The sequence below is a fragment of the Bos mutus genome, chromosome 14 (assembly GCF_027580195.1).
Source record: "Bos mutus isolate GX-2022 chromosome 14, NWIPB_WYAK_1.1, whole genome shotgun sequence".
In the NCBI taxonomy this organism is placed as follows: Eukaryota; Metazoa; Chordata; class Mammalia; order Artiodactyla; family Bovidae; genus Bos; species Bos mutus.
In genome coordinates, this window is record NC_091630.1 from 62,467,219 (window position 1) to 62,711,011 (window position 243,793).

General features: G+C 46.5%; 3 protein-coding genes, 1 long non-coding RNA gene and 1 pseudogene across 6 annotated transcripts in view; 1 reads left to right on the forward strand and 4 right to left on the reverse strand.

Annotated features, from left to right (window-relative positions):
• Nucleotides 1–6,168, reverse strand: part of LOC138990762 (uncharacterized) — an 8,971-nt gene extending 2,803 nt beyond the window's left edge. The window contains exons 1-2 of the long non-coding RNA XR_011466865.1: nt 4,793–6,168; nt 1–4,379 (exon numbers count right to left, since the gene is read on the reverse strand). The exon at nt 1–4,379 is cut by the window's left edge and continues 2,172 nt beyond it. This is a non-coding gene — a long non-coding RNA (uncharacterized lncRNA). The remainder of the gene's footprint in view (nt 4,380–4,792) is intronic.
• Nucleotides 6,169–41,523: 35,355 nt separating this feature from the next.
• Nucleotides 41,524–74,113, reverse strand: UBE2V2 (ubiquitin conjugating enzyme E2 V2). 2 transcript variants are annotated; one of them, XM_070382417.1, is made up of 4 exons: nt 62,621–62,777; nt 60,598–60,746; nt 56,171–56,296; nt 41,524–55,015 (listed from the first exon to the last, which is right to left on the reverse strand). In XM_070382417.1, exons 1-4 carry the CDS (start codon nt 62,760–62,762, stop codon nt 54,869–54,871), a joined length of 564 nt encoding a protein of 187 aa, XP_070238518.1. In that variant the 5' UTR covers nt 62,763–62,777; the 3' UTR covers nt 41,524–54,868. The 2 variants fall into 2 exon arrangements, with proteins under 2 accessions (XP_070238518.1, XP_005892045.1); XM_005891983.3 differs by lacking the exon at nt 62,621–62,777 and adding an exon at nt 73,972–74,113 and having other exon boundaries at nt 41,526–55,015.
• LOC102286268 (nucleolar RNA helicase 2-like) lies at nt 74,013–98,576 on the reverse strand (annotated as a pseudogene).
• Nucleotides 98,577–103,725: 5,149 nt separating this feature from the next.
• MCM4 (minichromosome maintenance complex component 4) lies at nt 103,726–115,775 on the reverse strand. Of its 2 annotated transcripts, none has more exons than XM_070382421.1 (17): nt 115,056–115,775; nt 114,818–114,887; nt 114,606–114,695; nt 114,345–114,508; nt 114,158–114,259; nt 113,090–113,185; nt 112,912–113,007; nt 110,904–111,042; nt 109,770–109,990; nt 109,279–109,399; nt 108,612–108,871; nt 107,983–108,348; nt 107,432–107,559; nt 106,530–106,737; nt 105,555–105,783; nt 105,000–105,133; nt 103,726–104,342 (listed from the first exon to the last, which is right to left on the reverse strand). In XM_070382421.1, exons 2-17 carry the CDS (start codon nt 114,879–114,881, stop codon nt 104,250–104,252), a joined length of 2,511 nt encoding a protein of 836 aa, XP_070238522.1. In that variant the 5' UTR covers nt 114,882–114,887; nt 115,056–115,775; the 3' UTR covers nt 103,726–104,249. The 2 variants fall into 2 exon arrangements, with proteins under 2 accessions (XP_070238522.1, XP_070238521.1); XM_070382420.1 differs by having other exon boundaries at nt 115,038–115,775.
• Nucleotides 115,776–115,845: 70 nt separating this feature from the next.
• On the forward strand, nt 115,846–242,749 carry PRKDC (protein kinase, DNA-activated, catalytic subunit). The gene is given in 87 exon segments (XM_070382418.1): nt 115,846–116,065; nt 117,684–117,760; nt 117,865–117,957; nt 118,286–118,360; nt 119,227–119,335; nt 119,860–119,972; nt 120,063–120,162; nt 127,511–127,566; nt 127,653–127,683; nt 128,135–128,292; nt 129,700–129,846; nt 131,096–131,260; nt 131,681–131,849; nt 132,207–132,256; nt 133,045–133,170; nt 134,598–134,750; nt 136,095–136,210; nt 136,784–136,943; nt 137,607–137,693; nt 138,073–138,192; nt 138,438–138,597; nt 139,244–139,350; nt 141,871–141,961; nt 142,602–142,765; nt 143,413–143,565; nt 148,946–149,053; nt 151,290–151,516; nt 156,751–156,845; nt 158,138–158,237; nt 159,305–159,438; nt 162,185–162,436; nt 164,054–164,277; nt 165,111–165,319; nt 165,508–165,640; nt 166,056–166,214; nt 167,105–167,308; nt 168,896–169,081; nt 169,451–169,555; nt 170,340–170,507; nt 172,477–172,604; nt 176,613–176,820; nt 180,876–181,054; nt 182,472–182,640; nt 182,846–182,911; nt 183,881–183,953; nt 184,918–185,066; nt 185,891–186,028; nt 186,207–186,326; nt 188,541–188,684; nt 190,109–190,260; nt 191,204–191,335; nt 192,470–192,581; nt 194,558–194,682; nt 194,861–195,010; nt 195,981–196,154; nt 196,627–196,725; nt 197,691–197,898; nt 199,473–199,662; nt 200,469–200,681; nt 202,235–202,347; nt 203,783–203,914; nt 204,951–205,130; nt 206,720–206,801; nt 206,804–206,924; nt 208,185–208,323; nt 209,102–209,290; nt 210,059–210,283; nt 211,001–211,109; nt 215,604–215,715; nt 222,352–222,526; nt 226,895–227,069; nt 227,687–227,868; nt 228,480–228,660; nt 229,029–229,189; nt 231,001–231,212; nt 232,320–232,407; nt 232,492–232,635; nt 233,724–233,928; nt 235,066–235,133; nt 235,518–235,738; nt 235,940–236,032; nt 238,951–239,040; nt 239,212–239,283; nt 239,366–239,567; nt 239,984–240,172; nt 240,704–240,843; nt 242,540–242,749. Coding segments are annotated over 87 exon segments (12,372 nt in total). The 5' UTR covers nt 115,846–115,911; the 3' UTR covers nt 242,745–242,749.
• The last annotated feature ends 1,044 nt before the right edge of the window (nt 242,750–243,793 follow it).

A 243,793-nucleotide genomic window follows, 5' to 3' on the forward strand; every position in this document is an offset into this window, starting at 1 on the left:
CCTGGGGTTAGTTTCCACAAGGGGATCACACTCCCCACGACCAAGCCCTCCATCCCCAACCCCCACCCCCACGCCCATCTTGGATGAGACTGAACCACTTCCTCATGCTTTTGAACATGTCTCATTCACAGGCTCAGCTGGCAGCCCACCACTGCCTCCCAGGTCATCTACAGCCCTGGGATGACTATCCAGGGGCCTGGCCATCAGCTGGTGAACTGCTAGACATCTGTGTGGAGCCCTCCTGGACCAGCTGATCTCAGACACACAAGTAAGCTCTGCCAAGACCAGCCTAGCTGGACCCCCACCCAGAAGATGGTGATCAGTGATGAACGGTGCTTGGTTTAAGCCAGTACATCTGGAGGCTGTTTGCACAGTTGTATGTATAAAGCTTTAAATTAATAGATTTTCAGCGTTCAATAATATTAGCAGTAATTTTTCCCATCATAGCAATTTAAAAATATAGATTCTTATCTAACATGGAAATCTGAAATCTACAAAAGCACAATGGCCTTGTCTTTGCATGCCTTATTGCTATAAGGGACCATATTATTTGATTTAAATAGCCAACAAGCACTTTCCATTTAGCTGTGGCAGACCTCCTGGGCCATCCCGTTTCATGCTGAAGGCTGGAAGCCATGGAGGATGAAAGGGGACAAGAGAGCTAGTGAGCACAGCAGGTATTTTCGTCACAGAGGAACGTGGGATGGGATTGGACGGTACCAGCAGGACTAAGTGATTTTCGATGGAGCATGGGACCACTTACAGACACCTCCCTCCTTTGGGGCTCCCTCAGCCTGGAGTCAGAGACCCCAAGCATCATCAGGGACATGCTCCCCAGTCCCTCCTCCTGCCTCTGCTCGCATGAGCCGGGCCATGGTGTCGAGTGTGGTAGGTCCTGTTTCTCTCAGAACACATGTCCCCAGGACCTCTCTCTCTCTCGGCCTGATGTTGACATACAGCTGTGCAAACAAGCTCCTGTTCCCGTCTTGGCTGATCAGAAAGGCACATTCAGAGATGTCCCACCGAGGCCCACACAGCAGGACCTAAGAAACCACAAGAAAGGATCCAGCTCCGAGTGCACACAGCAGGCAGCGCAGACCGTCCACCTAAGGGCCTTCTCTTGTTTTTTACCCACATAATTCCATTTCACCAGGGGCAGCAACACACCTCGTACCCAGCAGCAAACCCTCGGTGCCCCCAGCCACTAACCCTCGGTGCCCCCAGCCGCTCTCAGAGCAGAGACACAAGCCCTCTGTGTGGTCGTCTGTGAGACCGGGTGGCTCCCCAATCCCCGGCAGAACCCAATTCTAACTGACACACAACAAGGACTGCTACCTCCACACACACCACTCAACCTCAACCATAAGGCACATGATAAAAGAAGATGCTGGAACATGACTTAGCACAGTCTCTCATGTGCCATGGCAAACAGTGATGCACACAGAGCAGCCAAGAACGGAGCACTAGGTCTGCACACTGGCTTGTCCATGGTCTAATAGTCTTCTAAGACTAAGCCATAACGTCCCATAACGCAAGGTCATTTCCAAACTCAGATCTTATTTGCAAAGGAAACCTAGAATCTTGAACTTGAATAAACATCTTTGCTCATCTGAAGGCCAACCCAACTTCAAGAGCCAAATGTAAACAGACTCCAACCTTCGTATTGATTTAGGGGTGTGGAGCAAAGGTGCCCAGTGCAGCCAACTCACTCCATAAACACAACTGAGCACCTATTCTGGGCCAGACCATGGCCAGGCTCTGGAACATCAGAGGAATTTGTGGCTCCAGAAAGCCTTATTCCATGTCACCGGCAAGCAGAGCCAGCTTGGACGGGGACCTTCAGACGTCTACCTGCCAAGGGCAAGTCTTCTGGCTGGGGAAGCGTCCCAGTGGAGGAGGTGGTAGTTTGAAGCCGTGTTTGTCGTGGGGATTTGTGACTTTTAAAATAATCTGTGTTTCTAACGTTATTCTAACCAGCTTTTAGTCTTCCTTTTATGAATCTGAACTCCGAAATCTGTCCAGGGTTTGGATCCAAAAATAGTTTCCATTTCTATCCCTCATCAGAAACAACACACGGATGGAAAAGTTGGGTCCGAGGGCCCATTACGTGAGGCGTCAGTAGGTGCCCTGTCTTCACACCACTTCCTGTCTCTCGGGAAATCTGGCGACACTTCATCACACGCGGGCGCTCACTCCCCGTTTTCCTCTGTGTACTTTACAGCAGCATCTGTCTCTATGGTGATCCCGCCCGCCCGCCTGCCAGGACCCGCGCGCCTTTGAGAGGCTCGAGTTCACTCTCCTTACGAGGTGGTGCAGGAAATCCACTAATGCGTCTCTTCCAGCAACAGCCACTTAAGCCCATCTCTGCTTGATGATGTGAACTGTGAAATCGCTGTGCTCAGAAGACAGGCCCTGCCCTTCCTGGAGTCTGTCGGCCTGGGCTCCCTGCTCCAGAAAGTCACCACCCTGTGCAGCAGCTTTTATGTTCACTTTTGTCCACCGTGGCTGTCCTGATGAAATTCAATGCAAGGGACCCAGAATAACCCAACATAAATCAAGTCTGTGCAAACTAAGTGCCTCCAGCAAGAGGCTCTTGGCACCGCAGGCAGCCGGAAGGGATTCCGGTCCTCTCTGGAGGTGACCTCGTTGGGCCCTGGTGGCAAATTTGCGTACAAAGGCCCGGACTCTCGGCCTTACACTTGCAATTTATACTATTTGGCAAAGACACTTAAATGCTAATAACACGTCCCTTGCTTCTGGGAAGACGGCGTTGGTGTACTTTCCTCTCCTGCCCCCATGAAGTACGACAGAAACACTGGGCATGAAACCCTGAGAGGTGAGAAGAGAGGCCAGACTGGCCGGCGACCTCGGGACCTGAGGGAGCACCACGCCTCATCCCTGGGTTTCTTTCTGCCTCCAATGTCACAGACTTGGAGCTGAAGAACCCGGTAATCTGGAAATGCTGACTGGCACGGATAAAGAAGCCCCTGCAGAAGCTGCTCTTTCTGGGCAAAGGACCAGGCAAAGGGCAGCCCATCCAGAAAGAGAACTCTTAGGAAACAGCCACTGTGCTCCGGCCAAGCACCACAGGCAAAGCCAGGGTCCCTCCCCAGCACTGTGTCAGGGAAGGCCGAGACAGGAGCCTACACACCCCCACCCAGGTCCCAGGCCCCCAGGGTGGTGTCAGTGGAGATTACATGGGAGCCTAGATGGCCACCCCAGTGTGGACTGTAGCCCCAGGGACCTCCCTCTATCGTCTGGGTGGTGCCAGGGGAGGCCGAGGGGACAAGAGGACTTTCACCACAGCCCAGCCAGTAATGCCCTGCCATGGCGTCAGTGAAGGGCAGAGGGGGCAGTCGCACCCCTCACAGCCAGGGGTGTGCCCATGGAGGCCCAGGGGAGTTGGGCCTCTCCCAGAGCAACAAGGGATGCCCCTTGGTGTCAAGGGAGACCGAGTGGGGATCCAGGACTTCACCCCACCTGGCAGTGACGAGAAAGCACCCTCCTGGCCCCACTGGACCAGTGTTAGAGGAAACACACACAAACCAAAGGGCTCAGAACATAATAACCAGTGTTCAGGCTCCTGTCTAAATTCATTCATCACGCCAAGAACCAGGAGGATCTCAGACTGACTGAAGAAAGTCAGTCTACAGATGCCAACACTGAGATGACCCATGTGAGAATGATCTGACAAAGACTTTAAAGCAGCCAATGCAGAAATACGTCAGTGAGCAAATAAAAACATGCTTGAAACAATGAAAAATAGAGCTTAGCAAAGAGAGAAAGTCGCTAAAAGGAATAGAAGAAACAAGAACCAAATGGAAATTTTAGAACTGAAAAATATAACTGAAATTAAGCTTAATGAACGTGCTCAATGTAGGATGGAAGGGACAGAGGAGAGAATCAGTGAACCAGAGGACAGAGAAAGAGAACTCATCCAACCCGAGCAACAGAGAAGACAGGCTGAAACACGGCAACACCCAGAGCCTTCAGTTCAGTTCAGTTGCTCAGTCGTGTCCGACTCTTTGTGACCCCATGGACAGCAGCACGCCAGGCTTCTCTGTCCATCACCAACTCCCGGAGCTTGCTCAAACTCATGTCCATTGAGTCGGTGATGCCATCCAACCATCTCATCCTCTGTCGTCCCCTTCTCCTCCTGCCTTCAGTCTTTCCCAGCATCAGGGTCTTTTCCAATGAGTCAGCTCTTCACATCAGGCGGCCAAAGTATTGGAGCTTCAGATTCAGTATCAGTCCTTTCAATGAATATTGAGGACTGGTTTCCTTTAGGATTGAATGGTTCGATCTCCCTGCAGTCCAAGGGACTCTCAAAAGTCTTCTCCAACACCATAGTTCAAAGCATCAGTTCTTCAGTGCTCAGACTGTAGCAAAAAATTTCACATTTTTGTCACAGGAATCTCAGAAGCAGAGAAGAAAGTTGAGGGGAGGGCACTGAAAATACCCAAAGGAAATAGCTGAAAACATCTTAAATTTTGCAGAAGACATAGATTCGAGAATTAAGGGAATCCCGATTCATGGGTCAGGAAGATCTCCTGGAGGAGGGCATGGCAACCCAGGCCAGTGTTCTTGCCTGGAGAATCCCATGGACAGAGGAGCCTGGCGGGCTACAGTTCACGGGGTCACTAAGAGTCAGACACGACTGAAGTGACTAAACACACACACAAACAAGATTAACCCAAAGAAATCAACACCAAAACATCTCATAATTAAACTTCTGAAATCTAGGTCCAAGGAAACCCTTGAAAGAATCCAGGGCAAAAAAAAAAGCTCTCACCTATAATGGGAAGGAACCCAAATGATAATGATTTCTCCTCAGAAACCAAGAGAAAAGAAGTGGCTCAATACAATTCAAGATCTGAAAGAAAAAAGAACAAATGGAATTCATCATCTGTTGAAACGTCCTTAAGGAATGAAAGGGAAACCAAAAGACCCTCAGATGAAGGAAAACCAAGCAAGGTACCGTCCGAAGACCTGCCCTGAAAGACTGGCTACAGGAATTCCTCTGAACAGAAAGGAAACAATAAAAGAAGGAATCTTGGGATATCAGGAAGAAACAAAGAACACAGTAAGCACAAATGTGGGAACACACACCAAACTTTTCTTCTCTTGAGTGTATTATATTATATTATACTATGCAGTTGAAGCAAAAATTACAGCGGTCTGGTGCGGTTCTAAATGTATGCAGAGGAAATGTTTAAGATAATTGTGTTATAAAAATGGGAAGATGAAGGGACTGGAAGTAAACTCCTACAAGTCATTCCACTGGCAGAGCAACAGGGGGCCCCTTGACTGGGTGGTCTGCCGCCGCCAGGGGCCGCCAGCTTGGAGCCCCCAGGCCCCGAGGCACCCACAGCTCATCCCAAGGGCTCCTGCTCTGTGCCCAATTGTTCATTTAAGGGCAAAGGTGCAATTATCCACGCTGCTCATCTCTGGGACCCACAGTACAGAGACTCACTCTCCATATCCAAGCGGACCACACAGTACCTCATGATGAAGGGTGAACCCTGCTGCTCCTTCTGGTCTGTTTCAAAAGACCCAACAGCAGGATTTGCCAACATCCTTTGGAAGTTACTCCCATGGGTGCCTGAAGTAAAGCACGAAAAACTGATCAAATCCTATCTACTATCTGCAACCACAGCTCCTGGACTATCACATCTGACTCTCAGAACCATATCAGCAGGAACTTACAAAAATTCACTGTTCAGCCCATTGCTACCAGACTACCTCCTCTGCCCGTGGCCCTGCCTGGCCTGGAGGAAGGAGGCGGAAGGCATCCCAGGCAGTTGGGGCATGACTGAGGCTGCCCCACAGCAGCCACGCAGGACGTGCGGATAAGTCACTAAACAGGTGAGGCTGGTTCACTTACAGATACGCTGCGCTCACCCTGGGCGTTTACAGCCTGGGAGCTGCAGAAGTTTGCATCAGGCTTGCCTTATGGTCTCTAGGAGCCAAACATGACATTGAAATGATCCATTCCACTAATATCGTAACATTTTGTCAATCTGGAACGCATTTTCATCGAAAGCCCCCTCAAAACGGTCTCCTTTGTTGTATTTTCTTGTTGGCTCATTCCATCAACATCTGCTCTGTTTAGACAATAAGAGTTAGAGCTGCGGATGCTGTCGGTACTCAGCTGCTCTTGGGGGTGGGGGAGCCCACCCCAGCCTGGCAGTGTTTATGTAAATCAGTGTGGCTGACACAGCCTTCATAAACACACAGGGGAATGTAACAAACACGCGGTTCACACAGGAAATGCTTGCCTGAGAGCTGGCTTTGGTCTCAGCAGACTGATGAGGAGCCGCTGACATGGCAGATCTGGGTTCCCCGTGCCCAGGGCTCCACCCGCAGCCGCGTGGGACCGGAGGGGCCTGGCCCACCGAGGGGCCCTGGAGTTCTCCGGGTGGGACGTGGCCCTGCGTGCCGGGCCCTGGGCCCCTCTCTAGCTCTGGGACCCCACCAGCTCCCATCACCTCGGCTGGAGAGGTTGTGGGAAGGCCCTTCTGACCCCAACCCTTCATGTTTATTCAGGAAACGGGGTGGAAGGAACCATCACAGGCACATACAGACACATGGAGACCAGGCTGTTCATATAGGCAGACGGGGCACCAGGAGGGGCCTGGTTCACCAGCTCAGGCAGCCGAGAGAGAGCAGGAGGCTGGGGACACTGCGCTCTGTGCGCTGTTGTGATGTGAAACACATGCTGTGCTCTCTGTGTGTGCAGTGCTCTGCTGTCCTGACCAGCAATGTACACTATGCGGCCCTGTGCTGAGCAGTGTCCTGGACTCTACACTGCACTCTGCACACTGCACTCTCTACTGTAACACCACACAGCTGCAGGGCACAGCACTGTGCAGGGCAGGACACCACAGTGCAGCAGAGCACGGCAATGCAGTGTGGTGCGGCAGCAGGGCAGCGTGTGCAGTGTGTCCTAGCACTACTGCAGTGTGTGCAGTGTGTCCTAGCACTACTGCAGTGTGTGCAGTGTGGTCTAGCACTGTGTGTGTGTGTGCTGTATGATCTAGTACCAGTGCGGTGTGTGCAGTGTGGTCTAGCACTAGTGTAGTGTGTGCAGTGTGTGCAGCGTGTTCTAACACTAGTGCAGTGTGTGCAGCGTGTTCTAACACTAGTGCAGTGTGTGCAGCATGCGTTCTAACACTAGTGCAGTGTGTGCAGTGCGTTCTAACACTAGTGCAGTGTGTGCAGTGTGTTCTAACACTAGTGCAGTGTGTGCAGTGTGTTCTAACACTAGTGCAGCCTGTGCAGTGTGGTCTAGCACTAGTGTAGTGTGTGCAGTGTGTGCAGCGTGTTCTAACACTAGTGCAGTGTGTGCAGTGTGTTCTAACACTAGTGCAGTGTGTGCAGCGTGTTCTAACACTAGTGCAGTGTGTGCAGCGTGTTCTAACACTAGTGCAGTGTGTGCAGTGCGTTCTAACACTAGTGCAGTGTGTGCAGTGCGTTCTAACACTAGTGCAGTGTGTGCAGCATGTTCTAACACTAGTGCAGTGTGTGCAGCGTGTTCTAACACTAGTGCAGTGTGTGCAGTGTGTTCTAACACTAGTGCAGCCTGTGCAGTGTGGTCTAGCACTAGTGTAGTGTGTGCAGTGTGTGCAGTGTGTTCTAACACTAGTGCAGTGTGTGCAGTGTGTTCTAACACTAGTGCAGCATGTGCAGTGCGTTCTAGCACTACTGCAGTGTGTGCAGTGTGGCCTAGCACCAGTGCAGTGTATGCAGTGTGTGCAGTGTGTTCTAACACTAGTGCAGCGTGTGCGGTGTGTTCTAGCACTAGTGCAGTGTGTGCGGTGTGTGCAGTGTGGTCGAGCACCAGTGCAGTGTGTGCAGTGCACCACACAGCACAGCCTTGGATAACACAGTGGACTGCAGTGAAGTGCAGTGTGCAGTGTCCCGGGGGCAGCACTGCAGCAGAGTACATGCATGTGGTCCTCTCACACACCACAGCACCACATGCAACTGCCCCCCACTGCCCCATCCTCTGGCATGGGCTGTACCCTGGTCTCCTGCACAGCCCTTCTGCCTGGGCTGCGGGACCCTGTGCTCTGCTTGCTCTAGGTTCTCCAGTTCCTCCCAGCACTTCTAAAGGAAGGTCAGAGGCTGCCCTACTTGGGACACAACTTGATGAGACCTCAAAAGTCAGTCTACTGAGCTAACTCTGAAGGAAAGAGATACCCAGACACCCTTGGGCACAGGTGGGGGCCCAGCTCACCTACAGGACCATGAAGTGGATACCCTGGCCTCAACCCCCTCTGGCCAGGTCAAGTCACTGACTCACACCTCCTGGTGCTCAGTCTAATTATGTCATCTTGATTCCAGAAAATTCCCTGGGCTGATGACAGCATAGAAGGAATGTCCAACAACTTATTCCTTTTTTGCAGATAATACAGACTGAGCAAAAAGCTTCCAGAACATGGCACTGAATCAGACACAGAGACTTGCAGCTAGAAGTAAACCCAGAAAACACTTTAAGGCCCTCACTTCACAAAAGAGGGGACAGACTCAAAGCAGTTCATCCACCCCCATCACAAGCCATTGAATGTTCAGGCAAGGTTGAGTCCCTGTGCCCTGGGTGCCTCCCCTGACCCCACACACCTGCTTATCTGGGACCACAACATACAAGTCACCTGGCATCAGACTTGTCTGGTCCCATGGGATCACAGAGGGCACCCCAATCACTGCCCCCCAGGCCAGACACAGAGGGGCAGGCAGAGGGCCGTGCCAGGAGGATCCCCCAGCACAGAATTTCCTCCCACTCAGAGGCCGAGATTCATGTCTTCTTAGTAAGAAAATCAGACTCCATCACTTCACAATCAAGATTAGCCGCAGCCCCAGAGGACGAATTACTCACCAGATTGCCATCTGGGAAACGTCCACCGCTCTCTCTCTTCCTGGGTGAGGAGTCCCAGATGTCCAGATGTGGGGGCCGCTGGCTACCATGGCGACCAGACCAACACAGAGCAGCCTCTCCACAGCCTCCAGCCTGTGCTCCAGGGAGGCGGCCTAACCCGAATTCTCTCTCCTGCTACCAGAGCCAGACTTCCCACTCAAGTGGAAGCAGGTCCCTAAGAGGGTCTCAAATGCCCCTTGTCTGTTGTCCGCCAAAGCCCAGATAGGGGTCCAACGGAATACCACACAGACCAGAAGCTTCCGGAAGACGGAGGGCAGACTCTTCCACCCTGGATCACTGTCCTGACGGAAGGTGAGGGGCTTAAGCACAAGTCAGGAGCAGCTGCTCACAGGCACCATCTTCCTTATGGGAAGTGTGTGATCCTACATAAATTCAGGGTGATCTTGCGCTGAGTGGAGCCCTGGTGCAGGGCCCCTGACGGCTGGGTCCGGCTTGCTGCCTGGTCAGGCTCCTCAGCTTCAGGAGCTCCAGAAGTCTTGTGAAGACAGAGCGGGAGGGAGAGAAGATCTTTCACTACAGCTGGGCTTATTTCTTGGCCCTAAGTAAAAATTTCAGAAAATATTTTTAACCTTATTTAAACAGAAAATGAACACTAAAAACACCTCTGTGCCCCCCGCCAATTCTTGCAAAGAAGGAGCTGCTTGGATAACACTGAGTCGTTATAAAATATTTATCTAAAACAGTTTACTTATAATTACATTAGACTCTGTGATATATTTCTGATCACAGGCTGCCCAGCGCAAACCGACCAGACGGTTCTCGGAAGCCAGCACTTCTCAGAGGTGGGCCTGGAAAGGGCCTGCGTCAGCTGGTTCCTGTCTAACAAGAGGCCATACAGTAACCAGCTGCCCTGCTCCCCAGCCCAGCAGCGAACCTCTGGACCTGTTTTCTGATCTGTGGTCTGAGAAGCTGAGCCACTGGAGAGGCTGAGCCACAGGCAAGGCCACCTCTTCCAACACTGGTAGCCATGAACACCCAGTCCCTCAGCCCAGGGGCCAAGGTCGTTCCCGCAAACAAACTCGGGCCCCCCTGGGGTCCCCACAGGCACGTGCACTGTGGCCACTGCCCTTGGCCTGGGTGCTGGGAAGTGCCAGGGACGCTGCCTCTTCATCTTCTTTCTTATCCTGAGCAAACGCATCTCCAGAGCAGAGGGCCACCTGGCAAAGCTCAGGGAGCTTTGCCTGAGCTTGTGCGCCTCCAGCAGCACACGGGGATGGCTCCCCGGCCTACGACCCGGAGCCCGATGCCAGACCGGACCCCGTGGAGTCCGAGAGGCACCGGCAGCACCCACAGGTGGCCCTTGCCAAACTTCACGTGCAGGGCCTCAGGTTCTGTGGGGTCAGAATCTTGGGCAGGTGGGGGTCCTTCGTTGGGAAGAAAAGCGTACAATCACAAGTACAAAATGACACTGAGACTTGACCAGGATGAAGAAACCAAACCACACAAATTCAGCGAGCTCCGGGGACTCAGACCCTTTCTTCCGAAAGCCTTTTGCCAGAAATGCTTACATAAAAGGGCCTCCTCTCCACCCAGAGCCACCCCCACGTCCCACCCACCCAGGCAGGGGGTCCCTGAGCACAGACCCTCCCTGGCTGCCAGGGGAGGGAGAAAGCTTCTCAGCTGGGCTGTCCCTCCCGCCTCCCACGCCTGCTCTGGCCTCTGTGATCCGAGCTGCTTCACTGTTTGAGTGTCTTTTCCACCCACAGGAAACCCAGGGACACAGCAAGGGTCAACGGCAGGGTCCCAAGCTCCACATGTGGCACCGACGTCAGCCTGAAACATACACTGAATGGAAACAGATGTGTGAAAACGGGCTCTCAGGACACGTGTCCCACACCTGTCACCTGAGTCCCGGCCCCACAGCGCTGCCTGGGGCATCCCCGAGTCCCGCCCTCCGTTCAGACTCGGAGGACTCCAAGCCATAAGCGGCCGTGGAAACGTATACATACATCCTCGTCCCAGCGGCTGTCTTCTAAGGGCTATTTCTGTGTGATCCAGCTTTAGGTTTTCAACTCTTGTCATATTTTCTAAACTCCGGTCTCTTGCATTTACTTTAGGTCTGCGGCACCGCCCTCCCCAGAGGGAAAGCTAAACAGTGCGGTCAGGACTTGGTGTTCCCACACAGCCCATGAAAACCCCTGTCCTCACTGTTAACTGTGGCGCTAACAGCTGTGCTGCCCCCACCCCACGAGGTCTATACCCCCCCACTGCCCAATGGATGGGCGGGCAGGTGGGTCCATGTCCACGCACATCAGGACCAGGTGTGTGGGAACTGGTCCACGCAGCAAGCAGCTCGGCTCCCAACCAGCAGAAAAAAACCATGCAGAGCGGGTTCACTGGAGGCCCATGCCACATCGCTGAACGAAAAGCTGGGAAGCAAGACCTAATACAATATGGCCTTATTTATGTACATATCTATCTGCCTGTATTTGCATGTTTCATACACACACATGAAGATTCTAGAATAGTGTTCAGTCAGCAAGTCAGCAGACTGATTATTTCTGAACAATGGGATCTTGTCTAACTCTGAATCCCTTATCTGACCCTCTCTCCAGATAAACACAAAAAATAGGCACAACGTGCAAAATATAAGTTTTACAATGAACAGTGACTATTTTTCAAAAGGAGTAAAGCATTTAAAGATGAAGGTGGCAGGCCTGGGGGCTCAGAGGGAAGCATGCGGAGGAGCCCTCGGGGTGGCGGGGGCGGGGGAGGACAGGCACCCAGACCAGAGGGATGCACACGAGTTGGGGCAGGGAGCAGCCTCAAATTCAAGTTACAAACGCCCTGTTTTTGCTGTTTTCTCTCTCAGCATTGCTCCAAACTCCCAGTCCCACAGGGTTCAGCGGAGATGGAGGACAAGAGGGGCTGGTTACAGCGGGAGGCACCTGGGATCAACGTGGGGCCTGAGTTTAGAATCCAAAGACCTGGGTTCAGACCTGGTCTGGCTGCTGAGTGATGACAACGACAGAGTCAAGGGCACTTTCCAAACCTCTGTCTGCTTGTCAGTTGCATCTTTACCAGGAAACCCGCAACGTCACACATTTAGCAATGTCATCTCCATCTCTAGGTTGTGCTAAACAGAAAACCAAATAATTTTACGACTGTATTTTGTGTTTTCAGAGGCTCAGGAATAGCGGTCTTGGAAGTCCTGCCCACCTCCCCTCTGGACCTGCCTGCACATCTGAGAGCCCTGCCCCCTGCCCCGTGGAGCCCCCACACGGGTCCACCAAGGTTGGCAAAGACTTTTAGTCACTAGAACTTACTAGGGGCTTTCCAGGTGGTGCTAGTGGTAAAAAATCTGCCTGCCAACACGGGAGACATAGGAGACGTGGGTTGGATCCCTGGGTTGGGAAGATCCCCTGGAGAAGGAGATGGCAACCCACTCCAATAACTCCTGCCTGGAGAATCCCATGGATGGAGGAGCCTGATGGGCTACAGTCCATGGGGTTGAAAAGAGTCAGACACAACTGAAACGACTGAGCACAGGATCCCCGCCCATCTCCTCTGGCCCCTCACCTCGCTAGAGATGGCACGTCCCTTGTCACAGCAACCGCCTCCTCCCTGGTGGGAGCCTCGCAGAGCAGCTCAGTCCATGGTGACTGTCCAGGTAACCGTCCATGGTGACCATCCATGCCACACAGAGGGCTGGGGGCTTCTGAGACCCACGTTTCTGCTCTTCAGGGAATCAACAGCCAACTCCTTGGGTCAGAAGGTACTTGTGGCCAAAATCACTGGCTGTCAAAAAAGTTCAGGAAGTTATCTTCCACAAATCACGAAGACCAGATGTGTAACCAGTGGGAGAGATTTTTTCCAAGGGGCTGATCACTAAAAAGTAAATGATCCAGCCCGCTGTGGGCATGCCCACTGCCCCGGCCGCTGCCCCTCCCCCAGGGCTGCTGTCCCTGTGGTCAGTGTCTCTCCCCTGCTTCCTCCTTTCATCTCGTGTTTCATGGTCCATGAGCTGGACTAGGTCACAGGCCTGTTCTGTGTTTGAAGATCAGTAAGAATAAGAAGTTGTGCTGGGCATAAGATGCAGTCTCTCGGTTTTACTACCAAACCAGAAACAAACTCCCAGTGGGGCTGGTGACATTGGGATGGAGTGGTTGCAGTCCCCAGCACCTGCTCCACCCTGGGACCAGCGGCAACCTGATCTCTGCTGGGGGAGCCACACACACACCCCGGGGCACACCAGCTTCTGTTTGGGTTCCTGACCCTTTATTCAGGCTCAGCACCTCCTGGATGAAGCACAGTGCTTCTCTGTGAAACTGGCTGTGTGCGTTTAATTCGCAGTAATTCCTTCAGCTCCTCTGTCTCTCCTCCACCACCAGCTTCCTTCCCACCCAGAAGTCTATTTTATCTGAAAGAAGGACAGTTGCCTTGCTTTTTTTTTTGGTTTCCACTCACATGGAATATCTCCTGCCAGACATCACTTCCAGCCAACATGTATCTTTAAGCTGAAATGCATCTCCTGTTGGCAGATACAGTTGGGTCTTCATTTTTCATCCCTCCAGCCATTCCACGCCTTTTGATTGCTGGGTTTGATCCATTTACATTTAGAGTGATTATTAATGTGTCAGGATTTTCACCTGCCTTCTTATTGTTTGTCTTCTGGTCATTTGTATTTCTCCCTTTTTTTTTTCTTTTCTTTTTCCCCTCTGATTCTGTCTACCTTTGTATTAGGTTGGTACACACATAATTAGGATTTTGGATCATGAATTTTATTAATAGGTTAGTTTCTTTTTTCACTGGTTGCCTTTAAGATTCTTTATCATTGATTCTTTGACAGTTTCATTAGAATGTGTCTTAGAGAAGGTCTTTCTGAATTGAGATAACAAGAACTTCTATTAGCTTAATGGATCTACATCTAATTTCTTCCCAGATATGGGGAGTTCTCAGCTATTACTCCTTTAAATAATCTCTGTCTCCTCCCCTTCTCTTCTCCTCTGGTGCACATTTATTATTATATCTGTCTTTCTGAGCAAACCTGATAGCTCGCATAAGGTTTTTTCACTAAGTCTACATTCTCTATTCTAATGGAATTATTTCTTCAATCCTATCCTTCAAGTCACTTATTCTTTCTTTTATCTGGTTTGCTCTGTTACGAATACTCTCTATTGCTTCTTCATCTCATTCACTGGATTCTTCAGCTCCAGAATTTCTGGGTTTTTTGGTTTTTTTTTTAATAATTTCAGGATCTGATAAAGAAATCCTCTGTTAATTTTATCCCTGAGTTCATCAAATTGCCTTCTGAGATTTCTTACGACTCATTGAATTTCTTTATAATGGCTATTTTTTTAATTCTTTATCAGCTACATTGCAATATTCTGTGTCCTTGAGTTCAGTTGCTGAAGAATTTTCTTTTCCTGATTCCATCTGTTCTTGATTTTTCATAGTGTCTGACAACCTGTGTTTCTACTTTCACACCTGAGTGAACAGACAGCTTCCTTAGTTGAGAATTTATTCTAACAATTCAACAAAGGTCTGTCTAGTCAAAGCTATGGTTTGTCCAGTAGTCATGTATGGATGTGAGAGTTGGACTGTAAAGAAAGCTGAGTGCCAAAGAATGGACGCCTTTGAACTGTGGTATTGGAGAAGACTCTTGAGAGTCCCTTGGACTGCAAGGAGATCCAACCAGTCCATCCTAAATGAAATCAGTCCTGAATATTCTTTGGAAGGACTGATGCTGAAGCTAAAACTCCGATATTTTGGCCACCTGACGCGAAGAACTGACTCATTTGAAAAGACCTTGATGCTGGGAAAGATTGAAGGCAGGAGGAGAAGGGGACGACAGAGGATGAGATGGTTGGATGGCATCACTGACTCGATGGGCATGAGTTTGAGCAAGCTCTGGGAGTTGATGATCCTGTCCTTCCCACACCAGGACAGGGAAGCCTGGCGTGCTGCAGTCCATGGGGTCTCAAAGAGTCGGACACGACTGAGCGACTGAACTGAACTGAACTGAACCATTCAACAGGCTGGCAATTAGAAACCTTTCTCCTGTGTCCCAGAAGGTGGCGCTACGGCCCAGTCTTGCGGCCTCTCCTGAAGGCGTTCGGGCGGGTCCACCGAGGCTTGTGCACCTAAGCTGCCTGAAAGGGGCCTGGCCTTGGCACGGCGCCTTGGGGGTCCCCGCGAGAGCAGTAAGGTGACCCTCCGGTAGGGCGCTCCCGGAGGTCCCGGGGGAGGACTCCAGGGCAGCAGAGGGAGACACGATCCTTCAGAGATCCTTCAGAGATCCCTCTGCCTCAACCAACCCCCAACCCATCCCCCACCCCTGTCCTGCCACCTCCCACCGCCCCCCAACACCCCGCCTTCCGGTTTCCCCTCGCCCCCTCGCCTCTCCCCCGTCTCCACCCCCGGTCATCCATCCGGCCTGAGGAGTCCAGGTGCCGCTGGACTGAAACGGGTTCGTGCTGCCACAATCCCACTTCTGGGTCAACTGGATGGTCATTTGCAACATCAAAGCGATCCCCTTGGGGAGGGGAGCTGACTGTGTGAGGCCCTCCACCGCCCCTCCCTCAAAACCCACTGCCAGGTTCCCCGTGGGCAGGCGGGACTGCCACCGATGCTCGGCCATTGGCAGACATCTGCCCAGTTTTCACCCGAGGCTGCCTTCCCCATCACGGCTCGTGGGGGTGGGGCAGGCTCTCTGACCCCCTTGGACCTTCTAAGGCCTGTCTGCTGACTGTCGGTGCACAGGTGGTTAAACCTCCCTGGTTAGGGTCAGTCACAGGTGTCCAGCTAGTGGTACGTCAAAGGGGAGAGAAGAAAGGAGCGACTCAAGCTGCCATGATGGTGACTCCACTCCCCCTGCTTCACATTCACCTGACCTGTGGCCTTGGAGCCAAAGTGGGTCTCTGGCTTGGAGCATGTAGTTGGATCATGTTTCTGGTTTTCTGTTTTTTTAATCCCTTCTGCCAATCTCTGTCTTTTGGTTGGAGAGTTTAATCCATTTAAATTTAAAGCAATTGCTCATAAGGAAAGACTTATTTCTGCCACTTTGCCATTTGTTTCTGTATATCTTATATAATTTCTTACCCATGTTTCCTTCCATTACTGCCTTTTATGTTAGGTGATTCTTTGTAATGATGTTTTGATTCTTTTTTTAATTCACCTTGTGTATATTTTATAGATATTTTCTTTGTGGTTGCTGTGGGGGTTACATATAATACCCTAAAATTATGATGATCAAATCTGAAATGATATCAACTTCAATCACATATAATAACTACTCCTACACAATTCCACATTATCATTGTCACAAATTACATTTTTATACATCACCTGCCAAATTAGATTGGCACACGATGTACACAGATTTTTAATTATTTTATGTATTTATCATTTAAATCCTGTAGAAAATAAAAAGTAGTTATAAACCAAAATTACAGTAGTACTGGTGTTCACATTTGCCATGTATTTATCTGCACCAGAGAGAGATCTTTACATCTTCTGTGACTACTATTTACATCAAACACGCTTGCACTCCACTGTCAGCAGTCCCTCCAGCATTGCTTATAGGGAAGGTCTAGTAGTAATGGGCTCTCGTCTATGGGGTTGCACAGAGTCGGACACGACTGAAGTGACTTAGCAGCAGCAGCAGCAGCAGTAGTAATGAGTCTCCTCAGCTTTTGTTTACCTGGGGATGTCTTAGTTTCTCCCTCATTGGGAAGGGCAGATGGAGAATTCTTGGTTGACAGTTCACTCTATCACCCTACTGCTGACAATCTTATGGAGGACACCTTGTATGTAAGGAGTCACTTTTTATATGTTTTATTTCATCTTATCTCATTTATTTACTTCTGGCTGCACTGGGTCTTCCTTGCTGTGCCCAGGTTTTCCCTAGTTTTGCTGAGTAGGGGCTACTCCCTAGTTGTGGTACACGGGCTCCTCATTGCACCGAGATGTCTGCCATTTCTGAACTCTAGGCTCGATAGTTGGGACACATGGGTTTAGCTGCCGCTTGGCACATGCAATCTTCCCTGACCAGGGTTGAAACTGGTACCCTTTGCACTGACAGGCAGAATCTTGACCACTGGACCACCAAGGAAGTCCTGGGTTACTTTTCTCTTGCTGCTTTCAAGATTCTCTTTTTGCCTTGCCTTTTGACAGTCTGATTATAATGTATCTCCATTTGGGTCTCTTTGAAATTATCTTACCTGGAATTATTGAACTCTTACTTGTAGATTCACATCTTTCATTAAACTGGGGGTTTTGGCCATTCTTCTTCACATAATCTCTCTCTCACTCTCATGTTTGGACACTCCCATAATGCAAACATGTATCTGCTTGATCAGATCAGATCAGATCAGTCGCTCAGTCGTGTCTGACTCTTTGCGACCCCATGAATCGCAGCACGCCAGGCCTCCCTGTCCATCACCAAATCCCGGAGTTCACTCAGACTCACGTCCATCGAGTCGGTGACGCCATCCAGCCATCTCATCCTCTGTCGTCCCCTTCTCCTCTTGCCCCCAATCCCTCCCAGCATCACAGTCTTTTCCAATGAGTCAACTCTTCGCATGAGGTGGCCAAAGTACTGGAGTTTCAGCTTTAGCATCATTCCTTCCAAAGAAATCCCAGGGCTGATCTCCTTCAGAATGGACTGGTTGGATCTCCTTGCAGTCCAAGGGACTCTCAAGAGTCTTCTCCAACACCACAGTTCAAAAGCATCAATTCTTCGGCACTCAGCCTTCTTCACAGTCCAACTCTCACATCCATACATGACCACAGGAAAAACCATAGCCTTGACTAGACAGACCTTTGTTGGCAAAGTAACATCTCTGCTTTTGAATATGCTATCTAGGTTGGTCATAACTTTCCTTCCAAGGAGTAAGCGTCTTTTAATTTCATGGCTGCAGTCACCATCTGCAGTGATTTTGGAGCCCAAAAAAATAAAGCCTGACACTGTTTCCACTGTTTCCCCATCTATTTGCCATGAAGTGATGGGACCGGATGCCATGATCTTCGTTTTCTGAATGTTGAGCTTTAAGCCAACTTTTTCACTAGTTTCCCATAAATCCCTTCAACTCTGTTCACTTGAAACCTGCCCCGGCTGCAGGCAGGAGAGGGGTGAGATAGGGAGGAACACCACAGGACTCTCCGACCACTCTGAACACGGTGTGTTCTTGACTGGACGTTGGCTTGGCGACTGTAAACTGCCGGTTTTCCCGAGCCCCAGTTGAGGTGGTTGAGATAGTTTGTTTCCTTCAATGCTTCTGTCAGGGAGCAAGAATTATAAGCTTCTCAGACCACCATTCTGCTCATATTAACCCCTCTCCCAGTTCTCATTCTTATTTTACCACTTTCACTACATTTCTTGAACTTCTAGTGTAGTGACATTCTGAAACAAAGTATACATATTTACCAGTTTACTTGCAAGACTTTGGCTTGCTGGACCTTCATCACACTACCTTTCAGGTAATCGTGTCCAGCGTGATCTTCGTCTCCACCAGCTTCCTGTCATCCACAATTCTCTATTCAGAGTTTTAGAAAAACAGCATGCTTAGTCGCCATGTTCTCCTAGTCTTCTGCCCTGTCTCACCAGCATCTGTCCCATAATCAGAACCCTGCATTAGAGCTACTTTGGTTTTTACTGAATCACAAACTAAGGCTCCCAAGCCATGAAATCTCCCCAGGGAAAACAGTCAACAGGTGTCAAGAGCCTTGTAGATGTCAGAAGCACTAAAGTCAAAAGGTGATAATTACAGATAGTCTCATGAGTGTATGCTTAGTCGCTAAGTTACGTCCGACTCTTTGTGACCCCGTGGACTGTAGCCCCCCAGGCTCCTCTGTCCATGGAATTTCCCAGGCAAGAACACTGGAGTGGGTAGCCATTTCCTCCTCCAGGATAGAGACTCATCCATTCTTAAAATTCCATGATAAGAAATAATGTTGGTCCCCATTTAAAATTAAGTAGAATTTTATTTGCAGCAGTGAAAACCAGGAAGTAGGTAGTTTATCACAAAAACAAAGGCTTTGAAATCAAACAGACCAATATTCAAATATGGATATTGGCACATACTGATAGCAAATTACTTAATTTCTATAAAACTCTGTTTCTCATCTGAAAAATAAAATGGAAAAAACAACTGTCTGGCAGGGATAACATGAAAATGAAATAAAATAGCAGATTCAAAGTTGTAATATTGAATTTCATGTTCCCTTTGCTAGTAAAAAAAATGAAAATTTCCCCAAAGCTATGAATTCTAACTTTATTAAAGAGATACTACTTGGACACCAGTCTTGGTTTATATACTTTTTCATTTGCACATGCTGTAACAGTGTGTAAATGTGATGCAGTGTATCAGGAGGTTCCAGGGTGAAAGTCTAGGGTATTTCTGGAAGACAGATGGAGTGGCCTGCCAGCGGGATATTTTGCACGAGGGGTCAAGATTCCTAGGAAATGTTTCTTATAAAAGAGGAAAGAGTCAAAGTCACAGATATGCCCCTAAGCTGGTTGAGTACAAGTCAAGGTGAGGTTTTCCTGAGTGTTGCTAGCATAGTGATGTCTAACATCACTGTGTAACTCAGCACACCCTCCACCTGCTCCCAGCTCAGGACTGACTCCCAGGGACAGAGGAACAAAACGCAGACCAAGGAGAAATGAGAGCTATTTCCTCGATCTCCTCGGGACATGGGGGCACTCATCCACTCTGGTTTACAAACAAATGAAACAGGAGTCCAGGAGAGAACTGCCTCCAACATTGGCACAGCTTCAGACTTCAGACTGACAGGCAGAAGCCAGACCAGGCAAGAGGGGACCTGCCCCAACTCTGCTCGTGGTAAATACACACAGCAAACTGAAGGAGCGTGCAGTGCCTGGGGGGCACAGCCTTCACGGGAGGTCCGGCCTGGCGCTTTCCCCGGGACACGGCCCCGCCAGGCCCCACCACCACCTCCCCGCCTCCAGCCCACTCTTCTTAGCGAGGGCGGCCATGTCCAGATGTGGTGCCGGTCCGTGGGTTGAATCACTGCCCTCAGCTGGGACCAACGCTGCCCTTGCACACGGGGGGACATGTGGGTGTGAAAACGGATGTACGAGTTACACTTGTGTGGAAAGTTAACCTACCTTCTCAATCTCCCTCACCATAAGCACAGCAGACCTTGCACGATGAAGCAGGACCCAGGGCGCCGAAAGCACTTCTCTCACTCTCTGGTGGTTCTGCCCATGGGTCCTGAGGGGTCCGCTCAGCAGCCAGGACTCACTGCTAAGCCGAGAACCAAGGGCACCTGAGAAACCGCGTGCCATCTCTAACTGCTCAGGATACTCATGAACCTGTGTGTGTCAGCCTGGACACAACATGCACAGAGCGTGATGCCAGTGCTTTACATCAGGACGAGATGGACATTTAATGCTAGAAACACAGATTGCTTTATATTGATAAAACACAAATAATACAAATTACATAAGGTATCATCAGACTTTTTAAAACTAAATTTCTTTTCAGCTTCATTTCAATCATTTTGATTGAAAATTAATATCCATTTTTGTAAATTTGCATTTTAATGTTAATGTAAAATAAAAATAATTTTTGAAAAATATTACTTTCTGTAATTTTCACTTGTTTTAATTTATATTTTTAAAGACATTTTCATCTTAACCGTTTAGAGCACTACTGTCAATTGAACACAAATTATGTAAAAATCATTGTTATATCTATAATTTGTGATTTAGCTGAAATAAGGCAAGAGAAAATAAATTTTATATGATATCTATTAATTGTATAATTACATTATATTTTATTTTATTATTTATTCAAACATCCACAGAACACCCATATATATGGAATAATAATTAAAATCATCTTTGATACTTTGCTCTTAGTCATACAAAACTTGTAGCTTTACTTATATTTTTGTCATTATAAAGACATTTATCAGGATAAAACAACAGAACATGTACACTGGTACCTGTCTACTGGTCTGAGTTACAAGCTTAATATTATATGTGGCACGTGGGGCCAACAGGATGGAGGGGCCCAGAGACACCCCAGGCCCAAGCCCCAGGGCCCCCACAGCCCAGAAGCCCTGGGAGGAGCCCCTAAACCCAAGTGGCAAGCTGGAAATAACAGCCCAGCAGGTCCGGGCACCAGCACCCCCACCCCAATACTCCCAAGAAACAGCCAGAACTGGGGGTAAACTGGAGGCCAGTGTGATTGTACTGAGAACAGAGAACACCTCTGAGCTTCTGCCCTGTGGACCACTTCTACCCCAAGACCATGTGGCCTTAAAACCATTAAATCACATAAAGAAGCAGAAAAGTCCCTCTCCTACCAAGCCTACCAAGCACATTGAAAAATGTGCTCTGCAAACGTCTAGACTGATCTTAATTCTGCTGTAATAAGCAATTTAGGACTTCCCTGACAGCTCAGTGCAAAAGAATCTGCCTGAAGTGCAGGAGACTTGGGTTCAATCTCTGGGTCGGGAAGATCCCCTGGAGGGGGAAATGGCAACCCACTCCAGTATTCTTGACTGGGAAATCCCATGGACAGAGGAGCCTGGAGGGCTACAGTCCATGAGGTCACACGGAGTTGGACACGACTAAGCAAACGAACAACAACTGAGTCACCATGGAGTGAAGCAGGGTCCGGAGCTGAGCTGAGCTCTAGGAGAGGCAAGTGGTGCCTGACCCTCGCAGTGCCCAGGATCCTGCATAAACACATTCTCTCCAGCCAGGGCGGCCCCCGAGGAGTGGTCAGTGTTCAAAAGCACCGGCCTGCAGCCCTGCTGTCTGGGGTGGAGAGGTTAGTCTCAGCTTCCTTGGCGTCAAGTGGGGGTGACAATCTTCAGAGGCCCCCCACACCTGGGAGAGAACACACCTGTCCCCAAGGTAAGTCAGGTTCCTCTGGGACAGGAAGGATGAAGGGGAAAGCAGGGAGGCTCCATCTTCACGTAGACCGTGCCCGCCCAAGGGGCAGCCTGGACAGTCTGGAGACCTGTCCAGGACGTGCCACTTGGTAGAGTCCCTGAACCCCAGGCCTACAGGAGGCTCCCCTTACTCTCTCTGTATCTTGCTGTCATAAGAGCATCAGTCACTGTCTGGAACTGTGTGGTTTATCTCTTGACATAATTCTCTCTCTCCCTCTCTAGAAGGTAAGTTCCAAGAAGGCCAGGCCTTACCTGTGCCACTCTGACGTGGTGAGGACTCAATAGACACACAGAAGAAAGTGGGGAGGGGAGAGAGGAGCTAAAGCTGAGACAACCCCTCACATTCCCCCAAACGGAGACAAAGATGAGGCCATGTCGTAACCACACCTGAGCTCGCCCCCAAAGGTGGTCCCCGTAAACAGCTCCTGGCCAGCGTCCAGGCACAGCCCTGGTGCCATGTTTTTAATGGTTCAATTTTTATCTAGTAAAAAGGAATTGGCATCAAACTGATAATTAAAACATTAAAAAGACTGCTGAGTGTTTTATTTAAATTTTTCTAAGCCTATTTTCTTAAGGAAATGTGCCTTTCAGCCAGTGATCTTGGTCAAGCTTTAATGACTTATTTATGGATCACATTCTAGATCCCCATTCTGCTGATTGAAAACAGCACTGTCTTTGGAGGGAGACTCCAGGGTGAGATAACGTCCTGAGGCTGGTGAACATTCACCCGATGCCTCACTCAGAAGGAACTGTTACCTGACTTGGATTCGCTTCAGCCCGTGTCCCCAGTTTCAACTCTATTAAGCTTCGTATTTATACACTATTTACAGTAAAGCCTCCAGACTTGATCACCAACTTTTTGAAGTCTGAACAGTCACGGTTGCGCCCTTCCAGCCCCTCTGAACCACGTCCTTCCGGCCCTCTCAGTTGTCCCGTCCGCTCCTTCATGAAAATGACAGCTCCTGGTCCCTCGTCCACCGTGAACCTCCTCTGTCCTGGGCAGGCACTTCCATCCTTAGAGCCATCATCCCATGACAGACAGGGTCTGTGTCCTTCCCGAGTGTCCAGAGCGTGGTGGTGTGGGCAACCTCACCGTGGACAGCTTGCCCAGAGGAGGTAGTGCAAGAGTGAGGTGATCATGTGACCACATGACATGAGGACTCCCCGGGTTGAAGGCCGCCAGCCGAGGGCACGGACAGCAGGATCCGAGCACCCTGCCTTACAGCTTCAGTGAGGACCGCAGGGCAGCAGACACCTTGTTCCAGCCCAGGAACACCCTGGCCGGCTTCTGATGTACAGAAACGTGAGAGAAACCACGGTGTTTGAAACCACTATATTCGTGGCACTCTGTTACGGCAGCAATGGGAAACCAATATGCCATGGAGTAAAAATAAACTCTTTTGGAGAAAAATAAACACTTTGAGAAGTATTTTTTAAATAAATTTTCAAATTCTGTCCTGGTTTTCCTGATTATTAATAAAACTTCTCAATAGGATAAGTTGCAAGAATACGGTAGCTGTTATTTTTAATTTTTCCCCTTCCCCTCCCTCTAGCCATCTCTTGCTCCAGTTTCCATGCTATTCTAAGCTGTAATTTAAGGTGAAGCTGAAAGACCACAAAATGGAAAGCTGTCATAAGTGGTTCTCTCAAGTTGCTTGGACCCTGGGACCAGAACCTTGCTGGTGGCTTTTTTGGTTTGACCCAGTTAATTCTCTGTACACTGAATTCTTTATTATGAACATAAAATGTAATGACCACTTTTTATTTTTAAAATTGCTAATAGATCTTTGCATCAAAGTAAAAAAGCAAACTCTTATGCATTAAAACTTCTCTTAAAATGAGAAGAATTTTTCAAGCCTGCTTTTTTTTCTTTTACATAAAACTCAAGTTTTACTTTATATTTTTCTAAATTTCATTTTTTGTTGCATTGGGTCTTCATTGCTGCAAGTGGGCTTTCTCTAGCTGTGGCAAGCAAGGGTTACTCTCCATTGAGGTGCGTGGGCTTCTCATTGTGGTGGCTTCTCTTCTTGCAGAGCATGGGCTCTAGGGCGCTTGGGCTTCAGCAGTTGTGGCGCATGAGCCTAGCTGCTCGGAGGCACATGGAATCTTCCCAAACCCAGGATCAAAAGGGTGTCCCCTGCTTTGCATGGCAGCACCACCAGGGAGGTCTGATTTAATTTAACTTTTATTGGTGTCTAGTTGATTTATAATGCTGTGTTGGCTTCTTCTGTACAGCACAGTGAACTGTACATCACAGTTCCCTACGATCCTTCTCGGGGCCATTGATCGTTCTGCAAGAGGAGGAGCTGGGTGGCTTCAGTAATGGCACCTGCCCCGCCTCTGGCCTCTGCCCTCAGGGAGCCCAGGGCCCTGCAGCATCAGGTGCCTCATTCAGCTGGAGACCTGCAGCCCAGGGCCAGCAGGAGGCCAAGCCTCAGCCGCCGGCGACCTTGGGCCCTGACCTCAGTCCTTTGCATCTCCCACAGGACATGCACAGCATGCTGAGGTCTGTGGGTCACAGCAGGAAGTGGCTACGGTAACCCTAGTAGTGCTGTGAGGTCCCCACTCTTCTGCGTCTGACAAGAGCCTCCCAGATGGTTCCTACTCTGATGCCTCTCGAGAAGCACGAGCTTGGCACTAAGCTGGGGTGCCAGAAACAAGAAGGGGCAGGGTCATCCTGCAGGGCCCTGGGGACCCTGACTCACTCTCACAGTCAAAGTCCAGACAAGAGGAATGTGGCAGGTGCTGAAGTTGAACCAGAGCTGCTAACAAGGTTCTGTGACTCAAGGAGGAGGCCAGCAGTAGCATGAAAACTCAAAAGAATGATCTTCCTTGTCCTCTGTATTTGATGCCTTCAAGAAATAAATACGCTAGCCTTTACTAAAAGATGTGTAACGTAGTAGTAGTAGTAGTATGAGTCACTCAGTCATGTTCGACTATTTGTGACCCATGGACTGTAGCCCACCAAGCTCCTCTGTCCATGGGATTTCCCAGGCAAAAATACTGGAGTGGGTAGCCATGCCCTTCTCCAGGATGTATAGCATAACAGAAATAAAAATGCTATATAATTTACCATTGTGTATGTGTCTGATACTATCCTGAGAGACTTACAGACATTTTAATTTTCACAACAGCCCTATAAGACAGGCACTATTATTACTCTTACTGATGAGAAAACCCAGGCTCAGAGAGATGGTAACTCATGCATGATCACACAGCTTGGAAGTCACAGTTAAAAGCATGATGGAGGGCAGAGGGCACCTCCCGGCCATTCCCCAGACCTACCCTGGTCCTTGCAGCCCATTCAAAAAGGCAACCTCATTCATCACCAACTATATCAGCCTGGAGTCCCCACCCCAGCAAGGGGTACAGAAGACTGAAGGATGGACACACATGGACGTGTCTGGTGCTTGGACACCTGCTCCTTTTCCTCTGCCCAACGGCTGTGTTTGTGCAGGTCCACACACCCAGCCTCGCAGAGAGCACGCCCACATGGACCCCAGCCAGAGGGCAGCAGCCCTGACCTGGTCCTGCTCACACCACTGGGGCACTGGTGCTGCGGTCCCACGGCCATCTAACTACCTTCTTCAGTGTAATTTCAGAACCTGGTATTTCATGAGCATGGGCGCTGCTATTACAGTCTAGTGGCCAGGAACCTCTGTTTCCGTGATATGGAGCCTGGACAGGGACAGTCAGGCGCAGAGACCCCGAGCTTCGGCCCAGAGGGAACTTTCTTCCTGTGAAACTGGGGGCAAGCTACTTGGCTGTTTAAAAGCTAAAAATAAATACAACTTACTGGTTCCAAACAGTGTTTGCAGTAGTTCAGCTCCAAGATCACGAGTTGTTTGTCAAACAATTAGGCCACAAGGTTATAACTGCTTTTTCTATTTTAAATAATAAAAAACAAAGTATTCTGATTAAAAAAATGGACAGCTGTACAGTAAATTTTCACTCATTTTCCCGAGGATATCAGGAACCTAGAGGCAGGGCCCTGTGATGATCCTTTCAGCAGAGAAACTTTCTCCACCAACCACAGCATTCCACCCAACATCGCAGAAATCCACAGGCTCACTCACTCAGGATAAAAATTAGGCTGCACCCTCCACAAGCCCTCTATTCATGCCGTAGGACTGAACAAATGGTTTCTGTCTGTTTCAAGCTCCTCATGAGAAAGAAGGAGATTTAGAATGCGGATTAGCAAATGTAAATTCAATGGTTAGGCAACGGGAAGTTTAAGTGTGTTTTGATAACGTGGCCTCTAAGCTGAGCTCCGGCCTCCTCGACCCAAACACACAACCTGGGCTGGGCCACCCGCCTCCCCTCCACTCCTTCCCTCAGTCCTGCAACCCTGTGACCGACTGGGAGCTGCCACCTCAGGCCTGTCCTCGCTGCCCCCCACTCCCCACATCCTTCCTCACCGGACTCCAGGTAGGGTGAGTGACAGAGGCAGTCACAGGGAACCAGCTCCTCCCTGGGGTGGGGGTGCTCCCTGGAGCCTCCTTCCTGAATGGCAGAGACCTGGGCGTCTCCCCTGGGCCTCTCTGTGCTCGGAGAGAGAGTGGCCCCGCACGGTAGTGAGCGATGCGGCAAGAGTCACCGCAGCTTCCTGCTGGGGCCACCACGGCCCAAGTGGCTGAGGCCTGCGTGCCCTCAGCGGAGACCCTTCTGGGAGCAAACCCAGGTACCTGAGCCCCAAGGTCTCAGAGCTCAGTGAGGGACACGATCACGTCCCCCACCAACACCACACACACACCACATACCACACACACACAGATACACACACACACACCACACACAGATACACACACACCACACACAGATACACACACACCACACACAGATACACACATACCACACACAGATACACACACACCACACACAGATACACACACACCACACAAAGACAGACACCACACAAAGACAGACAGCTCACATACACACAGATACACACAGACACACACACCACACAACCACATCACACACAGATACACATACACCATACACACAAACATACAAACACAGATACTACACACAGACATACAAAGGCATACACCAGACAGCTCACATATACACACACCACATACCACACACACAGATACACACACACCACACACAGACATACAAACACAGACACCACAGGAAGACATACAAAGGCATACACCACACACACAGATACACACACACAACACACACACAGATACACACACAACACACACAGACATATAAACACAGACACCACACAAAGACATACAAAGACATGCACTACACACACAGATACACACACACAGATACACACACAACACACAGAGACAGACACCACACACACAGACAGCTCACACAGACACACAGACACACACACTACACAACCACATCACACACAGATACACACAGACACACACACCACACAACCACATCACACACAGATACACATACACCATACACACAAACATACAAACACAGACACTACACACAGACATACAAAGGCATACACCAGACAGCTCACATATACACACACCACATACCACACACACAGATACACACACACCACACACAGACATACAAACACAGACACCACAGAAAGACATACAAAGGCATACACCACACACACAGATACACACACAACACACAGAGACAGACACCACACACACAGACAGCTCACACAGACACACAGACACACACACTACACAACCACATCACACACAGATACACACACACCACTCACAGACACACACATACACATAGCTCACATACACACAGATACACACACACAGACACATATACCACACACAGATATACACACACCATACAACCACATCACACACATATACACACACACCACATACATACACACACACATCACACACATAGACATACAAACACACACACCACACACACAGCTCACATACACACAGATACATGCACACAGACACACCACACACACGCAGGTACACACACTCACCACACACACACACCACACACAGATATACAGACACACATTACACACACACATCACACCATGCCAACACCACATACACACACACACAGACACAGACACCCAGCCTCCCCTGCTGCCTTACCTCATCCAGCTCAACACCTCCTGCCAGCCCTGAATTCCGCAATCAGCCGGAGGTTCCTGCAGGCTGGCTCTGAACCCGCAGCCCCACCGCACACACTCGCAGCGCTCCCTGCAGGCTCCCCGGAGAAGACACACGACCGCACCCAGGAGCCCTCTTCTGGCACCTGCTCAGCGAAACTGAAGGATCAGATCCCATTTCCCCCAAATGATGAGAAAGTGAACACGTCTAAATTTGAGAATCTGAGCATGCCCTCTAACTGGTATGCTTCTGGACACACTCTAAAAATAAATCAGGGAAAAGGAAACACAAGATGTGGACTGGGGTCCGATACTGCACGCTGACTGAGCACATGACGCCCATAGTTTATACAGCGCTTTCACACGTGTCATCTTATTTGACCCTCACAACCACTGTGTACACAGAACAAGCATTTAATTTCCATTTCTCAGAGTCAAGTGTAGGCTTGGTGTGCAGGGGACAAGAATTCAGCAGCCTCAGATCAAGGTTGGTCCCACTGTTTAACTTTATATCTTTCCTGTTGCACTTTCTGTGAAACATGCAGGAAAAATTCCAAAACAGCACAAGGCTGAGGTCTCTGCTTATCCAATTTACAGTAAATGTGGATTTCCCCCCTTTTCAAAAGTGATGGCTTGAATGAGAATTGCATGAGTAATCATCTTCTTCATTAAACCACCAGAGAGAGCTGGTTATAAAAGTGCTTCAGCGTGAGGAAGGGGTGGCCCTGAAGGGTCCTCATTCCCCCAGCCACCAGCCCCTTGTAGGCTCAGGAGACCCTGGGGTGGCTTTGTGAGGATACTTCGGTTGTGGCTGTCAAGATGGCAACATCCATCTGGGTCCTTTGTGGGACCACTGTTTCTCCACATTCCTTGCCTCTCTTGGTATCTGGACATTAGAAAGAACAGCCCCCTCTCCTGGCCACCATGACCTGACCACTTCAGAATACAGAGAGGACCCCTACCCAGCCTAGCCAGAGACTCCAGAGGCTTCTTGGATCTCCGTGCTAAACCAAACCACCGCCTGCTTCTTACTGGCACCCTGGAAGCTGGAGCAAGCTGGGCCCGTTGACACCCCCAGGCCAGCAGGACAGAGGTTGGCTGTGTTCCCACCCTCCCCTGCAGGAAGCACCCAGGACCTGGGGGTCCCCTCCTCCTGCAACCCTGGGTTGGGGAGGGATTACACCTGAAGGAGGTCTCAGACTTTCCTACCAGCTTGGACAGGCATGTGTACCTGCCAGTGCGGGGCACTGATGGGCACAAAACAGCACCTGCTTCACAGCCAGCCCTCAGCACAGAGGGCCCACCCACAGCCTTGGGTACCAGGGGGCCTCACTCCCCTTTTCTGGAGGTCAGCAAACTTCCTTCAGATCGTCACCCTCAGCCCCCATGGGGCCACATGTGCTGAAAGCCCACCAGGCCTCTCCCCCTTCACTCTGCAGCCACGTCCTGGTGGCTCTGAACTGCTCTGCTGGGTGTGACCCTGAGTCACACCTACGGGCTCCTCTCCACACCCCCAGACCAGCCAGACCCAGAGCGTAGCCCAGGCATCCAAGTGGCCCCAACCAGGAGGGACAGCCCCCAGGTGGGACAGAGGCAGCAGGAACCAGGCTCCATCTGCAGAGGTACTCGCCCTGGAGCCAGACTGCAGCCAGTATTCTGGAGCCAGGATGCTGGCTGGTGAGGAGAGGCCTGGGTGGGCGAGGCCAAGGGCGGAACCAGCCTCTCCAGCCTTTTCCAGTGAAAAGAACTGGGTTTGGTTCTCAAGACCCGACGTGCGGAAGCAGGAGCTGTGGCCAGGGAAGCGGGCAGCTTGGCAGCCCCTGCGCTGGTTTCTCAGAATTGCTGTGTCTTCTTCCAGACCAACCTCAGGAGAGCCACAATTTAAAGCTGACTTCATCTGGGAGAGTCAAGTCATGCTGGCAGTTCTCTGCAAGGAGGAAGAAAGACAACTAACCGCTTCCCAACTCCCTCCTGTGGACAAGAAGCAAAGTCACAACACAGGCTTCTGGGAGCTGGAGGCAGAAACACGGGGAGACCCGCTGAGCTGCACGTGTGTGAGTTTGGAGAAGCAGTGCTGAGGCAAAGCGTCCAGAGACTCTGCTGAAGCGGCTCTTTGTCTTTGGCCGGCCAGGCCTGCACCTCAGGGTCACAGGAGAGGCCTCTGTGTCCTTTACAAATCAGGAAACTGGGCCAGTGGAGCAGGACCTTCAGACACCTGGGCCAGGAGGGCAGGACCTTCAGACACCTGGGCCAGGAGGGCAGGACCTTCAGACACCTGGGCCAGGAGGGCGGGGCCTTCAGGCACCTGGGCCAGGATGGTGGGGCCTTTGGGCACCTGGGCCAGGAGGGCGGGGCCTTCGGGCACCTGGGCCTAGGCTTCAGGAGCCTGAGGGCATGCCTCTGCACACTGCCGGGAGAGGGTCCAGTCCGAGGCCTTCATTGAGGAGACACACTCGCATTGTTAATGTACAAGATGCACGTCTGACACATGGCTCCACAATGCACCCAAGACAAAATCTCAGGCTCGCCCAGCATCTCCAGGCATTCGTCCCTCTGGTGCCCACTCTGTGCTCAGAGAAAGGCCAGTACAGTGGGAAGCAGCCCAGGGGCCCAGTTAGAATGAGGGTGGGGGTGGGGTGTGGGGTGCAGCTTCTACTGGAGAACCATTTGGAGAAATGATGTTCTGTTGTTCAGTCACTAAATCGTGTCCGAATCTTTGTGACCCCATGGACTGGAGCACTCCAGGCTTCCCTGTCCATCACCAACTCCCGGAATTTGCTCAAACTCACATTCATTGAGTCAGTGATGTCATCCAACCATCTCATCCTCTGTCACTTCCTTCTCTTCCTGCCTTCTGTCTTTCCTAGCATCAGGGTCTTTTCCAATGAGTCAGCTCTTCACATCAGGTGGCCAAAGGACTGGAACTTCAGCTTCAGCATCAGTCCTTTCAATGAATATTCAGGACTGATTTCCTTTAGGATTGACTGGTTTGATCTCCTTGCAGTCCAAGGGACTCAAGAGTCTTCTCCAACACTACTGTTCAAAAGTATCAATTCTTCAGTGCTCACCCTTCTTTGTGGTCCAACTCTCACATCTGTACTTGACTACTGAAAAAAACTGCAGCTTTAACTGTATGGAACATTGTTGGCAAAGTGATGTCTCTGCTTTTTAATATGCTGTCTAGGTTTGTCATAGCTTTACTTCCAAAGAGAAAGCGTCTCCTAATTTCATGGCTGCAGTCACCATCTACAGTGATTTTGGAGCCCCCCAAAATAAAATTTCTCACTGCTTCTACTTTTTCCCCATATATTTGTCATGAAGTAATTGAAGGCAGGAGGAGAAGGGAATGACAGAGGATGAAATGGTTGGATGGCATCACCGACTCAATAGACATGAGTTTGAGCAAGCTCCAGGAGTTGGTGAAGGATAGAGAAGCCTGGCGTGCTGCAGTCCATGAGGTTGCAAAAAGTCAGACACGACTGAGTGACTGAACTGAACTGAATGGGACCAGATGCCACAATCTTAGTTTTTGAATGCTGATGATGACAGAGCACAAATGATCAACCCGTGTAACATCACAAAGGGTGGAAGCCCCTGACAGGAGCCTCAAACTCCCTGGGATGAGGGGTGCCCTACGAACTTCAGGGGTTATTCAGCTTTAGTGGAGGGAGCAGGGAGTGCAGACACACAGCCTATTAAGTCATGGGCCCCCCAGGCAGGCAAACTGCAGGGAGTGGCGGGCCCCCTCAAGCCCACCTGGGGTCCTTCCCTCTCCTCGCCCCTCCCCCACATCAGCACATCCCACCCGCCACCTCCTCTCACCTCCTGACACCAACCTAGGGGTTCCCTCAGAACTGCAGCCCCTCCCTGCAGCAGTAAGAGTCCAACCATCCCTTCAGGCCTCCAAAGGCTCCCCCGCAGGCACCAAGACACTGACGCCCGTGGGCAGCTGGCCTGGTCCTGCCACACCGGGAGCCCCCAGCTCCAGCCCCTACCCCAGCCCGGGCCCATGGGACTGCACACTCAGTCCCCAGCACTGTGACCATGGAGGACTTGCCTGTTCACAGCCCTAGGGGCCCCACAGTCAAGGTCAGAGCCACATTCAGACCTGCTGTTGGCTCCCCATAGTGGTGTGCGGATGGGAGAGGGAGCCAGGGTCTCACTCACGAGAACACTGATCAGGAACTTGGTCCACTACTTGCAGCATGGGGATGAGAGTTGTCACCTAGCAACTGTTCCACAAGCATCTTTGGAGGAACGAACATGGCCTGAGAGCATGGCCTGTCCAGAAGCCACGGTGTTTGTGTGAGCGGGAGGAGTAACAAGCAACAGAGAGCACAGGGGGATGAAAGGTAGAAGCCCAGTGGGGTGACACGTGTTTTTCATTCTGAAACCAGTAAAAAGCTACCAATAGAGCTTCATCCACTGCTGCAAATGGCAACAAATGGTTCCCAAGACACCAGAGTAAAGGCAGAGGAAGGGTTAGAAGACTGTTCCACCATCCAGGCCAAGAACGTGGCCCAAACCAAGAGGGTGGCTTTGGGATTGGACAGCACAGACTAGGGTGGTTTGTGAGCCATTAGTGATGAAAACTCGGCTAGGGTTCATCTTCCACTGGATGCCACGTGCAGAAGGGACAAGCCCAGGATGAATTAAAGGTTTCTGAACGGACAGAGGGGCAGGGAGCTGAGAAGGAAATCCTGGTCCAGGTTTGGGGAAAATGAGTCTGATTCTGAAAATGCTGAATCTGACATCACACACCCACGTGACGGCGGCTGGTCGCAGTTGGAGGCCCAGGCTTGGCGCTCGGAACAGTTTGAGCTGGAAGCACGGCACGTAGGTTGGATTTAAGCCACGAGAGTGGATGGGCTCGTGCAGGACAGCTGTAGAGAACACGGAAAGTAAGGGAAGTCTGAACACAAATCCTAATGAAAACTACACCGAGGGTGCAGGTAGGGAGCCACAGGAACAGGAAAGCGGCGGAGAGAGAAAGACTAGGGTGTGGGGTCTCATGGGCATCTGGAGAAGGGTTCCAGGGGACAGAGGCAGACGGCAGTCCAGGGACTTGGAAGTCACAGTCCAGTGACTGGGCAGTCGTCTAGAATCCTAGCAACATGACTTCAGGGGATGGTGGAAGCGGGGGAAGGAGGGTGGAAGAGGAGAGGAGACTGCACAGCATCCTTGAGCCAGCCTTCCAGCCTCCAAGTGTGTTCCCATCCACCAGTATAGGAAGTACTGCTGATTGGAGAGTGCTGGCACCACTGCCCTAAAAGCCACCAGAAAGGTGACTTAACCTTGCCACATTGACACAGCCATCTTTACTATGAAGTCACTTCATTTGGGAGGATGCAACTTTTTAAATTTCTAAACTTTTTTATTTATATTTCTGGTCATACCACAAGGGGATCTTAGTTCCCCAACCAGGGACTGAACATGGGCCCTGGCAGTGAAAGTGCCGAGTCCTAATCTCTGGACTGCCAGGGAATTCCCAGGACACAACTTTAAAAAAAGACTGATCACGATATAAAAATAGGAACCACAGAAGTGCGTGTGTGAGGTGTCAGTGGAGAATATGCCATGGAGAACTTTTTGTGTTTGTGTCTATATTTTGCAAAGCCCCACAATATTTCATAAGCTACATACTTGCGCTAGAAAACGCTCACTGTTCTCTAACAGACATGAAGGTGGATTCCAGGATTCGCTATGCAGCACTGCAGGGGATATTTAATTTTTATTCATCTTGTGTCCATATGCAAGTATTCATGCAAGTTGTATGCCAAATATGGAATGGCTGGGTCAAAAATGTGCATTTAAAATTTTTTTGGATTCTGCCAAATTGTGACGGGTATTGCCAAAAGCCATCACGATGACCACAACAATATGCACCTCAGGACCTGACCCCACCAACCCCAGGACAATTTCTATCTACTTAGCTTCCACAGGGCTAACCAGTGAAATATGGCATCATGCTGAGTTTTTAATTTGCAGTCCCCTAATTATTAGGGACATCAAGCAGAAAGGAGAAAGGGGGCATTTCAAGAGAACAGCTCCTCCTCCCAGGGACTGCCAGGGAAGGTAGAAGACTAGCCAAATCCTGGTGCTCTGGGGGTGATGCGGCTTCCATTACTTCTTCAAAGGAAAAGATACACTTTATCCTGAATACTGCTTTCATATACCTCACCAGTGTGTGTGGCTCACCTCTGGTGACCGTTCCAAGGCAACTGCCACTCAGCCCAATTCCCACTTATGGCCAGCAGCCCAGACGTGCGTCCACATCTCACGGACACAGTGACACAGTCACACTTCTGATTGTTTTCACTGTAATTTTTAATTCCTCACAGGCCTGGGCCATGTGTGAGGCCTGTGTGTGTGTACCAGACCGTCTTCCAAGGACCTGCCACCAATCAGACAACAGACACGAATCCGAACAAACGACCCCCCTCCTCCAGACCTCTGACCCAGTGCAGCTTCCAAAACAGCCACAGGCACGGACAGCTCAGATCTCTGTTGAGCCGGAAGAGGTAGGGACACTGAGTTTCAGAGTCCAACACTGCCCCCCCACCCCCCGCCAGCCTGAGAAACTCTCTGCAGGAGGGTCGTCAGTCTCCTCACTTTGGGGTCCACTGAGCCACGTACCAGCAGAGTGCATGGGTGAGGCCTGTCACAGGCACAGGTTCGGGGAGCAGGTGGATGCTGGGGCCAGGCCAGGCAGGTCAGGGATTCTGCCCCCATGGCTGCAGACACTGCCCTCACGCGGGCACGCTAGGTGGCCTCTGGTATGTCATTACCTTCCCAAATGGGCAGTTTCCTTTCCTGAGAATTTGGGATAATGACCGTTTTGGGAGACTCAGAACACCATGGGAATGATTGCAAATTCCAGGCAAATATTACTTGTGACTATTTCATTGCTGCAGTGAACATCCGCAGAGGTATAATCTACACACAGAGATGATGCTGTCAATGCTGCAGCCCTGCCCTGAAAGGGGTGATGCCCTGAATGTCCGTCCCAGGAGTGAGGGTGGCCAGGTCTTGCTCCCATGACTCCACCTGCCCCAAGGGTATGAGTAAGGGCTCAGGGATGAAGGGACAGCTTTGTGAAGAGACGAAGTGAAGAAAATGAGAAGTTGTGACCAGACACATAACAGCAATAGGCCATTTCTTTGGGGTCTGGAGCCAAGGGGAGGGCGCAGTGACCAGGTCACCAGGGTCTTAGGGAGAGTGACACAGGCATCTTCAGGCTTGGCCAGCCAGCAGGGAGCAGGGATACACACCCTGAGCTTGCACCTCTGCTCTCCAACATCCCACTGGTCCTCCCATCGACTGAACCCCCCAGAGATGAGAAGGAAGCAAACCTGGGGCCTGCAGTCGACAGCAATCAGGAGTCCATTCCCAGAGCGTGGCAGGAACACTAAAAACACAGTGACCTGGACACTCAGAAAAAAGGAGATGTCATTCATAAATAGACATCAGTCAGTTCAGTTCAGTTCAGTCGCTCAGTCATGTCCAACTCTTTGCAACCCCATGAATCACAGCACGCCAGGCCTCCCTGTCCATCACCAAATTCTGGAGTTCACTCAGACTCACGTCCAGCAAGTCAGTGATGCCATCCAGCCATCTCATCCCCTGTCATCCCCTTCTCCTCCTGCCCCCAATCCCTCCCAGCATCAGAGTCTTTTCCAATGAGTCAACTCTGCATGAGGTGGCCAAAGGACTGGAGTTTCAGCTTTAGCATCATTCCTTCCAAGGAAATCCCAGGGCTGATCTCCTTCAGAATGGACTGGTTGGATCTCCTTGCAGTCCAAGGGACTCTCAAGAGTCTTCTCCAACACCACAGTTCAAAAGCATCAATTCTTCGGCACTCAGCCTTCTTCACAGTCCAACTCTCACATCCATACATGACCACTGGAAAAACCATAGCCTTGACTAGATGAACCTTTGTTGGCAAAGTAATGTCTCTGCTTTTCAATATGCTATCTAGGTTGGACATAACTTTCCTTCCAAAGAGTCAGCATCTTTTAATTTCATGGCTGCAGTCACCATCTGCAGTGATTTTGGAGCCCCCAAAATAAAGTCTGAAACTGCTTCCACTGTTTCCCCATCTATTTCCCATAAAATGATGGGACCTGATGCCATGATCTTTGTTTTCTGAATGTTGAGCTTTAAGCCAACTTTTTCACTCTCCACTTTCACTTTCATCAAGAGGCTTTTTGGTTCCTCTTCACTTTCTGCCATAAGGGTGGTGTCATCTGCATATCTGAGGTTATTGATATTTCTCCCAGCAATCTTGATTCCAGCTTGTGCTTCTTCCAGTCCAGTGTTTCTCATGATGTACTCTGGATATGTTAAATAAGCAGGGTGACAATATACAGCCTTGACGTACTCCTTTTCCTATTTGGAACCAGTCTGTTGTTCCATGTCCAGTTCTAACTGTTGCTTCCTGACCTGCATACAGATTTATCAAGAGGCAGGTCAGGTGGTCTGGTATTCCCATCTCTTGAAGAATTTTCCACAGTTTATTGTGATCCACACAAAGGCTTTGGCATAGTCAATAAAGCAGAAATAGATGTTTTTCTGGAACTCTCTTGCTTTTTCCAAGATCCAGCAGATGTTGGCAATTTGATCTCTGGTTCCTCTGCCTTTTCTAAAACCAGCTTGAACATCAGGAAGTTCACGGTTCACATATTGCTGAAGCCTGGCTTGGAAAATTTACAGCTCCAAATCCCAGGGGCTTTTGGTAATGGCCATGCATCTGTCTAGGGATGAACCAGTGCAGGGTCCTCCACACCATCATCCCTGAGGCCAGCAGACCCTGATCACCAGTAGGGCCCAGGTGGAGGCAGTCGGGTGGCCCTGGGTCATGGCCTATCAGAGTCACCCTGTAGTTTCTGAAGTCGAGAAGACAGGACACTTAACTTAGCAGACACGCACACTGCTGAGATCCCTCTGTGCTTCCTTCATGGTTATATTCAGATTAACAGCGACGCCTCCACCCCTGCAGAGCTGAGGTCACATTCAGCGAGGAGACGCCCACACTGCAGGGGAGACAGCAGCACCTGCCTGCATCCGAGGCATCTGGGTCCCTGTGGACAGGGATCCTTCCCTGGGGAACAGCGTCCTCCGTTCTTTATGAGGGTGGGTACTGCCCCCTGCTGATGACTCAGAGTTGGGGGAGGACAACTGCCTGGTGCAGGCAGAGCAGGCATCTCCCTCACACCCTCCCTCATCTGTCCCCTCCCTGCTGGTGGGGGAAGGGGACAGGCAGGCAGACCCCCACAGCCATGTCCAGCCCGATGCCACCCACTCATCACTGAGGCCGCGCCCATCACAGATTGGACCTTGGTCCCCGAAGAGCTCAGGATCACCAGGGAGACCCCTGAGCACAGACGTGTCAGGGACCTAGGCTCCTCAAAGGGGACAGGAGTCCAGGGGAAACCCTCCTAGAAGTCACGGCCACATACAGGGTCCCTCTGCTTGGTGCCGATGCTAGGAGTGAAGACTGCCCCTCACAGAGAAGCTGGTCACCGGGGACAGAGTGCCCTCCCCAACATGGCCGTGCGAATGCACGTGTGTCGACCTCATGAGGCTCAGAGCGATGCCACCCATGGCCCCTTCCAGAACAGGGTGCCCCCTTACAGACTGACACAGAAAGTCGAATAAAACACATTAGGTTTTCAAATACACGTGTGGTGTTTAAAAGTAGGAAACATAGTAAGAAAGGATCTTCTCCAAGTCTCTAAGGAGCCTATGCTGCTTTCGTCTAAGTATAGAGAAACCATGTCCTAATATTTAATGGGGCTTCCCAGGTGGTTCAGTTGGTAAAGAACCCACCTGCTAATGCGGGACACTCAAGAGACGGGGGTTCAGTCCCTTGGTTGGGAAGACTCCTTGGAGGAAGAAATGGCAACCTGCTCCAGTGTCCTTGCCTGGAGAATCCCATGGACAGAGGAGCCTGGTGGGCTACAGTCCATGGGGTCGCAGAGTCGGACACAACTGAAAGAATAGAAGTGGATTTGTTAAAATGAGTCTGATTTTTGGGTTAAAATTAAGATTTCAGAATATGATTTAAATCACTACAAATTCTTTCCTTGGGAGAATACTTAAAAAAAAACTTATTTCTTGAGATCCCCTTAGGCCATGAAATTAATACATTCAACAATGCTTGTTCTGCATTTAATTATCCACATCCTCCTTATTCCCACACCCAGAAGTATTCTCTTCACTTCATCCCTATTGGGAAGAAACTTCTTGGCAGGCAACCTGAACGAATAGCATCTAGGGAAGCAGCTCAGACCCGTGGGTCACAGGAGCCTCAAGAACACCCTGCAGAGGCGGCGGCCTGAGTCATGACACGGCACTTCCTCTGGGTCCTGGGCTCAGCTGCTTGGGCTCAGTCAAACCTCCGGTCACGTACTAGGCAGGGGGCCACTGTCACCGCCGCTCTTCCGGAGCATCAGCTGGGCCTGGACCCAACTCAGGCCTCCCTCCCACCTGGGGCCGCACCGACGCACAACCCCCAAGCTGGAGACATGGCAGGAAATGCCCAGGGGCCTCGGCCCACCCCTCACTCAGGCGCCACAGCACCGTCTGCATACACAGCAGCCCCAGGAACACCTGTTGAATGCCTGTGCCTCAGGGGCTCGGCATGGTACTGGCGACTCCTCCGCCTCAGTCTCCCAAGCCCTGCAGTGACCGCTCAGGTGATTTTCAACAACAGGTAACACTAGTCTCATAGAATGAGTGCGAAGTGTTCTCTCCTCTTTTTTTGGAAGTGTGTCTGAATTCTCCTTAAATGTTGGGTGCAATCCATCAGTGAAACCTTCTGAGCCTGGGCTTTCCTTCATGGGAAGTTGTTTTTATTACTAATTCAGTCTCTCTCTTGTTCTAAGCCTGTTCAGACTTTCTCTTGGTCTGTAACTGATAGTTCACAGCTTTCTAGGAATTGGTCTCAGTTAGCTAATGCATCCCCTGGATCCCCTCTCAGCCCTTTTACTGGGGGCAGCGGGGGGTCTGAGAAGATTCCCCCAGGAGTATGGACACAGCGTCCCCATACAACATGGAGAAAGACCCCAGCCTGGAAAGGTTCTCTATGCAGCCGATCAGCTGCGGGAAACGGCCAGGCCTGCGGGATAGGCCCCGGAGGCCCGGACCAAGCTCTGAGCCCGGCTGGGCAGGCGCCCCTGGCTGAGGGGTGGGAGGAGCCAGGCGCAATCCCTCCATTCTGACCCTCTCAGTTGCAGGGCCCCCTCGCCCAGGCAGCTGCACCTGTTTGTTGCCCAGCTAGGTCCCACCCCTTACCTGGAGTTCTTCTTACCTGAGGGCCTGGGCTCTGGGGACACAGTGCGCCTCCATTGGCTCGGGCCGTTGGGAGTTCCCCTGGACATGCGCACACACACCTGTGCGCTCCATACGTCCCAGCACCCACGTCCAGGATGCTAAGGCCACGACGGGCACGGCAGGGACAGTCAGTGGCTCTGGGAACATTCAGCCTCCAGCTCTGCCACAAGGCTCAGACCCAGAGAAGCCCCCGGTGCACTGAAGGGCCAGAGGACAGAAGGAGCCAGGCACCCCACAACGAAGCCCCTCAGAACCAGGCCTGTCCTATTTGCAACTTATTCTTCACCCGTATTTCTCCTCCAGTAAATTTAGATTTCAAATTAGATTGTAAACATTTGGAGAGAAGCAGAGGCCACACTTCCACCCACACTGCAACTAGCAGACTGAAATACTCACCTGGTGGTGGGACTTAAGTAAATTCTTAATTGCGTGAAGTCGTTGGAGGCTTTCTCAAAAAGCCTTTTCTATTGCGAAACATCACAAACACAGCCAGCATCACAGCTGAGCGAATTATCCCCTCAGTTCTCAGGACCCTCTTGACAAAAAACAGGATCCATGCTCTAGTTTTACCACAAAAGTCTAAACAGTATAGCTCAGGTTCAGTTACACACACACACTTTCCCATTATAGGTTATTAAAAGATACTGAATAGTGGGGCTGAGTCCCTTAGCTGTTCACCTCCAACTACCACAACATTGTTAATTGGCTCTCCTCCAATACAAAATATAAAGTTTAACATTTGAAAGATAACTGAATATATTTCCCTGGGCTATACAGTAAATCCTTTTAATCTATTGTATATATTGTACTGTGTATGCATTAATCTCAAACTAATTTATCCCTCTCCCGCCTTCCCTTTTGGTAACCAATATGTTTTCTGCATGAGTCTGTTTGGTAAATAAATTCATTTGTATTTTTTTTTTTTAGATTCCACATAGAAGTGGTATCATGCCTTCTCTTATTGCACTTAGTACGATAATCTCTAGGTTCCTCCATGTTGCTGCAAATGGCAATAATTATTTTTTAAGACTCAGTTATATTCTATTTATATGGCACATCTTCTTCATCCATTCATCTGTCAACAGACACATTGCTTCCATGTCTTGGCTAAAGAGTGCTGCTATGAACATTGGCCATTTTTGTCTTTTCCAGAATGTATGCCCAGGAGTGAGACTGCTGGATCAGATGGTCATTCTATTTTTGGTTTAAGGAAACTTCATGAAGTTTTCCATAGTGGCTGTACAACTTACATTCCCACAAACAGTGCAGGAAGGTTCCCTTTTCTCCACATCCAGCCTTTATTATTTCTAGACTTTTTGATGGTGGCCAGTTTTTTCCTTTTCTTAATGGTATCTTGGTTCTATCATACATTTCTTATTTATTGATCTTTAGTATTATCTTTATTTCCTCCTACTTTCCTTAAGTTTAATTTTGCTTTCTCTGACCTCTTGAGAGGAATGTTTAGATAATCAACTTTTAGCCTTTCACAATTTTAAATATGTATGTTTTGTGTTTATACACTGTCTTCTACACAATATTTTTGCTTCACCTCACAGGTTTTAGCATGTAGATTTTTGTCATCACTCAATTTAAGACATTTCCAGTTTCCACTGTGACTTTTCCACTGACCCACTGGTTACCGACACAACAGAATCCCTAGTGTCTCATCTCATCACTTTCTGGTCTTCATTTTAATTTCCTCAATGCTCGGAGAGCACACTCAGTGGCAAAGATGTGCTTCCAAGGAGTGTTCACTCTGCAGTTGGCGGGTTTATTTTTCTACACTCGCCCTTTAGTTCAAGTCTGCTAATCACATTCAGGTCTTCCGTAAACTTAATGGTCTGTGCTGTATCTTACACAGAGAGACATATGTTAGTGTGCAAGTGTGGTTTTCTTAAAGATGTCTGATTTCCTATCAATTTTTCCCGTGCCTATTTCAAGACTATGTTTCGTGGGTATGAACATAGGATGCAGATGTTTCCTAGTGACCAGGCTGCTTTATCTTCAGCAAGTTGTCTTTGTCTAGTGTTTGTATTGTTACCTTCCTCCATCCTTTTATTTTCAATCTTTCTGTATCCTTATTTTTTAACAGCTTTGAGGTAGAATACAATTAAACAGCAAGTTTAAACTGCACAATTTGATAAATTTCATGTTTATGTAAATAAAACCACCCCCACAATCAAGACAATATTATCCATTATCCCCAAGTTCTTTCACACTCATTTATGACTTCTCCCCTCCCAACGTCCTGTTACGAGGCAACCATCAAGCTGTAGACGTGATGGATTAGTACATTTTCTAGAACCTCATAAAATAAAGTCACATAGTACGAACTCTTTGTCATCTTTCACTTAATTATTTTGAAATTTCATTTTATTGCTGAATAGCATTCCATTTATGGATATATCACACAGTTTATCCATTCACTTGATGATAGACATTTGATTATTACATGATAGGTTCTGACTACTGCAAATATTCTGAGTATTCATTTCTTTGCATGGACATATGCTTGTCACTGTCTTTTGAGGGCATACCTGGGGATGGAAATGCTATGTCAGATAGTAGATGTTACTTTCAGAAGTCATACCATTTTACAGACCCATCAGCAACATATGAGAACTCATTTACCTACACCTGCCCCAACATTTGGTATGGTCAAACCTTTTTAATTCAGACATTCATAGGTGTGTAATGTTATCTCATTATAGCTTCTATTTGCATTTCCCTAATGATGAATGATATTAACCATCTTCTTATGTGCTTGCCACCTGTATACTTTTGTTACTCAAGTGTCTGTTCAGTTTGTGCCCATTTTTTTATTGGGTTGTTTTCTATTGGGGAGTTTTGAGAGTTCTATATGTTTTCTTATACCAGTGTATCAGTTTTCAATTTGTCATCAAAACAACCAACCACAAACTTAAGTGCTTTAAACAAATGTATTACCTTTTAGTTCTGCAGGTTAGAAGGCTGAAATGTCTCACTGTTTGGCTAAGATGAAGTTGTGTTCCCTGCAGGCTTGAAGTGTGTGTCCTCTTCCTTTCTCCAACTTCTAGAGGCTGCTCGCCCTCCTTGCCTTGGGGCCCAGCTCCATACTCACAGCCAGCTTTGCCTGTCACACCACCCTGACCCTGACCCTCGTCCACAGTCAAATGTCCCTGTGATCACCCCGGACTCACATAGACAGCCTCTTCTCAAGGTCAGCTGATGAGCAACCTTGATCCTGTCTGCAACCTGACCCCCTTCTGCCTTGTGATGTAACATTTTCACAGATTTGCAGGATGGGGACATAGATGTCTTCGGGAGACAATTACATGTGTGAGTCACAATATTTTCTTCCAGTCATGGCTGGTAGTTTTCTTCTCTAACAGAGTCTTTCAAAGAACACAAGTTACTCATTTTAGTGAAGTTCAGGTTCTGAACTTTTGTTCTGCAAATCCTGCTTGCTGTGGTTTGTTATCTAAGAAATCTTTGCCGAGTTGCCCCCAAAGTTAACATTTTTCTATTTTTTTCCTCTAGAAGTTTGAGGAAAATGTAAACACTTTACATTTCTATGATCCATTCTGAATTAACTTTTTTATGTGGTGTGAGGTATGGCTTTAGTTTTGCATAGTGATCCCAATGGTTCCAGAATCATTTGTGGAAAAAGATTATGGGAAGTGACAAAGGGTTCCGCTGGTCAGCAATGAGCGTGGCAGGAGCGCAGCTGGGAGGTCACAGACACAGGGGTCGGAGAGGCAAGCAGATGGTCCTCTGGGAGTTGGCACATAGCATGAAGACCACTGATCACATGTCAATGCCCATTAAGAACATCACCTGAACATCCAAGCAGACAGAACAGTCAGCTGGCCTGCTATCACGACCTTGGTGTGGGCAATGGGTACGTGAAGAGAGTGTCCGTGGTGGTGGGTGGGGGCCACAGGTGGGCTTCTGCTCAGCAAGGCCTGTCTCCAGCTGCAACACCACCTAGATGGTCAGTCAGACACTTTGGGGCAAGGATGAGTCCACGGGACCTGGTCCACCTTGCGGAAGGTTGGCTTCCTCCTCCACGATCCCCATGCTCCCCTGCCAAAGCCACCTGAGATGTCCCACCAGCCAACTCAGAGCTGGAGGGGAGGGGAGCAGCTCCTGGTGCCCGACTAGTACTAGTGCTCCTTCAGACTCAAAACAGAAGCACACCTGAGCACTCTCAGGACCCGGAGCTGGCCTCTCACTAGTCTTTCAGGAGCAACCTGTTTCTCACACATACTCGCTTCACCCAGTTGGGCTCCCTTCACTGATTCCTACCACGCAACATGACAATCGCAGTTCAACGTGTCTGCACATTGTCACATCTGCCAAGTTCTCGATACCAAACAAGTCTGCTGCCTGCACATTTTCAGCATTTATTTAACTAAACCCACAGCATAACAAATAAACAAATGCCCTATTTCGCTGAGAAACCTGCCTCCTCTGGTCAAGTACACGAATTTTTGCTCCCAGACGGCCTAGATGGCCTCCATGCGTGTGAAGAGCAGAGCGGCATTCCTGAAAAGTGACGCATGAGGATGGGTTGTGTCAAGCTGCTTTCTCACTGCGGGCCTTGCATCTTCTCCAGTCAGCGTGGTCCTGCCAGCCACTGTAATCTCCACCAGGACAGAGGAAACAAGATTTCTGTAAGTAGTCCTTCATCCTGAGCGCTGCCAGTTCACACCACTGCCCACTGAGGTTATAGTTTTTCTGGAAACCATCCAGGCTGTCACCCAACGCAAAGGAATATAAAGCACTGTCTTCTTCAGGCTTTCTCGCTGTCTGGCCACTTCCAATGCCAGAACCCTATTAGCTCTGGTTTCAGTGACAACCTCACACAGTCCTCTGCATCCTGCTATCCAAGTGGCCGCCTCTTCTGGGCCTCCTGACTTGGGCACAAGGGGACACACAGATGGGGCTGTGGAGGACCGCTCACCAGTGCCTGGTTGCAGCCTCAGACTGTGCAAACCTGACTGCCTCCCTGCTGAGGAACTGCTGGGGTGGCCAAGGACGCAGATCCGCTCCTCTCTGTGATTTGGGAAAACCCACACCTTCACACAATACTAACAGACCCACAAAGAACATTTATCCCTACCACTGCTGATGTCACCTGCCAAGTTTCAGCCCTCCTGGACTTCAATCTCACTTGTACGACAAGGATCTCAAAAAAATTGCTTCCTTAAAGTTATTGCTTACTCTAATAAACTCTTTTTTTCCTCTCCTCTAATTTTAGGACATTTTTATGTACAGAGAATATCTGTGTACTCCCGCCCCCTGCTGCTTCTCCTATTACTAGCATCAAGCCTTAGTTACTGTGGTACCTTTGCCACAACTGACGAAACAACCCTAATTATTACTAACTCAAGTTCATAATTACTATGAGGGCTCACTCTCCATGCTGTACACTCTATGGGCTGGGACATGTCTCCACCATTACGAACAGTGTCACTGTCCTAAGATCTCCACCAGTCATCCCTCTTCCTCCCCATCCCTCCCCGAAACCTGGGCAACCACATTATCTTTTCATTGTTTGTCTTTACCAGAAAGTCACATAATTGGGATCATACAAAATACAGCCTTTTCAGATTGACTGGACTTCTAGAACAACTTGTTCTCCACAGTTTATTAGCTCCAAGTTCATGCAAAGTTAGCACACACTGCTCGGAGAAGGCAATGGCACCCCACTCCAGTACTCTTGCCTGGAAAATCCCATGGACAGAGGAGCCTGGTAGGCTGCAGTCCATAGGGTCGCTAGGAGTCGGGCACGACTGAGCGACTTCACTTTCACTTTTCACTTTCCTGCATTGGAGAAGGAAATGGCAACCCACTCCAGTGTTCTTGCCTGGAGAATCCCAGGGACAGGGGAGCCTAGTGGGCTGCCGTCTATGGGGTCGCACAGAGTCAGACACGACTGAAGCGACTTAGCAGCAGCAGCACACACTGCTGGAAAGCACAGTGACTGAAGAAACACAATCCCATGGACCAGTTGTACAACACAGAGCATTTCAAGACTATACTCCCTTGGATTAAAACATAAACACAAACTAAGCCTTTTATCCAATTCATAATGAATGTTACTGCTAGAAATATCTAGATCTCCAAAACAAAAAAAGTTCTTAATTAAGGAAAGGACGAAAAAATGAGCTAGGAAATGAATTAGAAATTATGACTGCAAAAGATAGCAGAAAAGCAATTAGGTTAAAAAAAAGAAGAAGAAACGAAAGACATTCAGAGTGGAAAATAAGGATGACTATCTTTATTTGCAGATGATACAAACCTACATACAGAAAACCATTAAAAATTTACACCAAAAGCCTACCCACACTAGTAAGTTCAGTAAGATGGCAAACACAGGACCCCAGGCAAAGTGGGTACAAAGAGGATATACCTCAGCTGGTGAAGGCCACAAAGTGCAAGCCCACAGCTAACACCTCACTCCGCGGTGAAAAGCTGAATCATCTCCTCCAGGACAGTAAGACAAGGCTGTCTACTTCTACCACTTTGATTCAACATAGCACTGACAGTTCTAGCCAAAACAATAAGGCAAGAAAAAGAAGGGGAAGGGATGCAAGTGAGAAAGGAGGACGCACAACCGTACCTGTGGACAACGTGCTATTACGCTCAGGAAACCTTAAAGATCCCACCAAAAACACGTGTGAACTCATCAACAAATTCAGTAAAGTTGCAGGATGCAAAATCAATATATAGAAATCAGCTTCATTTCTATACACAAATAATTAGCTCTCAAAAAAAAGAAATTAAGATAATTTTCATTGAAAATTACATCAAAAACTAAAATACCTAGGAATAAATTTAAACAACATGAAAGAATTGTACATTTGAAAATGTACAGGACCCAGAATAACCAAAACAATCTTGAAAAAGAACATAATTGGAGGACTCCTAGTTCTTGATCCCAAAACTAACTATAAAACTATACTAACTACCTGTGCTTCTGGCATTAAGGCTAGATACATAAATCAATGGAACAGAATTGAGAGTCCAAAAATAAACCCATACAGACATATGGTCAAATGATTTTCAACAAAGGTGAACCATTCAATAAATGGTGCTAAAAATGAATGGGTATGTACATGCAAAAGAATGAATTTAGACCCCTCTCTCACACCATATGCAAAAATTAACTCAAAACAGACCAAAAGCCTAAATGTAAAAGCTACAAGTATAAATTCTTAGAAAACATAGATGTAAATTTCTGTTACTGTATCGGTTAGAACACAACATTACAGATAAATGGTAGACAGGTAAAGAAGAGAGAGACAGACAGGCATAGAGATAGATTTATTTTAAGGAACTGGCCTAAGTGACTGTGGGGACAGGCTGGCAATTCAGGCAGCACTCGACACTACAATCCTGAAGCAGAACTTCTCCTGCAGGAAAACTGTTTTTGCTTGAGGCCTTCAGGAGACCAGAGGTGGGGTTCATCACGTTGTTAAGGACAACATGCTCTACAAAACATCTCCAAAGGACCCAGATTAGTGTTTGATTTAGTCACTGGTTACTACAACTTAGCAAAGTTGACACAAAACTAACCATCACAATGACTTTGGACTAGGCAATAATTTCTTAGACACAGTATTAAAATGACAAATGACCAAAGGAAAAATAGAAAAATTATACTGCATGAAAATTTCAGAATCTGCACATCAAAGAAATAGTATCAAAAACAGTGAAAAGATAGCCTAGAGAACAGGAAAAATATCTGCAAACCATGGATCTAATTAGCTCTAATATCCAGACTATCTAAGATATCCTGCGTGCATGCTAGTTTGCTTCAGTCGTGTCCAACTCTTTGTGACCCCATGGACTGTAGCCCACCAGGCTGCTCTTCCACAGGAGTCTCCAGGCAAGAATACTGGAGTGGGCTGCCATGTCCTCCTCCGGGGGATCTTCCTGACCCAGGGATCAAACCTGTGTCTGTCTTCCTGCATTGGCAGGTGGGTTCTTTACCACTAGCACCACCTGGGTATCCAGAATATCAAAGACCTCTTACAGTTCAACAATAAAATAACAAATAAGCCAGTTTTTCATATAGACAAAGGACATGAGTAGACATTCTCTAAGGAAAATATGCAAAAAAAAAAAAAAAAAAGAAAATATGCAAATAGCCAGTGATCTTGTACAAAGACATTCAGCATCATTAGTGACTAGGAAAACCTGCAACGAAAACTACTTTACACCTACTAGGATGGTGAGAATCAAAGACAGTAACAGTGTCGGTGCGGAAGTGGAGATGTATGGCTTAGCCGCTTTAGAAGACAGCCAAGCAGTTCCCCAAATGCCTGAACATGGGGTTACCTTATGACTCAGCAATTCCACCTCTAGGTATCCACCCAAGAGAAATGAAAACAGGTCCTCACAAACATTTGTACACACGTCTGTAACAGCGTAACTTATCACAGCCAAAATACATAAATAGCCCAATATCCATCATTTTGGAGTGTTCTACAATTAGACAGTGGTGATGTTTGCAGTCTTGTGGATATGGTAAGTCACTGAGCTGAACAGTTTAAAAAGTGAATTTTATGATATGTAATTTACATCTCGACTTTGCAAGAAACAGGAATAATAAATATGACCCAACCTCCTCTCCCGGCTCTCCTGGCCTTGGGCCTGCACTTCCAGGTGGGGTGGAGCCCCGTGCAGTGGGGCTTCAGCTCCAGGGAGCCCCCTCCCCAGATGGGGGATCCTGGATCCCCCTGAGGATCCGACTGAGATGTCGGTCACTAACCCTCCAGTAAGGAGCCTACTAGGCAGCATTTTACACCAAGTTAGCTCAAATGGCTTAGTCCCTTTTGTCCAGGGCTTCCTCTATACGCCCTGAGCAAAAAGGATGGTCCAGCCTCTGCAGGCCTGCTCTAAGTTCCAGGTCAGGGTCTGTGCTTCTGGTGGGCCAGAGAGGTGTGTGTCCCCACGGCGTGAGATGAATGCATGGATGAACCACACCAACTCCCCTCCAGGTCCACTTGTAACTTGTATTGGTCAGAACAATAATGACAACAATCATAAATGCACTAATAATGGACATGACATGGGAGGGCAGGAGTGGTGTGCCCCCAGGGGTGGACCCACCAGGGTGACTATACCCAGGGGGTTGAGGGAGGGGTGCCAGGCATGCCAGGTCTCCCTGGCACCCAGAACACCATCTGTCAGTCTTCAACCATGAGCAGAAATTAACTTCAGAAAGCATGAGTGGTTTAATGAAGCCTATAGAACCTCATATAACCTCTTGGAAAGTCAGCCTACCCCTTACACACGAGGACAGACCTGATGTAAATGCATATCTTAACATGATTTAAGTGAACGTTCTTAGATTAAGTAACATTTTTTAATACTACCATTTATTGATAAATCATTCTGCATCTGATTGTGATTAAGAGCATTTCTACTATTTCATGAAACCATAACTCTACAGGGTAAGCATAACCTCCTCTCAGGAGAAACTGAAGGACACAGGGCTAACTGGCCCAAAGCCATGGGGAAAACTGCCCTAGGACTTGCACCAGCTCAGCTTAGAACCTCATGGTTGACAGCGCTAGGGCTAGGGTTAGGGCTAGGGCTAGCCTAGGGCTGTCAGTGAGGAGCTCCAGGGGAGGCCCACAGGCCTCATCACTCACTCCATCACCAGGGCTGACTATAACTGGCAGAGGCCTGTAACATCCATAGCACCGTCTACCTTTATGTCTTCACCAGGACTCAACACAGGGAGGGCTGGAAAACACACCCCAGCCTGTCTGCTGAACAAAACTCAGTAAAATCTGCATCACATAAAAAGTAACCTAGTTTCTGGCAGATATGTCAATAATTTTTAATCTAAATAAATAATTCCAACATTTCTTTGTAGCCAAGTACATTGGTTTCAAAAATGTATTTCTAATAATCTTAAATATCTCAAATAAGAAAACACATTTTGATTTATAGTTTCAAAAAATATACGTTGGAGATTTTTTAATTCAAATAATATTAAATTATTGGAATACATTTATAAATATTATTAAAATCTTATTACTATGATGGGCGACTTAGAACTCTCAGAAGCAAATAAAGCAAAAACATCACACACAAGGATTCAGCTCAGGGGAGGGCCTGTGCTTCTGGTGGGCCAGTGAGGTGTGTGCCCCCACGTAAGAGACGAATACATGCCCTCCCATGTTGTGTGTCAAACAGGACAAGAGTGACAGGGAGAAGACCTGCAGACCAAGGTGGCAGCGAAGGTGCGAGAGGACCCAGGTAATGAGGGGAAGGGGTAAACAAAGGGCACAGGCAAGAAGGAGCCACGCACAGCAGATGGTGTGAGCTGCCGCTCACAGTGTTAGTCGCTCAGTCGTGTCTGACTCTTTGGGACCCCATGGACAGCCTGCCAGGCTCCTCCGTCCATGGGATCTCCCAGGCAAAAATACTGGAGTGGGTTGCCATTTCCTTCTCCAGGGATCAAACCCCGGTCTCCTGCATTGCAGGTGGATTCTTTACCATCGGAGCCACCAAGGAAGCCCCATCACGAGTCTTCTTTAAGTCTGTGCTGAGAGATGACGTGCAGAGAGCACATCCAGGATGATCCGAGGAGCAGCTGAGAGAACGGATCCACCTTACATGACGGAGCACAGGAACGGGCTGACGAGAGGGAGACACAGAGACCACAGGTGAGGGGGACTACCAGAGAGCCACTGATGACAGACTCACAGAGGGAGGGGCCATGTTCACCTGCAGTTTGCTTTCTAAACCAATAAACGCATTCAGCACCTCGCAGCACTAAGCATGGGGAATCGCAGCACTTAGCTCTAACATACAAGGGATTAAACCGTTATCACCCAGATTTAAAACAATGTTACTAATAGATCAACTTATCGACCATCACCAATCACAGATTATGTTTATGTCTACAGAGGGCCATGAACACAGCAGAGTGAGTGTCACGGTCATTCTTGAGAACCAGGGTTTAAAACAACTATGGTCTCAAAGTGGAAGCCAAAAAGTCAGGAGTTCTAGTTCTCTGGTAAAGAACAGCACAGAGGGGGACTTAATGCAGAAGTGTGTGTGTATCAAATGAAGGTCAGACAACAGAAAAAAGGTTTTTTTGTACCAGTATGGCAAGAGAAAAAAAGATAAAGAGAAACAAAAAAAAACTAAGGTCCAGCAGCACATAGTATAGACATGACAACAACAGAAAGCCAAGGAGAGACAACAATATTTACATTTCAAGTAGAGATTAATTCAATAAAACATTTTCAGTATTAAAGTCTTTTACATTTTAATTACTCTGTAACTTTTATCATTTTATTGGGCTTTATAATTTTATAGGACTAAGAAGTATATACATTTGCATTAACACAGTTTTATGCATTAAACAATATTTTAACAAAAATAATTCAAGACAATATTGAGTCCAAAAGAATTATTTTTTTCCTTAAGGAAGTCCACACGTTACTCAAGGTAAAGAAACCCAGGCAATTAGATACTGCACTTTTCTTGTGAACTCAATTTTTTCACTTGGGTATTCAGATGATTTTTTCAATTATAGCAGTAAAAAGATAATCTATGTTAGTGGATATAATCTGAACGTCTGTCAATCACTACTTATCTGGGCAACCTGGCTTAAGAAGCAGTCAGACATTTCTCTTTATCAATTATCAACTGTGGAGAGAATCTACTCTTCTCTCATGTTAAGGACAAACTACACAGGCCATAAGACTCCGCCCTGTGTAATACAGCGTTCACAATGACCAGGTTTGTTGACTGAAAGACAGTGAGTCTTCAGACCCAAAAACATGACCGTAAGTACTGTACCAACTTTACATTCTAATGCAGGTGTCATGTCAAAACCTCACTTTACGTTAGATGGTTAATCTTCAGATTACTTGGTAAAGTTATCTACTGTTAAGTGCCTGTTAAAAAAAAAAAAACTATTAGATACAGGAAAACTATCCACTTAGTAGTTAGCAGTGTTTCCCCATAACTTCTGAACAATATTTAATTACTCAAGTGCAGTGAACAAACAACGCAAAGTTTCACTCTCAACGTATCCAACAGTCAGCTTCTTTACTGCCCACAGGTTTCTGACTTCAGCTGGCTCCTCAGTGTCAATAATTAGCCCTCCTTTGAAGGTGGAATATTAACTTCACTTTATAATGTTTTGGCTGCCAAAATCTCAGACGTCAGCAGCTGTTCTTATGGAACAAAGACAAGATGAAGGGATTCACAGGAAGTCTACATCTGGAGCAGAGGGGTCAGTGCCCAGTCCTGACACACTACCTGGTCAGTCACCACTGGAGGGAGGACAATTCCTGGACTCTAAGAAGTGAAATCCATCTGGCTTTAATCACCGACTTCACAAATGAACTTGAAGATAAAATCTTGTACAGATCTTCAGACTGCATGTGAAAATGAGATGGAGCAGATCTTTAGGGAATCTTTAGTGAGACTGTCCTATTAAAGATGTAAACTCAAAAAAAAAAAAAAAAGATGTAAACTCCATGGGCAATCTCTTCAGATCCAGTGATTTTTTTTTTTTTAATGACATACTCACTCCATGAGTTCCTCAAACTCCCTTACTTCACAGGATGATGATTTTGACTTGTCATTTATTTTCTGTCATCAAATACCTTCAATACTTTTGTCTTCAGAAAATACTTGTAGTGTACCTTTTCTTTTCTGTTCTCTTACTATACTTATAAAATAACCAACATTTTCAGTATGACCCATAACAACATTTCCATCTATAGTTTAATAACCTCAGAGGCATATTAATTTAGCATAAAAGACATTCTATTTCCATATACTTCCTGCTTTTCAATAAAAACAGTACTGGAAAGGAATTAACTGCTAATGCTACCAATCCTGTAACATACTGTATCCACTGCTTTTCATGTTTCTATTTTTATATACAAAATATATACACTTCCCAAAATCTCAGGAGCTGGACTCTTTTTGTGACTATAACCAAAAGCCAACCAAGTTGTTACTGGAAAATCATACTGGTACTTCATAGTTTTCTGGTAGAAAAGTGAAATCAGTACCTTTTAGATCCTTCCCAGCAATTAATTATACTATAATGCTACACATATGCATCTAAAAAATATAAAAGGAAATCTGGGGGGAAAAAACCTGTTAAGTAACTCGCCAATCCTGTAACTCATGACACCAGACTGTAGCACACATACTTCTGATATGAGAGCATGGCCGTGTGCCCATCAGAAAGAACACAACTTTGACCAAAGCCAACAATTCACAAGGCTCCTTCCAGAGCCGCCCGCTCCACCACGCCCACGTCACCACACACCACATCTAGAATGGAAAACACATTGATATTTTCCAACTGTGTCCTCTAAAATTTCAAAACAACTGAATTTCATGTGTATTTATCAATAACAATATATACTTAGTGGAAACTATTTAAGTCAATGAATCAGTATTAAGTAATCCAGACTATAAACTATATGCAAGTCAAACCAATTCTCCACACACTTACTCAAATTTGAAGTGTAAATTCCTTTAAAGAGATTTAAAATAATTTTTTTCTATTTTATACTCAAAAGATCAAACACCACTGACTACCTGTAACAAAAGTTTATGTTCCAAAATCCTGAAAAGTCACACATAAACCTGCAACAACAAATGCCTTTAAAGTACTAGAAAAAATATTTTTTAAATAAGGGATTCTGAAAATTAGTAATTAAAACCATTCAAGAATAACACTGACCTAACAGGACAAACACTTTACTTTTGCAATTTTTATTAATATATGATCATCCCCGAGGGTCTTACCTGCTAGCCTTTCAAAGGCAATGCACACCTTGGGGGGGAAGAGGAGGGGAGGCCTTCACAACACTGGATGTGGGGAAATGAGAGAAGACAAGAGGTCAAGGTGCCCAGGTGATCAGCCCACTTATGTGGAAACAACAAACAGCATTCAGGTGGTTATTGGCGACCACGTGGGATAGGACACACTCTCCCTATGAAAGGGGCCACTACACACCAATCCAGACCATCAGGAACCACCACTCTCACACAGGATGTCAGTGGGATTCCACTTAATCTCAACCAGTTAAAATTTTTAAAGAATGTATGCCAAGGTAACAGTCCATTTCAAACCCATTTTAACAAAGTACACACGCACTAGTACGTATGTATACATTCTCTACGTGTCACTTTAAACATCTTTGCTATTTCAAGTCATACTGAGATTAGTAAATTTAGATACAGTGCTGCTAACTTTAATGTATTCTGGCCAAGAAAAGGTAGCTCAGAGTTTTAACTCTGAATGCACTTGATAAAAACACGCCAGTGGTTGTTTGAGAAATAAGTTCTTATTACACGACCACCTGTCTATTTTCTTCAGAAAACACAACTCTTAAGAAGGAAGGATTTTCAACAAAGTAGTACACCCAAGTGCTAGGAGATGAAAAACAGCGACCCAAAGCCTCAAGTCACTGTGGTCAAAGCAGAGCAAAAGCGAACTTTCAATTCAGAATTACACAGCTGCCAGAGTTAAGGGTAAGTGGACAAAATTAATCCCAGTCAGTACTAAGAGCACTGGGAGCAGATACTATGAAGAAAACGAGAATGTATATTTGGATAATCTGTAATCTAAATTTTATAAAAACTGCTAGAACTCAGACATCTCTTTTAATAATATTTCTAGTGAAATCAAGTTGAAAACATAATACCTGGGATTATTCTTCCTAACAAGAAATTAAAGCCTAATAGGAAATCTGTACTCTGAAATACTCTGCAAATTCCAATTTGCAAGAAGTATACCATACGGGATAAATAATGAGAGATGTGTATAGATGAACAGCTACAAGAATTCCAATTTTTGCAATCTCAGCAAGTTACTGTACACACACATCAATATAACAGAAATGGCACCGTTTCTGAAGACACATTCCACATTTTATTTACAATTTAAGACTAACTTTAATCTCCAAATCACATATCCATACACCTAATTCCTTTTTGATTTCATTTAAACGTAAATGCATGGTCTGTCCAACAAAGACTGTAAACAAATATTTACCACATCTGTTACATGGAACACACAGGAACAGCTTGTAACAGAAATTCATCCACCTCCCCCACAACATTTTTTATTATAAATACAGGTATCAAAACAATCCTGAACATATTTTTGATACTACTAGTAGTCAGCACCCATACCGCTTCAAAAATGAACACACTTTGTGACAATATTCATTGTACCTGCTACTTTAGACAATTTCAACTGAAGCTCTTTCTCTAAGCAAGATGATGGAGCACACCACTCGAGTTTCCTTCTCGGCTTTCTCGTCAGAAACACACCTGCCTGCACAGCCAGCCGACACTTCTTGCTGTGCTCTCACCTGCAAACCTGAGCTCCAGTGAGGACTCCAGGTGCGTGCTTAAGTGGTGGTGCCTTAACAAGAAAAGACTGCTGAATTTTCTTCCTGTTACCTGAAAACATAATGGGTGTACATATATTAAATATATTCTTACAAACGTCCAGGTCATGTTTACCAGCTGGAATTATCTTACTTTAATGTGTGGGTATTTTGCATTGTGATATTTAATCAAGACATTAACATGAGTAGAAGGTTGCTGATTTAAGACAAGTTTGAGATCCACTAAAATTAATTGTTGTATGTTTGTCCTTCTGGTGGCTGTGGAAGCTTCATATTTTCTTTGGACATCATTAGACGTCTTAGCTCTTGAAGTACAACTTTAATGCTATATGAATTTTGCCATTTTGCTAACACTGGTATGCTTCGTGCATCCACCTGAAAGGAGGGGAAAAAGTACAATTAACTGCGAAGTTTAAAGTACTTGGGCACCAATTTACTAGATGTAGTTTAATAAGAAGGGCTTTCAAAATCCAGTCGGCACTATTTTCACAAAAGCAAACATTATAAAACCACAGGTCCACACAATACTTAGGGCCACAATCCAAGGCCTGAGCAGTTACTCACACCAGGGATCAGCAGACAGCGGTAACCCTGACTTCTGCTTTCAGATCCCACTCCAGCGTGCTCTTTGCACTGTGCTGAACTCATCTTCCACTGGGGGAGATGGACAGGCTGGGGCTACAGCCCCTTCGAAGCCTCAGCCACAGGTACCTGCCGTCGCCTGGCCTATCTGGCAGCTCCCTGGAAACTTGCCCACTGAGGACCACCTATTCCCTGACCACCTCCTCTCCACCCTGGTACCTGTCAAAAATAACCAGTGTCCAATGTGTAACACCAGAGACACAGACTACTATGTAGGAAATAGAGGCACCACGGATGTGTGGTACAGCACAGGGAAAGATAATCATGATTTTGCAATAACTTTAAATGGAGTATAACTTATAAAACTACTGAATCACTATATTGTACATATGAAATAAATATAATATTGTAAATCAACTATACTTCAATAAAAAATACAATTTTTTAAAAATTAAAGAAAAAACTGTTTTAATAGTTCTACTGCCTGAAGCGGCAAGAGGGCAAGCAGGAAGGGGACCAAAGATGCCACAGGAAATGCTGGGAAAGGAGATGTCCAGTGAGGCTACAAAGTCCCATACACACCCGAGGGTCCAGGAGACACACACGTGTGCAAGGCTGCACACAGGCTTCAAAGCCTGAGAAAGCAATAAACTCTCACCTATGGCTGACCCTGATCAACATACAGACATTTTGATTATGCACCATAACCAAGCAGAATTTATCCAGGAAGTGCAAGGTTGGCTCAACATACAAAAATCAATGTAACACCCCATATTAACAGACACAAAACAGCTTCTGACAAAATCCAACACCTTTCATAATAAAAATACTCAACTAATTAGGATTATCAACCCAATAAACAGCTTCCACTTGCTTCTCTGTTTTTTAATGTTCTCCTGACTATAAACTTATAAGTTGTGTAAAAATAAAATAACTACTTTAACTTACCATTCCACTGGAATTATTTATTCCATTCATATTAATTTTGGTTACAAATCTAACTGATGGAGGAGCTTCTGGGTATTTAGGTCCACATTCTACTTTCAGGCTATATATTCTGTTTTCATAATTTGTCTGGAAGGCAGAAATAATAACAACAATTTTCAAGTGCTAATAAATCGGAAAAGCACAAGATAAATGTACTTAATATTGCCACGTGTGTGACTAAGAATTTACTTTTCAACAAATTTATTTGATCTATATGCTTAGCAAAAATACAGTTAGTATGCAATTAAAACAAGAAAATAAAACAAATGAAAGTGACAAATTTAATACCTGTTGATTCTTGTATAAATCTGTAAAAAAAGAAGCTGACCATCTATGGATCTCAGTCACCCCAACGGATCCACCGCTTTCTCTCTCATAGTAAGAGATCTCCCAGTGGAGGTGGATCTCGGGTGTTAATAACCATGGTTTAAAAGGTATACAACAATCTTGTACATATATTAATAAATGTTTCATTATTTTTAAAAAGTAAACAGCTATATAAAACTCATCTAAGTTTAACAGCAAGCATATATTAACAGTATGCCCAGGACCCAGAAAGGCTTAAAAAGAACTAAAAAGGTCAAGGAGACACCTGTCTGTTGCTCTCCACTCACACGCATACCAGCCTCTCTAGAACTTGCAGTAAAAGTATAATAATTAGATAACCAACAAGGACCCCACTGTACAGCACAGCGAACTATACTCAGTATTTTGTGATAATCTTTAAGGGAAAATAATCTGAAATAAAAATAGACACATATGTAGATAAAACTGAATCACTCTGCTGTACACCTGAAACTAAGACAACACTGTAAATCAACTACAAGAAAAAGAAAACAAAAAAAGGCCCTGAAAAATCTCATACTCTTAAAAATACTCAAAGTACATGGAAACAATCAGAATTCTCATACTTTGCTAGGAATAGGGAATGGTATAACTACTGTGGAAAAAATACGGCATTTTTTCCTATGCATTTCACTAGACACATTCAACTCTCCTTCCCTAACTCCCCTGCTGCTGCTGCTGCTAAGTCGCTTCAGTCGTGTCCGACTCTGTGCAACCCCACAGACAGCAGCCCACCAGGCTCCCCCGTCCCTGGGATTCTCCAGGCAAGAACACTGGAGTGGGTTGCCATTTCCTTCTCTGATGCATCAAAGTAAAAAGTGAAAGTGAAGCTCAGTCGTGTCCAACTCTTAGCGACCCCACGAACTGCAGCCTACCAGGCTCCTCTGTCCATGGGATTTTCCAGGCAAGAGTACTGGAGTGGGGTACCATTGCCTTCTCCTCCTAACTCCCCTACTACGCAGCAATTCCAACCCTAGGCATTTTTGATCCAAGAGAAATGGAAACAAACCTATGTTCACAAGATGACGTATAATCACAGCAGCTTTATTTGCAATAACCAGAGAGAACCATGATCAGGGGAAGTGACAAGCACACTGTGGCATATCCCCACCATAATAAAAAGAAACAAACCACTACGCAGCGCACGGATGAAACAACGTAGGTGAACCTGAGGCGCACCCAGTCAAAAGGAGCAGGCCTCTCGGTACATACGCTACACGATTCCACTTACACCAAGTTCTCTGACGGGCAAAATACTCTAGGGCGTCAGAAGTAGTGACCGGGTCAGCTCTGGGGTGGAGGAGGGGCAAGGGACTCTCTAGGGTGATAGAAACAGTCTGTATCTCGACACAGGTGCAGGTAACAAGATACACCTTTTGAAAGTCATGGTAAGACCTATGCAAATTATAAAAGTTTTTCAGTTAAAAACAAACAAACAAACTCTAAACTAGCCTACAATGCTTAAAATTAAATATCCTAACTTTTGATACCCTGGATTAATTTCATCATCACTGGATTTTAAATTAAGAGCCAAGCCTTTCTGTTACCTAACAAAAGAGTAAAGAAGAGAATAGTAAGTAAAAGGAACTACTATTCAAGAACTATATACTAGAGTCAGATACTCTCCTATTGCCTAATTATTAATTCATTTAATTCTCAAAACTTCTAAAGTGATATGGTACTTCACTTACATAAAAGTAAACTTTGAAAAATTACTAAATCTCTAATGCTAAAAATTTAACAAACATGGAAAAACAAAACTGCTAATTATATAAATCCAAATAAATACTGGAATAATATAAAGCAACCAGGGATCTTAATAACACAAAAAAACAAGCAACAACTAACCAAGTAATAGAATGTTAAGGTAGCAATTTTCACATTACCCTAAAGCTGGGACAAAACTGTTCTAAATCTGGTACCCTACAAAGAAAAAACAACCAAGATGAGATGCCAACTCCTGCAAATTTAATTAAAAGGCAGCTGAACGAATGCTGGAACCACAAGCCCTCATCCAGCCCCCCAGCTCAGCAAGGGGGCTGAAGCCTGGCTGGAGGACAGGGTCCACTCAGGCTGCGCCCTCCTGCACCACAAGAGGGGGAGGAGCTCCAAGTCGACCACCACAGAAAGCGGCAGGAGGCACACCTGTCTCTGAAACCCTGCCAGCTGGCCCACCCCCATGTTACCCTACAACAGCCAGGCCCCCAGTGGGCACAGCCGGACACAGGGGCTTCCTGTGGCTCAATGACACCAGGGAACAGCCAGTGTGGGGGTCCTGTGGATGACCGGAACTGGGAGAGAGATATCTGCAAACTAGGTTATGGGGCTGAGGGTCTTACTTTACATAAACTCCAACACTCTTCAAGTTCCCTCAGAGGAACAAATGGGATAAAACTCAAATCTAAGTAATTTCAGGACTTCCTGGTGGCTCAGTGGTAAAGAATCTGCCTGCCAATGCAGAAGACGTGGGTTTGAGCCCTGATACGGGAAGATCCCACATGCCGCGGAGCAATTAAGTTCGCGTGCCGCAACTATTGAGCCTACGCGCTGCAACCACTGAGTCCTAGAGCTGTGCTCCACAAGAGAAGCCACTGCAATGGGAAGCCCGAGCACCAGAGCTAGAAAGTAGCCACCACTCACCACAACCAGAAAAGCCGATGCAGCTGTGAAGATGCAACACAGCCAAAAATAAATAATTAAAAAAGAAAAAATCTAAGTAATTCTGAAAGCATACTCCACTCAGTTCAGACTGTCCAATCTTCAAGTCATTCATTAAGTAAGAATGCTCAAAAGTTATAAGCACTTACTTTTACCAAACAGACCATGGTGATACTGTTCACAGGTAGTGAAAAAATCAAGGTTTTCATTACAAAAACTGAGTTACAAAACGACAAGAATTTTAACCATCAGCATTTTATTTCCTTCCTTACATGTCTAATGGAAAAATCAGAGCAGTGGAGGAAGAGAGAACTTGTTAGTTTAGGAGAGTGCATGAATTCTACAAAGGAATACTAGAAAACAGTAAACAAACATTTGTCTGAAGTTATCAACGCTAATTACCTGACCATTTTTCTTTTATAAAAATAAAAAAATCTAAATTCTACCCAACAGCAAAATAGTTGAAATAGTCCCATTACAGGTAGCAAACAGTACACAAAACCAAAGACTAAAAAGAAACTTAAAATTTGTGTTCTTTCTAACAAAGTCAAAGGTCATACAAAACCTATTTAAAAGACTTGCTGCAGGGGCATGCAGCAAATGCGGCCTTTGAGTGAGGAATGCAAGGTACAAAAAAATTTCCCAATCTAAAATAGATTTTGAGTAAAAATAAAAAGTCACGAACTTGAGAAAGACCTAAAATTAAAACAATAGGTCTGTGGCCAACACTAGGAAACATGCAAGAATCAGCCTTTCTGACATACTTTATAGGTGAAGACATTGAAGCCAGAACATTTCCAAGGCCAATCAACCGTCACTGGCCAACAGCAATGTGCAGTCAACACAAACCAGTTTGGGAACCCTGTTGATACACACTGGCGGTTAGCAGCATGTTACCTCACGGCACGCTGTTCGCTCTTCCCAAATACCCCTCCGCTCCACGCCTCACCTTTTCCACTCTCTACCTGGAATGCTGTCCATCCCCATCTCACCTTCTGAAATCCTACCAGCCAGTCCTTTAGGCACTCCAAAGGCAACTTCCTCCACTGTCCAGCCTTCCTCAATTATTCCAGCTAGAAGAGACATATTCCACAGTCCCACAGTGGGCTCGCTCTGCCACATTCAGTCTGTCGTCTGCATTCATGCCTTCTCCTCTACTGAATCGCAAACACTTTGACAGCAATGATCACACCAGTCTTCCCGCCCTCCAACTCCTCCAGAAAATCCAGCATCAACAAATGTACAAAAAATAAGTAAAAAGTCACGAACTGTTTCACTTAAAGTTATCTTAACTATTTACTTTAATATTAATAACATAAAATAAAATGCATACTTGAAAGTTACAGTAAATATTCATAGGAAATAAATGTAATGTATGCACTGACCCGTGGTGGCCCAATGATCATGCCTGTCCACCTTGTGAGTGTCATGTCTTCATCATCTTCCAGGCCCCAGCTGACCGTACCGTCGCCCACTCCTTTCTGTCCTTCTTCAAGTTCTTCCAACAAACGAAAATTACGAGGAACTTTAACACCTATACAAAAGGAAGCCAATGTAAGTAGCTCATAATTATAAGGGCTACACACAATCAAATTCAGCTTTTCCCAAATTAACCGTTAAAAATTATTTACCAAAAAGACAAAATTCTCTAAAAAGTCTTCTGCCCCAGGAAATGCTCAATCTAATAATAATAACTCTTCAAAATGAAAAAGCTACAGACAGCATTGTTCCAAACATAACAGCAGCACAGAACATGTATAACAACACCTAACCAGTTTTACAGTGATGTACATCAATCATAGGGGAATCATTACAAGTGATTATTTTCCCATAATTGAGATTTCTGCCAAGAACAATGTATCAGGTAAACAGGCATGACCAGAAAGTCCATAAAAGTGTCACTGCATTAGCACATATTCTCCAGTGATCTGTAAAAAAGAGAACTACGTTCCATTTGTAAAAATGCACTAAAAGGCACTACTTTCTAGAATGCTGACCCCACCCTTGGTCCTCAACCAGTCTGCTGGCTGCCTAATAACCACAGCATCCTGCCTCCACTGTGAGCAGGTCCGCTGCTGGAGAGCCAGTCTCCTGGTGGGTAATTCCCTATGACATATCCGTCCCACCCTGGCCCAACCCAGCAACACTTTCATAGCCCTTCTCACACGTCCACTTCTGAACCCTTTAGACCTCATCACTCTATTTCTCAAATCTTAATAAAAAATCTTCCCCTCTGCCCAGAACCCCAGCCTTTCACAGTCCCCACCCCCTCATTCTCACTGAACCTAGTTTTGCCACCATCACCATCCTGACCTCCAACCCCTGGAACCAGCAGGGCTGGTGATACAGCATGTGACTTGATCACAGCCTCTCTCAGGATCACTGGCCTGGCCTCTCCAGAGGATGGACCCTGTGGTCTTGCGAGCTCTCAACAGCATCCAGCCTGAAAACTCCCCAGCCCCACTGTGCAAGTTCTGAGAAAAACCAAGACCCCTCCGCTGGCTCTGGAGCACTGCCTCCCTCCCTCCCTTCCCACTCTCAGAAGCAAGCACACACAATTACGAGACAGGAAAAAAACAGTGACATCTCTTTTAAGGCAACTGTCATTCTGCATAACTTATCTCTCCTGCCGAAACTAAAACATCTCTTTCAGGGTTTCCCTCGTTGCTCAGTGGTAAAGAATCCTCCTGCCAATGCAAGAGACACGGGTTCAATCCCTGGTCCAGGAAGATCCCACATGCCGCAGAGCAACTAAAACATCTCTTTCAGTTACTGATTCATAGTAGTCCTTCTGGACAAATAATGAAAAGCCAATAAATATTGTAACTTAGAAATAGTAGCCACTTTATGTACTGTGCTTCATAAAAAGTGCTTTAAAATTCTGGGCCACAGAAACATGGATATGTCAGAAACCACAAAACAAGAGTAAGCATTATTACAACTATAATAACTATTAATAACCATTTGCTTAGTGTACCCTCTGCACTAAATAAACTATCCCATTGGATCCTAAAAGCACCCATTTTACAGTTGTGGAAACTGCAGTTTGAAGGAGTTAAATGACCTACTCAAGGTCACATAGTTTTAAGTGGCAACTGTTGCTGCTGTTGTACTAAGTTATGTCAGCCCCAGTATTAACGCCCAGTTTCCAGACCGAAGTCACTCTCAAGCGTTAGGTTCTCCAGGCAGCACCGTGGGCGCAGACCCGACCTCCAACCGGCCCAGCCGGCTCCCAGTGCTGCTGCCTCTCGGGCAGGGCCTCTTGCAGGTTCCTCATCTGTGAAAGGGAAGCCACCGTGGTTTCCACTTCACAGAGCCTCTGTAAGGTGATCGGTCTCAAACAGGATAAACTGACTCTCATCATTTTAGTGTTCATATTAAGAAAAATTACATAAATCTTCCACTCACCTTGACCTATGTTTTGTGAGAATTCAAGCTCTCTGCAGTCCAAAAGAATGACCCAGAAGGGGTCCCTGAGCCGAGAGTGTCTATAAACACACATTGTGCTCGCACCCTGAAACAACAGCCACTCTGTCAGAATCTCCACCATCCGTCGCTCCTGAGCTGCTCTTTAAAGGAATATGAAAGGAGCCTGATCACCCTCACCATCTAAGAAATCATTACCCAAGAAAAATTCTAAATTTGTGTGTAATTTCCTTTCCTCCCTTTCAAAAACAATTCAGTCAGGAGAGCTTTATAAGCATCCAAAACTACAAAGTAAAAAATGTAAAAATGTTTCTTTATGTAAGTGCCATAAAAGCAATAAACCGAGTGACTGCTAAACTTCTCACCATTTCTCAAAGCAGCATTTTGAGAAAATAATTCTAAGATTACCGGCAATGGTAACATTTAAAGGGTTACAGCAGCTAAGGTTGTTCTGTTTTTTTTTTTTTTAAAGTATAAGACTCAAACAAATATCAGTAAGCTCTATTTTCAAACTGAGGCCTGGTGTACTCTGGCTTCGTTTCTCCCCACCACTAATGTCTGTAAAGAGAACGCACCACAAGGTGGGGCTGTGCGGCTGTGAATGCTGCAGGATGTGCGTCAGCTGCCCTCTGATGGCTGGCCATCTTGGAGCCCTTTCCTGACTTCCACTTGCCTTTATCCTGTGTGTGTCTATGTGTGCGTGGTGGTGGTACTATCCTTATTTAATAGTTTTAAATATTTTAAGTCCTTAGTCTGAGATCTTCATTAAAGGAAAAAACAAAACGGCCCATATACATGATATGAGTTCCAAAGGCCAACCTCTTAGCCACAACTCTCACTGCCTGGGAAAACAAGAATTAAACCCTAAAGACCATCCGCCAGACTGACAAACAAATGTTAACTCTGGCAACACCTGGTTTGACAAAGATATGGAGATGAAGGCTCTTCCACTGCTGAAGGTGGAATAAACTGGCACAAGTACTTCAAGAGGAAACTGGTAACATTTACAGAGATGCTGGCACCAGGCTAGAGAAAGGCAGGAACGCTCATGTACTGTGATTTCTAACCGTGAAAATTTAGAAACAATCCAGACATAACATAGCATAACCCATGACACAATGATATTGCAATTAAAATGAAAGAATCAGAGCTACAAGTATCAATTAATGCTAAAATTTTAAAACATTGTTTAATGAGTGCACAGTTTCAGTTTTATGGCTGCACAACAAAGTGAATATGCAATATTGCTGAACTGTACAGAGGAAGTTAGGACAGTACACTGTATATTACATACACTTCACCATAATCACAAAGAGAAATAAACAGAAAAGCCATATAACAACAGACCTTTATACTGTTCTGAGTACATACATATCTAGCAAGAGTATAAAAATACTTGTGAAACAGACTCCAAAGTCAGAATACTGATCACCTCTGGGCAAAGAAGAAGTGGCCTAGTACTTGGAAGGATGCAGGTTACGTCTTAGTTTCTCAAAAAAAAAACAAAACAATCTGAAGCAAGAAAAACTTAGCACCATTTGGGAGAGCTGGGCGAGGGTGGGAGGGGGTGTAACATGTGTACTTACCCATTTTCTTGTGTTTTAAATCTTTTGTCTCAACAGAAAAGGAAAAACAGTATCCAAAAAAGGAGAGAGGGAACTGCAGGCAATGTTTGGGGACAGCAGCTGAGGATAAATGAGCAAAGAGCCAGAAACTGTCAGGAGGGACAGGTGTGCTTGCAAATTCAGACTTAACCTTTGGTGACAAGGACCCAGGGCGGGATTGAAACCCAGACTTTAAGGATGGGGAGGCAGGGTACAGTATCAGCTGTGATGAAAGAGGAATCAGGGAAAAAACACCACATGCCTCCACTAAGGAAAACGTGGTACATTTTATTGTAATTCTGTGATTTTGTCATCTGACAACCAAAGCTAAACATCGAGTACGAGCTAGGGACTGTGCGAGGCCGCCCTGCCCTCATGGAGCACACAGCATACCACGGCAGCAAGACAAGGAAAACAAGGCACAGGAGAAGCACCGAGACAACCAAGGCAACGGGCATGTTCCATAAGGCAGGGGATCTGCTCTACCACAAAAGCAGAGAGCTGCATACTCTGACGTCAAATATGGAGCTAAAACTCACAGGCGATGACGTCCAAGCTTTGCCCGCTCCACCCCAGCTCAATGACCAATATGTGCAAGCCTCCTTCTGGAGGGAGTCCACTGGACTGGGCAGAAAGGAGAACTCCTGTCCCCAGTCTCTGCCCCTCACCTCTATCCCCAGGTTCAGAATCCCTGCAGAACCACAGTATTCCCAAAGCTCCTCCCAGGTTTAGGACCCTGGAATTCTATCTGAAGGAGTTTCAGAACAAGAGACATGACTCGAAGAAGTTTAAAAAACACAAATGCAAAGGGGAAAAAGTAACAAAAATAAGGTGAAAGTCGCTCAGTTGTGTCCAACTCTTTGCGACCCCATGGACTATACAGTTCATGGAATTCTCTAGGCCAGAATACTGGAGTGGGTGGCCTTTCTATTCTACAGGGGATCTTTCCAACCCAGGGATCAAACGAACCCAGGCCTCAACCCAGGGATCAAACGAACCCAGGCCTCTTGCATTGCAGATGGACTTTTTTACCAGCTGAGCCATAAGGGAAGGCCAAGAATACTGGAGTGGGTAGCCTACCCCTTCTCCAGCGGATCATCCAGACCCAGGAAGTGAACCGGGGTCTCTGTATTGCGGATTCCTTACAAACTGAGCTATAAGGGAAAATTTTTAAGTTGATTTTTAAACAACTAAAACCCTATGTCAATAACCAGCTGCACTTAAGTAGTAATTGGATAATATATTTCACAGGTGTGAAATACAAATGATAATTGAACAACAAAAATATGCAGATAAAAAAATCATATTATTATTAGACCCCCATCAAAAAATAAAATTAACACCATGGTAAACACAATGCCGGCAAGACAGTGGAAAAACTCATTTATCCACCTCAACACATCACTGAAAACTGAATACACCTTGCTGAAGGGGTAAACTGACAAACCATCGCAAGAATTCTTAAATATTCATGCACACTGACTTAAAATCCCACTGAGTGAAATTCGCCCCCAAGAACAAAGCACGAGGAGGCAGGCAGCCTCCAGCACAGAGTCAGCTGCGAACAGCTTCTGCAGGCTCCAGGCTGGGCCCCTCCCGGCCCCCCGGAATCTGGGCTGGCCTTGCCACTTGTTCTGGTAGAACGCGACGCTAGTGCGGTTCTGGGACCAGCCTTGTTAGAGCCCTGGTACCCTCTGTTTGGTCTTTCAAAAGCCAACTACCATTTAAGTTCTGACTCCCAGACACTACTGGGATGCAAGTAAGTCCAAACACGACGCCTAGACTGCCCACATGGACAAGAAACAAGGCCCTGGGCAAAGGCCAAGCCCGTCGTCAGGCGAAGGGAGACAACCAGGCCCAGCCAGTCAACCCCCAAATCATAAGAAGAAACCCCTGTCTGAAGCCATATATCCATTTAAGATATTAAAATCTGTCTTAGAATTGATGAACTATAGTAAATAAAAATAAATCTGAAAAAATTTCAACTCAACAGTGTACCTGTGAAGCATCTGAATTTACCTTCAATCACCAGGAAGACAGACCTCTGCATTACAGGGTTTGTGAAGAACCTGGAACCAAGGTGTGGAGGCTGCACTACATACAGCAGAGGGTGAATCACGCTACTGGTACAGGTTACAGCCAAAACCACTCTGCCCCCAGCCACTGCCCAAATTCTGGAACTCTTCTCACATCCCACATGCGATATACTAACTCAGGGAAGGAAGAAAACAAGCAGCTTCATGTGTTTATTTAATGAATGCACCCAAACACAAAATATCCTTAGTACTGTTTCATTTCAGAAAAGTAAGCTCAAAACAAAATTTATGAGTAAAACATTATAATACACTAAGGAGGAAAGCTGGATTTTACTTGTGCCATTTGTCTTTTCATCATTAAAATCACTTACACAGAAACTGGACCGTAAGTAATGCCGAGTGCCAGAGGCGCTCAATAAACCCGGGGTGCGTTTCCGGCAGATGCTTACTGTCCACCTCTCTGTCCACACTTAAGGGCCTGTCCTGTAAGAAGTGCTGCTGGTGGAGGACACAGACTCCTTTGCCTAGCATCTTGGCAGAGATGGCAAGCGAGGACAACCACGGAAGCAGACGCATTCAAATGCAGTAAGCTGTCCCAAAAGATTTGCTTGAACACACTATTGGTATCTCCGTGGAACAGACAAGCCAGTGAGAACAGAGTGACTCAATGTTCTCCAGGAGAGCTGCCAGCACTGTTTACTTCAGAGCTAAGGAGGAATGCCTCCCTCAGAAGACACGGGGGTGGAGGGTGGTCAGGCCGCCTCTGGTCCCTCCCTAGCAGAGGCTTCTAAGGGGATCGAGGGCTGGCACACTCTCCCCTGACAGAGACCACTTCCAGGAACACAACTGCTCGCCTGGGACTCCCGGGAGCTGCAGCTAGAAACAAAGGAGCGATCCTGCCAAGTCGCTGCCGGTAGGTAAACACTTCAGAAAATTAAAAACTTCTCAATAACTTAAGTATATCCTCTCAGGAAACAACCACTTCTATCAATACTGGTTAGTCAACCATAACTGATAACTGAGGGAGCAGGTGACACTACCATGAAAAACAAACAGTAAACCAAGCTATGCGCTCTTGGTCCTTTTCAACAGCATTCCAGACACTAGGCTGAAAAAATCTTTGCATGACTATATACCTACAAAGAATAAACTGCTTGGAGCATTGCCTGTTACCTGGCTGTATTTCTCTTTGCTGCTGCTGCTAAGTCGCTTCAGTCGTGTCCGACTCTGTGCGACCCCATAGACGGCAGCCCATCAGGCTCTCCCGTCCCTGGGATTCTCCAGGCAAGAACACTGGAGTGGGTTGCCATTTCCTTCTCCAATGCATGAAAGTGAAAAGTGAAAGTGAAGTCGCTCAGTCGTGTCCGACTCCCAGTGACCCCATGGACTGCAGCCTACCAGGCTCCTCCGTCCATGGGATTTGCCAAGAAAGAGTACTGGAGTGGGGTGCCATTGCCTTCTCTCTCTAATGTAACCTTAAACCTCACACCTGGCAAGGCAGGGTTTAGACTCCTGCCCTCTGTCAGATGGTAATCATGTGCAGTAATCACAACCAGACCATCACTGAGAACTCACATATACCAACATGATGTTTTTAAAACAGAGTCAAACAATGAAGCACATATCAAAAGCCAGACTTCCCATCTTAATAAAGTAGAAAAAATAAATTGGACTTTATAAAAATTTACAACTCTGAGGTTTCAAAGGACGCCATCAAGAAGGTAAAAGAAAATACAAACACATAGCTAACGAACTTGTATCCAGAATATAGAAAGAACTCTTACTACTCAACAATAAAAAGACAGTCAACACAATTTTTTAAACATGGATAAGCCTATGAGAAGGCAATGGCACCCCCACTCCAGTACTCTTGCCTGGAAAATCCCATGGATGGAGGAGCCTGGTAGGCTGCAGTCCATGGGGTCGCTAAGAGTCGGACACGACTGAGCGACTTCACTTTCACTTTTCACTTTCATACATTGGAGAAGGAAATGGCAACCCACTCCAGTGTTCTTGCCTGGAGAATCCCAGGGATGGGGGAGCCTGGTGGACTGCCGTCTATGGGGTTGCACAGAGTCGGACACGACTGAAGCGACTTAGCAGCTTAGCAAGCCAGAAATGAGCCCACACTTACATGAGCAGTTAATCTACAACGGAGACAAGAATATACAAAGGAGCAAAGACAGTGACTTCAATAAATGGTGCTGAAGAACTGGACAGCAATATGGCCTTGAATCATACTAGACTACTCCCTTATACCATCTAAAGAAATACACTCAAAACTGATCAGACTTAAATGTAAGACCTGATGCCTTAAAACTCCTAGAAGACACAGGGAGCACGCTCTCTGACATCAGTTTTAGCAATAATTTTCTGGATCTGTCTACTCAGGCAAGGGGGAAAAAAAGCAAAAATAAACAAAATGAGACTACATCAACTAAAAGCTTCAGCACAGCAAAGGAAATTATCAACAAAAGAAAAAGGAAGCTTATGGAATGGAAGAAGACATTTGCAAACACTGAATCTGACAAGCAGTTAATACCCAAAATATACAAAGAACTCATACAATTCAACATTAAAAACAAACAAACAAGAAAACTGGATTTTAAAAAGTGGGCAGAGGATTTGAACAGGACATTTTCCCAAAGAAGACACACAGATGGCCAACAAGCGCATGAAAAGATGATGCTCAACGTCACTAATCATCTGGGAAATGCAAATGAAAACCACAATGAGATACCACCTCACACCCGTCAGAATGGCTGTCATCACAAAGACAACAAATAACAAGTCAGCAAGAATGTGAAGAAAAGGGAACCCTTGTGCACTGCTCATGGGAATGTAAATTGGTGCAGCCACCATGTAAAACAGTATACAGCTTCCTCAAAAAGTTAAAAATAGAACTACCATACAATTTAGCAATTCTACTCCTGGGTATTTAATGGAAGAGAACAAAAACGCTATTTTAAAAAGATACACACGCCCTCATGTTTATTGCAGCATCATGTACAATAGCCAAGATGTGGAAGCAACCTAGGTTCCCATCAATACATGAATGACTGAAGAAAATGTGGCAGGCATGCACACACACCGCAACACTACTCAGCCATAAAAAAGAGTGAAATGAAATGTTGCCATTGCAACATGGATGGACCTAGATAGTATTATGCCATGTGAAATCAGCTTCTCCAAGCGAGGCTTCAACAGTATAATTAGAACTGGACATGGAACAACACACTGGTTCCAAATTGGGAAAGGAGTATGTTAAGGCTGTATGTTGTCACCCTGCTTATTTAACTTAAATGCAGAGTACATAATGCAAAATGCCGGGCTGGATGGAGCACAAGCTGGAATCAAGATTGCCAGGAGAAATATCAATAACCTCAGATATGCAGATGATACCACCCTTATGGCAGAAAGTGAAGAAGAACTAAAGAGCCTCTTGATGAAAGTGAAAGAGGAGTGTGAAAAGTTGGCTTAAAATTCAACATTCAGAAAACGAAGATCATGGCGTCTGGTCCCATCGTTTCATGGCAAATAGATGGGGAAACAGTGGAAAACAGTGACAGACTTTATTTTGGGGGCTCCAAAATCATTGCAGATGGTGACTGCAGCCATGAAATTAAGACACTCGCTCCTTGGAAGAAAACTATGACCAACCTAGACAGCATACTAAAATGCAGAGATATTACGTTGCCAACAAAGGTCCATCTAGTCAAAGCTATGGTTTTTCCAGTGGTCATGTGTGGATGTGAGAGTTGGACTACAAAGAAAGCTGAGTGCAGAAGAATTGATGCTTTTGAACTGTGGTGTTGGAGAAAACTCTTGAGAGTCCCTTGGACTGCAAGGAGATCAAATGAGTCAATCCTATAGGAAATCAGTCCTGAATATTCATTGGAAGGACTGATTCTGAAGCTGAAGCTCCAATCTTTGGCCACCTGATGTGAAGAACTAACTCACTGGAAAAGACCCTGATCCTGGGAAAGACTGAAGGCAGGACAGGGGACAACAGAAGATGAGATGGTTGGATGGCATCACCAACTTGATGGACAGGAGTTTGAGCAAGCTCTGGGAGTTGGTGATGGACAGGGAAGCCTGGTGTGCTGCAGTCCACGGGGTCGCAAAGAGTCAGACATGACTGAGCAACTGAACTGACTGACGTGAAATAAGCCACACAGAAAAAGACAGATGCTGTATGATTTCATTTATAGGCAGCAAGCAAGTTTACAGAATACAGTGTGATACAGAAGAGGCACCAAAGAAGCTGAAATCAAGAAACTAGTTTGGAATCAACATCGAGCTAAATAATCTTGGGAAACTCACTTTATATCTATATATTCACTGTTCATCTATAAAATGAACTTGGCTAGAGCCTAGATGATTCATAATGTACTTTCTATGAGAACTATTATTCCAGTGTATGTAAGCACCTATACAAAGCCCTAAGAATTTCTTCCCTTCTGTGGTCTGAAATTTTGCTGAGTTACAACTTAAACTGAAAATAACATCCACTTTAACACAAGTCAGCAGAGACCTTGTAAACAAGAACACACTCCTGAATCCAGTCTTGCAGTGCCATCTCATAGTATCTCAAAGATCTTATAAATATATTGGCTCTTTACAAACAGTCAACTACTTTTAAAACAAACTTTTAAATGCCGGGTTTCATTTCATTTATTCTGTTATATCAATTTTGAAGCTTGGTGTCAAAAAGTTCCCTAAATACTTGCTAAGTAGATGTCTCCACATATGGGCAATCTCTGCTTTTCATGGTTTCCATGTGTGACTTTCAGTTACCATGATTTAAACGCCAATCCCCCAACAAGAGGGTTTAGACTCTAGTCTCCAGGGCACACACACTAGGAATAAGCGCAGAGTACACATGGCTGCTACTCTTCTGTCCACAAGACCAACAAGAGAACTCGGACTCCAGTCTCCAGGGCACACACACTATGAGTAAACGCAGAGAGTCCACAAGTCACTATGTGAGTAACTGCCGAGCAATCCCAACCAGCGGCCACATGCCACATCTCTCAGTCTGCAGGTGATGGTTCACCACACAGCTTACTCAATTCACAGACAACAAAGCCTGTAGTAGAGCTTCCTCCTTGCGATTAAATTTTTGAATCACACATACTAAATATACTAACAAATTTCTATTCTGTAGAGTCGTGCCCTATGAAATTATCTTGATTCCCAGAGATGACTGTCTCTTGGGAAAGGGAAACCTAGCCAGTGGAGTCTCCACCACAGTCCTACTTCCATCCATGAGAAACACTTGACAGTCTGAGACAAGGAACCTGCAGAGAGAAGAGAAGTATGAAAGCCACTCTCAAGTCTCAAAGGAAGTAAGAGTCTTCATTTCAGGACTACTCCAAATTCACAATTCCAGACTAAGCAAGACACCTAAATTCTGATCTGGACTCTAGTGCTAACCAACTATGTAAAAGCTTATACTTCCTTAGGCCTCAGTCTTCTCAACTGCAAAACAAGAGAACCAAGTGGTATGGCTAAGTATTTTCCAGCTTAGAGGTCTCAGTCTAATTAGTACTAAGTCGCTTCAGTCATGTCTGACTGTGTGTGATCCTATGAATTGTAGCCTGCCAGGCTCCTTTGTCCATGGGATTCTCCAGGCAAGAATACCAGAATGGGTTGCCATGCCCTCCTCCACGGATTCTTCCAGACCCAGGGATCGAACTGAGTCTCTTATGTCTCCTGCATTGACAGGCAGAGTCTCTACCACTAGCGGCCCCCTAGGAAGTCCCAAGTCTAATTAAAATTCTTCCCAATTCTTCTTCTTAGTAACAGCAAGTGTAAAAGTATATGACTTAAATAATACATGTTAAAATAAAATGCTTTAAATAAGATTTTAAAAAATCTGTCGGTGTTTTTTCTTTTTGGATGGTCAAACAGTTATTCTTACATTAATTTGGCTTAAATAAAAAACACATACAGTTTTTTTCCATCTAGTTCATCTATTTTAAATTTCAAACTTTATCATATTTATTTCACAAACAGGTACTGTTTCCCTCCCTTGCTACCAAGAAGCAAGCAATACTAAAGTATAACTAAGCGAAAATGTAATTTAAAAATAGTTATTTACAAAACATAGTCTAAAACTGCTTCTGCACTCCTCTCTCCCCATGCTGGATGATACTGTCAAGGTTACAAAACACAGAAGAGGAATAATCTGATATTGACCAAGGCAATCTTCAGCAACAGTGTCAAAACAAGTTTCAGGGTCTAAGAAAACATCAATTAATAGTCTAACAGTTATTCTTCCTAATTATGCTAAGATTTCAAAACTCATAAACATAAAATTAGTGTAAATGTAACAACTGGAATGCTGAAATATAAACTATAAAACTCAAGCTTCAGATGTACAACAAAATATACTAATAATCTCTCAGCAACTTCTTTATAATTCCTTCCAAAAATGACTTAAATGTTACCAAGAAGTTTCTGTCATTAATATAACCTAATCATTGGTTTTTTCAAAATATTTCCACACTCTTTCATATGTAAAATGGTACAGGGGAGAAAAACTGTATTTAAAAAATGAAATCTACAAAATGAAAACTATCAAGTTAAAATACACCATTTTATTACTAATTTTTCAAGAACCTAAAGATAGGATGCACAAGTCTTAAAAAAGACATGGCCCCATTCATGAGCACACTCGATTTCAAATAGCAAGGACAACAGCAGAGTCTCAACTCTAAAACGTCACTTTTTAAATCACCTATGTTTTACCTCTTAGCTCTGACCCTAAGCTTGAAATAGTTCCGCAATGCTAAAATCGTTAAACAGCTTATCCTGACACCTGCACGGAACAGAGACACAAAAGACGCAATTTTCCATTAAAAGGTAGCTAGAAAGGTACTACCTTGAAAGTACCAATCGCAACACACAATAAAGTATTCCACTTAACGAAAATTCGTGCAATGATGGCAAGAAATACAAAACCACACTGTTCTCTAGTCTGGTTTCAATAACGATCAGAAAAACGAAAGACCACACGTACTAAGATTTTAGATTAATACAGCTTTCAACATTTTTAACATTTTTAAATAGTCAGATTTCTAAAACCTCAGTGTTAACATTTAATTTCAAAATCTGTGCTTACAGGAAACCAAAATTGTATTCAGTAGGAGAGAGGAGTTGAAAAGCTAATATAAGAAGTCGTTTTTTCTTCAATGAGCGTTCACCTCGCTCGTTGCTTTTACTTAGTCGGCACCGCAGTTATGCATTCACGGGAAAGACAGACAACACGCATTCAGTCAGGTAAGAATGGGCCCTCCGCCCACGTTAGGGCGAGCCGGAGGATCCGACTCGCTCCATCCACGACCCCCACACGAGCCATCGCGCGCCGAGGTGGACAGCGGGCCGCCCCAGACTCCTCTCCTCGCTCCCGCATCACCCGCGAGACCCCGCCAGCCGAATCCTGCACCGTCTGCCGGACCCCCAGCGAGCCCGGCCCAGCCCAGCCCCCCGGCGCGCAGCCGACGCGGGGCACGACCGCCGCCCCGACGGTCGCCAGGACCCTCCCTGCTCCGCCTGCGCTACGCAGGAAGTCCGGCGGTCGAGGGGCCGTACTGTGGCTTCTCTCACACAACCAGGCCGGTCGCCAGATGCAAGATGAGACGCCGCGCGGGTCGGGGTGGAAAAGCAGGTAGCCGGGCAAGGAACCGACCTGTGGAGACCGCCATCTTCTCCTGCAGCCCGACGCACCGCTCAGACGCACGCGACGTCCGCGCCACTTCCGGGAGCGCCACCGCCCGCCCCGCGGCTTCCGGCTCCCGGCTCCCTCTCCTCGGCTTCCGGTGTGTCACCGCGGGCCCGCCCGCGGCTTCCGACTTCCTGAGACGCAGCCGCTAACTCTGAGGGAAAGGTTGAAGGCTAAGATCATGGAACAGACTTGAGTCAGTCAACAAGAAAAAGCAAGAGCGTGAGGCGAGAATGCTCTGTGAGGGACTAGTGCTCCGGGAGCTCCCGCCGGCGCCAACATCACAGGCGTGCCTCGAAGTAGGCGCGCGGGCGCCCCCCAGAGGGCTGTCCTCTGTCTGGGAGAGGGTGGCGTCTGTGTTGAGGTACACCAAGTGTTTGTGGAAATGAGGCCCTGACCGGGGCGTTGACGGTTCTGCAGAAAATGATTCAAGGAGTGACAGAATGGTTAAAGAGACCTTAGAATTAAGCCGCCGTATTCATATTTTCTTTTGAGATAGGCCTCCTGGAGAAACATGATTAAAGTCTCTGTGACTCTAGAAAGTTCTTTCCGTTTCTGAGTGATTAGGGAGCATGACTCCGTCCGGCGGGCTGAGGTGCCCACGGGGCTTGGGCGGCCACTGGCACGGGGCGGTTCCCGGCCGTGACAGCCAGGACGACCCCCGAGGATACGACTTTCCTGGGGCACGCCGATCTCTCCCTCCCCGCGGCCCGAGCTCCAGCCCCAGTGGAACTTGTTCTGCGCAGGGCGGTGGTCCCTGCTGGGTGGACCTCTTCTTTCCATCCTGTGCACTCATTTACCCATGCCTTAGCACGACCGAGGCTTGGGGAGAAGACAGGCTCTAGTCTTAGTTCTGAACGTTTAGTGTCAGCTGCTGCTTCTTCCCAATTGGTCCCAGCTACCCCCCTAATGTGAAGTGACACTGCTGGGCGCTCTGTTACTTTTCACTCTGGTGGAAAACTATCGTGGCTCCCCGCTTGGCTTTCCTGTCTTGTTCTTTATAATCCTCTCGCCTTGTGTGTGCGCTGTTTACTGACCAGCTTCCATCGAATAAAATAACAGAAGCGTGGGGAGGTGGGGTGGCGGAGGTAATCACTTCGGAGATTTTGTTTTAGAAGACTAGATGGCCGGGAATTCCCTGCAGTCCAGTGGTTAGTACTCAGCTCTTTCACTGCCAGGGGCCCTTGGTTGGAACCTTGGTAAGGGAACTAAGAGAACTAAGATCCCACAGCCCTGGTCTGGGCCAAAAAAAATTAGATTGCATGCATTGCTGTCCCTTGCTCCAGTCCTCCCTTTGAGGGAAGCCAGCTGTCAGTTACGACAGCTGCCTTATAGAGAAGCCCGCATGGCAAGGAATTGAGATCAGCCTCTGGTCAATAAACTTGACAATGTGAGGAGCTCAGTTCAACAGCCTGAGGAGCTGAATCTTGTCAACAAACACGGCTTGAGCTTTAAAGCAGATCCTTCCCAGTCAGGTCTTCAGCCTGCCCCAACATCTTGATGGCTACTCTGCTAGAGACCTTGAGACAGAGGAACCCATCTGGTCACCCCATTCCTGACCCTTAAAAATTGAGATAACAAATGTTTAGTGTTTTGAGCAAGGACATTTTGGGATAATATGCAGCAATAGGAAACTAATACACTCTTAATAGTAGCCAAGATATGGAAGCAACCTAAGTGTCCATCAACAGATGAATGGATAAAAATGCAGAATATGTGTGCAATGGAATATTACTCACCCTTTTAAAAGAATGACATTATGGGACTTTCCTGGTGGGCCAGTGGTTAAGAATCCACCTTCTAATTCAGGAGATGCAGTTCAATCTCTGGTGAGGGAACTAAGATCTTACATGTCGACGGGCAACTAAGCCTTGAGCTGCAAGTACTGAGCTCACGTGCTCTAGAGCCCCTGTGCCACAACTAAGACCTGCTGCTGCTGCTGAGTCAGGTCAGTCATGTCCGACTCTGTGCAACCCCATAGACGACAGCCCACCAGACTCCCATCCCTGGGATTCTCCAGGCAAGAACACTGGAGTGGGTTGCCATTTCCTTCTCCGATGCATGAAAGTGAAAAGTGAAAGTGAAGTTGCTTAGTTGTGTTGGACCCTCAGTGACCCGATGGACTGGAGCCTACCAGGCTCCTCCGTCCATAGGATTTTCCAGGCGGGAGTACTGGAGTGGGGCTTCTCTCTGGATCCTGACAAATCCACCTCTTATCGCTTTGTCTCTCAATGAATTTTTACAATGAGACATCAGAGCCTGAGTTTCATTAGTTTTGGCCGGGCTTGAGTCCCGGGAGAGAGCTGAAGGACAGGAGGAAAAAGCAGTGGGGAAAACGTGCCAAGGAATCCCCTTCATTGCCTGCTGGAAAATTTGCTAAATATCTGACCAGTGCTCACAGTTTCATTGGTCTGATCCTTGGCACAGAGAATAGAAAGGACAGAAGAACCCCCACAATTGTGCGGTAGTTTGAGCATTCTTTGGCATTGCCTTTCTTTGGGATTGGAATGAAAACTGACCTTTTCCAGTCCTGTGGCCACTGCTGAGTTTTCCAAATTTGCTGGCATACTGAGTGCAGCACTTTCACACCATCATCTTTCAGGATTTGAAATAGCTCCACTGGAATTCCATCACCTCCACTAGCTTTGTTCATAGTGATGCTTTCTAAGGTCCGCTTGATCTCACATTCCAGGATGTCTGGCTCTAGGTGAGTGATCACACCATCATGATTATCTTAGTCATGAAGATCTTTTTTGTACAGTTTTTCTGTGTATCCCTGCCACCTCTTCTTAATATCTTCTGCTTCTGTTAGGTCCATACCATTTCTGTCCTTTATCGAGCCCAGCTTTGCATGAAATGTTCCCTTAGTATCTCTAATTTTCTTGAAGAGATCTCTAGTCTTTCCCATTCTGTTGTTTTCCTCTATTTCTTTGCATTGGTCGCTGAGGAAGGCTTTCTTATCTCTTCTTGCTATTCTTTGGAACTCTGCATTCAGGTGCTTATATCTTTCCTTTTCTCCTTTGCTTTTCGCTTCTCTTCTTTTCACAGCTATTTGTAAGGCCTCCGGTGGAATCTAAAAAATGAAACAAGGAAATAGATATAACAAAACAGAAACAAACTCCCAGATGTAGAGAATAAGCTAGTAGTTACCAGTGGTGAGAAGGAAGGAGGAGGGGCAAGGTAGGGGGAATGGATTAAGAGGTACAAACTACTATGTAGAAAATAAACTACAAGGACAGGACAGGAAATATAGCCAATGTTTTATAATAACTCTAAATGGAGTATAACATAAAAATTTAGAATCACAATGTTGTACACCTGAAACTAGTAAATCAACTCTGCCTGAATTTAAAATAAATTTGTAAATTTCTCTTGAGATTTTTTTATCTTTGCCTCTGCTGTTATTTAGAAGTGTGCTATTCTGTCTCCATGTATTTTGGGAGTCAGTGAACTTTTTTGATGTATGGTAATGGTTACTCAGTATTATAAGATAAGCTAATGTACAATAACAATAAGCAGTTATATTCTTGCCTTCTCTGTTGTAGATTAATTGACCCTAAGTGCATGGGTTTATTACTGGCTCTTCATTCTGTCCCTTTGATCTATGTGCCTGTGTTTGTGCCCATTTCATACTGTTTATGGGTTTTTTTTTGGGGTGGTGGCTGGGATGCTTGTCAAAAAGTTTATTTGAACTAACTGTTTTGGCAGAAGCATCTGTACATCAGCCTCCTGGTAAGCCAGTGGTGTTTGTTAGTGCTTTTACCCTGTGCACCCTAGGTTGGGGCAGAGGAGGAAGCAGACAGTCCAGGAGAAAGGGAATGCACTGGTGTGTCCCACACAGCTCATCTAATGGGAGTTGTTAGACCTGTTCTAGCTCTGTCTTCAGCATTATCTGACCATTCGGGCCTCTGTAGATCTCAGCTGCCTCATCAGCAGCTGAGGGGTGAGGACTGATTGATGCTATCATACTGTTTTGATTAATGTAGTTCTGTAGTGTAGTCTGAAGGCTGGAAGCATGCTGCCTCCAGCTCTGTTCTTCTTTCTCAAGATTGCTTTAACTATTCAGGGTCTTTATTGTTTCTCTACAAATTTTAGAATTATTCTAGTTCTGTGAAAAACACCATTGGTGTTTTGATAGGGATTGTGAGAAAGCGTTTTTTTTTTTTTCTTTGCCACACTGTGAGGCTTGTGGGATCATAGTTCCCCAACTAGGAATTGAATCCAGACCCTGGCAATGAAAGCGCTGAATCTTGACCACTGAACTGCCAGGGAATTCTTGGGATTGCTGTAAAGCTTTTTAAATAAATGAAAACACAACTTACCAAAATTTGTGAGATACAGTGAAAGCCATACTTAAAGGGAAATTTAACACCAGGCTCCTCTGTCCATGGAATTCTCCAGGCAAGAATACTGGAGTGGGTAGCCATTGCCTTCTCCAGGGGATCTTCCCAACCCAGGGGTTGAACTTGGGTCTCCTGTATTTCAGGCAGATTCTTTACCATCTCAGCCACCAGGGAAACCCTAATAAAAGAATAGTATGAACAAATCTATGCCCCACTTTTGACAACCCAGATGAAATGGATTAATTCCTTGAAAGGTATAGTCTGCCAAAGCTTACAGACAGAACAGATTGTATGAATAGGTCTGTGTATATTGAAGAAGATAATTAATCACCTTTCAGAACAAAGCACCAGCCGCAGATGTGTTCACTGGTAAATTCTGTCAAACATTTAAGGGAAAAATTACACCAATTCTCTACAGTCTGTTTCAGAGAAAACAAACTGAATATGTTCTACCTCATTTTATGAGGTCAACATTACCCTACTACCAAAATCAAAGACATAAGAAAACTGTGACCTGTCTCTTCAACATAGATAGAAAATCTTCAACAAAATATTTGTAAATAGATTCAGTAATATATAAAAAGAATTACACATTGCAACCAAGTAGGATTTATCTCACGGTTACAAAGCTATTTCAACATTCAAAATCAATTAATATAGTTCATGATATCAGCGGGTTAAAACAAAAAACACATGATCATATCAATAGATACAGAAAAGCATATGATGAAATTCAAGATTCATTCATGACAAAAACTGTCAGTAAACTAGGAATAGAGGAAGGGCCTTCCCTGGTGATCCAGTGGTTAAGAACCTGCCTTGCAGTGCAAGGGACACCATTTCAATCCTTGATCCTTTTCAACATGGTACTGGAAACCAAAGAAATAAACTATTTGTTTGCCAATGACATGATTTTCTGTGTAAAAAAATCTGAAAAAAATCAAAAAATTTCTGGAACTATAATCAATTATAGCCAGGTTGCAGGATACAAAGTTATCATACAAAAGTCTATCAGTTTCTCATATATCAGCAATGATCAACTGCTGCTAAGTCACTTCAGTTGTGTCCGACTCTGTGCGACCCCACAAACGGCAGCCCACCAGGCTCTGCCGTCCCTTGGATTCTCCAGGCAAGAACACTGAAGTGGGTTGCCATTTCCTTCTCCAATGCATGAAAGTGAAAAGTGAAAGTGAAGTCGCTCAGTTTGTCCGACTCTTAGCAACCCCATGGACTGCAGTCTACCAGGCTCCTCCATCCATGGGATTTTCCAGGCAAGAGTACTGGAGTGGGTTGCCATTGCCTTCTCCGATCAACTGCAACTTGAAGTTAAAAACATAATAACATAAGTACCCCCCAAATTAAACACTTAGGTACAAACGTAACAAATAACATATAATATCTGAGTAAAGTTGCAAAAACTGATAAACAAAATCAAAGAAGAACTAAATAAGTGGAGAGATATCTCATGTTCATGGATTAGAAGTCAGTATTGTCAAGACGTCAGTTCTTTCCAAATTAATCTGTAGTTTCAATGTGATCCCCATCAAAATCCTGGTAAGTTAGTTTGTGAATGTGGACAAGCTGATTCTAAAGTTTAGAGAGGCAAAGATCCAGGGCAGCCAACACAATATTAGGGAAGAACAAAATTGGTGGACTGATACTGCTCAAATTCAAGATTTACTATGAAGATGCAGTATTCAAGATAAAATCATTTTGGTGAAAGAACTGATCATTGGAACAGAATAGCGATCCCATAAATGCTGCTGCTGCTGCTAAGTCACTTCAGTCGTGTCCGACTCTGTGTGACCGCATAGACGGCAGCCCACCAGGCTCCCCAATCCCTGGGATTCTCCAGGCAAGAACACTAGAGTGGGTTGCCATTTCCTTCTCCAAAGCATGAAAGTGAAAAGTGAAGGTGAAGTCGATCAATCGTGTCCGACTCTTGGTGACCCCATGGACTTCAGCCTACCAGGCCCCTCCATCCATGGTATTTTCCAGGCAAAAGTACTGGAGTGGGGTGCCATTGCCTTCTCTGGATCCCATAAATAGACCTCTATAAATAGAGTCAGCTGATCTTTGACAGACAACAGAGGCAGTACAATGGAGGAAAGAGTCTTTTCAACAAATGGTACTTGGACAACTGAACATTCAGATGCAAAAAAAAAAAAAATCTAGACACAGACCTTATGTCCTTCACAAAAATGAACTTGAAATGGATCACAGACTGAAGTATATAATGCAATACTATAAAATTCCTGAAGTTAACATGGGAAAAGCTTAGATGGCAATGGGTTTGGCAATGACTTTTTAGATAGGACCCTGAGGGCACCATCCATAAAAGAACTGATAAGCTGGACTTAAGTAAAATTAAAATTTTTCTTCTTTGCAAAAAACACTGTCAAAAGAATGTAAAAACAAGCCACAGGCAGGAGAAATATTTAAAGAAGACCCATGTGATAAAGAACTATTATCCAAAATATAAGAACTTTTAAAATTCAACAAGAAAACAAACAACCTAGTTAAAAAAAAATGAGCTGGAGATCCTAGAAGACCCCTCAACAAAGAAGAAATACTAATAGCAAGTAAGCACATGAGAAGATGCTCCACGTCATGTGTCATCAGGGAGAGGCAAACTAAAAGAGCAGTGAGATGTTGCTACACACCTTTTAGAATGGCCAGAACCCAGAGCCCTGACAGCACCAAATGCCACTGAGGATGTAGAGCAATGGGACTTCTCATTCTTTGCTGGTGGCAATAAAAAAAGGTGCAGCCACTTTGGAAGAAGTTTGGCAGTTTCTTACAAAACTGAACATATTCTTCATATATAATCCAGCAGTTTTGCTTCTTGATACTTACCCTGCTGCTGCTAAGTCACTTCAGTCGTGTCCAACTCTGTGCGACCCCATAGACGGCAGCCCACCGGGCTCCTCCGTCCCTGGGATTCTCCAGGCAGGAACAATGGAGTGGGTTGCCGTTTCCTTCTCCAGTGCGTGAAAGTGAAAAGTGAAAGTGAAGTCGCTCAGTCGTGTCCGACTCTTAGCGACCCCATGGACTGCAGCCTACCAGGCTCCTCCATCTGTGTGATTTTCCAGGCAAGAGCACTGGAGTGGGGTGCCATTGCCTACTCTGTGATACTTACCCAAAGGAGCTGAAAACTTACGTTCACTTGAAACCTACATGTTAATATAGTAGCTTTCTTCATGATTGCCAAAACTTGGAAGCAACCAATGTTACTAGGTGCATGGATACATAAACTGTGATGTTTGTAGACAATGGAATACTATTCAGTGCTTTAAAAAAATGAGCTATGAAATCTTGGAAGAAACTTAAATGCATATTACTGCATATTAGGTGAAAGAAGGTACTCTGAAAAAGGTTACATACGGTTTGACTTTATGAAAGTCAAAACTGTGGAGTCCATAAAAAGATGGGTGGTTGCTCAAAGTAATGGGAGAGGTAGGGATAAATAAACAGAGGACTTTAGAGCAGTGAGATTACTCTATGATTCTGTAGTGGTGGATTTGTGTCATACACTCATCCAACCTATGGAGTAACAACACCAAGAGTGAACCCTAATATAAACTGTGGACTTGGGTGATTATGATGTTTCAGTGTACATTTATTAATTATGACAAGTTTACCATCTTGTCAAGGGTGTTGATAATGGAGGCAGGCGGTGGGACTATGCAGGGTTGGGGCAGGGAGGTATATGGAAAATCACTCAGTTGTATTACAAACCTAGACTGTGCTTTAAAAAAAAAAAAGAAAGATTTTGTAAAAACCTTACCAGTGGCTTTCCTTGTCCTCAGCTAAGGTTCCTGCAGTTGACTAGAAGGTTCCACATGGTCTGTTCCCATGCCTGCTTCCTTATCTCCCATGCTCGCCTCTAGGTCTCCTCTCCTCTGTGCTCTTTCACGTATGGTCCATGTGCTTACCCACTGTCTGTTCAACAGTGTAGATTCAGAGTCAGTTCTGGGTCTGTGCCCTGGCCATTGCTCCTACATGGACCCCTTTCCTCCCAGTACATTGCAGCTGAGCGTCCTCCCTGCTGGCTCCTTGCAGTGTGTTGCCAGTGCATCCTGATGCTCACCTGTCCTCAGTCAGGCTGATGAGAGCCCATCACCTGTGATTTGGATTACCGCTGGCTGTGCTCTGCTGAGAGCAGCCCCCCAGGGGGAGGTCTGCATGTTTCTGCTGCCCATTCCAACCAGCCCTGGGTTAGAGCATCCTTTCTGGAGTGTCCAAGCAGGCAGAGCTGTGGGGTGAGAGTAGATTCATCCTTCACCATCTACTGTGAGCTGACTGTTCAGGCCCCAAGCTCCACAAGTAAGCACTTGCACCCTAGTGGTGGGCACTCTCAGGTCACCTCTGGTTTTGTGATTGGTGATTGGTGTCATGGTGTTAAGTTCAAATTCACTGGGTCCATTCTCCCTCCTCTCATTCAGCAACTGGAGTATTCTTAAATCTAAATAAATAGGAGATAATGAAAACTTAAGATAATACAGATGGAATTTGTTCTTACTCCAGTGTGTTATTTTCTCACTATGAAGGAGATTCTTAGGAACATTGATAACATTTGAAGTTTCATGTCCATAACTGGAAAGAATGGACAACAACTGAAATAACATGAACTATGCATGCTAAAAGTGGAGAGAGGACTCAGGGTTACAAAGAACTCTGAAAGAGAGGATCTGACATAAAGTCATAAACTTCTTAGATATCTAAATTCCTTCTTTTTAAAAAAGATAAAATATTTTGTTAATAATAATTCTACTATAATTTACTCATGACTATTACTTTGAAAGTGAAAGTGCTAATCACTCAATCATGTCTGACTCTTTGGGACCCCACAGGCTGTAGCCCGCCAGGCTTCTCTGTCAAAGGGATTCTCCAGGCAGGAATACTGGAATGGGTTGCCATTCCCTTCTTCAGGGGATCTTCCTGACCCAGGGATCAAACTTGGGTCTCCTGCATTGCAGGCAAATTCTTTACTATCTGAGACACCAGGGAAGCTAACACATCTATTTTTAGTTTCTTATACACCTTTCACATAAACATACTTTTTAATCACTGCCCTTCCATCCTACATATTATTTACTACTTTCAGTAAAACATTTTTTTCCAGTTTTCAGAAGTACAATTTTAAAGGCTTTAAAATATTAATATTTATCATATTATCAAGACATTTTCTTCTCTGGTCATTTATCACTGCTTCCAAGACTCTTCTAGCATAAGATCTTCTGTCCACATCCTTAAGCAGTTAGGGGAAAGGTCAGAGGTTCTTCCTGAGTCTTTGGGGCCTTAAACATAATCAGCCTAAATTAATCCTCATGCTGCCAAGCCAAACTCAGGTTTGCTCACCTGATGAGCGCCAAAGCCAGTCTACCTGGTTGTGGTGAAGAAAAGTACAGAGTTTAGTCATAGGCGCCAAGCAAGGAGAACAAGCAGCTGGTGCTGGAAAGACTTGAACACCCCAAGGACTTTCAGGGAAGTTTTTAAGGCAACAACTGGTGTGAGGGTCTCAGGGTGTGGGACCAGCTCAGGTACATTCTTCTGACTGGTGGTGAGGTCACAGGGTGATGTTTCAGGAATATTAATCATCAGTCTTCTGGTTCCAACTGAAACCACACAGCTGTCTCACTCAGCTTAATGAAGCTTAGGTTCTTTATGTCTCAACACAGTAGGAATTCGGTCAGAGACAGAGTGAGAGGTAAGAAGTGGATTTGTTAGTATAGGATTCTTGTGAAGGATATGAGCAGGCAGGCAGAAGAGCTCCACCCCAAGAACTTACTGGGCTACACTTTTATAACCAGAGGAAAAGTGGGGCAGAAGAGAAGGCCAGCTTCCCCCTCATTCTTTGAATAAACTCCAAGCTTACATCACTAGCTCCTCCTTCGAGTCTTAAAAGCAGAAATAAGCAGTTCTGCATAACAGTTGGAGTCTTTGGCACCCCACTTCTGATAATGGAGACAACCATGAAGCAGAAGATTGGGAAAGAAATTGAGGACCAAGCCATAATATGGACAACTTGGACTCAGCAACAGTATCACCCACGGTTTTCTCAAGTGCAATGGAACAGTCTCCAGGATGAGCATCTGTCACAAAACAAGTTTTAAAATAAATTTTAAAAGATAAGAACCAAAAAAAGTATCTTTTCTTATCACAAATGAAACTTAAATCATTAACAGAAAAAAATCTGGATAATTCACAAGCATGTAGAAGTTAATCAATACACTCTTAACTAGTGAGTGTGTCAAAAGAGAAATCACAAGGGAAGTTTTCTAATTTCCCAAGAATACAATTTACCGAAACTTATGGGATGCAGTGACAGCAGTGTAAACAGGGAAATGTATAGCTGTAAATATATACATTAAAAAAGAAAAAGATCTCAAATTAATTACCTAATCTTATAGCATAAGGAACGAGGCAAGGAAGCACAAACTAAACCCAAAGCTAGTAGAAAGAAACAATGAAGATTAGAGTGGAGAAAAACAGAGAATAAGAAAACAATCAAGAAAATCAATGTAATCAAATGATGGTTCTTTGAGAGGATCAATGAAACTGACAAACCCTTAGCTACATTGACTAAGAAAAAGACTACTTTTTTTTTTCATGATTAAAATCAGAAATAAAAGTGGGTATGTAACGAACTACACAGAAATAAGTATTATAAGAGACTGTCATGAACAATTGTATACTAAAAAAGTGATATAACCTAGATGAAAGGGACAGATTCCTAGAAACACAATCTTCTGAAACTGAATTATGAAGAAATAGAAAATCTGAATAGACCTATAACCAGTAAGATTGAATCAGTAATTTAAAAAAAAAATCTCCCAACAAAGAAAAGCCCCAGATCTAGATGGCTTCACTGGTGAATTTTACCAAGGATTTAGGGAAGAATTAATGCCAGTCCTCTCAAATTTTCCCCAAAAATTAAAGATGAGGGAACACTTTCTAATGGATGTTATGAAGTCGGCATTACACGATATCAAAGCCTGACAAAGACCATGCAAGAAGAGGAAACTGCAGACCAACATCCCTCATGAATATTGAAGCAAAAAATCTCAACAAAATACCAGAAAGCTAAAATCAGCTGCATAGTGAGAGGATTGTACACCATGACCAAGTGGGACATATTCCAGGAATGCAAAGTATGGTCACATGATACCCACATTAATAGGATGAAGAAAACATTACATTGTAATCTCAATTGGTGCAGTAAAAGCCTTAGACAAATTCACCACCCTTTCATGATTAAAAAACACTCAAAAAAACTAGGAATAAAAGGAAACTTCCTCAATATCATAAAGTCCACGTCTGAAAACCCTACATCTAACATCATTCTCAGTAGTGAAAGACTGAAAGCTTTTCCCATAAGATCAGCAGTAAGATAAGGATGCCCACTTTGTCACTTCCATTTAATGCATTATTGGAAGTTTTAGAAGAATTAGGCAAGATAAGGGGATCAAAGTTACCCAAATTGGAAAGGAAGAAATAAAATGTATCTCTGTTCACTGGTGACCTGACCTTATATGTAGAAAATCCTAAAAAATGCCAAAAAACAACTTTTAGAACTAAGAACCTAATGCAGCAAAGGGGCAGGATACAATCATCACACAAAAGTCAGAAGCATTTCTATACACTAACAATGAAGAATTTTTAATGGAAATTATGAAAACCATTTCATTTGCAATAGCATAAAAATAAAAGACTGAACAATATTGAAAACATCGCTGAAAGAAACTAAAAAAGACATACCTAAATGGAAAGACAGCCCATATTCACAGATTGGAAGACCTAACCTTGTTAAGATGAGAGTATACTGACGTGGCTGCAGATAAGCACGCAGGCAACAACGTAAGCAGATGGGCCAGGATCTGAAGGCAAGGAGGTGCCTCTGCCGCAGGGCTGTGCTCACATCTGCTCCCAAAGGAGATACCTGCCTCCTCCCCACAGGTGAGCCAGCACTCTGCACCTGGGAAGGGGTGCAGCTGCAGACGGAGTGGCTGCTCCTTTACTGCCCCTGGGTCTCCGGCTGACCACTCCTGTGGCCAGCCCAGCCCAGACAGCCCAGGGAAGGAACTGCACAAAACATAGCTTCAGGGCTTCCCTGGTGGCTCAGTGGTCAAGAATCTGTCTGCCACTGCAGGAGACAGGGGTTTGATCCCTAATCTGGGAATATCCTACATCCCACTAAGCCGATGCACCACAACTTTTGAGCCTGTGTTCTAGAGCCTGGGAACGGCAGCTACTGAGCCTGCACCACAGCTGCTGAAGCCAACATGCCCTAGAGCCTGTGCTCCACAACAAGAGAAGTCGACGAGCTGAGAAGCCCAGGCACCGCAACTAGAGAGTAGCCCCCGCTCTCTGCAACTAGAGAAAGCCTGCAAGGAAGACCCAGCACAGCCAAAAATAATAAATAAAATTATATTAAAAAAAATAGTTCCAGCTTAACCAAGTTGACAGGGAACACAGCCACCACACACATGGAATATTTATAACCCAAGAAAGAAAGTCTGTTGACAAGTGAGGAGGCTGCAAATGCTTCATGTAAAGCCACTGGACTGTGTTCTAGCTTTGATTGTAACTGACATCTCCTTCCAGTTGTCTAAGAAATTCAACATGCAGAGTTGAGGACACTCATCATGTTGGTTTGCACAGAGCTTCTTTTTACCCATTCAAACTGTAATTTTATGCTTGAAGAGACATCAGAAAGATTTATGAAATATATTTTAGATTACTTCCAAATTCATAAAATTTTTTGATAGTGCTAACTTGTATGCATATGTATCTGATTATTTTAGATACATCTGAACTTACAGTGAATTCACTTTTTCCTTTTTTTTTCCCACCTTAATCTAGAATAGCTTTTTTCACATACTGCTTTCAAAACTAAATGTATCAGGCTTCCCTGATGATCCAGGGGTTAAAAATCTACCTGCCAATGTAGGGGACATGGGTTTAATCCCTGGTACAGGACCCGCATGCCAAGGGGCACGTAGGCCGGCGCACCACAACTATCGAGCCTGTACACCCTAGAGCCCGTGCTTTGCAATGAGAGAAGCCACCGCAGTGAGAAACCACAACGGCTACACAGTGGCGCCTGCTCACCGCAACTAGACAAAGTCTGTGCACAACAAGAGGGCTTAGCACAGCCAAAATAAACATAAATAAGTAAAATTGTAAAAAAAAAAATGCATCTTCTGATGGTTGAAATAGGTGTTTCAATTGCCATCTCCCTGCTGTTGCCATTTATAAAACACTTGAAAGTTTTTTTTGACATTTTTGACAGTTTCAAACTTAAAGCAGTAAAAGGAAAAATTGTAAACAAAAACAAAAACAAAAACAAAAAACTATGAAATGGACTGAGAAGCTCACTGGGTATATGCGATGGAAACATGTCTGGGTAACCTGATTCTGCAGGTTCTCTGCTCCTTTTGCTGTCTTTATGCTATTTTACAACTCATTAATTTGTAAAAAAACAAAAAACTGGTAATGATCCATGATTTTTGTCCACAGAAATACAAATCAATTGTGTCCAGTAGTTTGCTATGGATTATTCCCTGTGGTGGGATTCCCAGGTGACTCAGTGGTAGAGAATCTGCCTGCGCAGGCAGGAGACACAGGAGACATGGGTTCAATCCCTGGGTAGGGAAGATTCCCTGGAGAAGGAAATGGTAACCCACTCCAGTATTCTTGCCTGGGAAATCCCATGGATGGAGGAGCATCTACAGTCCACGGGGTCTCAAATAGTTGTATATGACTGAGCACACACATGTGCATTCCCTGGGTGTAGTTCCATTTTGCTTCAATTTATAAATTAATGCCAATATTCTTCCAGTTTTCATTTGAGCCAACTGTAATTTCTTTTTGATTCTTTGATTAATAAGTTAAAATCTTTGACAATCATTGTATCTTTCTCCATGTGTTGATTGTATCTTTTTTAAAAGTCACCTTTTACCAACAGAGAGAGTGAACCAAGAACTTCCAGATGTCCAAGCTGGGTTTAGAAAAGAAAGAGGAACTAGAGATCAAATTGCCAACACTTGCTGGATTATAGAGAAAGCAAGGGAGTTTCAAAAAATCATCTATCTCTGTTTCATTGACTACACTAAAGCCTTAGACTGTGTGGATCATGAGATGGGAATACCAGGCCATCTTACTTGTCTCCTGAGAAACCTGTATGCAGGTCAAGAAGCAACAGTTAGAACCCTGTGTGGAACAATTGATTGGTTCAAGAGGGGGAAAGGAGTACAACAGGGCTGTCTGCTGTCACCCTGTTTGTTTAACCTATGTGCTGAGCACATCATGAAAAATGCTGGTCTAGATGAGTTACAAGCTGGAATCAAGATAGGTGAGAGAAGCAACAAGCACCTCAGATATGCGGATGATACCACTCTAATGGCAGAAAATGAAGAGGAACTAAAGAGCCTTGATGAGGGTGAAGGAGGAGAGTGAAAGAGCCGACTTAAGACTAAATATTAAAAAAACTAAGATCATGGCATCCAGCCCCCATACTTCATGGCAAATAGAAGGGGAAAAGGTGGAAGTAGTGACAGATTTTCTCTTCTTGGGCTCCAAAATCACTGCAGATGGTGACTGCAGCCATGAAATCAGATGATTGCTTCTTGGCAGGAAAGTGATGACAAACAGACAGTGTGTTGAAAAGTGGAGATATCACTCTGCTGACAAAGGTCCACATAGTCAAGGCTGTGGTCTTCCCAGTGAGAGCTGGACTGTAAAGAAGCCAGAACACCAAAGAATTGATGCCTTTGAACTGTGGTGCTGGAGAAGACTCCTGAAAGTCCCTTGGACAGCAAGGAGATCAAACTAGTCAATCTTAAGGGAGATCAACCCTGAATATTCACTGGAAAGACTGATGCTGAAGCTGAAGCTCCAGTATTTTGGTCATCTGATGTGCACAGATGACTTATTGGAAAAGTCCCTGATGCTGGGAAAGGTCAAGGGCAGAAGGAGAAGAGGGCGTAAGAGGATGAGACGGCTGGATGGCATCACCGATTCAATGGACATGAACTTGGGCAAACTCCAGTAGATGGTGAGGTACAGGGAGACCTGGCCTGCTGCAGTCCATGAAGTTGCAAATTGGTGGACATGACTGGGCAAACTGAGCAACAGCAAAGAGTGAGTGATAGTCACTCAGTCGCGTCCAGCTGTTTGTGACCCCATGGACTCTAGGCTGCCAGGCTCCTCCCTATGTGCATGGAATTCTGCAGGCAAGAATACTGAATTGGGTTGGCATTTCTTTCTCCAGGGGATCTTCCCAACCCAGGGATTGACACACAGGTCTGCATTGCAGGCAGATTCTTTACCATCTGAGCCACCAGGAAGCCTACTAAGAGACATTCTAAGTATAAAAGACAGATCAACTAAAAAAGTATCAGCAGATACATGCTTGACTTTATCTTATAATCTATAGACAATATATTAGAATATGTAATGAATCCATACACTTTTTCCAAAGGAATACCCAAGATAGAAGTAGCAATAAAGTTATAACTGACAGTCACCACAGATTAAATAATTTAGATGAAGCTTACCTCTCTCGAAGAGATGGACTCTGGGCAAGTGGTTAGGAAGGAAATAACAGTGTGCTTTTAACTTTGTATGAAAAACAATGTTCAGTCCCATGTTGCCGAACACAGTTGTTTTTGCCAAATAAATCCTTTTCTTCAAATTTCTGTCGGAATGCTTTATTAAAACTTTGCTTCTGGCCTTTGTTTTGGAATCTGTTACTTTTGTTGCCACCTCCTGATTGCTGTCCTCTGAAGCTTTTACTTCTTTCCCACTGTCCCCTGACACCTCGGCTGTTCTCGCGCTGTCCCCTGAAGCCTCAATTGCCTTCCCCCTGTTGTGACATCGCTCTCATGGTCCTTCTAGCTCTGGTTGCTCTGTGGCCACAGAAAGGTTCCAATCGCCATGAATCATTCCACTTTTCCTGTTCTTCTGTTACTGATACAGTAGGGATATCAAAGCAAACACCCTGCTTTCCTTTGAGAAAGACCATTCCCTTCACTTTGGAATCAATATCCTCACCCAGTTGCTCTTTAAGTTCTTTCCAAGCATAACTAATGTTTGGCGTTTCAGTTGAGCATCACAGATCATGGTCACAAAGCCCGCATTTGAGTTGATCAAGGAGCGCTGATCTATTGATGTGGCACTGGAGAATTGGGCCAGGGCTGTTGCCAAAGCTTCCACAGCTCCCTTCTCCTCAATCAGCTTCTCAGCTGACTGCTTGAAGTGACCAATTGCAGTGGGAGGCACAGAGTCCAAGAGCCTGATGGCACCTTTGCTAGAAGCTTTTTTATTATCTCTGCTGCAGAAGGAATACCTATTCGCTTAAATTTAACTCTCACTTTTTGCTCCACTTGGGCTAACTCCATTTCTTCTGAGGGATTCCTGCCCGCAGTAGTAGATATAATGGTCATCTGAGTTAAATTCACCCATTCCAGTCCAATTTAGTTCACTGATTCCTAGAATGTCGACATTCACTCTTGCCATCTCTTGTTTGACTACTTCCAGTTTGCCTTGATTCATGGACCTGACATTCCAGGTTCCTATGCAATATTGCTCTTTACAGCATCGGACCTTGCTTCAATCACCAGTCACATCCACAGCTGGGTATTGTTTTTGCTTTGGCTCCATCCCTTCATTCTTTCTGGAGTTATTTCTCCACTGATCTCCAGTAGCATATTGGGCACCTACTGACCTAGGGAGTTCCTCTTTCAGTATCCTATCATTTTGCCTTTTCATACTGTTCATGGGGTTCTCAAGGCAAGAATACTGAATTGGTTTGCCATTCCCTTCTCCAGTGGACCACATTCTGTCAGATCTCTCCACCATGACCCGCCCGAATCCCTCAGAAGAAATGGAGTAGCCATGATGGTCAACAAAAGAGTCCGAAATGCAATACTTGGATGCAATCTCAAAAACAACAGAATGATCTCTGTTCGTATCCAAGGCAAACCATTCAATATCACAGTAATCCAAGTCTATGCCCCAACCAGTAATGCTGAAGAAGCTGAAGTTGAACGGTTCTGTGAAGACCTACAAGACCTTTTAGAACTAACACCCAAAAAAAGATGTCCTTTTCATTATAGGGGACTGGAATGCAAAAGTAGGAAGTCAAGAAACACCTGGAGTAACAGGCAAATTTGGCCTTGGAATATGCAACGAAGCAGGGCAAAGACTAATAGAGTTTTGCCAAGAAAATGCAGTGGTCGTAACAAACACCCTCTTCCAACAACACAAGAGAAGACTCTATACATGGACATCACCAGATGGTCAACACCGAGATCAGATTGATTATATTCTTTGCATCCAAAGATGGAGATGCTCTATACAGTCAGCAAAAACAAGACCAGGAGCTGACTGTGGCTCAGACCATGAACTCCTTATTGCCAAATTCAGACTGAAATTGAAGAAAGTAGGGAAAACCACTAGACCATTCAGGTATGACCTAAATCAAATCCCTTATGATTATACAGTGGAAGTGAGAAATAGATTTAAGGGCCTAGATCTGATAGATAGAGTGCCTGATGAACTATGGACTGAGGTTCGTGACATTGTACAGGAGACAGGGATCAAGACCATCCCCATGGAAAAGAAATGCAAAAAAGCAAAATGGCTGTCTGGGGAGGCCTTACAAATAGCTGTGAAAAGAAGAGAAGCGAAAAGCAAAGGAGAAAAGGAAAGATATAAGCATCTGAATGCAGAGTTCCAAAGAATAGCAAGAAGAGATAAGAAAGCCTTCTTCAGCGATCAATGCAAAGAAATAGAGGAAAACAACAGAATGCGAAAGACTAGAGATCTCTTCCAGAAAATTAGAGATACCAAGGGAACATTTCATGCAAAGCTGGGCTCGATAAAGGACAGAAATGGTATGGACCTAACAGAAGCAGAAGATATTAAGAAGAGATGGCAAGAATACACAGAAGAACTGTACAAAAAAGATCTTCATGACCCAGATAATCACGATGGTGTGATCACTGACCTAGAGCCAGACATCCTGGAATGTGAAGTCAAGTGGGCCTTAGAAAGCATCACTATGAACAAAGCCAGTGGAGGTGATGGAATTCCAGTTGAGCTATTTCAAATCCTGAAAGATGATGGTGTGAAAATGCTGCACTCAATATGCCAGCAAATTTGGAAAACTCAGCAGTGGCCACAGGACTGGAAAAGGTCAGTTTTCATTCCAATCCCAAAGAAAGGCAATGCCAAAGAATGTTCAAACTACCACACAATTGCACTCATCTCACACCCTAGTAAAGTAATGCTCAAAATTCTCCAAGCCAGGCTTCAGCAATATGTGAACCGTGAACTTCCTGATGTTCAAGCTGGTTTTAGAAAAGGCAGAGGAACCAGAGATCAAATTGCCAACATCCGCTGGATCATGGAGAAAGCAAGAGAGTTCTAGAAAAACATCTATTTCTGCTTTATTGACTGTGCCAAAGCCTTTGACTGTGTGGATCACAATAAACTGTGGAAAATTCTGAAAGAGATGGGAATATCAGACCACCTGATCTGCCTCTTGAGAAATTTGTATGCAGGCCAGGAAGCAACAGTTAGAACTGGACATGGAACAACAGACTGGTTCCAAATAGGAAAAGGAGTATGTCAAGGCTGTATATTGTCACCCTGATTAACTTATATGCAGAGTATATCATGAGAAACGCTGGGCTGGAAGAAGCACAAGCTGGAATCAAGATTGCCGGGAGAAATATCAATAACCTCAGATATGCAGATGACACCACCCTTATGGCAGAAAGTGAAGAGGAACTCAAAAGCCTCTTGATGAAAGTGAAAGTAGAGAGTGAAAAAGTTGGCTTAAAGCTCAACATTCAGAAAACGAAGATCATGGCATCCGGTCCCATCACTTCATGGCAAATAGATGGGGAAACAGTGGAAACAGTGTCAGACTTTATTTTTGGGGGCTCCAAAATCACTACAGATGGTGACTGCAGCCATGAAATTAAAAGACGCTTACTCCTTGGAAGGAAAGTTATGACCAACCTAGATAGCATATTCAAAAGCAGAGACATTACTTTGCCAACAAAGGTTCGTCTAGTCAAGGCTATGGTTTTTCCTGTGGTCATGTATGGATGTGAGAGTTGGACTGTGAAGAAGGCTGAGTGCCGAAGAATCGATGCTTTTGAACTGTGGTGTTGGAGAAGACTCTTGAGAGTCCCTTGGACTGCAAGGAGATCCAACCAGTCCATTCTGAAGGAGATCAGCCCTGGGATTTCTTTGGAAGGAATGATGCTAAAGCTGAAACTCCAGTCCTTTGGTCACCTCATGAGAAGAGTTGACTCATTGGAAAAGACTCCAATGCTGGGACAGATTGGGGGCAGGAGGAGAAGGGGACAACAGAGGATGAGATGGCTGGATGGCATCACTGACTTGATGGGCGTGAGTCTGAGTGAACTCCGGGAGTTGGTGATGGACAGGGAGGCCTGGCGTGCTGTGATTCATGGGGTCGCAAAGAGTCGGACACGACTGAGCGACTAAACTGAACTGAACTGAACTGGGCTAACTGGTATTCTTCCTTGTGCTGATAAAAGCAGATGCAAACTCTGGTCTTTCCAGCTCTGTTCACCCAGAATGGTGAATGTAGGACTCCACGTCCTTTGGTGGAGAACTTGGAACAACCAGATCAACCTCAGGGATGTCTAACCTATGTGCAGCAATATTGGTTGCAACCAGAACTCCAACATCATCGTTTCTAAAACCTTTCAGGGTGATTTCGCCTTCCTTCTATGGAATGTCTCCATGTAAAGACTGGGCATCCTGCTTTATGGCCACATTCTGTGACAACTGGGTTTCTTCCTTCGTTTCACAAAATGTGATAGTGCACCCTTAATAACCACTGTACACTCAGCTCACGTCCCCAGTAACTGCTGCCCTCTCAGTCCAGTGGCACTTGATAGCCAGAGGCTCTACAGTTATTGCTCTTTTCTGTGTCTTTTTACCAATCGGGACTGCCTATTCATTTGTAGGTTTCATGTATTTCTTAGCAACATTATACACCCAATGAGGACAAGTTGCAGAAAAGACCAATGTTTGGGGATTTCTTCTGAATCTTTCTTGTATGCTACATATAAAATCTCTTCCACTTGATCAGCAAAGCCCATGTCCAACATCTGGTCAACTTCAGGACATCATGCCTAAGTGTGTTGAGAAGCTTTGCTTATATTCCAAATGGTGAATTTCAGCAAGAGCTCGTGGGACTACAAGTGCACCCCAGTTGTACTTATGTATTTCTTCCACTCCCACAGAGCACTCAGGCCCTGCGCTGGGCCCTGAGGAGGAGGGAGGAGACCCACGACAGTAGGTACAGAAAGCACTGCACTGCAGAACAGAGATCCCAGAGAGGTGGGTGCAGGGCAGCGGGAGGACCTGGGGACATCACAGATCTTGGAGAACAGGTAGGACTTGGTCAGAGAAAGCATTTGTGTAGAAGCACCAAGTGGGGGAGCATAACACATCCAGGGGTGAATGCGGGGCAGTGGAAGGAAGGTTGGTGTCTTCCCCTCATGGGCTGCTGTAAAAAAAAGGAAATACCAGAGACTGGGTGGCAACAAAAATGTATTTCTCACATTTTTAAGGCCTGGGAAGTCCAGGGTCATGGCACCAGCAGATTCAGGGTCTGGTGGGGGCCCTTTGCCGGGTTGCAGAAGGCCTATTGTGTGCTCACGGCATGGTCTCTGGGGCCTCTGTTACAAAACAGTGCTGCTTTTATCGCAAGGCTCTGCAGTCACCCTGCAAATGCTACCCACTAATACTATCACCTCGGGTATGAGGTTTCAACACAGGAATTTTAGGGGGACTGGACATTCAGCCCACAACAGTTGGGGATCTGGATAGGCCCCCCTGCCAGCCTGAATGAAGTCCTCGTTGAAGGACGGCACATGGCAGGTCCTGCCAACAGGAGGCTGTTTTTCTTCAGGAAGATGCTGCCCTGTCCTTAGGGGTGGGGTAGGAGAGTGCCTCACTGCCCGCATGGCTCAGCTGCTGCCTCTGTGTACACTGTGTTACCCAGAATCCAGGGACAAAGGGCTCTGCCTCTCAGGGCCAGTGGAGCTGGACAAAGTGGAAAAAAATTCTCATTTGCTCCTTCTTGATGCATCATCTTCAGTTTATCTGGGACATTTTTCCAAAGAAGACACACAGATGGCCAACAGGCACATGAAAAGAGGCCCAGTATTTCTAATCATGAGGGAAATGCAAATCAAAACCACAATGAGATACCACCTCACACCTGTCAGAATGGTTGTCATTAAAAAAATAATAATAACGAATGCCAAGTGTTGGTGAGGATGTGGAGAAAAGAGAACCCTTGTGCACCGGTGGTAGGAATGTAAACCCATGCGGCCACTATGGAAAACAATATGGAGGATCCTCAAAAAGCTAAACAGAGCTACTGTTTGGTCTAGCAATTCCACTCCTGGGCATGTATCCCAAAAGGAACCAAAACAGTAATTGGGAAAAAAAAAACACACACCCCAGTATTCATTGTAGCACTGCTTATAATAGCTCAGACATGGAAGCAACCTAAGTGTCCATCAGCAGATGAATGGATAAGGACAATGTGGTGTGTATATACGATTGATATTGCTGCTGCTGCTGCTAAGTCACTTCAGTCGTGTCTGACTCTATGTGACCCCGTAGACGGCAGCCCACCAGGCTCCCCTGTCCCTAGGATTCTCCAGGCAAGAACACTGGAGTGGGTTGCCATTTCCTTCTCCAATACATGAAAGTGAAAAGTGAAAGTGAAGTCACTCAGTTGTGTCCGACTCTTAGCGACCCCATGGACTGCAGCCTACCAGGCTCCTCCGTCCATGGGATTTTCCAGGCAAGAGTACTGGAGTGGAGTGCCATTGCCTTCTCCAACCACTGATATTACTCAGCTATAAAAGAATTGAATTTTGCCATTTGCAATAACATGGATGGACTTGGAGGGTATTATGCTAAGTGAAATAAGTCAGAGAAAGACATTTAAATGACGCTAAAAAATAAAACAAACTAGTGAATATAACAAGAAACAGACTCACAGATATAGAGAACAAAACTGTGGTTACCAGTGGGAACCGGAGTGATGGAGGGGCAACGTAGGGAGAATGGAGGAGTACGAGGCGTGAACTACTAGGTATACAATAAACCAGCTAAAAGTTCCCTGACCCAGGAATATAGCCAGTACTTTATAGTAACTATGAATAGAGCATAACCTCGTAACAACTGTGAATCACTATGCTATATGCCTGAAACTGATATAATATGGTAAATCAACTGTGCCTTCCCCAAAAGTTGATATACCTACGGCACCTTCATATCTAGTTATTAATATGTAGAGGGCACAAGATGTAAAAGTAAAATATTATTACTAAACAGGCTTATCAACAACATGAATTAATCTTTCCTTGGTGGATAAATGTCTAATTTCTTTAATAACAGCTACTAATTAAGCAACCCAATAGTTTGATGTGACATTAACTTTGTTCTGGTCTTCCCTCATTGCTCAGTTGGTAAAGAATCCACCTGCAATGCAGGAGACTCCAGTTCAATTCCTGGGTCGGGAAGATCTGCTGGAGAAAGGATAGGCTACCCACTCCAGTATTCTTGGGCTTCCCTTGTGGCTCAGCTGGTAAAGAATCTGCCTGCAATGCGGGAGACCTGGGTTCAATCCCTGGGTTGGCAAGATCCCTTGGAGAAGGGAAAGGCCACCTACTCCAGTATTCTGGCCTGGAGAATTCCATAGACTGTATAGTCCATGGGGTCGCAAAGAGTCGGACTTTCACTTTTTTTCTAACCTTGTTCTAAAAGAATCATTAAGGTGTAAAGTTAATAGTTTAGAAAGCACCTGGACCCCACAGTCAAAGCCTGTTTCATGGAACTGTCTGTCCTTTATCCATAAGAAGTTGAGTTTATGTAGGATCATCCACAGCCTGGAAATCTGACGTTGAGAACAAGTGAGCAGAGTGTTTCTTGAAAATTCTCCAATCTGGCATTTTTTCTTCTCACTGACAAATTCATTCTGAGCAAAAATTCACATTTGGCAGTGTTTTGATGTGGAAATCCTTCCAGATATTTTGCATTTTGACAGCAAGCTCCAGAGTTGAACTGCGGCTAGGCTGATTGGGCAAATTTAGGTCCTGAGACGGAGCTGCCGAAAGGGTCTGCTCAGGTCCCACAGAGCCATTGTTATAAATGTGCAGAGACAGTTACTCAGTGAGTCACCGAGGACAGGCTGTACCTGGTTCTGAAGCTTTCTTCTCTGTGACTGTCTGTAATTTTTACTTCTTTGCCTGCCTTTACTGTATCCTTTTTTAATTTTCAGGAGTCTTGTAAGAAACAGTCATTGAACTTTATTCCTGAGTCAAATGTGGCTTTGCTGTAATGATGCCAAAAGTCTTAAGGAGCAACATGAAGTCAACTGAATCATTATTCCCCAGTGCTTCAGCCCTTTTCAAGGTTCAGAGGGAAGAGACTTCATCCATTTAACATACATGTTGCTGAGCTTGAGTTTGGCCCTCTTGTTGTGCAAAAATTCAGAATGTATCTGATACAGTAGAAATAGGTTTCAGGGATCTTTTACTGTAAGCCCTTTTTGAAATAATCACAGCAGATAGCTTATAGAAATTGTTAGCACAGATGCTATATGTTCCATAATATTACAATATAATCTTCCAACTAAGGGAAGACTGTTTTCATTTTTGTGAGATTATGTGTTCAGGGTTCACAGCAATTCAGGCCAGCAGATCACACTCTGCCTGTGAAATCCCACTGAAGACACAGTGGCCGTGCCAGAAGCACAGCCCTCGGAGGAACAGACAGGAAGTTGGAGACTCTGAATTTTATGAGCCGGAAATGTCACTGAATTGTATGTTTCCAGTAAAGACTGATATTCTGTTGGGTAGAGCAGGGCCCCTGCTTAGCTGCTCCCAAGTGGTTCTGGAGCAAACACTGCGGAAGGCTGTCCATTCCTCAAAGACAGCTCTCCACCCTTGCAGGAATAGGCCCTGCATTTCAGCCCCCATGCCAGGAGACCCCACAAAGGTAAGGCAGCTGGATCAGCTGCTTGTCTTTCATGAGGGAAGGAGCTGGACCAGTGTCCTTCTCCAGCCCTCCCATGTCCGGGGCTGCAGAGACGTGCCTGTGAAACGGGACCAGCACTGCCTTGCGGAGCTCCTGAGAGGGGAGAACACTGCACATGGGCCGAGTGGTGTGTGTTTGTGAAATAAAACATGGAATTCATTGCTTGGTCTCGGCAGAGCCTGATAAAGCCTTGGGAAACAGAAAACAGTGAAAGTGTTATTTGCTCAGTTGTGTCCAACTCTTTGCAACCACCTGGACAGTAGCCTTCTAGGCTCCTCTGTCCATGGATTTCTCCAGGCAAACATACTGGAGTGGGTTGCCATTCTCTTCTCCAGATCTTCCCTACCCAGAGATCGAACCCAGGTCTCCCACATCATGGGCACATTCTTTACCCTCTGAGCCACCAGGGAAGCTTGAAAAACATAGAAGCAGATCTTAAATCCAACTTTCCATTTACAAAAGTAGACAGAGAGCAGTGAGAGAAAAGAATCCAAAGAATAAACACCTCTGAGGTTTTACGTTGTTTTGTTTTAGACTCCACGTAAAAGAGATTGTACAGTATTTTTGTCTTTCTCTGACTTATTTCCCTTGGCATAATGCCCTCTAGTCCATCCATGTTGTCACAAAGGGCAGGATTTCCTTCTTTTTTTTAAGGATGAATGATATTCCATTGTGTGTATATGTACATACGTGTATGTACAATTACATATATATATTTATATAGAATTTCACATCTTGTTTATCCACTCATCCACCAACGGACACAGGTCGTTTCCATGTGTTGGCTGTTGTGAATAATGCTGCAATGATCATGAGGCCCATGAGGTTTTATAAATTGCTCTTTTAATCTGGAAAATTTATAGTTGCCTTGGAAAAAGTCCCTGCCTTCATGGAGCTTACGTGCTAATGGAAGTAGACAAATAGCAGACTTAAACAATACATACATGAGACACTTTCCCATCATGATAAGTACTGAAAAGCAAACGGGGCAACAGAAGAAGAGCAACAGAGTTGGCCCCGTTCTTTAGGGCGGGCAGTGAGGGAAGGGCCCTTTCAGAGGAGGGTTGCAGCTCAGACCATGGGGCAGAGGTCCTGTGAAGCCTGGAGAGAGCCCAGGCAGAGGCCGGGGGCTGAAAGAGGAGGGACTGGGGCCTGGGGAATGGGCCTCTGAGAGGGAAGCCCTGGTATCTGTCACTGGCCTTAGTAATGGGCTTATTTGGCCACCAGAGGAAATCCAGTGTGACTGAAAGTGTTGTTTTAGTGTTGTGTCCCTGAGGTCCCAGAGACAGCTAGAGCCAGATCCTGCAGTGTTTTACTTACGAATGACAAGGAGTTTCTGTTTTAATTAGAATAGGCAAACTTGGAAAGGTTTTTAAGAACAGGATATGTAGTGTGAAATCGTGTGGCATTGCCAGATTGCAGTAATGTGATTTGTTTTAAAATGATCAGTGCTGATATTTAAGGGTTGTTGTTATCAGTCGCTAAGTCCTGTCCAATTCTTTGCTACCCCATCAATGCACGCCAGGCTCCTCTGTCCTCCACAGGACAAATTCATGTCCATTGAGTCAGTGATGCTATCTAATTATCTCATCCTGTTACCCCCGTCTCCTTCCTGCCCTCAATCTTTCCCAGTATCAGGGACTTTTCCAGTGAGTTGGCTCTTTGCATCAGGTGGCCAAAGTATTGGAGCTTCAGCATCAGTCCTTCCAATGAATATTCAGGACTGATTTCCTTTCAGATTGACTAGTTTGATCTCCTTAGTCCTAGGGACTCTCACGAGTCTTCTCTAGCACCACAGTTCGAATGCATCAATTCTTTGGTGCTCAGACTTCCTTACGGTCCAGCTCTTACATCCATACATGATTACTGGAAAAACCATAGCTTTGACTACATAGACTTTTGTCAGCAAAGTGATGTCTCTTTTAATACATTGTCTAGGTTTGTCATAGCTTTTCTTCCAGGAAGCAAGCGTCTGTTAATTTCATGGCTGTAGTCACCGTACTGTCAGAAGTGGTTTTGGAGCCCAAGAAAATAAAATCTGTCATTGTTTCCACTTTTCCCCCATCTGTTTGCCATGAAGTGATGGGACCAGAGGCCATGATCTTAGTTTTTTAAAGTTGAGTTTCAAGCCAGCTTTCCCTGTCCTCTTTCATCCTCATCAAGAGGCTTTTTAGTTCCTCTTCACTTTCTGCCATTAGAGTGGTATCACCTGCACATCTGAGGTAATTTGTCCTGGAAATCTTGATTCCAGCTTGTGATTCATTCAGCCCTCCTTATCACATTATGCACTCTGCATATAAGTTTAAATAAGCAGGGTGACAAATATACAGCCTTAATGAACTCCTTTCCCAATTCTGAACCAGTCAGTTGTTCCATGTAAGGTTCTGTTGCTTCTTGAACTGCACACAGATTTCTCAGAAGATAGGTAAGGGGATGTGGTATTTCCATCTTTTTAAGAATTTTCCAGTTTGTTGTGATCCACAGTCAAAGGCTTTAGTGTAGTCAATGAAGCAGATGTTTTTCTGAAATTCCTTTCCTTTTTCTGTGATCAGATGTTGGCAATTTGATCTCTGGTTCCTCTGTCTTTTCTATCCAGCTTGAATATCTGAAAGTTCTCGGTTCATAGACTGTCGAAGCCTGGCTTGGAGAATTTTGAGCATTACTTTACTAGTGTGTGAGATGTATGCAATTGTGCAGTAGTTTGAACATTCTTTGGCATTGCCTTTCTTTGGGAGTGGAATGAAAACTGACCTTTTCCAGTCCCGTGGCCACTGCTGAGTTTTCCAAATTTGCTGGCATATTGAGTGCAGCACTTTCACAGCATCATCTTTTAGGATTTGAAATAGCTCAGTTGGAATTCCATCACCTCCACTAACTTTGTTCACAGTAATGCTTCCTAAGACCCACTTGACTTCACACTTCAGGATGTCTAGCTCTAGGTTAAGTCACCACACCACTGTAGTTATCCAGATCAATAAAATCTTCGGGGTTCAAACATACTCTCAAAATCTGACAAGAAACAGAATATTTACATCACCCCAGATTGTCTTCTCAAAAGATACTTCTAATTTAAAAAGAAAAAAAACCCAAACAATTTACAATGAAGAAATGAGGAGAACACCACCTTACTCAGGTGATAAAGTTCAACCTCAGCAGTAAAGGTCAGGTTCATGACCCCCTGGTGTGATGCGCTGAGGACACAGCCTCACCTGTGCTGCTGCTGCCAAAGAGTACCCAGAATCCAACCACAAAGATGTCAGACAGACACAAGTTGAGAGACATCTCCAAAAGCAGTGGCCTGCACTCCTTAAAAATGTCAGTCACAAAAAGATGAGAAAAGACTGAGGAATGCTCAAGACTGAAGAGGAGAGACATGAAAACTAAATGCAACTTGTGATCCTAAAGCAGAAACATGAATTTCTTAGTTTTACTATGAGCATTATTGAGACAGAATGTCTGTAGATTAGGTAATGAATAACTTAAAAAAAAAAATTAATTTTGGCGGTGCTACTGCATGGCAGTGAGATCTTAACTCCCCAACTAGGGACTGAACCCATGCCCCCTGCAGGGGAAGCACTCATTAACCGCTGGACCACCAGGAAAGTCCCTGAATTTTTATGAGTAATTCTCTGGTTTTATATGAAAGCTACTGGATTTAGGACATAAATGGTATTAAGGACATACTTATAAGTAAAGGGGCATCCTAAGTGTCTTAAATAATTAAAATTTTATAGAGAATGTTAAAAGCAGATTTGAGAAAGCCTAACAAAGGAATTTGAGTGAAGGGTCAATGAGAATTATACTAATCTAACAACTTTTTTGGGAGAAGGCAATGGCACCCCACTCCAGTACTCTTGCCTGGAAAATCCCATGGATGGAGGAGCCTGGTAGGCTGCAGTCCATGGGGTCGCTAAGAGTCAGACACAACTGAGCGACTTCACTCTCACTTTCCACTTTCATGTATTGGAGAAGGAAATGGCAACCCACTCCAGTGTTCTTGCCTGGAGAATCCCATGGACAGAGAAGCCTGGTGGGCTGCAGTCCATGGGATGGCACAGAGTCGGACACGACTGAAGCGACTTAGCAGCAGCAGCAGCAACAACTTTTTTTAAGTCTGAAACTTCAAAGTTTTAAAAGTTGAGTTGCAGAGTTATTTAAGAAATTACCTCAGACTTAATAATTAACAGCACTTTCTTAAACTAAACATTTCCTAACTTCATTCTAAGAGAGTTACATTTTGAGCATCTTCAGTCTTGCTGATCTTTGATTCCTTGGGTGGAGGTGGTTATATTTATAACAGATGCTAGGAGTATCTGTGTCTGTGTCTAAATCCAGTAAGGATGCTCCAACTAGTAAGTCTGGGTGAAAATTAGAGGGAAAAATTCAAATTCAATTACATTATTTTATAGCATTTGAAACATGTACTTGTAGGAATTAAGCTGAATTGTACCGTCCTAACAAGAAAAATTCTTCGTTTGCAGGGACACTTGGGCAGGGACCACGTGCCAGCCCGGTGCATGGGTCAGGAAGAAGAGGAACCAGGACCCTGGCCTGGGCCGCCCATACCTATGCTCAACAAACCACATTCCACAGCTGGGAAGGTGCCATCCTTCCTGCCCCAGCACTTGGGGGTGAGTCCGCACGCTCACCCTCCAGCTCCAGCTCTTGGAACTGGGTCTGGCAGAGCTCTCCAGGGAGACGCACTCTTCCTCCTCCGTCTCACTGCCTGTAGACCTTTCTGTCCCGGCTCTGCCAAAAGGACAAACCCCCTACCCACCCCGGCTCTTGGGGACCCCCCCCAGACCAAAAGGGACCAGAAACGTGCCCTAATAAACTTGGATCCTGCACAACAGAACCCTCATTGGGTTCATTCGACTCAAATTCCCTTAAAATCGAACTTCATCTGCAGCCTTCAGTTCTATGTTGTTACTGAATTAGAGTTCAGAAAAACATCATTAATGTGTTACTTCAGGGGAAGTCAAAGGTGACACTGCTCGGGTGACCTCAAATTCCACCCCCCACTCCCAATGTAATGCTGTTTAAGCACTCAATTCGGTCCGGACACTTTCCCAATAAATAGTGACTCTAAGTTATAAAAACGCCAAACTCACAGAGTGACACGTTTCAGGGATTACTTGTTACAGTCGTATTTCTGCCTGAGATTGCAGCCAATAGTGGTTTTATGAGAATGACTGCTAAAACCGAAATAATTTTTAAATATGATGAAACTTATTAGTGACTTATAGAAAGTAATTAGCATCATGAATTTCCATAAAAGCAGTGTTTATTAAAGCTTTTTTCTTAGTGAAAAATGCCAGATAACCAAGTATTACTTATTCTATCACTTATTGAGGAAGAAGCTTTACACATTAGAGCAAAGCAATACAAGTTAACATGGAACCCCATTGTTACCAGCCTCTTGTAGGCAAGAAAACAAGCCTGGAGGACTCAGCGGGGCCCGTCGCCTCCTCACAGGGAGGGATGGGAACACCTGCGTGTCTCCAGTACCTGACAGAGTCCAGCACAGACCAGGACCGAGACTGCAGTCTGCAGAGAAGAGCGTGTCCTGCTGTCTGTAGGGACACGCTACTCAGCCCTGGTGCTCCAGGAACAGTATCTGCCACACACTCACAGACAGCCCAGGATACTTCACTCAGCATCAACAGATGAATACCCAGGCTTCCCAGGAAAACTGAAGCCACGTGAGCAAATTCTCATGGTGCCAAGCAATGACCTTGACGCCCTTCCTCCTGCTGGTGGTAGGGCCAGGAGCATGCTGCTCCTGGGCCTTCAGAGCAGACGCACAGTCTTCCCAGTTACTGTCAAGAAGTCATCATCCGCCAGGGCGCGCAGCGCTTCTTCAAACATGTCCTTGGTGATTGCCTTCGGGTAAGAGTAAAGAGTTTACACTTGGAGCTGCCCTCCCCAAACACACAAGGAGCCCAAGTTCAGAAACCACTGGAGTCTCCTGCCTTCTGGGTGGCTGGACACACATTTCATGCTCCAACTCTTCCCCCAAAGGGCCCGATGCTAAGCACCACAGGCCTGGGGCCCCTGGTCTGTGTGCACCACTCAGCAGTCATGTGGGGCCAAGAAAGGGGTGTCAGGAAAGCAGGCAAGGGCTGGTCCCAACCAGCAGAGCCCCTGCCATGAACCTGGCTTTCCTAATAACAGCCAAAAATTACAAACACTCTAAATGCCCACCAGCAGTCAAGTACATGAGGAGGAAGGCATGAGACAGAGCAAACATGTTGTAGTGGCTTCAGTGTCACAGAGAGAGCTAAGACTGTCACTGATTAAAAAAGAAACCACTGACTCTGCTCAAAACCACTCATCTACACCCACACAGAAGACTGAAAAAATTCTCACTGTGATCACTCCCAGATGGTGGATGGGGACCTTACTTCTCTTCTTTATCTGTATCTACATTTATTACTCAAGCAGTAAATGAAGGGGGAAAGCTAGGGGAAAAAAACTTTAAAGCAGCATCAAGGGAAAAGAAAACTATTAAACAAACAAAATGTCCGTGTAAACACTTACTATGTCAGACTGTCCCCGAATATCTTCAAAGAGCTGCTGGTATTTCAGGGCTGGCGTCTTGCCCTTCGATAAAATAAGCTTTCTCAATGCTTCCGCTAACTCTTCTTTCCGCTTCCGAGAGGTGGCACTCATTCCTGAGTTAAGAGAAAGCAATGAAGATGTTTTTCCCATAAGGAAGGGAACACCTTTCAAACCTCTAGAAGTATTTCTTCAGCCATAAATCAACTTTAGTCTAAAATAATCTTTAGTCTTGTCACCAGACAAGGTAAGGGGATGGTGGCTGAATGCCAGAACACACAAAGTCAGAGTGAGGTCTGAATCCTGTCCCCAATTTTATAAAAGCTCAGAGCCGCTACTTGCCACTAAGACACAGCCCAGCAGTCCACACAGGAGCAGAGCCCCCCTCGCGGGGGCCTGAATCACTCCGTGCCTGGACAACTGGGTGGGACAGAGCTAGGCCGAGTGCGCCACCATCTGTCTCTGTCCAGCCCATCGCGTGGTCATGGGGGCCTCTGACCCGAGACAGGGCAGCACCCACGTCGGGGGAAGGCCGACCTGTGGTGAGGATGGAGATGTCCACGATGCCCGTCCGCGGGTCGGTGGCCGACTGCTTCAGCGCCTCCCGGTGCAGGCGCTTGGCCTCCTCCACGTCGATGGCCTCCACCTTGTTTGAAAACCGCACTTTTGCGTGGGCTTCTGCCAAGCGGATCAGCGACTCCAGCTGCCGGGGATATGCAGACACCATCCCTCGGCTGCTGCCAACCTTCCTCATGTCCACGTAGGCCTGCAAGACAGGAGACAGGCTAACTCCTCACATGGTGACTGCAGGGAGGGAAGTCCTGAGGGGAGCAAGAGCTGGTCTAGCCTTAGGCCTCCACCCTCATCCGGGGGAGGGGTGGCACCTGTGGGGGGATCGCGGTGCTGGGGAGGGAGCGGAGGACTTGGCCTGTTCACACCCTGGGAGGATCGAATAGCAGCAGGCCAAGGGGCGTTGACACAGAGCACACAAAAGGTAAACTGTGGCGTGTGGATGACCTAATTCTCTCAAGATGATGACCCAGAGGGAAAACTACGAATCACTTGTAACAGTCACTTGAGCATCTTCAGGGCTGTCAGGATGGAAAACCCACCGAAGCACCAGGAACCTTTGTAGTGTCACAACGTCCATGCGTGTGTCACCAGGCACTGCTACCCACTTAAAAGGTACTGAGAAGTGAACGTAAAATACTTCCAGTTCTTTAGAAATGAGCAAACGCAGCTCAGAGACCAGAACTACAAAGTCACTAAGTATTAGCAGCCTCACCGATATTTCAACTCAGGCATCCTGGTCTTAAATACACTGTGCTTACAAGAACTTAAATATAAAAAGAGCGCACAACTTGTAGAAATCAATCCTTTTTCCTCTTCCACACTTGGAAAAGTCAATTTTGCAACACAGGAAGGAAAACAGTTGTAGAAGACAGTGTTGTTCTCGACTAAAGACCGTTTCAGAGCCGAGCAGGGCCCAGCAGCACTTCGGGCCGCAGGTACCTCGATGAGGGCCTGGCTGGCGTCCTGGCTGAGCCTCGGCATCACGGTGCTGTGTGCGTAGGCGATGTAGTCCCTGAGCACCGCCATGTCCATGCCCTCCTCCTGTGCCTCCTCCTCACTCTGGTAGTACAGGGACACCAGGTGGTGAGCCAGGCGCCGGTCGTACGCCTCATCCTGGGGGTCCAGCATGAGGAAGATCAAGTCAAACCTGAGGAGACACGGTGACGGTTCCCAGTCAGAACACCCAAGCACCTGAGGCCTCTGTGTGAGGGCGCAGGCGTGCCCGGTCCAGGTGGCCTGAGGAGCCCAGGCCCCCGGGTCTCCTGCCCTGGTCCTCAGTCTGCCTCGGAACAAGTGTTGGGCGCTGAAGGTGAGTCAGAAGCAGGAGGCCCCCGAGGGAAACACTGCTGTGATTCTGAAGACTGGAGGAGGTGAGTGAAACACATTTAGCTGTGCTGGGGAAAAGCAACTATTTGTGTAAGAAGTGAAGGAACCAAATTCTAAAACCCATTTATGAAATATCCATCCTTGAGGGGAAGCCTGCGTCACGTCTCCCCTCCCACAAATGCCGCTCTCAGACCCTTGTCTACTGCAGGAAGCTGCTCTCTGCGCTCTGCTGATTGTCTACAGCGGCTATAGGACCGAGCGCAGCAAGAGGTGGGCTTCTGACAGAATGGAGCACACAGGCCCCAACTGCTCCAAGAAACAAGCACGCATCAAGGTGAGCAAACGCGTGGTCCTCACTTCAGGACCCATGACTGAGCAGACATGCAGAACACACCGCCATGAAGAGATGACGATTGGCTGTGTTAATCCTGGTTATTTCCTTCTCACCCTCACCCTGAACCTTCCACAGATGAGTAAAATAAAACCATCTGTTTGATGAACATGTGCTATCATACCTTGATAAGAGTGTGTGGGGCAGCTGGATGTTTTCAATGGTGGTTTTTTTTGGATTCCACTGAGACTCGATCGGGTTTGCTGCTGCCAGGATGGAGGTGCGGGCGTTGAGCTGACAGATGATCCCAGCCTGCCGGAGGGACAGATAGTGCAGTTAGCAGCCTCACAGTGAGGCCGGCAGGAGCTGAGAGCCCCTGCCTTGGGTGGCCTTTGCCAGGGACCCCTGGCACCACAAGCCTGGTACCTGCAGCATCCACCGGGGAAGCCTAAACTGGGTTTCACACCAAGGATGGAGGGGGGTAACATTTGCCGTGGCTACATCCTTCTCAAAAACCAAACCCCTGGCGTGAGACTTAGGACAAACTCAAGTTCTGAGCGCCAGGCGTTAGAGGTTAGTACTGCACAGAGCACACAGGTGCAATAGAGTCCACTCAGATGGGCTGGGACCTGACAGCAGGGTGTTGGCCAGCCCCCGGAGCTGCAAGTCCAGAGGCTGTGGTTCAGGCCCCACTCCCCACCCCCACGCAGACCTCAGAGCGGGTGGGTGGCTGACCTTGGCGATGGACAGTGTCTGCTGCTCCATGACCTCGTGTAGTACGGAGCGCGTGCTTTCATTCATCTTGTCGAACTCGTCGATGCAGCAGACGCCGTTGTCGCTCAGCACCAGGGCGCCGGTCTGCAGCACCAGCTGCCGTGTCTCAGGGTCCTTCATGACGTAGGCAGTGAGGCCCACGGCGCTGGAGCCCTTCCCGGACGTGTACTGGCCCCGTGGGACCAGGTTGTGCACGTACTGCAGCAGCTGGGACTTGCTGGTCCCTGGGTCCCCGCACAGCAGGATGTTGATCTCCGCGCGGAACTTGCCCCTCCCCGTGTGGCTGAAATCCTTTCTAGTCCCGCCGAAGAGCTGAAGCAAGATTCCCTGGACAGACGGACAGACAGGTCTCAGCACTCACCTAAGGTGGGCGGTGGAGAGGCAGGGGGCTGAGCATGGATGGTGAAGAGATCAGAGAACGAGAGCATGTCAGAAGCCATGCGGGCCCTGCCTGGAAATGGGTGAGCCGCGGGTGGAGATGAGGGTGCGGCCTCTGTTCCACCCGAGGCTCAGCCTTTCCGGTGTTCACACCATCTGACCCTGAGCTTTCAGGCCTGGCCATAAGCAAGAAGCCTTTCCAGGTCAGTTACCTTCTTTATATCTTCATGCTCATAGATGCTTGGTGCCAGGGCAGATGCAAGCCTCTCATAGATGTCTGGCTTCCTGGAAAGCTCCTTGAGCAACTCCACACGTTTCTCAGAGAAAAGTTTCTGCTCTGCTTCTTCGTCAAGGCCATGCAGACGCTTTGAGTCGGTCTTCCGGTAGTGAATGACATCAATGTGGGTTTTGTAGACAGACTTCACATTGCTCACTCTCGGGTTGATGCGAATGGGGACGGCTTGATAGATGCCTGAGGGCACAAAGGACACCTCTCACCCGCCTGCTCTCAGCCCAAAGCGCGGGGAGCGGGGCTCTGAGCACAGCCGAAAGGCTGACTGGGGACCCCCACCTCCGCACGGCGCCTGCTTGCTGCTGTGTTCAGTGTGAGACAGAATCCTCATTTCTCTTTAAGTGAATGTACACTTATTAATAATTTGACTAAAAATTCTAAAATCCTGTTCCAAAAGCCTAAAAAGAAAGGAAATCCAAAAGGCTAATATATTTAAAGTCGCTCACTAGTTATTTCGGACAACAGCAGGAAGACAAACTGCTGTCTGGGAAGGCACCACATTGGAGGTCAGAGGCAGGCACTGAAAACAGCAGCCCCAGGTCATGCGCCCCCGACCAGGTCAGAGGCCTTAAGGTGGAGCCCCTCACCTGTGACGTGCACTCTGTCCCCAGGCTGGACCTTGTCCACGAGGTCATTGTGAGCAAAGAGGACGACCGTGTGCGGCGTCTGCCCCGCGGGCATGTCTTCAGGGGACTCCTGGAGCTTGATCTGGAAGGATGGGGAATGGACATCTCAGGACATCCAGATACCTGGCACCTCCACTGCCCCAGGGACGTTGTTCTGGAAGATGGCTATGCTCACCACAACACACTAGTCTCCAGCAACTCAGTCTCACCTCCATTACGAGAGCATTGTTGAGTAATGCTCCCCTATGTGGGGTGGCCACATCAGGGTGGCAGTGGGTGAGCCTGCATCACCCCCTGCCTGCTTTTCCAATTCATTCTGGACGGTACTCCCTTCCAGGTCAACCCAGTCAGGAAGCGCGGTTTTAGGGTTACACGAGTGGGCAGGTTACAATGGGCTTCAGAGGGCCCGGCAAGGGCAGAACAAGGACAGGGCATGTGGAGGGGGCACGCACCATCTGCTTGTCGGAAAACACAGAGCGGTTGTGGATGAGGGCCATGCTGTGGCTGGTGTGGCAGCGCTCGCACACGCAGGGCTCGGCAATGCGGCCACGGTCTATCTCCACGCGGGCCGTGTGGGCACATACTTGGCACTGGAAGAAGGCCTCCTGCATCTCTGGAATCAGCTGGGATGTCCTGATCACCATGCCACTGATGGCGATGAGCTGATCAATGTCTGTAAGGCGGAGAGAAGGTGGCTCGTCCCAGCTGGGTGTGGGCCTCCCCAAGGGTCTGGGTCTGCTGTCCAGCCCTGGAGGACCTCACCGCAGGCCGCATGGGGGTGCTGGAGTCACAGGAGACGCTGTGGCCAGAGCACCGACACCTCACTGGGCACCCTCAGCTCTGGCCTGGGATGCCCCTCCTGTGTCCAGCCAGATTCCTCTCAATCCCTCAAGTCCACTGACCTGCACTGAGCTCAGCTGGCCCAAGGCTGCCTGGGGACGACCGGACTTATGAAGCAACTGCAACAGCCCATGTGCTTGTGATAATATTCTTTATAGCCACACCCACCACCCACTATACATGTGGGGTTCACCTGTCCCACTAATAACTGGGGCCCTGATATAGCATTTCCCCAAATAAAGAACAGAAGCTTCAGGTCTGCTTTCCAAACCTTCCGATCAGGGCCCAGAGTGCGCCGTCTCCTGGACTGAGACCCCTACACTGTTCTTCTGCCTCTTCTCCTTCTTCCCAAACCAGACTTTCTCCTATGTATCAGGGAAGGGACCATATTTTATAGATCTGTTTTCTATACTGATTCTGAGAAAGTGCATACTTAGTAAAGTAACTAAAACTATTATCATTGGGTAAGTTTACCTTAAGATAGAAAACTGTCAAAAGTTATATCTTTTATATAATTTCACTTGTCACTAATAAAAAAAGGTATGGTGGACTCCAAGCATACGGCACAACAGAGCCTGGTTTCTGCTCCTGGTTTCTGTCAACTCACAGTCCACCACCGTCACTGTTAGCAACTCCTTTAAGGTTCCCTGGTGAACTGACTCTCACATAAGGTATTTTCCTGCTGTTAAAAACATTACCTTCTATATGTCAACAGTATCTCAATAAAAATGGGGGAAAGACAGTACCTTCTGGATTCAGGTTCCTCATATTCTTAGTCTTCAAGGCGTTGAATGGTCTCACTTGAATCTGATGCTCTAAGATTGAGTCAGGGTAGCGGTCAAAGAAGATCTCATTGACTGCCATGTCAAAAGTTGGGATGACTTCCTAAAAAACCAAACGTAGGATGCCAAGCTATGCTTGTATTTTTAGCTTAGGATTAAATATAATAAAGCAACTGACATTAACAAGGGATAAAAACAAAAGAACATGGTATAATCCAGAAGCATTACCCTAGAAATCACACATGTGCAGTTCACAAACCCTTGGGCATGCTGCAATCTCATACATCAGCACTTTCTCACTTGACTTAAAGAGGCGAGTCTACAGTAGTTTCATCAGGCCGTGCTGGCATGACTGTAGGCTTTTAACTAGTAACACAAGCCCATACTTTCATGTCTTTTCCTCCATATCAAAATGATAGCAAAGTAGGTTAAACCATAATTCTTACTCAAATTTGTTAACACCTGTTCTCCGTTCTGTAGATGAGGAAATGGCTGCTCGGAAGCTGAGAAACTGAGCCAAGGTTACACAGCAATTCAGCAAAATCAAGACTTAATACCAAGTCTGCTTGCCTCCAAAGCCTACAGCTATTAATAGGATCAGTACAGCTGATGCTTTGTTGATAAAGCCTGGCCTTAAGCCCAGAGAAGACTGTAGTATGGTTAACACATCCTGTTAAGACATGGAAGGCGTGTGACCATTTTCATTCAAGATATTTCACATCAGCAAACCCAACGCACTATTGTGAGTCACCCATTACCTTATGCACATACTAAGAAACACTGCCAATCAAACTACAACATGCCAGCAAAAGTAACACAGATCTTGATTTCAACGTTAATATGTACAAAAAAGGGTTCAACTTAAAAAAGAAAGAACATGGTTTAGGAGTTTGGGGGTAAATTCCCTGGCGGTCCAGTCATTTGGACTCCAAATCTCACATGCCATGAGGCATAGGCCAAAGAAAAAAAGAGAAAAAGGAAAAAAGGCTCTTTGAGGCATATTCTATTTATTACAAAATTTTTTTTTTAAAGTCTCATTGACTTTTTTATTGGGATATTGTAGATCAGCATGCAGGTGTAAGAAATATAAAGATCTGAGTCTGCCCAGTTTCCATTAATGATAACATTTTGCAAACAGTCTAATATCACAAGCAGATATTAACTTGGTACAGCTCACCTATATTCAGATTTCCCAGTTTTACGTGTATTCACTCTTGTATGTATATGCGTGTGTATCAAGTTCTATCAATTCTATCACCTGCATAGGTTCATGAATCTGTCACCATAGTTAAGGTACTGAATAGTCCTTCAAAGCCAGCAAGATCCCTATGTTGTCCCTTTGTCACCATACCAAGCTCCCCCTCCCCTATTCCTTCTCTGTAACCCCAAGCAACTACTCATATGTCCATCTCTAAAATTCTGTCATCTCAAATGTTATGTAAGTGGAACTGTATATTACCTTTTAGATGTGTATGTAACCTTTTGCTCCCGTGGGATCCATCCAAGTCCCAGTAAGTTTTACCTCTGAGGCATGTCCCAGACTGGCCATACCACAGCTGTTTGCCCACAACTGACCTGAAGGCCATCGGGGCTGATTCCAGCTATGAACATCTGTGTACAGGTTTTTATGTGAACATAAGCTTTTGTTCCTCTGGGATAAATTTCCAGACATGCAATTGCTGTGTCATAGGATGGTTATATGTTCACTTATTTTTTTCTAATTGGAGTATACTTACTTTACAGTATTCTATTAGTTTCTACTGTACTACATGAATCAGCCCTAAGTGTACACACACACCTTCCTCACTACTATGCTGTCACAATTTGTCCCATCCTCTCATCCCCTGTAGTGCCCCCCCACACACGGGCACTCTGCAGGCATATTCTGTTACTGAGAAGACTGCTATCCAGAAACCCTGCAGGTGTTCTAGATGTTTACTGTAGTATGCTAAGGTCAAAGCCAAATTCTTACCTGTGGGTAGCAGATGAGCTGTCTGTAGAGATTTGTATCAAATGATTTTATGTGTTCACAGTTTACGTTTAAAAACGGCTCTCCAGTAACATTAATCTATAGAATAGAACAAACAAATTATATTCTAATTGTTTTTACAACAGTTAACCTGAATTTTTAGGTAAGCACATTTCATTACCTCTTCAAGTCGCTGCATGTACAGAGGTTCAGTAATGTCTATGCCAACATTTTCTTCTTCTTTAGCCAGAGGATCAATGAAACGCTGAAGAAATCTCTAAACGTAGAGAATAGATTAAGCAGCTACTCGAGTTATGGGCACTAGGGTTCATGTATCTTTTCAAGTGCCCATCAATAAACAATTGGCTAAAGATGTGATGGGACTTCCCTGGTGCTCCAGTGGTTAAGAATTAACCTGCCAATGCAGAGAGTATGAGATCCACCCTTGGGAAGAGCCCACATGCCTCGAGGCAACTAAGCCCCACAACTACTGAAGCTCACACAACCTAGGGCCCATGTTCTGCAACAAGAAAAGCCACAGTAGTGAGAAGGCCACGTACCACAACTAGACACAGCTCCTGCTCACTGCAACGAAAAGCCCCAGCGTGGCAACAAAAACCAGGCAAACGCAAACACAGTGACATATGTGTGTTTATATAAAATGGAATACAACTCAGCCATAAAAAATCGGCCACTTGCAGCAACAGATAGGTGCAGACAATATTATACTTAATGAAGTAAATTAGAGAAAATCAAGTACTATGTATCACTATCACTTACCTATATAACCTAAAAGATAACACAAATGAGTCTACGTACAAAACAAACAGACTCACACAGAAAAGAAATGTGTGGTTACCAAAGAGAAGGGGGAGAGGGGAAGGGAGGGATGTATTAGCAGTATGGGGTTAACAAACACAAACTACTTTATGTAAAATAGAAAAGCAACAAGGATCTACCATATAGCACAAGAAACTATGTTCAATATCTTATTAGTTACCTAAAATGAAATCAAATCAGAAAGAAAATGTATCACTGTAACTCTTTGCTATTGTAAGCCAACTCGACTACACAAAAATAATAGTAGGAATAGTGTCAGAATTTGAAAACAAGCACATTTTTTCTTCCTGAAAACTACATCTATGATTCTGACCCACATAAGCATCTGTGCCTAAACACTGGGGCACTTGGACATAGGTCACACACACTTGCTCTCACATTTTCGAAGCCTGGAGAAATGGTATCTCACCTGAAAGTTTTCTTTGCACGTCGCCACGTTTACATCTGTTCCCCAAATCACGAGTTTTTGGCCCAAAGACTGCTCGCTCGCCACTGTATCTTCTGCGGCCGGCTGCACAGGAAAAGCCGACGGGAGCGGGTTCGGGGGACCGCCCGCATCGCGCACCCCACCGCGCCCCGACCGGCCCTGGACTCACCCCGTCCGAGTGCAGATCCACCTGCAGCCCCTTCCGGGCCGAGCCCAGGTCGGGTCTCTGCCGCACGGGAGTGCCGCGCACGCCGCTCCTCGGGGTGCCCTCCACCCGCGAGCTGGGGGTGCCGTAGGTCAGGGGCGAGCTCATGTCCAGGTCCAGGGGGACCGCTGGGGATCGCATCCACACGGGTGAGCCGGGGCGGAGGGGGAAGGAGCCCAGTGGGGCGTCAACCCCCCGCCCCGGGTCCCACCCCCGACAGCGCACCTGCGGGCGGCGCGCGGGACGGGGTGCGGGGCTCGGCGCCAGGCGACGAGGGCAGCGGCTGCGGCTCTCCGGACGACAAGGGGTCCTGGCCTGTGGGGGTGGAGGGCACCGCGGCGTCGGCGCGGGCGGCACCGGGCCTGCACGGGGGCTGACCCGGCACCGCCCGCCCTCCCCGGGGACCCCATGGGGCAGAGCAGGGACCAGACACTCACGTGGCTGAGCTGGGGCCGCCCGCCGGGAGCCGCGGCGGCTCGGGGTAGATGCAGGAGACGACATGGCGGGCTGCGCAACAGGGACGCGGGTTCGCGTGAACGCTCCCTACAGACCCCCGCCCCTCTTCCCTCGCTCCTGTCTTCGCTCCTCTCAATTCTTACACCCCCTCGCCTCCGTGGCCGACCACAACCAAACCCCCCCGGCCCCGCCCGGGCCCACCTAAAGTGCGCGTTTCACCTCCGCTTCAGCAGTACGCAGATTTCCCGCCGGCGGCACCGTTGGCTCCGCCCCCAGCGGCGGCCCACCAATCGCGACAGCGTCCTCGCGCGTCCCCGACCCCGGAAGGCACCACTGTGCAGCGATAAGGGGAACTGGACGGCCTCAGCCCGCGCCCCGCAGGACACCTACGCACAACTGGCTCGGCGCTCCCCCTCTAGAATGGTCTTTACCGCAACCGGAACGCGATTTCGCGGGAAATCTGTGGAGGCTGCGTTCCGGGCCTTCCTCCAAGGCGGGGCGGGGCGGGACGCGGGGCGGGGGGGGAACGGTTTTGTCCCTGTGTCCCTTGGGATTCCAAACGACCGCCCCCAACCCGATCCCCGTTACCAAGGACTAGCGTTGGCCCCTGACCCTAGCCCTAGCCTGTCTCTTTCTGCCTCGGGCAGTTGGTCACCTCCAACTCGCCACCTGTCCTCCGCATCTATTTCCGGAGGTCGAGCTGATGGGTTCCTGACTCTCCCTAAGTTTGACTGCATTGTGCTCTGTGTATCTTAACTTAGGATGTCTAAGCCGCCGGTCCTACAAGGCAGGCCACCTCCTCGAAGATCTCCAGCAGGGACCCCTCGCCCGCGCCCAAGTCCGGAGCACTACAGGGCCGAGGCTGGATGTGCTCAGGGATCATGGATCCCCCTCCCCGGCCCACTAAGGCCCCATTCGGCCCAGCACCTCGCCCCCAAGTCCTAGGGGCAGGTTCGGGCCCAGGCAGCTGTGCGCACGCGCTGGAAAATCCGCCCATCCTCGCCCTTTCCCGCCCCTTCCCGCCCAGCGGCACTTCCGGTCCCGGCAGCGAGAGTGGTGTTCGCGGCTGGAGGATATGGCCGATTCGGGGTCCGGCGTGCGGGGCTCCCTACTGCAGCTACAAGAGTCCCTGTCCGCTGCCGATCGCTGCAGCGCGGCGGTGGCCAGTGGTCAGCTGCTGCGGGGCCTGGGGCAGGAGTGCGTGCTGAGCTCTGGCCCCGCGCTGCTGGGTGGGTACGGCTCGGGGCTCCGGACGGCCGGTGCCCGGCCGCCCGCTCGAGTCCGAGTGGGCACCCGGGGTGGTGCTTGAACGGGCCCGTGGGAATTTGTGATCTGTGTAAAACTTTGTCAACTTCCTCTGTTTTTAACACCAGAGGAAAGGTATTTCCAAGCCTGAGTTGTGGAAATGCTCTGAATTTGGCATCACTGCTAACCACGGTGGGGAGCGACGATGAGAGGGAAGTTTTATGTTCTTCCACCTCATTGTTGCCTCAACCCACCAGCACCTTTTCCAAACTCCAGTTTTGCTGTTCCTTTTGAGAAACAGTCATGCTCTTAACTTGACTTATGCCTGGGTAAGAACTTGACCCTTTGCAGCTGAAGTGCCTCTTAGCATTTTTAATGTGTCATTGTGTGAAAACTTGGTTACATTCCTTTTTAAAAACCCAAACATGCAGAGTCTTAATTAGAGGATGAGATTTTCTTCCGAAAACGTCATTGTTAATAAAGAGGAGAAATAAAGCCTTAAAGAGATTGCTGTGTAGTACCTACAGACTGCCAGGGTGTGTTCATGAGGACAGCATCACTGTGTAAATGCTTTCCAGTCTGTTCTAAGAGTTCAGTTTTGTTCCTTTAGTAACCTTGTCATAAAGCAGTTCGAGGTTCACTCTATCCAGGATGTGTCCTTTCACTTGACGGATTGTAGGACTGTGTACTAATTTCCTATTGGTCCTGAAACACACCACAAACTTGGTGTTTACTACAGCACAGGCTTGTCGGTTATCCGTCTGTGGTTGGAAGCCAGCAGGGATCTCATCAAGCTAACACCGAGGCAGCAGGCAGGGCCACTCCTTTTTTGAAGCCCCTGGGGGAGAGTTAATTTCCTTTTCATTCAGGTTGTTAGCAGAATTCAGTTCTTTGCAGTTGTAGCACTGAGGTTCCTTTCTTCTGGCATTCCTTGTTTCCAGAAGACACCTGCATTTCTTGGATCATGCTGTCCCTCTCCCCGCTTCCTCAAAGCCAGCAGCAGAGGGTTAAGTAAGACACCTGGAACCTGTCCTGCTTGCCTGTCTTCCATCTCCTTTTCCCCCTTCCACTTGTGAGGGCCCTTGTGACTGCATTGGGCCCGCTTGATAACCTGGAAGTGAAGTGAAGTGAAGGTTTCTCAGTTGTAACCAACTCCTTGAGACCCCATGGGCTATACAGTCCATGGAATTCTCCAGGCCAAAATACTGGAATGGATAGCCTTTCCCTTCTCCAGGGGATCTTCCCAACCTGCGGATGGAACCCAGGTCTCCCGCATTGCAGGCAGATTGTTTACCAGCTGAGCCACAAGGGAAGCCCTGATAACCCAGGGCACTCCCCAGTTTAAAGTCAGATGATTGGCAGCCTTAATTCCACTTGCAACCTAATTTTCATTTGCTGTGTAAAGTTAGCGCATTCACAGGTGTGATGCTAGGCATCAGGGTTCTGGCCATTATTCTGACCTTATCACTGTGGAACATTGTCTAGAGTTTCCTGTTTTCCTTTGTCACTTATGAGGCTGAATTGAGAAACAAGCATCACCTTTAGTGTGCGTTAATGGAGAACCTTGGCAGCTCGCTTACCTGTTGTTTTTTTTTTTTCCAGCATTACACACTTCCTTAGTTTTTTCCAAAGATTTTGGTTTGCTTGTATTTATTCGGAAATCACTTAGCATTGATGAAGTAAGTTGACCATTTTCATTTTGCTCTTCTAGTGTATCTCTCTTCATGTTGAGGTGACTTTTTTTTAGCCCAGTTTTCCGTAATGTTTATTTCTTTTATTATAGTTTCGTGATTGTAGAGAAGAAGCCCTAAAGTTTTTATGTGTTTTCTTAGAAAAAATTGGCCAGAAGATCATACCTTATTCTCTAGATATTAAGGTAAGAAGAAAAAACTTACCTCTTTGTATATCAGCATCTCTTAACTTACATGGAAAGTTACATGGTAACTTACGTCATAACATGGTTAAGCTTAATTTTATTTCTGTCTTTCTTGTTGGGGAGTTTACTTATTTTTGCTTGATTGTATTAGAAATTAAGTGGTTAATTTTTAAAAAATTTAATGAGCTGAGGCCCTTGTAGAAAACTATTAAAGTGTAGTATGTCAAGTATTGGTATTTCTTCTCCCAGGTGTAGATTTAGCTATTAAGTCTTAGTTATAAGAAGTAAGATCTTATTGATGATTTTGATATCTCTTTTTAAATCCTAGAATATTTGTACCAGTGTTTACACAAAAGATAAAGCTGCTAAATGTAGAATTCCAGCCCTAGAACTTCTTATTAAGGTAATTAAAAAAAATATGTCTAAGTGCATGTAGTTTGTGGCGCACATATAACTTGAACTGAAAATGAGAGTTGTGGGTGAGATGCTGAGGACTCCCGTTGGTGTGAGAAGGTGCCCGTTTCCAGCCATCACCAGCAGCACTTGGTGTTCTGCCCTCACACCACTCTGGGGAGCAGAGGAAGAATCTGGGCTGTGAGGGGCAAGAAGTGCAAAGTGAAAGTCGCTCAGTCGTGGCGGACTCTGCGACCCGATAGACTATAGTCCATGGAATTCTCCAGAACAGAATACTGGAGTGGGTAGTCTTTCCCTTCTCCAGGTGATCTTCCCAACCCAGGGATCAAACCCAGGTCTCCCATATTACAGGCGGATTCTTTACCAACTGAGCTTTAAGGGAAGCCCTTACTCTGAAAACCTAATGCTGCTGAGACTTGCCCAGATGCACCTCATTGTGTTCTTGAATGTTTTCTTGAAACCTTACACTCACACTGCGAAGGGTCTGTGTGTTGTGTGTGTGTGGTCGTTGGGCTCGCTGTCACCTGGATCTCTGCTCAGATGCAAATCTTTTTTTTGCATCTCTGTTGTAGAATTTCTTTGGGTCTTGTTGGTTCTTAAGTGCCTCTGAGAGAATGGGTCTAGTCATAGAATAATTTTCTTGGGAAGGTGAAATTAAGTCTACATCCCTTTCCACTTGGTCTCCCCTGTTTCTCCACCACCCACCTCAGCCCCTCATCCCCTATAACCTAGCTTGACGCCGATCGTGAGTGCCTGGAGATCATGGCTGTGGAACATGGCTGTGTGCGAACAGGTGCAATAGATGGAAGCCTTCCATTGCTTCCTCCTAGACTCTGCTAACTCGTGTTCTCTTAGTTACTTCAGACTTTGAGAAGTTCTAGACTCATGGATGAATTAAGAGTTGGAGAGTTATTTACCAAATTCTATGGAGAACTTGCATTGAAAGCAAAAATACCAGATACAGGTAAGATGTATTTAAATGTGTCTTTAAAATGCTTTAACAAATTTAACAAGTTTTTAGTGTAAAACTTGGATTTTTTTCCGCCAAGGTATTTATATTTTACAGATGAACTTTTTTTTAAACTTTTATTGGAGCATTGTTGCTTTACGACATTGTGTTTCTACTGCACAAAAAAAATGAATCAGTTCTCTCTTTTTTTGGATTTCTTCCCCATTTAATACAGATGAATTCTTTTTGCTGAAAAGAAACCAAAATGGAAACAGAAATAGTGTGTTAAATCTGCTTATAAAAATTTTAATCTATACAAAATGATTTCTTCAAATAGAAAACTCACACGTCAAATGTAATTTAGCTTATAATAATACATTCACATAAAACATATCAGGAAAGATTCAGTACATAAAACTAGATAGTTTGTGTGGCTTATTGTTAAATTATTTTGAAGTAAAATCCTCTCCTTTTATTTGTGGATTTTTGCTTAATATATTTAATTTTAGGCCTTAATTTGTCTAAAATTTATTTTTCAGTTTTAGAAAAAATATATGAGCTCCTAGGAGTATTAGGTGAAGTTCATCCTAGCGAGATGATAAACAATTCGGATAAACTCTTCCGGGCTTTTCTGGGTGAACTTAAGACCCAGGTATGATAAACTTTATGATCTTCTTTTCTGCTTCCTTGTATCTGGTGGGCTATTCTCTTTTTATGGTACCTTGTTAAACTCTCCTTTCAGATGACATCGACAGTGAGAGAACCCAAACTTGCGGTGCTGGCGGGGTGTCTGAAGGGACTGGCGTCACTTATGTGTAACTTCACCAAGTCCATGGAGGAAGGTATCCCTTGATGGCACTTGAGTTTCTTTCTTTATTGAAGAACTACTACTAGTCTAATGAATTCCTGTGTGATTTTTAAATTGTATACCAGTTGTGGATTCACATGGAGTCGTGAGAGGCAATGCAGAGATCCACGTGTGGCCTTCCCCTGGCACCTCCCGGTGATGCCTGTCGTGACGTAGTGCTGCCTGATGAACCTTCGGGTCTTGCTCGGTTCCAGTTGCTTCCCATGCACCCACTTGGGTGTTGAATTTAGTTCTGTGCCGCTTTATCGCATGTGGGCTAGTGTGTGCCCATGACAGTCGAGGCCCTGGCAGCCTGCCGCGGGAGCAGCCTCCCTCCTGTCCTTCTGTAGCCACATCCCCGCCCCCGCCCCCCACCCCCCCAACAGCCACTGCTCAGTCTCCCACCTTGAGCTTTGTCCTTTCACATTTATGTAAATAGACTCATAGCAGGTAACTTTGTGGCTGCCTTATTTCACTGTGCATGAGAATCCCAGGGACGGCGGAGCCTGCTGGGCTGCCGTCTACAGGGTCGCACAGAGTCGGACACGACTGAAGTGACTTAGCAGCTTAGCAGCAAGGTCTTCGAGGTTCACCCCTGTTGTAACAGAATCCCGCTGTATGAATACAGTACACGTATGTCCATTGGGCCATCAGTGAGTACTTGGGTTGCTTCTGCTTTTTTGACTGTTGTGAATGATGGTGCTGGAAATGGGTGTGCGAACACCTGGAGTCCCCCGTTCCCTTAGAGCATCCCCAGAAGTGGGCTTGCCGGCCCACGTGGTGGTTCTGTAGTTTCCAGGGGCTGCACTAATTCCCGTTCCCACCATCAGGGCAGTCTCTTCACGCCCTCAGAGTACTTGCTTCCTGTTGTGTGACGTAGCCTTCCTAGTGAGCGTGAGGTGGTTTCTCACTGCATTTCCCCAGTGGCTGTTGGTGTTGAGTGTATTCACAAGTGCCTCTTGCCCACTTGGGTGTCGTCTTGGTTGAAGTGTCTATTCAGGTTCTCTGCCCATTTGAAAAATCAGGTCATTTGACATTTTGTTAGTTGTATGAGTTATTTACGTATTCTGCATATCAGTTCCTTATGGGATCATAATTTGCAAATATTTTCTCCCATTCCATGGGTTGTCTTTTCACTCTGTTGATCGTGCCATTTGATGTGCAAAAGTTCTTCATTTTGATGAAGTTCAGTTTATTTTTTCTTTGGTTGCCTGTGATTTTCGTGCCACATCCATGAAATCATCACCAAATCACTGAATCGTCGTGTCTTTGTAGAAAGCCAGCTGGGCATTAGCTGATTGGCTCATCACTTGTGGGGGTGGATCCTGGTTCTCTGTTCCCCTGCCCACACCACACTGTCTTTATGATGTAATTATATAGCAAGCTTTAAATGTCCAGTATAGTTCTCACATTTTATTCTTTAAAAATCATTTGGGTATTATAAGGTCTGTGCCTTTCCATGTAAATCTTAGAACGAATTGGTCTGTGTCGACGAAGTCTTCCTTGGATATTTGTGGTCTTTGTGCTAAACCTGTGGATCAGTTGGAGGAGAGTTGATGCCTTAACCATGTTGAGTTTTCCAGCCCATGAGCACAGTGCACCTCTCCATTTAGTTGAGTTGGGTCCTCTTTGATTTCTTTCATTAGCGTTTTGTAATTCTTGTGCTGCAGATCTTTGCCTTTTGGTTTTAAACTGTTTAATACAGTTTTCTTTGTAACTGTCAGTAGTGTTCTTCTATAGTATCTCAAATTTAAGCTTAGAGGATAATCTAGCTATGAGAGCTTTATAATGAATTCATTTGTTTTTAAAGGACAAATAAAACTTTTTTAATCCCAGAAAATTCTTTAAAAGAAGAACTTGTTTGCTGTTCCTTACCATTTTTGTTCAGATAATTGCCAGATTTTTCTACCTCCTGCATGTGTTTGCTTTTATTGAATTGCAACTTAAGAAAATTCCAGATCTGATCATTTCAACCTGAGGAAGCAGCAGTTTCTAACGTTTCCACCGGGTGTTCCCAGTCTTTGCTGCCTCTGAGTAGGAAAGCTGGCCCAGCTGCTCCTGTTTCCCCTCCTCGGTCTCCTCTCTCCGGCTCCCTGTCCGTGGAGCATCCTGCCCTCTCAGCTTCCTGCTCAGGGATCTCCTGTTGTCTGAAGCCTCTGTGCTTCCTTGTGTGAGCTGCTTCCTTGGGCTTCTGTAGTCCTCTCTGTTACAGCACATGTTTTCTGCGACATGTTTTTCATCTCCTAGACTGTCTATTTTGTCACTTGACCTCGGTGGCAGGTGACGTTGCTTATTTCTGTTTGTTTTTGCTTGGCGTGTTAACTGACATTTGGTGAACAAGAAAATTAATAGTACTTATTGCTCATTAACCATGTGCTAAGGATTATCGTGTTCATGTTGCAAGGGAAATTCCTGTAACAATTCACTAAAGCAGGCGATAATGTTTGTTTCCTGGATTAGAACACTGGACTGAGGTGGACAGAATAACGGCTTCCAGAGATGTGCCATGCTGATCCTAGCCCCTCGACTGTTAGGTCTGAGGCAGAGGGGAATCGTTTGTGGATGGGACGTTGAGACGAGGCTGTCCAGGTGAACCCAGTGTGATCACAGGGACATTTGACTGTGGACGAGGGTCAGGGTCAGGGTGCTGTGACGGGAGAAGCTGGCTATAAGGATGGAACTGGGGCCCCAAGGCAAGGGGGTGAGCAACTTCTAGAAACTGAAGGCAGCCCTCAAGCCTCTAGAGAGGAGCACACCCAGGTGACTCCTTGCTTTGTGTTATTTTAATGGTTTATTCATTTATATTTCTGGCCGTCCTTTGCAGCTTGTGGGATCTTAGTTCCCTGACCAGGAATTGAACTTGGACCCTGTCGGTGAACGCACCAAGTTGTAAGCCAGGAAATTCCCTATTTTATTTTTTAACTGAAGCGTAGTTGCAGTCCAGGATTGCGTTACTTCAGGTGTACAGCATAGTGATCTGACGATGAAACACCTTAGGAAATGACCATGACGAGTCTCATAGTGTCCGTCAGCAGAGTTGTGACAGTGCTGACTGCGCTCCCCAAGCTGTGTGTCACGTCCTGATCTTCACCTGTGTCTCTCATGCTCCCGGCTCGCTTCCCTCTGGCAACAAGCAGTTTGCTCTCCGTATCTGTTTCTGTTTTTCTGTGTTTCTTTGTTCTTTTAGGTTCCACTTTTAGGTGAGATCACGTGTAACGTGTCTTTCCGTGACTCTGCTTCACTTAGCATAATGCTCTCTAGGTCCATCTGTGTAGCAGCAGATGACAAGACTTCGTTCCTTGCAGCTGAATAGATTCCTACAAATACATATACCTGCACATTCACCACATTTTCTTTATCCATTCTTCTGTCTATGGGCACTTAAAGGTTGCTTCCATGTTTTGGCCATTGTCAATAATGCTGTTGTGAATACTGGAGTGTGTATATCTTTTCTAATTACTGTTTCCATTTTCTTTGGATAAGTACCCAGAAGTAGAATGCTGGATCATGTGGTAACTGTAGTTTTTTGAGGAACCTCCGCTCAGTTTTCTGCAGTGGCTGCACCAGTTTTCATTCCCATCAGCGGTGCATGAGGTTCCCTTTTCTCCATCTCCTCATCAACACTCTTTATTTGTTGTCTTTTTGATGACAGCCATTCTGACAAGTGTGAGGTGAGATACTGTGGTTTTGATTTGCATTCCCCTGTTTAGTGATGTTGAGCATCTTGTGCCTGTTGGCCATCTGTGTGTTTTTGGAAAAATGTCTATTCAGATCCTCTTCTCATTTTTTATTTTTATATTTTTTCTGTTTTAAATGTATTTGTGTTTAATTGGAAGATTATTGCTTTACAATATTATGTCGGTTTCTGCCAAATATCAGCATGCATCAGCCATCTGTGTACATACATCTTCTCCTTCTTGAACTTACTTCCCACTTCTCACCCCATCCTGCATCTCTGTATTGTCACAGTCTGCTCATTTTTTTTTTTTACTGAGTTGGTTTTTTTTTTATATTGAGTTGTTAAGTTCAGTTGTTCTTTGGACGTTAACCCCTTATTAGACCTATCATTTACAAATAACTTCTCTCATTCAGCAGGATGCTTTTCTGTTTTGTTGGCGGTTTTCTTTGCCATGCAGAAGCCTTTTAGCTTGATGTAGTCCTGCATGTGTCTGCTTTTGTCATCCTCTAGTGAGGTAACTCCAGGTGGCACCGGTGGTAAAGAACTTGCCTGCCCGTGTAGGAAATGCAAGAAAGAGATGCAGGTCCGATCCCTGGGTCGAGAGGATCCCCTGGAGTAGAAATGGCAACCCATTCCAGTGTTCTTGCCTGGGTAATCCCATGGACAGAGGAGCCTGGTAGGCTATAGGTCATGAGATTGCAGAAGAGTCAGACATGACTGAACACACACATATGCACTCATGAAGTAACAGATCAAAAAAAGCACTAAGACTGATGTCAAAGAGTGCCATGTATGTTTCTTCTAGGAGTTTTGTGGTTTCAGATTATAGGTTTAGGTCTTTAATCCACTGAGTTTATTTTTGTGTGTGGTGTAAAAAAGGTCAGGTTTCATTCTTTTGCATGTAGCTGTCCAGTGTTCCCACCACTATTTGATGAAGAGGCTATCTTTTCTCCATTGTATATTCTTGCCTCCTTGTCATACATTAATTAACCATATGTGTGTGGGTTTTTTTCTGGGCTTCCTACTCTGTTTCTTTGATCTATGTTTCTGTTTTTTTGTGCCAGAACCATAACGGTTTGATTACTGTAGTGTAGTTTGAAATCAGGGCACACGATGCCTCCAGCTTTGCTTTTCTTTCTCAGAGACTGTTTTGACTATTTAGAGTCGTTTGTGTTTCCATTCAAATATTTTGCTTAACTGTTACAGTTCTGTGAAAAATGCCGTGGATACTTTGATAGGGATTGCATTAAATTTGTCAACTGCTTTGAGGAGTGTGGACATTTTATCAAAATTAGTTCTCTCTACCTGTGAGCACAGTATATGTATGTATATTGTATATATGCATATACATATGTATTTTTGTATGTGTGCATATACGTATGTATATTTGTACGTATTTTTGTATGTATATTATGTATTGTCTTCAGTTTCTTTCATTAATATCTTAGAGTCTTCAGGGTATAGATCTTTTACCTTCTTGGTTTAATTTATTCCAAAGTATTTTACTCTTTTAGATGCAACTAATGGCACCCCACTCCAGTACTCTTGCCTGGAAAATCACATGGATGGAAGGGCCTGGTGGGCTTGCGGTCCATGGGGTCGCTAGGAGTCAGACATGACTGAACAACTTCACTTTCACTTTTCACTTTCATGCATTGGAGAAGGAAATGGCAACCCACTCCAGTGTTCTTGCCTGGAGAATCCCAGGGACGGGGGAGCCTGGTGGGCTGCCGTCTGTGGGGTCACACAGAGTCGGATGCGACTGAAGTGACTTAGCAGTAGCAGCAGTAGCATGAATAGGATTGTTCAATTTTTCTTTATGATAGTTTATTATTAATGTATAGGAACACTATAGATTTCTGTATATTAATTTTACACTCTGCACCTTTACTGAATTCATTTATTCTAATTGCTTTTTGGTGCAGTCTTTAGGATTTTCTGTATATAGTGTGTCATCTGCAAATAGTGACAGTTTTACTTCTTCCTTTCCACTTTGGATTCCTTTTATTTCTTGTCTGATTGCTCTCACTAGGACTTCCAATACTATGTTGAATAAAAGTAATGAGAGTGGTCATCCTTGTGTTGTTCCTGATCTTGGAAGAAATGCTTTCAGCTTCTTGCCATTGAGTATGACGTTGGCCCTGGGTTTGGCATGTATGACCTTTACTGTGTTGAAGTACATTCCTTTTTTACCTACTTCATTAAAAGTTGTTATCATAAATGGGTGTCAGTTTTGTCAGAAACTTTTTTCTTAATCTGTTGAGATGGTAATATGATTTTTAGTTCTTTGTTGAAGTTCTTACTGTATTCTTTTATTCTTCTCCCGAGTTCATTGAGCATTTTTATGACCATTACTTCAAAATTTTTTTCTGGGAAGTTACTTAACCTCTGTTTTACTCAGTTCTTTTTTTGAGAATTTGTCTTCTTTCTTGTAACATGACCTTTGGCCTGTTTTGTCAGAAACTTTTTTCTTAATCTATTGAGATGGTAATATGATTTTTAGTTCTTTGTTGAAGTTCTTACTGTGTTCTTTTATTCTTCTCCTGAGTTCATTGAGCATTTTTATGACCATTACTTTGAAATTTTTTTCTGGGAAGTTACTTACCTCTGTTTTACTCAGTTCTTTTTTTGAGATTTTGTCTTCTTTCTTGTAACATGACCTTTGGCCCCTTGTCCTGCCTAACTCTCTATTTGTTTGTGTTTGGTAGCTCAGTTACTTTTCTTGGTCTTTGTGTAGAAGGTGTCCTGTGGGGTCCAGGAGTGTAGCTCTCCCCCTCCCCTGGACTGCCCTGGAGCCAGGCACTCCAGGAGCATCCCCTGTGGTAGGTGGGCCAACCTGGCCTCCTAGGGGCCACTGTGCTGCAGTTTCTAAGGCCTGTTACCGCTGTGGCTGGTGCTCTGGCATGTGGGGGCAGCCTGGGGGAGGGAGCCACTTTGGGGGATGCTGGTGCTGGCTGAGGTGTTGGCACAGCAGGGGTCACTTTGGAGGGGTCTTGGTGCTGGCCAAGGGCCTGCATAAAGGGCTGGTGGGGGAGCAGCTTGGAGGAACACCAGCTGTGTCGGGCCTGCAGATGAAATTGGGTGGGGTGGGTGGTGCTGCTGGCTTAGATGGAGAGTCAGACCCTGCACCTCGTCTTCTGGGTGCAGGGTCTCCAGCTGGGGGGCTGAGGTGGAGTCCAGACCCTGGGGTCCCAGTGCTGGGGATGGGGCTGACAGCGGGGCTGACAGCACCGGCCCCCTCCAGGGGCCGCTCCTTCTGCCTCCAGTTGTGGAAGGTCTGTCCTGCTGTCTTCAGGTCATTCTCGGGGTTTTCTGCTTGTGTCTGTGATGATGGTTCCAGATTGCTCACCTCCAGAGCTGGGTGGTAGTGGGTTTGTGCTGTTTTAAGGCACAAAGTTGGTGATAATTGATGACAGTGGTGACGGGAAACTAACGTAACCAGTGCACGCAGGACTGGGACTGCCCCCTTGGTCTGAGGCTAAAATTCAGGTTCTGGTCACGTTGTGATTATGTGACTCCAGGCAGTAGTACTGGGTACTAGCACGTTCACTAATGGAGGAAGAGCTCCTACTGTCTCCAGCAGAGCGGTGGGTCGTGAGTCTCATGAGCTTTGTCAGACACACCTTGTGATCTGTGACAGCGGCTGCTTTCTGTCTTTCCTCAGATCCCCAGACTTCAAGAGAGATTTTTGATTTTGCATTAAAGGCAATCCGTCCTCAGGTAGGATTTAGTATTCTAATTCTTTCACAACTGAGCCTTGTGATTGTCAAACATTGATGGTAGGTTTTTTTTTTTTTTTTTAATAGATTGATCTGAAGAGATACGCCGTGCCTCTGGGTAAGATTCTGCATTTAAGGAGGTTATTAGGTTGGTGTCTGAGTGAGCGTTTGCTTAAACTGTGAGTGAAGGTGGTACTGTGACCCCTGTGATGCTCCCACGTGGTCACTGATGGCAGCTCTTGGTGCTGTTCGAGATGGGTCACACTAAGATTGTACCATTTCAGAAGAAATTACTTTAGAGCAATCCAGATCTTTTGACTCTGTCTGTATTTAAATAAACCCTGATCCTACTTCTGACCTTTGTTTTGGGGGTCACTGGCCGGATTGTGGGCCTCTTGATTCAAATGGAGGATGGAGGCATTAGGTGTGAGGGGACCCTGGGCCCCTGAAGTAAGGATTCGAGGGCTTTGTGAGCACGGTTTTGGTTTGGTGTGTGCCTGAGGCTTCCTAAGTTCTTTGTCTTGCCCTTTGTCATCCTGTTTTCAATACGGTGTGTTCTGTGTTTGCAGCTGGCCTGTCCTTATTCACCCTGCACGCATCTCAGTTTAGCACCTGCCTTCTGGACAACTATGCTTCTTTATTTGAAGTCTTATCGAAGTGGTGCAGCCACATGAATGTGGAATTGAAGAAAGCTGCACACTCAGCCCTGGAGTCTTTTCTGAAACAGGTACTATGTAAAATTCTTTCTATGCGAAGACATAAATTCCAGTCTTGTGCATGAACATTTGAAAAAAAAAAATACAAGTTGGTCCATTAGCTTCTGTAGTACCGAGTGACTTCACTTTCACTTCTCACTTTCATGCATTGGAGAAGGAAATGGCAACCCACTCCAGTGTTCTTGCCTGGAGAATCCCAGGGACGGGGGAGCCTGGCAGGCTGCCGTCTGTGGGGTTGCACAGAGTCGGACACGACTGAAGTGACTTAGCAGCAGCAGTACTTAAAGAGAAAAGTTGGTTATCCCTCTGCCACAGGAGTGGCAGCAGGTTTGAAAGAAAAAAAACTTGAAAGACATCAAGTCTGATCAGGTTCTCAGAGCCAAGGCCAGACAAGAGAGTGAGGAGGTGGGACGGAGGGAAGGTTGGCAGTCAGGGCTCCCTAGGGGTGGTGCCTGGGTCAGGATGGGATTAGGAAGGGGTGAGGGAGGGCTGGAGGTCCGGGCTCCCTGGAGGCGGTGGCTGGGTCAGGGTGGGAGGAGGGAGGGGAGGGGGAGGTTGGCGGGATCTGCTGTCCTGTTAGACTGGATGCTTGTATCTCTGTGGCTTCTCGGCCGAGGCGAGCCCTCCTGCCCCTTCTGCCCCAGGGTGTTTCCGTCTAGGTTGGGTATGGGTGCAGGGAGCCTGTAGGCGGCCTGCCGTCTCCGGGTGCTGAGACCTGAGGCCTTCGTATGGATCGGCGCGGGCTGCAGGTCGGCAATGTGGATGTCTTCTTTCTCCCTTTGGTGATTGTCTGACTTCTTCCCATCCTTGTCTCAGACGGTTGTGGGCAGGTGGCAAGAGCTTCCTGATGCCCTTGCTGGTCTCCAGTTCTGGCAGGTGTCACCGTGTTTGGTGGATTGTCATCTGCTTGCTTCTCAGAGTACTTGCTTTGCCTCACGTAATTATTGTAGCTTATTGTTTTGAGAAATGAGACACCTTTTTTTTTTCCCCTGGTTGTTTGTTTTGAATCCTCTCTGTGTTCCCTCCTGGGGGTCCTGTCTGTGGGTAACTCTGAGCTCGCCAGCTGCTGGGCCTGCCCAGCTCTGTGTCACCTTGAGTCAAAGATGAGTCTAAGGAAGCTTTCTGCTTCATCAGGGAGCTTTAGTCCAGAGCCTGTGTTTTGTGCATATGTCTTCCTGTATCTACTTGGTTTCTCTCTCAGTCCCTTTCCCTAGGAAGAATGCATCACGTGTAATAAAGGCTTACTTAAGGAAGTGCCTTTTCTGAACCTGATGGAGACTAAGTGGATTGAACAGATGGTTCTTTACAAGTAATAGCTGCCGTGGACCTGTAGTAGCTCACTGATGTTGTCCCATTCGGCCGTTCCAGCCTTTTCACGTTTGGAGGGATGCCTCTAAAGTGAACGTTGTGTGATGCAGGTTTCCTTGTTGGTGGCGCACGATGCCGAGGCACACAGGGGCCCCCTGCGCTTCTTCATGGAGCAGTTCTACAGCATCATCAGGAACGTGGACGCCAACAGCAAGGACCTGTCCATCGCCATCCGCGGATACGGGCTCTTCGCAGGGGTATGTCTCACTTACTGACCCCTTTTAGTTTCATTTGATGAAACTATAGTATATTTTGATATATATCACTTTAGTATATTTTGAATAGCGTCTCACACTTTTGAAAATATTATTCTTATTTGTTTTGTTGTTAATGCGTTTTTTCAGTGCTTCCTGTGTATTATCTCAAATATTCATAACTCTCCTCTGAGCTTTTAGGAATATTATTCTACTTTACAGTTGAGGAAACTGAGGCCAGAGGAGTTAGAGGACTCGTGTAAGGGTTCAGCCAGCAATAGACAGAACCGAGACATGGCTGCAGCCTGGAGACGAGGAACACCATGTTCTCCTGGCCGTGCCTGGCCACCCATCACTGATGAACCCCTGAGCTCACTCTGGCATGAGCCCCTGAGCCCGGGTGAGGTCTGCTGGAGATGCTGGGAGTCGGCATGGCTGCATCCTCCTGGAGGGGTCTATGGCTCCCACTGGCGGATTACATCTCCTGCTGTTTCTCTGTATAGATCCCCATTAGGGCTACTCCCCTGTTTTTGGGATGGAGTCTCTTCCAGCCCTCTGCTCACTCCTCCATCCTGATGCCTCCTCATTTGCTTCTTCCCAACACTCCTTTCTCCTTAAAGTCTTCATCTCCACATGTTTCCGTGGCTTGTTTATACGAACTTAGGGCAGAGGAAATGTGTGTGAGGAGGCTCAGAGGTGACCAAGGGCACGGACTTTGTATCCTCAGACGCTGAGGTCTGGCAGCAGGGACCTGTTTACTGTAATGAGCTGGTGTAGACAGAGTATGGTGGAACAAGGGAGAGGACACGGATCAGGCGCTGGTCCAGGCTCGTGAGAAGGCGGGACTGGGGCCGACGTCTGAGGAGCCTTTGGGAAACGTGCAGCTGGACTGTCTCCGAGTTAGGAGGGTGTGGCTGTGGGAGCCGCTGCTGTGTGGTTGGGGGGTCGGGCCTATCCCTCCTCTGGGTGTCAGGCCTCTGCAGGGATGGCACCCAATTGTCTGCCGTCTGCCCCTGCCAGAAACACAGGTGACAGTCAGTAAGTGTTTTGTGTGTTAGTAACTGTTTAGAATGTATTTACAGGTTTTTTGGAAAGCATCTTTCCGATGTACAGTGCATTCTATGTCTGTATTTCTTCTCCACTGAGAAGCTTGTTAACATTCAGTTATAATAACATGGCCTAATGAGACACCTTAGGTGCCATCACTCGGAGGTGGATAAGGCTGATGGAGACTGGTTTTACCTCTCTCCAGCCGTGCAAGGCAGTGAATGCCCAAGACGTGGACTTGATGTTCGTGGAGCTCATCCAGCGGTGCCGGCAGCTGTTCCTCATGGAGGCGGACGCTGCCGAGGACCATGTGTACCAGCTGCCCAGCTTCCTGCAGTCGGTGGCCAGTGTCCTGCTGCACCTTGACGCTGTGAGTGAGGGGGTGGCCCGCCGAACATGGGCTTGGCGAGTTTAGCCCAGGTCTTCAGCTGGTTTGATGCAGTGGGAATTACATACAGTCAGTTCAGGCACCAGTATGACCAAGGTGACCTCTTTAGCTAGTACCTTGTACAGTTTTTTGGTATAGTTTTTGTCATGAAACTTGATGATTTGTTTCCAAAACAGAAAAGCTATCTGTTACTCTTTTCATATTTCTAAAAGATTAGGATTGCTGCTTGAGATAGAATCGTAGCTAACATGTCATGCAGACAGTTTTACTCCGCTGTGTTCAGGCGGTCCCAGCGAGGAGTTAGTCCCCTAGGTAACAAGCCGCTTCTTCATGGTTCCGCCCCACTGTGTCTGCTGTGCCTGTTGCCGCAGCCCCGACCCGCGTGTGCTCTCGTCCCTGCAGGTTCCTGAGGTGCACTCGCCGGTCCTGGAACACCTCGTGGTCATGCAGATGGACAGTTTCCCCCAGTACAGCCCCAAGATGCAGCTGGTGTGCTGCAGGGCCATCGTGCGCTTGTTCCTGGCCCTGGCGGAGAAGGGGCCCATCCTCTGGAGCTGCATTGGTGCTATGGGTGAGTTTGGAGTTTACTCCTGAGATGATGCATGAAGAATCTTACCGTGTGAGATAAAGAACATCCAGTTGCCAAATTCTTTTTTGTCTTTTGATGCCTCTTGTAGAACTGCTAATATTTTGGTGAACCAAAATCTTTTTTTCTCTAGTGTTTTGAATTTCTTCATGTTTTCCTTTTGAATCTTAATAGTCTACAATTTGAAATTAAACATTAAAAAAAAGAAAAAAAAATTAAAGGTGTTAGCAAACTTAGAGAAAAAACCAAGAGGTACTGTATATTCAAATGGCTGTCAGTTTGTTGAGAGTTTAGTATTTTTCAGTGTAATTTTTCATTTTTGTTTTTATTTTCTTTTTTTAGTGCATCAAAGTTTAATCAGAATATGTTCTAAGCCAGTGATCCTTCAAAAGGTAAATTCTGAATATATGCTTTGAAAATTAGTCTTTTGTCACCTTGCAAGTTAGAGATGTTGCTGGAACTTTTAGTCTGTAAATATACAAAAGGGGCCTTTTTGATTGCCTGAAAGATTTTTTTTAATGAAGTTGACCAATAGGATGGTTGTCACTTAAAAGAATTACCATTACTTTCTATAGTAGGTGATAGCTGCTTTCCCAAATGCAATGTTAATATTATATTCAGGTGTTCGAAATTGCAGACAAATGTGTAAATTACGTGCAATGATTGGTAATTCTTTTGGGGGGAAAAAAATGGCCTTTCTGTTATTAGAAATGCCTTAGATTTTGATAAGTGTAGGATGTAATACCTAACTATTTTTTCAGATAAATAAAATTCTGGGTGTGAAACATCCTTAAACATAACCTTATTACTGTACCTACATTTTTACAAAAGGATATTTTCCCCTTGAAAGTCTAGGACAAAATACTTAGTATATAATGGGAGGCTTGTCTTAAGTTTACTTCAGTTAGAGAAAATAGGATGAGATGAGAGATCTGTGTGAGGAGTTGAATTATTGGGTATTGTTTTGAAGCTTAGTTCGTGCATCATTATTTTGGTCCTAGAGAATGGTGACTTTTTCCCAGCTTTTTAATTGTGCTTTCATGACGTGCTGTCTTCCTCAACCAAGTTGCATTCTTCAGCCCGGAGCTCCCTTAGCTCCAAGAATGCACATCGGGAGGCACAGCAGTGCCTCTCTTCTCCGTCCCTCCTCAGCGTGGCTGTCTGTCTGTTTTCCCGCCAGGGAGCCGAGCCCGAGTCTGAGGACCCTGGAGCGTTGGGGGAAGCCAGGACCGGCAAGTGGAGAGTGCCCACCTACAGAGACTATGTGGACCTGTTCAGGAGCCTGCTGAGCTGTGACCAGACGATGGTAAACACTGCAGCTGAAAGCCACAGAAGGGCTTTGGCTCCTCTACAGTTTCCATAGTTCACACTGGAGACTTAATTATTTCAGAAACGTATTTTACTTTCGGTCTTTTTTTTTTTTTTTAAAGTACTTCAAGTAATGTAAATAAGGATAAAGTGAGACTTGAAAAAAATCAAATTAGGGGAGCAAAGTCATAGAACTCATTTGAAACTAATGAGTAGTTGTAGCCAAGTCCTCATTTTAGCTTAAGAAACTGTGTACAAGGTATCAGAAATGTGGCAGCGTTATCATGGTGGGAGAGCTGTGCTCTCTGTATTCCTTAAGGGTGATGTGATAGGATGGAGACGGTGCACAGTTCTGTCACCATTTGAACCACCCCTCCTGCTTCCTGTGTTGCTGGCAGGTGTTTCTGCAGTATCTGCTTCAAGCCAGGTTGGTCACCATTTCACATAGTCTCCGACAGAGCACGGGTATCCTAGGAAAAGCAGTTTTTGTCAGTAGATGGTTCCTGTCCTGTGGACAACCTCAGGAGTTTTTCTTATTAAGGTATTAGTAAAGTAGTACAGGAGTATTACTAAAATGTTTTTTTTTAATATGTGATATTAGGTATATTTTGAGGTTAAGTTCCATAGACTGTTTTGAGTGAAGACAGCATAACTGGTCTATGTTTTGGGATGGTAGAATATTTCACTTTGAAAGAAATAATAGATTATAGTGCTTTTCAGTCCCTTCTGAGTATGCATGTGTATGTGAGTACATGTGTGTTTACAAGTGCACATGTATATACGTACATGCATGTGCATTTGCATATAGACATACAGAACGTGTGTATATAGCATATAGATGTGTGTATACACACACTGCTTGTGTATATTCTCAGTCCCTCAGTCGTGTCCAGCTCTTTGCAACTCAGTGGACTGTAACCTACCAGGCTCCTCTGTCCATGGGATTCTCTAGGCAAGAACACTGGAGTGGGTTGCCATGCCCTCCTCCAGGGGATCTTCCCAACCCAGAGACTGAAACCACATCTCTGACATCCCCCGCATTGGTAGGTGGATTCTTTACCACTGAGCCACCAAGGAAGCGTCTTTCTCTCTCTCTCTCTCTCTCACACATACACTCTCACTCACACACACACACATACACACACTCATTAATGGAGTAAATACTTAGACGAGGTTGGCCTAAACCTTCTCACTACTGTTTATGTGTATTGCGTGACTATGTAAGTCATGTCAGACTGAAATGGTGTTGTCTTAATAATTCGAAAGGTGTCTGTATTTTACGGCTTGAAAACTTAGAGGTAAGTCTGCTCTAGTTTACACAAGTGTTTCCATAAAACCTAATTACACGTGTACGTCATGCTGATTTAATACTCGTACTGACACTGTTTTGTGCAGCATTTTAAAATTTATTTTCTTTACTTTCAGGATTCTCTTTTAGCAGATGAAGCATTTGTCTTTGTGAATTCCTCACTTCAAAGTCTGAATCGTTTGCTATATGATGAATTTGTAAAATCAGTTTTGAAGATCGTTGAAAAACTGGATCTTACACTGGAAAAGCAGAGTGTTGGGGAACAAGAGGTTAGAAGATGTTGTCAGTAGCAATTTTGCATCATTTTTGTACCAGCTCTGTCTGCATGCTGCAGTATTCAGGAGCAAATCTTACATTTGTAGAGGATGGCAGGAAATTGGTTTATCAGCATTAATATGTGTCATTGATACTTTTCTATTGATATTTGAATTGCCCAGTGTGCAGAATATATTCTGTATTAGATTGTTCAAGAAGTAATTTATATGTTTAATAAGTTAAAGCAACTTTTTGGAAAAAGTTTTTGGGAGGATTAGAACTCTTGACTTAGCAACAGCAGAGACTAGTCTGATTTTGTGTAGAGGTGGCTTTTTGCAGAGGGTCTGGGCACCCTGGTGCTCCTCTGATTTATAGCCAGGGGGACTCTAGGCTCTGGAGATAGTAGAAGGGAGGGCAGGAAAGGCCACGCCTCCCACGTTTCTGCACCGTTTTTCTGGCTGGGCTCAAAGATCAGACTGGGTATGAGGTTGCTAGCTTGGAGCTGCTGTCCCTCTGAGGAGACAGGACACTCAGGTAGTGAGACTGTCATCTAAGGTAGTTTGTTTCTGAGTCCAGTGGTTCCTAGAATCAAGTTTGCACGTTGGCTTCCATGGCTGAGGCCGTCTGGTCAGGGGTCCTACAGGGGCAGAGCCCTGGCCTTGGCTGCACTCGTCAAGGGCCAAGTTTTTGCGCTGGTTGTCGGGGCCATTGAGGGGTCGCCTGCCACTCTTCAGGCTTTTTATTTATTCACGTCTAAAGTAATTTCATGAGCAGACGTGCTCACTACCTGAGGTGATTGGCCACATGTCTGCGTGCAGAGCGCCCGTCCTAGTCTCTGTGTCTCTGCTCCCCCGCACCCACCGCCCGGTCACCATCGTCTCTGTTGGTGTTTCCCGGGACATGCCTGGTCTCCAGCCTTGCTCTCCTTTCTGCCTGTTTGACATTTCCACCTGGGTCTGAAACACAAATTGAACGTGTTTATATTTATGTTTTACCTAACAGTAGCCACTGGTCCTCTGTCTCTCGTCTTGAAGTCTTGGCAGTACTGGTAACTGTCTGTTTTGAGATCCTGCCTCTGTCTGGGCGCTGTGGCTCCTGTGCACAGTTCTGCCCCGCCCCGCCCCCCGCTCTTTCTGTGTTTGCACTTTTCTTCCTCCTCACTGCATCCCTTGTGGCCTCCGGTGTAGCATGTTCTGAGGGTTCTGTCATTTTTATCTGACTCTGAGCTTTGGGCCCATCTCTGCCTCCTCACTGCTGCATTCCTTGCTCAAAGCCTCACCCATGTCTGTGGTTCACTTGCTGAGTCATTTGTTGAATGACTGAATGGTACCGTGTTTTTGGTGCAACTGATTTTTAAGGATGAAAACAAAGCTGCTGGCATTTGGGTGATCCCGACCTCAGATCCAGCTGCTAACCTGCATCCTGCGAAACCCAAAGACTTCTCCGCTTTCATCAACCTGGTGGAGTTCTGCAGGTATTCATAAAGTTTTGTATACTTAAGAGTAGATACTATCAATTGTTGGCTATGACATAGGAGAACCACTTATGTAGATACAAGAAATAGTAGGACTTAAAATCTAAAATAGCTTATATGAAATTTTAAAATAGATCTAATAGCTGTTGAAAAAATTTTTTTTAAATTGTATTTAAAAGAGCCTCAGGTAAGGACAATAAGGGGGCATCCCTGGTGACTCAGACAGTAAAGAATCTGTCTGTCTATGCGGGAGACACAGGTTCAATCCCTGGGTTGGGAAGATCCCCTGGGAAGGAAATGGCAGCCTACTCCAGTATTCTTGTCTGGAGAATCCCGTGGACAGAGGAGCCTCACGGGCTACAGTCCATGGGGTTGCAAAGAACTGGACATGAGTGAGCGACTGAGCACAGAACACAGCACAGCAAAGAAAGAGTACAGATACACCCGAAAATGGTGTATAATGGAACCACAGATGATGACTTTGTTTTGATTACGTCACTTACAATTTCAAAGCGGAGTAAAAATAGTATATGATGAGGATTTCTGTGTTAAGCTTTAAATTTGTTTTTACAGGGAGATTCTTCCTGAGAAACATGTAGAATTTTTTGGGCCGTGGGTACATTCCTTCTCATACCAGTTAATTCTGCAGTCTACACGGTTGCCACTCATTAGTGGTTTCTACAAACTGCTTTCTCTTGCCGTGAGAAATGCCAAGAAGATAAAGTATTTTGAGGTAAGTGTTTTTGAGGGCATTGAACATGCTTGTGTATTTTGGATTACATGAGCATGTATAAGTACATTCTAAAATATGATACTGTACAGCATATTGCAGTTTTAAAGTCCACTACTTTTATTATTTGTATTTTGAAAAACTGATGTGAGTGGCAGTTGGATGACACGGTTTAAAAGTTTAAACGTTGAACGTTTTCCCCATTTTCCGATCTGACTGGCGAGCATCTGACTGGTGCTGTGAGCTCTTCAGCACCCACCTGCAGCATCACTGGCGCCCTTTCCAGACTCAAGTCCTCAGAGCCTCTGGGCCACGCCTCAGCAGCTGTGCCCAGGCTGCCCGGGGATCTGGTGGCTCCTAAGGTTGGAGAGTGGCCGCGTCAGCGTCCGGGGGCACTAGTTGAGAGCAGCTGTCTCAGCTCACAGGCGTGCACGTCAGGTGACCGGCACGGGGCGTGGACTTGGGCCCGGACTCCTGGCCAGCGGTCCCCCTCCCACCTCACACGTGCTTCCTCATGGGCCTCTGCCTGAAGTGTCTTCCTCTCTGCATGAGGCCTCAGCAGAATGAGAATGGGTCCCCTCACAAGGACCAGTGGGAACCGCCAGATTAGAACATGGGACTATCTGGTTATCATTCCCTGAGCTCATTGCCTGTTTTATCTGACAGGGCGTTGGTCCAAAGAGTCAGAAACCGTCTCCCGAGGATCCAGAGAAGCATTCCTGCTTTGCTTTGTTTGCAAAATTTGGTAAAGAGGTAACTTTCAAAAGCTTTATACAGTCTTATCATATATTATTTAAAGATGAAATGGGTTGCTTAATCCACATGGGGGTGGAGGGGTTGAAAACACTGGCAGAGAGTCACTGCACTTCCAAAGTCCCCTGAGGTTTCTCACGATAATTTTAGTGATGATGACTCAGGGTCCATAGATTCTTTAGCTTTTCCACATGATGGGAACTAAGTACTCAACACATGAACTTTTGCTGGAGATAAGTACTTAATTTTTAAATGAACATGATCGTGTCAAAGGCCACGTGATCATTTTTTGTATTTGCAAATCAGATGTTCCGTAGTTGATGATGGAGCTGAAGGCTCTGTTCAGGTGCATAGCACTAACCTTGTTTTCCCTGCCAAGGTGTCAGTTAAGATGAAGCAGTACAAAGATGAACTCCTGGCCTCCTGTTTGACCTTTGTCCTATCCTTGCCACATGACATCATCGCACTTGACGTCAGAGCCTACGTCCCCGCGTTGCAGGTGGGCACATCACTCGTGGGGGTCGTGGTTCCTGAGAAACATGGCAGTCACAGCAGCACTCACATGTCAGAACCCCCATCCCCACCCGCTGCCAACATCCTGCGTGGGTGGGCCTTCCTGAGGGGGCTTCAGTGCCCCTTCTCTCCAGCCCGCATGGGTCCGACAGAGGAAAACTTGTCATTTAAGAAGCCATCTCTCAATACTAAATTCCTGGTGTTCATTATCTCATTTGTTCTCATGTACAGATGGCTTTTAAACTGGGCCTGAGCTATGCCCCACTGGCAGAAGCCGGCCTGAATGCCCTGGAAGAATGGTCAGTTTATATCTGCAAACATGTAATTCAACCCTATTATAAGGATATTCTGCCTAGCCTTGATGGATATCTGAAAACTTCAGCCTTATCAGGTAAGTATAGAAGAGTTTTGATGTGTATCTTAAAATGGTAATGTAATATATGTGTTGGTATTTCTACATATTATGCATTCAAAATACATTTGGTTGATATTTTTGTAATCTTTCCAGTTCATTTCAGTATAATTGGACATAAGTATAACTGAGGTATTAAAACTACTTATAGGTTACTTACTCATGTATATCCTAGCAAAATTTATAAAATCTCCAAGGGGAAGAACTCTTAAACATCTTGAACTTCTTATAAATTCTAATCTATTGTCTTGCAAAGAAAACCTTATTTAATCAAACAGGGATTAAAACTATAAGAAAATCCAATAGTAAAGTTATATTTTGACCTAATTTTACCTGATTTTTATTGGTTTTTCAAATAGGACTGATTTAGTACTGCATTGGGAGTGCAGAGTCCTAGCCACTGAACCACCAGGGAAGTCCCTCCAAGAAACTGTTTCTTTTAATTGGTAGTGGTGTTTAAAACTGAGACCACTATTAATATTTTTGTTCTAGAAATTTCATTTTTAATCATACTTTAAATTAGCATTTTAATGTCTCTGTATGGTAGTCTAGTGTCTTTCCCCTTGTGTTTATTAACTAAACAAATGAGTGCTGTTTAAAATTGACTTCTGTTTACCATTGACAGATGAGACCCGGAGTAACTGGGAAGTGTCGGCGCTTTCTCGGGCTGTCCAGAAAGGATTTACTAAAGACGTGTTAAAGCATCTGAAACGGACAAAAAACATTTCATCTGTAAGAGACCCTTAAATTTTCTTTAGCTTAAATAGTGGAGAGATCAGATTCTGATGCTCATGAGTAGTAAAAATCTTCATTTAAAATATCGTTACATATAAATTTGTGTACAGTATGAAAATAATTTCAGTATATGTTTAGTGATAAAAATGTAAACCGTGTTAACATGTAAACCGTGTTATTGTCTTGATCCTGTTTTTTTTTGTTTGAAATAAGCAGTTGCCACACTGATATTGATGTATAAGATTGCCTCATTTACTGATTAAATCTGAAATAGGTCATTTTGTCGAGTTTAGTTCATGGCAGTTTTTATGTTTTTTTCCCAGTGATAATTTCTTAAGACCGGTTTTTTTAGATGTGGCACATAATGTAAGAGATAAAAATGATGTAAATAGAGAAAATTGAGTTAGTGTAACTTAACATCTCGGAGAAGGCAATGGCACCCCACTCCAGTACTCTTGCCTGGAAAATCCCATGGACGGAGGAGCCTGGTAGGCTGCAGTCCATGGGGTCTCTAAGAGTCGGACACGACTGAGCAACTTCACTTTCACTTTTCACTTTCATGCATTGGAGAAGGAAATGGCAACCCACTCCAGTGTTCTTGCCTGGAGAATCCCAGGGATGGGGGGCCTGGTGGGCTGCCGTCTATGGGGTCGCACAGAGTCGAACATGACTGAAGCGACTTAGCAGCAGCAGCAGCAACTTAATATCTAGAACTGGTATTGCAAGCTTTCAGGAAGTTTCCTCTGATCTCATTATTTTTGACAGTTTTTGTTATAGGATCAGAAATTCATTTATTTCTTTTTTAAATTTTTACTTATTGTTCGCTGTGCTGGGTCTTTGTTGCTGCAAGGGCTTTTCTCTACTTGTGGCAAGTGGGGGCTACTCTCTTGACAGCTTTTGATTGGGCGACTTGAATGAAACTAGAAGTGGTGTCTAATGATTTTAAATTATTTTATCACATTTAGGTAAAAGAAGATAAAGTTTCTTGAGAATATCTCTAGTTTTGCACATTTCTTTACAGGCATAGGGCCCAGGGGTCCCAAAGTGCGAGGCCAGAACTGTTTTCACTCGTGACTATTTGCACTGTGCAGTGGTGGGTGGGGCTGTTGGTTCCTTTAAGCTTCACGAAGCCTCGACCCTTGAGCACACACCGTGTACCATCCCCTGTGCTGGGGCAGGAGGCGCTGGCGGTTGTCCTCAGGGAGCATCGAGCAGCCACCTCCCCCATGAGCACCACTGTTACTGGAAGCATGGCAATGGACTCCTGGCTGCTCAGTGTCTGGCTGACGTTTTCTCTGAAATAGAGAGCGGGCCTGTCACTTCAGGAGCACATCTGAGAATCTTTGCTGCCAGTGAACCACTATCTCCAGATGAGCAGTGCATTGTATTCCTAAACCGAGTGTAAGATAAAGCAAGCGGATTGTACTGTAATAGACTGCATAAACTTCCCTCATGTGGGCTCACACGCCACATTGTAACTAACCTTTAAGAAACTACTGCTTCAGTTTTGGAGTAGTATCAAAGGAAACCCTGCTGCTGCTGCTGCTAAGTCGCTTCAGTCGTGTCCGACTCTGTGCAACCCCATAGACGGCAGCCCACCAGGCTCCCCCGTCCCTGGGATTCTCCAGGCAAGAATACTGGAGTGGGTTGCCATTTCCTTCTCCATTGCATGAAAGTGAAAAGTCAAAGTGAAGTTGCTCAGTCGTGTCTGACTCTTAGCGACCTCATGGACTGCAGCCTACCAGGTTCCTCCATCCATGGGATTTTCCAGGCAAGAGTACTGGAGTGGGGTGCCATTGCCTTCTCCAAAGAAAACCCTAGTTTCCTAGAAAAACTATGAAGTCCTCCTCCCTTTTCTAGTCGCAGCCCAGAAGTCTGTCACAGACGCAAAATGTGAACAGCACCACTTGCCTGAGGTTGTTTATTTGGAATATATCCTTAGTTTTCCTAAAAGTATGTCATTTGTTAACATGTCATGGGTTCAGTGTTTTTAAATAAAATGATAAGTATTTAAATAATGGAAAGTAAAAGTGTTAGTCGATCAGTTGTGCTGACTTTTTGCAACCCCATGGACTGTAGCCCGGCCGGCTACTCTGTCCAGGGGATTTTCCAAGTAAGAATACTGGAGTGGGTTGCCATGCCCTCTACCAGAGGATCTTCCCGACCCAGGGATTGAACCTGGGTCTCCCTCATTGCAGGCAGATTCTTTACTGTCTGAGCCACCAGGGAAGCTAAGTTTTAACAAGATAAATACTGGTAAATACGACCCACATTAACAGAAGCTCTGTGGGAATCCTCAGTACTTTTTAAGGGTATCAGGACTCCGGAAACAGGAACTGCTGACCTAGAAAATGGACATTGGCTGCAAAAGTGGGAGAATTGTGGCTTCTTTTCATGTTTTTGCAGTAAAATGACGGCAGTGCTGTGGAGGATTATAAGGAGACATTGAGGGCATCAGTGGAAGAGAGGGTCTTTCTTTGAGCTCAAGGTTGTTTCTCATTGTCACCACATTTGCAGAATGAAGCGCTGTCCTTAGAAGAAACACGGGTTCGAGTAGTGCAAGTACTTGGCCGTCTCGGGGGACAGATCAACAAAAACCTGCTAACAGGTGACGTTTCCTGAAAGTAACTCAACCCCTGAGACATGCGGGCCCCTCAGCTGAATGCACACAGGTCACGGTGTCTTCTGAGAGTGAATGCTTCTGCCATGCCCTGAAGCCTGTGGGTTCCTATCTTCAGGGTCTGGCATTTGTTCATTTTTTAAGCAGAGTCTAGCTGGATAGGCCTTTATGTTAAACATCGTGTCAGGAATTCAGAGTTACCTTTTTGAATACTAATATTGTTAATGTTTGGATATTTTTAGGTTGTTTTTGATCAGAATTAGTGTTTTTTGATGAGTAAAAATTTGTATTTTTAGTTTTAAAATTTCATCCTAAATGTACTGGTGATTTTGGCATTTCAGCGGTTAGAATGTGTATTAGAAAAATATGTGTTTTAAAGAGGAACTATTTAATGAAAGTATTGTTCATTTATCATTTTTTCACAGAAGAATAACTTAACTAAAATTGAAAATTAAACATTCCAGACTATTAGACTTGTTTAAAAATAATCTGACTTTCAGTCAGATTAGAAACAGCGTGTGGTGGTTTCTGATGTTGCTGCTGTGTGTGTGTGATAAACAGAGCAGGAGGGGGTGGGCCAGGGCCATCCCGGTGAGGGGAGGAGGGCTGACCGGCATCTCCCCTACAGCGGCGTCCCCTGAGGAGCGGGCCAGGGGCTGTGTGGCTTGGGACCGAGAGAGGAGGCTCAGCTTCGCAGTGCCCTTCGTGGACATGAAGCCCGTCATTCACCTGGACCTGTTCCTGCCGCGTGTCACGGAGCTGGCACTCTCTGCGGGTGACAGACACACCAAGGTACTCACTCGTCACTCGCCGCGGTCAGCTGCGTGCTCCTTAGGAGACATGTGTTGTGTTTCATGGGCTTTGTGTTTTCTCTAGCTTAGTGATGGGGAAACTGCTCAGTTATCAGAAGTCGGTACCCTTGGAAAATGGAAATTAACCCTAAAGAGTCTGAATAGATGATAAAACATTAACACACTAGAATTCTTCATCGTAGAGAACACAGGGCACAGGGTGTTGGGAAGGGATTTTTTAGTCTGTGCTTGATTCTCTCTTCAGGTTGGGAGATTCAAAACAGATGATCTCAAGGTTTTCTATTTGTACCTTTCCACATTTTGTTCATTAAAAATCGATTTTCAGGAAGTAACAGTTAAAGCGTGCTCACAAATGGAGCTGTGTTCTGTGATACGGCACCGTGGGACTGTGTCTCTTATGAATGTGTTCGTCCCAGTGCCTGGATCTTTTACGTCTCAGTTCTCAGCTCTTGGCTCCAGAGCAGAGTGAACAGAAGCATTAATCTTATACGACAGGAAGTGTTGCTTAATGTTAGTTCATATATGGGTGGGGTAGTTACCTGCTGCACAGGTTTACCTTTTTAAAGGCTGCGTTCTGTAGCGTTTCAAACTGCTCTTGACCTTTGTTGGACCCCTGGTCTGTTTCAGGTTGCGGCCTGTGAACTTCTGCACAGCGTGGTTATGTTTATGCTGGGAAAAGCCACTCAGATGCCTGACGGTGGCCAGGGCCCCCCACCCATGTACCAGCTCTATAAGCGCACGTTTCCTGTGCTGCTTCGACTGGCGTGTGACGTAGACCAGGTCAGTGCATGATCGTGAATTTGAAACAGTTATAGAATTTGGAAAAATGTCGCATCGGGTCCAGTGATCATTTCACCTTGTTGCATGTTGGGATGACTCTTAGCATCCTTGAAACCTGCTGCCCGGCGCTGCCCTCCCACCTCTAGATAGGACCTGGGACTCAGGACTTCTCAAAGTGCCCGCAGTCCCTAAACATGTGCCACAGGGTTTGGAAAGAGTCCCTGCTGTGGCATCTGAGGCTGTGTGTGCCATTGGCCCTGTGACGTCAGCGCTCATGGTCTCGCACGGAGGGGAGGTGGGGGAAGCCGTGGCCAGCAGTCAGGGGGCTCAGAGATACTGGCAGGGTGCTCTTTCCTTGTGGCTTTGTGGACAGGGACACAGCCTTTGGTGCTGGGACACAGAAAACATTCAAGTTCTCACTTTATTTTGTGAAGCAATAGAGGGTTCACACATAAAATAGAAAATGAAAAACCCACTTATAAACATGGATGGAAAGTCCCTTGGAATATGTGAACCAGTACAGTCCAGCAGTGCAGTGAGATGCACTGTGATTAAATAGAATTTGGGGGTAAAACTAGAAATTTACCATAGTAGATTTCTTTAGTGGTGATTCTCTCCATATAGGCCAGAAAAATATTTGTGTTGGCAACCCAGGAGTAGTTTACTTTTGCCTTTAAAATGTCATTTACCTGAATGACACAGTTGGGTCGCCCCCAGCCTTGAAGCACTGTGCTGCCTCTGTTTGGGCCTAGGTTGAGATGTGGTGAGACGTGACTCTACACCCAGAGCAGGACCTGTGGGCAGCCTGTTCTCAGAACGGCTTCACGTGTGTCTAGGAATTTATTTGTGGGGGTTGCTGTCTGTGTCTCTCATCAGGCCACGTGGTCCCTGAGGGCATGGATGTCAGAGAAAGGAAGAAAGAAGTTACTTTTCTGAATACAGTTTGTAAAAACTCTGGAAGGTTCAGATGTCAACCGATAAATCTAAGAATCAATGAAGGTGAAAGCTGATGAATTACAAAATAGGACTCTCATATATCAATGTTTTAATATAGCTCATATTTTAGTATTGACCCCTTGGGAAATGGGTCTACAGTATGCCGTTCATAACAGCATCAAAGAATATAGTGCAGCATCTGGGGGAGTTCCCTGGTGGTCTAGTGGACAGATTCCGGACTTTCAGTGCTATGATGCAGGTCAGTCCCTGGCCTGCAGACAACGTGGTGCAGCCATAATAAATACAGAAAGCATCTAGCAATAGACTTTAACATGCCAGGCACTCGTGTATTTTATGAAAATAAAATGAATGTGATGTGTGCCTGAAGAACCAGTACTGAGGGAATTTCCAGGTGGTCTAGCACTTAGGGCCTGGCATTTCCACTGGTGGAGCCCAGGTTTGACACCTGGTCAGGGAACTAGGGTCCCGCATCCTGCATGACTTGGCAAGAAGAAAGGATCAATACTGAAAAAAGGCTGAATCTTCCTCAAATCCTTCAGTAAGTTTGGTATCCTTCGAGCAAAAATCCTGAAAGTATTTCATTTTGAACATGAAAAGCAGTCTGAAAGAATAATTGCTTGAACCTAACCCCCAAAACTTGTGGACGGGTCAAGTCCTGGAGGGAGTCCTGCCCTCGCAGACATCAGGAGGATGACACTCTGAGTACAGCGGTTGGACTACTGCACAGGTGTCAGTGGGGCTCTCTGGCAGTGGACATGTGGGCCCCTGTGTGCACATAAAGTATGTGTGGTGCATGGGGTTTTCTGGGTCAGTGAGAAATGGACCGTTTAGTATATTCTTTTAGAGTTATTAACATATGAAAGGTTAATTTCAGATTTAAAAGATACAGAAGGAAAAACAAACTGGAGATATGAGAGAGAAATGTAATGAATTATAGCCTGTGTGAATCTTTGGATAGGGATGGTCTTTTTCACTGGTAAAATATATTAATATGGAAACATAGGTTGCTAAAAGTAAACTCCCCACCGTCACCCTGCGCCCCCCATCACTCCCCAGGAAAAGGCATGTCATCCTCTGCAGAAAACCTGGGAAGCTTCCCTGAGATCTTAGTAAAACACATTCTTACAAACATATGTATAAATTTTGTTTTATAGAGAAAGTAGGGTCACAGTGTTCAGAAATTCTTTTATTTAAAATGAAGTTCTGCTACTCTTGTGGACTTTATCATTACATTGTAGGTGTCTTTCTGTAAAGTTTGTGTAGAAAGGGAGATTTTCATACAAGATTTGAAGGCAGATATGTGGAAGAAAATTATTAGTATATTGACTTGATCAGTGTTTAAAACTGCTGAATGACACAAAACCCACAATTTTGATATATATGTATTTAATGTGGGAGAGTCTCTTGGACAGCAAGGAGATCAAGCCAGTATATTCTAAAGGAAATCAACCCTGAATACTCATTGGAAGGACTGATATTGGAAGCTCCAATACTTTGGCTACCTGATGAGACAAGCTGACTCATTGGAAAAGATCCTGATGCTGGGAAAGATTGAAGGGAGAAGAAGAGGGTGAAAGAGGACAAAATGGTTGGATGGCATCATTGGCTCAATGGACGTGCATTTGAACAAACTCCATGAGACAGTGAGGGACAGAGAAGCCTGGCATGCTGCAGTCCATGGGGTTGTGAAGAGTTGGACATGACTTGGGAACTGAACAACAGTATAAAGTGGAAAATTTTCTTTTGCAATTTTGTGCTAAAGAACGTAAGGTTTTAAAATGGACAAATGAATAAAGAACAAAAACGGGAAGGTCATGAACAAAGAAATACATGTGGCCAATTAAGTACATTTTAAATATTCAACCTTTTAATAAATAAGGAAATTCAGAATTATATTTTTTTGTAGTCATTGTCAAATAATTTAAAAATTGGCAGTGTTTAGTTTTAGTGTTGCCAGTGTTTAGTGTTGCTTTATTGATTACGCCAAAGCCTTTGTGTGTGTAGATCACAACAAACTGTGGAAAATTCTTCAAGAGATGGGAATACCAGACTACCTTACCTGCCTTCTGAGAAATCTTTATGCAGGTTAAGAAGCAACAGTTAGAACTGTACATGAAACTACAGACTGGTTCCAAATCGGGAAAGGAGTACGTCAAGGCTGTATATTGTCACCCTGCTTATTTAACTTATATGCAGAGTACATCATGTGAAATGCCAGGCTGGATGAAACACAAGCTGGAATCAAGATTGCCAGGAGAAATATCAATAACCTCAGATACACAAATGACACCACCCTTGTGGCAGAAAGTGAAGAGGAACTGAAAGCCTCTTGATGAAAATGAAAGAGGAGAGTGAAAAAGCTGTCTTAAAACTCAACATTCAAAAAACTAAGATCATGGTATCCGATCCCATCACTTCATGGCAAATAGTTGGGGAAACAATGGAAACAATGACAGACTTTATTTTCTTGCACCCCAGTCACTGAAGATGGTGACTACAGCCATGAAATTGAAAGATGCTTGCTCCTTGGAAGAAAAGCTATGACTAACCTAGGCAGCATATTAAAAAGCAGAGGCATTACTTTGCCAACAAAGGTCCATCTAGTCAAAGTTATGGTTTTTCCAGTGGTCATGCATGGATGTGAGAGTTGGACTATAAAGAAAGCTGAGCACTGAAGAATTGATGCTTTTGAACTGTAGTGTTGGAGAAGACTCTTGGGAGTCCCTTGGACTGCAAGGAGATCCAACCAGTCCATCCTAAAGGAAATCAGTCCTGAATATTCATTGGAAGGATTGATGCTGAAGCTGAAGCTCCAATACTTTGGCCACCTGATGTGAAGAACTGACTCATTTGAAAAGACCCTGATCCTGGGAAAGATTGAAGGCGGGAGGAGAAGGGGATGACAGAGGATGAGATGGTTGGATAGCATCACCAACTCGATGGACGTGTTTGAGCAAGCTCAGGGAGTTGGTAATGGACAGGGAAGGCTGGCTTGTTACAGTCCATGGGGTAGCAAAGAGTTGGCCATGACTGAGCGGCTGAACTGAACTGAACTGAGTGTTGCCAGGCCAGTAGGGAAGAGGTCTGTGGTCCTGGCAGGAGGGAGTGCGGATGCCATGCTAGTCCAGAGAGGCGTTCAGAGCGTGTGCACGTGGCTGTCACGCTTGTGAACCACCTGTGTTTCTAGCGATAGGTCCTGCTGCGTCCATACAGGAGATGCTGGGCCTCTATGAACGTACAGATACAGCCCATGTGTTTATGTGAAAGGTATTCAGACAAGAGAAAAAAAGGTGGTTACAAAAGTGTATTTTTACAGTCGTGTATATTCATATATTTAAGTGTAGAAGTGTATCGTGTTAACAGTGATTTTGAATGTTAACAGTGGTTACGTTCAAGCCCTACATTGGATGTAGGGTTATAGACGGATGGTTTTCTACATTTTCTATAAGGAATATGTATGTACATATATATAATTTATGTACTAGGAATGCAAAATAATTTTTTTGGAAACAAAAAAGTAACCCTTTAAGACCAGGTTAATTTCCAAACTGAGAGGTAAGACTCTTTTACTTTGATTTAGTCTAAAATTGTTTCAAGTTTAGGAAGATAATTTTCGGAGAAATATCTGGGTACAAGAGGACCTGTTTAGCCTGAGCCCCAAGACATGCACGTGAGTTTTGATGTGGTGTGCGTACCAAGTGCTTCCTTCTCGAGCACCGTATCACTGGGGAAGTAAAAGTCCCTGGACCGCGTGGGGCGCCTGTGCGGCCAGCCTGTAAGACACAGAGGAGAGAGATCTGAACACGGAGGATGTTCGCCTTCACTTGGACTGTGAGCATTTACTCCTCATAGAGAAAGGGGACTAGCCACATAACCACGTGTCTCAGGAGATTGCTCTGATCCAAAAGGACACTGCAGCTTCTCCCCAGGCCTGGAACTGTGAAACCCAGAGGCCAGCAGGCTGTCTGGGTCCTGGAGAGACTGTGTCTACATTTGAGCTGCTTAGGGTAAGAAACTGGGATGCCATACAGTGAAGACTTGCCTCCCTTCTTCTAGCTGGGGGTGGGGGAGTGCCTCTTCTGTGATGCGTGTGGAAGCGTGTCCGCGGAGGACGTGGGAACGGACCGCCTCCTGTGCACGCTCAGGGCCAGGTTAATAGGATAGTTGTGGGAAGCCTTCACTGTCAACCCTGATTGCCCTGCTTAGGAGAGGAACAATGACTCCTGGGACACATGATTTTTTTTTGCAGGCCTCTCAGGAGGGGTGAAGTTAGATCATGTTCGTCACAGAATAAGCTGGAGAAGGACACTGGTATAACCACAGTAGTGGTATTGATTAATTTTGCTTCTGTCATAGAAATGGAACTTTCTCTGCTATAAGATCAGCATGAAGGAAGTGAATTGTGATGGTCTTGCTCTTCCAGGTGACAAGGCAGCTATATGAACCTCTGGTCATGCAGCTGATTCACTGGTTCACCAACAACAAGAAGTTTGAGAGTCAGGACACGGTTGCCCTGCTGGAGGCAATACTGGTGAGTGTGATCCCTTCCTGCCATTCTTGTTGACTGGCTTGTGTGGTCAGTGTTCAGGATCTTAAGCTGCCCATCGGGGTGTCAGAATGTAGCATCTCGCTAGATCCATCATCTTTTTCTTTTGTTTTAGATAATCGGTGAGATGCCATTTAATGAATGTGGTGCCATATTTATTATCTTAAGTGATACTTTTAAATAGCTGCATGCAAACAGATTTTTTTGCTTTGTTTTGGGAGGATAACTATAAACGTGACAAACTTCATCTACTTTGAGGGACTGTGTGTGTGTATGTGTGTTTGGAGGGTGGAAAGGGTGAACAGGAATGTCCCTGGACTTTTATCAGAGTTGCAGTATCCTCTTGTTTTTAAAAACATGTCTCTGGTATAATAGTTAAGAGTAAAAGGAATTATTTGAGCTTGTCCCATTTTCTCCTGCATTCAGATTCAGTTCCTCAAAACCCCTAAAAATCTCAGCTCAGCGTTTACATACAAGTGTCCTGAGCCACTGGAGGTGGCATTGTTGGGCTGTGGTCTCTCGCTCATGGAGGCAGAAGGCAGTGGTCAGCTAAAGCCTTACTGTCTTTCCACACTTATTTTATTTTCATTTTCTGAACTTGTACAAATAACTTGTACAAATACATGTGATTTCTTTAAATGTCATATTAAGTGATTTTTACCTATTATATCAACCCATACTTTTATTTTCTCATATGCTGACTTTGAAGTCAAAATCCCCAGTTGAACTCATAGCACATTTGTCTAAACGAAAATCCTGTAGTTCTATGTTTTTGAAAACTGATTTCTTTGAATCTCTGTGTCACTCTCTGTTGAGTGAGTAGCGTCCTCACTTGGAGGACTGCCATCCGTCCCTGCTGGCCCAGGTCAGTCCTGGCGTCCTGTCAAGTGTGTCGTTACTCGCAGAGGCCCCCGACTAGAGGTCACGTGTGGGTGGTGGGCGTTAGTGAACACTTGTAGTTAGGATGGTGGCGTCAGTACAGCTGTGGTGTACTTCCAGCAGGGCCTGGTGGTGGAGCTGCCTGTGACAGATCCAGTTAATTCAGTTTCACTTGTGGATATTTCAAGCAGACGGATTTATTCTGCTGTTTCTAAAGTCGCTATCTTAGCTGATCACTGAAGGCAGTTTAAGTCAGGGTGAGAATGGAAATGTAATGTGAGCCGGTTGTGGAGGTGAGAGCTGGTTGTGGAGGTGAGGGCCGGTTGTGGAGGTGAGAGCTGGTTGTGGAGGTGAGAGCTGGTTGTGGAGGTGAGAGCCGGTTGTGGAGGTGAGAGCCGGTTGTGGAGGTGAGAGCTGGTTGTGGAGGTGAGAGCCGGTGCAGGCTCCAGCACCCACGTGTCTCTCCCATCCGCGCCTCTGCCATTTCTGCTGTGTGTGACCATCACCTCCTTGACTCTGGTTGGGACTGTGATCAGAGATTTTGTGTATGGCAGGGAACCAGTTGTGTTAGAATCCTCTTATTTCATTTTCTGAGTACTTTCTCAAGTTAAACTTCTCCTTCGTGGATCGAAGAGGGAAACAAACACTCAAGTTTCCTAGGCAGTTTTTTCTAGGTGTTCAGAGACCATGGGCTTCGGTGGTGACTCAGCTGGTAAAGAATCTGCCTGCAACATGAGAGACCTGGGTTCAGTCCTTGGGTTGGGAAGATCCCCTGGAGAAGGGAATGGCTACCTACTCTGTTATTCTGGCCTGCAGAATTCCATGGACTGTGTAGTCCATGGGGTCGCAAAGAGTTGGACACGACTGAGCAACTTTCACTTCTCTTTCAGAGACCATACCATTGTGGAGCATGCTCCGACAGAAAGTTATATTTTCAGAACCGCATCCGTCAGATTTTTCTTTGTGTAGCATTTCAGTTTCCTTGAGACTTGCAAGGTCTTTTCTTCATCCTCAATAGATAAGCATCCCAGGTGCTGTTACAGGTAGAATCAGCAGCAGAAGGTTTCAGGATGCAGCCATTGTGTTTATTCAGGGAACGAGAGACTGCTTTGTTGATATATAATTAAAGTATTCTCTCTCTTCTTACAAATGTTTCAGCTTCTTAGTCAGTGTAAAAGACAGTTTCATTTTGTCAAAGAAATTTGTTATTAGAGTCTAGATGCTTCCTGCGAAGCCCCTTGACTAGTGTCTATTTGTTCCTGAATTGAGCTCTAACTTCATTCCCATAAGGTACTCCAGTTATGTTCAGGGTACTCAGCTGTCACTTTATGCTTTGTTTCAGGATGGAATTGTGGACCCTGTGGACAGCACTTTAAGAGATTTTTGTGGTCGGTGTATTCGGGAATTCCTCAAATGGTCCATTAAGCAGACAACGCCGCAGCAGCAGGAGAACAGTCCAGTAAACACCAAGTCACTCTTCAAGCGACTGTACAGCTTTGCACTTCACCCCAATGCTTTCAAAAGACTGGGAGCATCGCTTGCTTTTAATAATATCTACAGGGAGTTCAGGTGCGTGAGTTCCCTGTCTGGGGTACCGGGGCGGGGGAGCGGCACGGGGAGAGTAATACTATTTACAGGGAGTTCAGGAGTCCCATGCTTGGAAGAGTGTAAAGATTCTTACGTTTCCAGTAGTGATTTTGTGAAGTGACTTGCTGTTTATGCATCCATGTAATCATGTATCAAGCACGTGGTGAAAACTTATATTCTGGACACTGTGCTGTTTTCTGGGGATTAAATAATGAATTAAAATGCTGTTTGCATTCAAGAAGAGGCTCAGAAAGTGTTGAGAACTACATTCACGCTTAATATACACAGTCTGGAAAGTGCAACAAAAGACATCATAAGAGACTTGTGAAGCACGTAAAGGAGTCTGACACAGGGTGAGTAGGTTACACTGAGAGTGAGACTGGAGCCGTGTGGAAAGGCCCAGGCCCAGGTCAGAGAGACAGGCAGAGAGAAGAGATGGACGGGGGTCTGAGGAGACACATTTTCTCTTCCTTGCTGTGGGGATTGAGGTGCTGATGCGAGTGAAGTGAGGCTGGCCCTGGGCCTCTCTGTAGAGCTAAGATCTGAAGGCCACGGCCAGGCCCGGAGTCATGGGAGCAGGGAACACGGTTGGACTTGTCCTGAAGCTCACCTGCCAGCAGCTGTGTGGGGAGTGGTCTGAGTGCCGGGACACCGGGGAAGAGGCTGTTTCATGGTCCGTGGAAAAGATAGTCCCTGACCTAAGGTCATGGCGATGCTGGCTTGTTCCTTCATCGAGCATTGGTTGCTAAGTTAGACTGCGTGTGCCAGGCTCCATGCCAGATGTGGGAGGTACAAAGATGCCGTGCTTCATGATGGTTGCATTTAAAAAAGTGAGGCAGGTGATAGTCACTTAGATAAAGGTAAAATTTGTAGCTGAAATCAGTGCTTTTAGTAGTAGTATAAGGGATTCCCTGGTGGCCCAAAGGTTAGGACTCCATGCTTCCATTGCTGAGGGCTCAGGTTTGACCCCTGGTTGGGAAACCAAGGTCCCATGAGCTATGGTGTGCAGAGGAAAAAGAAGAAAAATTAAGTAGTGGTACATGATTACTAAAGGATCTTATGACAAATAATCAGACCTCATTTAGTCAGAATAGGTTCTCTCAGGAAATGGCACTTGGATAATGACGAGGGAGCAGTTGTTAAAATAAGAGAGATGATGGGTGGATGGGGGAGGTAGGTGGGTGGTGAGTAGATAGATTGTAGATGGATGGATGGTAGATGGAGATATGACGGACGGGTGGACTGATGGATGTCTGTATCTGCATGTGGGGGCATGTTCACGTTTGTATGAGAATTGACTGGAGTTTGAAGTCATTGTTAATTTTTTAGTTGAGGTGGAGTTGATGTAAAATGTTAGGTGTACAGTGTGATTCAGTTTTTAAAGGTTATGCTTCATTTATAGTTACAATAAAATATTGGCTATGTTCCTGTATTGTGCATTGCTTATCTGTGTTGTACATAGCATTGTGTGTCTTGAATTCCTCTACCCCTGTTTTGCCCCTCCTCCTTCCCTCTGGTAGTCACTGGTTTGTTCTTTATATCTGAGAGTCTGTTTCTGTTTTGTTATGTACATATGTTTGTTTTATTTTTTAAAGTCCCCATATAAGTGATATTATGCGATATTTGTCTTTGATCTGCCTCCCTAAGCATAAAACTCTCCAGGTCCAGCCATACAGCTGTGAATAGCATTATTTCATTCTTTTTTATGCTGTGTAATAATAGTCCATTGTCTATATACGCATCTTGCTCATCCTTTTATCTGTCAGTGGAAACTTAGGCTGTCTCTGTCTTGGCTGTTGTGATTCGTGCTGCTGTGAGCGTTGGGGTGCCTTTATCTTACTGAATTACAGTTTTCTCAGGTGTATGCCAGGAGCGGAGGCGCTGGGTGGCGTGGTAGTTGTAGTTTTAACGTTTCGAGGAACCTCCGTGCTGTTTCCAAGGTGGCTGCGCGAGTCTACATTCCCACCAGCAGTGCCCAAGGCCCCCTGTCTCCACATCCTCAGCAGTACTCGTTATTTCTGGTCTTTTTGGTGATAGTTATCTGACAGGCGTGAGGTGATATGTCATTGTGGTTTTGATTGAATTTCCCAGGTGCCTAATGATGTTGATCGTCTTTTCATGTTCCTGTTGGCCGTCTGTGTGTCTCCTTTGGTGAAGTGTCTGTTCAGGTCTTCTGCCTATTTTTAAAGGGGCTGCTTTTTGATCCTGAGGTGTCTGTGTATTTTGTATACTAATCCATATTTATCATACCACTTGCAGATGTTTTTTCCTGTTGCGTAGGTTGTCATTCTGTCTTGTTGATGGCTTCCTTTGCTGTGCAGAAGCTTAAGTTTAATTAGGCCCCATTTGTTTCTTTTTGCTTTTGTTTCCTTTGCTTTAGGAGACAGATCCAAGAAAATATTGCTACAATTTATGTCAACGAGTATTCTGCCTGTATTTTCTTCTGGGAGTTTTATGTTTTGCAGTCTGACATATGACTGCATATACAGTCACATATACAGTCTTTAAAGTCTGTTAAAGATCTTACATATAGGTATTTAATTCATTTTTTTTTAATATGTTGTTAGAGAATGAATGTTCTGATTTCATTTTTTGTATGTAGCTGTCCAGTTTGCCCAACAGCATTTATTGAAGACCCTGTCTTTTCTGCATGTTATATTCTTGCCTCTTTTATCATAGATTGACTGACCATAACTGGATGGTTTTATTTCTGGGCTCTCTGCTGTGTTCTGTTTATCTATCCGTCTGTTTTTGTGCCAGTCTCAGGCCATTCTGATTACAGTATAGTCTGAACTCAGAGAGTGTGATTCCTACAGCTCTGTTACTCTTTCTCAAGATTGTCTCAGCTATTTGGGGTCTTTTATATTTCCATACAAAATTTAAAATTATTTGTTCTAGTTCTGTGAAAAATGCCTTTGGTATTTTGACTTTTTTTTTTTTTTTTAGCTTTTTAAGTTGTGAAACCTATCTGTACATAAGAATGTTTAAAACAGATGGCCACACCGCACGGTGTGTGGGATATTAGTTCTGCAGTCAGGGATCAGACCTGCACGTCTTGCAGTGGAACCTCGGATTCTGAACCACGGGACTACCAGGGAAGTCCACAGACGACATGATAGTTTGCATAGAGAAGCCTAAAGACTCCACCAATGAAACTGTTAGAACTGATAAACTCAGTAAAGTTGCAGAATACCAAACCAGTACAGAAAAATCTGTTGCCTTTCTGTGTACTCATAACGAACAATCAGAAAGTAAAATTAAGAAAGCAGTCTCATTTACAGTTGTATCAAAAGGAATAAAATACCTCAGAATAAATTTAACCAAGGAGTGAAAGACCTGTACACTGACAACTGTAAGACACTGATGACAGAAACTGAAGAAGATGCCAGAGACAGGAGGCTGTTCTGTGCTCACGGATTGAAGTATTAATGTTGTTAAAATTTCCATACCTCCCATACAAGTCGCGAGATGCAGTGCTGTCTCTATCTAAACCCTGATGGCTGTTTGCACAGAAATAGGACCAGCGATCCTAATACGTGTGGGGAGCCACAAAGACCCGAACAGCTGAAGCAGTCCTGGAGGAGAGCCAGGCTGGAAGCATCCCGTGGGTCTCGAGACTCGTCCAGCTCTTCTGTCCGCCCTGTCTGACTTGCCTCTGGCCCTGTGTGCTCCCCTCTTCCCGTCTGCGACTCTCCCCTCCCCTTCCGCTCCTCCCCTCCCTGTTCTGGTGAGACCTTGTTTCCTTTACCCTGTTGCTGTCTTTCTCGGATACCTGGGTTTGCTGGGCCGCATTCCAAGTGGCTCTGAGAGAAGATGCCGAGGGAGCTGGGTTGGGGGTGTTGTGTGTTGGACGATATGAGTACAGGCTTGGACGCTTCCTTCCCGCATGCTCCAGGGCCGTTCTGGAAATCTTTCTTTGGGGAGCACAGTTTTAGAGATCATTTGTCTTGTCATTTCTCTTCTCACTACTTTAAATGGATTTGGTTTTTGTCTTACTGTCCTTTGTTTAAGATAAAACTACTGTAGTCACCCTGGCCCTCTGAGATTGACTCCAGCTCTGGAGTTTGACCACACGATGCTTTTCAGGGGAATCTCTTCTTCCCGCTCTGACACCCATGTTCCATCCTGCCTCACGCCTTTGCCCACAGCCTGTATTTTCAGTGTCAAATCTGGGTGTGTGACAGGCTGTGCATGTGGAAGATGAGGAGCCTGTGGAAACATAAGAGGCTTCTGGGATCCCCTTCTGGGATTCAAATTGAAAAAAAAAAAATTAGGGAAATATTCCTGCCAAACCAGACAGCAATGTGCAGTCTTGTCCTAATGCCCCCATCCTCTAGCCCCGCTGGTCCCTACTCTGGCCCTCACTCTGGTCCTTCACTCTGGTCCTCACTCTTGACCTCACTCTCGTCCTCACTGTGGTCTTCACTCTCGTCCTCACTCTGGTCCCTCACTCTGGTCCTCACTCTTGACCTCACTCTAGTCCTCATTTCTGGTCTTCAATCTCATCCTCACTCTGGTCCTCACTCTTGACCTCACTCTCGTCCTCACTCTGGTTCTTCACCCTGGTCCTCACTGTGGTTCCGGGAAAACACCCCTTCCCAGAGAGGGGAGCGGTGCCTGTGCACTTGGTCACAAGCTGGAACACCCATGAGACTGCGAGCCTCCGCCTGGCAGTGTGTACACAATCACTCCCTGTCCTGTGTCAGAGGAACAGATTTTCCAGGGGCAGGCTGACCTGTGCCCAGACCCCCCGGAAGTCAGCTGTTAGTGGATCTTCCAGAGATGGTAGTGGTCCGTGTAACTGTTACATGTGGTGGGTATGCCTGTGAAAGGCCCAGAGTTGACTTGTTTTGGGATGGGTAGAGAGCTTTTGAAGTTGCTTTAAAAGGATGAATGTAGGACCGGATCTTCTTTTCTGCTACATGTAATGTTGTGGAGGTGCGTGGATTGTGGTCAGAACAGTGGTTCAAGGTCCTGTGCTGTGAGCAGGTCCACAGGTGGAGGAGGGTGCTTGTCATGAAAGGCCATGTCTCTTGGGTCTGTTCTTGGCCAAGTTTTCTTCTTTGAGATGTTTTAGGTTGTTTTCTGTTTTAAAGTATTTGAGCCGTTTCTAAAGACAGATTCAGTTCAAGTGTGTTCTGTCTGGCAGCACTGCTGTGTCCCTGTGTCGTGGCTGTTTTCCGATTCTCAGATGACACTCATGTTCTCTGTTGCAGAGAGGAGGAGGCTCTGGTGGAACAGTTTGTGTTTGAAGCCCTGGTCACGTACATGGAAAGCCTGGCCTTAGCGCACACAGACGAGCGGTCTTTGGGTAGGTCCATTCGGGCTTTCTGTGCACGCTGGCCTGCACAGCTCGCCAGCTTGTCCACGAGGGGTGGGGCCAAGGCCACTCCCTTGTGAGGCGCTGTCTTCTTTCGTCTCCTGTTTAGGGTGATGAGTGAAGCAAGGACGGGCCCCTCACAGCGTCTAACCCAGTTTATACAAGAGGTGTCTGTATCCCTACCACTAAGACTCACCATGTCCCCCTGGTGGCCACTCAGGTTGACCCTGGTCATGCGGGGTCCTGCCCAGGGCTGGCGGGCCAGTTTTACGGTGAAGCCCCAGTGAAGCCAGTCAGCTGCCGTGGTGACTCAGCTGGTGGAAACTCACAGCTGGTGCAGGGCAGACAGTGGACCTGATAGGCTCAGAGAGGAGGACAGTGTCTCTGAACTCACTAACTGTGGTCTACAAGGTAGGAAATAGCTTTCCCAACAAAACTGTGATAAAGCTGTTGTGACAATAATGAAGAAAGTTTTAAAATACTAGGCCAGACATAGGCTACGTTCTGTCCGGAGCTGTCAGAATCATCCTCAGTTTTCTAAGACTTCTTGGCGATCCCCTACTCGGTCTGCCTGGAGTCTGGCCCAGGGTTCTGACGTGACTCTCAAGTGTGGAGACCCCCGCCCTCACCAGGGAGGTGCCTGTTATTAACAGACACATGGAGCCCTGTTGTCCTCCATGTTGATAGCCCTACTAATGAGTAAAAGCATCTAAACTTCAGTCCTGCCAGCATTACATTAAAATTGCTTCATCTTGACATCATATACAGGTGACTTTTCTCAACAGGAGAAATTTGACTCTTAAAAATCACTGTCAGGTAAAAAGTGTAGAGAGAAAATGCTTTCTTGGTAACAGGTGAGGGAGGCCTCTTTCCTAACCACCCTAGATGCCTGTGGATGATTTCACCGTTTTACTTCTGTTCTCCTGCAGTGCTGTATTATCAACTATAACAGAGTTTAACCTAAAGCAGAGAAGGAGGGTCAGGGAGCTCCCCCGAGATGATAGCCTGCAGTGGGGGTGCGTGGCTCTGGCCAGCTTGGTGGGTCCCGCGTCCCACCCGAAACTGAGGCTGCCTCTGGCTGGCGGGGCTGTGGTGTTGGTCTGTGTGAGTGCGCACCATGCTGACCTGCATTTCTTGAACACGGGTTTTGGTTGTGGACGTGCAGTGTTGTATTTTATAAAATCACCTGTTTGATTACAAAGCTCGGCCAGTAAGCCTAGTACTGCTGTGTTGATGACTGTCAGCTGTGAATCTCCGTGGCGATGTCTGTGTGTTGAGAGCAGGTACGGTTCAGCAGTGCTGCGATGCTGTCGACCACCTGGGGCGCATCATCGAGAAGAAGCACGTTTCCTTAAACAAAGCCAAAAAGCGACGCTGTCCCCGGTAGGTGATGTTACTTCCTTTCTCTTTCTTTTTTTCCCCCCAACATAAAACCAATTCTCAGTCAACACATGGGAATCTGGGAGGAGTCAGTTTTGCAAAGTCATTTAAAAGCTGTATGTTTAAAAGTGCTTCATTTAAGGTGTAATCTTGGTTGGGGTGGTAGATGCATTTTTAGAGTCGTTGTTGGAGCTGAGATATGTCTGCACTAAATACAGCTCTGATGTGGAATTGCTTGACATGCTATGGAGTAGGTTTGGAATGCAAGAACCAAAATACTAGAACAGTAGGATTTTGAGAGACATGAAGTTACAGGATTTTGAAATGAAGTCCTTCAAAACCAAGGCTGGCTCATCGCCCAGTGGTTTCCTGTCTTTACTCCCATTTCCATTCTGCCGGGTCCCATTCTCAGACGGGGTCAGGGTGTGCCATGTCCCCTCTCCCCTGGGTCTGTGCAGGGGCCTGAGGAGCCCTGGCATATGCTAACACTCTGCAGAGGCATAGCCTGTGGACTGGACATTGATTCTTACTCTGTGGTTTTAAAATTGATTCTCCCCGACCCTAGGCGTGGCATCCCTCCAGGTTGCTATGCTCACTCTTGAGCAGCAGGATTACTTTGAGGTCTGGTGACAGCGTGGGTCACTGGGCCCTGCCCTGGAATTGGCCTTTGTAGGTTTACAGGGGGCTGAGAATTTGCCTTTCTGCGGAGTTTACAGATGACACTGATGAAGCTGGTCCAGGGAGCACAACTTGAGAAGCTCTGCTTCGGATCCTTGACCCCTTTTGTTTTAAACTGCACTTAACAGAAAACATGAAAATATGTGGTACTGTTCTTTTAGAAATGCTTTTTAATTTTTCCCTCAATTAAAAAAAAAGGCAATGAGCATTTAGGATCTATTTCACCTGTGACATTTTGATTGTATTCCAATGATAATACATTAAAAATAAATCAAATACCTTTTAATGAGTTTTCCACATGTATTAAGAAAGCAAAATTAAATTTATGGTTTATGGTTGGCTAAATGCTGAATGTTGGGGCAAATACTGAATGCAGTGTGTTCTCCATACAGAGGCTTCCCACCTGTGGCGTCCTTGTGCCTGTCGGACGTGGTCCAGTGGCTTTTCACCAACTGCGGGAGGCCCCAGACGGAATGTCGACACAAGTCCATAGAACTCTTCTATAAGCTTGTTCCTTTGCTGCCAGGTATGGCGATCATTGTGCCCTATAAGTGTCTTTTACCAGTAGTCTAGAGATGTACTTATATAAAATGTGATCTTTCCATTTAGACTAATGTAACATGCCTCTAACAAACAAAAAGTAAGTTATGTTCAGTAGTCATTTCAGGTCATTTGTATGACAGCTGATAATTTATGGCTACAGAGTGCTCAAAGATTTGAGAACTTTAGAAGGAAAAATCCTGTTTTGATGTTAGATGAAACAGAGGAAGTAAATTTAGGATTTCTTAGTATCTTTTTTTTTCTTCTACAACATTTTTGCTTTTCTATTCCACTTAAAAGAAGGAAGAGTTGGATGACCATGGTAGTTGTTAACGTGATATTCAATTAAAATTTAGAAATCTTATTAACGGTTAATGAAGAAATGTAGTTGTTTTATTTTGACACGTAAATTAATAAGGAATTCCGGACTCCCAAGTCTGGATGCTGTCAGATCTCTGTGACATTAAAGGAAAGCAGTGGACCTGTGCTTTTTAGTAGTCTCTGTGCTGGGCCTCTAAACTGTGCTTAGAGACTTGAGATCACGTCTCAGGTTCTCAGGAGTGAGCGTCTTGTCTCTCCAGTTAGCCTGTCCCCAGGTTTGGTGGCTGAGGCGTGGGGATACTGGGCTTCACGTGCGCCGGGCACGAGTCCGGAACCAAGTGGTGCTGTGCCACGTGCATCTGGGTGAGGCGGCGCCCTGCACCATGGCTCCTCAGCCTGTTTAGCAGGTGGCGTGGAGGACCACTGTGGGGGACAAGAGGCGAGATGCCTTCCTGTCATTCTGGGAGTTAGAAGGATTGTGCATTTTGTTATACTGTGGAATATAGTACAAGTCGCTTAGTCGTGCCCCACTCTTTGTGACCCCATGGGCTGTAGGCTCCTATGTCCATGGGATTTTCCAGGCAAGAATACTGGAGTGGGTTGCCATTTCCTTCTCCAGGGTACTATGAAATACGTGATGTTAAATACTATATAATTTACATACTATATATCATGATTGTATTCATGCTGTATATTTACATATACTATGTAAACATATAGTATGTATTTATCCACTGTACTATAATTTAACATATGTGATAGAGATGTATGTTTGTGCTTTTAATTTTTAGGGAATTGTTTAAAAAGCATTAGTATTTTATATATGCTTTTAGTCAGCAAAGTTTGTTTCACATGTTTCCATTCTCACAAGGAAGTCAGTGCAGAGTGGATGGACGGGGTGGAGGGCGGAGCAGAGGTGGGACTGCTTCCTGCAGGCCCCATGCCTGCAGGTGGCTTTGGCGCGGCCGCTCTTCCTCCCAGCTGCCTGCTGCAGGCCCTCCTCCCAGCTGCCTGCTGCAGGCCCTCCTATACTTTGGTGAAATATCAGGGCTCTACCTCTCAGAATGATCTGTGTTGAGCACCGGACGCTGGGTTCGCCATCTGACTCGTCCTCCTGTGTCCTCTAGGGGGCCTCTGCCCACTTCAGGGATATTTAAGGTCCTGTGTCCTGCAGAGGTGCCCTGTGCACCAGGGCCAGGCGCGTGGACACCCAGATGCATGGGACGTGATGAACAGTGCAGGTTTGTTCCCCACCAGGGGATGGTGGTGGAAAGGCCCCGCCTCACGGGGAGTGGGAGCGAGAGACAACCTCCCCACCCTCCCCGACTCATCTTGTTTCCCTCTAGGCCTTTCTTCCCGGGCCCTTCATTTCTGCATGTTCTCCACCGCCACTCTCAGCTAGCACTTGATGTAGAATTTACATATCTTCTTATTCTTTACTCACTGTTAAAGTTTTCTTTGTCTCTTAGTGAAAATAATGAACTGGTAATTTTTCTTTCTAAAACTCTGAAAACATGGTTCTAATCTTTTCTTACGTGGCTTGTGATAGGTATTTTCTGAGACAATAAAAAAACATTCCTTCTTTTGCATCAGAAATACCTTACTGTTTCAGTTTCTAACTTCATTAGAATGACTTGACGTGTTTAAAGGCACTGATTTCAGAGCCTACAAAATACGCTTTAACATTCTTTGTTTAATTTAGAAAATAATATCTATTAGAAAAATATCTTTTAAAAAGTAGATCATTTAATTCTCTTATTTAATGAACACTGGACTTTGCCACGTGGTAGATGCTCTTCCGAGCACTGTTTCAGATATTAGCTGCTTTGGTTCACGTAATCTTGGCGACAGCCCCGGAGGCGGGTGTTGTGTGAGTCACTGGACAAGGACACAGGCCAGGGGGCCGCTCCCCGTGGCGCCGGCTGGCCAGGCAGGACCTTCAGAGGGCCTCACTACTCCTGTGCTTGTTCCTGCGAAAAAGCAATAATGGTTCTCAAGATAGAGGGCAGGAGGAAGAGTCTGAAGTTTATAGATAGTGAAAAGGTATCCAGTTAGGTTGCTAATGGTTAAAGACACTGAGGAGAATGACTTCTGGTGAAATTACCTTCTTGTCTGTGGGCACAGGGAGTGAGCTGTGAGTGCCACAGTTAGAAAAACACTATCCTGGATCATTTTGGAATTTCATTGCATTGGTAGGTTTGTTTGTGTGAGTCTTTTATGGGGGGCTGTATTTGAAATATTGTGATATTGCCTGTTTTGTTATGGTCTGATGACATTTTAACCTACCAGACCTTTTTTTGTTCTTTATTGGTAGGAGAAGCTATTTTTTATTTTCGTATAGCGATTACCAAATGATTTTAATCACGCGAGAGTGACTGATGTGTGTGTTTGAATCCTGTTTCTCTTTTAAGGCAACAGGTCCCCTTCCTCATGGCTGAGAGACCTGGTCCAGAAGGAAGGCGTCCCCTTCCTCGTGAGCACCTTCGAGGGCGGAGGAGCCCAGGACCGGCCGGCCGGCCTGCTGGCCCAGCCCACCCTCCACCACCTGCAGGGCCCCTTCAGCCTGCGCGCCGCCCTGCAGTGGATGGATGCGCTGCTGGCTGCCCTGGAGTGCTACAACACCTTCCTGGATGCGGGCACCCTCACCGCCGCCGAGGTCCTGGGTGGGTAGAGCCTGTCGGCTCAGCTCCACGGCTCTGCCCGGAGCCAGGCTGGGGAAGAGATGGGGCATGTGACTGGACGGGATCATGGGTGTCATTCTCGGCTCTGCCTGCTCCCTGCGCTCCCAGTCAGGGTTCGAGGCCCCCTGTCTCACCGCCCCGGGATCCACACCACTCTCTCGCCCTGCTCCCTGGTTCTCCACCCCCGTGCCTCCTCATCTTCTGAGCTCCTGGGGGGGTGTCTGTAGTTTTCTTAGCTTTTCCTGTCCCTGGAGCATTTCTGTTCTAGGCGGTAGTGACGGTGCTTGCGGAGGACAGCGGGCGGTGGGATGTGTGTGCTGAGCGGGCCCTGCCCCCTGGGGACCTGCATGGCCCACGTGGGCAGGTGCCACTCTGGGAGGGGAGTCCCTAGGGAGGAGTGCGTGCAGCTGGCCGGTGGCTGCCAAGTGCGCTCTGCTGTGAGGCTCAGAGCAGCCGCATTTAGTGTCTGGGATTTCTCCGGGGTCCTCGCTTGCGTGGGCCTAACTGCAGACTTTCCCACAGAACAGGTTGGGCTGTTCAAATGATTGAACTGGGGGCATCTGCTCCAGCTGTGGTGACAGCTGACTGAGGGGACTGGGTCCTCCCCCAGTCCTGTCAGAGGTGACAGGGTTAGAAGGACTCAGGTGGTCCCTGGTCTGCTGCACTCAGGGCACCTCAGGTTTGAGAATGTGACTCTGACCAAATGTACTCTCAGTTACTTGAATACATAATGACCTGTCCAGAATTACTCAAGTGACCCGTCAGGTGGCAATTTGATTAACTTTCCTTAAATCTAATGACACAGAGAACTGGACACCCCACCCAAGAGGGTCTCACCCAGCCTCCACCTTTGCTCATCTCTCGACTTAGGCACCACTGGGGTCACTTGTCCCCGTCTTTATGCCCAGATGGTGAGCTGCACTCCGATTGCAGGGTGGAGAGCTTATGTCTGTCCTTCTGTGGCAGACGGGGTGGGCCAGGGGAGTGTATCTCAGACTCATGAGTTTTGTGGGAAACCCGTCTGGGAGTTGGCCTGAAATTGACTCCATGAAACAGCCAGTCAGAGCCCCCTGTTTAAGGCCAGGATGTGTCTCCCCCGCTGCCCCTTTGGGGGACATTTAGGTGGTTTCTTCTTATTTTAAATTGAAAACATTGCTAGAATGAACATCCTCAAAGCGCATTTTTCGGTTCCACTGTTATTTCATGAAAATAAAATCTCAGTTCTGGATCAAAGGATATGAACTTTTAAACCTTTGATAGAAATTGGTGTGCACGTTATTTTAAAGCTTTTAGTATGATTGAGCAAATAGCCCTTCAAAAAGATTGTGTGAATTTATGGTCCCGTGGGTAGTGTTTGAGAAGCAGGATCTAACCCTGCATAGGTGTGTTCTTACTGTGTGGGTCTGCAGCTGAATTCTAGGTGGGTTGTGTTTTGAAATGAGAAGAAATAACTGCCCGTTTTATTCAGCTTTTATTGAACCTTTAAAAATTTGACTGAAAGTATATATATCACGCCCATACTTAAAGAAGGAATTTTACATTAATCTTAGTGATTTTTGAAGGAGGTGTATGCTGATATTTTACTATAACTTTTTCTAGGTGCTGAAACGCAGTCTTCGCTTTGGGAAGCAGTGGCTTTCTTCTTAGAGAGCATCGCCCTGCACGACATGACGGCAGCACAGAAGTGCTTTGGCGTGGGGACCACGGGTGACAGGCCCAGCCCGCAGGAGGGCGACAGGTACAGCTACAGCAAGTGCACGGTGGTCGTCCGGGTCCTGGAGTTCTCCACGACGCTGCTGGGCACCTGCCCCGACGGCTGGAAGGTGGGCCTGCCCTCCCGCCGGCTCTGCTTTCCCAGAGCTGTCCCTATGTGGGAACAGTCTGTTCTTGAAAATACCGGACTTCAGGTTCTCACGTGGGAACAGAAGACAATTTTCTAAATGTCTTATTGGCTCTTGGGTTTTATGCTGTGACCGAGCACCTGCCTGAGGAAATGCACATCAGCCAAAGTTTGTAAATGTGTCTGTTTGGCCGAGGCCCACAGCCCACCCATTGGCATCTACTGTGTGCCTACTGTGCACCTGGCCTGCCCCTCCCAGGGCTGGGGGCCCAGGCTGCCCCATGAGGGTGCCATGGGGGCACCTCCAGGCCCACCTCTCCCAGGGCTGGGGGCCCAGGCTGCCCCATGAGGGTGCCACGGGGGCACCTCCAGGCCCACCTCTCCAGGGCTGGGGGCCCAGGCTGCCCCATGAGGGTTTCACGGGGGCACTTCCAGATCCTACTCTCTGGTGGCTGAGGGCTCAGACCACCCCATAAGGGTATCATGGGGGGCACCTTCAGGCCCGCCTCTCCCAGGGCTGGGGGCCCAGGCCTCTCTGTGAGAGTGTCATGGGGGGCACCTCCAGGCCCACCTCTCCTGGGGCTGAGGGCTCAGACGACCCCATAAGGGTGTCATGAGGGCACCTCCAGATCTGCCTCTACCAGGGCTAGGGGCCCAGGCCTCCCTGTGAGAGTGTCATGGGGGCACCTCCAGGCCTGCCTCTCCCGGGGCAAAGATGGAGAGCGGGTGCCAGCCCTTCCCCCAGGCAGATGGACTCCCATGTGCCTGGCCGTCCAGGGCGCTGGGAGTCCCACTGCTGCCATTACGTCTGTCCAGTTCCTTGGGAAAGACTCGTGCAGCGCAGACCTCATGAGGCTCCTGGTGAGGACGTTGTGTGCACCCTCAAGTGTGGGCTTCAACATTGGAGATGTGCGGGTGATGGAGCAGCTCCCTGACGTGTGTGTGGCCCTGCTGAGGGCCCTGAAGACGTCTCCACACCAGGACATGCTGGAGGCCTGCCTCCGGGAAGAGGTCACGGCAGAAAGGTGGGGCTCTGGACGGGCTCAGCACGGGGGTGGCGTCAGCCAGGGCCTGCTCTGCCCCAGGACAGTGGCTATGGCTGGGGCTCTGCAAGCTTGTAAATGCATTCCAGCAGGACTCATGATTGTCAGAGTCTTTACAGTAAGGAGGCCAGCACTCACCTGGTTTTTCTTTGTTTTCCTTGCCTGGCCAGCATTGGGGAGCTGTGTGCTGTTGACCTGTATGGCCCGGACGCTCACATGAAGAGGGCCAGACTGGCTTCTCTCGTGTTGGCTTGTAAGCAGCTGCACAAGGCTGGCTTTCTGCATGTCGTAGTGCCGTCTCAGGTAACTGTGCTGCGTTGTTTTACATTTGTCTTAGCTTATTATGCCAGTTAGTCTATTTGTGTGTAGTCTTTTTTAAGACATTGTTATGTACAGAGCTTGCTGAGATGGGAATTAGAGAAATACTTGATCCAGACACGTCAGTGTTGCCTGCAACAGTGAATGCTAAAGGTCGTGAATGTAAACTGGAAATCCAGTGAAGGACTTGTGAATGTTTTCAGCAGCCTTCTGAGACCTTTAGGCACTAACTCCTGTCCTCCCTTTGTGGCAGGAAGCAGAGGTGAGTGAAGTTGCCCCTGAGAGTCGGAAGGCAGTGGTCAGTGTTAGTGAACGTGGCTTTTTATGAATGAAAGCGGTGAGGTTGTGTTTTCCTCTCAAGCGTCTCATTGCTGGGTATCTCAGTGTTGCTTCACTTCAGTCTGCAGATGAGCAGCATTCTCTCGGCATGAAGCTTCTTTCCTTGGTTTATAAAAGCATCGCCCCTGGACATGAGGGGCTGAGTCTGTCCTCCCTGGACCCCAGCTGCCGGCGGTTCGCACGTGAGCTTCTGGAGCTGGCCTTTGCGTGCGGAGGACTGGTAGGAGATGCGCCCGAGTGCTCATGTGCCTTCTGGTGACCTTGGGCAGCGTTCACAGCGTCCCTGGAGACGGGAGTTTAGTTGGGGACCCTCTCAGCTGTGGCTACCCACTGCTGTATTCTGACCTGGAGAATTCCATGGACTGTATAGTCCATAGAGTTGCAGAGAGTCTGACACAACTGAGCAACTTTGACTTTCACGCCACTTTTCTGAGCTGCACAAGGACTTTAATAACTGATTTACGTGAGATGACTTTTTCTCCCATAAGAAAAGAGTTTCCCTTTTTTTTATAAAAGGAGTAGAATGATGTTCTTCTTGAACTGAGGTTTGGTTTTTCTCAGGCAGAGCACATTCTTTGGGTGCAGAGCCACCCTGTGCTGACGCAGTGGCTCTTCCTCCCCCGTCCTTGGTGACTCGAGAGGCTGGCGTGGGAGGCGCGTCCAGACGCCCCAAGTGCTCATGGCCTCGGGCTCTGCCGGGCGGCCTCGGATGATCTCGCTGGCCGAGGGTCCCCGTCCACCGCCCCCCTTCTCCTGCCTGCCCCCATACCCCCTCAGCACAGACAGACTACTGTCTAACGTCCTCACCTGAGGGTCCCCACCCACCGCCCCCCTTCTCCTGTCCCCTTGTCCCCTCGGAACAGGCAGACGACTGTCTAACGACCTCACCTATCCCAGATGCTCCCCTCAAAGCAGGATTTGGGGGAGCCCTGGGAGACACGGGAGTAGGGAAGAGTTCTGACCCCAAATGGAACCTGGGAAATGGAGCCTGGGGAGGGTCTTCAGTGCACACCAGCCCGACCTCCCAGGCCAGGCCCCTATGCTTTACATGTCAGAGTTCTCTGTCGCCCAGAGAGTCCTGACCACTGCCGTCCCCTCTCCTCCTTGCAGTGTGAGCGCCTGGTGGGTCTCCTCCTGGACACAGCTGTGGTATCCACGCCATCCTCAGGAGGCGCCCAGAGGAACGTTGTCAGCTTCTCTCATGGACAGTGTTTCTACAACCTGTTCTCAGAAACAGTCAACACTGAACTGTTGAGAAATCTGGATCTTGCCGTATCAGAGCTCATGAAGTCATCTATGGGTAATCCCAAAATGGTAATGGGTTTTTTCTCTTAGGAAAGTGTGTTTTCTTTAGTAATAAAGGGGTTGCTGTACTGCTGAGAAAATGCATCATTAAAACAAAATACAGTCTCTGCCTGGAAGGTCTAAAACTCCTGCCCAAAGCCTCTCCTCTGTGAGCAGTTAGTGACGTAGTGGATATGAGACTTTGACCCTTGTTCTCATCTCGCAGGGCCCGTATGACACGGCTCAGCTGTGGGAGCGACCGGCCTTAGTCTCCCCCGGCTACGGCTGGGCCAACGCTGCAGTCCCCGCCACAATGCTGCGTCCTCGCTTCCCACACATTCATGTTCTGGCCCCTCTGCCCCTCACACTGAACCTTTGCAGGTCAATATTTAATATGTAGTTGACTTTGGTCTGCTAAACTTAATTTTGAACTTTAAGTTGGTTGGTAGACCATCAAAAATCGTTAACTGTTGCAATGGCCATTCTAAGGCAGAGGCATAATTTCCTGCTGAGTTAATGAGCTGTTATTGCAAGGAGACTTTACAGCTGGGGCCCGAGTCAGCAGGTTGTTAACTATGTGAGAGTTAAGAGCAGGTGTTTCCGATGCGCCTGGTCTCCACGGGGTCTGTGTCTGTCCCGTGCGCCTCTCTGGGAAAGCTGCTGGGGCAAGTTCTGCACCAAAATGGTGTTGCAGTGGGGACTGAGGAGGACATAGATCTGGGAAGTGGGCAGTCTCCCGGGGAGGGCGCTGACCCCCACGCAAGCCCCGGGAGGCGCCCCCCCACCCCCCCGATGATGCACAGCCTCCCCCCTTCCCACCCCCGCCCCGATGCGTTTGATGACAGCAGTGATGGTCATGAGAAAAGCTCAGGAGGGGGACACACTGGGGCGCTGTCCCTCTGCCCAGCGAGAATCCACGTACAGCCTCTGTGTGTGCGAATCCCTCCCACGGACGGCGGCGCTAGAGTGCATTTCCTCGTCAAGGGTACCTGCGCCATTCAAACCATGTTGTTCACAAGTCAAGTATTAGGTTCATGGCCGACAGTGTTGCCAAGGAAGGAGACATATGCTAGCCTGGCTCATCTGTGAGTGGGGTCATGGCAGCGGGGACGTTGATTCGTGGATCTCAGTGGACTTAGGAGAGCGCTGTTGGGAAGGCGGTTGGACAGGAATACATGCACGTGTGTCCCTGTGTGTGTGCACGTGTGTGCCTGTGTCCCTGTGTGCATGTTCCTGTGTGTGCATGTGCCTACGTATGTGTGTGCTCTGTGGCTGTATCTCTGTGTGCCTGTGTCCCTGTGTGTGTGCACGTGAACATGGTGGTAATGGTGACCACGGAGAGCTGACTTCCCCTCCCATGGAGGATGCCCCCACTAAGAAGACAGTAGTGGTGTAAGCCTGATTTAGTCAAGGGGCTGGAGACCACTGTGGGCCTTTGTAAGAAAACTCACATGTTAAGTTACATGTGAACTTCAGATTTGAGGAGCTGTGAGGTAAAAGGCTTTTCTGGAAATAGCGTCTTCATTTTCCGCGAAAAGCTTTGAATGACAGTAAATTCTGTTGTCCGTCTGTCGGCCTGGATGGTAAGTTTCCCTTTCTTTGCCCGCACTGTTCCAGGTGAGCGCCGTTCTGAACGGCCTGTTGGATCAGAGCTACCGGGACCGAGCCAGCCAGAAGCACCAAGGCCTGAAACTGGTCAGCACCATCCTGCAGAGCTGGGGGTGCTGCAGCACGTGGTGGGCCGGGGACGCCACCCCTGACAGCAAAACTGCGGTGCTCACCTTACTGGCAAAAATTCTGCAGGTATTTTCAGAGAGCTTGAAAATGTAATTGTGTCCATTGCTTGTGTCTTTGAAAGTTTGGTGGAGGTTTCTTGAAAAGCTCATTAGTTTGACTAATTTCCAATTCACTTACATCTTATGTTTTTCTATTTTTTTACTTTATTGTCCTATTATCTTTATTGTTTCTTCTTATACTTTATCTTCTCAGTGTGCCTTTATGTGCATTGTTTTAGAGGATAGTTTTAAAATATTTCAGAACAGAAATTGTTGACATCCTTTTGAAGCCCAAAAACAAATTTATAGATCATTTCTGAAATTTGAAAAGTAGAAAATGTAGTATAGGAAATTGGAGGCACAGTGTAGAGATCTGAGTTTATTTTCCCTCTGTTAGATCGATTCATCGGTATCCTTTAATACAAGTCACAGTGCCTTCCCGGAAGTTTTTACAACATTTGTGAGTCTACTTGGTGATCCAAAATTGGATCTACATTTAAAGGTAAGAGATTAACAAGATTTTTTTCAGATTATGGTCTCCATTTGTTTCCTGTTTTATATTTTTGTGTATTTGTGATATTTTCTGTTTTTTTAAAAAATTTTATTTTATGGAAAATTTCAGGCATTCTCAAAAGCAGAGGGAGCAGCACAGAGAACCGCTGGATCCCTGTCACTGGTTTTTGTAGCCATCAGTCATCTTTCTACTAATTAAGAATCGTTTTAGATTCTCAGTAACTTGGGTCCAGAACTTCATAGACTGTAATTTTAGAGTCCTGTAACAGTTAGATTTTACTCCAGTAAAGTGTAGCCTCATGAAAGTGTCTTGCTCCTGGATCACAAGGATTTTTCTTTGGGATTTTCTGCTTCATGTGCTTAGTCAGGTTTCACATTTCTCAGCACAAGGGGGTCTGGGAACTGATGTCCCGCCCAGGGAGGAAGGCCCTGCCTGGGATCTCCGGGGCCCTGGTGGAGGAGAGTCAGCTCTGCATTCACCCTGTAGGCTGTCCACAATGGTCTTTCCTCAAGGACTTGGGCAGCAGGTTCCTAGTAGTGGTTCTGCTTGTAGGAGGAGAAATCACGCAGACTCATGCTGCCCTGTCCCATGCTCTCGGGTGGCCCTGACTTGGCCACCGAGACGAGAGTGGAAGCCTGGATGCGGGGCACATCCCACCGTGGGCTTGGTGTCCTGCAGTGGTCATTGAACCCCCTGGCTCCATCTGTAGAGAGCAGTCATTGCCCTTGTCCATGGGGCCTGCAGCTAGTCTCTCCTTGTGCTTGCTCCGCAGGGCCAGGCTGTGGCACTGCTCCCCTTCTTCTCCAGCCTCACGGGGGACCGTCTGCAGGAGCTCAGACACATTCTTGAGAAGCTCATCGTCTCTCATTTCCCCATGAGGTCTGGAGAGTTTCCCCCGGGGACTCTGCGCTACAGTAACTACGTGGATTGTATGAAAAAGGTTAGTTTTCAGTAGTAGCAAACAAAGGTAAAACACTGTTTGTTTCCTGTTAACATTTCTTGGGGAGAAGTAACTGAAATATTGAGAGAATGTTCTCATTTTAAGGATTCTGTTGAATTCATTTTGAAAGCTGGGTGTCTGTGGAGGCAGAAGCGTTATTTAAATCCTTTGTAACTAATTGTTCCTCAGACTTCCCTGGTGGCTCATACAGTAAAAGCATCTGCCTATAATGCGAGAGATCTGGGTTTGATCCCTGGGTTGGGAAGATCCCCTGGAGAAGGAAATGGCGACCCACTCCAGTAATCTTGCCTTGAAAATCCCATGGATGGAGGAGCCTGGTAGGCTACAGTCCGTGGGGTCACAAAGAGTCGGACACGACTAAACGACTTCTCTTTCTTTTCCAATATAAAAATTGTGAGGTATTTTATGCATATAAATTTGTGCAGTATTTTATGCATGATGTGTAACTTTTGAAGAATAATACCCAAAAAAGCTTAGAAACAGAATATTACGTATATGGTACAGCTTCTGAAGTTTGAGTAGTGGTTGTTTGAGAAGCATCTATATAACCATCTCCCATATTCAGCTGTTAACTTTTTGTCATACTTGCTTTGTGTGTGTGCATGCGGTGTGTGTGTGTTTGGCTGAAACCTTTGCGAGTTAGCTGCACACGTCCTGGAGATTCACCCCCGGATGCTTCAGCAGTGCGTCCTGAGCGGGAGGTGCCACGCTGATTCCAGACACAGGAAAGTTCACACTGCTCTCAGACCCTGTGTTCTGACGTCTGTGGTCACACTTCTGATGTCCTTGTGTTTGGCTGGATGTTTCAAATCAGGATCTAATTAACAGTTGCTTTAAATTGTCATGTCTCTCTGGTGTCTTTACATCTGTAACTGCTTCCCCTTCATCCCTTTTGTTTCTCTGTGATGTTGGGTTTTGGAAGAAAGCAGAGCCTGTTCTTAGAGGCTGACCCCCTTTGTCTGATTGGTTCCTTGAGGTGCTCTTTTGTTTCCCTCTCCCTCTGCATTTTCTCTAAACTAGAATTCAGGCTGCAGGCATGGCCATGATATTCAGGCTCACCTTTCTGGCAACAGCACCCTCCCCCAGTAGGCCTTGTGAGCGACCTCACGTCTGCTGGCTGGTCACAGTGGTTGCCGCCTCACTTCTCTGTTGGATGGTGTATTCTTTCTGCAAATTGGAAGTCATCAGTGGGCAGCAGCACCACTGCACCAGTACCATCTGAATTTCCTGCTCCCTCACAACCTGCCAGCGACTTGTTGAGTCCACAAAGGTTCTGAGTAGATCTATAGTACCTTTCTCTTACTGTAAGTGCAAGTGCAAATAATCATGGAACGTTTGAAGAAAGCTTCTGGCCTAAAAAAGATGTAAAACAACAGGAACTGAGAGGGAACAGAGTCAACAAGTCAAGATAACATCAAAGAGACTGTTCAGAGTAACTTCAGAGACTAGAGATGGTGTCATGTTGAGAAAGAACAAGTGAGGGCTCTTGGAAATTAATTACACGAGGGCAGAATTAAAAAGCCTTCACCAAACGGCAGATGAGATTTCAGCTGTCTGCTGAAGTGTAGAGAGAACAGAGGGACATGGAGGTGGAAGGTGGGACGTGAGGTGAGAACGCTGCACCCACAGCCTGGAGTGTGTGCGGTGTGGCGAGGCTGGTGTGAGGGGACACTCGCACCCTGGGGGCTGGAGCCCAGGAGCGGCGTCGTGGAGGGGAAGAGAGGACCCAAAACGTGGTCAGAGGAAAACTATCTGTGAAACTCTGAGGGAATCAAAGCTCAAGTATTTTGTGAACATTATGGGCCAGGCATTAACTGTAGCCCCCAAAATGACCTATATTGGCATTTGTTAATCTTTGTGAAACTGTTACAATTTTCTCTTTTTTATTTGAACTGTCGAAAACCAGTCCAACGATTATCACCACCATTGGTGTGTGTTTCTTTCCTAGTTTCTGGATGCATTGGAGTTATCCCAGAGTCCTATGTTGATGGAGTTGATGACAGAAGTTCTGTGTCGGGAACAGCAGCATGTTCTGGAAGAATTATTTCAGTCTACTTTCAGGAAGATTGCCAGAAAGTAAGTCACTCCTAGTTTGTGATCCCAGGAACCATAAATGTTTTATTTCTGTGGGAGATTATTATCGCTGTGCAGAAAACAGTGAGTGCCTTATAACAGTAGATGCAGTTAAATTTTTGACAAAATCCAACACTCATTTACTCATTTATGATAAAAGTGGCAAAAGGTCATCTAAGAAAAACCAACAGCCAACAAAATATAGTGAAAGGCTGAGTGTTTTCTTCCTGAGTTTGAGAACAAGTTAAGGATGTATATTCTTTTCTACTCAATATAGTACTGGAGGTTCCAGCCATTGTAATCAGGCAGGCAAAAGAAATAAAAGACACTCAAGGTGGAAAGAAAGAAATAGAACTGTATTTACTCACAGATGGCCCAAGGTAGAAAATCCTGAAGATCGCAAGAAACTATTAGAACAAATAGACAATTATAGAAAATTTATTACGTACAGGATCAGTATTCACAAACCAATGGTATTTCTATATATGAAGAGAGAACATTTGACACTATAATTACAAATGTAATTCCATTGATAATAGCATAGAAAAGAATAAAACAGATGGGAATAAATCTAACAAAAGAAGTTCAAGACTAGTACACCAAAAAGTACAATCTATTGGTTAAGGAAATTAAAAAATGAAAGATCTAAATAAGTGGAGTGATATTCCATGTGCATGAATTACAAGATACAATATTGTTAGCATGGTTATTTCTATCTGCATTGGTAGCTTTCGTGCAGTCCATATCAGAATTCCAACAAGTCTTATTTTTTTGTATATAGGAATTGTCTAGGGGTTTCTAATATTTTATGGAAGTGCAAAATACCCCTTAACAGCCAAAATAATTTTGAAAAAGAGGGATAAAATTGGAGGATTTTTCACACCCCAGTTTTAAAACTTACTCCAATGCTACAATTGTCTCTATGTAATTTTTTTCATTTTTAGAGCTTTTTAAGACAAAACAGAGGTAAATGTCAGTCCATTGCCATCACTTTTCTTTCTGATGTTCCTGCTGTCCCATCTGTGGCCAGTGGGTCCCTGGTAGCTAGTTCCTCAGTGCTTGGGCAGCTCTCCACTGGTCTCTGATTGTCTTTCAGATGCTCTCTGGCTCTGCAGATTGTCTCAGGCTCCTGAATCACACCATTTCTCCAGAGGGTCCGTGAAATGGTGTTTAGAGACCACAGTCTGGGTCCGAGGTGAACTTGGTGCTGCTGGGTTGCAGTGTTACTTTCAGTTCACACAACTAAGGAAGAGTTTGTTAAGGAAAAGAAAAATACTCTGATCTTTCTCTTTCAATCTTAACATTATGAGTTCTTTATTGTTTAACTTCTTTTATTATTTTTTCCTTTACATTGTAGATCTTTATTTTTTCTGTTGAGTATTGATTTAAATAACGTTCCATGTTACTAATTGTTTTATCCTATAATACACAGAAAGTATCTTCAAAAATAACTAAGAATAATCATAGCTGGATGAAGTTAACATTTAAAATTTTATTTATAATTTACTTAGAGTGTATTCTCTGAGGATATAGTCACACTTTATGTTCACTTGAGTGTTTTTCAGTGTGTGGTTATTATACCACTTCATTAGGTACACTTTAATTAATTTTCAGATCTTAGAAGTTATTTTCTTTTTATTTAATTTTGTTTTTGAACGTGTGAAATACATACATGCATTGAACACTGAAAGTAAGTAATGTGCTGTATTCCGGAACCTCCTTCCATCTTGGTCCCTCTTCTGTCATCTTACGCTCCTTTACCTTTTTTTCTACTTATTATATTCTACAGACACTCCAAATCAGCTATAGAGATCTCTGCTTTCCTTTTTTTTAAAAAAAGCAATTGTGTAATTATTCACTGTGTGGAAGTGTTGCAGTGTGTGGACACAGTCCCTGCTGCTGGGCTCTGTGTCAGCCTTTTGCTGTTGAAAGTAGTAGCTCAGTGACTAGAGTAATGGCTCAGTGACTAGAGTAATGGCACAGTGACTAAATAGCTCAGTGAGTAGAGGAATAGCCAGCGACTGGAGTAATAGTTCAGTGACTAGAGGAGTAATAGCACAGTGACCAGAGGAGTAATAGCCCAGTGACCAGAGGAGTAATAGCCCAGTGACCAGAGGAGTAATAGTGCAACGACCAGAGGAGCAATAGCTCAGTGACTAGAGCAATAGCTCAGTGACTATAAATAGCTCAGTGGCTAGAGTAATAGCTCAATGACTAGAGTAATAGCACAGTGACCAGAGGAGTAATAGTGCAACAACCAGAGGAGCAATAGCTCAGTGACTAGAGCAATAGCTCAGTGACTAGAGCAATAGCTCAATGACTAGAGTAATAGCTCAGTGACTAGAGTAACGGCTCAGTGACTAGAGTAATGGCTCAGTGACTAGAGTAATAGCTCAGTGACTAGAGCAATAGCTCAGTGACTAGAGTAGTAGCTCAGTGACTAGAGTAACGGCTCAGTGACTAGAGTAATAGCTCAGTGACTAGAGCAATAGCTCAGTGACTAGAGCAATAGCTCAGTGACTAGAGTAATAGCTCAGTGACTAGAGTAGTAGCTCAGTGACTAGAGTAATAGCTCAGTGACTAGAGTAGTAGCTCAGTGACTAGAGTTATGGCACAGTGACTAAATATCTCAGTGACTAGAGTAATGGCTCAGTGACTAGAGCAATAGCTCAGTGACTAGAGTAGTAGCTCAGTGACTAGAGTTATGGCACAGTGACTAAATATCTCAGTGACTAGAGTAATGGCTCAGTGACTAGAGCAATAGCTCAGTGACTAGAGTAGTAGCTCAGTGACTAGAGTAATAGCACAGTGACTAGAGTAATGGCTCAGTGACTAAATAGCTCAGTGACTAGAGTAATAGTTCAGTGACTAGAGTAATGGCTCAGTGACTAGAGTAGTGGCTCAGTGACTAGAGTAATGGCTCAGCGACCAGAGGAGCCGTAGCCCAGTGACTCGCCCTGGGCCTGGCCTGTTGTGTGTTGCCAGTGCAGCTTTGCAGTGGATCCCTAAGTGTGAGAGCAAAGGTAAACGTATCTTTAATTGTGCTAGATATCATCACATCCCCTCTGGGGGATGTGTTATTTGTATTCCTTTCGGCAATGTATATAAGTGTGTATTTCATCACAGTCTTGTCAATGGAGTATACTGACAAACGTGGATTTTTTCCGGTGATAACAGGTGAGAAAGAATGTCTCAGTGTCACTCTAATGTGTTTCTTCTGTTATGAGTGACGTGGAACACGTGTTCATAGTGAATGCTCATCTGCACTGACTTTGCAGTAAACTGTGTGGTGGCCATTCTTGCTCTTTTCCCTTTCCTCCTTCTTCCTTTAGCAGGATGGTCCTGGAGAATTTAGGTCTGGGACAGAGTCTGGACTCACATTGCAGAGCTCTTGTAGGTCCAATCGTGTCCTGAAACCTCAATTTTTTGTGACTGAATTACCCTCAAATTCAGTATTTTTTCTCATATCTAACTTGTGAACATCAAGATTTTAGAACTGGGAAAGATTTTAATGGCCATTCAGTCATAACCTCTTATTTTTTTTTTTGTAACCTCTTATTTTTATAGGCAGGGAAACAGTCTATCCTTTAACTTCGAGATTCATAGACTGAATTGTGTAGGCAATCATTCATAGACCATGTTTCCCCGATGGCTGAGTCTCTACCTGGAAAGTACAATGGTGGGTCCTTGGTTCATGAGTTTCAGGGTCCGGGACACATGCTGGAGTTCAGCCTGGGGCTCTTCGAAGCCTTGCAGGTGTCCTCTGAACCGGACCAAACTTGAAAATAAATGAAAATATCCTTTTTCCTAGGCCTAAAAAGGCACGAAGGTTTCTGGGGATGAGTAAGATCACATGGCTTATGTGCATATTCTTCTTGTATTTCATGGTTTTATATACATAATCATTGGTTTTCTAATTCATAATCATTAGCATTTACTTGTAGCATAGTGGGCCCTCGTGGAGTATTCGTTTAAAGCCGGCATGTGCATGTAATTTTCCTTTGTTCTTAGGAGTTCATGTGCCACGCAGTTGGGCCTTCTGGAAAGCGTGTACCGGAAGTTCAGCAGGGACGACCTGCTTCCCAGCGCCACCCGCCAGGCGGTAGTGGGCCGGGCCCTTCTCACTCTGCTGCGGCACTGTGGTCTGGGGGCTCTGAGGGACTTCTTCAGCAGAACTGTGGTGGAGGCTATCGATGTGTTGAAGTCCAGGTTTACAAAGGTATCAAAGTCTGTTACTAAGTTGGATGTTAGTAAGAGACGACAGCCCTCCTTGGTCAGGGTCACTAGAAACTGCCGTGTATTCAGCCAGGGTGTCAGCAACTCAAGAAGCGTCCCCTCCGTGCTCTGATCTCAGCCTTTGGGCACATGGCGTCTGCGTTAGTCTCCGGAGACGTCTGTAACAAATGACTGGGAGTGTGGCTTAGACCCACAGGGCTTTCTGTCTCATGGTTCTGAGATCAGAAGTCAGAAATCTGCTTCCTGGGGCTGTACTTGCTCTGGAGGCTCCAAGGAGAACACGTTTCCCTCCACCAGCCCCTGGGCCCAGCATCCCTCACTCATGGCCCCGGTGCTCCTCCCTCGGCTCATGGCCCGGGTGCTCCTCCCTCGGCTTATGGCCCTGGTGCTCCTCCCTCCGAGTCTTGGTCACTTGACCCCCCCCTTCTCCTCTTCCTCTTCTTCTTTTTTAAAAAAATCCACTATTTTTCTTTTTTTAAATTGATATATAGTTGATTTACAATGTTGTGTTCATTTCAGGTATACAGCAAAGTGTGTGTTATATTAAGTTGGTGCAAACGTAATTGTAGTTTTGGGCTGTGAATTTTAAAACATTATAACTAGGCTCAAACACATCTTTATTAATCAAAGTAGGAACCATTACAGTCATTCACTGTTGTCGCATAGAATAAGAGAAGATGACTCTTCAAAACAACCAAGCCTTTTCACCTTTCCAGTTTGCTTCACATACTGAACAACCATAGAGTGGTTGACAATGAGTTCTTCGACAACTTCTCTTGTAGTTTTAAGAGGATCAGCTTCAGTGATGGCTCTCAATTGGTCGTTGTCAACATCCGAAGTCTGGGTACTTCACTCCTTATCTGCAAGGCTCTCATCTCCTTTGCAAAACTTCTTGAACCACCACCGCACTGTACATTCATTAGCAGTTTCTGGGCCAAATGCGTTGTTGATGTTGTAAGTTGTCTCCTCTGCTTTATGACTCATTTTGAACTTGAATAAGAAAAATCGCTCAAATTTGCTTTTTGTCTAGCTTCATTTCCATAGTCTATCATTACACATATCATTACATTACATTACAGACCATATCATTACACAGCTGTAAGTCATTAGCAAAAATCTTAGTGAGAAATGTGCATTAAAATGATGTAATGATATATAACATAACCAAATTAAGAATGTATTCCAATATCAAACAGCAGAGTTCAACAGTGCAAAACCCCAATTACTTTTGCACCAACCTAATACATATATCGGAGAAGGCAATGGCACCCCACTCCAGTACTTTTGCCTAGAAAATCCCATGGACGGAGGAGCCTGGTAGGCTGCAGTCCATGGGGTCGCTAGCGACTTCACTTTCTCTTTTCACTTTCATGCATTGGAGAAGGAAATGGCAGCCCACTCCAGTGTTCTTGCCTGGAGAATCCCAGGGACAGGGAAGCCTGGTGGGCTGCCGTCTATGGGGTCGCACAGAGTCAGACACGACTGAAGTGACTTAGCAGCAGCAGTAGCAGCAGCAATACATATATGTGTGTCTATTCTTTATTTGATTCTTTCCCGTTAGAGGTTATTACAAGACACTGAGTATAGTTCCTGTGCTATACAATGGGTCTTTGTCTGTCTGTTTTATGTATAGTTACGTGTATGTTAATTCTAGACTCCTAATTTATCTGCTTCCCTTCCTCACCCTTTAGTAACCAGAAGTTTGTTCTCTGTCTTTGAATCTATTTCTGTTTTCTAAGTTGACTGTCTCATAGTTTAGATTCCACTTATAAATGATACCATATGATATTTGTCTTTGTGTGACTTACTTCCCTTAGTATGATAATCTGTAGGTCCGTCCATGTTGCTGCAAATGGCATTATTTCATTCTTTTTTATGGCTAAGTAATATTCTCTCTTGTTGATGTATGTACCACCTCTTTATCCATTCCACTGTCAGTGAACACTTGAGTTGCTTCTGGCCTCCTCAGTTCTGTGTACTGTCTCTCTCTGCCTCTCTCCTGTAAACAGGAGTGCATTTAGGACCCTCTTGGATAATCTCAGAATTCTTTGTTTCATTTCATCTGTCTCGTCCCTTCTCTCATGCAAGGTGACAGACCCAGGTTCCAGGATTGGAGTGTGGGTGTCCTTTCAGGTCTTTAATTCAGCCTCATAGCCCACCTGTGCCAAGTGTTTCTACTTGCAAAATACAGTTACCTCATTCCAGGTCTAAACCCATTACAACATCAACTTCTGTGTCCAAAAGCTCACCTAAAAATTGTTAGCACCAAGTCCCAGACCTCATCATCTAAATCGGTATGGGTGGGCTTCTCAGAATGGTGCATTCTGAGCCCACATCCTCTCCGTTTGTGGACCTGTGAAGCTAGAAAACACGTTATTTGCTTCCAAAATACAGTGGTGGGACAGGCATAGGATGATCATTATAGACATTCCTATTCCAAACAGGAGACAATGGAAGGAAGGAGTTTGTTCTCCAAAGCAGTTTGAAAATTCAGCCGGGCAGATCCATTAAGCTTCAAGACCTGAGAATAGTGCTCTGTGGCCTGATGTTTATGCTCTGGGCCAAAGACTCCGTCCTTGGAGTCATCTCCTTTTTCCTTGAAGGTTAGCATTTGTTTTCAGCTGAGCAGTTTTGTCTGTTTCTTGCCTGTAGCATTTGGGGAATATAGCATCCTTTTTTTAAATTTCATCTTGTCTCCCTCCCTTTCAGTTCAAACTGGTCTGAGCTTCTCAGAAACTTGCTGTCTGTCTCTTGCCCATCTTGGAGATTCCTGCCACGGCCCCTCCCTGGTCCTGGGTCTTACGGGGGTTGGGGGGAGTGCAGGCTGAGGCAGCAGTGAGCACAGGCTTCTTTCCCTGGCTGCCCCTGTGGTCTTCTCCAATCGACTTCCCTCACCGTGGATCTCTTCGTGGCAGCGTCTTCTACAAGCTGGATGGGCTGAGAATTTCCCACATCATCAAGTTCTGGTTCTTTTTGTTTAATAGTTCTGTCTAATTTCTCATACCCACATTTTATTATGAGCAGCAAAGAAGAAGCCAGGCTTATCTCCAACAAATTTACTTAGAAATCCTTTCAGCTCCATATTCAAGGGCACAGCCTACATTCTCTGCTTCCTGCACAACCTCTGAACATTCTTCAGCTAAGCTTTCTCTCACCATAGGGCATGGATCCTCTTTCCTCCAGTTTCTAAAAACTGTTACCTACTTCATTCTGAGACCTCACCACCAATTACTTTAATGTCTGTATTTCTACCAAAAATAGGTTTGTGACGATGCCATTCCGAGACAGCATTCATTGCTTTCGCTGCCACTGCCTTGCCCTCCACTTCCTTCTGAGTGCTCACCATCAGTGCCTTCAATGTTGACATTTCTAACAACAGTCTCTACAAGGCAATATAGACATTTTCTGTCATGTATGGTGAAATTTTTTTCCTCCTCTCTTCCCTGTTCAATTCCAAAGCCACTTATGTATTTTTTTCATTTTGAAGTAGCCCCCCCACTCTTGGTACCCAAATATATATTAGTTTCCTTAACCCCCTGTAATAAATTACTGTAAGCTTGGTGGCCCCACAGAAGTCTGTTGTTGTTTTGGAGGCCAGAAGTCCAAAATGAGTTTCACTGAGCTGAAGTATTTGCTGCCACACATCAGTACTTACGTTCATGTTTTAGCCCCTGGGCTGTTTCTTACTGAAGTGGTTTAACATCTTTGTTAAAATTATTTTCAATTTAAAGGGCATTGAGTATTGACAGACAGCAATTCACTCAGTCCTGTCCGACTCTTTGTGACCCCACAGACTGTGTAGCCCGCCAGTCTCCTCTGTCTATGGAATTCTCCAGGCAAGAATACTAGAGTGGGTTGCCATTGCCTTCTGCAGGGAAGATTCCCAACCCAGGGATTGAACCTGGGTCTCCTGCATCACAGGCAGATTCTTTACTGTCTGGGCCACCAGGAAACATTGAGTATTAAAGTTGATTTATTCAATAAAATATTTTCCATGTTTGATAGGACCAAAGATAATCATTTTTTATATGTTTTTAGCTGAATGAATCTGCCTTTGACACTCAAATCACCAAGAAGATGGGATATTACAAGATGCTAGAGGTGATGTACTCTCGTCTTCCAAAAGATGATGTCCACTCCAAGGAATCTAAAATTAACCAGGTGTTCCACGGCTCGAGCGTCACAGAAGGAAATGAACTTACAAAGACATTGATTAAGTAAGGTTTTCCTTAACTTTAGATTGTAGTTAATTTTTTTGGTGCATGTATTTTTACTTATGTATATAATATGAATACATGCCTAAACACTGAATCTTAGTAGTTTTCCTGTGTACAGACTATGTGGTGGTGGTGGTGCCTCTGTCCGTGGGATTCTCCAGGCAGGAACACTGGAGTGGAGTGCTGTTTCTTTCTCCAGGGGATCTTCCCAACCCAGGGATCAAACTTAGGTCTCCTGCATGGCATGGCAGGCAGATTCTTTCCCACTGAGCCACCAGGGAAGCCCCTACAGAGTACTTGGATGGAGTTAATTCAACATGTCATTGAGCAGCATGTTTTATCCAATACACATCATCCATAAAGAGTACAGCTTTTTCCCTTACTGTTTTTCTACCATTTTTTCTCCCTCAACAGCTCAATATGTTTTCAGTGTATGATTTACAGGAAGGCAGGATTGAGTGTATTTTATTTCTCTCTCATTTGAAACTGAAGGAGTGTTTAGCATTTCTAAGCAGTGGTTCTGTAAAGCACAGAATAGTCAGACATGTCATCTCTGAAGCCAGCTTTCTGTGCAGCTCCTGTCTTAGTGCTGAACACAGATGTGTAGGGTCTCGCTCTGCAGAGTCCCCTCCACCCCTGTGAAGCCTCCTTATGTGTGCGCCTTGGGGGTGATGTCACCCCCAGGCATTGGCATCGATGAAGGTCTTGAGGGCCATGTTTTTCCTTCTGAATCCAACCTCTGAGCACAGCCCCCAGGGCTGGTGGGTTTGTGTTGCTAGTCTCCTGGAGCTAGTGGCAGGTGGGCTTGCCAGGTGGAGCTGCATAGGCCTCCTGGTGACAAGTCTCGCTGCCCTGTGGTCACAGCTACCATCCGTGTATTACCGGAACCTGATCGATTGCTCCTCGGCCTGCAACTCTGCAGAGGGACCCCGTCCCATAGCTAGGGGGTCCCATGGCTGGGGGTTTCCTGTAACTGGAGGGGGCCTGGCAGGGTAGGGGATGTGGTCCCCTGGCTGGGGCTGGTACACTTCTCCCGTCAAGGGCTGGCCGGTGATCCCTTCCAACTGCAGGCTGTGCAGAGCAGCTGGGAGCAGCGTAGACGGAGGGGCAGCTGTGTTCTGATGGCAGTGTGCTCACAGGGGCTGGCCGGTGTGGGCAGGGCCAAGACCAGGCTCCTGGGTGTGCTGGGCACCTCTGTCACCGCTGCCACCCACCTTCCATGCCCTTGCACAGACCTTGGACTGTCATTTCAGACCCGGCATCTTGGAGCACCCCCTGCTCCTCAGGCTGGGCCCCCCACCCCAGCTTCCTGTGCAGTACAGCCTAGGTGTGGGCGCGGGTGTGCAGGGCAGGTCCCGTGCTGTGGACTGGAGCCGGTCGCCCCTGGAGGGACTGACCGCCACCCGGTCGCCCACAGGCTGTGCCACGATGCCTTCTCGGAGAACATGGCTGGGGAGGCCCAGCTGCTGGAGCGCCGGCGGCTGTACCACTGTGCTGCCTACACCTGTGCCATTGCCCTCGTCCGCTGCGTCTTCACGGAGCTCAGGTTTTACCAGGGCTTCCTGTTCAGTGAGAAACCAGAGAAGGTAGGCCCCTCCAGACCGCTGGCTGTGCTGCCTGGGTCCCGCGGGGTGGGGTTGGGGTTGCTGCTGGGTCCCACAGGGCAGGGTGGGGAGGGGTGGGGGGGTCTCCCGGAGCTGGGTGCGGATGCGGACGGCAGGTGCTGCAGTGACATGAGCACCAGGTCTCTCTGCTGCTGGGGCCTCGTCACAGGACTCTCTGCATTTACAGAACTTGCTCATTTTTGAAAATCTGATAGACCTGAAGCGCTGCTACACGTTTCCCATAGAAGTGGAGGTAAGTGAGGCTGGTCATGGTGTTTCCAAAGTAAAAACACTTACCAAGGCTTGAAGGGAAAAAGGTACATGGTGCTAAACACTAAATGCCCTCTACTCAAGTCCGCTGTGAACTGTAAACACAGGCGGTTTCTTACAGTTCAACCTCAGGTATAATCTCAGGCAGCTGTAAAAGATTGGCCCTGACTCACGTTTCCCCTTAACTTGTAAAGGAGAGAAAATGCCAGTAAAAGGAGCTGTTAGCACACATCCCCCTAGTGGTCTTCTGAGTAAGCTCCTGTGGTCAGTGAGTTGAGGTCTGCCCCGTGCAATGTTGGGCCCTGGTGGAGGCTCACCCAGTCCTGGGCGCCGGGAACAGGAGTAGGGTGATGGGGAGGACACTGTGACCAGAGCCGAGCTCAGCGGGTGCTGGGGGTGCTGCAGCCTTTCACAGCCCAGGGTGGTGGACGGGCAGAGCAAGTGCGAGGGGAGGCTGGCATTCTGTCCCGCGCCACTGACCTCCGCCCTGTCCTAGTGTGGCTCGGTGGCTCAAAGTTCAGGTAAGTGGTTGCTCCTGCCCTTGTGCCCTGTGCCCTTTTGGAATAAAGCTAGGACTGTTTTCTAGGCCTATGTTCAAGAACTAAGACATCACATAATCACAATAGTCTTTGGGGCACTCAAATACTCTGTGTGTTACCTGTGAGTGTCTGGGAGCAGCTGGGAGCTCTGTGGTCTGTTGCAGCTGTGCAGTTGAGGGCCTGAAGCTCCTGACCAGGCCTGAGGCTCCTGACCAGGCCTGAGGCTGGAGGAGCACCACCCGCTGAGTCCCAGAGCCAAAGGAACACCAGCTCCCGGGCTCTTGGGGTCTGTCTCTGTGGGTGTTAGTTTTGCTTAAAATGAGTAACAGTGATTTTTGTCAGATTGCTGTAAAAATAGAAAATATGTGACCCTGAGTCTAAAAAGTTTTAAATTGTCTGTTTTTGCCTAATAGGTTCCTATGGAAAGAAAGAAAAAGTACATTGAAATTAGGAGAGAAGCCAGGGAGGCGGCAAATGAAGATTCAGGTAGGACATTTTCAAAATGATGAGGAAGATTCTAGTATATAGATAGTATTTTAAATACCTCAACTTTGAATTGGATTTAGAAATTTTTATTTTCAAGTGGTAAATAGAATTGTACTTTGAAAGAAATGCAGTTAGTTAAAGCAGCACAGAAGCATCTCAGGGTAGCCAGAGGAGTTCAGATCTGGTTCACTTTCTTAAGCAAGATTGGTGAGCTGTTTGCTTTTGGATTCTGTTTGTGTGTTACTTAGACTCGTCTCCCCACGTTTGCTGCAGTGTCCCTGAAGGGGGTCTTGGTCCTCGAGGTCAGCGTGGCCCGCGATCCTTTGTGTAATGCCAGTCTCTGAAGAGAGCTCTCCTAGCCTCTGTATTCACTACTTACATGCCTGCATCAAGCCTTGGTTGTGACGCTCAGGCTTGGTTGCTCCGTGGCACGTGGAATCTGTTTTGTAACTAAGAATTGAATGCGAGTCCCCTGCCTTGGAACGCAGACTCTTAACCACTGCACCCCCAGGGACGTCCCTAGCCTCTCTATTTAGAATCAACCCTCTGTCCTTCCACATGGTCCTGGTTTCAATTTTTGGCTTAATTTTTCTTCATGGCTTTCCCCTCCTCTGATTCAAGGGTAAAATTTGGACCAGTTTTGTAACCTTACATACTTTGGATTAGTTATTTATCAGTAATACCTCTAGCCACATTTATGTTAGGGTTTGTGAGCAGAATGTGCATCATCAAAATTTTAAATTCAAGAAGTTCTGTTAGCATCACGTCCAAAAACTGGATCTAGTTGGACTTAATGTCTTTGTTTTTGCTAAAGAGTAACTGCTCAGGGATTCCAGATGACCTGGATGGTGGGTGAGGAGTACGGATTTAATGAAAGTATCCTAAATGCAGGAGTCACTTGAGCTTCGAGACACACGTGTCTTACTGACTTGAGTGATGGTAGCTCATCCTCTTTTTCCTTCAGGTGGCCCCCAATACATGTCTTCACTATCGTATCTGGCAGACAGCAGCCTGAGCGAGGAAATGAGTCAGTTCGATTTTTCAACTGGAGTCCAGAGCTACTCGTATGGGTCCCAAGACCCTCAGTCCAGTGCTGGTCATTTCCGGAGACGGGTGATTAAAGAGTGTTGTTGGTGTTGGGAAGGAAGGGGCGCCTCAGGATAGAGGGGCCCGAGCCTCTAGTCCAGGCGCAGGGTCTAACGCTGCCAGCACAGGGAGGAGGCAGTGGGGGGATGGTCACATTCCCGGCTCCTCCCGGGCTCAGAGTTGATGTCAGAACTGTGTGTCTGCCATCAGTGCTCCTGGCCCAAGCAGAGCCTCCCCCTTGGAGGGCGGGCCTCCAGGGAAAGCATGTCTGGCAGCAGGGGCAGGCTGGGACCTTCACTTGTCCAATATGTCCTCTCGGGGTTTCCTGGAAGTGGTCTGTGCTGGGACACGCCCACATCAGTTACTCCTCCCCGTGTGTGTGACACCTCAGTTCAGCATCCCGTGTGTAAAATGATTATCCCTGCTCTTTCTTTCTTAAAAAGGATCAGGAATTTTAAAAATTCTATTACTGATTAAAATTTTCAGGCAGATTAAGTTCACAGAAGTCCTCAGTACTTTTCAAAGTACTGACAACACGATAGGAAACCACGTACCCTGTGATTATCCTTCAGTCGCTCTACTTTCTACATAAAGTGGCAGCTGAGAATCGTGGGGACTGTTGCTCTCGACGTGGAGTGTTCTGGGGCCACCAGGACACGTCTGAAGAGATGTGTGTGTAGAGAGCAGCAGCTCTTCAGTGATGCCCTGACTTCGGTGTGGCCCCAGAGAGAGCTGGGCAGACGGGGGGAGGGGACACTTCCTGAGAACATGAGGAAGATGTGAGGTCAGACTGTGTGCACTGCGTGGCGGAGCAGGCAGTCAGGTGCTCAACCCCGACTCTCTCTCCCCAGGAGCGTCAGGACCCTGACGGCCCAGGCGACGTGCTGGACCTGGACGTGGATGAGCTCAGCCAGCATGAGTGCATGGCCCCCCTGGTGGCCCTGGTCCAGCACATGCAAAGACTTGAGGCTGCGCTGCCCGGAGAGGAGGTCTCTCTGTTCTTTCTGGTCTCATTCACCACGTCCTGTTGAACGAACATTTGACATCGAAGACTAAGCTGAATTCCATCTCTAACACTCGTGATGTCTTGTCACTCATGTCCTGCTTTGTCAGTGTTGTGTCATAATGCCACTTTCTCACTAAGTAATATTGAGTGTGTTATTTCAGGGTTCAGTGCCAAGAAATCTTCCTCCTTGGATGAAATTTCTTCATGACAAACTGGGAAATCCATCAGTGTCATTAAATATCCGTCTTTTCTTAGCCAAGCTGGTTGTTAATACAGAAGAAGTAAGTTATTTATTTCTTTAAAAGCTCTTTTCAATTACATGCATCTCCTTAGAAAAGGAAATGGCAGCCCACTCCTGCCTAGGAAATCCCATGAACAGAGGAGCCTGGTGGGCTACAGTCCATGGGGCCTCAAAGAGTTGTACATGACTTAGCGACTAAGCACAAAAGCGCATATGAATCTACTTTTAAAAAAACCCATAATAAAGGAAGACGTTAAGGGTCACAGCATGGCTTTATTCTCTGAATAAATTAGCCAGCCTGGATTACTTATTCAGCATCATTTTTCTTTCATATTCTTGTAAAACACGTTAATTAACTTCTGAGTTAGAAGTGGCCTTTGTTATGAAGTATGTGGGTCGGCAGGTTTCTTACAGCTGCTAGCCTTCTTGGTTTAGAGTGACAGAGAACGTGGTGAAGAGATTCCTGGTAACTGTGTGAAGAGTAGCCAACGTGTTTGCTTCATGGCTCTGTTTATCTGTCCGTCACACGTGGCCCTGTCAGGAGGGGCACTCAGACGGGTTTATGAGTGATCCTAGGCTGACCTGGGAGGGGCAAGGGATTCACATGCAGCTCAGGAGGAGCAAGTGTCTGGAGGGGGCCTCTGGGCAGCAACTCGTGAGGCCTTAAGGCCATCAAGTAGTGAGGGCCCTTCCTCAGAGTCATACTTGACTTCTAGCTCCTGTGGCTTACAGCAGAAATGACCCTTTTGGTTCTGGAGCTGGAATCCCGAGACTTGGATGTCAGCCACTTGGCCCCGATGATGCATGACCAGCTGCTGTGCACCTTGGCTGTTTCTTAGCCTGTGGACGGTCTTCTCTTGGCACCTATCTCACGTGTAAAAATTTCCCTTTTAATCCTTTTATCAGATAAAGACACTGTCACTGGTTAAGTTCCCCGCTAATGACTCTTAACCTTCCAAGACCCTGTTTCTGAATCAGGTCACATTTACAGGTCCTGTGAGTTGGACCTCAGTGTCCTCTTGGGGTTCACAGGTCAGCCATAGTACTTGGGATCATGTGACTTCCAGCTTGTGTTCCTGTAGTGCTGGCTTGATGGCTGGAGGAGAGGAGCTGGCATCTAGTGTTTAGTTCAACAAGGGGGCTGCTGAGCTGTGTGCACTCGTGTGGCATGAGGGGCCTGCAGTATTGCACACGTCCTGAGCTCAGGAACCTTCAGGGCCCATTGTCTTAATAGAAGAAAAACATAGAAGTTGTATTACAATTCTTTTTAAAGTTTGAACTTTTATCCTTTTTTATAGTTTAATAATACAGTAAAGAAGTTTATATTTAGAATTTATAAACAAACCAGTAGACATATATGGAAAGTGTAAACATTATTTACCTCTGGGGTACTTGATCAAAAAGATTTGAGACAACACAGATTTAATTGTGAGCATAGATTTGAAATCCCTGAGAAAACATTTGGAGAAAGAAGAGGGTGGCAGAGGGGAAGGAGGCCGAGAGTCTTGGGTTACACTCGGTCTGAGTTTCTAAAGTAAATTCAGTGGAATTTAGTACATCGAGGTGCTCTGGATTTCAGAGACCTTGGGTGTGTGAAAAAAATTCGCCACATGCACCTCACTTCTATATCCTCCTTTTCCACTTCCCCTTGCTTCTATATCCAGTAAGAGTAGGATCCTACAGCTGTATGCTGTGTGGAGGGTGGGATTGGCGTAGAACGTTGTTACTACTCTAAGCATAGTTGGAGCTGCTGCTGCTGCTAAGTCACTTCAGTCCGACTCTGTGCGACCCCATAGACGGCAGCCCATCAGGCTCCCTGTCCCTGGGGTTCTCCAGGCCAAGCATACTGGAGTGGGTAGCCATTTCCTTCTCTAATGCATGAAAGTGAAAAGTGAAAGTGAAGTCGCTCAGTCGTGCCTGACTCTTAGCGACCCCATGGACTGCAGCCTACCAGGCTCCTCTGTCCATGGGATTTTCCAGGCAAGAGTACTGGGGTGGGTTGCCATTGTCTTCTCCGATAGTTGGAGCAGATCTATGCAAAGAGCAGATCAGTTTGAATCCGTCTCCATTGAGCTGTGGTTTTAGGGCCCACAAAGAAGACTTGAGCTGAGAATCTAATTGAATCAAGCAGCATAGTTGTTGACATTCATGTCTGTTTTGAATTTAGGTAGAGTTGTGATACAGAAGGATGTTCCTGAACTCCCATCTTGGTTACTCAGCAGTTCTGACATCTGACCTTTGAACTCTCGCCTAGGTCTTCCGGCCTCATGCGAGGCACTGGCTGGGCCCCTTGCTGCAGCTGGTGGTCTCTGAGAACAATGGCGGGGACGGGATCCACTATCTAGTGGTTGAGATCGTGGCCACGGTCCTTTCGTGGACGGGAATAGCCACCCCTGTGGTAAGAGCAGCTGTGCCTCTGGTGCCCTCTCCCCGCGCAGCACCCGGGACCCAACCCTGAGTGTCCTCAGCGTCTCCAGCCCAGATCCTGCCCATCTGTGCTGCTGCAGAAGGCCCCAATCTACTCCTTCACTTCTGTCTGCTTTGCTTTGCTTTTGATAATTCCTCTGGCTTTGCTTTTGTTTTTAAGGTGTTGGATGTTTGTTCTGATTTCTTACTGCTTTAGCTTGCTAGGAGGACTGACCCTGATAATTGGTTTATTAAAAGTACATGTGAAGTATCCAACCAGGCTCCTCTGTCCGTACGTTTCTGTAGGCAAGATTACTAGCATGGGTAGCCATTCCTTTCTCCAGGGGATCTTCCTGACCCAGGGATCGAATCCAGGTCTCCTAGCATTGCAGGCAGATTCTTTACTGTCTGAGCCACCAGGGAAAAATATTTTATTAAAAGTACATGTAAAATAGATGTTGGCAGACCTTGAATGTGAGGCTAAGGTCATGGTCTCCAGCATCCATCTTGTCAGCCTCCCTGCTCCTGGTGACCTGGTGTGACTTGGTGACCTCTGGTGTGATGGTGACGCTCAGTGCCCGCACTGTCCTGATGCAGGCCGTGGCGTCCCCCAGCTCTCTGGCTCTCTGGAGCTCTCTCTGCTCTCTCCCATCTGCTTACTGATGTCGGCCCCAGTGGTGTGCAGAGTTCTCCTAGAAGGATGGCCTGGCATGTGCTTACTGAACAGAATATGCGCCCATGGAGCTGTCACATGTGTTTGTGTTGGAATGTGGCTATCCCATTTCACAGCAAGCCGAGTTTAACTGAGGAACCTCTGCAAGAGGTTGACTCCCGTGTCAGGCATTCAGCTGGGCTAGGAGAGCTGCAACAGCCAGGTTGAAGGCCATAATGAACTTTCACCACTCATTGCAATAGTTTGAGCAAGAGGCTGAAAGCAGAGGGAGGGTGTCCCCGCCCCGTTCCTTGTACCCCATGGAGCAGTGTCTTGGCAGTGGGTCAGGTGACTGGCACAGACCTGGGGTCACTTCGCCATTGAGGGGTGGGAAGGCACCAGCAGTTGGTGGAATCCTGGGTTTGGAAGGAGGCCGGGGCAAGGCTGGGTGCCCAGTCAGAGCAGGGAAGATGTCTTCAGGGACCCCATAGGGACGTCTCAGCAGAGGCCCCCAGAGGCTGCAGGACCCTGTACAGACCTGTAGGAGCACAGCCACCCTGGTGTCAGGGCTGCCCTTGAGGATTCTGGGGGAGACCTTCCAGGGGAGACCTTTGTGTTACAGTCATGTGTCGTCTGAACAATCATGGGAGCCAGAGTCCTCAGTACAATGCCAGTTTTCTTTTATAAACAGACTTCTGAGTTAAGAAATGTTTTCCCAGAAGGGAATGCTACGTATTTACATGAAATTTCTCTGCATTTTTCAGGGGGTCCCTAAAGATGAAGTGTTAGCGAATCGATTGCTCCATTTCCTAATGAAACATGTTTTTCATCAAAAAAGAGCTGTGTTTCGACATAACCTTGAAATCATAAAGACCCTCGTTGAGTGCTGGAAGGATTGTCTGTCCGTCCCTTACAGGTATGGGTTTAGTGGGATTTGCAGTGTCCTTTAACTCGTCACACATTGTGCAGGGTTAATTACCATGAGATTTAATGACTTCAAGGCTTCCCTGGTGGCTCTGCCTGCAATGCGTGAGACCTGGGTTCAATCCCCAGGTCAGGAAGATTCCCTCGAGAAGGGAATGGTTACCCACTCCACTCTAGTCTTCTAGCCTGGAGAATCCCATGAACAGAGGAGCCTGGTGGGCTGCAGTTCATGGGGTTGCAGAGTCAGATATGACTGAGCGACTAGCATACTAATGGACTTGAAGTACTGGAAGGAAGGATGGTTCCTGGAGTGGAATCTGTTGGTAGGGCATGATGTCACTCATGATCAGCCCTCAGCATTTGTCGCTAGAAGCATCTCCGGACTGCACCACCCTCAAGTAGCCTTCCCTCTCTCTGGGCCTGCAGCATGTGCTCTGCCCACAGGGCTGATTCCTGTCAGCATAGCCTGGGGCAAACCAGAATTTCCCAAAGGTTCTCCATCAACCATGGGCTTCCCTGGTGGTTCAGATGGTAAAGCATCTGCCTGTAATGGAAGAGACCTGGGTTCAATCGCTGGGTTGGGAAGATCCCCTAGAGAAGGAAATGGCAACCCACTCCAGTACTCTTGCCTAGAAAATTCCATGGACAGAGGAGCCTGGTAGGCTGGTCCATGGGGTTGCAAAGAATCGGACATGAGTGAGCAACTGCACTTTTCTTTCTTTTCTCACCATCAACCGAGGGAGAATTAGGGCAGATAACTAGATTGTGGGAGATGCAGAGCTCCCTGTGTCCCAGAGGCAGAGTAACCGGGTGTAAACAAAGTAATGGGAAGCAAGGGGTTTCTTACCTGACAGTCAGCTATGGAAGATCTTATGTCTGTCTTCCTGCTCCTTATATCTGACAACTTACACTGTTTCTTCACACTCACATTTCAGGTTAATATTTGACAAGTTTTCCAGTAAAGACCCTAATTCTAAAGACAATTCTGTAGGAATTCAGTTGCTGGGTATTGTAATGGCCAACAACTTGCCTCCCTACGACCCAAAGTGTGGCGTGGAAAGTGTCCGGTAAGTGTCATGTTTTTTTGCTTTGTTTCTTTTTTGGGTAAAGTGTCCCTGATTCTGATTGGAGACTGGAATATGGTTTAATTTTGATAAATTTAAGGACTAGAACCCATATTAGTATTTCCACCTAAATTAAATAGTTGGGTTTAGAGATCATTTGGGAGAAGAAATATGTTAGTAGAGTGAATGAGAAAAGTGAGACCTTATGGTTTTTTCCATGCAATTTTGGCAGACAAGGTGTTAGCTATTTCTGTTATTTTCTAAGCTGCCATTTTCAGCATCCGCTCCAGAAAGCAGCCTGAGGTCCGGAGCCCCTTCACCACAGGGTGTGGCCACGAGGGGGCGCTGCAGCTCTGCCGCAGGTGCAGCCTACCGGCTCCTCATCACCTGGGGTAGGGGAGGGTCCACGTGGCCGGGCCTTAGCAGGACAGCCCGAAACTTCACAGAGAGGGGCTGGATCCCTGCAGAGGCGGTCACTCGGTCCAGTTCACTGTCTCTCTGGAAGTGTTCACTGTCCAGTTGGTCCTCCTGGGTCAGCCTCCGAGGCACCAGGGGCTTTGGCCGCCTGGTGCCATGGACTACGTGCAGCTCAGCACAGCATCAGCGGGAAGTGGTTAACTTTCGAACAAGTGGCTTTCCTGATCCCCAGTCCTGCTGTCATGAGGCCAGGGTGCACTGCCCCCCACCCCCACCCCCACCCCACCCCTGTGTGACTGTGTGTCCTCCTCCTGTCGTATAGACAGCTTTAGAGGGGTCAGAGGTCAGGCCATTGCTGATTTCACCGCTGTCAGTGTCTATATCTGGAGCTGTGTGGCTGGGCGGGGCCTGCCCAGGGGTCATTCGTCTGGGTGAGTGGGGAGGACTGTTGTGATACACTTCTGTCTGACAGCAGCTTCGCTGGTGGCTCAGCTGGTAAAGAATCTCCCTGCAATGCGGGCGACCTGGGTTCAGTTGCTGGGTTGAGAAGATTCCCTGGAGGAGGAAACGGCAACCCACTCCACTATTCTGGCCTACATAATTCTATGGACTGTATAGTCTATGGGGTCGCAGAGTCGGACACGACTGAGCAACTTCCACTTTCTTTCGGATAGCAGGACGGGTTGCCCTGTGCTCACTGGCTTTCTGTGTTTCTTGCAGGTACTTTGAAGCTCTGGTCAGTAACATGTCCTTTGTCAGATATAAAGAGGTGTATGCAGCGTCAGCGGAGGTCCTGGGGCTTGTTCTCCGGTATCTCAGTGGGAGAGAGAAGGTGAGTGTGCACACATGGCATGAACGCCTCTTCTTCACTGTTGGCTCAGCCTCGGTACTGCGTCCTCTGTACTAGGAGCTAGAGTGGGCAGTTTTTTTAATGCCTGGAAATTTGGCAAGCGTTAAGGTTGTTAACCTGCTTCTTATTGTAAAGTTGGGATGTAAGCATTGGAGCAGCTTTCATTCCTCTGACCTGGCATCAGGGCACTTTGGAGAAACTGCCCTGATGGAGCTTGCTTTTGTTTGGGGGAGGGTAAACACAGGAGGTCCCCTCTTCCAGTTTCTGGCATAGTGCAGCTGGAAAGCAGGGGCAGCCTCTGACTTGGGCGCCTGGTGTGTGCTCTGCCCCTCCCGCACCCCTAAGCACAGTCTCCGCATTGGCCCGTGTATGGAAATCACAGGTTATAACTTGCTGCTCCTTGGCTGACCCCCATGGGTTACTGCAGGGACTTCACGCTAGCCTCTGCAGAGCCTGTCGCCCACGCTGACAGGACGCGGGTGCAGACTGTCCAGGATGGTCTGTGCTGGTGCCTGCAGAGTCCGTCACCCATGAGGACCAGACGCAGGTGCACTGTCTAGAATGCCACACTGGACCAGTCCTTGGCCCTCTGTCACTGCTCAGAGGACACTCTCTCTCCCTCACTGGGGTGTCATCCCGCCGGCCTCCCCCACAACTTGGAGTGTGGGCCCCTAGCCGGTCACCTAGTCTCATGGCTTGAGAACTCCTCAGGCTCCTGATTCCCAAATTCGTGTCTCCAGTCCCCTCTCCTCCTACAACGAGACAGGATGAGGAGAGGCTGGGGAAGTCGAGGGATCCTTAGGGCAGAACCGTCCTCCCACAACATGTTGGAGCCCGGCCTGTTTCACCAATTAGGCCTTTATTTGGATTTAGAGGAAAATTAAACAGAGGAAATAGGAACCCCCTCCCCTGAGAAAATCAAACTTATAATTTATTTTAGGGATTGCCAGCTATTTTTGTAAAATAAAAACATGTTTCAAATTCAGGATAACGTTGTGATGACATGATTCTAATGCCCTTGAGTGGTGGGTTTCAATTCACATAATGTGCTCAGTTATCACCATGGGTGGAGCACACAACAGCAGATCGAAAGGTTAATCTCTCATGACTTAAGTCTCAACTTAATACAAATGATACACCCTTTGGTTTGACATAGCTCTTTTCTGAGTGTAAAATGGCTGATTTAGCTTGGAAGATGGGAGAGCAGTGTGGGACACAGAAGTGGGGGTCACTTGTGTTCTGACCACTGACCAGCGCGGCTCCAGACCGTGGTCTCTGGTCCCAAGGGCCCCTCGTGCTCCTCATTTCTCCCGTGGGGTCAGGGCCCCCTGTTCTGTGGGTGGATGCTCCCTGGGGGTACGGCTTTCGGGGAGCAGTCAGGAGAGGCCAGGCCTGGAAGGTGGGCATAGGGAGACGGGCAGGCTGCCTGCAGATGGAGCTCCCTGAAATCCTGGTTTGTGTGAGTCTTTGCCCAGATATGTGCACACTGACATAATAAAATGCATCTTTTTTTTCTTAAGATTTTTTGATGTGGACCATTTTTAAAGTCTATTGAATTTGTTGCAATATTGCTTCTGAGGCTTGGGAGTTCTTAGCTCCCCGACCAGAGATTAAACTTGCACCCCCTGCATTGGAAGGCATCCCAACCACTGGACCGCCAGGAAAGTCCCTCAAATGCGTCCTAAACAGCATTCAGTCCTTGGTCTTTGTTCAGCTGCTCAGATGACTCGCTGGCAGAGTTTTGGTGTCAGAAAGAAGTTTAGTCTTGATCATTCTTTCACCCGCTGTGTGGCCAAGGCCTGGGTCACCTGAACCCGTTGCCGCCGAGCCTCTGGTGGTGCCCAGTGGTCAGGGCCCCCACGGCCTCCTCGAGATGGTGCTCTGGGTGGTCACCTCAGTCCTCTCAGTTCCTCCGAGTTCCCACTTGTGTGTATTTGAAAGGAAACTTGGTCTTCCAGATGCTAGAGGAGTCTGTGCATGAACTGGTGGTGAAGCAGCTGAAGCGGCATCAGAACATGCTGGAGGACAAGTTCATCGTGTGCCTGAGCAGAGCCACGAAGAGCTTCCCTCCTCTGGCTGACAGGTGGGGGTGGCGTCTGCCTGCCTGCTGGGGAGGGTCATGCGCGGGGGTGGGTGGTTGTGTCCGTCTGCCTGCCCCTGCCTGCGGAGAGGGTCGTGGGGCGTTGTCAGCACCTGCCTGCCGGGGACAGTCCTGGTGGGGGTCAGTGCCCCTCCGCTCACTGGCCCTGCCCGCTGCCCAGGTTCATGAACAGCGTGCTCTTCCTGCTGCCGAGGTTCCACGGCGTGATGAAGACGCTCTGTCTGGAGGTGGTGCTGTGTCGTGCGGAGGAGACCCCTGACCTGTACCTGCAGCTGAAGAGCAAGGATTTCGTTCAGGTCATGAGGCACAGGTGAGTGGCCGCCGCCTGTGTCCTTGGATGCAGCTGTTTGTTCCGCTGTCCCCTCAACTCAAGGGGACTTGTGAGTCTTCGTGACAGGAGTGTTTGTTCACTTTGACACCTGACACTTGAGAGGCCCCGTCTTGGGTTGTCCAGGGCTGTTTACAAATTCAAAATGTGTGGTTTTGAGTTCTGTACCTGTTTTGTCAGCTAACAGGCTTCCATTATTTGTTAAATTTGTTTATTTTCAAAATGGTAACACGCTATTACGGTAAATGTTAACAGAGGGCTGATGGCACCCTGTGTGTTCCTCCCTCTGTGCTGTTTTCCTCCCGCCTGTGTGCACACTTTTACACGGTGATAAACTGCCTTTGTGTTGGTTTCCTCCAGTCAGCCTGGCTCAGTGTCTACTGTGTGTGGAGCCTTCAGCTGGTGCTTATTTAAGGAGGACATGGGGTGCACCACATTGGGCCCTGACTGCACTTAACCCCTGGTGCCTGACCAGCCCTGGAAACCATTTTTTAAAGTCATGAAATCCTTTATAGTTAGCTTATTTTGTTTGACTTTGTCAGGTTTTTTAAAAATGAACTTTTTATTTTGGAATAATTTGATTTTTACAGAAAAGTTAGAAGTACACAGAATTCGCACACACCTTTCACCTAGCTTCCCCATCTCACATCATCAGGGTGTTTGTCTAAACCAAGAAGTTAACATTAGTGCACTTCTGTCTATTTGAAATCACCAGTTTCCTCATCCTCTTCCTAGGATCCAGGCAGGACACTACAGTATTAATTTCCTTTTCATAATCTAGGCCACGATAATTATTTTCAAGAGTTTAATTTTTATATAAATGTAGTATTAGCTATAATAATAAAATCTGAAATACAGAACAGCACAGAGAAGAAAATGTTACCTCTCATATCTAAAGGTATAGTAATAGCAGTTAAGTCTGTGTTTTTGAAAATTCCTGTTTATATTATAGAGATGATGAGAGACAGAAAGTATGTTTGGACATAATTTCCAAGATGATGGCACGGCTGAGACCGGCAGAGCTCCGGGAGCTCCTGAGCGCCGTGGTGGAGTTCCTGGCTCACCCTGCAGTGCTGTGCCGTGAGCGGATGTACGCCATCCTCATGTGGGTCCATGACAACTACAGGTGAGCGCCTCGCCTGTCCCCGCCAGACGCTCGTGTCCCGTCTCTTAGGGAGCGTCTGGGTGCCTCCAGCAGTCTGGAACGACTATAATAAATGATAAGACATTTAAAAATGTGTGGTTAACAACTGCAACAAGTTTGGTATGTTGAAATATATTCTCATCTTACTGCATTTCGTGAACCCGTGGGAAATGTTCAGAGCGCGGTGTTACTGATTGAGCTAAAAGTGTACTTTGTTTTCCCTTACAGTCTGACAAGGTTTAGGAAGGAGCTCCTGGGATGTTTCCTCCTTGGGGACTGTGGTCCTGCTCGCCAGCTGGCCACCAGGGCCCGGGTCAGGGTGCAGGCCCCATGGGGTGGGTGGAAGTTGGGGAAGAGGCAGGTTTCGTTACTTTCATCCTAGACAACATTGTTGGGTTGACCTAGAGCAGCAGAAGGAGCAGTAACAGTTTTATTGTCTTGTGACTACTCTCAGAGACCCAGAGAGTCAGGCAGATGAAGACTCGCGTGAAGTATTCAAGCTGGCGAAAGATGTGTTGATCCAAGGGCTGACCGACGAGAACCCTGGGCTTCAGTAAGTGCCCCTCCCGGAGCAGCGTGGGTGGGTGGGCACATTCAGGGCTCTTTCTAGGCCAATGTGGGGTCTCTCTGAGGTGTCAAAGGGCCTTTGCTGTATTAGCCTTTTCTCTGCCTCTTGCTGGCATAAGAAAAATGTATTTTAAATCACATTAGAACCTGAAAGTCCTGGCATGTTACTTTAATATACAAGTCTTGAAAAACTGGTGTGGGTAACGCTGTCTTAACTGTGCTGTGAGTTACAGCATCTCAGGATGAGAAACCTGTAATGAAAAGTGGGTTGTCATTCCCCATTTAACCCCAAGTGAGCTCCCACCCTGCACATCAGTGTCAGACGGCGTGCTGGAGGCCTTGGAAACCAGAGGGCGCTGCAGCGCCATCACAGATGCCCACGCGCTCGCCACGCGCTCGTTATGTTATAGCAGGCAGGGCGGAAACCCTGACGATTCTGTGTGTCAGCTAACTTGGAGCGTACTGCAATTTTTAATTCATTGCGCTTTTAAAAATTGTATTTGGACTCCTCAAACATTCACAAATTATAAAGCCGGATCTGGTTTTTAATTTCTTTAATAGTTTGACTATTTTCTGTTCACATTATGTTTTGAATATTTTGTGGCACTAATGTGTAGAGTGAATTGTCTTAGTAAGACAATGAAGGACTATATATATAGTTCTCTTGGTGTTTTCTCAGTTTCAGAGTATGTAATGTAAAATTCTCATCTTTGCAAACTTCTGGGTAATAGAAATGAGAATAGAATGATCCAGCTTCTCACCTCCTGTTAAGTATGCCAGCATTCTGGAATATTTCCCCTTCAGCACGTGCCTCATCTGTCAGGCAGCTTACCTGTGGATGGAGGTCTGCACGTGGATGGAGTCCCAGGGCTGATCTCCGGTGGAAGAAGAGATCTTCCCCGTGGGGCACACGTAGAGACCTCCTCTTCTTCTTTCTTCTCTGCCTTCCAGATTAACTATTCGGAACTTCTGGAGCCATGAAACTAGGTTGCCTTCAAATACCTTGGACCGATTGCTGGCCCTAAATTCCTTATATTCTCCTAAGATAGAAGTGCACTTCTTGAGTTTAGCGACAGATTTCCTGCTTGAAATGACCAGCCTGAGCCCCGACTTCCGGACTTCCCTGTTTGAGCACCCTCTGTCAGAGTGTGAGTTTCAGGTGAGCTCTGGCTCTGTGAGCTGACTATCCCGCCTGTTGGTCAGCAGACTTTGTCCACTGGTGTTAAATCCTTGCTTTTTTCTTTAATTAAGGTATAATTAGGATAGTATTTGTTTTCAGTGCACAAGGTAGTGATTTGATATTTGTATATATTACAGAATTATCACCACAATAAATCTAGTTAACATCCATCACTGCCCATAGTTAGAGGTTTTTTATCTTGCGATGAGAACTTTCAAGATATACTCTCTTACAAAACTTCACGTATACGAATGGTGTTACTGACTGTAGTCGCCATGCGCACATCGCCCCCCCAGATCTTACTTACAGCTGTGAGTTCGTGCCCTTCGACCCCCTTCACCCGTCTCCACCACCCCTCACCTCTGACAACCACCAATCTGTTCTCTGTTTCTATGAGCTTTTTTGGTTTGGTTTTGTTAGGTTTTTGTTTTAGATTTTACGTATGAATAAGATCACACAGTATTTGTGTTTCTCTCTGACTTATTTCATGTAGCATAATATCTTCAGGGTCCATCCATGTTGTTGCAAATGGCAGGATTTCGTTGTGTTTCAAAGCTGAGAGCTGAGTAGTAGCCCATCATTGTGTGTGGTGTGAGTGCGTGCGCGCTCACCACACGTCTTCTTTCTCCTTTTGTCTGCTGACGGACACTTAGGTTGTCTCCATATCCTGGCTGTTGTCAGCAGTGCTGTTATGAACACTGGGGTGCCTGTGTCTTTTCCCATTAGTGTTTTTGTTCTCTTCTGATAAACACCCAGCTGTGGGGTTGCTGGATCCTCTGGTGGTTCTATTTATAATTTCCTGAGGAACCTGCACTCTGCTGTCCACATGGCAGCAGCAGGTTACACGCCCACCCAGTGCACAGGGTGCCCTTCCCCCCTCAGCTGCAGGTGCCACCTCTCTCTCCTGGTCACAGCCACACGGCAGGCGTCTGGTGATGCCTCACTGTGGTTTGATTGGCGTTTCCCTGACGACTCGTGCTGGCTTCCTGAGTTTACTTGGAATCCACACACATTCTTCCCGAGATGCCCACCTGCACCTCACCCCGCTCGCCCCCTGTCCTGCACACAGCTCACCCTTGTCCCTTTGGCCTCCATGGAGGCATTTCCCTCCCCTGCTCCCCCGCCACGCCCCGTAGGTGCTTGTTTGCACCTCCACCTGGCAGCACCGCTGATGAGCCACATGATGACTCACAGCCCTGACGCAGAGCCCCCGCCCCATCCCCCCATGTCCCCAGCATCTCCCATTCTGGATACTTGGCAGGGGCAGTGGGGTCAGAGAAGCCGAGTCATTCCCTGAGCGTGGCAGTGAGCCTCTGAATGCAGGATGTTAGGAGGAGAAAAGCAGTTTTTCTCCCCAGCACTGATTGGTTTTATTTGTTGACAGATAATTGTTCTGTTAAAAATTTTAAATTTGAGAAAGTTGTTCTTCAGCGACTTCTTGCAGAGCTACATGGAGTGTAGTACTGTTTGTGGAGAGGACTGTGGAGTTTTAAATAAAGCATTTGCATGTTCTGAGAAGGGCCGTGACCTCACCTGACCGTCCCTCCTGGCAGGAGTATACCATTGACCCTGACTGGCGCTTCCGGAGTACGGTCCTCACACCAATGTTTGTTGAGACTCAGGTGTCTCAGAGCACGCTCCAGGCCCGGACCCAGGAAGGGTCCATCTCGGCTCGGAGGGCGATGGCTGGGCAGGTCCGGGCCACCCAGCAGCAGCTCGACTTCACGCCCACACAGAGCGCAGGTACTGCCTCCGCTGTGGGTATGCAGGCCGAGGGCACCGTGAAGGCCTTGATGGCAGGAGGGAGGATGGGCTGGGTCCCTGGGTTGTAGATTCGGGGGTGGGGTGGCCTCGAGGGGCCCTGGGGACAGAGGTGGGGAGGGCTGTGCAACCAGCAAACGTACTGGGCTCTTTAGAGTGCATGACGCCATCCATTGGACTGTCTGTGTTTTTACCACAATTTTAAAAAGGGGGAGAAAGACATTATTTCTGACTGGAGAAAACAAGAAAGATTTCAGTACATGTAAGTTTTAGTTTGATTTTTGTCCGGAAACATCTGTCCAGTGCATCCCATTTAAAAACGCTTGTCTCAGAAGCAAAGCAGAGCTAAACCAGATTCACTTACTGTGTTCGTAGTTGATTAAACTGCTCTTTCTCAAACTGTTCAGCTGTTTCCTTTGATCATCAGAGTATCAGTTGTAGAGTAAAATCCCCAAGTCGTTTTTATGGAAATACTTCAGTGTTTTTCCCTTATGTAATTTTTTCATACTCTGTTGTGGAAATAGGACTAACTTGGCCAATTACCGTGGGACCTTTAGAAACTGATGTTAGAAATCACAGACCTTAGTGGCATGTAGATGCTGTGTCATCCTGACGAGCATGTGGTGGTCTCCCTCGTGCCCACAAGGACAGGAGGTCCGGCTGCCGGGCCTCCTTGGGACATGGCCCACCCTGGTAACTGTGGGCTGCCCTGCTCTCGAGCGGCAGGTCCTGGCCGAGGCGCCGGCCGAGCGGCGCTGCTGTGACCCGCGCATCGTTTGTGTTTGCAGGGGGAAGAGTGCTCTCCCACTGGCTGACGGCGGGCAGCACCGACCCTCTGGGCGGCAGCCTGGCCCCCACCGCCGAGGCCTCGTCTGCGTCCCTGCTGTTTGCCCACAAGAGGCCCGAGAGGCCCCGGGGGACGCCCCTGAAGCCCGTGGGGCCTGAATTTGGGAAGAAAAGGCTGGGACTCCTTGAGGATGAGGTGGACGACGGAGCACAAGGTAAAAGTGTTGAAACGCCTGCCTCCACAAACTCATGACTGTTCCTGAGTCCGGGTGGCCTGCGTGGAGCCCAGCACCACGTGGGAGCCTGGTTTGGAGTCCAGAAAGCGGTTGCCTGAACTGGCTTGGCCCCTCACTCGGGGCTCCCAGGGGTCTAGAGGCCATGGTACTAGCAGGATGGGGAAGCTGAGTCAGAGAGAGTTTAGGTTCGGGGGCTGGGAGGGTCAGGGCAGGCCCGAGGGCAGGAATGGGGATGCAGACATTCGGCTCACCGGGGTTGGGGGTGTGCTCCGGGAGGAGCCCCGGCCAGATGCCCCCCAGACTCGAGAGAAGCCCCCAGCCCCATCCCCGGGCCCCCTTTCCCAGCCAGCCTCATCTTCACATCCAGCTCGTCAGTGTTGCTTCCACAGCTCCAGTTGGTGTTACTGTGGCCCCCTTTCTTTGGGGTCTTGGTCACTTTCTCCCTTGCCCACCCCCTCTCTCCACACTGTCACCGACGTCCTGAACAGGTCTTGCTGTGGCTTGGCTCACGTCGGGCTTCTCTCCTTTCTCGTGTGGTCACTGTTCATGGGCGTTAATGGCCTCCGTTTCCTTTTTGGTTGCAGTAGAGTTGTGTTGATTTCTCCTGTGTGGCACAGTGATCCACCTGCATGTATGTACATATATACGTGTTCTTTCTCATTAGGAAACGGCTTCCCTTTTCTCCCGTGGGTGATTTTGCTGATAATTTCCAAACGTCAGTTTTCTCTTGTAGGAATTCCACCTTGACTGTCAGACCCGAGGGATTACCCTTCCAATTTTCCCTTCTTACCATCTCTGCTCGGCTCTGGGCACAGCGATACCTTCTGACTGTGCGTGTGCGTGACGATGTCCAGTCTCTAGTTCCCACGAGCTTCTGTGCTCTTGGAAAGTCCCTTCCATGCCCTGTTACAGGACCTATTTTTGCTCTTGTGATAAAGGGTCATTTAACAAATTTTTTTCCTAGATGGTCTGCTTTCAACATTTTCTCCCCCCTGTTGCTTTGGTTCCTATTTTTCTTACTTGAAGCTTTGCTCAAACGTCAGCTGATTTTCAGCTTTTGCTGTGTCCAGGCAGGCAGTAACTGGCGTTGGGAGTGGTGGCTGCACACTGGCTGTGCTGACTGGCCTCACCAGACGTGGAGGCCCCCGTTTTGTACTGGGTGGTCCCCCTCCAAGGCCAGGTCTCCCCGCTCCCGCCTGCACGTCCAGGCCTGGTGCTGGGGCAGCGCTGGGTTCCCCAGTGTACCCGGCTGTGGGGGCTCTGCTCCAGCCATGTGGCCCCGCACCTCCAGCCTCAGCCTCGCATTTCCAAGCCCTCTCTTTCTCCAAGATGTCCGAGCCCTGCCTGCTTCCTCCATGCAGCCTCAGTTCTCCAGCTTCCAAAACTGCGCTTCACAGGCTTAGGTTGTTTTGGAAATAGAGCGGCGGGGAGTAGGAGATGGAGACGAGCAGATGCCTCATTTCATGTCAGCAATTCTGGGGAGGAGGGGACGACATCAGCCGCGCATAACCAACCTGCTGTCTGTTCTTCAGCTCCAGATAATCGTGCAGAAATACTGCGATTACGCAGACGATTTCTGAAGGACCAAGAAAAGCTGAGTTTGATTTATGCCAGGAAAGGTGTTGTGGAGCAAAAGCGAGAAAAGGTTTGTACCCATTTCTGGAATTTGGTCGGAAATAGGTATTTCTGTCACAGGATGTGTGCCCAGGAGATGTCTTCCCGCTGGCCTAGGCCAGATCGCAGAGATGGCCCATGCGATCCCACCTCCAGGTGTCCCCTGAGCCCCACGGCTCTGCTGGGGAGTGGGAGGTGCTGTTCTCTCTGGACGGACGGGCTTTCTGCACGAGGTGGAGACCAGACCCCCCCGCCCCCAGTGCCCTGGGGTCACGTCTCCCAGCTGCAGTCCCCGCAGCCTTGAGGCCAGAGCCCTGACGCCGTGGCTGAGGGCAAACAAACCGAGGGGCTGTGCTCCTGGAGGCTGGTGGGGAGCTGGGTGAGGAGCGTGGCCAGTCCCGAGCTGCCTACTGCAGACACATGTGTGGCATGAATGGATGGTTGAACGTTTCTCCCAATGTGGAAGTAACAGCAGAGTTGTTCAGCCCTAGAGTCAGTGTGAGATACAGATCAGAGATGTTGACAGGCTGTTCTAGGACTAGACTGTGGGTGAGAATCCTGTTTCCACTGTGACTCAGTTTAAATCCTCAGGCACTTCACTTCCAAGTCTGCGTGTGAAATGGTCAAAAGGTTCCACTGTCTTCTGTGGAAAGATTGGACTTCCCTATATCTCTGTAACCACAGCACTGCAGGCCGAGGGCCGGCCCCACCCAGCCTAGGGTCCTTCGCTCCAGCCTCCTCATTAAGCCTGAGTCCTGCCTGGGCTTCTTGAGGGGACAGGGCGGGGGTGGGATAGAGGCACTCGGCTGATCGCTGAGGGTCTCAGGGAATGGATGGGGTGTGGCCTGGGACCTGGGGTGGCCTTGCTGGGTGTCGTCACCACTCTCAGCAGAGGCATTTGGGGGTCCCCTCTGCTCTTGCAGCTGCAGAGCAGCATTTAGCAGATGGAGAAGCTGGGCCGCCTCAGGGGTTAGCCAGGATGTACGCATGTGAGGGAGTGCCCTGTGAGGGGAACAGGGCCCGCAGGGGGAACCTGGCCCCACAGAGGGAACGGCCCCTTGCCATTGGAACTGGTACCCGCTGGGGGAATGGGGTCCGAAGGGGGAACAGCTGCAGAGAGCAGGGCCAGCTGGGGCCAGTGGGCTCTGTAGCCAAGGTTTGTCTTGAGAGTGACAAAGAAATACAATCTTCTCATTTGTGGGTTGAAAAAGTTTTAAATCAAGTTCTCTAATTTCAGAGAAACTCAGATTTCTTTGTAACAGATCTTTAAATAATCTACCCATTGCACATCTGACACTGGTTTTAGGCTCACTGTCTGCCGCCTTGATCAAGTGTAGTGACTAGAGCATCTTGGATAGAATTGACCTTGATTCACTTTTGTCAGTGGTGGGTGAGGATGGTTTCATCACCCAAGCACTACTCTTTAGATGAAAGTTGTAACCTTCCTGTATTGCTGATGATCGTAGGAGATCAAGAGTGAGTTGAAAATGAAGCACGAGGCTCAGGTCGTCTTGTACAGAAGTTACCGCCGTGGAGACCTTCCTGACATCCAGATTCCACACAGCAGCCTGATCACCCCGCTGCAGGCTGTGGCCCAGGTCAGTGCGGGGCTGGCACATGCCCTGGGGCCGTTGCCTCGTGTGGGAGCAGGGGTGACCTGTCCCCAACACGGGCCTCAGTGCTGAGCCTCATCCCAAGTCCTGGCTCCCGGGGACCCCGCCATGGGGTCCCATCCAGCACTTTGCTCTGGGCCCAGTGTCTCTGTGTGCTAGTCACACCGCACTCTTTTTCTCACCAGTGATGTTGGTGGGAATGAAATAGTATGTAAGTAGCTTCACCACTTAAATCATTGATTATACAAAACCCTCTTGTGGGGGTGATAGGGAAGGTCAGTGGTATCAGCATCCTCCTCCAAAATTCCCATGCACCGAGGACTGAAATACTCCTCTGCGTCGTTAGGGTGACCACGAGCTTCAGGAGTGAGTGAGGTTCTGTAGCTGAGTGCTCTGAGATAAACGGGATATTTATCCCTCAAAAGTCTGGTTAAGATTCCTTTGACTTTAATGAAGTAATTTTAAAAATCTTCATACTGTGTCATATAGTACATAATTAGGTACTGAAACTTGATGCCTCATATTTTTACTGTACTTAAGTTTGCAGTACTAATATTGATCATAAGTGATAAGTGAAAGTCGCTCAGTTGTGTCTGACTCCTTGTGACCCCATGGACTATACAGTCCATGGAATTCTCCAAGCCAGAATACTGGAGTGGGTAGCCTTTCCCTTTTCCAGGGAATCTTCCCAACCCAGGGCTTGAACCCAGGTCTCCTGCATCGCAGGCACTTTCTTTACCAGCTGAACTATTGGGAAAGCCCAATATTGATCATAATAATAGGTTACGTCTTTGTAGCCCATTACTGCTTTATAAGCTTTTTACTAATCTAACTATTTATAAAGTGATAGGAATTTGCAAAATAGCGTACAGCCCCACGTCCCTTCCCAGCTTTATTGGTGGGCACAGTCCTCCAGTGATGTTGCCCAGCGTGGCGACCGGCGGCAGCGCTTGATGTTTCAGGCCGGGCTCTGACGCATGGGCAAGTCAGTGCACCTGTCCCACTCGGGAATGTCTTACAGAGAGACCCGCTCGTTGCGAGGCAGCTCTTCGGCAGCCTGTGCTCGGGGATCCTGAGGGAGTCGGGCGAGCGCAGGACAGTGGCTGAGGGGCGGGGCGCCACCCAGAAGCTCCTGCAGGACTTCTCACGCTTTCTGGACACCAGCTTCTCCTTCTTCCCGCCCTTCGTGTCTTGCATCCAGGTGAGGCTGTCGGCACGCCCGTGTCCCAGTGGCTCTGCTGGTTTCCCAGTTGCAGTATGGGTTTAACACAGCAGCTGGACTCTGGTGGGGCCACCTCCTCCCAGGTGGCTCAGGGCAGCTTACTTATTCTTTTTGGCTGTGCTGGGTCTTCCTTGCTGTGTGGGCTCTTCTCTAGTTGTGTTGGCGGGGGGTGCGGGGCCTACTCTTTGTTGTGGTGCACGGGCTTCTCATTGCCATGGCTTCTCTTGTTGTGTAGCTCAGGCTCTAGGACACGGGCTTCAGTAGTCCTGGGTCCCGGGCTCTAGAGCACAGACTTGGTAGTTTGGCACCTGGGCTTAGTTTCTCCATGCGATGTGGAATTTTCCAGAGCAGGGATTGAACCTGTGTCTCCTGCCTTGATAGGCAGATTCTTTACCATTAAGCCACCAGGAAGCCCCAACTAATTTGTATTTTTTTAAAAATTTATATATGACAGAATAATCTGAGATCCAACTTAATACAAAGTTGCTCTGACTGTGTCAGCTCGTCCCTGCAGGGTTCTGGTCACACCTGCATGTCACGTGGCACCCAGCCCTGCTGTCACCTTTGGGGACATTGACGGAGTACGTGCCTACCTGTGCACCGGGTGGGGACCAGGCAACGGGGACACAGAACTACATTCGGTGGGGGCAGGCGGGGGGCAGGCAGAGGTGGAAGGTCACGAGGGCATGGCACATGATGCAGAAGTGGGTGGGGTGCAGGGCCTGATGGGCAGATCAGCGGGCCACACCTTGCTGGGGGGTGGGGGGTGCTGTGCACCATTGCAGACACGGGGGGCACAGGTGTCAGAGAAGGTTTCCAAAGCAATGCAGTTCGAACAGAGGACTAGTGTGGATGTACTTCTGTAACCACTAAGCATACTTATTAGGGGATTAAGAAATACTTTCTTTATACTCGAAACATGGATAATTACAAAGCTCCTAATAGAAAATCATCTGGATTCATGTCAGTATTTTTGTAGTTAGTTATGTCCTTGGAATAGTTTAAAAATTTTGTTCTTTAATGCTATTTATCAGTAGCTGTGGTTTGCAAACTGGGTAATAATTCCTTGAGTTGAAGTATTTATTATGCCTACTTTGTTCTTTTCCATGCAGCATGAAACTGTTAATACAGTTTCTTTTTATGTACTCTACTTTTTATTGGTTTATAATTTACATGTAGAATTCTTTCATTGATTTTCTCCTGGCAATACCAAAGACAAGGCTTGAGAAATTATATTGCATCAGCCAGTGTTTCAGAGTAAGTTTCTCTTCACGTTGTATCCTACAGTGATTTTTTTATATCTGAATTTCTAGTTTTGCAGTTTTGTCCACTGCTGTGTAAGGAGGTTTCCATAGGTAACATATCGCCCTGCAGCTTGCCTTCGGGCCCGGAACTGGGGGAGCTGCACGGGAGGGATCCAGGTGCAGGCTTGGTCTGAGACTATGTGTGAAGTGTTCCATGTCTCTCTCCCGTGACTGCTAACGCCAGAACTTAGTGTTTTTGGTAAAACGAGGTGCTCCTGGTTGGAGACCCTCTCACTGAAGGACTGCGTATCTGTGTCTTGCCAGGAGATCAGCTGCCAACACGCTGACCTGCTGAGCCTCGACCCGGCTCTGGTCAGTGGGGCCGGCCTGGCGGGCCTGCAGCAGCCCGGGCCATCTGCCTGCTGGAGGAGGCGCTGTTGCGACTGGCACCCCAGGAGCCGCCCGCCAAGCGTGCGCGGGGGAGGCCCAGCCTGCCCCTCGACGTCGGCAGGTGGATGGAACTTGCCAAGTAAGCTCTGGGCCCCGACCCTGCTGTGGCCAAAGCGATGCGTCTGACACAGTTACTTTATTTGGGCAACACACAATCCTGTTTGAGTCTTCTCTTACCTGAGGTTTATCATGAGAAACCCAGTGCCTAATTCTCAGGCACTGGATTCTGAGGGCGCTGGATTAGGGTGAGACTGGGTTTGCACTTTTCCTGAAGCACTGGTTTTAAGATATTCCAGGTTCTGGGAAAAGCATAAAAGAGTGTCATTGTTGTGTAGTCACTCCTGTCCCTGTACCAGCGAGAAGTGAGCAGTAGGAGCTGTGTCGCTGCCGAGGAGCCTCACAGTCCGGGTGTGACCCATCCCCTGGGGGACGACGTGCTGGGGCTGCTGCTCTGCCCACAGGCTGTTCCCACCCCGTTGTGTCCTCTGTGGGCATGGATGATCGTGACACCTTGTGTGGAGACACTGAAGACAGGAAGAAGTCTCCAGGGAGGAGGGAATGGACTTTTAGACACCTGAGCCTGTCTTCAAGTGGGAGGCTTGGCTGATGGGCCCACAAATTTGTGTTGACATCAAAGTTGAAACTCTCAGTAACATCGAGACAGCCGTTGAATGTGGAGTACATGGCATCTGTAGGACCAGAACTAGTTTACCTACTTCTGGGTTTTGGACCACATTCCAGATTCCAGAAAGGTCCCCACAGATAAGTGTTTCAGTGATGGCGTGACATAGAACAGTCTCATTTAATGAGTCAACTTGTGCATTGTAAACCTAGGATATTTTCAGCTTTTACATTGAGTGCACTTTAGAATGGGCTTCCCAAGGGGATGCTCTTGGCAAAGTGCCACTAGTGGTTAGTGGCAAAGAAGCCGCCTACCAATGCAGAAGACATGAGAGAAGACATAGATTCCTGGGCCGGGAAGGTCCCCTGGAGGGGAGGGCGTGGCAGCCCACTCCAGTATTCGTGCCTGGAGAATCCCATGGACAGAGAAGCCTGGCAGGCTACAGTCCACGGGGTCACAAGAAGTCAGACCAGCTGAGGTGACTGAGCACACATGCATGCACTTTAGAATAATTTCTGCTTTCTCTATGGCTCAAGTAATAAAACTTAATGGTAACTTCAAAATTCTTAAGATTTTGTGTTTTAACAAAACAATATGACATCTTTTTTAGTTATTATAATTGTGGCATCTTGATTTAATGTCATTTCAAGAAAGACTTGAAAAATATTAGGGCATTCACTGATTTGTCCTCTTTTTTTTTTTTGATCTGTTTCATAGACTGTACAGGTCGATCGGGGAGTATGACATCCTCCGTGGTATTTTCAGCAGTGAGATTGGAACAAAGCAGATCACTCAGGACGCACTGTTAGCAGAAGCAAGAAGTGACTATTCTGAAGCTGCCAGGCTATATAACGAGGTAGAGCTGATCTCCAGCGAGTGTGTCAGTTGCTTTACCACTTCTGTTCTCTGGATGGAAACACTGTCAGCTTTAGAATTTAGGCCTTCAGATATTCCGCTGTATTCCTTAACTTTTGCGCAAAGATTACTACCAGAAAATGGTTTCATAATAACTGAACGTGAACTAGTTACTGTTCTGATTCTTACTCTTTTTAAGAAAATACTGAATCAAAGAGAAAGTGTTTTTTACCAAGTTAGTATGAAATTGTAAGATGTCATTTCCGTATCTGGTATTGTAATATAGTTTCTGTTTGAGTCGATTGTTTCCACTCTGGAAGTAAAACTTATAAAAAGGTGGGTGAGGGCTGGTTTGGGGAAGTCCAGTTTTGCACGTCTTGTGTTGGAGTTGCCCGTGGCTGAGTGTGGGTGTGTGGCAGGTACACACTGCAGTTGAGGGCCTTTGGCCTGTGCGAGACGTCTACATGGTGAAACCCTCTGCAGTCTTCTATAAATGTCCTGTTTTCTAATTTTCATTCTAAGAACTTTCCAAGTAGTGAAGAATCTACAGTATTTACATCAAATTAGGGGCCGTTTTTTCAGCTTATTAATTGACTTTATAGTTAAGTTCCCCAAAGAAGTGGTTCTGTCCTAGCTGGGATTTTTAATATTCATTTGACTGTTAGGTTCCCTCAAGTTAACTCTCTTTTCCCTTTTTTCTCTACTTGTCATAAATCTGACAGTGATTATTCTTAGTGTGAATGTTACCTGTATCCAGTTTGGTAAAATAATCTTCACAGGCCCTCAACACACAAGAGTGGGCAGATGGTGAGCCCACGGAAGCTGAGAAGGACTTCTGGGAACTCGCATCCCTTGACTGCTACAACCAGCTGGCCGAGTGGAAGTCGCTGGAGTACTGCTCCACGGCTAGCGCTGATGGCGAGGGCACCCTGGACCTGAGCAAGATGTGGAGCGAGCCCTTCTATCAGGTGCGGGGCCATCTGTGAGGTCATCCAAGTAGATGTCCTCGATGGTCAAGTGCTCTCTCATTAATGAAGGTGTTTAAAACTTTTCAGAAACAGGAAAGTGGTTGTAAAGCATTAGAGTGTTTATATAACTTGACTCCCCCAAACTCCATAATATTGTTAAACCACTGTGCTTCCCTCATAGCTCAGTTGGTAAAGAATCTGCCTGCAATGCAGGAGACCTGGGTTGGATCCCTGGGCTGGGAAGATTCCCTGGAGAAGGGAAAGGCTACCTACTCCAGTATTCTAGCCTGGAGAATTCCATGGACTGTATAGTCCATGGGGTCGTAAAGAGTCGGACATGACTGAGCGATTTTAACTCACTCACTGTGCTCTTAGCTAATGCTTTCAAAACAAGCAGATGCCTTTACAGAGGAATGTTAGCCTCCCTGGTGTGACCATAGGGAGAGTGCTTCCTGTTGTGTCTGCACCGCACAGAGGCCTCACTGGGCTGGCCTGGCACCCATCTGCACCGCTGCCCTCACCCGGCCTTCAGGTCCTCACTTGGTACTGCACGTCCGGTTCTCTTTCAGCTACAAGTAGTTCCCGTTTTCCATAGAATGTGTTCCTGTATGTTTTGTGGTTATAAAATAAGCAATTGTAGATGAACTTGCTTTAAAGATCATGGCCTTAGGTTTGAAACATTAAGCGCCATCATTTGAACCTGTGAAGTGACACCACAGATGCGTGGCGACGCCGTCTCGGCATGTCACATCCATTCTTGCTCTGCAGGAGACCTGCCTGCCATACATGGTGCGCAGCAAGCTGAAGCTGCTGCTGCGCGGGGAGGGCGACCAGGCACTGCTGACCTTTGTGGACGAGGCACTGACCTCCGAGCTGCGGAAGGCCCTGCTCGAGCTCCGCTACAGCCAGGAGCTGAGTCTCCTCTACCTCCTGCAGGACGACATTGACAGGGCCAAGTATTACATCCAGAACTGCATCCAGATGTTCATGCAGGTAACCTGGGCGCGCCCGCCAGCAGCGCGCTATTCCTGTGAGCTTGGGTCGACGTGGGCAGCTCGCTGGCCACTTCCCTCTGATTCCCTGCACACCAGCCAACGGCCTGGGGCCTCTTAGTGGCTGTTTCTGATTTAGAAAGTTCCTTGGGGTTTTCTTTCTCTCCCTGGACGAGTACCTGGGAGCAGGCCCCACCCCCAGGCATCTGGGTGGGAGGTGGTCGTGCAGGAGGGTCGTGCGGCCCCGCCAGCCAGGGTCTGTCCTGCCTCTGAGGTTGGCCGTTACGTTGTTAAAGATGCATCTTGTGTAGAGTCCCTGAATGTTTGTTGTTGCCGAACATAGACATTCACTGTCTTTATTCTAGTTTTTAAACACGTTTGAGGTTGAGTAGCAGTCCACTCGAGGAAGTTTATGGAAGGAGACAGGTTGGCTTCTATAGTTGGCAGTTCTGTATTATAGGATATTGTGACTTTTAAGAATTGGTGGGGAATGGAGGCAGCAGCCCCTGATTGTATTGCTCTTATTGATTTTGTTGAACCAAAATGTAATTGAAAACCAAAATTTAAAAATAAATTAGACCATTTAATTGCTCCTGTGACCACTCAGACATCCCGTGTAACTGATCTGTTTATAGGGTGGTTGCTGTTTCATGTTTAGACTGTGTTAAAATCTGAAGCAATACAGTGACCTGTAACCAATGCTAAATAACTTTTCCAGAACTATTCCAGTATTGATGTCCTCTTACACAGAAGTAGACTCACCAAATTGCAGTCTGTACAGACGTTCATAGAAATTCAGGAGTTCATCAGCTTTATTAGCAAACAAGGTAATTTTTTATTCATATGTATCTTTTGTCCTTTCATAATTAGGAAGAGTTTTGGCATCTGAGTTTGTTTGTTTGTTTGGTGATAGTACATGTTTCTTAATGTATGGGTTAGAAACTGTCTTGAGTTTACTCCATGAATGTGTGTTTTGAGATTGTTGAAATAAGTGTTTAAAATAGTCCAGTGCTCTTCCGGGCATTTAAGAAGCTTCCAGGGAGCAGACGCTATGGTCCCCACAGAGCAGAGCAGTCCAGGAGCCCCATGAAAAATTGGGGTGATAGAATCTGCAGGTAGGGCTTGAGTTGGGTATGGTCGGAAGAGAGGGGTTCTCAGAAGGCCAGCCTGAGCCTGGGGTACTGGTGTGTGACTGTCCCAGGTACCAGGTGGTGAGGTGAGGCCCGGGTGGCTGTGCCCAGACCGAAGGCCTTTCTGCTGCTGCTGAGTGGGCTTAATCCTGGTGCTGATGGAAGGTCCCCCAGAGTCAGAAGTAATGTCTTGTTAATTTCATTTCTATTTCTAAAAATAACTATGAAAGACTTCTTACAGTACCGATAAAAGTTGGTATTCAGAACCATCTACCTGACTGTTCTCTGTTTTAAATTTGGAGAATGGTTTTTCAAGTACGTATTATTAGTGGCGTATCATTCTAGGAGCTGTGTTAGTTTCTTTTCTCTGTATTTTACCCAGTTTTATAACAGCCTATGAGATGTAGGCTCAAAAACTAATATATATCATGGCATCTGATGACCGATGCTGAAGCTGGAATACTTTGGCCAGGTGATACGAAGAACTTACTCATTAGAAAAGACCCTGATGCTGGGAAAGACTGAAGGCAGGAGAAGAAGGGGACGACAGAGGATGAGATGGTTGGATGGCATTACTGACTTGATGCGCATGAGTCTGAGCAAACTCTGGGAGTCGGTGATGGACAGGGAAGCCTTGTGTGCTGCAGTCCATAGGGTTGCAAAGAGTGGGACATGACTGAATAACTAAACTGAACTAAACTGATCAGGTTTTGTATTTATTATGTCAGCAAATCTGGAAGACCCAGATGGGGTAGTACTAAAGAATGCTCTAACCATCAGACAATTGTACTCATCTTCCATGCTAGTAAGATCATGCTTATAATCTTGCATGCTAGGCTTCAGCATTATTCAAACCAAGAACTTCCAGGTATCTAAGCTGGGTTTAGAGAAGGAAGAAGAACTAGAGATCAGATTGCCAACATTCACTGGATTATAGAGAAAAATATCTATCTCTGTCTCATTGACAATGCTAAAGTCTCTGACTGTGTGGATCATACAAACTGTCGAAAGCTCTTAGATGGGAACACCAGACCATGTTACCTGTCTCCTGAGAAACCTGTATGCGTGTCAAGAAGAAACAGAACCTTGCATGGGACAACTGATTCATTCAAGACCGAGAAAGCAGTGTGACAGGGCTGTCTGCTGTCACCCTGCTTGTTTAACCTATACACTGAGCACATCATGCGAAATGCCAGCCTGGATGAGTTACCAGCTGGAATCAAGATAGGTGGGAGAAACAACAACCACCTCAGATATGCAGATGATACCGCTCTAACGGCAGAAAACGAAGCAGGAACTAAAGAACCTCTTGATGAGGGTGAAGGAGGAAGGTGAAAGAGCTGGCTTAAAACTGTCAAGAAAACTAAAATCATGGCATCTGGCCCCATTACTGCATGGCACATAGAAGGGGAAGAGGTGGAAGTAGTGACAGATTTCCTCTTCTTGGTCTCCAAAATCACTGTGGACGGTGACTGCAGCCATGAAATCAGAAGATGCTTGCTGCTTGGCAGGAAAGCAATGACAAACGTAGATGGTGTGTTGAAAAGCAGAGACAAAAGTCCACTATGGTTTTCCCAGTGGTCATGTACGGTTGTGAGAGCTGGACTGTTAAAGAAGGCAGAATGTCAGAGAATTCATGCCTTTGAACTGTGGTGCTAGAGAAGACTTCTGAGAGTCCCTTGGATAGCAAGGAGATCAAACCAGTCAATTTTAAGGGAGATCAACTCCAAACTGGAAGAACTGATGCTCGAACTGAAGCCCCAGTATTTTGGTCATCGGATGTGCACAGACGATTCATTGGACAAGTCCCTGATGCTGGGAAAGATTGAGGGTAGCAGGAGAAGAGGGTGTCAGAGGATGAAATGGCTGGACAGCATCACTGAAGCGATGAACATGAACCTGGGTAGACTCCGAGAGATACTGAGGGACTGAACAACAACAAATGAGACGTAGATTCTTTTTCCTCATTTATAGGGCATCAGAGATTGAGTAACTTGCCTGAACAAGGTAAGCATGCTTTCTCACCATAGAAAGAAAACAAAAGCTTAAAACGTTGCTATTACTGTTCAGTCGCCCAGTTGTGTCTGACTCTTTGTGACCCCACGGCCTGCAGCACACCAAGAGTACGTGTCCTTCACCACCTCCTGGAGCTTGCGCAAACTCATGACCATTGAGTCGGTGATGCCATCCAACCATCTCATCCTCTGTTGTCCCCTTCTCCTCCTGCCTTCAATCTTTCCTAGCATCAGGGTCTCTTCTTATAAGGTAGCTCTTCCTATCAGGTGGCCAAAGTATTGAAGCCTCAGCATCAGTCCTTTCAATGAATATTCAGGACTGATTTCCTTTAGGATGGACTGGTTGGATCTCCTTGCAGTCCAAGGGCCTCTCAAGAGTCTTCTCCAACACCACAGTTCAAAAGCATCAATTCTTCAGCACTCAGTCTTCTTTATGGCCCAACTCTCACATCCATATATAACTACTGGAAAAACTATAGCTTTGACTAGAAGGACCTTTGTTAGTAATGTCTCTGCTTTTTAATATGCTGTCTAGGTTTGTCATAGCTTTTCTTCCAAGGAGCAAGCATCTTTTAATTTCATGGCTGCAGTCACCATCTGCAGTGATTTTGGAGCCTGAGAAAATAAGGTCTGTCACTATTTCCACTGTTTCCCCATCTATTTGCAATGAAATGATGGGACCAGATGCCATGATCTTTATTTTTTGAATGTTGAATTTTCAAACCTTGATGGCATCATCCTTTAGGGATTTGAATGGTTCTGCTGGAATTTCATTAACAGCAGCTTTATTAAGAGCAGTGCTTCTTAAGGCCAGCTTGACTTCGCAGTCCAGAATGTCTGGCTCCGGATGACTAACCACACCATCACAGTAATCTGGTTCATTAAGATCTTTTTTATACAGTTCTTCCATGTATTCATTCCATCTCTTCTTGATCTCTTCAGCATCTACTAGGTCTCTACCATTTTATCCTTTATTTTGCCCATTTTTGGGCGGAGTATTCCCTTGATGTTTCCAGTGTTCTTGAAGAGACCACTAGTCTTCCCCCTTTTGTTGTTTCTTCGATTATTAAGCACTGTTCATTGAAGACGGCCTTCTTGACTGTTGCAGCTGTATTTTGGAACTCTGCATTTAATTGGATGTACTTTTCTGTCTCTCCCTTGCTTTTCGCTTCTCTTCGTTCTTCTGCTATTTGTAAAGCCTCCTCAGATAACCACTTTGCCTTCTTGCTTTTCTTTTTCTTTACAGTGGTTTTGTTTGTCACCTCCTGTACTGTGCTTAGTTCTTTAGGCATACTGTTAACTCGATCTAGTCCCTTGAATCTGTTCATTACCTCTGTCGTGAATTCATATGGGATTTAAGTCATACCTGGTTGTCCTATTGTTTTTCCAGTGTTTTGTGTTTTTTTTTTTTTTTTAGTTTAAGCCTGAATTTTGCTATGAGAAGTTGATGATCTGAGCTACAGTCAGCTGCTGGTCTTGTTTTTGCTGACAGTATACAGCTTCTCCATCTTTGGCTACAAAGAATGTAATCACTTTGATTTCAGTATTGACCATTTGGTGATGTCCACGTGTAAAGTCATCTCTTATATTGTTGAAAAAGGTTATTTGCTATGACTAGTGCATTCTCTTTAAATATTAGTGTTGTGGAATTTAGAAGCCCTTGAGCCAGGTTGTTTGGGGACTTTTGTCATGGTGACCTCACGTGCACACCAGATCTGGGTTGGTGGCCAATCCTCCAGCAACGGACAAGTCTCCCCCTCCTCTGGGCACTCCCACGAGTGGCACGAGCAGGTTCGGTTGTCCCGCGACGATTCATATTAGATTTTGTAAACAAGAAAATTGGTTGCAACCCCATGAATAGCTTGTCAGTTTTCAGTGCTTTTTAGATTTTCGGATTGTGAGTGAGTGGAGCATTGTGATTGTGGACCTGTGGTGAGTGTAAAAACTGTGCATGTTTATGTCCTCCTCTTTCCTTGATGGCCTGAAGACATTAAGTTTTCATGCCAGAATATATTAAACATGGTAACTTTGTGCTCCTGTTGTGAACAATAGGGCCAAGTGTTGTAGTTTGGACCAGGAATCTGAACTAAGTTTCTGTTTACTGATGGCAGCTCACTTTGTAAGGTGGTCTGATCATTGGGCTGTTGGCCACACTCATACCATAATGTCATTTTAGGTAATTTATCATCTCACGTTCCCCTGAAGAGACTTGTGAAAACCTGGACAAATCGATACCCTGATGCTAAAATGGACCCGATGAACGTCTGGGATGACATCATCACGAATCGGTGAGATGTGATCCCCCAAGTTGATGTGATCTCTTTTCTGAAGTTTCCAGAATTGTTTTTCTCCCAAACTGTGGTTGAGCAGTGTGGAGTCTGAGCCTTGCGTGCGCCCGTTTCCACTGAGGTTGTCCATCAGCAGTCTCCCTGCCTGTGTGCGATCATGTCCCCTGTCCGTCCTGTGCTGGGTGGTGAGCTGTGGATGTGCTCGGAGGTGAGAGAAGGCGGGGCGGCCCCTCTGCTCCTGTCTCAGGGCTGCATGACGGGGAGTGACACCCCAACCTCTCAGCCCTGTTATGCACCATATGCCTCACTTCACCAGGTCTGAGGCTCTCTGCCTCCCTTGTAACAGCCCTGGGTGGTCCACAGGCAGATACTTGCCACACGTATCCGTGGGAGGAGCAGGGCCAGAGAGGCTGTGAGCTGTTTTGTGCAGAAACACAGTCAGCGGGGCTGAAGGACTGTGACCCCACAGTTCCTCTTCCTGCCATTGGACCTTGTTTCCTCTGGTACTTCAGCGTTTCAAAGATTCTCTTTTAATACTCTTTGTTTTTCAAACTTTTTTACTTTTTATTTTGAGACAATTCTTTTCTGTAAAAAAAAATAACAAGAAAAGTGGCACTCTCCTGTGTGCCTTTTTCTCAGACTCATGGTTTTTTTAAACATTTTAAATAGATGGCTATATTAGCCTTTTTTTCTTTCTCTCTACATATATGTACTTATTTTTGGAACCATTTGAGGATAAGCTACACACATCTGTTTCTTTACCTCTTTGTTTATCAGTGTACCTTTCCTAAGAAAAAGAGTATTTTCTTAGAATCACAGTACAATAGTAACTTCTCTGTTTTCACTTTAATGTACAGCCTCAATTTCAGTTTTGTCATTTCTCCATTAATGTCCTGTAAAGCATTCTGGCCTTTAAGACAGGACGCAGCAACATCGTATATGCATTTATTTAGCTGATATGTCTTCTTGATCTCCTTGAATCTGGGACAGTTCTTCAACTATCTTTCAGGACACTGATGCTCTGGAGGTGTTTTCTGTAGTTTGGGTTTAGCTGTATGTTGTCACGACTGTCCAGGTGAGATGCCCATGGTGGGAATGCCGCTGAAGCAGTGTGTGTGTCCTGCAGCATCCCTCCTAGAAACACAGAGTGTCCCCTGCCCTTCCTTTCCTGGGGGCAGTGGTGTTGGCTGTCTGGTTAAAGCAGTGTCCGGCCTTCCCGGGTGTCAGGCCTGTTTTCTCCTCTGCACCTAACGGATGACAGAGGAGGTGCTCTGCGACACGCTGGTCCTGCTCGATGAGGCCGCCGCCTCCACACTGTGTCTGAATGACCTTGGACAAAGCAGCCTTGGCAGTGCTGTCCGGTGACCATCGTCTCCCCCCTGCCAAAGTGCCCGTGTTTGTCTGCACCTTGTAGGAAGCCCTCCTTCTCCCCCATCTGTTTATCTACTCATTTACTTAAATTTTAATTATTAGTATATAATCATGGAATCAAATTTTATTTATGGAATATAATCCATTCCTGTTCTTCTTTATTTCATGTTCAGAATGTCTCAGGTTTGGTTAGTGGGAGACCTTTCGATCTGGTATTCCAGGCTCATCTTGCAAAATTATCCTCCTGTATTTTCTTCTAGAAATGTTATGGTTTCATTTTTTATGTCTAGGCCTGTGATCCAGTGAAAGATGATCCTGTAGATGGTGTGAGGCAGGGGTACAAGTGCACTTTTTCCATGTGGATATCTGATTGTGTAGTCCCGTTTGTTCAAAAGTCTTAACTTTTTTTTCATTGGATTGCCTTGGCACCTTTTGTGAAAATCAGTGGCCATTATATTTGTGGGTCTTTTTTTGAATTCTCTGCCCTGTTTCTCGATTTTTATGCTTATCTTTTTACAATATCAAACTGTATTCATTACTGATGCTTTATGCTGCTGCTGCTGCTAAGTTGCTTCAGTCGTGTCTGACTCTGTGTGACCCCATAGATAGCAGCCAACCAAGCTCCCCCGTCCCTGGGATTCTCCAGGCAAGAACACTGGAGTGGGTTGCCATTTCCTTCTCCAATGCATGAAAGTGAAAAGTGAAAGGGAAGTCGCTCCGTTGTGTCCAACTCTTAGCGACCCCATGGACTGCAGCCTACCAGGCTCCTCCGTCCATGGGATTTTCCAGGCAAGAGTACTGGAGGGGGGTGCCATCGCCTTCTCCGGATGCTTTATAGTAAGTCTTGAATCAGATAGGGTGAGTCCTCCAACTTTGTTTCCCTTAATGAAAATTGCTTTGTTTCTGTTAGGATACTTATATTTATATATACTCTTGAATCAGATAGGGTGAGTCCTCCAACTTTGTTTCCCTTAATGAAAATTGCTTTGTTTCTGTTAGGATACTTATATTTATATATACCCTTGAATCAGATAGGGTGAGTCCTCCAACTTTGTTTTCCCTAATGAAAATTGCTTTGTTTCTGTTAGGATACTTATATTTATATATATATTTTAGAATCTGTTTATCAATTTCTACCAAAAAAAGAAAAACAGAGTTTGGTTGGACTTTTGTTGACTATAGATCAGCTTGGGGAATTGCTGTCTTAACAGCATAGAGTTCTCTAGTTCAGGAATGTGGTATGTCTCTCGGTTTACTTAGGTCTTATTTAATTTCAAAGATTTGTATTTTTTCAGTATGGAAATCTTAGATGTCTTTTGTTAGATTTGTTTCTAAGTATGTGTTGTTTTTTCAGCACTGTTGTAAATGGATTTTTTTTTTCATTGTATTGGTATTTTCCAATTATTTGCTGCTCATCTACTGATTTTCTGAAAGTTTTTTTTTTTATAATGAAGAAATATTGAATTTTGTCATGTGCCTTTTCTTTGCATTGTTTAATTGAACGTGTTTTTCTCTTTTTTTCATGTATGTGTCTGTTAGGTCAGTATTGTCTATAGTATTGTTCAAATCTGCTATTTCTTTATTGATTTTCTGTCTGGATGATCTATCCATTGTTGGTGGTGGAGTATTAAAGTCCCAACAATAGTTGGATTGCTGTTTATTTCTCCTTTTAGTTCTATTACTGTTTGCTTTGTAGGTGTTTTGATGTTGGGTGCATAAATATTTGTAATCGTTATATTTTCTTGACAGATTGGTAGTTGGCCCCTTTATCCTCGTGTAATGACCTTCCTTGTATCTTTTTACTGTTGTTAGCTTAGTTTGCTCTGATAGAGTAGAGCTATGCCTGCTCTTTGGGGTTATCATTTACTTGAAATATCTTTCTCTCCCTTTACTCTGTCAGTGTGTCTCAGAGCAAAGGTGAGTCTGTAGTAGACATCATATCGTTGGATCTTTTTTGTCTTCTGACTGTGTCATGTGGCTTGTGGGATCCTAGTTCCCTGTCCAGAGATGGACCTTGGGCCAGGACAATGCAGGTGCCAGATCCTAACCACTAGACCTGGAGAGTTCTCCCTGGATCTTGTTTTTATCCATTCAGACATTCTGTGTCTTTTGCTTGAAGACTCTAACCTGTTTACATTTGAAACAGTTATTGATGGGTAAGGACTTACTGTTCCCATTTTGTTACTTGCCCTCCGACAGTTTTGTGGGTTCATTACCCCTTTTTGCTTTCCCTGTTCTTTCTTGTGTGATTTGATGACTTTTTGTCTACTGAGTTTTGACTTCTTTATCACATCTTTTGTGTGGCTACTACAGGCTTTCCTTTGTGTCTAGCATATGGCTTACATAAACTATCTTGTAAAAGGATTCTCTGTGCTGCCTGGATTCTCTGATCAGGCTTCCTGGGTTGTTGGAACAGGGTCCTGTGCTCAGCAATAAGGTAGGGTACTGTTGAGGGGAGGGGACAACTTATCATTTGGGGACCCAGATCAGGTGGGACTGCACACCAATTCCCTGGCCAGACAGGGCCACCAGTTCCCTCTGAAGACAGGACGGGAGAGACACTGGCCAAGCTGTCTGCTGCAGCAGTGCTGTGTGCTGGGCTGCTCCACAGCCCACATGTTCTTGTGCGGCTCCCTGGGTAGCTGAGCTGAAGGCTCTTCCACAGGTCAGTTCCCGGCCCATGTGGGGACACCCCGTAGGCCCCTCAGCTGACAGGACTCTTGTTTGGGAACCAGATGCAGCAGAACCATGCGCCAAGCTACATGGCTCTGTGGCCAAACCACTGACCTGGCTCTGTCCACGCCACTGTCCTGGCTCTGTCCACAGGCAGGGCCTCCTGCTGGGCTGTCCCATGCTGCTGTGAGCAGGGTCGCAGGGTGGGCTCTGCAGGCGCCCGAGCTCCAGTTAGGCTTCCCAGTAGGGTGGCTGGGGCTGTGAATTACCTTCTCTGCCCCTGCAGAGGACAGAACACACTCCAGGACTAGCGACACTCATTATTTGGGTCCTGAATCAGGCAAACCTGCACCCTGCCCAGCTCCCTGGTCAGACTGGGCCAGCATCTTGGCTCAGGTACATAAAGCCACTGGTTAGGATTTCTGTTCAGGCACCACTGGGAGCAGGGCCCTGCCTCCCTGGATCCATTGGTGGTTGCTGTAATCCCCCCAGCTTTTCTGTCATGGTCTGAGCCCTGAGACCCCTAGGAGGTGAGAACCACAGCCCTGAGAGCGGGCATCCCCTCAGTCTCTGGGGTACAGGCTTATTTACAACTCACCGTTGTGTTGGGGGATTTTCCCAGGAGTGTCTTGTCCGTGAATGTTGTTTGGTTTTCCTGTGAGGGGACCAAGGTCAAGAATGACCTGTGTCACCATCTGGATAATGTAGCTCATCTTTGCTGTGTTTTTGGTGTAATATGTTGCTTTTGATTCTGAAGTAGATGGTGCATTTGAAGGTAAACCTGTGTGGTTATGGTGATCTCTTTTCCAATCTCTTTTCCATATTCTTGGTTTGCTAACATTTTGTTAAGAATTTTTTCTGTCTGTATTCAAGTGGGAACTGGTCTGTAATGTCTCCCTTTTTTGTAATGTCTTTGTTAGGTTTTGATGTTAGGGTTATGCTGGCCTCATAAAATGAGTTAGGACAAGCACCCTTCTCTCTTTTTTGAAAACAGTTTGTGTAAGATACTTCTTATTTCCTAAATATTTGATATAGTTCATCAGTGAAACTGTATATACCTGGAGGTTTCCTGTGGGGCAGATTTCTGATAATATATGTCATTACTTAAGTAATATAGAGCTGGGACCTCTCTGGTGGCCCAGCAGCAAGGGCTCCGTGCTCCCAGGGCAGGGGGCCAGGTTCATTCCCTGATGGGGGAAGTAGGTACCACCTGGTGCAACTAAGACCCAGCATGGCGAAATAAATAAATACTGGGGAAAAAACACCTTTCTGAAGACAGATATATAGGACTATTTAAATTTAAATTTTCTATTTCTTTCCATATCAATTTTATTAAATTGTATTTTTCCATTTCATGTCAAATTGTTGGCATAAAGTTACTCATTATACTCTAATGTTATTATTTGTGGTATCTGTAGTGGGAGATCCTTATTCAGTCCTGATATTGATGATTTGTGTTTCTTTTTTTTCTTCATCAGTTTCTCAATTTTAGGTGTCTGTCAATTCTGCTGATTTTCTCAAAGGATCTGCTTTGCTGATTTTATCATCAATCTGTTTTCTGTTTCGTTTATTTCTGGTTTCATCTTTAGTATTTTCTTTCTGTGTACTTTAGACTTAGCTTTTCCTTTTTCAGTTTCTTAAGGTGTAAACTTTGATCATTGATTTTATGCTTTTTTCTTCAGTACATTTAAAGTTATAATGTTCCTCTAAGCACTGCTTCAGCTGCACACTGCAGATTTTAGTATGTTGGTTTTATATTTTTATATTTTATATTATCTTATAGTTCAAAATATTTTCTCATTCTTCTGTGATTTCTTTTTTGATCCATAAAATAGTTATAAGTGAGTGTCTGTGTCTTACTGAATTAATTCCTCGTGGTTATAAACATACTGTATGGTTTCGGTCTCTTTAAATTTATTGAGTCTTGATCCATGGCCAAGCATATGGTCTATTTTAGTAAATATACCATGTGTACTTGAAAACCCAGTGTACTCTGCAGTTCTTGGACATAATGTGTATAATTTTCAATTAGATCAAGGTGGTCAATTGTGTTTTTCAGATCTTCCATGTCTTTAGTGATTTTTTGGTGTGCCAGCGTTACTGAAAATTAAAACACTGAAATACAATCACAGGAACCAAATCAGATATGTATAAAATTGGCCATATGTGTAACACAGCCACTGAGAACAGTGGTTATAACCTGCCTACCACTTGACACTGTTTGACTTTGGGAGGAGGACCTTAGATCTGGAGACAGAAGAGAAAAATGGTTTTGACCCAACACCAATGTGCTGTCCCTTCATTAAGAAGGCAGGTTATGAGTGTAAATACTGTACTTTGTGGAGGTGGAGGCAATAGATGATATCTGAAAAGTTAAAATATCCTCGGTGATCTTCAGAGGATCCTCAGAGTTGGTTAATAAAAATGGAGATTAAGTCCAGTTCCGAGAGTGTAACATTAACTGTCTAAAAAATGAGCAAAATTTCAGTAAGTGTAGAATTTCTGTCTAAAGGCTATCCAGTAGCTTCCTGTATGTCAGAGATTCCTTTCACAAGTCCGGCATTAACTCTTACTTTTCTTTGTTTCATGTAGATGTTTCTTTCTCAGCAAAATAGAGGAGAAGCTCTGTCTCCTTCCAGACAGTGAAGGTGCAAGTGAGGACGGGGCCGAGATGGACGCACAGGCTCAGGAAGAAGACGCACGGGCCCTGATCACGAGCTGCAGCTTCTCCATGAGGATGCAGATGGCCGAGAGCGCGAGGAAGCAGGTGGGCACCAGGCCACAGACTCGAGCTGGTGGTCTCTAAGCCCAGCTCCTCTTAAAAAGCTGATGCTTAGAGGTGATGGAGTTGTTCGTATTTCTTAAGAAAGTAAGCTTGAAGAAAAATTAAAGTTTTCCAGAAAGCCTCCAAAGTTTATTATTCACTTGTCAGTCATTTCAAAATGATTATTTTCTGTAACTTACAAAGAAAATAGGCCTAACATCAGGTTTTCTCTTCTTTAACAAAGTGAGTGCTTGCCAGTTTGTTACAAATTGTATTGTATTGTATTTAAGTTTCAAATTGTATTTTGTGAAAAATATGTCCTTTGATAATAAGATCCTTAATTTATACAAGTGTGCTTTGTTTAAAAGTGGCATATTAACATTTTAAGTATTAAAATTTTCATGTAATCATATTTAAATGTACTAGGGGAACTTTCTGTTTTAATGACCCTATGTTGATTGCTGTTATAAAGCAAAGAATATTATGCCAGTAGAAATAATTAGTATTTCTGTTTTGCGGGTTTTAATGCTCTTGTATAATGTTTTTCTTTGAGGTAAGTATTATATGAGGAATTTTTATATTTTCAATAAGAAAAAGCCCAGCCTGGAACAGCCTAAGTGAACAAAGGAGCTGTATCAACCCCTAAATTGTGTTTTAGAGGAGCACGATTTCAGATGCTCTCAAATTCGCCACCGAGGAGGATCTGTCTCCTGTCCCAGTCTCCCCTGCCACACACAGATGAATCTTGTTCTTTGTGACTCTGGTAGCTCCAGGCTTCCCTTGGAGTTGGAAATGCTCTTGATGTTTTGTGTATTGCTTTCCCACTGCGTCTTTCTGGGATTAGGTAGTCTCTCCATGACTATTTCCTGCAGAAAAGAAAGAAGATTCTCTTTTTCCAGAAGGTCCTGGTCATTTCTCCTTCTGTCTCCTTAGCTCTGGGTGCAGCAGTAGTGGCTGTGGTCCAGGGCATGCAGCTGAGGTGATGCACGTGGCTTCTCAGCAGGAAGCGGGGCACAGCGGGTGCTTTCCACTGCTGGGGGGGCACAGGGTTGTGGGGGAGAAAGGCTCCAGGGAGAGGAGGCGCCTGGGAATGGTAGGAAAGAAAGGTGCTGAGATACATTTTTAGATAATATCCCAAAGATGAGAAACTGGGAACTGAAGAGCCTGCTGTGAGGGGAAGGCTATCCCGTGATGCTGGTTTGAAGTGGACCGTGAAGTTTGTGGCCCCAAATTAGGTACTGGAGACTCCAGGAGGTCCTGGAAGGTCTTGAACATGCTGGTGGGAACAAAAACTGTGTTCAAGAAGACCAGAGATGACAGGAGTGATGAGGGCGACCTGGACTTCTGGTCTGAGTGGTTGGAAGGGTCGTAACACACTCTAATGTCAGTGTCCTTGAAGCTTTGGCAGAGAATTAGATTTAAGAGATGTCCATAAAACAACCAGATAAAAAGTAGAGAAATTGTACGTTAAAAGCTTCTGTGCCTCAAGCAACACACTAAAGAAAGTGAAGAGACAACCCACACAATGGGAGACAATATTTGGAAATTGTTTATCTGATAAGCATCCTCTTATCCAGAATACATAAATAACTCTTTACGACTGAACAACAGAAAGTCAAACAATCTAGTGATAAAACGGGCAAAGGATCTGAATGGATGCTTATCCCAGGAAGACACTCAAGTGGCTAGTACACACATGAAGAACGCAGCACCACGCGTCGTGGGAGGAGGCGGGTCAGACCACAGCAAGGGCCCACCCACCACCACCCTCGGGACGGCTGGAGTAGAGGTGCACCCTGCGGTCACCGGTCTGGCAGCTCCTGCAAATGCCGTGTGACTGTAGTTCCCTCCTCGGAATATACCCACAGGAAAGCAGAGCTTAGGTACACACGGAAATTTGTATCTAGGGGCTTTCAGTTCAGTTACTCAGTCATGTCCAACTCTTTGCGATCCTGTGGACTACAGCATGCCAGGCTTCCCTGTCCATCACCCATTCCCAGAGCTTACTCAAACTCATGTCCCTCGAATTGGTGATGCCATCCAACCATCTCATCCTCTGTCGTCCCCTTCTCCTCCTGCCTTCAGTCTTTCCCAGCATCAGGGTCTTTTCAAATGAGTCAGTTCTTCGCATCAGGTAGCTAATGTATTGGAGTTTCAGCTTCAGCATCAGTCCTTCCAATGAATATTCAGGACTGATTTCCTTTAGGGTTGGCTGGTTTGATCTCTTTGCAGTCCAACGGACTCTCAAGAGTCTTCTCCAACACCACAGTTCAAAAGCATCAATTCTTTGGCACTCAGCTTTCTTTATAGTCCAACTCTCACATCCATACATGACTACTGGAAAAACCATAGCTTTGCCTAGACGGACCTTTGTTGGCAACATAATGTCTCTGCTTTTTAATATGCTGTCTAGGTTAGTCATAGCTTTTCTTCCAAGGATCATATGTCTTTTAATTTCATGGCTACAGTCACCATCTGCAGTGATTTTGGAACCCAAAAAAATAAAGTCTCTCACTGTCCATTGTTTCTACATCTATTTGCCATGAAGTGATGGGACCAGATGCCATGATCTTAGTTTTCTGAATGTTGAGTTTTAAGCCAACTTTTTCACTCTCCTCTTTTACTTTCATCAAGAGGCTTTTTAGTTCTTTGCTTTCTACCATAAGGGTGGTATCATCTGCATATCTGAGGTTATTGATATTTCTCCCAGCAATTTTGATTCCAGCTTGTGCTTCATCCAGCCTGGCATGTCGCATGGTGTACTCTGCGTAGAAGTTAAATAAGCAGGGTGACAATATACAGCCTTGATGTATTCCTTTTCCAGTTTGGAACCAGTCTGTTGTTCCTTGTCCAGTTCTAACTGTTGCTTCTTGACCTGCATACACATTTCTCAGCAGGCAGGTCAGGTGGTCTGATATTCCCATCTCTTTAAGAATTTTCCAGTTTATTGTGATCCATACAGTCAAAAGCTTTGGCATAGTCAATAAAGCAGAATTAGATGTTTTTCTGGAATTCTCTTGCTTTTTCGATGATCCAATAGATGTTGACAATTTGATCTCTGGTTCCTCTGCCTTTTTTAAATCCAGCTTGAACATCTGGAAGTTCTTTGTTCACATACTGTTGAAGCCTGGCTTGGAGAATTTTGAGCATTACTTTGCTAGCATGTGAGATGAGTGCAATTGTACAGTATTTGAACATTCTTTGGCATTGCCTTTCTTTGGGACTGGAATGAAAACTGACCTTTTCCAGTCCTGTGGCCACTGCTGAGTTTTCCAAATTTGCTGGCATATTGAGTGCAGCACTTTCACAGCATCATCTTTTAGGATTTGAAATAGTTCAGCTGGAACTCCACCACCACTAGCTTTGTTCATAGTGATGCTTCTTAAGGCCCACTTGACTTCACATTCCAGGATGTCTGACTCAGCGTGAGTGATCACACCATCGTGGTTATCTGGGTCATGAAGATCTTTTTTGTTTATTTCTTCCATGTATTCTTGCCATCTCTTCTTAATATCTTCTGCTTCTGTTAGGTCCATGCCGTTTCTGTCCTTTATTGAGCCCATCTTTGTATGAAATGTTCCGTTGGTATCTCTAATTTTCTTGATGAGATCTCTGCTGCTGCTGCTAAGTCATTTCAGTTGTGTCCGACTCTGTGCGACCCCATAGATGGCAGCCCACCAGGCTCCCCCGTCCCTGGGATTCTCCGGGCAATAATACTAGAGTGGGTTGCCATTTCTTTCTCTAATTCTATTCCCATTCTATTGTTTTCCTCTATTTCTTTGCATTGATCACTGAGGAAGGCTTTCTTGTCTCTCCTTGCTATTCTTTGGAACTCTGCATTCAAAAGAGTATATCTTTCCTTTTCTCCTTTGCCTTTACCTTCTCCAGGGGCTTTATTTCCATTCAGATTAGCAAAGAACATTATTTGAAATAGCCGAAAGGTGGCAACAACAAAGCTGGAATGTGTATCAGGAGGAGGTGGGTGATAAACTGTGGTTCACCCTGCGAGAGAGCATTGTTCAGCTGTAGGGAAGAGTGGGATTGTGAGTCAAGTCGAAAGTTGTCTGCTGATTTGACGATACCAAGGGTCTGGAAGAGGCAGATCCAGAAGCAAAAGGCCATGGTCGCCAGCAGCTGGGGAGGGGAAACCCCTTTGGACAGGGCTTTCGTGGTTGAGGAATGTGTTGTGAACTTGGTGGCAGTGACGCTCTCCCAGCCTCCCTGGAGTGCATGTTGTGCCTGCGACTGTCCCTACGGTAAACACAGGGACACCCTGTGGTTTCAGCTCAGGTGATGGGTCTCTGCTTCCTGCTGGATTGTGTGCTGCGGGCCCCATCTCATCTCTCTGCTTCCTCTCTCTCTCTCTCGCAGAACAATTTCTCACTCGCCTTGAAGCTGCTGAAGGAGCTGCACAGAGAGTCGAAAGCCCGGGAGGACTGGCTGGTGATGTGGGTGCAGGCCTACTGCCGGCTCAGCCACAGCCGGGCCCGGGCCCAGCGCCGGCCCGAGCAGCTGTGCACGGCGCTCAGGACTGCGTCCCTGCTGGGTGCGAGCTGCTTTCTGGGCGGCGCACGTTCTGCATCCTGTCTTCTCACCTCTTCTTTGTGCTGCTCTATCTGACATTTGGGAACTTAATTTTATAAAAATGTTTTAAAAGATAATTTTATTTGTTTTTGGCTGTGCTGGGTCTTCAGTACCACATGAGCTTTTTTCTAGCTGCAGAGGATGGGCTCTGGAGCACTCGGGCTTCAGTCACTGTGACATATGGGCTCAGTAACTGGCTCCCTGGCTCTGGAGCACACGTTCAGTAGTTGTGGCCATGGGCTTAGCTGCTTCTTGGCATGTGGAATCTTCTTGGCTCAGGGATGGGACCTGTGTCTCCTACATTGGCAGGCAAATTCTTTACCACTGAGCCACCAGGGAAGCCCTGTAAAATTTTTCTTAAATGTTTATTAGGTATTTGGAGCCAAGGTACTTTGTATCCTAATAATACTATTAAATATGACTTTTGGAGCTTTTATTTCTTTAAAGTTTAAGTTTAAAATGTTCTTTTTAACACTTAGCTAAGTTTTGGGTGTAATAGTTTAATTATGACTATATTCTCTTTAATTTGTGTTTTTACTCACTTCTAAAAAATTTGTGTGTGTGTGTGTAATCCAATAGCTGAGAACACATTGAGCACAAGCACCCTGGCTTCCCGTGACCATCACGTCCTCCTGGGTACGACCTACCGGATCCTAGCCGATGCTCTCTGTGACGAGCCCACCTGCCTTGCTGAGATTGGGGAGAGTAAGGCCAGGAGTGTCGTGGAGCTGTCTGGGTCCAGCTCGGAGGATGCAGACAAGGTAGTGAGGCTGGGGACCTGAGCTCCTTGTGTCGTGTGTTTGTCCTGACTGTGACGGTTCTGCTGCATGAAAGCAGCATCAGGTCTTGCTGTGTGCTTTTAACACGTAGCTGGCAGTTACACGCAACTGAGTTTGCCACTGGGCTAGTGACACGCTCCATGTGCTTCCTGTTCATTCGGATAACACCTTTCCTTTAGTGTCAAGAATGAGGAGTCTGTGTTGATCCCTGTGGACAGTTTTTCCATGCACTTTGCTGTAATCTTGCCACCCATCGTTATCCAGACACCCCACTAGCTTGTGGGGAAAACCAGCTTTTCTGCTTTTTTGTGTAGCAGCTGCTCTGTTGGCTTTTTCAGGTGATTCTGTATTATCAGTAATTCCCATGTGCTCCTCATGTCTCTTGTGTCCCCAGCCCTTCCTCAGCCCACTCTGGGGCCTGGGGACCCACCTCGTGTTGTCTTTCAGGTCCTGAGGTTGTATGAGGCTTGTGTCTCTCCTGGTCTGGCACTAACAGCTTTGTGTTCACTGGTGGCCCATGGGGCCCAGGTAGGGAGGAAGGTCCTCAGGAAGCTCTGGGCCCACTCACAGCTGTCGGGGTCTCTGAATTCCAGGTCATGGCAGGTTTATACCAGAGAGCGTTCCACCACCTTTCTGAGGCCGTGCGGGCAGCAGAGGAGGAGGCCGGGCCCTTGGCACAGGGCCAGGGCCCTACAGCCGGCGTGACCGTGGCTTACCTGACACTCGCCGAGTTCTGTGACCAGCAGCTCCGCAGGCAGGAGGAGGGCATGTCTGGTGAGCCTCATGTTGTGTCAGCGTGCAGTTTGTTTGAGCGGCAGTGACACGGACACACCCTGTGGCCTGCCTGTGACCGGTGGCAGGCTGTCTCTGTCCCTCCGTCTGCTTACCTGACGCGAGTATGACCAGCTCCTGTGGCCGCCCTCCTGTTGCAGCCCAGGACTCAGATGGCTTCACCCAGGAGTAGGGGTCAGCCCCTGAGAGAAGCCCTCACACGTGGCCCAGGACCACCTGCTCTGCTGCAGTAGTTGCTGCAGAGGGAACATGATAATTACAACATGCAAGCCCTGGGAAGTGAGCGTCAGAGTCGGTCACTGTGTCTGCCTGGGGGTAGTGACCGCATCTCCCCTCTTCTGTCCCACTAGTCCTTGGGTCCGCAGAGCTGCTCACGTATCCAGCCCTTGTGGTGGACAAGATGCTGAAGGCATTGAAGTTTCACTCGAGCGAGGCCCGGCTGAAGTTCCCCCGGCTCCTGCAAATTGTCACACAGTATCCAGAGGAGACGCTGGGCCTGATGACCAGAGAGGTCAGTGTGTTCATTCCAGCAGCCGGAACTTGATAGAATTTATGTCCAGACATGCACCATGTATGGGGCATGGGTGATGGCTTTTCCTAACCACCGCTTTCTGCTCCATCCCAGAACATGTGTCAGTGAAACGCTGAGAGTGAGCTCCCAGGCCCTGCTTTCCTCTGGGGGTGTTGGTGTGAAGACTCCGTCTGCAGGGGGACCCGAGGGGCAGAGAAGGGGCGAGGCTGGCACATGACCCCCTCTCCCTTCAGGGCCGAGCCTCGTCTGTCACATCCCGGGCCTTATGCTCAGCTCACTGTTTGGCAGTGCCACATTTTGGCAGGGGACGTTTTGGGAGCCAGCCCACCACACCCTGCATCTCAGCGACCCTGAGGGCTCCTGCGAACATCCCACTCCCCTGCTCATGTCCTGTGCTGGCCTCTCTGCTGGGGCTGCGCTGGGGCAAAAGGGCAGCAGGGTCCTCAGAGAGGCTCCTTAGTGACTTCTGTGGTGCTGTAACTGGAAAACTAGGCCAGGCTTTGAATTGACAATGTTCAGAAAGGGTGACACAGCACTGTTAGCTGGGCACAGCAGGCTTGTAGATGGTGCTGTCACCGAGCTCAGAGTCAGTGCTCTGCACACTTGGATGGGTGAGCATTTCAGTAGGTGCAACACAGGAAATTAAGGTCAATTTAGTATGCAACACACAGGCGTTTTTCTTAAAGATAAGTAAAGAAATTTCAATAAGTTATTTCATTTTTCCCCAAATCATATTTATATATAATAAAAATAACATCTTGAGTTTGTGTGGAAACAGAGCGGTGGGTCTATATCAAGACCCTTGAGAGGGGCAACTGGCCTCGCGCTGCGGGTTTCCTAAGCTGCCCGCCCTCCCTCGCTTTACACCAGTGTTTCAGGTGCGTCAGACTTTATCCTGAAACAAACGGCTGGAAAAGCTTTGGAGGAAAACCTGAGCGAAATTTTAAAATGATCTTGAAGTTGAGAGACAAAAACCAGGGGCTATAAAGGAAAATAATTTGATGCTCCTATCATTTAAAAAAAAACAACAACAACAACTGTATACAAAGTTTAAAAGAAAACTCAGAGAAAGATATTCGCAACACATAGTGGAGATGGAGAGCAGTTGTCCCCGGTCTCCAAAGTAACAGACTAATAGGAAACAGCAGATGCTCGCGTGGTTAAAGTATGTGAGGCCAAGACGCGCAGGCTTCTAAAAATGAAACATGCAAATTACAATCAGATGCTTTTTCATTTCTCAGATTGACAATAAATTTTAAAAGTTGATTGTCCTCAGTGTTGGAAAGGATTTTGGAAAAGACTTAAAGGTGAACATTTGAAAAATCTTCTTGGAGGAAAATCAGTGATTTTTACTGTTAACATTAAAAGTAAGCAGGAAGTTAGGAATTTCTCCTGTGGGCGTATAGCACAGGTACAAAGAGATAAACATGCATGGATGAGCCCTGTAGTATTGTCTGGAAAACAAGACCTGCAGGCACCCTAAAAGTTGATGATGGAGCACAAGTGAGATGACGTGGGGTACAGTACAGCTGGCGGAAGGAATGACGTAAATCTAAGGAGAATCAGCAACAGCGGTTCTGTCTGCTTCCCATTTTATGAAGAAAGGGGCCGTGTGAGTGCCCAGAGAAGGCTCGTGGTGGGTCAGAACTGAAAGGGCAGGAGAAGGCCAACCTCCATCAATGCATCTGTCTGCTTTTACGCTGACAATCGCAAATGCAGCTGTGCTTTGATGTTGGACACACAGCCCCTGTGTAGGGAAAGAACATTAAATGCCCTGCTCTGTGTTGCAGATCTCTTCTGTCCCTTGCTGGGAGTTCATCGGCTGGATTGGCCACATGCTGCCCTTGCTGGACAAGGAGGAGGCGGTTGCCATCCAGCGCACCGTGGAGGACATTGCTGACCACTACCCGCAGGCCATCGTCTACCCGTTCATGATAAGTAGCGAAAGCTACTGCTTCAGAGACACTTCTGCTGGTCATAAAAACAAGGAGTTTGTGGCCAGGTGACAGAAAAAATTAGGTTGCTCAAACACTGAAAGGTTGTAAAAATGACTGTGGGCCAAGCAGACACACAGACGCTTATGTTTGTCCTCAGATGAGTTAGCGCCACCCCTGGGGACGGGAGGCCTGGGCGTCTGCAGGCTGGGTGCATCCACCTGGAGTGTTACTTGCTGTAGAATTTCTTTCCTTTTGTAAGCACAATTCATCTTACAGTGTTGGTCAGGAGAGGGTTGCGCTAAATGCTAGTGATCCCTTGGTTGAGACAGACTCGAGATGCATTCTGAAATCAGTTCCTGAAGTTGTTCTGAAATTGAAAGTCTCTGGGAAGCCCCTCTTAATTAGGACTTGCAAAATAGCCCAGATGTTATCCTTTTGGCTTCTTTAGTTGATTGGTGAGTGAGCACACAGGCAGTGGTGTTTTGCTTTAGAAAGAGGACTTTGGTAGACACCAGTGTTGTAGCCGGCCTTCTGTGTCAGGAGCTGACGTGCCTAGTTATTTAGAGTGGTGAGCTTCTGAGTGGCAGTGTAGGGGAGTGCAGTGCCCTGATGGGCTGGCCACGCACCCACCGCCCCATGACGCCCACCGCCCTGTGGCACCCACCTCTGTCTCAGCAGAGGCAGCTGTAGCGTGATCAGTTCCTTAGAAAGAGAACAGTTGCAAGTTTGTTGAGAAAGGGACCTTTTAACCACAGAAACTGTATGTCAGCTTGTGTGCATCAGAATGTCGAGGATTTGCTTTCACCTCATCTTTCTTTCTTTTTTTAATAAGTATCTGTCTTTTTTTTCTTTTTTAAAAAAAGTTCATTTACTTATTTGGCTGCACTGGGTCTCAGTTGCAGCATGTGGGATCTTTAGTTTTAGTTGCAGCATGTGAGATCACGTTTCCCGACCAGGGATTGAACCCCAGACCCCTCGCATTGGGAACACAGCATCTTAACCCCTTGTCCCACCAGGGAAGTCCCTGTTTTAATTTTTAAATTGCTCCTTCCCTGGACTAGGTAGCTGGTTAAATATTTTCTTATATATAAATATAGTTATATACACATAAAAATTGTTGGCCTTGATCTTTGGAAGACGTTTGAGCACCTAAACTTTAATTTTTGTAACAGGATTAAAGCTAAGCTGGATCGAGAAGGCGTGGTTCAGGATTTCATTAACGCCCTGGAGCAGCTCTCCAACCCTGAGATGCTTTTTAAGGTGAGGTGACAGCTCCTGGCGTAACTCACGGAACTCAGTGAGACTTGGCTGTGGTCCCGCTTGACGTGTCTTTTCTCTGCACAGGACTGGATGGAGGACGTTAAGGTTGAACTAGGGAAAACACCTGTGGATAAAAAGAACATTCAGAGAATGTATGAGAGGATGCACGCAGCCCTGGGAGACCCACAGGCTCCTGGCCTTGGGAGTTTTCGAAGGAGGTTTATCCAGGTACGTGGATGGCAGGCTCCTCGAGATTACAGAGTCGTGTGGAGACCAGGGCTTATACTTGCTGGTTCGTTGATAATTCTGGTTTTAAAATGTCTGTTGCACTTGTAAACTTTCATTAGATCTGTGACTTTCTGGTAGATATTGATGGCATGTTTTTAGGTCAGATAGTGGCACGTTTATTACATTCTGTTCTTCATGGCTAGATTCTTAGATGTACAGGTTAAGTGTGGTTTAATCTTCTTGGTTCTCAGAGTGATCCTGGATACCACACATGTCTGCACCATCACCACTCAGAATCCCAGATGGCAGGTGGATGGACCACAAGGCTGGCAGGGTTCAGCAGAATTTGGGTGTGAGGTCAGGCAGGGGCTGGCCCAGGGTTGACCAGAGAGGGCAGCAGAGTGGGTGCTGCAAGCGGTCACAGAGCAGCCTTCTGAGGAGAGGAGGGGCCCGCCCGCTCCTCCTGTGGAGGGCTCCTGTGGGGTCACACCCAGGTCATGCCCGTTGTCACTCTGCACACTGGGTTTCCTTTCCCTCCTGCTGAGCCCATCAGCTCTGACCCAGAAACTCTGGTTTGACTGGGTCGAGCACAGCCCACTGCCCGCCTGGGCAGAGCCCCTATAGAAAGAAACTTTTGCTGCAGCTGCAGCCACGGTTTGTCCTGAGGTTGGTTTCTATTACCTGGGACCATCCATCTAGAACTTTCTACTTCATCACAAATCAACACATAATTTACATCAATTAAAAGGTTAATCCACCAGAACAGGGTTGAAACATTCAAGGAAAGTGAAACTGTTGATTAAAGGCACAGGAAAAAAGCAATGTAACTGAGTACCTATTTGTTATAAAGATTTATAAACCTAGAACCTTTCCAGGAGTCAACTTCACATTATTATTAAAGATAAATTAGATGGACGTGTGTATACTACTGTGTATACCATAGGTGACTGACGAGAACCAACAGTATGGCACAGGGAACTCTCCCCAGTGCTCTGTGGTGACAGCAGAGACTAACACTGTGAAGCAACTGTACTCCAATAAAAAAAAATTTTTTTTTTAATTTAAGGTAAGTTTATTATTACTTTCAGGCTTTTGGAAAGGAATTTGATAAGCACTTTGGGAGAGGAGGCTCTAAACTCCCAGGCATGAAGCTCCAGGACTTCTACACCATCGCTGGCTCGCTATTGGAGAGGATGCTCAGGGCCTCAAATGCGCCGGGGAACCTGAGGGAATGTTCTCCCTGGATGAGCAACTTCAGGGTGGAATTCCTGAGAGCGGAGCTGGAGGTCCCTGGTGAGTTCACCTGTGTGTGGACAGCACGGTGCTGGGGAGAGTCGTGCCAGAGCAAGAGCCTCTGTCTCTAAGAGGGTGAAATCAGAATCATGACAGTTTTCTTTCTTTTTTTGAAAAGATTTTAAATTCCACATGTTTTTCATCATGAGGAAAATCTGTAGTTTCTATGATCAGTACACTTAAGCACATTTCAAGTCCCGTCCCATTCCTGAGGACGAGTGCTCAGCTGGCCCCCTGCTGTCATGGTAGCTAGTAATGTCCTCAGAACCTGCCCACGCTTTGCCCTGCAGAACTTTTCTTCAGAAATAAAATTCAGGCAACCCCCCGAGATGCTGTGTGTTTTATTCCAGCCCCTGCAGCAGAGCACATCAAAGCGGGTGGCTGCCCAGTGACGCATTGTAAGTGCTGTGTTTATACCACACTGTGCAGTGGCCTCCTGTCTACAAAACAGAGTACATACGAAAGTTAAAAACACTGTTTCTGAAAAACGCCATCTCCTGGCAACTCAGGGCCGTCACCAAGCCTCCATTTGTAAAAACGGCAGTGTCTGCAGAGCAGTGAGATGCAGTGTGCCTGCACCCTGCTTCTCTGGAGACGTGCTGGTCCCACCTGAAGTGAGGGGGGTGATGGCACCTGACATGCCTTCAGGAGGGGCTGGGACTCTGCAAGCAGGCGGCAGCAGGCTGGCCAGATGTGGGCACTGTGATCCCCACATCCCTTCTTCCCCCTGGAATTTGCCAGAGTACAGTGACTTGTATCCTTACTCCAGTGGGGGGAAAAAAAAGATTTGGAGAAACACTTCTCTTTGTTATTATTAACAGCTATGCATCCCAGACTGTGAGTTTCAGGAAGAACGTTGAAGCATAGCCTCCTGATACACAATGTGACTAGAATTGGGGCTGAGGTGGGGGTGGGGGGCTCGCCCAAGGCCCTGTCTCCCCATTTGCTTCTACTCCACCAAATAGGAAGCAACATCCATTAGTCAAACGAGAAATAACAGCATTTTTAAAAAATACATCCACTGAAAATTTTGAGTAACATTTTTTCTCCTGTTAGACTGGGGGAGGGGGATGAAGCGGGGTGTGAAGGGCATATGCTGTCCCCGCAGCCTCTGAGGTGGCTCTGTGTCCATCCCAGGTCAGTATGATGGCAGAAGCAAACCAATGCCCGAGCACCACGCGCGGATCGCAGGCTTTGACGAGCGGGTAGGTGCCAGTTCCACCAGCTCCACGGCCGGGGTCGGCCCCTCGGTTCACTCCTCACATTGGTCTCAGGCGCATGGAGTTCTCTGAGAGTTGTGTTATGAGTTTTCTGATGGAATTTACTGGCCTTAATATAATGTTTCACTTTCAACTTCAGTCATGTGTAAGGGTCTAGTAGACTTGAGGCATCAGCTCTGTGTGTGTCCATTATAGACATAACGCAAGTGGACGTGTTGTGTGGCTTGTTCACAAGCACGCATGTTTGTCAGTGTAACTCGTAATCAGGGCAACCAGGGGCCCCACAACCTGTCACCCACCTGCGTCCCTCTGGGGACGAGACCACCCAGTCTCTCAGCTGCACCTGAGGATGCTGTTCAATCTCTAAAGGTCAAAGTGATGGCCTCGATCAGGAAACCCAAGCGCATCGTGATCCGTGGCCACGATGAACGGGAGTATCCCTTCCTGGTGAAGGGCGGCGAGGATCTGCGCCAAGACCACCGCATCCAGCAGCTGCTCCAGGTCATGAACAGCGTCCTGGCCCACGATGCCGCCTGCGGCCAGAGGGGCCTGCAAATGACCACCTACCACGTGGTGCCCATGACCTCCAGGTGCGGCTGCCCCTCTGCGGGGGTGGGGGTGCTCTCTGTGGGCAGGGGCAAGGGACAGTTCGGGTTTCAGGTGTCACAGGACAGAGAGCAGCAGCACAGACTGCTCTGCTGTGAGGCTCCTCCTCGTGGAGGAAGCGAGAGCAGAGCTGTTGTATAGAGAAGGCCGAGCAGCGGGGGCTCATGACTGTCCCTTCCTTTCAGGCTGGGACTAATCGAATGGATTGAAAACACCTGCACGTTGAAGGAACTTCTTCTGAGCAGCATGTCACGGGAGGAGAAGAAAGCCTACACCAGGTGACCCGAGGCCCAGGGCCCATCTCCCACTCCACCTGGCCGCCCCAGCCCACTGCCCCCTCCCTGGGCAGGACTCCTTCATCCCGTGCCTGCAGGGACATTTTCAGGCCCTTTTCATTGCTGCCCTGCCCAGCCTGTTTCAGTCTGCCTCTAGGTGGGTGAAGATGACCTGGAGTCAAGGTTTCTAAGCAATCATTCACTCAGTCATGTCCAGTCGTTCAGTCATACCCGGCTGTTTGCAACCCCATGGACTGCAGCACTCTGGGCTTGCTTGTCCATCACTATCTCCCGGAGTTTGCTTAGACTCATGTCCATTGAGTTGGTGGTGCCATCTAACCATCTCATCCTCTGCCTCCCGCTTCTCCTCCTAAGTAGTAGCTGCATATATTTTATCACAATCTTTAAAAAAGAATTAACCTTGAACAAAAAGAAGAGTGTTTGAAGAAGATAAAGCAAATAATAAGATTTCAGCTAACATTTAGTTACATGTTTTCTGTGGCACCATTCTGTTTTTACTGTGTATGAAGTTATTTTTTACCAAAACTTAACATGGTGAGTACTACTGTCCCCTCTGTGCAGACAAAGCAGCTGAGGCTGGAGAGGTGAGGTGTCCTTGGTGTGTAAGGGGTGCAGGTCGGAGACTGCTGGGCACGGGTGGGTGACTGGTGGGTGTAGGTTAGTGCATGTGAGTGACTCATGGGTGTAGGTCAGTGCAGGAGGGTGAAGGTCAGAGTATGTGAGTGACTGGTGGGTGTAGGTGGGTGACCGGTGGGTGTAGGTTAGTGCAGGGGGGTGACTGGTGGGTATAGGTTAGTACACGTGGGTGACTGGTAGGCGTAGATTAGTGTGTGATTGGCTGGTGCAGGTGGGTACAGGTTAGAGCAGGTAGGGGACTGGTGCTGAGTTCCAGGTCAAGATACAACTTTATACTTTCCTTTATCCTTTTTTATTTTCCAAGTTTTCTATATGTACTTTTGTAATCAGTAATTAAAAAAAAATTGTTCCTTGTTTCTGTAAAGAAAGGAAAGAACAGTGTGGCTTACAGCCATTTTGAAGTGGGAGTCAGCATGTTTGGGGACCAGCAGGAGGATGGTGGGGAGGAGACAATCATAGAAGGCCTCAGGCCTCTCCTCCTCCTCAAAGCATTTGCGTAGGAGCAGCGCTCTTACCCAGGGATGGGAGCCTGGTGGGCTGCCGTCTAGGGGGTCGCACAGAGTCGGACACGACTGGAGCGACTTAGCAGCAGCAGCAGCGCTCTCACCGCCTCTTACTTAACACAGGAGCACTGCTCTCTTCAGACTCTCACGCCTGGGTAGTAGTTGCTACAGAGTGTTTACCCACTTTAAATTCCAATCACTGGAGTCCTTTGCCTGAAATGACTCCTGCTGTCCCTGGAGGACTGTGCCCGGGGTCAGGAATCTGCTCTAGGATCTACTAACACGCAGTGAGCCCGACTGGCCCCACAGCCCCACTTGTAAGGTGAGAAAGTGTGAAAAGCACACTGTACACAGATGTCCATGGAGTGTGAAGTGCTTTTCAAATTGGGCTTCCCTCGTGGCTCAGCTGGTAAAGAATCCGCCTGCAATGTGAGAGACCTGGGTTCCATCCCTGGGTTGGGAAGATCCCCTGGAGAAGGGAAAAGCTACCCACTCTAGTGCTCTGGCCTGGAGAGTTCTATAGACTGTATAGTCCATGGGGTCGCAAAGCGTCAGACATGACTGAGTGACTTTCACTTTCAAATAGGAATCATATAAATTAGAGAAGGCAATGGCACCCCACTCCAGTACTCTTGCCTGGAAAATCCCATGGACAGAGGAGCCTGGTGGGCTGCAGTCCATGGGGTCGCTAAGAGTCAGACACGACTAAGCGACTTCACTTTCACTTTCCACTTTGAGGCATTGGAGAAGGAAATGGCAACCCATTCCAGTGTTCTTGCCTGGAGAATCCCAGGGACGGGGGAGCCTGGTGGGCTGCCGTCTCTGGGGTCACACAGAGTCGGACACGACTGAAGCGACTTAGCAGCAGCAGCAGCACCTTTTTAAAACAGCCCCCTATTCCTAAAATCCTTGCCATTTTTTCCCTTAGTTTGTACATTGCAATTTTCCTGCCTACACATTTTTGTCCAGTTGTAACTGAAAGAGAATTTAGTTTGAAATCATCTCTTCCTGAAATTAACTTAGTAGCAGCTCAGAAAAGCTTCAGGGAAGTGATTTGATTACTAAGTAGTACATGTAACCCTGTTTCATCTTCAGCTTTTGATACAAACCCCAAAGTGGCTCTAGAAGCACCAGCTGTTTCCACCTGTCCAGACACTGCCTTTTGTCTGTGAAGCGTCACTGAAAGCAGCTTTTCAAATTGAGCTCACCTCCATCGTCATTTAAGAAAATGCTTTTTTGCACTTACTGTGGATTTTGTCTGTATTTCCTTATTGGAAATGTTTTAAGAAAATGTGTGGCAATGTTTAAATAATGACAGAAGCAGACAGTCTGCCATCAACAAGTAATTTGTGGCTGTGTAGTTTGTTAGTGACTGGCCTGCTGTGAACAGGTTGTGTATGGTGCTGCCGTCCTGCTGGGAGGGGTCCCCCCTCCCCGGGGCCTTCGGAACCATATGCCTGCATCATCAGCTCATTTTCCTCCTCTGTGTGAAACGGGATGTCACTTGTATCTGGTGGTCTATCCCTGCATTTTTGCACAGGAAGTAGCCATGGGTTTTGAGGAGTGATTCAGAATGAATAGTGGTATGTTGTTCTTGGCCCAGGGTGGCAGGAATGCAGTGTCAATATTAAATATGATTTAAGTCATATTTGTTTTTCCTGCCTCTTCACTATTTTGCAGTGAGTCCCTGGTGGTGGGGCCTCTGAAGTCAGCTGCCCTCGATACCTTCCTAACATTGGTTCTCTTTCTCCTGCATGTTAGTGACCCCCGGGCGCCTGCATCTGAGTACAGAGAATGGCTGACCATGATGGTGGGAAAGTGTGACCCTGGGGCCTATGCCCTCATGTTCAGGTACGTGGTGTTCTCATCCCCTTGTTCCAACTAGTTCATTCTTCTCAAAGTTGTACATTCACTTTGTTTCTGAGAAGATTTTGCCTTGGAGTGTCAGTTTAACAAAAAATTTTAAATTTTAAATCATGGGAAGTTTGTTCTAATCAGACATTTCCTATGATTAAATCATAGAGTAGCTAATCGCACTGAAGCAGTCACATCTTTTAGGAAAAGAGAAAGTAGAGTGCCTGCAGATCTCTTAAAGTAAGTGCTTTCTGACTTTACACCTGTGGGGGAGGGGCAGGGTTGGGGCAGAGGCCACATGACCGTCCCCTGTCCCCTGTAGGCGGGCCTTCCTGAAGATGAGCACTGGCCCCGAGGCCTTCTTGGCCCTTCGCAACCACTTCACCACCTCCCACGCACTCCTGTGCGTCGGCCACTGGGTTCTGGGCATTGGAGACCGGCATCTGAACAACTTCATGGTGAGCCTGGAGACGGGCGGCGTGATCGGGATTGACTTTGGACATGCGTTCGGCTCTGCCACCCAGGTGAGCTCGCCTGGCTCTGTGCTGGGGTGGACCTGTTGTCAGCTTTGTGAGCCCTCTATGGACAGTTGGCCTGCTGTGATCATTAAAGTGGCCATTCTTGCAAAATGGGAGAGTCTCAGCTTTGTATCAGCCTCATTCAGGTGATTGTAGACGGGTGCTGATAGATTAATTACATCACTTGCTCCTGTAAAAAGGTAGGAGGCTCATCAGAACATCTTGCGTGGATGAGATGCACACCTTTCCTGATGTCAGACTACAGCTCTCCTTTTCTTGGCCGTGTGGTTGCTCCGGGGTACGGTGACCTCACACGCACGTGGCCAGTTCCAAGAAGAGGGGAGCAGATGTGCTCTGCACGCATGAGCGACAGCTGCAGGAGGCCTCACTCATCCGCCTCCTGCATCTCATTTGCTGTTTAGGTCCTGCGGGTCCCTGAGCTAATGCCTTTCCGGCTGACTCGCCAGTTCATCAACCTGATGTCACCACTGAAGGAGACGGGGCTCGTGAGCAGCGTCATGGTGTGTGCGCTGAGGGCCTTCCGCTCGCGCGCCGACCTGCTCACCACCACCATGGACGTGTTCGTGAAGGAGCCGTCCTTTGACTGGAAGGTCGGTGGTTCTCCCCGCTTCGCAGCTTTGTTCCAGCGTGCTCATGACTGACCGCCTTTCCTGTCTCCTGGTGGGGATGTGTTTACCAAAGTACTTACCTGGTTCTGTACAGCTCTCAAAGTTAACATTTGGGATCATTTAGCTTGAAAATCAGACAAGAGACCTGCCTTTTATTTGGAGGACACTGTTAGACTTGAGAGTATTTGTAGTCCTTTGGTGATGGGGATTGGTTTCTTTTAGACAAGTTTTAGTTTTGAGTCTGTTCCACACAAGGTCAGCGTCCTTCTCAGCTCAGCCCCCAGGAGGAAGCGCAGCAGTGACACGTCCTCAGGGAGGGCTGCGGTAAGCCCAAGTGTAGACCCTGGTGGTCACCATCACTGTCACGTGTGCTGCAGGGAGGGTGTGTGCAAAAAGCTGCAGAGCCCTTCCCGGCTGGAGACTTGCTTTATTTTGAGATCACTACCTGTTGGGTCTGTTTGAATGTGACCGTATGTACCATTAAGCAGAGAAAATCATGTTCCTTTCCCTCAGAATTTTGAACAGACAATGCTGAGAAAAGGAGGATCGTGGATTAAAGAAATAAATGTAACTGAACAAAATTGGTATCCACGGCAGAAGATTCATTATGCTAAGAGAAAGCTAGCAGGTGCCAATCCAGCAGTTATTACTTGGTAAGCATTTATTTGTGGAAAAACACACACACACCAACATGCCGCTGTTCCCAAGAGAATCACTAAATGTATTTGTGTGTGTGTGTATGTCCTCAGCCTGTGTCATCAGCCCGTCACCCCCACTGACAATGGGGGCTGGGGTGCAGCATGCAGAGGCCACCTCTCACTGCCCGGCCGGGTCCTGACTCTAAAATACACACACACACACGCCCCACACCCCGGTCAGCCTGGCAAGGTCCTAACTCTGAAACCCACACTCACACCACACATACACAGGCACACACCGGTCAGCCCAGCAAGGTCCTGACTCTTAAACACACACAACACATACCATACTCCCCAACACAACACCACCCCCCGTCAGCCCAGTGAGGTTCTAACTCGGAAATCCACATTCACACCACACACACACATGCACACCCCACACCCCACACCCCAGTCAGCCCTGAAACACACATAGACTCATAGACACAGACACATACACCCGAGTCAGACCGGGCCCCCTCACCACACCCCCGGGCCACAGACACACACACCCCCCCCAATCAACCTGGATGCGCTCATGCATGTACACACACACACACACACACACACACACACACACGCACCAATCAGCCTGGACTCCCTCACCACAGTCCTGGACTGTCTCATGAACATGTCTACCTGCATGAGCAAATGTTGTTTTTAAATTTGCTTCTGTCTTTTCTCGGGACAAATGTGGCCCTGGTGGCAGAGCCCTTGGTGCACAGAGCATAGTGGAGGCTCATTAATGCATATGCAGATCAGGTTACCTTTAACCTAGCTTTCATGTTTTTCTGGTTGAGATCTACAACAAATACAGATTTGCAGAAATGATTCACAAGAAGGAAAAAAGTTGGATTTTCCCATTAATAGTAAATGGTGACCGTGGTCAGTTGTTTTTTGACAAAGATGCCAAGACCATTCAGTGGTCTTTCCAGCAAAGATCACTGAGAGGAATGAAGGTGGAACTCCCACCCCAAACGATATACAGAGTTAATTCAAAGAGGATCAAGACCTACCTGTGAGAGCTAAAACTATAACGTCCTTAGAAGCAAACAAAGGGGTAAATCTTTTGGACCTTGGATTTGGCAATGATATTTGACCTTCTTAAGTCTAAAACCAAAAGCACAAACAAGAAAAGGAGAAAGAAAAGCATAAATTCATCAAAATTAAAAACTTTTGTGCCTCAAAGGATACCATCAGGAAAGTAAAAATATAGTCCACAGAATGGGGTAAGACATTTGAAAGTCATATAGCTAATAAGGAATTTGAGTATAGAATCCATTAAAAAATTCTTACAGCTGAATAATTAAAAGACCACCCAATGAAAAAAATAACCAAAGGACTTGAACAGACATTTCTATAAAAGAATGTAGACAAATGGCCAATAAACAAATGGAAAGATGCTTAAAATCGTTAGTCATCAGATAAATGCAAGTGAGACTCCTCTCCCACTAGGATTGCTATTAATATAATCAGAAACTGGAATATAACAAGTTGTTGGTGAGGAACACACACACACACACACACACACACACACACACGCACGTGGGAGTCTTGACTTTAAGGACAATGAGCAGCAGAGAGTATGCTGTGTGACCAGGTGGAGCGTCTGGTTTGGACTGGAGAAATAACCTGCAGTTTGTGTCTTTGTGTTGCTTGATCTTTTCTCCAGTAATGAGCTTCTCCTGGGCCATGAGAAGGAGTCTGCCTTCAGAGACTACGTTGCTGTGGCACAAGGAAGCCGAGAGCACAGCGTTCGTGCCCAGGAGCCTGAGAGTGGACTTTCAGAAGAGGCCCAAGTGAGGTGCCTGATTGACCAGGCAACTGACCCTAACATCCTCGGCAGAACTTGGGAAGGGTGGGAGCCCTGGATGTGAGATCCCCCGGAGGCAGCAGACAGGGCCCCTGTGTGTGTGTTTAAAGACCGTCCTGAACTCTGATCCAAGCCACCAGTGACTTCATCTTCCCAAAGCCCCAGAGAGCAGGTGTCTGTGTGTGACTTCCTCTTGTATCACAGTTTAATCCAGCTCATGATGAAGTGAATGCTGACCCGGGTGAGGGACTAGGCCATGGTCAAGGATGAGCTTAGGATCACAGTGGACATAGAAGGGCGGGTGTATCCAGGCTCGTGCAAGTGCCGAATCATGGCACAGCAAACAGGCGCTATGGCCGGATGAACAGGTGTCAGCGTTGGTGGTGTGTGTGAGCATCCCACGTGCCTTGGAAATTACGCCCAGAAGACTGTCCCGCAGACTTTGTGAGAGTAACTGATGGGATGTTAGGTTGTATCAGCAGCGCAAGAATATGAACAGCTCAGGGTGCGGTTATGGCTTATATTTACACATGGTTGTGTAATGTGTGAACAGAAAGGATCTCTTTATTGTTGTCTGGAATTGTGGCACCATCTGTTACCCGGTGGCTTTTAGAAAATTGATAAATAAACAAACACAAGAGAGTCAGAAATGATGTTCCCTGAATGCTATGAGAACTTTATAGATGTTTATCCCCAAATTTTCTCCTTGATTGTGATTTGACATGATTGTGTTTGACATTTTAGGATATTTTTGTAGGTTTTCTCTTTCACATTTTTCTCCTCTAGCTTTGAGAGTTTATGATAGAATTGTCCTCTAGAAGGTAAAGTGTTGAGGAGAGAGAAAGTTTTGGTCTTAGCTTTGCTACCTTTGCTACTCTGATCACAGCTGGAAGGTGGATACAGGAGCTTTGCATCCCAGACTCGGGAAGTCTGAGTAGGCCTGGCACTTGACATTCCCGTTCTAGGAACATGAAGAAAACCCCTGCTTGAAATGAGTCCTCCTTGGAGATAAAGCATGATTCTGGGGCCACAGGTCAGGTTATGAAATGCAGGATGGAAACAGTTCCCTGTCCACTCACCAAGCCTCGGTCCCCACACCTCCCCAGCTGGAGC

Bases quoted from the DNA above. Each gene is read 5' to 3' on its own strand.
- UBE2V2 (XM_070382417.1), bottom strand. From the start codon at position 62,762: ATGGTGGAGATTCTGACAGAGTGGCTGTTGTTTCAGGGTGCGAGCACA. The intron at 60,747-62,620 runs GTGAGTGGAAGA...CCTTTTGTATAG, and splicing joins CTCACAAAACATAGGTCAAG to GTGTTAAAGTTCCTCGTAAT. The intron at 56,297-60,597 runs GTCAGTGCATAC...TCTGCCTTCCAG, and splicing joins TGATCATTGGGCCACCACGG to ACAAATTATGAAAACAGAAT.
- MCM4 (XM_070382421.1), bottom strand. From the start codon at position 114,881: ATGTCGTCTCCTGCATCTACCCCGAGCCGCCGCGGCTCCCGGCGGGCG. The intron at 114,696-114,817 runs GTGAGTGTCTGG...CCACCCCCACAG, and splicing joins GGCGGCCCCAGCTCAGCCAC to GCCAGGACCCCTTGTCGTCC. The intron at 111,043-112,911 runs GTAAGAATTTGG...TTGGTTTTTTAG, and splicing joins AGCTCATCTGCTACCCACAG to GAAGTCATCCCAACTTTTGA.